Here is a 288,358-nt window from a genome sequence, read left to right as displayed (position 1 = left end):
CCTGAACAGGAACATCCTGAACAGTGCCTCTTCCTCAGCTTTTGACTTGGGAGAAAGCAGGAGGAGTCAAGAGAAATGGCTAATGCTTCCTTCTCTTAACTAGACCACCTACACATAAGCTTTGTTCAAAGTATGCACAATTAGGGCGAGTTATGGCTGAGTTACGGAGACTGCAGAGGGAAGTTCTAGTCCCAGAGAAGAGAAAAGCCAAGGAAAAATGCTACGAAGAAAACTGGTTTTCTTAATGCCTGAAGGAAAACAAAACTGTGTGGAGAGTGTTTTGGTCCAATCCTGGATGAAGCATACTCAAGCAAAACACCTGTCCAGGAGAAAACCTCATGCAGCATACAAACATCTGGACCATATTTTCAAGACAGCACTCATTAGAAGTTAGCTATCCACTGCTTCTAGCTCACCAACATCCAGGATGCCCAAAATCAGTATTTTTTTATTGTCATAGCCTTCTCCTTTGCTTTGCAGACCACCTAGACATACTATTTCTGCTCAGAGGAAAGTGTTTGACCACAGCGGCTATCAAGACTGCACAACATATGGCACAAAGATACTCAAGCCATTCAAGTCAACCTACCAAAAATCAGTGAATGACATTTGGCAAAGGCATTCAATTAAAAATGAACTGCTGTCTCATGAAGAGCCTAAAAGCACACTTCACTGCATGCTTGCTGGACCTTCTCTACATACTGCAGGGCTCAAAAGGGACCCATGAAGCAAAGGGAGCTGTACCAGTGACAGCAGCCCAGCCATGGACACAACCAGGGCAGAAGCAACCCTGAAGGGTGCAGCACACATTCAGCCTCTATCCCTGCTCATAAGTGATGTGTCAGCACCTGACATTCAGTGCAGACAGGCCAGAGACCCAGGAAGGTGTTCCTCCTAGCAGAAACAAAGAGTAATAACAAGGAAAACTAGAAAGAAGTATGTAAACTGAAGTGCAAGAACCCTTCCACTGTAAGGCAGGCCATCCATTTTGGAATGCTACTCACAGACTGAGCAGGGACCTTCATCAGCTGAAAAGGGATCTTTCTCCAGGTCAGAGGCAAGCAGGCATCAGTTGCCAGAAGGCTGGCATGGATGAAACACACTGCAGGTCACCGCAAGCCAAATGGCTCCAAAATCCTCATTCCTCTCTGCAGTTATAAAGGGCACACGGGGGAAACTAAAATTCCAGCACCTAAATACCCCTCACAGGCTCAGGCATCTCAACACCAGATACTTGCAATAGGCTCTTTTTCTTTCTAGCTGCACCAAGACAGTATTTCAGGTCTGATTCACTGTCTAGACACAGCATGATGCCATGCAGTACAACTGAGGAAGACTGAGAGCACCAGAGTGTGAAAAACATACTGGCCCCAGCTTTTTCTTTTTCTTTCTTAAAAACAATACATTATGCAGTTTGCACCAACATCCTCACAAAATGGCTCGATCTGTCCTGCACCTCAGAGGCTGGCTGCTGAGGAAAATCCAGAATGCAATTAAAACACGGCTTCCTCTAAGTTTCACTTCCCTCTGCAATTTTATAATCGTCTCATCCATCAGTTTTGAAAGAATATTAATACTGGCATCAGCTGGCTCTCCAACTCCTCTGCTGAGCCAGCTTTTTTGAAGCCCTGTCCCTGCCTCTCAGCATCCAAACACACATACTGTGAGGAAGAGAGGGGGAGGTAAACCAAAGGTGAAGAGAGGCCAGTGGGGCACACCGAGCATGGGGGCTACCCCACAAAGGAGCTGCTTCTTTCCCAGGGGAGCTATGGAAACTTACGGTTCTGAAGATCTGCCCAAACATGCTTGCTTCAATAGAAAAATCACACATACAAAATACAGAGAACAAGGTTGTGTCAGGGATTAACTGGTGCCTACACAAACACCAGACCAGATCCTTGGCATGCAGACTCACCACCACCTTCCAAGCTGGAGATGGCTAGGCCAGCGATGTACAATCTTTTTTTCCCCCAACTCTGAAAGATGTGTAGATCCCTCCATCGATACAAGCCATTTCTCCAAGTTACCCTTCACAGACTAACATCCGTGGCTCCCAAGTACCTTCAGACCACAGCTAAACACCAGTCAATGCTTTTAGCAGTTTCTCCTTTTCAGATAGGTGAAGTTCAACACTCAGATACTAGTTCTTGGACTTACACACAGTGGTAATGCAGGGAGAATTGGCTGGTGCCATTTTTGGCATCTGGCTTATTAATTATTTTATAAAGGTGCACAATTCATTGAGTCACTTGAAAATTTTTAAGACACTGTTCTGTCATTATCTTATGAATCTAGTTTGACATGGTTTATACGTATCATGGCCAAGATTTATACCACAAACTCCCACAAACACAAACCTGACTTTAAAATCATTCTCATCCCAACTGTTTCATTGCAGGTGAGCCTGGTCTGTTCCAAGACCAGATTTTGTTGGCAAATGTATTTTCTTTGCTAGTATTATCCAGCTTTCCTCATCTAGTTTAATGAAACAAAAAAAAAAAAACAAAGAACATAAAAAAGGCAAATAGTTATACTAATTTGAACATAATCAGAAATCTCTGCTTCATCTTCTCTTACTGCAGCATGAGGTTTATAACAACAGCCTTCCCCTCCTATGAACAAAGCTGTAGGAAGAAATTTGCTGTAAATTGGTCAGGAGACTGACATGCAGGCCAAAAGCATATAATGGCTTGCTGGGATTACAGACATCACTTCTCCAGGAAGCAGCTGAGCTGCACCAACTTGCATTTCAGCTGGAAGCCCAGCCTCTCAATCTGCACACTCCTGCTTGCACTATCATGTTTCTATTCATTCCCAGAAAACAAAAAATCACAAGCAGCCAGTCTTCCTCACTCTATGAACTGATGTAATTTCTATCTCATATTCGAGCCCATAAAATGACATATCCACCTAGGCTTAATTGTAGAATGTAGGTGGGATCAAACACGACTGTATAAAACGACATGCTGAGAAATGGGGCAGAAAGCAGCACATTCTTTAGGTGTAAACCTTTTTTATAGAGTTGGTCTGAAGCAGCTGTTTATGCATTGTCTGATCTCAGAGAATGCCCACAGTAATGGCTCTGGACTAAAAGTAAGGAAGATGAATCCCCTAAAATGCTTCCTACAAAGGTATTGGGCTGGGCTTTACCTGCAGTTTCAAGCAAGCAAAAATTACAGATCTAAATTGGAATCAAGACAGCACACAACCCTATCAAGGCACCTAGATATGACACCTCTGGAAAATGGTGTCACCAGTAGTAACAAAAGATGGGCACAGGCTAGAGCAGTGGTACAAGAAAGCCATGGGAGAAGCAGGTGGCATTTGTTAGGGATGTACAGGAACTGAGGGGAAGAAGGGGGAACTGGGAAGGATCAGTTCAAGGGGATGAGAAACTAGGCTGCCACAGAGGGAAGAGCAGGACAGATGCAGGCAAATCAGAGAGGACTCAGGAACCACCAGAGCTCTGCAAGCTCCATCCTTAAATGGGATCTGAGGGTATCCTAGTCTGGGCTGCAAAACCCCCTGTACAGCAGCAGATGACCTGCTGAACATGCCACCCGTCTCTGGCAACTACCATCATCCACAGCCAAACAGTGCTCCTATGGATTAGAAATTAATGCTATAGCCCAAAGGTCTTCACCCTCCCGATGACCTAGGCAACTGCAGATTCATGTGACAGGACTAATTTTTGTCTCCACCTTTTCCCCTTTTGTCATAAAATTATGTTTAAACACAGCTATGTTAAATTTTTAATACAAAGATTGCAAACTTGAGCACTCAAAATTAAGAGGTATCGTAATGAAGACTACCCATACAACCTTCACCCAGATTCTGTACACGTCTGCACCGACTGTCTCCAATTCAATGTTTGCAAATCATTTGAGCTGTGGAAATGAACCACTTCTGGAAAAAGACATGGTTGTTTGGTAAAAGCAACTGCTGTCTCAGACTCCTGCCTCACTCAGGTCAGGAAGATTAGTGAACAAGGCAATGCAGGAATTAAAACACAATTCCCTTGCTTAACTTGGACGTACCACCTGCAGGCAAGGAATTACCTCTTTCTCCACTCCACAGTCTGCAAGATGCTCAGCAAATCCCTGAAACCAGTTTTTCTTCAGGTGACCCCTATCAGGACAGTCTCCACCCTGTGCAAAGCCAAGACAACTCGGGCTAACCTACAAGAGTGCTAAGAGTTACAGCTGAGGTCAATTGTCCTTGTGCTTCAGCAGATGAACTGCTACATCATGCCAGGCATTCTGGAGTGAGTGAGAAATAAACTCCTCCCTAAGTATCATTTTGAGCGCCCATAATTGAAGGCATTTCAATCAGTTGAGCTTTATTTGCTCTTTGCCTCCATTCCTCAGCTATGAAAATGATGACAGTGCCCATACCTGGGATGCTGCAAGGATAAGAACTTCCCCACCTGCAAAGCCCCCGGGAAGGCATTGGCAGCACCGCTCAGTTCAAGGTTTGGGTGGAATGCAAAATAAATAGATGTGGGGACACATACAGAAAGTACATGAGGGGAAGAGAAAATGAATTATGCAGTAATTACCCATCCACTGAAAGAGGGACTCTGTGAAAGGGAAAAAATGATGCAATTACAGAATTAAAGATTGTATCATAATGCAGATGCAAAGGGGAGCTATGCAATGTTAGTCCTGGCACATCCTTGCTTCTGTCCGCCTGATTTCATAACCCCATTGTTCTCCTAATGTCATTATTTTGTAAGTAGTTTAAATGTAACATAATTATGAGCTCATATGTTTATATCTTTTCATCATTAATAACATATGGAACAACTGGCAGACTCTGCTCCCAGCATGATTGATGTTTCCAGCAGATGGCTGTGAATGGCTCACTTTCTTCCTGCTCTGAGGTAAAGAGCAGGGAGGAGAGAGGGAAGCTATATTTGAACTTCAGTTCCATGCACTAACATTTGGGGATCTAGGGGCTCTCTCAAGATGATGAAACCACGTCTAATATTAATCAATTGCTCTGAAACCAATTGGAACAGATCAGATTTAAAGAGCAGAATCACTGAGCAGCTGATGTGCTTTGCCCAAGGTCAAAAGGAAAGCTCCCCAAAGCCTGGACCTCAAATGACCCCACTGACTGCCTTCTGCCCAAGCTGTTGAATCCCTACCTCCCACACTAAAACTTGTTGAAGTATAATTATTGCTGTTAACTGTAGGTCAGGGAAGAAGCTGATCACCTCCAGGCTGTGTTTGCTGGTGAACGCAGCCAGTGAGCAACTCCTGAGAGCGTGTCATAGAAAAAATACAACTGCAAGCAAACATTATGGTTGTATGTGTTCATCCTGGATGATAATTGTTATGTCAGAATTTTAAGTAAATTACCCTGCCCACCTCACACTTCAGGCAAATTGCCAGCACATTTCTCAGAGTCAGACGCGCCTGGCTCACCATGCTACCTTCATGAGGAAAAGCACCTGCAATGCCAACAACCTAACTTGTTTTATTTGCAGATGATATGGCAAGAGGCAGTGCACCTAATAGCATGCTTGCTTCGTGCTTTATAGTCTTATTTGTCTTTGTATGCCCCCATTTGTTCACACACACACACATATACTCCCTTTCTTCTAGAGTAGTAATTTTACCTTGTCTAAGGATTGCTGGCAGCTTTACAGTACCAACTTTACACACACTTTTGTTGCTAACAAAGCCAGCTTCCCTTCCATCTTTCCCCATCCCCATGGAGAGCAGAGCCTACAAAGCCTGTGAGCCGCAGACAGTCAGAGCCTGCAGTGTCCCATGCTCTCAGGCCACACCAGCTCTTTCCAGTGCACATCTTCTGGAAAAGCTCCACCGTGGAAAAGTCAGCCATGATGGTGGAAGCATTGCAATCCTTCCTTTTTGGTATGCAACTCACCTGACGTGGTTTAAAACCTAACAGAGAAAGCATTACACCAGCACTAAATGTATACAGTTAGCACTATAGAGTTAAGAAAAACAGGCAGAAATGTTACAGCAGCAGCGTTTTACCCCACAACTGCCCGTTTCAGGATTTCTCACACTGAAACTTGGGTGACCAGCGCTCTCAGGGGAGGGATATGCACAGGACGTATGGTCTGAGCCTCAGAGCCCATTCTTAGCTACCACAGCCATCAACCATGCCATGCTGCCCATGGTATGAGTTGGTGCCCAAAGGGAAAAGTAAGGGAAGCCAAACACATTCTCCTCAGTAAGTACCACATCTCTGTGGTGCAGAGACTTATACTCGGACGCCAAAGATGTCCAGCCCTGCTTCTGGCAGGCAGTTTGTGTGGGGGGAGAGGGAGTAGTGTCCCCCATTGCCCTGCTGGCATGACTTAGTGCTCCGCATCCTCCATAACCCATGATGGGTTATACAGCTACACAGCTCCTACCTTCATCTCACCTTGACAGATGCATCTGATCCCAGCTGCATCACAGGCTGCCTGAAAAGGAGTGGCATACGGGTGCTTGAGATTCAGCTCAGCCCTCTAGGGTGACACTTAGTATTTTGACATTACAGAGCAACACTGAAGATCTCTGAAGAGCCATGCTCTATGCCCCAGGACAAACAGGCAGGTATTGCCTGAAACTCAGCAGCAACAGAGGTGACAAAACATGCACTGGCTGAAGAACTGCAGTGTGCATCCCCCATAAGCTCCTCAACACCCTATTTCTTATGCCGCTGCCTGAACAGATGCTGGTCTTTTTCTTCAGTCCAGCTCTGGAAGAAATGTGCCCATCACAACCAGCACAGATATACTGAAAAGCTGTCTAGTGCAGGCATAGCCTGGGTGAGGTCAAAGCTGCTTTGCTTAGTATAGCTTTGCCCAGATTCCTGAGGCAGACCACCCAAGTCACCCATGCCAGACCAGCTGCATCTACACTGGAGTGCTTAGCAATACAAAAGCATGTCCCAAACATCTCACAGCATTGTATCTGCCCAAGTACATACCTGCCTAAAGTACCTGTGGGGAGGGGGCAGTGGGGGCATCAGAGGCTGTTTTCACTCACAGAAACTATTTTGAGAGAAACGTACAGCTCTGAATGCCATCTTTTCATCAGTGTCAAATTAGCATTTAAGTCAACAGGATGACGCTGGTGAACACCCAGATAACCACACTGCCATTGCACATGAGCAAGCTTGCGCACACACACACCCCTCTGCAGAAGTCCTGCCCAGGCTGCACATTCCCATCTGCTCCGATACCCACCTCCGTTCAGCCCAAGGTGTCCTGGGGGTCAAGGAAGCTCCAAGCCATGGCTGTCAGCCTTCCTAAATCTCAAGTGGCTTGACAAATAAAAGGGTAACAGCACCACAAGGAGGAATAACAAACAGGCCCCATCTGCTGGAGATCTGTTTCCTCTGCCTCCCTACCCCTGCACTGCAGCTCCCTCCAATATTACCCATACTTTCTCCCCTGGAGACTATGCACACCTTGTGAGGTGGCAAGGGCTACAAAGCTGCTGCCTGTTTGATCACCACCACAAGTACAATGCCTGGCTGGGCAGCTGCTATCAGGCAGAATGGAGATGAGCTGAAAGCAGTTTCCTTTCTCTTCAGAGAGAGTATTGCTTCAAAGATTGCCCAACCAGCCACTAATCTTAACAAAAACAAGTGGGAAATTAATGATCTTCAAGACTGCCAACCATTGGTGCAATCTGGTTGGAACTGGCCAAACGCAAGGGGCAGGAGACAGACAGCACTTGGTTCCTGGGGAAACGAAGTTAAAATGAAATAAAATAAAACCAGATGAAAACTATGGTGCATTTGATTAGTGGTGTCTCAACGTTCCACTATGTCCCAGGAAACATCGCCTTAATCAAGCCTGTGAGCAGCACAGCACACGCTGCAGTTAAGCTCTGTAACTGTCCAGTTTCTGTGCATTTGGAGCAGGAAGGGGCAAATTATAAACTCGTTTACAGCTTAAGGTTATTCTGAAGGGGTAGTTTCTGAAGTAGGAAGATGGGGAGGGCAAGGTCATTTGCATCTGAAAGAGGTGAAATACCTCCTCAGGGCTGAAGGACTATTATTCAGCCCTAAGCATGGAAGCTACTGGGGCTCCTCTCTCCTTCACAAGCCCCAGCCCTGGAGGTGATCTCATCCCAGAGATTTCAGCATCTTTCCTCACCATCCACAGCGTCTCTCAGCCCACACTGCTGGCGCTTGGCCACCAGCACCAAGAGGTGCCTTTGAGGCAGGAGTCAACCTTGCTGTGCCTCGACCGGCCCTTGCCAGCCCAGGATCAGGATCAGGATGTGGGCAGATGCTCCACAATTAGCTGGTGCTGATGACGGCTGCAAGGGTTTCCTCTAATGCCACCTGGTTTGACAGACCATACTACAGAGTTACAATGGTTCTAAGAGCTTCTCTGCTTTCTTCGCAGAGCCCAGCACAGCAGCAGCAAATATATTTATGGAGAAAATAGCATCGGGAAGGCAAGCAGGCAACTCTGGGCAGACTCTGAAACAGCTGCGGAATTTCTCTGGAAGAGCTGCTTACTGTGAAGTTGGGGAAGTCCAGCCTCCCATCTCACTTCCAGCCCACCCACTGAATAGAGGCAAAGCATAAGAACAGGGGAGAATTTTAGGCATGCCAGGATCTCAGGCTCTGGGAATTAGTTTCCCACATTCTCCACAAAAAGACAGCACTCACACCCAAAATCTACTGCCTTGAACTCAGATCACACACCATTTACTCAGTTGAATAGCCACGCTCAAGCCAGTGAAACTACTTGCCTGAATCGCTGCTACTTGATGTACAGAAGGGCTGCAGAACTTTGGCTGATAAATACAGGTAGGCAGAAGGCAACGTAACACCACCCTAGGCCAGATCCCAGTCAGCAGCTGTGCAGTCAACACCAAGCATCACCTGGTCTTTGGTAGTTATGCCAGTTGATCAGGGTATCATCTAAATCACATGCCTCCCTCTAGACTTGTATCCTCCAGGCATTGTCAACTGATTGGGGCCACACTCTGAAAAACATTTCACTGACTTGGAAAGCTAAATTCTGCTGGATAGGATGGCTTGAGCATTTAAGAGTCTAAGCTTCATTAGCTTCCAGCAAGACTTCAGTTCCCAAGTGCAAACTAATGCTCCATAAAAATCCAGCAGAAAAGCACCACTGATCCTGCTCTATCAGTGTTGGTCCTAAGTAAGGTCAGCTCTTCCATACTGTACCCAAACATGACATGGCATTTGTTCTCAGCACGAGGCAAGTAAAAAAAGCTGTGCACTGCACACCCTGGAAAGCTTAAGAGAGGCAGTCCTGAGTTTAAAACCTTTGCATGCAAGCTTGCTTGTGAGCATCCCTCTTTAATGTCACTAGGACAACACATATGACTAAAGTTAAAACTGTGCTGAAGCCTCCATCTGTCAGACTGTGGCTGATGGAGCTCCTGCTCCAGTTCATCAAGGGGTCAAGGTGAAAACCCTTAACTGGAGCCAGGAACAGGTACCGACAAAAACATACCCACAGATTCTGGCAAAGCTGGAGGCTCAAGTGAGTTACTTCAGGAAGAGTGACCAGCACCCAGAAGCATCTACCTGCTATTCCCTGTGCACTCTGCTAAGCCATAAGTGTATCTTGGATGACTGGCTTATTCGGAGTTATTGCATTTGCATGCATAATTTAAACACACTCTATTTATTGTCCTGCTGGCATTTCTAATCTGGATATTCCACTGCCCAGTACTTCCAAAGATACTTCATAACATGCATATAGAACTTCCTTCACGTGTGGCCCAACCAACTTTTCTCTCCCAGGACAAGCAGCAGAAAACAAACACCTTCACCTTCACATGCCTGGCAAGCTGTCCAAACTGTCCAACAGACCTCACAGGTTTCAGAGATTTGGGCTTTTCAACTATACTGCCAACAACAGCATGTGCATGGGGAAAATTTTGCACAGAGCCCTGTCCCAAAGGTTACGGACACACCGGTGCCATGGGCAGCAATAGCACCAGGCTGTCCCAGCTCTATACTCCTCGTTCAGGGCTACTTTTACCTTTCACCTTTCATGCACTTAACAAGAAGCTGAGATCCAATTGCACACCGTTACATAGCCAAGAACGGCGTTTCCAGCAGACGGCTTTTTCCTAAATTGTTATTATTATCATCCCTGATGATAATAATCACTGAGTTCAGACTCAGTGGGCATTTCAAAAAAGCCTGTGACCCCAGCCTAGGTACAGAAAGGCTGAAAACAGGACCTTCGTATACATCACAACTTGGAAGGTTACAAGTATTTTCCAGTGGCCTCAACCAGACTTACACCATAAGCAACTCTGTATCAAAAAAGATCTCTGAAACATACTATAAAAACAAACAAACCAACCATGGATCATATCGGTGAGAAGGAGAAAAAGAGTTTCAGCGAGGAAACAAGAACTGTATTTGTAGTTCAACAGAATTACTGTGTTTACAGTTCAATTAATGGAACCTTATCAAAAGTCTGTTTGCCTTCCTTTTTTTTTTTTTTTGCTTTAAGACACCTATTACACAAACACACCCCTTCATGCCTCCCCACCTAACAGCAACACATCCTAGGTGTATCCACAGCTCAGAGGAGGCAAAGAGCCGCTTCCAAGAATTCACTTCGCCGGATGGCATGTAGGAACCCAGCGCCCTGGTGATGGATGGCGGCAGGGTTCCGAAATCATATTTCGATAGCTCGACCTCAGCCGGGTGGCAGCACCTAACCAACGCCGTAGCGAACTCTGAACGCTGCCACTCCGTAGAGCGGGAATGCTACCGGGGCAGGGGCTCCACGCCTCTCTTCTCTGGTTAAAAGAAAAAATTAAAGCTATTCCCTAAAAACCCAGCGAGATGCCTAGCACTTAGTGACAGCGCCCGAGTTACCGCGGACCTTCTCCGCTAACTGCCAGCATAAGGGAAGGAGAGGGAATCAACCAAAAAAAAAGGGAGAAAACGCCAATCCAGAACCAACCCCGAACCTCCAACAGAACCAAAGGATGCATCACACACCCACCAAAAAACACCCCGTCTTTAAGTTGTCTGGGTTTACTTGCTCGCGAAGCCCAAGGAGAACCCTTCTCCGAGCCGAACCACGCCGATGCGATCGGTGCAGGCGCAACCCCGCCGGGTTTCAAAGTAACCTTCCCGCCCCGCCACCCTCCCGGGAGGCGGCGGGCACCGGGCAGCCCCACGCACGTTTCAGCGGATCACCTGCAGCTCGCACCGCGCCTTGGCTTCGCCCTCCCCGCGAGGGGACCGAGCGGCTGCGGAGCCGGGGAGAGCGGCGGCTGCTGCTCCGCCCGGAGGAGGCTGCTCGCTCTGCCTGCACCCGCCGTGCGCGGCGGGGCCAGGCCGGGCAGGCGGTTACGAAACCCTCGGCTCCCCCTCGCCCGGGAGGGAGGCGTGGCGGGGGGCATCCGCGCCCGCCGGCCCCGCTCCCCGCCGCCGCGCCGCGAATGGGAGGAGGGAAAGGCGGCCCCGCAGCTGCATGTACCGCACACGAGCATCGCCCGCCGCTCCCCTCGGGGACAGCCGAGAGGAAGCCCCGCCGGCGGGGAGCGGGCGACCACTGACCTTGCCGCCATCCGCCACTGTGCCTGCCCGCGGGGTGGCAGCCCCGTGCCCGCCGCCGCAGCCGGCGCCCTCGCCCCAGCAGCCGGCACCGCCCCCGTCCGCCCCCCAGCCCGCCGGGGTGCGGGGCCGAGGCGGGGCCGAGGCGGCGGGAGCTCCGGAGCCGCCCCTAACCCCGGTGCGTCCCGGGCTGGCAGCGGCTCCGTCGTGAGAGCGGCGGTAAGGGACCCCCTCCGCCGCGCCGGACCGGGAGCCGGGCGGCTCCGCACCAGCAAGCGCAGCTGCTGCCCTGCTCGGCCAGCGTGGAGAGGGCAAATGCAGCGCTCGGGAAGGGCTCTACGGTTTGAAGATGCAGCTCTCTCTGCCTCTCGGCACAGGGCAGGAATAATCGCACCTGAGTCCTCCTCGGTGCGGCTGGCGAAGCAATGTGTCCTGCACACCCACCCCAACTGCCTCCCCGAGGTGCGGGGCTGATAAAGACCCAATACAAAGCAGGTTCTCAGGCTCGAGTAACTGGTGCCCTGAGCCTTGAAGACAGGGCTTCAGACTCAGCTGCGTTATTTTCTGCACATTAAAGTAATTAATAGGTACATGTGGCATGTTGTCTTACCATAGCGGACCTAGGGCTGGGGCAATAAGATCTCCTTTTTATTAACTGCACCAAGGCCTATGCCTGCTACTGAGCACAGGACCACAGACTCGTTTGCGCACTGCCTGCAGAGAAAACAATCCTACTTACAGCAACAGTAAAAGAAAAAATGCGTCTGTACCTCCTGCTGTCTGACACGGGATCGGTAAAGGCAAGCAGCAAGAGCTACAAATGGCAAGGGCAGACAAGCGTCTTTCACTCCTCATTGGCTCCTCCTTCTGCAAAGCCAGTGTTGTTTCGGGGCAAACAATTGCGAGTGGCGTGAAAGCAGACCTGCAGGTTATCCAGGTGCCAGTTTTAGTTAGAAGAACCCTCTCCTCCCCAGGTTCTGAAGCTCCATACTGAAAGCATTGCCTAGGTAGGAGTAAGAACTCTATAATCGGCAAAATAAATGATTTTCACTAAAGCCTACTTGGTTTCCTGCCCTTCTTCCCCCTGTCCTCTACAATGGGGCTGTTTGCAGAGCAGGGTCTCCATCATGCCAAGCTTACCACTGGGAAGAGTCTATAGTGCATCCACTAGTACAACTCCAGTTTCTGCCATAAACATTTAAAACTCAATTACCGCTCCCAGAATGAACTCTTAAAACAGATTTTTGCTTCCCACAGTGTTTCTTGGTTCAAACCTTCCTAATCAAATAATTGAGATAAACCAAAAGTCAAATAGGCCAAATTTCAGTCACCACTTTGAGTCTGGTTCCCCACTCATGTCTGCCTCCAAAGTATTAGTCACCATCATCCCTGACCTCTCACCGTGTATTTCACACCACAGGTATCATTTTAGCACACTCAGCTGACTTCCACTTCTCAGCTAGAAGGACCATGCAAAAGATACTGTGTCTCCTCTCATGCCACCCACTGACTAATTCAAGGAGCAAATGGCCAAGTTGCTTCTCCCCAGGCTTCCCTTAGATGGGCAGGGTGACAGGAGCCATCAACCATCCCTCTTCTGCTCTTGGGGACAGGCCACAAGCCGTAGCACCTGCCTTGGCCCACATCTTCCCACCCTGGCCACCCAAGGTTCCCCAGGTTTGGTTAAGAAGAAGCCTTTGGGATGCCGGAAAGAGGGAATGCACAGTTGTTTTTACAGTTCTGGATAATCCTTATGCCAAATTTACATTGGATATTTGTGTAACATCCTGTTTTTGACGAGACACACCAAGCTTGGGAAGCACAACTTGTTACATGCCTCTGTGTGCCAAAGCTCAACTATTCCCTAGATCAGTTCCCCCTTTCCTCCTCAGAAAACAAGCGACAGCTAATGCCCACAATCAGTGCTACAGGACCAGATCTCCATGGACACCAGAGAGGAAAATTTTAATTACAAAATGGAAACAAATATTGCCCCCTCATCTACGCACTGTCTAGCACTGCCTCGAAGTGTCCAGCAGAGAGGCCAGGGACAACAGAGATGCAGGGACAGATAACCCGCTAGGTGAGACAAGGATCCCTCCCACAAGGCAGTGCTGAAGAGCTTTGGCACTATGACTTTGTTAATTATATTGCTATTGTTGCTGCTGTGGTTTTATCATAACAACAGTTTAGACAGCTCTGCTGAGACAAAGGCACCCACACACACCCCCAGCTGGGTTAAGTGGACAGCAAAGAAGTACTTCTGCTCCTGCATGCAAATAGAAGGTCCTGATCCTGGAGGGGCTAGCGCACAGACACTTGAGTTTTAGCATCTGATTTTAGCATCTGACTCCCTCTACAGAATGGATTAAAGTTAACTTATGCACACAGCTCCTGGCAGAAGTGCTACCAGATAGATGCAGCAGACAAGGGGAAGGGGAAAGTAATTACTCCCAGGAGGATTTGTTCATTGCCGCTGTCATCCCCTAGGCTGTACCTGTTATGAGAAGAAGAGTCTTTAAACCTCTAAGGAAGATATCCTGAAAAGTTCCTGACAATAGGTTTGAAATAAAGAAAGAAAAATAGATTTCAGCTCCAGGTTGCTCCTCACAGTTCATTCTAATAAAACTCTTTTCACAAGGATGCAGATTTGTAAAAAGCAGCAAGTTCTTTGGCACTGCCCTTTTTCCCTGATAAAAAAGGTGTAAAAGGGCTCATCCGGTGCCAGGGGTGTGGAAGGACAGAGAGAAGGACAGCCTCATGCCCTGCCCTGTAAAGGCACCTGTGTTCTCCTGCACTTTGCTACCTTCTCACCGGTTTGGTTGGAGCAAGGGAGGGTGGTTTTTTCCATCTTGGTTTTTCTAACAGTTTTGCTAAGCATATCACACCCAACAGCCAATTACAGCAAACTGCTCGGACACGTTCAGTCAAGCACAGCTCATACTGGGGAGGTGGGGTCCCTCATCATGCCTGGGGAGAATAGAAGCAATCCCTACAGGTTCTAGGATAGCACTGGGATACCATTACAAAAGTAACTAGCTCCTGGTTTCTCCATTATAATCACCAAGGGAACTCTAATAGGTAATATATTTGTAAGACTTCAGTGTTAAACTTCAGCTCCAGGAGCGAGTCACCAAATAAACACAAAAACTAATTGGAGCTTGTGAGCATTTTAAAAATAATCAGCACATGGGGGATCCTTTCTTTTCCTTTTCTGAGCCCTCAGTGGAGACTTAAGTCATATTCCCAAGATTTATCCTGTTACTAAGAGGCCTAGGCAATTTGTCAAGCATAGTTTTCCAGAGAAACAAAGTTTATATCATCATGATGTCTGTGTATCTTCCTGTCTTCCTGTTTTCCTTCAGCTGCTTTTGAAACCATTGGCCAAGCTGTCGAACGAAGAGAAATCAGGGACAGTAATGTCCCTACTGTTTTTCCTTTTTAAACTTTTAACGGGGCAGAGGAAAGAAACTTCTTTCACACACACACCCCAAGCAAGAGGCAGGGACAGCTCAGCACCTCTCCATTCTGTCCAGCAGCCAGCAAGCACGCATGCGTGAGACAACAGGACCTAACCAAACTTCATAATATCCTCCGCTCAAATAACACCTTTCAGTGGGGAAAAATGAAGACTTCTATGGTCTCAGACCTAGGGGACTAATGGGAAAAAATTACATTAACCACTAAAATCGCTATTGAATCAGGTCCTGTCAAACCTTACTCCTTGCACAAAAGCTTCACAGGAAGCAGTTGCTTAAAACCACAAGGCAAAAGTACAGCCCTTAGAGATTAAAAAGGCATCTATTGTTTGAAACAGGTTCAAGCCCCTCTGACCACAGGCAATTATCACTCCTCATATTGATACCCTAGGATAAAATCATGATTAATATTTTGGCTTATTGAAATCTGACAGGCTTGTACACATTCCCTTGTTCTCTTCCATAAAACAGTTTTATTGAGTGCTTTAAAATATTCAGCAGAGTGAGTATTTTTACAGATTACTAACCTGAAAATGGGCATGTAAAAAGGCAACATATTTGCGCGAACTCAGTTTAACAAATTACTTTGGAGCCCAAATCTCTCTCAAAAAACTCCAGAACTCTAGTTAGGAGAAGAGCCTTCACCCCTGTGCTAATAGTAGAGGCTTCAAGCAGAAGATGGCCAATGCATTTACCATAGAAGAACAACAAATTCTGTATTCACTTGTATGCCATTCAGCCCGCTTTTTGTTCTTAGGTTGGGTACAGAAAATTGACCAATAATTCTCTCCTGTGATAGTTTGCAAATGCTCATCTAAACTATAACTTGAAAAATGAAGGTGAATTGACATCTTTAGATACAAAATGTAGGAAAGTTGTTCTTTTAGTATCAGCTGTGCCTTTGCAATCAAAGGGGAGATGTTCCAGGAGATGATTCAGAGCAGCTTGGATACTCTGAGTCACCTTCTGCCTGGGCTAATCTCCCTCCACAGACAAGATAGGGGAAAAAGCTTCCTATGCTGAAGTTTAGTGCCCAAAGATAAGCAGCACAAATAGCCCTCTGAGGCTCTCAATCCAGGAGAGCACTTGGGCCTGCTGATGCATCCCTTTGCCTCCCTCAGAGTAGTGGCCCAGCCTACAGCAATCTCAGGGTGCTGCTTTGGAGGAGCCCCCAACCCTGTGTTTCACCAACCAAAGTCTCACCTGCAGCACTGCCTCACCACCAGCCTCTGGGCAGGCTGTGAGGATGTGCCTGAGCTGTGCCGGAAGGGACCTATGGAGATCCTCCTGTCCAAGCCCCTGCTCAAAGCGGGGGCAGAGACAAGAGGGCCCTAGGGGCTGTCTCCTGCTGGGTTTTGAACGTTTGTGGCCAGTGCAGAGTGCTGGATAAATACACCAGGGGTGCTACTGCAGCAGTTACTCTCTGTACAGTCCTGGATATTGTCTCTGCTGCTGCAGCTGTCAAGAAATGAAAGAGGGAAAAGAAGTGTTTATGAGCTCTGGTAATTATCTGCAGAGATGCACTTTTATCTCCTCTTACCCCATTAAAAGGTGATGTTTAGAAAAATACACTGACGTGAGTCAAATCCTGATCCTGTTTTTTACTGTACATCAGGATAGAACCATACCTGTATCTTCTCAACAATTAATAGTTCACTGTCTATTAAACAAAAGGATAAACATCCATGTGAAAAATATTCTCATATCATTGGATTTCATTTACCAAAACTTGATTATTTAAAAAAAAAAAAAAGAAACTCTTCTGTTTCCCAAAGCAACATTTTATTTGCTTCTAGGCATTAAATATATTGAAAGTCTATTAGCTAGACAGCCCCTCATTCATCCATGTTAATTCACTCTCCTCCTCTGAAGTAGCCGAGGTTTAAGAAAATTACAGTCCTCATATACAAACACTACACAAATAAATGACATGGAGATATTTCATCATAATTTACTAAGTGCAACAACTACTTCACTGTTCAGGACTTGCGTACTAGAGCATCATGATGGCCCTTTGGCACCCACCCACTGCAGAATAACTACCGATAGTACTATACTGACAAAAAGCTCCATCAAAAACAAAGCTGAGATTGCAAATGCAAGCATTCAAAATTAGAAAATGCCCAAATTAAGGTTGCCTGTGCAAGTCCCTCCTGGCATAATCATACTCTTCAATTATATGAATGCATGCTGCTTTTCACAGCATCTTGGGCTTATTCCTCTTCAGTTGCAGAGATCTTGGCAGCACAACCCCATCATCCTGCTCCCCACTGCTGACCTCCATCACCATGTCCCCCTGTGCCACCACCCCAGTTCCATGTCCCAGGCTCCCTATGCCCTTACCCCTGGTTTCCAGCCCTGGCTGGCCACTTTCCACTCTGCAGCACAATCATCTCCTCAGGTTTCCTTGACTGGCTGTTGCCCACATTTCACCCCAGCATTTTCCAGCCCATTTCCCACCCCAGTTCTCAGACCAGATTTCTTACAGTGGGGCCCGAGTATCTTCTCCACTCCAAATCCCCAGCCTCAATCTTTCCCTCTTGGCTGCTTTAGTTGACCTATTTATGCCACATCTGCAAATAAAGGCCAAGACCCTCCTCACTGTTTGGGGTCCAGTAGGTGAATGATACAGAGCACAAGTCTCTGTGGCTGTGCCTGAAGGCACCAAGAACGTTGCCAGAAACCTCCCTGCTCAGTCTCTGCAGCCATAGACCAGAGAACCATCTCCACAGACTGAAACATCAAAGAGATCAGCACCAAACTTACAAGCCTCTACCAAGTGTGTACAAACTGCAGTTTTCCAAGAGTTTATAACTTGGCTGAATCTGGGTTACAGATTCAATATATTCTATACAAAAGACATATGCATGAAACTACATTTCCGACATAATGTCATCACTGCCTGATGGTGGTTTCCTTTTCCAAAACGGAATGGTTTCTACAAGAAGCTGTTCTGGAGAAAAAAAAAAACAAACTATAAAGAGCTGAACAGCCAGAAACATCCATCCAGAATCAGACTGAGGTAGTCATCTGGCACAGAAAATATTAGCCCAAAAAGTTAAGGTTTCAACAAGTTAGAGAATACGCTAAAGAAAAGTGGTACAAGTCAACTCTGGCATTAATTAAAGTGAACGGAGTAGGGGAAAGGTTATTTTCTCCGGTTTAGCACAAGTAGCACATGTATTACCTTTAGGGTAGTATGAGTCCACAGTTCACGTTACAGGCCTTGAGAAGATGAAATCGTGCTGTGTAAACACTCTAAACACAGTTCATTAGGACCAAAGAACCCAGCAGGTTCAGGGTGTTCTACAGCCCTTTAACTGGTGTTATAAAACCTGTGGTGGCAGAATTCCCAGCCTGTGCCCAACAATGAAAGTCCAGTGATCACCAAGACAAGACCTGCCATGCATGTACTTTAGCAGAGAAAATAAAGCAAGGTGTAGAATTCTCTATGTTTATGCAGACTTATTTACTTGGCTTGTTTATACTACATGTTCGCAAACCACTGGCTGATCTTGCCAGCCCTTACTTGCATGAGAAGCAACATGAAGCATCCTCAGCTGAGTAACTTTACTCACATTGTTAAGTGTTAACAGCATTAGGACTGAGGGCTGGAATTTCAGTGTCAAACCCAAAGCACGCATGGAAAAACAAGCATGCTGGGATATTTATGTGCTCACCATTAGCATGGCAGTAAATGTGCTTCATCCTGACACTTCTTGAAAATTACATAATTTAGAATTAACACTACATCTGCAGATTGACCACCATTTCAAATGAAGTAACAAAGCTATTGAGGAAATCCCATGGATTTCCTGGGATAGACAATATGGCTTGTTAAGTACATTAATATGAAGTAAATGTGTTTTTTTACTGGGACATCTGAAAATGAGAGCACCCTCAGCAACAGGGATGGCATTGCTGGTGGCTGGGAAGTAATCAAAACCAGTGTTGTCTCTACAAGAGGTGCCTGATCAGACTGCCCTGGTTGAGGCTATCCTTGCATGGCAGTATTCCATTCAGGGCCTCATCCTGCAGTTCTTGCACCCCTGGAAGAAGCTTGGGGATTTCAGTGGTGCCTGCTTTGGAGACTATACATGCAAGCAAAGGTCTTCAGGCCAGATCTGCCAAGGCAGTGTCATTTAAAACTATGTCAGCATGTACAGAGTCCAGTGGATTGCAGTTGCTGCTGTATGCCCTTCTGGGCTTTCTACTCCTGCTCTGCTGGAAACAAGATATAGCTGAGAGCATTTTGGACCTAGCAGCTAAAAAACCCATGTGGCTTCAGCGGTACAGACACTCACTGCTGGAAGGGATCTTACCACTAATGTGCAGAGCTCTATCTGTTCTACCACAAGGGTGGGAGAGCTCTCTAAAACATTCTGTCTTTTCCCAGTCTCCCTCAGTTAGTATGTGTTTTTCCAAATGACCTGCTTATGGTCCAAGAGGGAGTAAGATTCTTATTAAACTCATAGATCCATCCCATTAACACTCACTCTCCTAGAGCTCCAGTCAAGTGCGTTCATGTTTTCCAGCGCAACCCCACTTATATCACATTTAATATTGCTGCCAGAACATATGTATGGAGGTTCCTAGGCCAGACCCATGGGCTGTGACACTTGCCCGATCCATGTGTCTGTCAGCCCTGTGACGTCTTCTATACGTGCCTCTGATTAAAGAGTTGTTTGAAGCCATTATTCATATCTCCATTAAAGGAGCACAGACCTCCTTAGAGATCTGGCTGAAGAGCAGGAAGATGAGGATGAAGGGCAAAATATTATCCCAGCCTCATTTCTGAAGTCAGATGGGACTTATACCCTTAAATCACTAGGAAGCTTTTGGAAAAGTTACCATGTCACTATCTGGACTGACAGAAATTACCTGTGAGAAGAAAGGCTTTTCTTTTAAACACCTTTTTATGCTTGGAAAAGGCCTCCCCCTAGTCAGGGGAAGAGAGAAAAGGATTAAAATCCTTTTATCTCGCCTTTCTCAAATTCCCAACTTTCCCACTGGATAAACGGCTCAGCAAATCAAAATCTCCGAAGAGGCCAAAGGGTACAGGTGTCAGTCTCAGGGGTGCAAGCCTTGCAGGGCCGCACCAGTTAAAACGAGTAGAGGAGTTTGCATTGGCTACAACAGGACTTGGAGGGTTCCATAAAGACATTGATTTCTGTTAGAGCTGACATCCCAGCTCACCTGTCTGCAAGGAGAGATGTGGAGGAGAGAGCAGATTATCTCTCTAAGGAAGGTTAGCTTGATTCTCACTTATTTCATCCCAATATCCATATTTCAGCATTAATAATGGACCAACCTGTGAAAGGAGCTCATGAGAGCCTACATGTGGGCTGTAACAAAGCTGCAAGGTTTCCACCAGGGAGGCTGGAGAGAAGCTGCCCAAGGCAGAAGAGGCCTTTGGAGAGTTCTTTGTTTAAAGTTGAAGTTCAAGACTGCTTTGTGCATTCATCATCCTCAAAGAGAAGTGCTTGGCTGCCCTCCATGGAGGGAGGGGAGTGCACAGCAATTGGACCCTCAGCAGCTGCCAGGGAAAAAATAATCCAGAAAGAACATGAATAAATAAAACACATTTTGCTAGTCCTAATATTACACAGCTTTCTTCATGCTCTCCCTCTAACATTTTAATTCCCTTCCAACCATTTTCTGTTTCTCTTCCAGTCTCCACCTCCCATTTTCCTTGTTGCTTTTATTATTTTTTTTTCCTTGCATTTCTTCCCTCATTCTTTCTTTGGAAAGCAGCATCCTCTGCCCTCTTGTTCTCTCTTTGCTTTAATGTCTTGACATGTTGTCCCCATACAATGCATTACTCTGTCCAGCTTTCAGTTTTTCTCATAGGTTGTTCTCTCCTTGTTCCTCTCCCTTTAAATCCTATTCTGCTATTTTTACCTTACCTGCATGTCTTTCCCCTCTATTTCTTAATTTTCTACTCATTTCTCTCTTTCAGTCTACTTTTAAAACCATTCTGATATAGCTCCACAATGCTTCGCAGACCTCCAAACCTCTTTCATCTTATTCTTTTCTCTGCAAATGTTTTCTTTCATCAGCATCTTCCTAACCTTTGTCTTCAAACAATTGCTTATGTTCAAATGGTGTGGGTGCAACTACCTTCTTCTGGAAGTCCCTACCCAGCTGCTTGCTGCTGACCCCAGGCCAGGAACCCAGCTAAGGAGACATGGATCTACACAGGGAAAAGTCTTCTGTAGGAGAAGTGACAGCAACATATATCCGTACTTAGATCATGTACCTAAACCTGACAATCAATAAGGATATTCCTGGTTGCAGTGAACACACTAGGAAATTCGTTGCTAAATGACTATGAGTTTGGCTGAAAGCTGCAGAGTATATGCAGCTTTCAAATTACATGATGCTTGTGCCTAAAGAAAAAGCGTGGCAAATGAACATGAAGAAAATATTTATAGGCAGAGCTTTCCAAAGAGGATTCACTTATGCGTGGCAGAGTTCAATTGCATCTTAAAGTCAAAAGGGTTTTGCTTTCTCTGAATATGTTTTTACACTTATTCTTGTGCTGCTAGTGACAGATGACAGAAGGCAGGTTTTCTACTCCACGCGACAAGACTATAGCAGGAGTGGAAAAGTCCAGTGGCCTGCAGGCTCTGAACTCAAGATCAGTGTCTTTTAGGCAAATGCCCAAACTTAATCATGAGAGAGAGACCAACTTGCCCTCCTTTGGTTTTCACCTTTCCCACCCCATCATAGCTGTCTTAAATTGGGCTGTTCTCTATGGAGAAGTTACTGACACAGGTTGCTCCGATCTTGTTCACTGTGGCTTTATCAAAGTTAGAAAAAGCAGCATCATTCTCAGAGATAGGATTTCATTTTTTTTCTTTTCACCTCATGCCCCATAATTCCTTCCCTGCTGCAATGAATTATATTATTTGGCTTGAACTCTTGTAACCACCTTCCTCATCTTTGACGTGTTATAAATACAGCACCCTGCTCCAGCCAGATCCTGCCCCAGCTGGCTTGCTGTACCTTTTATTTTACAAGGAAAACTTCTCTGACATGCGACAGTGGCTCCAGGAGAATGCTGGGTGGCTTGGGGAAAAGCTCAAATGAGCGAGGAGGACCAAGCTGTAAATCTGAGGTGAGGAGGGAGTTGGCCTCCGATCCCTTGCTCCTGCTGCTTTCAGTGCAGCCAGTCCTTGCCTCGCATTGGATTATCTTTGAACTGTGAAAACAGCTGCAGTTGCGAGTTGCTGCTTGCCAGAGCCTAGTATTTCTCCTACCTGTCCAGACATCCCATATAGCAAGAAAGTGCTGATGGCAGCATGACAAACTCTCTTTGGAGCTGATGCTATGTAGTCATGTCTGCAGCTGAAGTACCATCGCAGCCTCACCAGCGGGTTGGTTCTTGTTGACAGTATGTTTTAAGGCATGGAGAAGTACAATGGAGTTGCCACAGAATGAGAAATGGAATTAAAAATAGTGAATATTTAAAAAGCAAGGTTATTCTGGCTGTCTATGAGGTGTGGTCTTTTTCTGCTGAGTACATGTAGTGTACCACTTCGTTTCATTCAGCCACTTGTAGTTTATTAGTTAAGAAAAGCGTGCAATGGCATAGGGCTTTCCATATGGACCCACCAGTATTGTTTCAGGTACCTCACACTGCTAACCACTTCTGGGATGGAGGGTGAGGTTGCTGAGTGGTATCTCAGTTTATGGCACTGGTGATAAGAGCCATGGCTGCTATTTACCCACAGAGGTTTTTGTATAGTTATCAAGATCGATAAACAGAGTCAGTCACTCCCCAGTGATGCATCTATGCCTGCAGAGATTGCTCAGGATGTGGAAGCCAACAAAACTCTGTTTATCTGCTGATGGTTTAACTACCCTTATCCCAAGTGTGCCTCTTTCAGGAAACATCCAGCAGTGTAGTCACACTGCCCAGAGATTTAATTGCTTCTAAACCTTTATCTTTAATGTTGCAACACTGTAGCAGCTGCAGATTATTTTGCTTAAAAAATAAAAAATAATATGCTGTCATCATCACCATTGTCTTCTCCAGGAGGTATGCCAGGTTTCCCTGTCACCAACATGTGAACTTGTTTCACTCACTACCTAGTCCTCAGTATCCTAGGAAAGGATGCTAGGAAAGCCCCTTCCCTCAGGGCAACCATGCGATAGCCTGAGATGTGGCTGGGACGTTCCTTCTAGGAGCTGATAGCAATCACTGTCTTTGTCTCCCCATCCTCTCCTTCCTCTGTGAGTCATTAGGATTCACTCCAGGTCTTTTGTCTCCTTATTTGGGTGTCATTTGACTGTAATCCTATTCCTTGTCTTTCCGCTATCAACTTTTAATGGCCTAGGTCTTTGTGCAGGCCCCTGTTCCAGCTTGTCCTTTGTCTGCCCAGACTGAGTCCCTGAGGAGCTGCATGCAGATGCCCTGTGGCAGTGATGACCTGCTAAACTGAGGATTTTCTCTGGCTTCAGAAATGGGGAGCAATGCAGCAGAGACGACAGCCCCCACTGCCATGCTCTGCTGTGCCCCATTTCACACTTGTGAGCTCCTAACCACAGCAGCTGGCTGTGGGCCAGGATGGGTGATTTTCCCCAAAACTGAAGCCAAGCCCACCTACCTTGGAGGGCCACCATCATAATAGAAATGTCAGTAGTTAACAGTCCCACCTCCACCAAAAACCAAGAATTCAGATAGAAAGAAAAAAAACCCAACCAATCAACCAAAGTGTTGCATTCTGTCCGTAAACAAAGGGCACACTGAACAATTGCCTCCCTATAAGGTAGGTTTCAACACCCGTGTTTTTGAGGGAAAGGTTTGGTGTCAGCATTAGCTTGCACTAGTAGAACTGCAGGCTAGCACACATTCATCACTCTGATTTTATACAGCTGCATTATTTTCACAGTTTATGGCACAATCTCATTTATGAAGTACACACAGCAGTTACACATATGGCTGTATTATTTTCAGCACTTCAAGTGCAAGGAGTAATTTTACTGAGCTAAGACTGTCAAAGATACAGCAGCAGTACACATTGTATTGCAACTGTCCAAAGTCTAGAGAGCCCTACATATGTTTATGCACCAAGTACATAGCAGTTTGTGTGCTTGAATCTGGGTCAGTGATTCAAAAGTATTACCAGACACATCAGGTGAAATTTCCTGCCACCAACTCCTTTTCAGTGACTGTGGCTCCAGCTCTTCACTTATACCTGAGATAGTTATAGCATGATCATAGGTCAGAGAAATCACTGCTTCTTCCCTGCCCAAAGCCATCAAGCCAATCTAAGCGACAAGGTCTTCTATTCACAGACCAGGGGATGAAACATCTCTGTCCATAACGCTTCTTTTGAGACATTTGCCAGTACTGCAAATGACTCTCCCAATTAAGGACCTGCTTCCAAGGGGAAGAGGAATGCTGCTAGAACGGGCAGGCTAGGCAGAAGGAGGGAAATAATGCAAATTTCGTGAGTGATTGTGCTTGCCAAAAAGCATGCCAGTTAGCATGTCACTGATCTATTCCCAGTGCAGTTAGTCACTGGGGAGGGGAAAACCACAATGATAATGAGAGGCATTATCTACTGCTGACAGAACAGATTCAAAACTCTACTGTACTCAGCTTCAGTGCTGACTTTTGCCAGCATTTGCGTGCTAGCAAATTTAGCAAAGAAGTGGCTGCTGTTCAAAGTTATGAGAAAGAGCAGTTGCCCTTGCTTCCTCCTGAGCACTTGAAGTGCTTCTGAAACCCCAACCTTTCGTGCAGATGTCCAGCAGTAGGAAACTGTGAACACCAACTTTTCAGTGCTTCAGTGTCACAGTGTGCAAACCAGAGAGAATAAAAGCTACCTCCTGGTGCATCAGAAAACTTGTTTATAGCTTTCTAAGTTTTCTTTAATCCATGTGTTGGAGGGTACTGCTAGAGCATGAAGCACAGTGAGGTTTTCCTCAGCTCCCATGGCTGGTTCTGGGACCATGAGAAGTTTGAGGAGACCTCCAGCCCCAAAATCTGAAGTAACAGATGTTTCTAGCAGTCCTGTCTTCCTCCTTGCTCCACAAAAGAATGGATCTATCCTTATCACCGTTTCCCTATGCTTGGCCAAATATAAACATGGTAAAGTACTAAAAGCAGGAAACGAAGGCCTTGGGGGACTCTGCTGCCTTTGGGCACGTTTCCCTTCACATCCTGACAGAGCCTGGCACAGAGTCAGCTTCTGACACATAGGGGGAAGTATACCTTTTTTGCTCTACTTTTTTGGCAGTTGTTGTTAGTTTGGCTTGCTTTCCCCTGCAATAATGTTGACAAACACATCGCTCACAGTACTCAGGCAGCAGCATTTCAACCAGCCGTTTCAGGCAATTGATGTTTCAGTATTTACAGGCGGCACTGCATCACTCGGGCAATGGGCTGAGCAGGAATTTGTATTTAAAACCTTCCAGGGTACACTATCCCCATTTTTATAACTTCTGGTGGAAACTTCCAGTGCAGGGCTAAACTCCTTCCACCTTTCCTGTGGTCCTCCAGCCAAATGATCTCTGCATGGGGTTGGCATTTCACACTCTTGATTTCATCTTCCCTTCACCTGTCTTCTCTGGCCTTTCAGGACAGCTTTCACCAGTCTTCCTTTCAGTGGTGTTTTACCTTTTACCACTTATCTCATTAGGAGCAATTGCCTTGTGCCAATTTGATTTTTTTGTAATTAATATGCTGAGACACCTGAGAGTTCATGTCCCCAGTTTCACAGTAAAAAGAAAGGTATTAAACCCCTGAACTACACTATGATATGTGGTTTTCTAGGCTTAAATTGGTGTGTTTCCTTCCTGTTCTGCTTATTGATTCATTTCCTTAAACCTGATTTGAGCTGCTTGTTGACTTTCAGCCTCAGACAAAACATCAATAGTGTCCGCAATACTCATCAATCCAGCAGGAAAAGAGATGGCAGCAAAAGAGGAAATACTTGCATTAGTTTCACAAGAGAGTACAAATTACTATTTTCCAAAAGGAAACCAGGAGGAGCAACAGTGGCTAGGGCAGCCATGGAGCAGATCACATATTTCTTCCGAGGGAACTTTACCTGTGACTCCAGTGTCCAAGCATGTCTTACAAACCTCATAGAAATAATGACTTGGGTTAATGGTATTTTCATCAATTCTCTTTTGCAGTTGAATGTGTTTAATGATCCCTTATAGACGAGGAATAGAAGCTGAGAGTGCTTTTTTCAGGAGTTGGGGAAATTAGAGAACAGCTACTATTCTCGTTTACCTTAACAAACGTTTGAGAAGGTTTCTGGTATTCATCCTGTCTGGATCCCACTGGACATGTCACTTAGATGGAGTTCCTCTATTTAATTTTTTATTTTTTTTTAAAGAGTGAATTAAACATTTCTGTTTCTAATCCACCAGAGCACAAATTTTAAAGGCAAATGTGATCTTGCTTTTCCGTGCTCAGGCAGATACTAATTCCGAGAGAAACCTTTGAGTGTAAATACCAAGGATACTGCAAATGTTCTCAATTCAAAACCACTTTAATCCAGCAGCTGTCTGGCTTTCTTATACCTAGTCCATGATTAAAGACCTTTTTTTTTTTGTTGAATACTTGCCCCTTGCTCCCTTTTAGAAAGCTAAGAGACTTATGTCCAAAGAAAAACATTGTTATAGGAGTGGCTGGCTATCCAGCATTAGCTTGCCTTTACCCAAGCCTCCAATGACTTGAGCACAATTTTATGTCTGCAAATGCACCCATTTAGATATCTGACTACGTGATGTGCAAGAAGGTGCTGTGGCTCTAGTTTTAAGTTCCCACTTGATCATCTATTTAATATTAAACTGCAGGCACTTACATTTAATTGCACCTGAACTGTCAAAATGCAGCCTTTGATCATGAGCGAGTTTCAAGCCCTTGCTTGCAATTAAGGAAGATGTTACAGGAAGCATCGGGCTGGATTTGGAGTAGGGGTAAAAGAAGTTAAAGAACACAGGTACTCTAGCATCAGAAAACATCTGGGTTCCACCCTTCCAACTTCAATAAACCATGGATACATATTGCCATGAAATAATGCTGCTTCAGAGTAGCCTATGCTCAGATGTGGTTTATTATAAGGTACCACCGCATTCAGTATCAGACTCATCTGAACACTGGTCAGATAAAGCCCCTCCCTGAGATGCAAGTTATTAGAAGCATTTCACAATTCGAACATCAATTTAGCATAGAGCAGGCTTTTCCTTTCCCTAGCTCTTGCAGCCTTTCACTACAATCAAAGTACCCCAGAAGCGGAGGAGGGACCTGGCTATGTGTTGCTGATGGGTCTCTGCAAAGCCATGTGGCCGGCTGGTGCAGGGGCCTCCTTCCCCTCACCCTGCCTGACCCAGTGCCACCATCCCCAAGAACAGAGACAGGATAGCCTCTAAGGTTAAGCCTCCTCATCCTGCTGACAAAGTGCTTCCTATTATTTATCTTCCTTGTGGGGATGGCCCTGGCCATCATGCCCTGCCTGCCTGCACCTCAATTCACATGGTGGACCATTGCCAGATGATAACTACAGCAGGCAACCCAGGTTGCTCCAATCTCACAGGGTTTCTCCAGGGCTTGTTTCCACATGCTGGTGCTAGTTCATCCTAGGATTTCGGGTTAGATGCAGATGGCTCCCAGCCACTTTTCCATCTCCTGCCCCAAGGGGATGCCCGCTGCACTGCAGAACGTGGAGAGCTGCCTCTGATGGCAAATCACCCCGCCAAACCAAGCCAAAGCCCGCTGGCTTTAGCAAGAGCAGTACCAGGTCCTTGGTAGCCAAGGAAAAAAAGAAGCAGCAACAAAATAAAATAAGCATGGGGGTTCCATGCAAGCAGAGGCCAGAGAGCTTGCTGGAGGAGCTTGCCTCAAGGGAGCTCTGCACGTACAGATCAGCCACGGTACTTTAACGTGCAGCCAAACCTTCCTCCAGGTTTCCCTGGAGCAGCCTCAATTCACTTTAAGAGGAGCTGGGCTGGTATAAATGAGAAGAGAATCTGGCCTCTGCTGTCAATTGCAGTTTTCATCTACCAGGTATTTCACACTAAGTAATGAGCTCACACTAAGGCCTATGAGTGAAGTGAGGCATTATCATGCCATCACTAGAGGAGCCGAAAAAGCTATATACCCCTTGCCCAAGGCCTCATATTTATGAGTCCTGGGCACCTAACACTTTGTCCCAGTGACAGGGTCTCGTGTCTTTACCCACAAATTCTGCATGAAGAGGCAGCATTTCCACTGTTACTTGGCCCTGTTTTCTGTGCATAGCTCTTTCTAGAATACTCTGAATCTGTGGTCCGAATAACTGGTAAAAGAAAGCTTTAAAAAAAGCTAAACCCCTATTATTGTGTCTTTAAAAGTCAGAGCTTGTTGAAGAGATGATAAAATGCCCAGCAATAATAAAACTATTATTATTCTTGCCAGAAGAGACAGCATTATCTCAGGGCCTTGGTGAGATCATTAGGAAAATATACATAGTAATTTTGTCTAGCTTAGACTATACTACAAAAAGGTCCAGCTCACTGTCCCTTCTGCCTGTTTGGTGAGAAAGGAATGTCCCCCTGCTTTGTTCTTCAGAGGGAAAACAAAAATCATTCTTCATGCTTTTTGTTATTACTGTTGGCCTGGTTCCTCATGAGATCAAGTGAGACACCACTAAAGCTTGCTGCGTACCCGACTATAGAATCATAGAATCATAGAATAGTTAGGGTTGGAAAGGATCTTAAGATCATCTAGTTCCAACCCCCCTGCCATGGGCAGGGACACCCCACACTAAACCATGTCACCCAAGGCCTCATCCAACCTGGCCTTGAACACCACCATGAATTTACTTGTAGGGTAAAGGACTGTTTCCCATTTCTCCAAACCCCGCACAGTAGTTATCACAGTAATCCCCGCCTTAGGCTAGCAGTAAACATGTTCCCAGATGTGATGGACACCATGGAGTTTATCAGCTTCCCCAAAACTAGAGTGATGGCCCAGCTGACTGCCCTTTCTTGCAGGAGTCCCAGAGCACAAAATGCACATACAAGGAAAGGCATGGTATGTATCATACTGAAACACATGCAGACTCGAGTGTCTTCCTGAGTCATGTGAATGCACATGACTTTTGGAGTCCATTGGCCCCATCCTTGGCATGTGCCTCCCAGGCCGTGCAAGTGACTTGCTGTTACGCAAGTCAGACAGTAGACAAGGAGCAAAGCAGCAGCAGCAGCAGCCAACAACAGCACCATTAGCTTCTAAACTTTGATAAACGTAGATGAACAGCTTTTTTTATGGCAGGTAAAGTATGTAATAATAGCCATCTCTTGCTCTGTGGTGATAAATGGTATCTCTGATATCCATAATATGGCTTTCCAGGGGTAAGCTGCGTCAATTGAGAATAGATGTACCTTTCTGCTGCAGCAGGGTCAGTCCTCTGGGAAGGGAGCCCACTTAGCTGTGCCAGCAGGGCTGCCCCCAGTGCACCCTTTCCTCCTGCCAGCCCTTCGCAAGCTGGCTATCAGGATGATAGTGGTAATTCACCTCTAGCCCGAGATTCAAGAGCATGAAAGTCACGAGTAATGTTGTCATCACCTAACATGCCTCACTAACAGCAGTAATGCCTTAGAGGAGGGGAGGAGCAGTGAGGTACCACAGAGAAGAGCAAGGAGGAATGTCTGGGGAGAGCAGTGGTCACAGACTGGTATCCATGTGAGGCAGCATTCAGCCACACTCAGCACTATGATCCAACAGACTCCAGGAGAACCAGCTCTCCAACCGTATTCTTTCTGGGAAGCTGGCTGTCGTGGTTTAAGCCCAGGCCGTAAATCAGAACCACGAAGTCCACTTCCCCCCCCCCCCACCTTTCTTCCCTCTGCTTCTGGAGGGACGGGGAGGAGAATCAAAAGAATGCAGCTCCCACGGGTTGAGATAAGAACAGTTTAATAACTAAGGTATAACACAAATCACTACTGCTACCACTAATAGTAATAACGATAAAGGAAATAACAAGGAAGAGAATACAACCGCTCACCAACCGGTACCTCACCCCCACCCTGCCATGATCCAGCCCTTCCGGGAACTCTCAGTTCTACATCCTGGGCATGACGTGCTGTGGTATGGAATACCTCTTTGGCTAGTTTGGGTCAGGTGTCCTGTCCCTGCTTCCTCCCGGCTTCTCCTCCTCCCTGGCAGAGCATGAGACTCACAAAGTCCTTGGTCAGGGTAAACATTCTGACCCACAACTGAACATCGGCTTTATCAGTATTATTCCCAGGTCTAAAGTCAAAACACAGTGCTGCACCAGTAGAAAAAATGACTGCTACTGCTAAACCAGGACACTGGCGCATGGGAAAAGAACCCCTGGGTGGGGCAGTGGGCCAAGGTTTGCTTTTATTAGTGATCCTTCGGCAAGGCTGAGGTAAGGTGCTCTCAAGGGCCACTGTGTGCTAGCTGATGCAGGGTTTCCTATAGAGTATTTGTCTAAAGGCCCTTGCACTTTTTCTGTTGCTCTAAGGGAGAAACATTACCTAAAAGTCTGCTGCTTTACACATCAAAGGATGTCAGGGGATATTTTATCTTAAATTGCTTTGAGCAAAATTAAGCTAGAAAGTTTTGTAAAATAGTATCAATTTAAAATCCACTTTGGAGTTGTTGAGTGAAGAAGCTATGATCCAAAGCGAGGCTTAAATAAAAGCTTCACTGAAAAAAAAGGAGAAGTAAAAGAAAGAAAAGAAAGTACATATGAATATTTGTTCCTCAGAGCATTTATTTTCCGTTTTGAGATCCTCCATGAGCTACTCGAATGTTCAGCTTCCGACACATGTGGTTGTTCTCAGGAAACTAAACACCATACCCCCAAATCTTTCTTTACATGAATATAAGGCATGCCTGTAAATCTAAGTTGTCTTCACATTTCTTAGTGAGCATATTGCATCTCCTACAATTATCTAAATGAAGTGCACATATCTGCAAGCACATTGTCTCTTACGCCATTAGCTTGGGGTTTGCCTGTTGTTAGTGACAACCACATGTCGTGTATAGAAATCCAGGGATTTTGAGATGTGCAGTGCAAGGGATTAATTAGCTCCCAAGCATCTGCTCTGACACATCTTTAAATAAAGGGCTGGCTTTTCAAAGGGAGAATCCTCAGCACTTCCTAAAATTGCTCATTACTCTTTTACAGGGTCTTTGGTGCTAGTCCATCAATGCAGAACTACCCATGGCCCTGTAAAATCCTAGTAGGCATGTCCAGCTAAAGGACTCTTTTTTTTTTCAAATGTCAGACCACACACATCAGTACAACCACAAGAAGAATCCAGAAAAACCCAGTGTTGACTGAATAGGATGAAAGAGGCGCTAGAAAGACAAACTTGGTTGAAAATACAAATATTATACAAACAACAATGCAAATACAAATATACATAAAAGCAAAAAAACCCTTAATGCTTGTGGTTCTTTCTTCAAACCCAAAAAATTCTATAAAAGAAAATATTTTAAAATCTGCCTTTTGTCCTTGGCCCTGAAAGTCAAACGAGTGGGTAGAAAGGGAAGCCAAATTTCACTGAATAACCCCCAAATGAATTGAAAGCAAACGTGCAAAAAGATCATCAAATACATACATGTTAAATTCAACTCTTCCTTCTCCTCCATTCTCAATGTCGTGTTGTTACTATAAACACCGGGAAAATATTTCTAAAGAGTCTTTTCAGCCAGTGGTGCCTGCTCGAAAGTAATGTGCATTGTGTTGTTTATATCACGGCTGCACATGGCTGTTTTGGAACAGCTTTGAGCTGTCTCCCATCCCCAGAAGGACAGAATATAACGTATTACAGTCAGGATGAAATTTTTCCCAGTTCTCTGGGTCATCTCAGGCAGGAAACAAAAGCTAACTTAAAGTGGCTTTAAACTAATTGCTCCCAGGTGCCACTCCAGTAGTCATCAGTCTGCTGGGTCCTCCTCAATCCCATAAGCAAAGCAGGTCACCCATCCCTGATTAGTAACTACAGAGGATCACCTTGTTCCAATAACCTGGGAAGGAAATTTGGAGGGCAGAACTTTGAAAGGTATATGGGTTTTCATACAGCAGAAGTGCCCATCAGACTTTATGAAAGGACATTAGGTGCATACGCATCATACACACTAAATTACTGCAGGTTTAAGTCCTAGATTTGTATCTATGCAAGGCAACTAATGTGGACTGAAAAGATGGATGTAGAAGCATGTGATAAAGTACATCTGCATTCATGCAGTTTTTCACACTTCTTTCTGTAAAGCCTTTACCTTCATCTCTGCCCTGAGAAACCCCTCCATCTAACACCTTATTTAGGTGTTCCTGCTCTGGCAGGGGGATTGGACTAGATGATCTTTTGAGGTCCCTTCCAATCTCTAACATACTGTGATACTGTGATACACCCAAAACTCGAGCACTTTTGAAGAAGCAGGTTCAGCGCAGTGGAGGAATGCGAGGGTGAGAATCAAGATCTAAACCTGAAACTCCTGACCACAAGCTCTAGCAGGGTTTTGATCCAGAACCACCTCTGGTAAATACCTGAGTAGCAATTCTTTCAGCTCCCATATTGTTTGGGGGACAAGCAGGCACACTGGTTCCTGGCAGAAAACCAGTCCATGGAGCCCTCTTTTGGGACAGGATTTCTTCTACCCTGCAATGGAGACAAATAGCCAGTCCTTCTTTTGTACAGTTGCCCTACCTCTTTCTCTGCCTAGGTTTTCTGAAATAGAAATTCTTAGATTAGGATGACATTGGGGCTGGTTCTATAAAAACATCAAGGAACCAGCTCCTTCCACATGCAGAGTACTTGGTACTTGGATGTTATTTAATTCAGCTCACAGTGATGGGCATGCTCTTGAACACAATTCACTTCTTCAAAGCATGGTTGAATAATGCAGCTTGTACTCCCTGGGGGTTCTCGATACTTCTGGAAGTCCTTTGTAGCCTGGAATTGTCTTGAGAGAGACATTGAGCTTAATTTGGAAAGCCAGATTTAGTCCATCATCCTAAATACAACTGCTTTGTCCTAAGCTGTAGCTTTCATTGACTTGAAACACATTATTACGGAAGACAGCAGTGACAAACTAAACAGCCATTGCCTTCCCGCCAAAGCAGAAATCAACCTCAAGCTGAACCTTGCCAATCAATGCACACTATTAACACAGGCAATTATAGATAATCACAGCAATTACTAATAAACCATTATCAAGGGCAATGGAAGGGTAATTGCTACCTTTCATTTACAAGGTCCAAGATCATGACAAGATATGATCAAGAAGGACAGCACTGCAATGATTCCCAGCTTCCCTCCTTATGTGTTGGTGCCCCTTAGGAGACCCCACCACTACAGCTCAGGAAGAGAAGCAACAGAGGTGTGCCAACTGTCTTCTCTGCAAGCAGCTTTCAGGGAACACAGCTGCAGTAGAAGGTACCAAAACACTGTGAACCCAAGCAGGACTGAGGTGCCCAAGGACACCCTAAAAACATTCCATTCTGATGCTTGCAAGAGAAGCCAGTGCACCAAGAGAGTGCTGCACCCCTGTGCCATGGCAGACAGCAAAGCTTTATGCAAACCCAACCTAGAGCCTGTGGGGCAGAGGGGCAGCTGGGGATCATGTCTGCAGGCTCATAGCAAGCCCCTGGCTCTGGATGTGGACACAGCAGCTCTGTGGCCAGCCTTAGCGCTGGCCTTTCGTCTCTGTTAAGAAGAAGACCACACAGCCTCATTAGTCCCTGAAAACTGCCAGGCTGTTTGGTCACAGGGGCTGGATACAGAAAGCTGTGGGAATCAAGTGGATCCTCACCTTCAACCTAATGCACATTTGCAAAAGGAAAAGGTTAGTCCACTGAAGTTGTTAGTCCATCTGCCTTCCCGGCTCTGGGTCACCTGTTTACATGCCACTGGGAAAAAGGTGTTTTTCCAGCTGCCCTACTGCCTTCAGAGGTTTGCATTTTACCTCAGTCTCAGGCTGATTTCCCACATTCCACATTAAAATACATATGAACAAGCAGTGGCTTGTGCGCAGGGTAACATAGATCAGCAATCGGCAGTTTTCATGCTGAGGAACAGTTCGTATGTACACTTGCTTCTTCTGTCAGAGGAGCTCTATTGAGACAGATGTTTCTCTCCTGTGCAAAGAAAACAACACTTCTGCGACCTGGTGTACAGGCACTTAATTAACTGACATGCATCGAAAGTACTGGCTCCCATTGCCATGGGGATTATTTGGAGAGGAGCCCCTCTGAACCTATTTGCACTAACATCAAACGTAGGCAAAGAGCCCCATTTTGTGGGCACGTTTGCATAGGGTGCAGCAGCAGAGGCTAGAGTGAACAGAGAAATGCAGCTTGTTTGGTTCGTTTTAATAAATATAAGTAAAAGAAAGAAGTCTTTATGATGCATGAGAAAGAAATAGATTAAATCTTGGTCCAAAAGTGATGCGAAGAGTAAAATTATTGCTCTTCTACATGTCTCCCAGTGATTCTTACTATTTCTGGCATGTAGATCCCAGCTCCATTCCCATCATAAGTAACTTTTTTCCTTGTCACACAGTCCCACCAAAATATTGGCAGTCACAAGTTAAAGTACCTTTTATTGGATTTACAGTCCCTGTATATTGCTGTAGAAGAAACAGGATTTGAGCCAGTAGCAACTATGTGTTGCTGAGCACAGAGCGAATTCCCAGGGCCTTTTATTGGATTTCTCTACCTGGTGCTAGGCAAATCACCCAGGGGGATGGAAATTGCTGCAAAGTCCAAGAGGAGCAGAAGTTTTGCAATAAATAGCTGGCCCGGATCCAGCAGGCGGACTGGAGGGCTGCCAGCCTGCCGTTCCTCGAGCAAAGATGGCTGTGGCAGTGTGAGCAAGTTCTGAGAGATTAGCTGGCAGGTCTCTATAGTGCGCACCCGAGTGGGAAGAGAGATCATACAGCTCTGCTGAGTAGGTGACAGGAGGGCAGGGAGGAAGAGCACACCAGAAAGGAGTGAAGAGAGAATCCCCATCTGATCAATGTACAGAAAACACTTTACTGTTACAGAAAGCAGCATGAAGGCATATGCAAGTACTCAGCTACATGGTCGTGTCTGCCACACATGTGTGTGAATGGTCACAACAGCATCTGGCTTAAAATGAGGACTGGAAAAACATTAAAACAACAAAAGCAGAAAAACCTCAAACTACTTTAAAATAGAGAGGAAGAAGAGGAGAAAGATTTTGCTGGAAATCTTGGTGGAAATTTTCTGCAACATTACTTGTGACTTACATATTTCCCAATTGTCTTTTAAAGGATGCTCTGTGGGAAAAGCGAGGGCAACCATCCTATAATGCCTCAGCAAGGATGAGAAAGCCCATGAAACCTGAGCAGCATTCACCCTCTCAGATGCACAGTCATACAGAGATTTGAGAGCAGCCAGAATTCATTACCCTGAACAACTGAGGCATCCTGCCCACACTGTAAAATATCACTGTTCAGAACCTTGCCACTATGAAAGCAAGCCCACGGTGCCAGGCAAGGACAGCCTACAGTGGCTGCGTTGGAGGCTGCTTCTCCAATGTGTTGCCTTTTCATAATGCTGCTTTAGGGTTGACTTGGAAATTCTCACCTTCACCTGCAGAACACACCAGAAACTACTACAAAACACAGATTTGTCAGTTCTAGAAATATGGACAATCAAGCATGAGCATCTGGAATAAAGCAATTTCAGAATCGACCCCTGTAATCTGTACTGTGAGATATAAACCACTTGGATGAACAATTCTTTCTGACAGGGCATTTCCTGAACAGGACAAAGAGACTGTTAAATTCCTAGAGACTGATAAGCAGTTCTGGAGAACATGAAAGAAACATCCCAGGCCTGGGCAAGGAGGGAAGCACTGTTTTCCTTCTGAGCTTTTTCTACAAACGTTGCTGAGCACTAACAGCATAATAGGCGTAACTGAAAACATGCTTGATGAGTAGACCAAACATATGGAAGAGCTATTTACATTAGCCTAATGGCAAGTTTATTCTTTCAATCTGTATAACATTGCTGTGGATTTAAATTTCAGCAAACAGCCCTCTCCCCTGGGACAGCCTGCCGAGTTTGTCTTATCCACCTGTGGAGAAGCATCCCCTCCCTTCATCACAGCACCTCTGTCTGTGAAAATGAGGCTAGAAGACTTGTGAAATATTCTTTGATCTCCAGAGGAAGCCTACAGTGTAATTCTGTACCAGAGAATTGCCCGAAAACAAACACAGCTTTTCTATCCCACTCACTCAAAGCCTCAGGCCTGTACATCGAGTTTTCATGTGCAGTACAAAGGGTAGCAAAATCAGGCACACCAAGCTCAATTGCTTTTTTATCCTTCAGCCCAAGGACCCCCAGGGTGTGCATGACCCAGGGTTTTGTATAGCTCAGGGGGTGGTGGCTGGGAAGAAGAGTAGACAGTCTGCCTTCATGCTCCACTTAGATCTGCTGCAAATCACCACTGCTCAAACCAGGCAGAGCTTTAGCCTCAGCTATGGCTCATGTTGCTCTCCCTAGGAGCCACCCAGAGAGATCTCCAGATGACTGCCATCATGCTGGAGAACAACTGCCAGAAGGGATGACCAGGGTGCAGCACAGCAGCCTCTGATAGAGCTCCTGCCCTCCATCCTCACACCTCCTCTGCCTCGCTGCAGCCAGGGAAACCGGCAGCAGCAAAGCAGAGGAGGCAGGAACTTCCACAGACACCGTGTGGAGGAAACCCCGTACCAGCTCTTTGGAGCAGAACAGTTTTAGCGACCATGCATAGAAGATGCCCAGCGCAAGGGAACAGGAGTTTCTACCTACTGCAACTGCAATGCATTTTGTCATCATGAGCAGTAAGTGTAAGCTGTGGCGTTTTCTACCACCTGCAGGAAACTTCTAGTAGTAGAGAAGTGTGTGTTTCTGCGTATGTACACATGCATATGTAGACTAATTATGTTATTTAGGTATCTTTAGGATGTGTACAGTCACAGGTTCCATTGGCCGTGCATGATTCATAACAAAGGAACAAATTAATTCCTTCTTAGACAACACACAAGAGAGCAGGACAAAGTAACAAGGCAGTTCTGTATAAGTGAGCTCCTGGAGCAAGTTCAGAAAACCCCAGCAAGTCAAAGCCTTGCTAATCAAACCAGAAGGTAGGAATTCCTTTGAAAGGTCTGAGCTCAGTGCCTGCAGCACCATGCCGCCCACAGAGACAAGGAATTGCTTTCCACTGATGAATTTTGGAGAACCCATTTCTTGATAAAAAAGGATACCAGCAGAGCAGAAAAAGAACAGCACTTTGGCTAATTTGTTAGCATCTTTGGAGAGGTTTGGGGAAAAGCATGTTAATGGTCTCGTATAAGCATGGCTCTAGCCAAGAAGACTGAGAGACTCACAGCCTGCTGGCATGAGGAAAACAAGGTCTAAACCTGACCTAGATGTTCATTATTTCAAGTTGCATTCCCACCAGCGATGCTGAAGTTGAAGCACACCTCTTCTAAGTACACCTCTTACAACTGCTTTTGGATCAAGTTAGCACAACACTTTATTATGCTGTCATGTTTCCACAACATCTGATGAGAAGCAGATGCAATGGGGTGATGGTAAGCTTTGGTCATGTGGGAGTGAAGTAAATTCTAACTCACAGCCTCTAAACGGCAAGAAGAGATAAAAGAGAAGCAAAACTTCCTTGAGGAAGGGATGATGTATGGATATTGCAGTGTCAGGCTATGTAAACACAGCTGCAAATCTCTATGTAGAGTCAAGCTGCTTTATGAGGTGTTTATTATACATTTAGATGGATATCTCTTTATATACTTATAAAAAACAAATATCCACATAAACCACCCTTTTGCAAGTGCTAGATGGGCCTTTTCATTGGAAAGAAATTGTTGCAAGTGGGATAAGAGAAATGCCTAATGTAATATTATCAGGCATTCAGATATGAGATGAGCTACCCTGTAGCCATCTCAATGAAATTAATGGCACTTATGTTTGCATGCGTTACAGTCTAATGTTAATGCAGCACTCCAGGTTAGCAACATCAAAGCACTTGCTACAGTCCTGCAAGCACTGATACTGTTGGGTCTTCTACACAGCAGCTTGAGGCCATCAATCATCTGCCAACATGCCAGTCAATGCAAAGACAATTACCAAAGCAGACAGCAGCACTATTGTTTCATTAGGTGTACAATAGAAATCGGCTGTAAAAGAAATGTGAAGATAAAACTAAATAACATCAGATGACTTGGCAAGCCATCAGTCGGTTTATCAAAACAGTTATGGACTCCTACCTTGGCTTGCTTTCCTGTGTGTAGTTACCGGGGAAAGCAGCATAGCTGGGGGGATAGGTAATGACTGCTTTTCACAGGAAGATCTGACACCAAGTTTTGCACCTATTTAGCAAGCTCTGTACAGATTGCTCACGACTTGCAGCCAGCAACTTAGCAGACTGCTGGTTCACGTTTATTTTCAGCTAGATCAGTACTCCAATCCCCAGCTACATCATCTTTTGTGCCAAAACAAAGAAGGAGGCAGGAACAAGCAGCCAAGAAAAAGAGGCATATTTCCTTTATGCTGGGTCTTCACAAAACTATGGCAAGAGCTTTCCAATCAAGCTTGCTGTTCACTTTCCCCTGTACCTTTCATCATACCTGTGAATTAGGGTATCACTTGTATGTACTTTCTTTTCTCTCCAACTTGCATTTGATTTGGTTTCTTTCAGAAGGGCCATACACCAACAAGCAGAGGCTAAGCCAGAACAAATGAAGAGCAACTTGGATGTTAAGAGCTGCCAGTGGGGACTAGCCTGCTATCAAAGCTGAGAGAATGATGACCACATCCAAAAGAGCCACCAAGGACTTCTCTACTCTAGAATGGGCACATGCTAAGTGGACGGGATGGTTTTAACAGATCTCTTGCTACCCCCTCAGCCCATGGCATAGGAATATGTATGACATGGAGGGCTGAAGATGCAATGGTGTCTGGCTCACTGGTGGAAACCCTCACGTAGCTGGCCAAGTATTGGTGCTAACCCAGCAACACATAGGTGCTTCACTCCTGACCAGCTTCTTGTTGTACAACACACTGCAGACCCCAATCTATAAAAGCACATTTCTCCATCTTAGGCATAGCTGAAGAACTTGCAAAATAAAAGGGAAATTAGGGTAAGGAGCTGAAATAGGAAGCTGAAAATATCAGTAACCACCTATTGGAGGAGACCTAAACATCAAAGCAGTTATGTAGGTATGTAGCATCTTTTGCATAACTATCAGAGATGGTAGTTAAGTGGTAACCCTGTCTGTAACCCTTACTCTTTGTAAATTTGCTTTCTGTATTAAAACAAACAAACAAACTTGCTAATCATGCAGCTCTTCCTCACAGTTGACTTCTCACTGTGGTGACTAACCAGATGCACCAACTACCTCGACAAAGATTCTCTTGAATTGAGTCAGGCCCACACTTAATGTTTTTAGCATAGCTACAGCAAGCAGCTCCATTTTATGATTTAAGAACAGAAGTTGTGAGATGCAGTAACATGATTCTGCAGTCACTATATATTTAGTTTAGGGGACTCTTGTAAACTGCTTCTGTTTCAGGAGCACTTTACCAGCAGAGAGCTTCCAATGGAGATGTCTTGCTCCAGCAAAAGTATGCCACTCCTCCCCACTCCAACAAACATTATCAGATGAGATGTGAATTATTTTGCTTATCTACTTTTCCTCTTGGCAGTCTTAGTATCCAACAACCCCGAAAGTCCTTCAAGGACAACACAAGGCAGTTTACATCAAGGATGTCTCAGACACTCTCATGCCACCCTGCATCCACACACACTAAGGGAAAAGTGGGGACGGAAAACCAAATCCTTCCCCAGGGAAAATGAGTGGTGACAGCTGATGTAAGCTGCTTCCTTCTGCTTTTGTCTCCCTCCACATCCTCCTTGAGTGGGTGGCTCTGGGGAGCGTGGTAGAAGGGGCAAGCTGTCATGGGAGGAGGAGCAGCAGCATTTCTCACAGCTGAAGTTTTGCCAGCGTGAGCTGAGCTTCACAAGCTCTCTCTGCTTCTGGCCCAAGGCTAAGTTCAACTGTTTCCGAGGTCTGATGAAATGCTTTGCATTGCTCTAATAGCAATTTTTTTTTCAGCTGATGGTTTTTTCAAGCAAGGCAGGAGGCAATTCCTCCACCTGACTGAAGAGCAGGATTTGAGGCATGCTTGGTAGTGTATTAGATAGACATTCTATTAATTTCCACAAATTCCAAGTCCATTCTGCAGGCATAATAAGTGTACAGAAAAAGAAGTGAGATCTAAGGAACAAAAATGTTCTCTTCATTGTGATCAGCTGAAGTGATCAGGATCTTGAGCTCCAGGATTTTGTAATTCATAGCTAAAACTCTCATGTTTAAAAGATATTTTTGATACTAGATGGCTTTTTATTGTAGGAGGCAAAAGCATAACGAGATCTCAGGTCTGGAATCTTAGCTTAGAAACAAGATACAGTTCATTTTATCCATCACATACCATCAAGAGCAAATAGCTGCTAAACCAAACTACCACTGAATAAAAAAGCCCTAAACTTAATTTCTGGATTCATTTAGTTAAAACTACATGTTCTTTTCTAAGGTACACTGTGGCTCGAACAGAAGTTACAGGACTGGAACAGAAATTATTCAGGAAAATGCTATGACCTGCGTTATACAGGTCAGGCTGGACAATCTAATAGTTCCTTCTGGCCTTAAACCACGTGACTTATGAAGCTAGAGTGCTCTTCTTGGAGAGTTTCTAAATGGTTTGCCAACACCAGGGTATAATCCACACACAACTGTGAGCCAGCCACAGCATCACCTCAGCATCCCAAAAGCCGTGTTATCTGGGGTTTATGGCCCTCTCTAAAGCTTTACTCATTAGGAATTAAATATTTCAGGGGAAGAGCTACCAGACTTTTTATGTGGAAAATTTCCCTTTACAAAGTGAGAGCAGGGCAGAGAGGTGTTATGAACCTCTCTGGTCTAATGGCCTGAAATCCTGCAGGTCATTTGTCTACCCTGCAGAAGCACCTTGCCCTCAAGACAGATATCTTGATGTGACGCTGACAAAGGCAAGGCAACCTCAGCTAACAATACAGTGAAGGTATTTCATATTTTTTTCCTCACTGACCGTCTGCCCTACCCTTCTTGTATTACAGGCAGAAGACAGGGAGAGAAGGTTGTGGGTTAGGTACTGGTAAACCAGCAGTGCACCAAGTGCATGCTTATGTGGACACACTGACACCAGTATTAAAACATGTATTGCTATAGCAGGGAATAAATTATAGAGAGACAACTTTCAGCTATGTGGCTTATCTTGGCTGCAGACTAGCACAGCAACCCGCTGTGTGAGTTGAAACTAGCTCCATGAAAAGTGAGCTCAAGGTTTGGGAGACTGATTTGCCCCAACACAGTGACCTGCCAAAGGCTGGCTCCAAAGCAGCTCAGCTGCAGGAGGAGGTGCCCCATTTTTGTGTAACAGGGAGCCTGAACTAGCCAGACAACTCGGCAGAGACGGACGTGTTTCTCCCTCAGCACCTTCCAGACACTGACACAACAAGGTTCCCCAGGTACTCTGGGCCAGCCAATGCGCAACAGCTTGACAGGTCTGGCTGGACCCGTGGTCACTTCAGCAGAGATGCTGGGGCGCCTGTGTACCATGCTCCCTGGCACAGCAGATCTCCAGGGTTGCAGTATGGGATGCTGAGCTATGATCCAGAGTCTTGCCTCAAGCATCCAGCTCCCAGATGAACCACACAATGGATGCTACTGCAGGGCTCTGGGGGTAAGGATTCACCTTGGATAACCAACCAGGCCTGGGAAGTCCAAAGACCTCCTGTGAGATAGCACTAACATGCCTGAACCCAGATGATTTGCACCACAGAGGCAAGAATAGCTTCAGAGGCCTTTTCTGTCTGGCATACCTTTCAGATAAAGGACTGACTGCTCATGTGTAAACTTTAATAGCGAAGCTAGTGTGTCAACATCACATCTTGGAACAACTGTAACCATGCAAATTTCTAAGGGACTGTAATCACCGCAGTGTCAGAATCACTGAAGCAAGGTTTGAGGGCAGGGAGTAAGGAATGACCCCCAAGAGCATCATCCCAGGCCCCTGCTCCAACAGAGTGTGACCAGGCTGCTGCTCACATACAAGTGACTTTTGTAAAGCCGCTTGAGGCATCCTCTGTTGCAATCATCAAACCACAGATCTTTCATATATAAACCAACCACAGAATGAGCCCAAATGCTTTTCTGTAAAATCCTGATCCAAACCCGCTGAAGATATCATTATTAACTTCAATACTTTTCCAACCAAGCCTATAACAAGTGTTTTCGAATATGCTGCTGCACGTATTCTTCCTGCCTTTTCTGTCCCTTAGCAGTCAAATGGCTCTACTATTCAGTTTCATTTTGACCTAAGGTAGCATTTCAGCACGTACACATTGTGTAAGCAAACCAGCAACCAGCAATTTAACAGCCTGGTAATTTGCTGCTGCTTTTGTTAAGTAGAACAGACAGCACCCTTGTTTTTCATGAAACACCGCTACAAAAACCACTGCCAATGAGAAAAAGTTAGGAAGTTTTTCCTTTGATCAAAGAATTTAGCCTTAGGTCTGCTATGAATCCTTCTGTAACCAAGTGGAAAAGGGGGCATGAAGGTCTTTGCTTCTTTGCTGAGCTCTTCTATCTGCTTTTGCCAAGGACTCTCTGCTTCTGGAAAGGACTGGGTCCCATTTCTTACTCGCAGCAGACTGCACTAAGTCTGTGTTACAGGACGCATGTGATATGAGGCAGGTGGGAGCTATAAGCACTACAACATTGGCTTCATCATCTGGGATAGGGTTTAATGTTTCCGAATCATTGTGCTGAAGTTCCTCAAGACCTGATAAATAGGTTAAACATGATAAAAATAAAACATATACCGAAACAAGTATGCTTCTTTAAATGAGAAAGACCCCCCGACAAGTTCCCCAAATGTGTATGCTTTGTCTCAGTTCCCTTTGTGCAAAGAGGTGGGCCGTCACCAGTATTAGTTCAGAGCAATGTGCTGAACTATAGATTGTGAAACGCACAGCTACCACAGTAGTGGAGCTCTATAAATACCTTAAAATAAAAACATATGGACAGACACATGTAGCTGAAGGACTTCATACTTCAGTGGGCATAACCACAAAATACCAAAATAATGGAATTCATGCCTCAGAAGTCTTGAAAACAATTGGGTCAAGTTTCCCTATTTCATCCCCTCCCATTTTATAAGATAATTATGACCAATGAACACAGTCAGGTTTTGGAAGCAGAATTCTGCAGCTCCTTCTCTTTTCTTTCTGCATCCAAAAAAGTGGGCGATTGAAACAATAGCTATGTCTGAGCGCAGTTAGGTCTGCAATGTGCCGCTGTTTTTCCTCCATACAGCTCTTTTAGTCAAACCAACTGATCAGCTCCAAGATGCCTGTCTCTGTAGGCAATCTTTCCCCACAGCCAACAAAAAAGGGGAATTGTTTTTGTGGCTGCCTGAACCAGAACAGTGATTCTGGGAGTTTTTCATGTGCTCTCCCTGCGTAGAAGAGTCAACATAATAGTGCAACATGACAAGATGTTGAGCCACAGTGCCAAGACAACTTGCACACTTTGCATTTTTCCTATTAGAGATGCATCAGTGATTCTGGAAGGGAAGAGGGGGAGAGGAAGAGAGAGAAAAATAGTGCGGAACAGTCAATTCCAGCCCCCAAAGCCTTTGTGTTCTCACGTTTGTATCAAGATGGAGCATTACAAGGCAGTGATGATTTGTCGCGTTCAAGTGTTGTAGTAAATTTGGCCCTTCATTAAAACCATTTTCCTAAAATAAAAAAACCCAAACAATCAAGAAACAAAAAACCCAGCCCCACCTAAACCAACAGACCAGAAGATTACAAACAGGATGGCTTCCTCAACTGCAGACCTCATGCTAGGATGAGCAATGGGTGAACTACTAAAAGCAAAAACTTCTCTAAGATCTCTGCTCCCAGCTTTTCTTGGAAATATTCTCCCCCCCGGACTGCAGGACCAAAAACTGGGAGATCCATTTCTTTTCTTAATACCAGGAATCAAGAAATGTTCAATTATGAAAGCTTTGAATTCATTTTCCAATTTTCATTTTTTATTCTGAGCTTAGAGCTGATTTTAGACTAATTTGTCCAGGCTTTTTTGATTTTAAAAATATCTAAAAACTCACATAGGTGGATACCCATTAGGCTGATGTTTCTGAGCACACTTTTAAGAACTACTATACTAAAACATGCTTCCCTACCAGGTAGCCATTTCAGTTAGATTTTAAAAAACTGACCCATGAGGATGAAAGGGATGGCAGTTTCATCCTGATGCTGTCATCCAGCACAAGGATCAAGGAAATGAACTCTTTGATCAAGAGAGAGAACAAGAAAATTCCCTTTCTGAACATTTTGCAGGACGAACATGCCTATTATGGACCCAAGCAACCAAACACAAAACCTGACTGTGGTTATCACCCACCTGCCCAGGCTCACTCCCTTGCAGCAGGGCATCAGGACCACTAGTATCCTCTGTCCCGTTTGCACCCCACAGTGGAGCGGGGACTCCAGAGAGGCTTTACAGCCCATCGTATGCCTTGATCCCATTCTCACAGGGAGCCCTGTGCCTTCTCACAGCTCTTGAAGTCTTTCAAACTTCAGCGACTGAGAAAGGGGTTGCCCACTGCTGAGGAACCCCCTGCGTGGGACAGGGACATCTCCATGCTCCAGCATACACAGACCCCCTCAGTAATGAGCAGAATGAAGCTCATTTTCAGCCTTTATCATTTTGTAAATGTGTTGTGAGATTATGGGGAAGGAGGGTGGAATGATTTTTACTGGAAACTCATCATAAAATAGGATTATCCTCACAAAGGAAAGCATTAGCATGTAACTGTTACAAAAACAGCTCTTCTGTTTTAACGCAGTCAAAACCTTGAGGCCTATAAGACTACACTCAGTGTTCTTGTTTTCAAGTAGATAATAACTGCAAGACATACGTGTTGACTTTCCCCCCAGTGCTTCTAAAATGTCACTAAGTTGCATCATAGTATTACTAATCCATGAGCTGTATTGCAGATATTTGCTCTTAAAAGTCCACAAAACCCAGCTGTTTGTTAGGTGGCAACCTGTTCCTGCGGCCCTGGCAGAGGTTATTATCTTTACCATTTAGTTGGCTTTCTGACAGAGATTTTTAATCCTGGGAATTATTTTTAGCAGGGTTACGTCAAGCAAGCTTACACATTTCATTGCTGCTTTATCATCTATGAATCTTGGCTGCAAACTATGAACATTATCCCTGCTTGAGAAGAGCAAACATATGCATGTATAGGGTTATGACAAATGAGCCCTTCAGACCCATTTTGACAATTAATCTTGTGGATTTACATCCATCATAAAGATTCAATAGAAAAAGGACAGAAGGTCACAGTTCCTTTTCGATGTAAAGCCCTATTTCAGTGCCAGCCCAGCTTTGCCATACAGAACTGTTAGCTTGAAATTTGCCAGACACGGCTCAGCAAGTGACAGAGAGTATTTTTCAGTAAAAAGAACATTAATTAGAGGCTTGTTTTTTGGAATACTCCGTGAAAGCAGCTCAGTGAAGAGTTACCCTCTGTTGCAACTCTGACTTTTGCACTGAACCAATCAACATTTCTGCACAGAAACCTTGCTGCAAAATAGTTTTTTTCTCTCTGATAAAATTTTAAATATAGAAGCTAGGCACAGGAGAGCTGGATTTTGAGATAGAGATCACTTTTCAGCAAAACATTTCCTCTTTAGCCTTGCCTTTCAGTTAACAGTGGTTTTCCAGGCTACCTTGTCAAAGCTCGTAACTAACGTGAACTCTGAGGGAGTTGAGCTTTTAGAGAAGGCCAAGGCTTTTTGATGGATTTTCTTGGGGTATGTATAAATATAGGCAGTGGGATGGTTTGTCCATCATCGGCTATGGGAACCCAGCATCTCTTCTGTAGCTACTTGGGGTGGAGTCCCAGAAAACCTAAAAATGGGAAGCAAATGTTGCACTGAATTGGGAACCATGTCCTCAGATCACTCTTCGGTTGTATTTATGCATTTAGGCTGTATGCAAAGTTTGTGGGGAGCTACCAATTCCAAATCACGAAGGGAGTTTGTATATTTCTCATAATATATCATTTATAGAGTGGCACCACAGTATTTTCCTATGTAAAGCAGCAGCCTGAAGCCAGGGATGAGGTAATTGCTTGTTCAATAGAAATGCAAATTCTGTAACCTGAAAAGAGGGTGAGGAAAGACAGAAATGATGCAAGTCCTTACAGAGCCTGGTCCCAGGGGTAAGTCTCAGGCAGCAAGAAGCAATGAGACAGGAAGAAAAAAAAGCTTTTCTATAAAGGAACATGGCAACCAGAACAGTTTCTCTAGCAGTCACCTTTAGAATCGGAGGAAGAGGCAGCAGAATATGTCAGCCCCAGTGGCAGGAGCTAATGAACCACCCCAAAAAGCTAGCTGGGTTGCAGAAATAATAATAAAAAACCCCAATCAAATACTTAAAGCAAAGTGCAATGTTAATACTTTTTTTTTATTAACTTTATTATAGTATTCCACACCTACGGTCCTAAGTGAACATCCTTTAACCTTCAATCTCGTCTAGTGAAAATGCTGACAGGCAAGTAACATAAACCAGCCAGGGTTTCCATTCCTACCAGGGTGTAATCAGAGGATCAGCATGCTTTTACAATAAACAGCAGCTGAGAAAAATATTCCTGTGGTATCACAAAAGCAGCAGCAAAGAACTTCACTTAACTGCTGGGGCAGAGAGGGGGAAATCCCCTTCAACAGCAGCTGGCCATGGGAGCCTCTCTGATGTACAGCAAGAGAGCAGGAAGGACACTGAGCGAAACACAGCATAGGTATCCAGCACAGCTATACTAGCAGCTTTGAAAGCCTTAGAAACAAAAGCCACATACCAAACACCCCATACAGCAAGAGCCCAAGACACATACCTGAAAGAGCCCAGGGCAGGAGGAGGAACACTGGAGCCATCAGAAAGAACATAACCAAAATGCCCCCAGCAATCCCACCTCTTGGCCTCAGCAAGCAAATCCTCATCCCCCAGCTACTTCCCATAATCCTCCAACCCCGCTGTCTGAACAGGCCACCTGAAACCTACAGCCCCGGGGCACCCCTTCTGAGTGCTTCACAACCCAAGAGGGGGGCAGCAGACGCACTGTGGCCAGACCTGATTGAAGACCCCATTCCCACACGCAGCAGAGCGGTGGCGGCGGGCACTGAGTGCTGCGTGCATGTCAGTGGGCTGCCTTGGCAGAGCACTGGGAGCAGAGCTGGGGTCCTCATGCCCACATGCAAGTGACCAAAAGCAGTGACCTCCCATCCCAGTTAAAGCTCATCAGCTGGAGCAAATCAGCTCAGTGTGTCCACCTGTAGTTATTTACATGCAGTGAGGCGCTGGGCTGTAGAATGAATCTGGGTTTCCTTTATAGATCCAAAGACAAATAAATCTTGATGTTTGCTGAGACTTGGGATGGGGACGTGACATCAGCATCCTGAAATGTTTACATAATGGAGGCAGCAGTGTTTTGAAGCACTGCTTGTTCCTTTAGAGGCTTTGGGGGGGAAAGAAAAAAAGTAAAAAAGAAGTGTGACCTTGTGACTTTTTTATAAAACCCTGCTACATCAGAAGGTTTGAAACATAAACAGCTGCTTTTACTGAGCACAGCAGTGCAGCCAGGCTGGGCTGCCTAATCCTGGGGTAGCAGTGTTTATAAACACTGTTCAGACAGGCAGGTTAGATCAGATTTTCCCATGAGCTCATTCAGGACAGTTAGCTTTCATGGGCAGGCACGTTGCTTATCTCTTTCGACTGCCACCTTTTGAAAGCCAGCCATGGTTTTCAAAGAGTCAGTCCTGCGGAGGAAGAGAAGGAGGATGTAGCAAAGGAGGGTAGTTTTCATCACAAACCTGACATGGATGAAGCTGCGAGTGGATTAATGCCACCAGATAATATATCACTCACTGTCAGGCTGATCCGGGCCAATTCTGAATGGCAGCAACAAACCTGCTGGAGAGCCCTGGGCTTTTCTGGGTGGGCACAGTCCCCCTGGGGCCAAACTCTGCCCATGGAGAATCCTGGTTTTGCCTTGGAGAGTGTGTAGTAGCAAAGGATATGGAGCTGACCTCCTTCTTCTACACACCTGAGAGCATCTCAGCACCCCCGCAGCCTAGGGACATGGTCCTCCCATTGCAACATCTTACACTAGAAAGGGCAGTGGGGGAGATAGAGAGATAGAGAGATAGATAGAGAGATAGATAGATAGATAGATAGATAGATAGATAGATAGATAGATAGGATGTGCACATTTGAATGTGCATTGCTCACCTTAACATAAAAGCCAGGGTTGTTAACACCAAAGGGCAGCCTTGCTTCCAGTTGGACCTCCTGCCACTGCGGTTCCTGGCTCTCAGGGGTATTTACCCCAGCACCATGGTCACCTCCATGGAGGGCCACATACCCCTAGCTAGAGGAAAGCATTTGCAAAGAAAGAACCTACCTGCCGTAGAAACGATAAAATGAAGATGCAATATCTGTAGAGCTTAAATATATCATTACAGAGGTGTTTCACTGCAGAAACAACAGCAAACACAGGGATGCAGCCCCAGGGAGGAATGGATCCATCAGAAGTGAAGTGGGAGAAGTTGCACAGAAGTGTGTTCTGCAGAATATGGCGCAAGGCCCGATGCCTGACACAACCTCTGTGCTTGCCCCCTGTGCTGTGCTCATGCTGATTGTTATAACAGCTCTCACAGCTGTGAGCCCTTCCTGTCAGCAGACATTTTGTGGCAATCTTGCTGCGGGCATTTGACTGATGTGTCAGAACAGCCCAAAGGAGCAGGAGGGAGGTGACATTATTGCTGCTGTGGAGGGAAAGTGCGGCTGATGAATGCTGTGAGTGGGTCAGCAGTGCTGCTGAGGAAAGGCTTTTTCCTCCCTATGCTTCTATTCCTTTAAAATAAAAATAGCAAACCCTGAAGTGCTGGCAAAAAGTGTTTTGTTTCTTATGGGAGACCACTGAATCATACATCCAGCTTGAAGCCGTTTGAGCTCGCTGGCCCCACTAGTGTTAAACCCCATGCGTCTCTCAGTGAAGAGCTTTGGGCAAAAGGGCTTTTTCCCACGTTTTCGTGTGTGTCTTTCCGTAGGGTGATCCCACCTAATGGGCAGTGCCAGCCCAGCTGAAAAAAGTAGGAAAAGCACAGCAATTGTAGCAGTTTGTGCATTCAGGAGGGGCCAGTGAGGGGCTGAGCCCCAGCTGCAGGCCCAGCCTGGCAGGGGAGTCTCTTGCACACATTAAGCCCATGGGGGGGAGAAGCTCCCTTTCCTTCCCAAACTTCCTCAATCCTGAATAAAGCATCACAGTTCAGGTCCTGCGGGTGCCCTGGCGACTTCAAGAGGGTTGGTAGAAAACAGGGGGACGGGCTTAGTTTTGGCGTGTTTGGACCACAAGGTGCAGAGGGCTGCCTCCCCAGAGGCAGTGTGTTCCAAAGGAAGGGTGATCTACCTAGATGATTTCTACCAGAGGGCACAAGTTGTCTTTAATCTCCAACTGCCAAGGGATAAGGGAGGAGAAGGATGCACAGACAGAGTCCACAGTTAATAGCCCATGTCCTCAGGAGAGAAGGCTTCCTGCATCCCTCTCTTTGTCTCTCTCTCTCAGCCAATTTCAGCTGAATTCAAAGGAGTCTCAGAGGTATAAGTCTCCAAAATAATTGAATTTCTACAAGGCTGATGAGACACAGCAGTCTGGGAGAATAAGAGATTGCAGGGAACAGTATGTGGTCAAGACTGGGTCAGCAAACACCACTTGTCGAGCTGTCCGCTGCCTGGGCACCCAGGGGTCAGGGACACAGGCACAGCCTTGTCCAGGCTCTGCAGAGTCTTCTGCTCCCTGGAGGTAACTTCAAACAACACAGGGTATTGCTGGGGAGTGGAAAGAGGTTTTAGAGTTATTTTCTGTGGCTGACTTCCTCGAAGGGGGGTTTCTGTGCTGTAGGTACAGGCCGAGCATCAAATTGCGCGGCTGTCGCTTGAAGTTATGTTGAAAACAAGGTCCATGTTTTCCGAGGTGATGGGGATTTGTCATGTATGCTGACATGAACACAAAGTTTTCTGCTCAGGGTTGCACATCTGTCTTCAGCAACTTCCAGTTAGAGCTGTAGGCTTGACGCAGTAATGCCTGGTAGCCAACAACACTGGTCATTTGAGCCTTAAAATTCATTCATAACAAAATAAGAGTAAGCTAATCACGTTCAGTTATCACTGAACAGGTTTCACATGATATAAGATGGAGCAAACACTCACCAGTTCTTAGCCTATGCATGAGATTATAATCAAAAGTAGGGAAGAGAACAAAAATTCCTTCACCTTTGCTTGTGTAAAACAAAGCAAGAAAAGAAAATTAAACAAAGCAGAGAGATGCAAGCCCCTCTTTCTCAGCTTATTTGACAGATTTCTTTAAAAAATCCCTAATAACCCCACAGGGATCTCCATTAAAAGACGGATTCAGTTCCTACCACTTCTGACATGACTTTCAGAAGTAATGCAAGTTTGTTTTGCTTACAGTTCTCTGTGCAAAGCTGGTGGTAATTGTTCTTACTGAGCAGTGGGGCATTCTTCTTCATGAAAAAGATCAATAAATACTTAATTCCTAAATGTAAGCAAGGCGATGAGCAAAATATACAACTAATAAAGATAAATGGTTCTCGTACTCATGAAGGCTTCTTATTAGAGAGGCAGTGGAAAAAAAATGTCCCTGTTGGGCAAAGAAAATAAAATAAATTGTGGACTTTATACTGCAAACACAGCATTAAAAAAAAAAGAAAACAACATTAAAGCATCATTAAGGTTGAGCATTTAAAACTACAGAAGCCAGCACAAACATGAAGGAAGATTCCTACGGCAACGTTAACTGGGACTTATTTCAGACTGTGTTATTGATGATTACATACAGTCAGTTGCAAAAAACAAACTGCTAAAGCTGCATACAACTGGAGTGAAAATGAGGGATGTGGCTCCTCCTATACTGTCAGACCTATCAGCTAACAGGTGCAGCAGGTACGGCTTACAGGTCACCTACAGATACACACTCACACATACATATTTCATGTACAAGCACAAGGCAAGAAAAACCCTCAACCTACCAAATGTACAGGATACCTCTTCTAGTTATTTGTATTTACTTCTTTAAAGGCAAATTAACAAAGACTGTGACTAAAAATGCATTCCTTTACTGCATGCATAATTTAATTTGCTTCATCTGTTGTATCTGCAAATGTTGTAACATGACAAGAATGTAACACTCCCAAAGTTATAAAGTACTTCTATTTAGTCATTTCTGTGGCCAGATGAAAACTGTGTTATTTCATGTTCCACACTGCAAATAAAACCACAGCTGAGCTAACATGCCCCAGTCCCTATGCCTGTTTTCCAAAGCACAATATCCTGGGGACATATTCTGTAAATTGCCTATGAAGGTTCTGGAACAGAACAAAGCCAGCCCACCAAAAGACCCCATCCATCCTGGCAATCACATCTAGTGGTATGCCGGAAAGGTGAGCGTCTGTCTTGGCTGCAGCAAGTATCACTGGACTGTATTGGCACCAGGGAATCAAAACCTGTGACATGGTGTGCAGCCAATGCTGGGAGGGAGGTATTACTTGCCTTATTGTGGTTCCCAGAGATGCCAACCAAGATCAGATTCCTGCTACACACAGTACAAGGTAGCAATAGGAAATTGCCTCTCATGCCCAGGTGGGCTATTAACATTTCAGAGAAGGGCTAAAGGGTGGGCCATCCTCTCAAACCCCATTTCAGGTGGGAATTGACATCAGCTCACTGACATGGACTGTGCCTCCTACCAAATGCTGTGGATTGCAGTGGAATTCTGGAGTCATGCCTTTTGTTCAAAATTGAATCAAGTGCAAAAGAGTGATTCCAGATGATTCCAGACACTTCATCAAGTTGCCTGAGGTCGCATGCTTGTGATGGAACCCAGAGCTACCGATTTCCCGACTTGCACATGAGTCAGTCTCTTTCCACCTTTTTGTGCCTCTTCTATCGGAAAAAAAAACGGAATTGCTCATGCAATGTTGCACCTTCACTGCTACTTTTGCTTCCAAGTTCCCCAGCATCTGAGCATAGGGTGAAACAGACTGGGGGGATATTCTGCTTAGATGATTTAACTAATCTCATGCAAATGTACTTGATAGTCTTGGTACCCATCATGCTTTCACCTACATAATGGCCAAGCCAGCTGAATATTGCTTTTTCTAAAGATAATAGCATTTTTGTGTATTATTCCTTAGAGCTTTTTTGTGCTCGCGCACTGAAAAACAGCTCCAGCTGAAGAATAACTGAAGTCAGTATACTTAGTTTCTGTCCAGGTAATTATGCATCCTCCTTCCATGTTAGCTCAATAGAATATGATAATGATAGAACATCATTAACATGTCTGGTTTTCCTCCCATTTCTTACTGTCAGCATGTGGAATGGAAAACTGCAGTTAAACATTTATCATTATATCTTTTCTGGTTTCTATTAAAAGTTTATATCTGCCTGCCTGCATTATCTTGCATTTGAGAAGCAGGAAGGATTTTGCAGACAAGACAAAACACAGAAGAATTGGTTTAAAACAAAACAATAAACTTGCCTTTCCTGATATGAATTTATGTGACTTACTGATTTCTGAGTCCAAAGGAAAAGAACAACAACAACAAAGACTATCTGTATAGTTTGCTTTGGTAAAAGAAGCAAACCCAAACCATTCCATAATGGTAGTAAAGGAGTTGTGAGCTCCTCTTCCACATCCCTCACACATTCTCAAGTTAATTTTTTGGTGATAAAATTCACCCCAATGTACCTTCTCTCAAGGAACCAGGGCTGACTATGAAAGTGAAAACTAGTGATTTCTCCCTCTTCACAGCCTATCAGGTGTTACTCCAGTCCACACTCAGTGAGCTCTGGGTGACATGGTCTAGTGTGAGGAGTCGCTGCCCATAGCAGGGGGGCTGGAACTAGATGGCCTTAAGGTCCTTTCCAACCCTAACCACTCTAAGATTCTATGGTTCTGTGAGTTGACCAATATAAAGAGTTTTGAGTAAAGGTGGGGATTTCAAATCTGAGACCAAGAGAGCTGGAGAATTTGGCTGGAGGGAATGCAGTTGGTTGGATATGAGATGACAGTCAGCTTATCCCCTAAACCAGAACCATTACTTGGAAAAGTTGCAGAAGTGTGGCACTTGTAATAGCATATGCCAGAAAGCCACTTGGACTTGCATGTAAGTAAGTCCAGTATATCAAATATGGAATGACAACAGACTTACAAAAAATTTAAGCACTTGATTTTTATAATAACTAGCCTTTAAGTTATGCTACTGAGAGAGCAGTTTGACTATTGGTCTCTGTACAAGCAACCTTTTGATCCATTGGCTTCCACAGGCTTTGGGAAGTTCCTGCTAATTTTGGCCGTTGTTGGCTTATACCCAAGATTCATGCATTACAGAAGCATGAAGTCTATTTTGATGCTTTAAACAGGTATGGAGAAAGCTCCAGCCCTCCCTCCCCTCTGACTACAAAAGCCTGGCTACTTTCATAGCAGTTGTATGTCATGCTGTTTGATCATTGTTCAGTGTCTTTCAAGTTATTTCCATTAGGAAGAGAAATTGCTGAGGGATTCAGGTATTTTTATACAATCTTGTTGATTTGGGAAAAAAAAAAAAAAAAAAAAGAAAAAAAAGAAATACAAAAGCCTTGAAGATAGCCTGAAATAAGTCGGAGATAATTTACCATTTTCTAGCCTGCTCTCAAACCTGTAAAGAGATTTTTTCAGCCATTCTCTCTGGATCATATTTCCAACTTATTTCTGTCTCTGGAACTTTCCACATAATTTTTGCTGCTTGTTTCCTGTTTCTGAAATATATGTACCCCAGTAACAGTATTATTGCTTAGATCTGAAATTGGGTCCTAGAATAATCTTTTCATCATCCTTTTCTGTTTCTTGTTATTTATCCAGAGCCTATGTTTTGGACACTGAATCCACATCTTTAAAGCGAGATCATTGTCTTCCTGCATGTCTCCTGAATGAAAGATGCCATCATACTGACATGCTTTAATTAAGCCTCTCCAAACCACCATAAACTTCAGACATATTTTAAGAGTGATATTATCATCAGAGGTAAAATAAAGAAAACAAAATAAATTATGGAGTGAAAAAAGCTTCCTAAAAAGCAAAGAACATGCAACAATAGTGTGTACTGCTCTGTGGTAATGCAAAAGCCCACCAGGATGTTTCTGAAGATTGAGTGCTTGAGTGAATGCCTGATGAATGTAGAGCAGCCATTGCTTTCAGGTATCTGGTGGAGGTGGAAAAGGTAACTCAAGAAGCATATAAAAACATTCCTGCATTGTTACATGGAATCCCAACCAATTTCATTGAATGGCCCTGATTCAGACCTTCAACTTTTGCTTAACACTTGTGGTTGAGAGCAGCTTTTTCCACCTCCAGCTTCAGGAGCTTCCAAATGTACTGTAATAAAGTGGCTTGTGATGAAGCAAAGTTACTAAGAGGATCCCTGGTGGGTAATGTGAGGCCAGTGCAAGATGAATGCTGGAGAAGAGTTTCGAGTTACTGGAAAACAAAAACACTGTTTGTTGGGAGGTTGGGGGTTTTGGCTTTTTTTGGCCCAATTCCTTTTCCAATTAAGCCATTTAGTGAAAACAATATTTGGCCAAAGCAGAATGAGATTCTCACAGAACAACAATAAAATATTCAGTATGTTTATGTTCCCAAAAACTCGAAATAAAACAGAACAAAACACACAGAACAAAACATTGTTCTGAAATGTGCAGACTAGTCTTTTGCCGGAACACCTCTATTTTTCCCCTAAGTCTGAGAAATGCTGGGCAACTCCCACTTCATCAACAGGAACTGGGGATGCTCCATCCGTGACAAGCTCTGGCCTGTTCACAGTCCTACTTACTGCTGCCATCCTGATTTAAGTGTTATATGAGAAAGCTTTTTCTTCTATAAGCTCTCTTAGGCAGATTGTGGCACTCCAGGTCACTTAAGCACATGTTTAACAGAAGTGCACTAGCAGTTTCTTGAACTTAAGAGAGGATCTGATACTGCCCCACCACAGTCAGCAGAGCCAGGATGTTTGAAGTTAAGCACACGTTTAAGTGCTATGCTGGATTTTTGCCCAAACTGTCAATCTTTCATAGTTAATCATTTATCACTCTGCTTATGTGCTGGTAGTTATGCTTCAGTGTGCAAATATGTAAATTGCTTTCATAAAGCTCCACACAACAAGCACAAATAATGCTTTCTCAGCCCTTTACAGGAGTTCTCCAGTCCTGTGACATCTGAGATAGATCAAACAGCACTTAGAACTGGCAAGAAAGTTACTTCTCCGTTAATTAGACAGAATCATTACCACGTTCCTCTTCTTAATGATGAGGTGCATTCACAGACTTGCAAAATCAACAAATAAGTAACGTCATTTAGCTCTAACCTGACAAGTATCACGGGTTTTGCCTTTAGGAGCGTGTGCTTTGATCCATCTTACACACACAGCCACTTCGAGTGAGAAAGGGAGCAAGCTGTCAAAGGCATGACAAGCACAATTGCATACCTGTGACACAGATTAAGTTAAATAACTGCCTACAAGGAGGATATTTGCAATGCATCACAAGGTAATTCTCCCAAAAACAAATGACCATTTTGATTTTTCTCTCCCTCGCTGAGGTTAACTGCTGTGAACTACAAGGGAATGTCACCTCCACATACCTGTGCCCTGCTGCTTTGTATTCCAGAAGCTCACAGCTCCTTTTTTCACAAAGAATTAAAATTGCCAAGAGGAGAGCAAATATAGTTACTGCCATTCCGTTCCAATATATCGTATTGGAATGATAGGCAGCAATGGTGCCTCACTGAAATAGAGCTTTAAAATACAATTAGCTGCAGTCCTGTAAATTGCAGAGCCAGTTATTCTGCACTCCTGCCCGTGGGGCCTTCCGTGCATCCACTAATGAAAAGACTGCTTTTCCCCAGACATCAGGTACTTTTGTAAGAAATGAGTACCGGGAAGGGGAAACGACGGAGTCTGTTCCCTTGCTTTGGAGAGCAATTTGGGTAGAAATTTTTTTGCTGTCAAGAAAACTGCCTGGAAAATGAAAAAAATGCAGTCAGCCACTTTTCCTGAGAGGAAGCCTGAGCACTTCTCAGATTGAATCATATTAAAATGAATTAATGCTGACAGCTGGGCTCCCAATCATTAACTGAAAAAAAACCAAACTCCAAGCTGCAAGCATCATTAAAAAAAATCCTAAGCAAACAAACAAAAGCAGCTAAACCAAATGAACGGGCTTCCCCATGAAAGACAGGTTCCCACCATGACCTACCAAACAGGACAGAGCTCGTTCCCTGAACTGTCCTAGGCCTGGGCACTGACTCTGCAAATGCTTCTGCCACACAGCCAGGCTGGAGGTGGGGTCCTGGGCACCCAGACATAGGTGGAAGAGCAGGGACAGGAGGGACTTGCTGACAGCCACACTCAAGAAAGAAATCTTGGGCAGGGCTCTCTGCGTGACTGGCAGGGAAATAAAGTCTCAGGAAATGGAGGAGCCTGGGACAATGTTTTGGCAGGTTGTGATCCGTTCAGGTCCCAGATGAAGGCTTGGCCATCATCCCAAACACTGCGAGGTTTTCCTTCACTGTGTGATTGTTTCTTTAAAAATCACACGCGCATTTTCCTTTCTACTTTTGGCTTTAAACACCAGCCAATTGCCAACTTAAAGTACATCAAGTAAGTCTGAAGCATTTTAAACAAATTACAAAGTGTCAATGTGGGTTAGAAGAGATGCACGAAGATACTGCTTGTGTGAAAAAAATGCATGGCAGTGAAACAGATATTTTTCTGTCACAATAGGTCAGGTACAACAAGCTTCCTCCGCAAAGCCCATGATGGAAAATATCCACTCATTTCTGGAGATCCAGCGAGATGGAGACACAAACATCTGAGCAGCTAAATATAGCTCTGGATAGTAGTGCTTTGAACAGTAAGTTCTAGTGTCTCTTAATATGGAAATAGCTACAAAAATAAAACAACAGTATTTTCAGAGCCTGTCTCTGCTTGCATGCTCACGGGACTCACACCACCAAATTCCAGTTTCTGCTGAAATTACTCTGCAGTTTTTGTCTTGCACTGTCTCATATGCCAAGAAGACAGAATAATGATGTCCAGCACAAAAGGCCATGTCTATTGAGATATAGAAAGGTTATTCTACAGAAAGTCAGTAACAGAACTGCACTCAGAATGCCTTGTTCTTTAGCATTTCTGCAAGAGTGATAAGCTAAGCTTAATTAGAAGAGTTTAGGCCTCGGTCAGAGATTTCCCCAACCCTAAATGCCAGTGGTTTAATTTTGCAATATTTGTTACTGGACCCATGCCCTTCGGATCAGCTTGCGATTGCTGAAGCTTGGGGTTGGGCTTGGGTAGGTACTGCTGAAGCAACACTACAAACACCCTGAGGAAGAGGAGGTGGCAGGAACAGCAGAGTCACGTTAATGACATATTTCTCCTCCCAACTTGCTGCAAGGCAAAAACGTTGGCAGCCTGTGCACTGCATCACAGGACGATTCAGGTCGGGAAGGGCCTCCTGACCCAGAGAAGCAGGGCTGCTGATGGCAAGAAATTCAGAGCAGAAGTGGACTCCATCACTGGTCATTTCCCATTGCAAGCACATATGGCTGGGGATCTTGGTGAGCGTGTTAGTGCGGTGGTTTCTCTCTCTCCTTCTCAGAGAATTCACTGGATGATTTCCGACCATTAGCAGGTTTGTCAGCGGTCCTGACCCGAGTGAAAGGTAAACCGGTATGTCAGCTTCACCTTATGTAACATTAAAGGAAAAAAAAAAGGCATCTGCTCTTACAACTCACATAGAAAATAAAACATAAACAAAAAAGTTGTGTTTTCCCCTATTTCCACTTGATGCTATCCGCCCTCAAAGTCAGAAAGTTATGACGCTCACTGCCAAGCAAAAGTCAATAGATAAACAAGTAAAGAAAATATCGACAAACTGGATTACAAAGGTCATGGGAAGGGTGCGAGTGCCATAATTTCAGCCTTCTCCTTCCCCTTTTCAGACCTCCTCAAAAGGCCAAAAAGCTGTGTCCTGCCCCATGGTGAGGAGGGAGCCCTTTCAGAAAGCAGCTGAATCCAGAGCCTCTTTCAGCTGATTAACTGGATTCAACCCTGCACATCCTTATTAACATAAACAGTCCAGGAGAGACTAGTTGAGGAGAGAGCTGGTGACTACCAGCACAGTGACAGTCAGTTCCAGCTCACCACAAGCCCTGCCTCACGAGTGACCAGAGCTGTCCTACACATGACAGCAATACAAGGTAGGTTCCCAAACCTTCCGCAGACATGGCAGCTCACAAAGCAGCTGCCCACGGACAACACACAGGAGAAGACAGTCAAAGTTTCTTGCCTTCAGGCTGGATGAAGCCATGTGATGATGGAGAAGGGGCACCTGGAGCTGCCCCACCACTGTGATGCAGAGCACACTCACAGCAGGTACAAGACAGAGATGTTATCCCTTCTCCACCACAACTGTATCTCCCCAGAACATTCTTTCTAACTGGCTCCTGCTCACAGCACCCCACATCTATCAGGATGCAGCAGCAAGTGTGGCACCCTCCATGCTCTCATCCACTTTGCCAAAGGCATCTGAGAGAAGTACCCTCAACACCCCAGGGACATGGGAAAAGGGATTTGAAAGCAGATCAGAAAGGATTTGAAAAGCAATAAGCATCACACCCTTACAGATTAGCTGGGGTAGTAGGAACTGAAATGACATTCCACGCTGTAGCCAAACCAGAAACCTCAAGGGTTCAAGGGTGATGCTAGGAAGCAAGGTTTGGGTAAGACCACAAACGTTCATTCATATCTTCTCATTCAAGAATGTGAAGGCTGTAGCAGCTTGTCCTGGGTTCAGCAGTAGCAGTCAGTTTTTCTCCTTTTTAGTAGCTGTTGCAGCACTGTGTTTTTGACTTTCAGCCTCGGAACAAAGCTGATAACAACTGATGTTTAGACTGACCAAAGACTTTGTGAGTCTCATGCTCTGCCAGGGAGGAGGAGGGGCCGGGAGGAAGCAGGGACAGGACGCCTGACCCAAACTAGCCAAAGAGGTATTCCATACCACAGCACGTCATGCCGGGGGATGTAACTGGGAGCTACCCGGAAGGGCACGTCCTCTTTTCGGTCGGGCTCTTTTCCGGCGAGCGGTATCATATTTTCTTCCCTTGTTATTTCTCTTATCATTATTATTATTGGTGGCAGCAGTAGTGATTTGTGTTATACCTGAGTTACTGGACTGTTCTTATCTCAACCCGTGGGAGTTACATTCTTTCGATTCTCCTCCCCATCCCTCTGGGGAGTGGGGGGGGGAAGTAGACTGCGTGGTTCTAATTTACAGCCGGGGCTTAAACCACGACAGTTCTTTTTTGGCGCCCAACGTGGGGCCCGAAGGGTTGAGATAACGACAGATCTGACCGGAGTGTGTCTAATCGTATTTGTGATAAGCATTCAGTGTTTTAGATTAATAGTCACTTGCCACAATGCTGATTTATTGGCTCTCAAAGTTGTTGTTTTTGATCTCACAGTCTCAATATGCCGTAGGTTACTTAGAGCCGGTATTTGCTGTGTTGGTGTTTTTCAAGTGTGGGGCTTGGGCTAAGGTTGTTGTCTCGTTGTATTTTGTAGCAATGACTTGTAATACAATAGAAGGATTGATCATGAAACTGATCTGGCTTGTGTTCCCAGTGTGGTCACCACCTTTATACTTTGGGAGGTATATAATACAAATGCTTAGCAACTATACATCTTTTTTCTCCTTCCTGGGTGGTCAACCTATGAAGGAGACATTCTTTCACCCTCCCAGTGCCCCTCCCAGACCGTTTACAGCATCGTTTGAGAGTTTTGAAATTTTTGAGTGGCCTTTTAATATTGTTGAGACCTGTTTGCTGATTGTGATGGGGGTCACCATGTTGGCACGCATACAGAGTGTGTTTTGTCCACAACCATTACGTCTGATCTCAAGAGTTAAGCAGAGTCGGGTTTGGGTCTTGTCTGGGGTTAGACGACAAAATAGGGGGACCGAGAGATTTTCCCCGAGGCTGGACAGCCATGAGTGGCAAGGTGTGTGGGATAGTATGGGCAAGTATCTAGGTCAGTGGGCCCCTCCAGTGTTTTGGAATTTCACCACCGAACAACTGCAAAATCCAGAAGAATTAGTAAAACACTTAAATGAGGTGTGCTGTCATCCTGGTCATACCAGAGAGGGACAAATCATGTCAACGTGCTGGGGCTTGGCCTATGCCTACCGGGCCTTGTTCAACGCTATCCAGCACCTTCAAAAGGGAAAAAATGTCCCTGGATCTGAGAGCGAAGCAACAGACAGCGCAGCTACTCCAGCTCCGAGCACAGCAGCTACACCACCGCCAGCGACAAGTACAGCCACTACTCAAACTTCAACTGCAACAGACAGTGCAGCTACCCCAGCTCCAACCACAGCAGCTACACCACCCCCAGCAACAAGTACTGTTGCTACTCAAACCACAGTGATGACTGCAGCTAAACCAGAGGACCAATTCGTACCAGTGCTATGGGGCTGGGCTGGGGCACAGAGGGACCCATGGGCCCACCGAGCCAAAAATAATTCACCTTTATGTTGCCAATCTAAGTCCATCTGAGCCACTTCAATCTTAGCAGCTTTATCCACTTGTTGGTTGTTCTGGTGTTCCTCAGTGGCCCGACTCTTGGGTACATGGGCGTCTACATGGCGTACCTTCACCACCAGGTTCTGCACCCGGGCAGCGATATCTTGCCACAGTGCAGCAGCCCAGATGGGTTTACCTCTGCGTTGCCAGTTGCTCTGCTTCCATTGCTGCAACCACCCCCACAGGGCATTTGCCACCATCCATGAGTCAGTATAGAGATAAAGTACTGGCCACTTTTCTCGTTCAGCAATGACCAGGGCCAGCTGGATGGCTTTCACCTCGGCAAACTGACTCGATTCACCCTCCCCTTCAGGGTGTCACGTCAAGGACGTGCCCTTCCGGGTAGCTCCCAGTTACATTCCTGAGAGTGAGGGTATATGGAAAATGTGGGATCTGAGCATGACGTGAATGGTATGGAATAAGGGGTGGATACTGTCCTGGGTTCAGCAGTAGCAGTCAGTTTTTCTCCTTTTTAGTAGCTGTTGCAGCACTGTGTTTTTGACTTTCAGCCTCGGAACAAAGCTGATAACAACTGATGTTTAGACTGACCAAGGACTTTGTGAGTCTCATGCTCTGCCAGGGAGGAGGAGGGGCCGGGAGGAAGCAGGGACAGGACGCCTGACCCAAACTAGCCAAAGAGGTATTCCATACCACAGCACGTCATGCCGGGGGATGTAACTGGGAGCTACCCGGAAGGGCACGTCCTCTTTTCGGTCGGGCTCTTTTCCGGCGAGCGGTATCATATTTTCTTCCCTTGTTATTTCTCTTATCATTATTATTATTGGTGGCAGCAGTAGTGATTTGTGTTATACCTGAGTTACTGGACTGTTCTTATCTCAACCCGTGGGAGTTACATTCTTTCGATTCTCCTCCCCATCCCTCTGGGGAGTGGGGGGGGGAAGTAGACTGCGTGGTTCTAATTTACAGCCGGGGCTTAAACCACGACACAGCTTTACAACTAACAGCCACGACATGCATTGCAATTGCCAAAGCTTGTAAAATCTGATATACCCCGTGAGGGGGAGGGGGAAGTCATTTAGTTTGGGTCATAAGACGTCTTGATACAATCTAAGCTTCATCATCTCTGAAGAAACAGCTCACTCCCTGGACGGATATCAAAAGGCTGCAGTGTACAGCCTTGATAACACAATAGCAGAGAACAGCTCTTAGCACTGAAGAGTACAAGATCTTTGTACCAGCTGCTCTTCAGTACAGCTTCTCTCACATTACACCACCTGATGGGCACTGCAGGCTTACAGTTAGCTGTTCATGGGTTCATGGCTCTGAAAGCAAGAAGATACGGGCTTTGCAGAGGTTTATATAATATGAGCATAGTTAAAAAAAACAACTGTGCAGCCCCAGGCATAGATAACAGTGTCAATCTACCCATCCTTCCCTGCCTGAGGTTTGCACTGTCTGGAGCCTCACCTGCTCTAGGAGTCAGAGAGCCTGCAATTCTGCTGCAGGTGAAAGAAAGCAGGCAGGAGGGCTTGGGATAATTCTGCCTTCTTGCCCTCAGCAGAAAACACAGGGGCTGGGTGATACCTGCACTGGCCTACAAGGCTCTGCTGGCTCAGAGACCACCTTCTGTGGCCGAAGTCCTGTCTGGACTCCATGAAGAGGGATGATGCTCAAAGACCCACATGCAGAGTCAAAGAAACCTTAAACTCAGCTGAGTACAATTTTTTCCCCTACCTTAGCTCCTAGGGCTGGGGAGGACTTTTTATTGCTGATGACATTTGCTTCTGGAAAGGAGAGGAACACGTATCCATGGGAAGGAAGAGCTGACTTTGTCACACACACTCCCCACAGGGCTGTGCAAATTAGCTGAGTGGGAGAATTTCTGACACTGTCCTGTGCTGAAATAAACCCAAAAGTGCAGGCCAAGACTCCAGCAAAAGCCTTCCCTGAGGAAGACACAGGAATAGCACAGCCAATCCTGCCTCTCCACCTGAGCTGTGCTCCAGCACTCCCACAGCCTCAGCTACAAACTGAATTCATGAACGGCAGGGATGCAAAAGGACCAGTGCTGGGAAAAAGAAAGGTCAGCTAAGGTTGCTACCACTATGGCCCAAACAGAGCAAATGGCAAACAAGAGCAGACCCCTGCAGAGGAGCGCAGGGGGAATACCAGTGCGTGTGTTGCAAATTTTTCCTATGTTCACCATTCACTTTCTACTCGTACAAGAATGGATGTAATAATTAAAACCTACCTTGTGGAAAGAGACCATAAGCAGAAAGAGTAATTGATGCAGGCTGTAGTTTGGACAGCCATTTCCACTTGCCTGCACAGCAGAGCATATGGATTATTCCTACTACCACAGGTGAGCAGCAGCAGATGCAGTGGGGTGAGATGCTGTTTTACTACCAGCCCTGTGGTAAGAAAAGACATCAGGCTCGAGCTCCTGTGCACTGTCCCAGGAGCCCGCAGCACCAGACCCAGCATTTTCACTTAGAGGGTAGAACATCCACTTGGTCTTGTCATAAATAACACACAGTTTTGACAGGCTTGCAGAAGATGTGCCTTCAGAGTGGCAGCCTGTGGGTCCCACATTCTTACTTTTTCAGTCAATTCCTTCACACCACACCAATGCTAGCTATTCAGCTGCTCCTATCAGTGAATTTGCTCTACAAACAGTAGTTTTGCAAAAAAATTGCTCCAGCAATGTAGACTGGGATGCTCAGTGGTACAGCTGCCTGTAGCTGTGTGTACTGAAATTATAGCACTGCAGATAGAGGTCTCAAAGCATCAGGAAGGTCACACAAAGCTGATGATACAGTACCCTTCAATGATACAGTACACTGTAGACACCTGGAGGCTGGGGCTGAGCTGGGGATAGCTCTCCATAGCAGAGACTCACTGGATTTAAGGAGAACAAGTGTGGCAGATTCCCATGCCTACAAACAAGTTTTGCCCTAGCAGCAATTTTCCACCTGCCTATGGTTGCTCCTTGCCTTTTCTTTGTGGTCGGCTACCAGCAGCGGGCATATGCCCACCTTCCCGCATGGAAATCTGTGGATATAGCCTGTAACAGATGTGAAATACCTTCTGTGACTGTTGTGCTAGCAACATTCCTAGTAGGAAAAAGTGTGACCAACAAGTCGAGAGAGGTGGTTCTTCCCTTCTACTCTGCTCTGGAGTACTGCGTTCAGCTCTGGAGCCCCCAACATAAGGACATGGAGCTGTTGGAGCAAGTCCAGAGAAGGGTGATGAAGATGACCAGAGGGCTGGAGCACCTCTCCTATGGAGACAGGCTGGGAGAGCAGCTTTTTCAGCCTGGAGAAGAGAAGGATCTGGGAGAACTTTGAGCAGCCTTCCAGTACCTAAAGGGGCCTTACAAAAAAGCTGGAGAGGGACTTATAAGAGCAAGCAGCGACAGGACAAGGGGGAATGACTTTAAACTGAAAGAAGATGCATGTACATCAGATGTTAGGAAGTTCTTTACTGTGAGGGTGGCAAGGCACTGGCACAGGTTGCCCTGAGAACCTGTGGCTGCCTCATCCCTGGCAGTGTTCAAGGCCAGGTTGGACGGGGCTTTGAGCAACCTGGTCTAGCAGGAGGTGTCCCTGCCCATGTCAGGGGGTTGGAACTGGGTGAGCTTTAAGGTCCTTTCCAACCCAAACCATTCTATGATTCTATGTTCACCGTACCACTACCTAGTGGACAAATTACTCCCACTCTAGTGCTCAACACTGTAAAGAGGCAGCCCAAAGCTGCACAGATGACTGCAGGCCCACGATAGGATATTTTCTCTAACACTCAAGAAGCAGATGGAGGTTTGTGACTGGTTTCTCCCAGCCAAACTTCCTGCAGAGGGATGACTAGTTTCCAGAGCATTAAACAGACATGTGACCATGGCCAAATGCCAGATGGCTGGAAAGAGCACTGGAGCAACCCTCATGACGAATGTCTTGCCTTGGCTGCCAGCATCATGTACCATATGTATCAGCTCCCAGATAGGAAGGCCTGGCTGCGAGTTGGGGGTGTGACACAAGGATATTGCATGGCACAATTTTTAACGATGCATCATATAATGGGGCAGAAGGAAGAAATTTCTTCCTTTCACTTGTTTCCTCTGCTGTGCAAAGGGAGCTGCTTCAAAGGCCCTTTTACTGATGGTGTAAATGGAAAAATCCATTTCAAAGGCAGGACACCCAGCTCTGTGCAGCCTCCTGCTGAGCAGGAGATACATTTTTTGCTTCAGGAGATACAATTTTGGTGTAATTCTTCTAACAGCTGACTTCAGCGAATGATGAAGCAGCGAGGTGTAGGTCTGTGCTACTTATTCAACTGTGGGGTAGTGGTAGGTAAGCTGGTGTTTGCTCTTGGAAGGCCTACAAAGTTACAAGTCTACCTCAAAGCCTGCTGCAATGGATTTATGGTTACTGGGTCCCCAGATGCACCTGCAACAGCAGAGCCTCTAAGCACCCTGGCTCTTTGCTCTCACTTGTAATCAGCATACAACCAGGGAATTTGTGTCTGTGTTTGATTCATGACGCAGCCATTACCCAGGCTGCTTGTAATTAGGAGCAGAATATAAAAAGAAATGAAAGCAAGGATACAAAGGGAAAAGCCTCCATATGGCATCATGCTATGCAAACCACCACCTCCAGCTGCAGTTTCATGACCTCTTTATGCTGATTTAACTCTGGGCTGCCACTTAAACAACCAGCCCTAGCCTTCCTGCCTGCCCTGGCACGAGCTGGAGCAGGGAATTTGAATGTGATTTTACAGTTCTTTCATCAGGTTCCTTTTCATTTGGATCAATTACCTGAGCTGTCATGCTGCTCAGCCTGCCCGAGCACAGGAGGCAGCAGCAGAGCACGGTCAGCGGCAGCAGTTCATACCAAGGTTAGCTAAAAGGTGTTGTCTAGCAGCAGCAGCCTCACATTGCACCAGCCTTAACCTGCCTCAACACATTTTCACACGCATATTGACATAGCTTGCAAAAAGCATAACCAGTTTCAGAGATATTCAAATGTGTGTGCCACATTGGGTACATACAAATCAGTGATGTGCCCAGACTGATTTCATTTATGCTTTAGTCTGCGAGATGCTTATGCAAGACATGAAATGAATCTAGGACTTTGCAGACTCCTACTGAGAGTGAGCATGTGTGAGATAAACAGCTGGCAGACAAATTATAACAACCAAAACAAAAACCCAACTCAAAAGATGGTTGCCTACTTCTTCTAAAAAGATTTTTTCTGTTTTTATTTTCAAGAAATACGCACACTTGGAGAAGAAAGCTGAGGCTTTTTGAGCCCCGTTGATGCCTAAATGGCAACCTCCAAATGCAAATTTCAGTCACAGGACAGCACTTAATTTGTATCAGCAGGGCACTCTGATCCCTGGATGGGATTTTGGCACTCCAGTCCATCAACCTGTATTTACATTCCAGAGGTGGAGTTTGGTTCAGAGGAAGCCTGAGGATGGGAACAAGGCAGGAACATGTATCACTTCATCATGTGGAATGGTGCTTAGTCCCTCTGGAAAGCTGAAGTCTCTGTGTAGTTAGCAGCTGGGCCAGCCCATTCATCAACATCATAAATATGGTCAGTGACATCACCAGCACATAGTGGCTAATGCTGCAAGGAGGAAACAGACAAAAGAGGTGAGAGAAAAATGCAAATTTACAGAGTACAACAAACCCTGACATAAACAACCTCCAAATATTTTCTTTTCTAACTAGGCCTAACTGCTGGCCCAGCATGTCATTTTATATATGCTGCTCCTGGAAGACAAACGTTACAGCAGCACTATAGTGTAGAAAACAAAGTCTGTGACAAAATAAAATGGTGGGCACAATAGAAAACACAGCTGAGCATATACCCAAGTGAATAAGTGGTACTGGGTGTAATTCATTCAAGTGGGTAATTCAACATATGTGGCTGAAAACATTGCAAAACTTCTGTTTGCTGTGAATTGATAACACAAAATCTAGGGAGAGCTTGCTATCAGATATACAGTCCTTGCTAGTAAGACAACTCAGATATTTAGATATTTCTATCAGCTGAAGTGCAATTTTCTAGGGAAAACTATTCCAGTGATAAGTAGCTTTAAAGAAAAACCAAACTAACACTACTTTTTCACTCAACATTTCCAAAAATTTTGTATTTCTCTGCTGTGGTGATAAATGGTTTCAAAGAAATTAAAGAAATGAATTCAAGAGTGGCTAATAAACACAACACGAAGATGCAGCTTCTGGGTTAGGAAGTGCTTAAGTCACTGTTGTGGTTTAAGTTCAGCTGGTAACTCAGTACCATGCAGCAGCTCACTCACTCCCCCCCCCCCTTTCCTCCCTCTGCTCCCAGAGGAATGGCGAGGAGAATCGAAAGAATGTAACTTCCACGGGTTGAGATAAGAACAGCCCAGTAACTAAGGTATAACACAAACCACTACTGCTACCACCAATAATAATAATGATAAGGGAAATAACAAGGGAAGAGAATACAACCGCTCGCCACCCGCCAACCGATACCCAGCCCCACCCGAGCAGTGATCTAGCCCTTCTGGATAACTGCCCCCAGTTTATATACTGGGCATGACATGCTGTGGTATGGAATACTTCTTTGGCTAGTTTGGATCAGGTGTCCTGCCTCTGCTTCCTCCCGGCTTCCCCTCCTCCCTGGCAGAGCATGAGACTCACAAAGTCCTTGGTCAGAGTAAACATTACTGAGCAACAACTAAAAACATCAGTGTTATCAGCGCTGTTCCCAGGCTGAAAGTCAAAACCACAGCACTGCACCAGCTACTAAGGAGGAGAAAAATGACTGCTACTGCTGAACCCAGGACACTCACTAATGATTTAAAAGGATAACATGTAGAGAGCTTGTTCTGTTGCTCAAATTCTGGTACCTGATATTCACTAGTGTTACAGCTGGGCTATTTAGGGTCAGACTGAGAACTGACCTAGGATAGCCAGCATCCTGTGTTCAGTGTCTGAAGCAGGCTGCTGTTAACGTAAACCATACACCATTAAGAAATTAGAATTTTTCCAAATCCAGTGGCATTTCAGGTTAAAGTTGAAGACGAAACAGTGCTGCATCCATGTCCATCATGCATCCAGTGCAGCTGTTTGTTTTTCTCCTGGCACTACTGAAGATACTGGCCTTCTAACATGAAAGGTACACATACCTCCTGATGCACCCACCCATACCCACTATTTCAAAGCAGATGGCTCTTTGGGATGAGCAGGGTAGCGTCAGACTCAATGAAGTCTGAGTTTAGTCACAAAAAGGATTGCAAGGAGCACTTGCTGGTTTAATGACCTGGAATTTCTGCCAGAGGACTCATTCAGTTTGAGAGTTTAGCCACGGAAGAGCAGTAAAGCTCATAATGCCGACACTATCAATCCTCACGACCCCAAGACTGTGACAACCCTGGCACTAGCCTAGTGCAATTTAGCTCTGTGAAGTGGAGAAGCACCAGCTCTTAAAGCTGGGCTGCTAATCAGTGTGAGAGAATAAAAGTAATCCGAAAAGTTCACTAATGAGCAGAAGCTCTTCCACAGCCAGGGTACCAGCAAACAAAGTTGCCAAGGTCTGACCAAAGTGGATGGAGAACACTGAGGGGGACTTCACTCATGGTACATGACTTGTCTGTTTCGGTTAAGTCTGACTAAACCTTCTTACAAACACCTTGCTCAAAATACATAATTTTAAGAAATCAATTACAAAAATCTACCAGCATAGAAGGGCCCAGACTTCAATAAGCAACAGCCTACCCTAACAGCCTGCACTTTGCACTCGCATAAGCTCCCACCTGTATGCAGCAAATAATGTGAACAACTCAAGGTTTAAAATATCAGGAACCATCTTTCTTACATGCATTTCCCATAAGCGTCTCCCCCCTCCAGCTTTAGCTAAGCAGAGCAGTACACCTACAAGAGCCATATTCCTGCCCTGCTTCTGTGGCAAGGTGTAAGATGACAGGAGAGCATGAAGTCAGGCACAAAGCCTACTCTCACCTGGTCAGTGCACTTTGGACTTCATAGCTTACAGCATATTTACAGTAAGAAAGATAACACAACTCCCTCAAGAGCTGCCTTTGGAAGTCCACCTGGGTGTGTTACAGGTTTGGTCTCAGTTCTCCACGGAGAGCACACGTTGCCAATTGAAAGTCAAATCCTTCTTGCAGTTATCTTCATGGTGTAATGGTGCCCTTGGGCAAACACCAAGGGCACATTACACCAAATACAAGCACTACAGGTACAAAAGTTTGCACGGCTTTTAAAGGAACAGCCACTCCAGTAAACAGCTGGATGGCTTACCATCTCATGCATTGCTGGTAACATCTCAGCTCCTCACCTAGCACCAGAACTGCAGTTTTTCATAGAAGTAGAAACATCACTTTCCTTCTAGCTTTCAAAGAAAGCTTGAATGAAAAATCTGAAACTCAGAAGCCAAATGAAGATCCTGATGCCTTTATTCCTACAGACACCCTGAGACAGCAACCACAGAATTGTCAACTTGCTGTCATCAGCATGGTTCCTACATAGACATCTGAGTTCCTGTCCATCCTAAAAAGAGCTTTTCCAGATGTAGGTGCTAAACAATGATTCTGGGAGACATAGAGGGGCTTTCTCAAAGGAAAAACATTTACACAAACTCTGCTTTGCTACCTGTCATTCAAGGGACTGGGTCCTCCATACTTTACTAAAGAGAGTGATGCACACACTTCTCCCTTGCTATATTACAAAAGGCTGAATAGTTATAGTCCTTCATTAAAATATCAGATGTTCAGAATAAAAAAATACATATATTATGCCATAGAGCACAATTAAAACCAATTTCAGTCTACTTGTCACATAATTACAAACAGCCAGCATCTCTGGGGCTACCAGCAACTACTGGTGAAGTGCCTGCAGGCAGCTTTGCTTGGTAAATTAGTTCTCAGGCTGGGGTAATGGTGTGGTTAAATAAACAAAGCAAGACACAGGTATATGCTACAACACCTGTGGCAAAATCTTGGTCAGAACTTCACCCTTGACGGATCTGTAGATACAGTGAAGCTGGTAATTCTTAAAACAAGCTCTCTCAATCATAAGTCAAACCTGAGTTAATAAAAAAAAGGAGTGAGATTTTAAGCTCCAGGAAGTGGAGGAAGAGGAGACATTAAACAGATACAAGAGAATGGTGTAGTGGGGCACAGTGGGGCAATGCTTATAAATGATGAGATGAGCAGGGACAGAATGGTAGAGAAGAGGTGGTTGGTGGAGGGGATCACAGATGAGCTAAGGTAAGGCAGGTCTGTTCAATGGAAAGGTGAGTGCCCTAGGTATGAATCAAGGTCAACAGGCAAAGCTGCTGCTAGGAAAACTTTTTAAGAGGGAGGAAGACACTTGTTTTGGTGTTAAGGGCAAAGAGGAGACCATATGAGGTACTACAATCTCCTGCTTTGTGATAGTGTACATCAGCAAGATATATGGAAAGACAATCAGAATCAAAGATCAGTAAAAAACAAGGGGGGGTGGGGGAGAATCAATCTTGCTCCAAAACGTGGCTTTCTCCCAAGACAAACTAATTCCTAAGATGGCAGACCTGATTAGAAGCTGGGAAGACAGGAAGATGGAGTAAGTTATCGTGGCAATTAAAAACCCTAGAAATAAAGCAAGTAAACCAAAACCAATTCATGCAAGGACTTGGAAGAACACTCTCTGTAAGAGTCCAAAGATCTTATTTCTTCAAGACATGCTATTCTAAACTGCAAGATTGCCCCCAGGCACACACTGAGACCCCAGATTCAGATTCTGAATTTTAAGTCTCCTGGTCTCTTGCATTTACAGTCAGGATCTCACACCCTGTCTTTCACACAAAACAAATCACAAATCACATCACTCCTGGCTCCTGTTTCAGAAATCATTGGTAAATGCTGTTTTCCTTCTAGTTACAAGACCTCTAGTTTAATGGTCAGGCACAGAAGCCCCAACATCGCAAACTTAAAATCAATTCTGCTATCCTAAAACAAACAGTCCGCTGTGCTTTATCTATGTCCCCTGAACTTTGAAACTGCAGAAGACAGTTAAGATTGTATCTTTATCTTCCAGCAGCTGTTATAAAAAGAGCAAGGGGATAGTACAATATGTGTCTATATAAAACTATATAACACTGTTACATAAAAAAGCTTTAGGATTTACCTTGAATACCTGAATATACAGCTATTTACAAATTGCGTATACTACATAGATATAACAGGGTTTAAAGGCTATACCTCTCTATCTGTAAACATACCTTTAAAGCTACAGAGAAATTATTTTAGTAACAATGAAGAGGAAAAGCTAGCTATTCAATTTGTTTGTTCTTCAAAAACAAAAGACTGTCAGAACAAGCTTCTCGTGAGCACATACTACACAATGATACTTAAAATACTAGGAAAACTGCATTTTTATTTTTATGAAATGTAATGGTGCCTTCTACTAGGGCATATGATGCAGTTTAGGGTGACCTCAAGATATATAGTAGAGGCTAAGATTAGCAGACCTTACAAGCTTGCGTAAGTCAGTGCTATGAGTTTTGCATTCACTGCCAGACTATCATCCCATTATTATATCAAAACAATAAAAACCACTCCCTGAAACACAAATTCACATTGATTTTAGCATGAGCATTAAGCAAAGGAGCTTTAAAACTTTCTAAGAAGCCATAAATATTTATGGTAATTGATAATTTACTGAGAAGAGGGAATCAATGGTGCATTGATAATTTGCAGAATGTGGTAATGCAAGACTGCATGCTGGATCTGTTGTGGCTCAGCATTTCATTAACGATCTGGAAGAGTGGGAAAGGTAGAAATCTCTTTACATTCAAAGACAGTATTTAAGTGGCACAGTAAATTCAAGCAGGAGAATAAAGGCATCACATTGTTCAGGCAGATATGGGGCACAGTAAAACGGCATGTTAAGGCATGGTAGAATGAGATGTAAAAGCCAGGAATCAGTGGTGAAATTTAAAGAAAAAAAAGTAAAAACATTAGTAAACAAACCCTACTTCCAAACAATGTGAGAGATCCACTAGAAAATAAAACATCACCATAAAAAAGCAATGAAGGTCGTCTTTTTATCATAAGGGATTTAAAACCAGCTGTACTTACACATGACACTTCAGAACACTGCTATTGGAAAACACAAGTATTGCCTAATGAGAGTTTCTTACTGAAGTTGCACATTCTCAGTAAGAGAGAGGACATACAAAAGTTTTGAAGCGTGGTAATTAGAAAATCCGTAGAAAGCTATCGCCACAAAGCAGAATGAGTATGGAAATATACATCACGAGCCTTGCAAATGCAGCACATATACTGCTGAACTCTGACAGACTTCAGAGGAACCAATCTTTGCTGGGCAATTAAACTACTGCTTTTCACCTGTGACTTCAATGATGCGGTAACTAGTAAAATGAACCTTGATAACTGTGTGGTGCACACACACATTTCCTATCAGTGCCAAAAAAAAAGAAAAAAAAAAGGGGGGGAAAAGGGGGGGATGTGGGAAGGAAAAAACAGAAGGGAAAAAAAAGGGAGAGAAAGAGAAAAAAAAGAAAAGGAAAGAAGACGAGTGAAAAATAGGGAAAAAAAACAAAAAAAGAAATATGAGCGCAGCTGTCCCTAAGGGTGCTTCTATTCTTTGTTCCATAAAATCTACACAGGTTTTACTGAGATACAAACAGTTGGAAGAAAAAGAACCATCATTTCCTTAACTGACTCAGCCTTCCCGGTAAAATTTTGGCAACGCCTAAAATGCCAGCTGAGACAGGATATTTTCAGACCTTGCTGTCAAAGCAACAACAGATGACACTGCAATGGGAATGCCACAGAGCTGTGACTGCAGTTGCAACAGGAGGACAGGAAAGAGCCACATTAGTATCTCTCTCCCACTGGTTTTGGGAATTGCCCAAACCCCCATGAAGCTCATCTTCCCTTTCAGGGATAAACAAAAATCTGCTGTTGCCTACTAATTTCGCCAAGCCTGAGAATCACACATTAGAAATCTGCTCACAGAGAAGAAGGTTCAGCTGCCAGAGTATTGCTCATGCTGCATAGAAGGACCACTTCAGCTCTGCACCTATGGCTTCACCTCTTTTCTTATGCAACCTCATCATTACCACCTTTTGTGCATATACACACACACATAAAACATGCATAAAGTGACTACAATAAAATAACGCAGGTAGTAAAGTCAAGCACTCAAAAGTGAAGTAATGACAAATTTAAGGCTGCCTGAGCATTATGCATTACCATGTTAAAAATTAATTCCAAATTACTCTTTTAAAAGGGCTTTTTCAGTGCTTTCTTCAGTGCTGCAAGTGTATACACAGAGAGGCAGAATTACAATTGTGCATAATGAGCTCTCCTAAACTCTTCAGGATAAGGCAAACTTCCAGCTGAAATGAATCCAACAATTCATCAGCGTTGTAAATCTCTACACTATGAAGACCATATATCAGAGAGCAAGGTTTTGGGTACTTGTAACAATTTATATTTTTGCTTGCTAACTCCCAATTAGAAAGCTTCTTGCCCAGCAGAACAGAACTTCTCTGAGGTCTTTACTACCCTTATTAATCTGCATAGGAATTCAAACCAAAAGATGAGGCCATATGATTTACCATAAACTGATCATAGCAAGGAAGTGTGATGTTAAAGCACAGTTTCCACTCTTTGATCTGAGTCTCCTCCCATTAGGAACCTTCAAAAGGTAGCTACAAGCAGGAATTTGAACCTCCAAAGAAAACAGGCAGAACACGTGTGCGCACACACATGCATGCACTGCAGGAAACACTGGGGCTCAGCAAAGCACAGAGTAAATGTAGACTAAACAGAACATTAAAAATGGGTCACTATTCAACTTCTGTTTAAGTAACAGTGTCAAGTGACCAGATTGGCTGGATTACTAACAACACATTCCCTGCTAATCTTATTACAGCATATTATCTATTTCCACAACTCAGGGAAGGTAAATCTGAAATGTGTATTCCTTGTATTTGTTATTTCTGGACTATTCACAAGTAACCCAGACTGCACAGTTGAAAACCTACCCCATGATGTGTGCTGTGGAGGCTACTACGACTCACAATGCAAAACAAATTCTCTCATTTAAGCTGTGATTTCTAAGTTTAAATGCTACAGATTTACTCTAACTAGGGGAAAGATAAATGCAGGGGTCTTGGTAGCCGCCAACAGAATTGTGCATGGTTCGTTAATTCACAGGAGATTGTATTTAACAACATAACTAGATTCAAGACAATAAACATATTGATTGTTATTTTAGCAGTGATTAAAACTAATTAAAATGCAAAACAACAATAAAAATATTTTTTGTGTAATCACTGTTCTTTAGAAATCAAACAAATCCTACTAACTATTTCTTGCCATGCTAGATTTGTCACTTACTCCATGTTACTCTGGCACAGATTTTAAGACCCAAGTTTTAGTTTGGGATATATATATATATATATATATATATATATATACCTGTGTACACACATGCATGCACATGTTTTTTAAGTATGGGGAACATAATTGAAGCACCTGATTAAGGAGAGTAATTGGAAAAAATTACAGGAGTTCTGAGTAGATAAACAACAATATTAACCTATGAGCCTGTAAAAAATGCAACGGAGGCAAAAAAAATACTGTACCTTGTTCCAATATCCAGCCAGCTTCCATAATCTTTAACCAAAAAGAAAAAATGCTAGGAAATAAAACAACTTTGATTAGTACATCAATACTGCACATTTTGAAATATAAATTTAAAAACCATGTTTTCAGGCTGTTTACTCCCAGTTTCTAATTTTTCAAGTAGAACAAGGGCAAGACCTTTCAAGGGATCCTCATTTGGACCAAAGTAAAGAATAGTCTAGGAGCCAGAAATAGATTTAACATGGTATACACGTTACACATGTAAACACAAACAGATAAAGACGGACTAAGTTCTGTCAAGCTGGGCTTGCAAGAATCAGAAAATTACTGGAGAGAGAACTTTATCAACAAGAAAAGCCAAGCTATCTCATAGTTTGAAATAATGGGTTCACAAATAACACATAGTGCCAACGAGAATGCTGTAGATTGTTTTCCACCACAAATGTGTTTGGGCAATTCTGGCAGTTCCCCACCTGTAAAATGGGAATAATGTTGGGAGAAGACAGCATGTGTGTGTTAGTGAATCCCCCAAATTCTAGCTGGTGGCCACATTGATGCAAGACCACAAACCAGTTCTCTTTTCCTTTCCTGCCAGCTTTCTCATTTCTTGATATACACACAGCTGCTGCACATCAAGCCTATTTGGTAATTAATACTTTGCTTTGTACAGCAAACACATATTCTCTGTTTTAAAATAATTACATCAAAATAGGAGAATGCATGAGATATAAGATATACTGGATATACTGGGGCTTGCTATACACCAGTACATGCCTGCACTCTTCATATAGTTAGACTGATTTCACTAGTAAAATGCTAAGAGTTTGGTTTATTGGTAGTTAAATCCTTTTCCTGTGGAAGTTATAAAAAAAGCAAATTAGTCACAAACATTTATTTGAAGTTACACAAATTGTACCTTCTCCATTTCTCACTCTACAGACAAACTATACTTGCTTTTTACTCACTGATCTTCCTATCAGGTGAGATCCACAGATCACATTGTACAAGGAAATCAGATGAGATCCCCAGATCACAATATACAAGGGAATCACATCAGGAATGCTTACTCCAAAGGGACAATGCTACACCAAGCGTCTGTCAGCTGAGAACACCAGCTCTACCAGGATTCTGTTTACCTTGTGATACTCAGTGGCACTGCTTGCTGCGCTGAAGACAGTTTGAGGGGACAATGAAAACATACTTTTAATCTGTAAAAATTATGTTGGGGTATGGTTCAGCCTTGTGTTGTGTAGCTAGTTTTGGTTTTGGACACAAGCTTTCTGAAGATACCATTTCCTAACAGGGCACTAAGTGTCTTTTCAGACGTTGCTGGTCTTCTGGATTCTAGCAACTGTTAACAGAGCTGGTGGGTAGCACATTTCTCTTTTTTCTCCTTTTTTTAAATTTTTTTTAAATTCTCCTTTGCAAGGGAAGGTGGGTTGAGTAAAAAGTTCAAAATTCCTGAAAAATTAAGTAAACTTTGCATACAGCTACAACCGATATTCTTATTGCAACTCTTCCTAGGGATTTGATTGGAAAGCACATGAAAAACTCAGAATGATAACTTACTACTTAATTTTGGTCTCTTGTTAGTATGAGAATATTGCTTCCTCAGAAGCATTAATTACATGAAATTCAAAGCGCAAACTCCTCCTCAATTGGAGGAGTTTTATCTCTAAATTATGCCAGGATTTAAATCCAATTCACTGCCCTAGTTACAAACACTTTGAAGTCTGAAACTAATTCAGATCTCTCTTGACGGAACTAGGAGAGCCCTATGCTTCTTGATCTTATTTGAAAAGAGTGTGCAACAACAACTTACCAAAGCCATGATGTCTGAAATCACAAGAACAAGGAGTAAAAGGCTGCAAAGAAAAAAACAAACCAAACAGACCATCAACCTTTATTTCTGGCCATAGATCTTATAAAGATTATTAAACCCGCCATGAAGAAATTAAGATATTATTTGTTGCAGTTGCCTTTCAATCACTCAAATACATTTCAAAGTATTAGCAAGCAGTTTGATCTCTGTCATTCCAGCTTGCTGTTTTCAACTTCACCTATGCTACAGAGTAGGACATTTGGCATTTGTAATGGCACTCTGCTTGAAAAAGACGTCTCACATGAACAGAGTTTCAGTTTTGCAACAGGGAAACCTAACACAAGTCATTTTTTGGAGAACAAAAGCATCTTACAAACAGCACCTGCCCATTCCTGATCAAGGAGCTCACATGCCAGTGAGACCAAATAAAGCTGATTTAGAAGCTTCAAGATGGACTCAAGAGTGAGCAAAGCTGTTTGGCATAAGCAGATTGTTACCTGAGCTGATCGGTCCTATTCTGACAAGCACCTCATTGGGTAGGAGGCTGCTAAAGGAGTTGTTCGCCCCCCCCCTTCCAGATCTCTGGGTGCCTTTAAGCTGCTCTGGGAACACTCAGCATTTTGGTAGCATGCTCCCAAACCCATGGGCCTCGCTGTCAGGTGACAGGTTACTTCTGCAAAGTAGGCTGCGGTCAGTAAAAGGAACCAGAAGGGAGCATGCAGAACTATTTCTCCCCCCATTAACCTAATCTTCTTTTCATTAAACTATGTAAATCCTACATTACAGGAAAGCAATTGCTATAACTGGTTAAAACTAGTTTCTAAGTTAATGACATTGAAGCAATGTTGCGAACAGCTGACCCATTAACAAAAAAGTCTTTAACTAGAACACAGTTAATTTGTCAGTACCACCATCATAAATCCACAAAGGTTTTTTGGGGAAAATGTCCTGCTGCAGTGTTGCACAAACACCTGCTGGAGGGACACCCATACATATCAACGCCTCCTGATTAGGAAGCTTCTGATATTTCCTCCATCAGCTATGCTTCATTAGTAAATAAGGATGCAACAAACCAACTGTATCTCAGACACACTGAATGGCCTCTTCCTACTTCCTAATGACTCAGATAGGATATTGCAATCTTGTAGTGCCTAGCAAGTACTCAACTAGAGGGTTGTTTTCACAGGCAAGTTCCAAGAACATATTCTGACAGAACATTACCCATGAACAGCAAAATAACCCAAACAAACAAACAGACAAAACCCCAGAAACTCCCTTTAATCTCTAAACAGGGAGTTTAGGAGCAATTTGTCCAAATCACAATCCTTTCTGAACTGCAGGAAGCCTTTCACAACAGAAGTACAACACTAATTTCAGAGCATGTTTATGCACGGCAAAGACAAGACTGTCCCCTGTGATGGCTTAATTTATCTAGCCGGGGTAGCATGGCTTAATTTATCTAGCAGGGGTAGCAAGAGCAATAAAGAGTGCAACACAGACTTCAGGACATGCTGATAATCAGAGTACAACCTCTCCAGGGATCCTGGGCACATCTTGTGGTTTCTGCCTTGTTCCCAGGCTGATGCTGTGGCAGTGTCACTGCTCCTGGTACCTAGGCACAACTAAATGAAGCCCACACAAATACCAGTTGGAGTTGCAACCACAGCCTCAAAGTGGCACAGATGTGCTCATATCCCCTCCTTTAAGAAACTGGTATTGTTTCCCCTCTCACACACTCAGATGTACATTACATAGAAGCTGGAAATATCACCAGCACTGCAAAGGCAAGTATTCACAAGTTAGGAAATGCTGACCTTTATGATGCCTGAGCCCTAGCAATAGGAATCGCTAGCTGGTCTTTTGAGCAATCCCAATTTCTCAATACAGCCCTGCTCTTGTATAAGCCTTAATGAGGAGAACAAATACCCTTCCTTGCGGGTTCCAGGGATGGCCCAACTACACTGCACACACAGCTAAGGCACCGAAGATAAAAGGGATGGTGAGCCTTGTGCCGCCCTTCAACAAGAAGTCAGATTTCAAGCTGCCCTGTTCCTTGTTAGTATGAGTGGTGTTATGCAAGGAGACAAACAGCAGGGCACAGGCAGGATGAAAACAAAGTCAGAGGGCATCACAGTGAGCAAAGGCAGCTTCCTCCTGCTCAGCTAAGCAATATCCAGGACAGAATCTCTGCAGTGGTCCTGCCACTGACAGCAAGACTTTCGGTCAACCCCACAAGTAACAATGTGATATACTAGGTTTTGTTTGGGTTGGGTTTTTTGTTTGGTTGGTTTTGGTTTTTAAATTGAGATTGAGATTTGACAATTCTGAATTCTTGCAAAATAGATTTGAAACCCTTACTGATGCAGAAATATAGCACTTACTGTACCTCTTGGAAGACAGTTGTGTTGTGACTTGAATAGCTTCGAAAGCACATGATACCAGAACAAACGGGATGGCAACCTGTTTAAAATACAAGCTACATTTTGGTTTATAGCCATATTTACAAAACAACTTGTAAGGTTGTGGAAACATTTTCCTGCTTTTGAAATTATAACAGAATGTGCATGTTGCAAAAATAAAATAGTGGCAAGAACGGGTAGAAAATCATTTTGCAGGAAGCATGTTTAGCAAATGAGTAAAAAAACCCCTTCTATGGTCATAGCTGAACTGCAGTGAAATAAGCCATGAGGCAATATGGAAAACGTTAATTAAAACACATTAATGATCCTCACTTCATTTATCTGTTTTAGCACTAGCAATAAACACTTCAACAAAGCTAGAGACAGAACTATTCAGATCCAGCATCTCATGTGACAGACTGCAGAGCTCCAAGTGGAATAGGACAATTTCATCTCAACCACAAAAAAACCCTGAATATAGAATGTATTCAGGAAGGTAAGGATCACACTGCCCCTCCAAAACCAAACCAAGCAAATGTAAATACTTCAGTGAATTAAGAACAAAACAAACAAGTTAGAAACATGAATGTTGCCTTCTTCTCTTTCCAAAACTGACTTGTAATCCTCAAGTTAATAATGTAAATGCATTGCTGAAACCTGTTCTCCCACATCCTGGAGGTGTGCATTATTAACTTATGTCCTGCAGTATACCATGCAGTATACCTGTAACTTAAGTGCCTTCTCTGAGACAGAAGCAGCAGAAAGGCAGAGGCAGGAAATACTGCTTATTTTTAGAAATAACCCTAAATTTCACATCTTCCTGCCTGCCTCTTTACCTCTCTGGCAGATCCTTTACTCAAATATTAGAAAAGAGCTCCCACATCTTGCCTGCAAACAGAAAGTGCAATCCAATCTTTGATAGACCAGTAAAAAATAAAAGAAATACTATTTATTGTAAAATGGCAGCCAAATCGGTGGAGCATTCAAAACCTGTACTTAATGAAATGTAGATAAAGCTAGTAATATATATATATATATCTCCACAGTATTGTGTAGATATGATACTATAGGAAAGCTTATAATCTTTTAAATAATTTGTCTTTTCAACGTTTAAAATTTCCATTTTAATTTAATAAACCAGTCTAATGCAGTTAAATTGTACTTCCATGCACTGTAGCTTCTCTTGTCTGGGAAACAGAAGGATCTACCTCTGGATACACTATAAAGGCTGAAAGCTTCACACATGTTAAGAAGGCTAATGAAGCTCAAATGCATATATATGTTTTTGTGAATTGCAAAGTAACAACTGTGTACATGATACATTATTTATTAAACAGTTCGAGAGAATTTCACTAAGGTAAGATTACTAACCTTCAGCAAAAGCAAGCTTCCCATCATGAAGGGACTGAACACAGTCAAGAAACAATAGACAGAAGCAGGATCAAAACTAGAGAAACATGAAAAAGACATTACAACCTACCTTTAAAATAGCATTTTAAATTAAAAAAAAAAGAGCATTTATTTACCTCTGTAACACACTGTGTGTACATTTTTAAACAAGGCTTCCAATGCTCTCTTCTCTTACACAAATATTAAATTAGCAGGGCCTGCCAACCTCACTTTTCTTTCTCTACAATTTTTCTCTGCTTGTGTCTCTCAAGGTGCCATGCTGATGGTGAGCAGCCGAGCTCTTGCTGCTTATACTGCCAGTAACTTCTAATGAAAATTGAGACAATCTCATAACCAACAGTCTCAGGCTCTTACAGAACATGTTACAGAGAGCAGAAATGAAATAAACTGTTATCATGATTCCACTATTGTTTTAATTCTGCTGCCCTGATTTTGCTAACCAAATTTATATTTAGTCTGCCAACTGCACAAAGAAATTTTTTGTATTCTGTGTTTCAAATCAATGAATAAAACATACCTGTTAACAGAAGCTATGTTTCCAGTGCCAAAAAAGGCTGCGACTATGAAGAAAACCTAAATGCATTTAAGGAAAGTACACCACAGAAATGGCTGCAGTAAAACAAACCCAGCATTCCAGCATTTCCCCCACTTCATTTCAATTTCCTTTCAAAATCCTACCAGGAAACTACAAGAAGCTAATCCACTATTACAGCTTTACACTGCATTAAGAAATCTAAAGTATTGTCCAGCTCTACCCAAGATTTCATACATGACTATGTAAATTTAGGAGACAGGGTAAGAAGACAGGGTAAGACTGGTAAGACTGGGTGAAAGTTTGGAGACTGTCTTGAGTCCCCTGCAAGAGAACAGCAGCTTGTTTTTTCTGGGCCTCTACTTAGCAATACAGGAACATATATTGGACCACAATCCCAGCTGTGCTTTTAAACACATGCTTTTGCAGAAAGTAATGACATATGCACGCATACTACACAAAAAAAGAGATGGCTTTACTGAGGAACTGATTGTGGAAGAGGTAGCTGGCTATGAAAAAAGACTAAAGGTTTTTATGCTATTCCTCCCACAGGTTTGTTGTCCAAATGTTATGCAAAGCCTATCCATTGAAACATGGGACTCCCAATTTTTATCTTCCTTGAGGGAGGGAGGACAACTTTGGCAGTATCTGTATAGCTGGAAGTTTTTTTTTTTATAAACTCTACCTTTTTCATCTAGGTACAACACTTGCTGCCGTATGAGCCCATTAAAGATACTTTTCTACCTCCTGAGCTCATTGGGGCCCATTATAGCTCATACCTCTTCAGCAGAAGAATGGTTTTTAACTGCTTTTTTGCATCTGGCAGAGGTTAGTCTCTGACAATGGCTACTGTTGCCAGAGCTCCCTCCGGTCCTTCCACTCCTGTTATAGCTCCTGCACTGGACCATTTAAGTCTCCACATAAACAATTTGCTACCAACTGTTCAGCAGAATAGTTGGAATTCTTGCAATATTTCGCAAGGATTAGGTCAGCATAACTAAAGAAATGATGCTTCCCCTGAGTACCACATCATTTCAAGTTGAGTAACACAGCACTCTAACAGCATAGCACAGTTCTGCCAGTTAAAGATTTACAAGAACAACAGTTTTGCAATAAAACAAAAAGCAGCACATATGTCTAATCAAAATGCTACGCGTAAGCAATATGGATCTTCTGGAAGACCAGGCTATAAAGCCCTTCTGCACACTCTGACTTTTGGGTGCTATATAGGAACCATGGGACAATCTTAAGATATACAGCTCACAGGGTCATCATGGCAATGTGACTGCTCTAATAGAAAAGATATACCATTATTTCTAAATATTAAACAGCATCTAAATCAAAAAAGCTACAACATTTTTCAAGCAGGTGTGTATCATACCTGCTCTCTGCAAAGGAGACCTGCAAACTGAATTTTTTCAGGATCTGGACAAAATACATTCAAGTGTTTTAGATTAAGATAAGATTAAAGTAGTCCTATATTCAAGTGTTAGATTACAGTAGTACTATGCTGGATTTAAAAAATACCATTTGATTGATTTTTGCTTTGGCTAACTTTTAGCATCTGATAGCAGCAGTTTTATTAAAAGTAAGCTTATTTTTTTTGTTAAAATAGCAAAAGAAATCAATAAATTTACTGCTGCTTTTCAGGTATACTCCAAAGCATACACAGAAGCTCAACATCTAGCAAAATGTTTTGCCTCCTTCCTTAGCACTGAACTGCCTTCTCAACAAGAAATCTGCCACACTTCCTCTGCTGCAGATTCCCTATGTCCCACATTAGTTTCACAAAGGCTGCAAGAACTTTCCCTCGTTTCATCTGCCTGGCCATGTCCAATGCCTGGCCCCTAATGTTTTCTTCCTAACATGCTACCACACTTTAAAAATGAGAAAATGAGAAAAAATTTAATATTACCCTTTCCAACTGATTTGTGAAGGTTAAGTAAGTTTTCTCAAGCCAAAATGTCAAAACCAAACTAAAACCAGCACTCCTCAAGAAGAAAGTTTACCTAACTGTAATGGTCTTAAATGCTCACCACTTTTCAAAGTGGCCGAGGAGCCAGATTCCAAAACAGTGTAGTTCATACTGATTAAATAAATCAAAACACATAAAGTACAAGACCATTGTCTATTGAGCAACATCAGTCGAATAATCTTTACCAGCTTCTGTTTCCAGTGGTTACCGTAACTTTTGATTGCAGGTCCTTTTGCAACAAACCCATCTTTTCCCTGGAACACAACAACCAGCAAAAGGATACAAAGAAGAAAGACCTGCGGACATCATCTAGGTGGAGCTGTCGAAACTGAGTTATATCAGTAGCATAGGTGAAGTTGAAAACAGCAAGCTGGAAAGACAGCAGAAGAAATCAATACCAAATATCAACCAATATCAACTTTGACAGGACCACTGTATTTTTACTTAAAAGAATGAGAAATAAACCTGCTTCCCTATCAGCTGCTATTAGAGCATTACAATGAAGAATGCAAACCTTTCTCATATTTTCATTATACTTTAATGAATCTGCCAGAAAGATTGTACAAGTGAGATGATCAAACGAATGGTGGAGCTTCCGCTGTTATCTACACTAAAAATGAACTTCTATGCTGTAGATTTATGATCCTTTTTCATCATAAATACTCTTCATATGCACACACTTCCACTGCTCACATGAGCATGTGGATAAAGACCCACAGAAAGACTGCGATTGTCCTCAGTTGATTTAAGTTGTGAATGAGAATACTAAAATATTCTCCATCTCCTTCACTCAGTTCTCAGCACAGTATCACTTGACCTGAAGAGAAATAGCTTCCATGGAATTTAAAAGGTCAATGAACTCCTTTTCACTTGGGAAAAGGAAAAACTCAAACAACAGACACTCAACATGGACAACATTTTAATTAAAAATAATCACATATTATCAGAGGCCTGAGCTTGATTTTCTAATACATGATTTATTTTGTGGTAGGTTTTCTGTGAGCTCCACCAAGGACAGCACATGTGGGAGAAACCAGGGAGAGCTGTGGTGCACATCCACCTGGCTCTGACTCTACAACCACCACTTCACATCTAACTGAACTAATGCATAGCCACAGTTTGTTAAACCCTTGACCTAATCTAAAAGCTAAGTAACAATGCAAGCAGTACGGGGTTTGAGAAATTTAGTATACTGTCAGCAATTTAAGGTGAAAGAAGTTGCATTGATTACAAAACTCCTTCTCCAGGCAACTCCAAGTAGGTGCTAGTTCCCAGTTAGTCTCCAGCTCCTTGTCCATCTAACCAGAAATAAAACTCTGCCCTTGAAGAACGAGTGGAAGGACAAGATCAAACTAAGATTTCTGGTATTTTCTACAGGTCATTTCTGAAATAAAATTATTTCTTTTCAGCCACTCACTCATGACTCTGCCATCAGAATGAAAAAGTACAGTGACATTGTACAGTGTACATTGACTTACTCTGAAGAGTTACTGTACCTTATGCTGAACTAGGCCTATACTTGAACAGAGCTTTGTAGCCTACAGAACATACCACTAAGTCAAACTGATTTCCTGCATTCCAAGAAATGGCTCTGATGTGGAACATTTTCAATAACATAAATTATAAATCTCTCTTACAAGGTCACATTCCTATTTCATAAAACAGCTGATACGGGCTTCCCAAACTTAAAGAAATTTAAACTGCTGCTCTCTGAAAATCACTCAAAATCTTTATTATATCATCAAAGAAAAAAAAAAAACCAACAGGTAATTAACCTGATATAGCTATCTGGAACAGTTACCTTTGGTTTAAGTGAAAGACCGTAGTGCTGCAGTGCTTCCTGTTCCATATTTATCCACACAAACATCAAACCAGATAGCACCAGTGGAAACAGAGCTTCATACCTGAACAGTAACATAATCATAATAAGTACAGTCACTAACAACTATTTAACATCAAATACAGACATATTTCTTTTCTCATCACACAAGTGATATATCAAAAACCTAGTGGCATTCTTCCCCCTTCTTTCCTCGTTTCTGAAGTTTAAATCTATGCAGTAATTAAATGGCAAAAGTAAGAGAAAGAGGCTGCTTCAGCCTTGCCATGTTTTGCACCCATGTTCTCATTTGATGGCTGCCACAACATTGGGGGAGTGCCCTTTGTGTCACGATTAATTTTAACAAAATTGGAATAAAATAAAAAAAAAAAAAAGGAAAAAAAAAAAGACTCACATCTGGCACCTATTTTCTGCAAATGGAAAAATTTGTAATGAGAGCTATTTGGAACCGAGGCTACAGACCAATCTAGACAGCAACTAGATTGTGTCTCTTTAGGACCTAATCACATGAATTTATTCTGGTGATCTCAGTCTAGTTCCAAGGACAGAAGCATCTGTATAATAAAAAGAGCATTGCATTTCACTGAAGTGAAATGTCCTTTTCTTCACTACATAACAATCCATTGCAATTGCAGCATCAAGTCATGCTACTAAACTGGTCTAGCTACAGCCCTGATCTTAGAGGAGTACTTCTGGCTCCTATGAGCACTCAAACATAGCACACAATGTGAGTTATATTTAGTTAGCTGGATTCCTTTCACTGAGTTCTTTTGACTGAGTGGTTTTGCTTAGCATGAGTAGTCACTTTGCATGGGAAAACTGAAGTCACTGGAGCCTTAGGCCACAAGGTCTAACTCCCACCTAGATAAAGCTGAACTTAATTTGTGCTTAGTTATATAAATTAAGGCCTCGAGACCAGTGCAAACTGGAAGATAAAGGAGTTGCATCTTAGTAAGGAGAAACAACCAGAGACGTAAGAAGAAATTTGCACCTGCCTCAAGACAATGAAATAGCTGGATGAGGAATGAAGAGACAGAATTCATCACTGGACCAAGAGGCATGTGCAAAGCACATGAACAGCGTGTGATGGTCGGGTGCACAGAATGTAAGGCTATAAAACTCCAGGAATTTCTTTATTGTGGGTGCCACCCCAGAGGCATCCAGCTGGAGCTGCTCCTATGCCTGTACCACTTAATTACTGATTTTCTAAGAATTGGACAGCTAAGACTTTGCTGTGGGAAATCTAGGATAAAGAATTTCCTTTAACACAAACTATGAGTGTACATATGTGAGACACTAAAACCCCCAGATAACTTAAGGGTGTAGATCATCATTGGATAATTCTAGTTTCTCCTTGCCCTCTACGTTCCAATTATACTGCATGGTGCCTCTCAGTTTGGGGGTTGGTTATTTTTTTTCAGGATAAAATTATAATACTGACACTGACTGTGATCCTATACTGACAAGACTGTATGGGGTTTTTTTTCCTTTTTATTTTTTCCACCTTGGACATACAGACTTATTTGTCTAAAAGTAAGAAAATTATTGCAGTTAATCTTGATATTATTTCTGCTGTTCCTCCCCACTAGTGTAGCCACAAAGCAGTTTCAAACTGGAACAAAAAATTTGAATAGACATTTCTGCTTTAATTATCAGAATGACAAGCAGTTAAACATGAAAACAACGATGGTTATCAGTAACAAAAGTACCTCCAGTCCTCACAGTGGTGTACATCTGCCTACAAAATTAATGTCTTTAACTGAGTCAGCGACAACCAATAGCTCCTCAGCTGGTTTCACTCAACTGTGCACCTACAGAGGTGCTACAACTACCTGGGCAATGCACTGGGCTATCAAACCAGTGGATATTTTTGACACTGAGTGCCTTGGGTTTGCTATGAGTAGTTGGCTGGGGGCATTTTTGGGGTTGTTTTTTTTTGTTTGTTTTGGTTTAGTTTTCATTTTCAGTGTTTTTTGGTTTGTTTTTTTTTTTTTTTAAGAATTGTTCCAAATTGTTGGTCTATTTGAAGATTGTAGGGAGACAGCAGAGAGCTATCAGCATTTAAAGTGGTCTGGTGCAGGGCCAAAGAAAAAGGGGAAAGTTGCCAGCCAAAGAGAGAACAACATTCATGCTTTATCCAGTACCCAGGACAGGCTAAGAAGGTTGAGCATGAGAGTGTGTGTAAGGACAGGAGTAAGATTAGGATCAAAATCTTAATGGGGAAGTGGGAGGAAGGGAAGGTAGGAGATTAAAAAGACAGAGATGCTTCATCTAAAACGAGAGTATCCACAAGAGGCAGCTATTGCAAAATGTCTGCTGCAAGATGTTTTATTCCACTTAATTTTCCAGTGTAATTAAATCCAGAGGATAAGTGGGAGGGAAGGCGGAAACAATGGTTCCTATACTCCCCATTAATTATGCTCTTAAAAGCTACTGAGTCTAGAAAAAAGAAAAAGGGTTGGCCGACACAGTGTTTTCTTCATTTAAAAGCTCTGAGGAGTTGTCTTTATCCAAAAAGAAGGAAGCACTGCTCTTTCTGGGGACCAGAATCCCTTTAAAAAAAAATTACTTCCATGAAAATCTGAGTAAAATTTTCCTTCATTTTAGGGCTGCCTGCTTCCTGTCACATGTAATTTAAGCCATAACTAGATACCAATGCTAAGCAGCTGCAAGAGAAGCAATTTCCTCTTGTTTGTAAGCAGAAAAGCATATGCCAAAATAACAAAAGACAAATTAAATCAGACTTTCTTATTTTGGTGCAAGACTGTTTGAATACATACCCTTCCAGCCACTGCTTGGTCTAGCTGAAAGGAATGTCAACAAAACAGTGTTTATAACACAAAGAGGAATACAGAAGTTCCCCTGAAATTTTATTTAGGAAACTAAACAAGGAGATAAATGGTAAGATCACTGCTGGAAGCACACATTACACCTTGAACAGAAATGTTCATGAGATTCAGCAGTTTCACACTTTGCCTTGATTTTCATATGTAAATCCAATCCAGACAGAGTAAGAAAGAAATACCCTGTGCTGAGGAGCAGGTAGGTAGACATCAGGGAGAGCAATATGCTGAACAGTCGCTGAAAGAGGAATGTGGAGCTCAGTAATGGCAACACAGAGGAAGAAACTGCAACAAAAAAAAAAAAAAAAAAAAGATGCATCAGTCACTACATGCAAAACATTTCACCCTCAGTAACAAGATAACATTGTTCCAAAATCTTGACACTTTATGTACAGATATTCAATGCTGGTCCTATGTGCCCTTCTATTTTCAGAAGTCACTTTTGCTAAGGAAAACCCAGTGTGTGGAATGCTTAATATTTATCAAAAGTAATTTTAGTTCCCTACGATTTTAATTCCCTGGCTGTCTACCTCACAGCCTTTATAATTTCTCATGAACTGATGTTAGTAAGTCCTTCAGATGATGCAGAAGTACTACCCCAGAAAACAGTCAAACTCGACTGTTTAATACTACTTTGAGAACCACTTAACTATTGCCCTGAGGATCTCTGACAGCTAAAAGACTGTGGTTACATAGCCTCTGCTCCATTGTATTAGGTTAGGAAACCTGCTACATTTTGAGGTGCAACTGAAAATACTGGTAGCAAAGACACAGAAACGATGAACTTAGCAGCCTCTTTACTCGAAAGTTTTAAAGCAAGAATATTTAAGGAACTACAAGGGACCTATCTGTCATGACTTATGCCTCTTGCCTTCAACTTGTAATGCATTTCTCTAGTGCAAGTGAGGGACCTTAAGAGTTGCATTTCACTCCTTGGTGTAGTCCATTGGTCAACTGACCATTCAGCCCTGGTCAGCAGAATCCATGCTGTTCCTAAAGAGACTCCTGTAGCTGGGAAACTTCTGGAGGTGAAGATGGGGCCCAACAGTTGTAGGTGGCGAGGAAAACTGGGAAGAGAGGAAATAGGCTACTGGAAAAGTGAGTAAAAAGCAAGAAAAGCCAATGAAAATTGGCCAGTGCTTGAAGCAAGGAAAGGGAGAAGGAAAAGCATTGCTGTGATTTAATCTTTAAAGCTGGTTTTCGGTTGGGGGGTTTTGGTTGGTTTGCCTTTTTTTTTTTTTTTTTTTTCCTTTCCTGGTTTGTTTTGTGGGTTTTGTTTTTTTTTTTTTTTAATACATATTTAAATTTTATGTGTTTATGAAGAAGTGCACAGAAAAATAACATTGGTGTGATTCTTCACTGTGGTATAGTGCCTCTCATTACTGAATCATTCAAAGACTGCATCAACAGTATGTCATAATAATCGCTCTATTAAGGAACAGAAACAAAACTATAATATATGGAAAGTGCTTGTTTGTGCTCACTGTCATAGTATACATTTGTATACACAGTAAATGTATCAATAAAAGAGAAATGAGGCTATTTCTAAAACCTGTGGGTCAGTATCTTTTATTTCCTGGCTTTCAGCCTTGGCTACTGCTACAGTTACAGAATCAATGACTTCATTTCAAGGGTGCTCCAGCCTTTCAGCATCAGTTGTAGCTTTCTGTATTTAAAGAAGGCCCAAGCCAAGAAGGAACCTCACTGCAAGTGAGAATTGCTGGAAAGAAATTCAGCCTCTGTGAATGACACTCAATGCAACAGACATGTATAGCTCCGTTAGTGCAATGAAAACAGATGAGTGGTTGGTAGGTGATAATTAGCCTTTCCTTTCCACACCTGATGTGACACATCAGATACTAACCATCAAAAAACCTGCAGCTTTCTGGCTAACCTATACAAATCTCTGTATGTGTCCCCCACATGCAGCAGTTACAACAAAATCCTCAATATTTGGCAAATTGCTATGATAGATTTCCACTGATGAAACCTTTAAAACATAATACACATTCATTTAGACGTATCTGCTCACATAAAGATGGTTCTGAAGAACATGGGAAGCAGCGGGATTAACTTTATGCCTCCTGGTTTTACCTCTGTGGATAACATACACTGTAAAAACCATATGGTGTAACAGCTAAACACAACTGGACACAGGCCTGCAGTAATCCACCCATCACTAATTCATTTGCATTGATCTCCATGTCTTTCTTCAGAAAGAAATTTTAGGCCTAAATTAAACCTTTAAGTAAGGTCGGCTTCATAGTAAACAAATGAGTAGCTGGGGAGGGGAGAACAATTTGCTAGGTAACTTCAGAAGTCTTATTATTATACTAACATGATAATAACACTCAATCAGTATTATTATGAATAAATACTGATAACTCTGTGTTTCTGGTTATATAAATACATACAGAGGTGCAAAATGAGAGTTCAGTAAGAAACAGTGATATTCTACAACTAAGCAAAAACATGAAAAGGAGTTTGATCACCTGTAATGCCACCAACCTTGGAAAAGCTACAGTACCTTAATTACTATGATGCCACAGTTCTTGTACTCAATAGTGACAAGATAGATGCTAGTTGTGGTTATGGTAGTGACACAGCATTTCCCTCCATCAGGAGTACTGAGGACATGTTGCTGGATGCCTTAGTATTTTACCTGCTTAGTTCCATGTTTAATTATGTAGAGCAACTTCAGCAAGCTTCTACCTTGTATATCCTATTAACTTAAAAAAATTACTTCCAGTCTGAAAGACTTTGCTAAATATTCAATACTACTGTGGCATTAAGTAGACTTTTTGGATACATACAGTTTACTTCACTGTTAGCTTTATTTATCATAGAAACCTCACCCACAGCAAAAAAGATTTCTAATATACTTTTTGCTCGTAACTTCAGGCCTCTTGACTTCCCAAATCATCTCTCAGATGAAAAATGTTTTTCTCTCACTCTCACACAGAAGAGAAAGATAACCTTTACCCTCAATTCCTGCTCCAGTAAGCCAAGCAGGACATCATTGATTTCATTGACTTCACAGCTGCAAGGAATTCATCCACACAGAGATACCCACTTAGCTTAGCAGGCTACAGAGAGTTAAGAAAGCATGATGGAAAGGAAAATACTTCAAAGAAAACTACATTACAAAGAGAGCATTGCTCACATAGAGACACTGATCACAATCACTTGTATTAATCTCAAATCCATTGCTCAAACTGAAGTAGGTTTGCTAAAACTGACAGGACTTGCTCAAGTTAAAACAATGTCACCAGTACAACACATCCAGCAATAAGATAACAAGAGTCAGAATTCTTCCCTTAAGTTATGTTTAAATTCCTGGTCTTGACTTTTAGCAAAGAGCTGCTACCAAACTTTGCATGGTGTATGTTTAGCTCTAAAACAAATCCACATTCCAGATCACTCAGGGATAAACAATGCTAAATATTTTCTAATGGAAATTAGAACTTGTTTTATAGCTAAAACATGAAAGGTGTTGCTTTACTGTATTCCATAACCCCAGTGATAATTACATTTGTACTGTTTAATCATCTTAAAATTTTAATTTTAGAGTTGTGAAAAAGCCACAGACTTGTAAATTGTTCTTTTTCTTTAATTATCAGGTTCTAACATATCAAACATACATTAGCAACTTTAGTTCACAGGTATTTTACAAGTTATCTCTGAAAAGCACTTTCATACCCCAAGGGTCTCTGCCATCAGATGCAATTTCAAGTTTCTATTGAAATACAGCAACAACCTTTCCTCACTTTCTTATGCTTAACTGGATTGCTAGAAGAGCATCTCAAATCACCCTTATCTGACTCCAAGTGAAACAAAAAGAGAATTTAAGCCATTATATTCCTAAAAGGGGTATTCAAGATATTAGGAATATTCAAAAGACAAAGCTACCTGTAAATCAAAGTTGTTGGCATTTTATTACAAACCTACAAAGGAGCAATATTTTAGAAGAAGCAATATTTTAGAAGGAAGAACTATCAAGAGTCAAATGAAGGAACATGTGCAAAAGTAAGATGTCAATAAAGAAGTGTCACTGCCCCAACCCCAAGCCCCATAAACTAGTAACATATAAGTTTGGGAAAGAAGTTGTTCTTACCTAGAGTCATCCAGCTGATAATCTGATTCAATAGAGGCAATCCCTGTTTGTTCTTAAGACTGTCATGGGTACTGCTCACAACGTATGTCGAAAGTGCAACACTCAACATCTACAAAGCAGAAATAAGACAATGTAACACATAGTAAACGTATGGATCTCTGACATCCAACATCAAATATGTAAATATGCTTCAGATTTGTATAAACCCCTCATCTGAATCAACATAAGAACAGGAAGTCTTATATGTAGTGTTGGGTATTTATAGATTTAACAAAAAATTTGCTTTTAAAAACTTCCTTCTAATTTATCATTACTATTAATAATTTGTGCTATTTTTTAATTTAAAGAAGTGCTCTGGATCACTGATTTGACATGATACGCTCTTTGTCACTTAAACACTCATGTAAACCACAGAAAACATATGCCCCAAGTTCTTCAAGTAGCACTTGTCCTCAACTAGCAGAGCCTCTGGCTTTGCTGCAGTATTGCATACAGGGTGAAGGCAAGGGTAGTTGAAGCAAGAACTATGCATGGGCAGCACAGCTCCTCTAAGAAAAGACAGCAGCAGCAGAGCAAATTGGAGGTGGATTTTAAGAGATAAAAAGCTGCTGCAATCTTGGCAGACTGTTAAAATGAAATTGTCTGCAACACCTCAAGCAGAGTCCTCTGCTTTGTAGAAGCAGTGACACTGAAGACTGTTCTTTTCTTCTTCCCTTGACTAATTGTAGAGACACCACTCAGTCATCAAGTAGGTGCAAAAAACCTGAGGAATATTACCCCGTGAGTCAGTTATTTCTGAAAGATTACAATTATCCAAGAAAATACTTGAGCCAAGTTTTCAATTACTGCCATTTATTCATAACTCTGCAGTTCCACTAAAAGGCAAATCAAGTGGTACTTTGCAAACACGTATTTTAAAATTGCATTACAAGATATAATTGCTGTTGTGGCTTTTTTTAGTGCAAAGCACCTATACAGTCTTCACATTCATCACTTTTTACCATATGAATTGCTGCCATTCCCCTGCCAGACACAGTGATACTTAGTGGTACCTGTCCAGAGGTTACACTTAGCAGTCAGCATCATATTTTGTTCTAGTTTCACAGGTGCTTTGTATCTGTTGCTTCTGTTTAATTTCAGGCCACAATAACATGTAACTTGTATTTCTGTGTGACATCAAGAAGCTAGGTCAAAGCATTAAGCCTCCAAAAGCTCAGGGAATTGGCCCCTTTAGACCTCTGATGTTTATTTGGAATGCTTTTGCTGTATTCAGGCCAGATGTTTCCCCTTTGATGTATCTTTTCAACTTCTAGCATTATGAGCTCTGGTAATCCCTCTGCTATTCCCTAGTCACTGGTGAAGTCACTTTGCACTCACTTTGTGTCATCTCCCATAATACATCTCCTGCCTTGAAAGACTTGTGATGACCTGGGCACATTAGTAAACTCAATTTAGTGCTGCTAGATCTATGCCAATGGCCAGGGAAGGGACCAGCACCCACTTTTGAGACTCCCATTTTCATAATTCAAGTAATGTTCAAATTGCTCTCTGCTTTCACCATCAGAATTAGAACGGCACAAAAGGTACATGGAGATGCAAAATGAGGTCTCCTGCTAAGAACGTCTTCTTTTTTCTTCCACAACCTTCTCCGGAATTAGAGGCTATTCTTGCACAGTTTAAGAGCAGGCCTCTGGGAAACACTCATCCTTGGGTCACAGCTAGAAAGAGGAAACCAAGGGTGACATCTGCAGTCCAACACATCTTCGCCAGAAGGTCTCCTAAGCAACTAACATGATAACCCACAGAGAGAATGGTAGGAGAACCAGCATCATCAGCTGGATGCTATACAAGGCTTATTGAAAACACCCCTCCTGTCCCTAGTTCCACCAATACAACATGGATCCCTACCATTCATTTCTCCTAATTTAAAGGAGAAAACTAATAAACCGACCACCTTGGACCCACATGAAGTTCAAGCTTCCCAGGTATAACAACTTGGCCCAACATTACCAAACAATGGAAACAGCAGTGTTTTCAGTAATGCAGCAAAAACTGGACTTCACCTATGGAACTGATGTTATCTGCAGCAAAAATATTAAATTGTACAGTAAGCACTGCAGCAGTCTAGCTGATGGATTATAAATAACTCCCATTTTCACCATTCCAGAGTCCTTAATGATTTCTCAAACATCGTAGAATTGTTTAGGTTGGAAAAGACCTTTAGGGTCACCAAGTCCAACTGTTAACTCTGCCAAGTCCATCAAAGTCCGCCACTAAACCATGTGGCTAAGAATCATGTCTACATGTCTTTTAAACAGCTCCAGGGATGGTAATTCCACTATTTCCCTGGGCAACCTGTTCCAATGCTTGACAACCCTTTCAGACAAGAAGTACTTCCTAATATCCAATCTAACCCTCCCTTGGTGTGTTGTGAGACTGATTCCTCTTGTCCTGTCACTTGTTACCTGGGGAAAGAAACCTATGCCCATGATTAGCATTAATCAAAAGACAATCCTCCATTCCTGCTTTAATGACATCAAGAGAAAACCTGAGAAACTGTTGGCAGTTTTCTGAAACTGTGAGGCTACAATGAGATTCTTCTGCCTCAAGCAAACAGTGACCTGTATCAAAACTTCAAAATTAGGTCTAAACATAAACTGATATTTTTGTAACAGAAATGCAAACGTATCCATATGAAGTTACTCAGGCTTATATTTGTACATTCTAACATTTCTCTTTTTGTACACTTTTGCTAAAAAATCTTTTTGATTGTGCTGTTTGGTTCTCTGGGACTTTGTTTCTTTAAGGCTAATACCCATGCTGGAAATTCATAGTGTGTAGCTACAAAACACAGTGAATAAATGAGTAGCCTAAAAATGACCTCTCAGGTCCATACAGGTATGTACTTTAGCCATTCATCATTCTTTCCCCTCCTCCTTTTGAGTTCCAATTATAAAAATAACCAATTTGAGCTCCATACCTATACCACTGGTATAATGAATGCTCAGTAAGAAACTCCAGCACATAATAAGTTATAGCTAATAAAGCTGGTCCTGAAATAAAATCAGTATCTTCTAAGAAGTTTAAAAAAAAAAAAAAAAGGAGGACAGCAGACATGCAAGGTATTATTAGAATCTTAAAAGCTCTCTAGAACTTAATTAGCACCTACTATGAAAAGATCTACCTATTTCATGAAGCTATAAAGAATAAAAACCACTAATCTTTCATCTGAAACAAGATTTAGCCAACAGAAAGCCAGCTCAGTATTAGTCTCACATTGTTACTCAACAGCTAGAAACTGGAAAGAATGCCCTGAACCAGCAAGCCCATCCTTAGTGTTCATGTGCAATTCACGCAAAGGTCACTGGAAGTTACATACACAGACTGACGGCAGGACAAACTCTCAAACTCTCCAAGTAGAGCATCAAGCGTGTAAGCACATCACTCCATCAATATACACAAATATGCACAAGATGAACTTTGAGAACACAGCATTATGATATTTAAACACGTATATTACCATGAGCACATGGGTCCTCTTAAAATGGTCAAGGGGAAAACTCTAAGGAACAATCATTTCCTTCTTCAAAGGGATGGCCTTCGTAGGAACACGTTCTTAGAAAAGTAAAAATTTGCACTTAAAAACCCTTCAACATTGAGAATTACTGGAAAACAGCAACTGACCTGATATAAATACACTTTCAGATCTTCATTATTTCTGTATTTATTTTTGTTTTTACAAAGGGATGCCAGTGAGAAGCAAGAGATAAGGAGAGTCAGCAAACCAGTTGCTATTCTGTAAAAACAAAAGAACAATAAAATCCTAGGAAGCATCATCAAAATGTTCAGGAAACTTTTACAGAAGAGCTCTTCACTAAGATCAAATAATTCATTACCGTATCAAGACTTAATACATTAAGGAAACACCAACATCCAGCTTTAGAAAACCAAAATCCAATCCAGAATCAAGTGTGGTTTGGTTGGTTTGGGCTTATTTTTATAATGTAGTGGTCAGCTTGAGGGTTTTTTTGGGTGGGGTTGGGTGTGTTTGGGTTTGGTGTTATGGGATTTTTTTAATACAACCTTGCCATCCACAAATACAATTATTCATTTTTTTCATGGCAATGGCAAAAGAAACCCTCCATTTTGGCCACATGACTGCTCTGTCACCTGTTATTTTTAGGTACTTTACCTCCAAGTAATATTTTGAACAAAATAGTAACAGTGATTGGTGATCTAAAGTTAGGTCTTCAAGGTTTGTCCAATCATCTATCAGGGTATTTACACCACAATAGCTAACAAATACATAGTTATGTAGAAATATCTCACATTCAGTAATATCAGGCCACACAGGCATATATATCTCAATAGCAGTTTCCAAGTAGTGATCTAATGAATAGAGGAACATAGTTGCAGGCTACTCACAGGCTGAAGGTTGGAAGGTATCCCTGGAGATCAGGCCAGTCCAATTCCCTACTCAAAGCAGTGAGTAGGGCTTTGGCTGCTCAGGGCCATACCTAGCTAGGTGTTGAATACTTCCACTGATGGAGACTCCACAACCTCCTCTAGGCAACCTGTTCCAGTGACTGACCCTCCTCAGTGTAAAATAAGTGTGTTTGTTCGTACATTCAAATGGAATTTCCTGCATTTAAATTTTTGCCCATCTGTCTCTTCACTAGACACCGAGAAAAATCTGTCATCTTTACTCTTCTCCCCTAGACAGGTATTTATATACATTGATAAGATCTGAGTCTTCTCCAGAATAACCAGATCCAGCTCTCTCATCTCTCCTCCAGGATAAGCAGCCCCAGCTCTCGCTCACTCTCCCGTGACATATTATCTAATCCCTTATTCATCTTAACAACCATTCTCTGGACCTGGCCTAGTATATCCACATCACTTTTTCCAGAGGGCCCAGGACTGGATGCAGCAATTTCAGATGAGTCTTGGCACGGCTGAGTAAGGAGGAATAATCACCTTCCTCCTGCTCACCATCCTGGTGATGCCAAGGATACCACTGGACTTTTCTGCAAGAGGCACTTCCCAGTCCTTGCCCCAGACTTTCAAACAGCTCTCAGCAGTCTGAAGCCTGGGTTCCTGATGGCCAGTCTTACCAGTAAAGGAGGTAAAAGAAGGCCTCAGACTTCAATGTTCGTTTATCTCCAGGTCCCCATCCCAATCAGCTGCAGGGCCACATTTTCCCTAGTCTTCCTTTTGCTGCTGTATACTGTCTTGTTGCACTTTACATCTCACACCAGATTCAACTTCAGGAAAGCCTGGGTTTTCCTAACCTATCCTGCACATTCAGACAGCATATCTACGTTCCTCCTGGATCATCTGACCCTGATTTCACCTCCTGTATGCTTTCTTTTTATGTCTGAGTTAGGAGCTCCCTGTTTGTACCATACAAGTTTTATTAATGTACTCAAGAAACCCTGTCCCAATGTATAGTGCCACTGCTCAAAAACAGATCTAATAAAAGCACTCTGACACTAATTTCTCCCTCCCATATCTTTTCTCCCAGCATCTCCTTATCTTCAGTATCCTGAGGTGCCACACATACATATATTTTTAATTGTTGCTTCAAGCCTTTTCAGCTTCAAAACTCCCTTGACAGGATTCAGACAGGCACAAACCATTTCAGAGGTACAATATTTCATTAGAAGAATAAACAGGAAGATGTACAACCTGGGCAAGGTGAATGTAAAGAAGTGCCAGGGAGGAAGATCTAAAGGTAATTTGATTCCATTTTGATTTCTAAGCTGTGCTCAAATGTTTTCAAGAATAAAACCCCTCGGTTTGGATCAGCAGAAATATATGAATGTATATACAGCTGAGAGGTTGTAACACAGCCAAAGAAAATCTGTCCTGAATATTTCTAACATGCCCAAGCATCAAGACTAAGAAGAGTATTCAATAGATACATTTAAGTCACAATGAAAAATATAGAGGCAGAATGTCAATAATTCTGAAATACCTGGGCTCATAATTCTATCTGCAATCATACATTACTGCTCCAATCCCATATTTTACTGAGGATCAGGCACCCTGCTCTGACGTGGTATCTTCTGCCAGACAGCAGAAGGAACCATTGCAGTGTAGGTAGATTCAAGTCTTTCTCTGCAGTAGCACCACAAGCCTAATGCCCTCAGGCCAACCACTTGGACTGCATCCAAGTATGAGAGAACATTGGTATGATGAAAGAATGGCTCACAAGAGGAGAGGAACAGATGACAAAGATGCACTAGATGCAAAAAAAGATGCAAATCAACAACTGTAGAAAATCAGACAAGCAACACCAGAAAGGAAAACTTAGAACAGAGAACAAGTGAAGGTGGAAAAAGAATAGACAAAGGAAACAGTGAGGAAGAAGAGAGCTTTGCCTACCCTATTTATTCTATTTCTCTGATTATCTCATTAGGCACAGAGTGCTATTCAAAGACAGATTATTCAAAATTAGATGGCGGAATTCAGAAAGATGCTGTCAGAGTAAATTGCTTTTGAAGAAACATTCTTACGTGCCAGTACTATTTACCACATTTGCACTTCAGTGAAGCTCCTTCTTTAATGATAACCTTTATTTTTATGTAAAGTTCGCAAATTTTTGTATTGTGAGAGATGTTTTCCCTTGCCAAGAAACTACAGAATAATGTAAAGAGCAAATAGATGAGGCAAAAGAATTAAAAGCTTATTCTCATTCACATTACTAACTGAGGTCTCTATAATCATGTTTTTTATAATCATTTAAATTCTGAATTTCAATACCTGTCTCAGCCAGCTTTCAATAATACAATTCCTCACGTATCTCAAAAGGCAGCCTAAATCATGAATATCGAAGAGGGAAATAAAAAGTTTAAAGAACAAAATGAGAGTCTTACACCAGAGGAATGTTTGGTTCTCTTCCTACAACAGGCATTAAAGGAAATATTGCCAGGAGCACACACAGAAGAGTCCAGATTGATGCGCTTGTCTAAAGGAAATAAATATATAAAAAGATTATTTTGGAGGTCATGTGGACAATTGTCTAATCAGAAAAAAATACCTCCGTGAACTACTAATGGCTACTAGCATCTCAAAAAGCAACCCCCCCCCCTTATCAAGAGTAAACTTAACTGAAAACAGAGCACAGGATCATTGGTGTTACAGGACTTTAATTTAGAAAAGAATCTCATTTACATGGCTGTCAAAATCCTATCAAAGACAATGAGAATCAAAGCTAAGATTACACTTTAAAGCACTTTATCCAAGTGTGGCCTTCACACATATTGCAGTCACTAGAAAGCTGATGAGTAACCTTATGGAAGAGAGGAATAAAACTAATTTCATCAAAAGTTTGCAGCAGCTCACTAATCACCTATTCTCTGACAATATGGCAACATTTTCCAGTCTTTGAATCTGAATTCCATTCGATTTAACTACCATAATCATCTAAGTAGTTATCTATATTCTTTGCCACGAGGAAAAAAATCCAACCCGATCCCAGGTATTTGATTCTAAATAAAAACATTAAAAGTTATAGGCAGAATCAAGCTCAACGCAGATTCAAATTCCCCAAAGGAAATTTTCAGTGCTACAAAACATCATCTCTGTATACCCAGCTTTAAGATAAGTTACTTAATTACTCAAATACAATTAAAAAATATAAATAAACGAATACAGTTCTTGCAGAGTAGGACTTAGCAATTCAATTCCAGTTTTTCTGTTATTTGTTTTAATTAAAATGCTAATGTTACTCCAGAACTCTAGGTTTTAGGTATTCTGTGAAATAAGAGATGTTTGAATAAACTAATGGAAGAAATGTCTTATATTAAACGATGATTTACTTCACACCCATATTTACAGAAGTGGAGTTTCTTCCTGGGAAAAATGGTACAGAAAGCTGCCTCGGAGGAACAATGTGTGCCAGCTGATTGCAGACAGTAACGAATTGAAAAAGCATTTTTCAGTTATCTTCTCTTTCCTTTTTTTTTTTTTTTTTTTTTTTTTTTAGAATAAATGACCATATTACTCAAAGGGTGGCACTTCCACCAATCGTGCATGTCAACTCTTTTGTTACTGTGACAATTTGATAAGTGATGTGCATTTCATACCACTAAGTCAAGCATTTTTTAGTTACCATTAACAATAGAAAACTGATAGCTAACTCATAGCTACCGCAAAATTCTTAAGCAGTCTTATTTACTCATTTTGTATAAGAGATCTATCCGGATCATATTAAACTCCTCTGCCTTGCTACATACTGCTCATGATGGAGATCAGAATAAAAGCATAACTGAACAAAAACCTAAAGCAGCATTCCAAAGAGTCCAGTCCCAATATCCTGAGATGCAACCGTTAGCCATTTAAAATGCTCTTTCTAAGCAAAGCAATACAATACCTTTGCTTGAGCCCACAGTTGTGCGATCACTGGCCAGCCAGCAAAGACAAGAAGACCAAGAGTAAGCGTAGAGCGATAGAAAAAGCTGAAGACCTAATTAAAAATGAAAGAAAATCCATCAGAAGACTGAAAACTAAGCACATTAATAAAACTTACAATTACTCAAAGAGGTAGAATGCTAGCTGTGAGATAACCTGTTGATACAGATGGATAAAATACTTACTAGTATTTCAATTCCCAGTATATAAATGAAGATGAATCCTACAGACTGAACCATATGATGTGACAAGAGATTTGTGGCAAGGTCTTGAATAACAGGAAGTCTGTTCAAAACAATGGAACAAGATAATCATTATTTTTAAAAAACAGAAAGATCAAAGGATTTTATCTTTGAAGGGCAAGGAGAGGGGTCAGAGCCCAAAAAACACTTCAGGTATTGCTGATTTAGAAACAGAGTGGGTGATGGCCTGAGGCTCCTTCTGTCCAGTTTTACTTGATACAGGATCCACAATAAAACCCTCCAGCCTTTTCCCCTCCCATTTCTGGCTCATCTTCACCAGTATTTGGACAAGCTTCAGATACCTAAATCAACTCTGACTTTATGAACAGTTTTAGTTATGCTGTGCTTAATGTCCATCATAACTGATGAAACATTCAGAAGCTTTAGAGAGAGTGGAAAAAAATCCCCAGTTAGCTTTTCCAGAGTTTTATGAAGCAGCTCATTATCTAACTGCAGTTGGTCTTATTTTCTCTGAATAATACTGAGCTAGTATCTACAGAATTGCCAGTATTTAGGTAATAGAAATCATAATGTAATAAGTATTTTTGGATTTAGAGTGAAAGGAGACCCAGACAAGACAAGTTTGGTTTAATATCAGAGCACAATCTTCAACAGGACTAGTACATCTTCTCCAAAAGTAGATACAGTCCAGCATACTTGACACTTTGCAGGATCAGACTATTCCAGAATTACTGGAAAAGAACAGCCTGTCCCACTTTACAAAGGAAGTCAGCTGCTACAGGTATTTCCCCAAGAATTTAGCACACTTTCGTTACAGTTACAAGAGTACTAAAACCATTTTGTCTTGGGAAGTCATTAATTTATTTTTGCTAATAGGAAAGATATCTCCTAGAATTGGCAGCTATGTCAGTCAGTTTGGAAACCACCCTGTATGTCAAGTGAAATATAAACCACAGTCCTCTGGGATGTCTCAGAAACATTTCAGGCAGTTTAATAAATTTATATTTAACCTTTTCTCCCAAATTTATGGGGAAAAAAAAAAAAATTGTCAACAAACAGGAAGCACAGACCCAGTTTTATAAAGCATTCTTTGTAAAATGTATTCTTTACTTACTCTTTCACAACTGCATACCACACCGGTACTGGCAAGAGACAGTATATGTAGTATGTCCAAGGACATGTTTGAATCAACAGGAAAAAAGCTATTACCATTCCAACAAAGGCAAAACTGTAGAAGAGAACAGTAGATTCCTGTAAAACAAATGTTGGACAAACATTCCTGAGACATCAATAAAATGTTTTAAACTCCACACTGTTTTCCATTTGTTAGTTACACAGTAAAGCAAATGTTACTTTAACACAGTCACTCAAGCTGCTTTGTGTCTCTGGGCACAACTTTGGACACTGTTTCCAGGCAGACACAAAAAACAAAAGGCAAACCAACCACTGGATTTGAAGATTTAATTCTAAATATCTCCCTGCATAAGGTCCTGCAGTAAAATCTGCACAAGCAAAGCACACTTGTACAGTTTGGAAGCCCAGTGTATGCAGTATTATTTACGTTCAATGAATACATAAAATCCATTGGAAGTCTGAGATGCTAAGGGTCTTGGAAAAAAGAATTCTCTTAAATTTGGATTAAAAAAAACAGACTTCACTTAGCATATAACCTTTCGAGTTCAAGTTTGTAGCATTAAGGTCAAAACATTTAATGAAAATTCCATTAGCACACATTTCCTCCTCCTGACTGAGACATTTGAAAGAGAAGTAATTAAATTAAAATATAAGGCATTAACTCCTACTGGAAAATACTAACTCTTCAGGATCTAGGGACAGCTACTGAAGGAGGCTTGCAACCAACCTCTCACAGGAAAGACAGCCTTACTCAAAAGAATCTGCAATTTCAAGATACAACAGAGGACTAGAGTCACATGGTACTGAAAGATTCCTATCATAGCTAGAGCTGTCAATATACTTAATCCTAACCTACATCACCAGCTTTGTGCTTTCTGAAAATAAATAAAAGAATTAAGACATGAAATGTACTCAAAGAAACATGTTCTTGGACTAACAGAGCTGTAAGGAAGAACATCAAAGAGAAAGGAAATTTTTAAAATGGATAATCTCAGTCAGGTAAGTTGGTCCTCAATCATCAGGTAGCAGTAATCTCTTGTTCATGCAAAAAGCAGCATTAAACAGTCACTGTGAATCTGCATTTTACCTGATCATTGAACTATTCGTCCTTATTTAGGGACATTCAGATATCACAAGAATTACTGGCAAGGGAAGATTATGTTTTAAATAAACAATCGTATCTTCCTGTAAGGCAACTTGACATAGCAAGTTCACATATAGCAGTTCACATATACAGGTCAACTTCTTCTGCCTCCCTGTGACTGACTTACAACTGCCTTGATCTAAACTAACACTAAATGCAAGTTCTAAATGATTTTTAAAATAGAATTTCTAATAAGAGCTGCCATTAAAGAAGGAAAAATATGTTATATAGAAAGCTGACCTAATGAAATTTTAGTTTAGTAGTTTTAAATCTTACATTTGCTGACATATAGACAGAATGAATATGTATAGGAATGATAGGCACACAATGTAGTTTATCATCAAATGATTAAACACATACAATCAACATTTTATTCCATATAGAGATATAAATATTATAGAGTTCAATATAGATGGTCACGCATTGAAAATGGAAATCAGACTTGCATTTTCTAAGGATGTTTAAAAATTGGTTTAAAAGGTTAGGCTTCTGCTAAGCAAAATAACACACTACTCTAAAAGCAAAAGTTCGTTCATATGCTTCATAAGAAATCAAAAACTTTTGAAGATTATATACAGAGGACGTGCAGTTTCATTATTCAGAGGCTCCTTTCAGCTCTTATAAGGCAGTGCTTTGTAGAAGACTATTTGTCAATGGTAGATTAGTTTCTCAGCAAAATTCTTTAAGTAGCTCCGATATTAGCTATAAACAAAATAACTACCATATATGAAGGATTAGCTTCACACTGTGATTCTATAAGTATTTAGGAACATTAAAAAAAGGTTTCTACAGAAAAAGACCTCTTACTAAAACTGAGTAAAGAAAAATGTTATAAACAAAGAACTGAGACCTAATCTTTTTCTCCCACTGTCACTAGTATAAAATTTGCCTTCAACAAGTAAAATCAATATACCAAATTCAAATCTGATGTCAACTAAAAATGTGAAGTCTTTGCTTAATGCTGTTATTAATATGCCTGATACTCACTCTATTTACTGTAATTATTTTGTTCATATCTGACATAACATGCATCTTGGATTATTTCTTCTCAGTTATTTGATGAAAGAAAACTTAAATCATGCATTACAGCACTTATAAATATTTCCCATTTCAATTTTATTTGATCACTTTCATTAAAGGCTAAGACTATCTCATTTCAAACAGCAGTAAAAACCTCAAGATAGCATGATAGGGATTTTCTCAGAGTAGTATACTGAAGGCAGTAAAGATGCTACATGAGTGCTCATTCTCAGTTACATTATCAAATGAAACAATTCCCTTTATTTTGAAACAAATTCTTGAGTTTGGGATACCCTCCCCCACCAAGGCTTTAATCCTTCTCTACTGAAATGGCAGCTCTTTGCTTATTCATTTTTTCAACATATCTCTGTTCCTGATGAATGGCTGAAAGTATATATGTAGAATTTTGTACATTGTCAAAAATCAAACCATAATAATATTGTCAAAAAGAGCTTCCTTCATCTTTGATGTCTTCTGCTGCACCCTTGCAAATCACAGAGTACGAGAGCAAGCCAATCTGTGAAACCATGGTTCACCTTTCTATCGTAACAGGTGATACATTTTAAAAATGCCATGACTGGACTGCACAGCTTCTGAAAACTGATTTCACATTGCCAGAGAGAACAGGAATAAAATAATTTACATGCTATTTTTTTTATCCTTACAGTAAATAAGAAAAATCAAAATGGAAGCCTGAAGTCTGAGTACTTGCAAACAAGTAGTATTACAACAGAGTGCTGATTTGCTACAATTAACACTGAAAACTGGCTTCCAGTTAAAGACAGACCCTCTTAACAGTTTTAAATCACTGTTTGCTTACACTTGAATTAGCATCTAGTAAAACGCACAGCTGTAAGAAGGAAGAAACCGAGAAAGCATAGTACTGCATACTCACTCTTACACAGTTTAGGAATACGGATCCTAATAAATGAACCAAACAAATGTTTGTAACCAAACGGTAACACTATGGAGGATTACAGTAACTAGAAAACTCTACAGTTTGCCAGTTTCCACATGTAATCAAAAGAAGAGAGACTGAGCATACATATAATGCTGAAAACCGTTAGAAAAAAATCACTACATGTTTCCAACCTACCTTATTATTAGTCTGGACAGCCTTGGTCAAATTAGTATGGGTCTTGATAATCACCAAAATCACGTAAGTTGTCCAGCCCACAAAACTCATTGCAATACTTAAACCCAGGAATAATCGGTCATAAGTATGGTAATATGACAAGCCTTCCAAAGCAAGGTTAATCAGCGTTTTGCACAGAGATATCTAAGGCAGATAAAACAAAGAAGCAACAGTTTAGAGTAAGTTTCATTTCACAAATCGGTGTAACTGAGCACAACTGGAGCTCAAGCACCTCTATTACTCTTGGCATATGTGTCCTGTCCATGCTGAGATGTAGTGTTTTGGCCAGCACAAACTGCTGGAGTACACACTGCTTTGGACTCCTGTTGGACATAAAGTCAACCATTTTTTGGCTCCTTCACCATCATCCTTGGCCACAACAGGTGAAAGCCACAGAGACAGCACATCTTGAACACCACCTACTACCAAGCATGCTGCTTTTTTTCTCCATTAATATTCAACCATATATATTCCAGTATAAGTAACCCCACAAAAAACCCATTGTGTGCTTCTGAAGGCACAACATTTACATAGAAGGAGGATTATGGAGGCAGCCAAAACGTGGTCACTCTCCACAGCCTGAAATAGCCCCTTGCTGGGGTCTGATGTCCTCCACTTCAGTAGTACCTGATATTCCCAGTGCTTTGCCTAAGCACCAGAGGTGGATTCAGAGAGTCAACTGGAACCTCAGCTTCATTCACAAAGCAGCTTCTTGGGGCTCTCACGACACAGATCACTTGGACACAAGAAGGGTTGTACCCAGTCTAATCACAAGTCACCTTACTCAGTACCTTCCACTTGGGAGACACCATGACAAAGACTGTTTTTTTCCCCTCACCATGTCATTTGTTACACAAAAGTGTACTGACTCCTGTGATTTACCCAAAGATGGGAAGCTCAGCTGTGTAATTTGTGGTCACAAAGGGTTCTCTGTGATTAAAAGATCTGTCAGCAAGACTATAATAAGAAGATGAGCATACATGATGGTGCTTCTTTACGTGTCCAGGTTGACTTAACAGCAACAATCAACAGAAAAAGGTACGTCAACTCCTGAAGAGATTATAAGTCTGCCAATAGTCAAACTCACCCAAAATCAAATCATTCCTGAAGATGCAATTATGAATGCATATCTGCAATGCAAATTGCTGCAGAGTAGAGGAGGCAAAGAATCATCTAAACCCCAGCAGCTGGTAATGCACCAACCTTTCTGCATCGAACTGTAGGAAGCTGAGAATAACCTGGGCACAGGCACAAGCCTGGCGTGTTAGTGATCAAGAGTGAACTTGAACACATGGGGCATTCAAGTGAATGAGGGATAAAATTTACACATAGCCAATAACACAAACTCACAGATTCTACTGCTGAAACGTATAAAATGTCTCCTATAAGTAAATGTGTGCAAGGCAAGTAGTAGTACTAGGAAACCAAAAAGAAAACCTGCTTCCACAGCAAAATAGATCCACTGATTTAAACTGAGCTATTTCCTATTTACAATAAGGTAAATAAAAAGGGACAAGTTATAAAACAGATTTATCTGTTCTGTGCATAAAACAGTAATTTATTACCCCAAGAAGCATATTAGGGAAAAAGAAGAGCTGAACCCTAACACATAATGGAGTTACTCTTCCATGCGTCTGGCAGGTTAAATGTAATATTACATACTCAACTTTTTCATGTACTTTCTAACACAAAAGTCAATGACCAAACTAAACCTGTTAAAATGAAAGATTTCTTTGTATCATTTAGTTCTACAAATTATTTCTGTGAGTGTGAGAATGCAAGCACAGGTGAACTGTACCTATGAAGTACTCTGTTGCACAGTGAGTGGTAGCAAATGCTTAGGAAAGTAATATCGGAACTGAGAAGCAGATTGACTCCACATATGGCTCCCAGTCTCTGATAAACTGAAATGTGAAACTAAAAACAAGAACAGCTGGTTCAAGGAAAAGAACAAAACAAAGCAGGATCTACGATGAAGCAAGACATTATACTTTATTTCCTTTATATAAGATTATTTCCTTTATATATGTATAAGCCTAAGAAGTGTGAACATAAACTACATTCCTCAGTTACTCTCTCAATTTACCCTTTTCTACAGTGGGAAATAAAAATATACACTGTGGGTTAGTATACTATGGAATGGTAACAAACAATTTAATAAGTATGAGAAGAAATACAGAAGCCAGTATTATTCATTAGAACTGATGTCAAAAAGCAAAATTTTGGAGACTTACAATAGGATTTTATTTATGTTAATGAGATGCACACCATAAGGAAGGAAAAAAGTTTTATTTCCCAGTTTCAAGTTAAACAAATCTAAATATTTATATATAATAGAAATTCTTGTAAGAAAGCATATAGCAAAAGCAGACTTACCGCTTCAGTGTACTTCTGCTGCTGAATATATAGTCTTGCTTTCTTCAAATAGTTGATCTGTTCAGAGTCAGAAAGTGGTCTGTACAACAATATAAAGAGATATTAATGTTTCTCTTTTTCATGAGCAAAGGAAGAGGCAGAAAAAATTTACTTTTTAATACAAAAAAAATTACTCCAGAATGAAACATATACAAACATTCTGAACTTCATTAAAGACAACTAAGTAAGTGGAACTAATCCATTCCTCTACATTCATATTCACACTTATGTCAACACTGCTGCTAACATATCCCAAGATCTTTTCATTACCAAGCTTTGTTTTTAATGTAGGTGCTTCTACCTAATACTGCTGCAAATTTTATCCCTTGTGTATTATTACTGACCATTGCTCTGACACATACAAGAATTAACCAGTTTAACTGATTTAATAGATGATTGTAAGCAGTTCATAAGCCCCTCAGCATAGGACAAATTGTTCAGATTCCACACTAACTGATTTTATATAATAAAAATATAACTGTTTTTATTTTATTAATTAAATATAACTGTTGATGATACTCAACAATCTTCTCTTTGAAAAATAAGAGCTTCTTTCCTCTTGCACAGAGAACTATCAGCACAGTCCCCAGAGCAGGGGTTAACACAGTTACCTGGCTACACTGAGGCCAGTAATAAAAATATCTTTGGTTTTAATAAATTTGATCATCAACTAAATATTTGCTACAATTCGTCCCTTACAGAAAGCAGCAAGATGAGAAACAAGGCAGTCAACCAATCCTCACTGAACAAAGTAAAAAAGAATAAATGAAATAACTGTATTAAGAAATGTTTTTACTCTTTTCAATCTAGAAAAGAACAAAAGATGGTATCTATAGACAAGCAGGAAGAGAGAGTTCTTGTGGAAAAAGGGAGGAAAAGATGATGACAAGGTGATGGTAAGTGTTTGATCACCATAACTTTGGGAGATAGAACAAAGGACTTTAGAAAACAGAGTTGAAAAATAGGAGAGTGAATGCTGGTTGTTCCTGCACCTTCAGGACATGACCCTATGAAAGCCAGCCTTACAGCTCTACATGCTGAGGTTTACTAGCATGCTGCCAGCAAGTGTGCACCAAAGCTGGTAGCGACTGAAGTTAGAACCAATTCTTCAAGTAGGCAAATCAGACCCACATACTGCCTCAAGGAATATGCAACCTTCAAGTTTTGCCTTTTTTTTTTGGCAGCGGAAAGGGAGCAAAACACAAAACAAAGGTGGGAGTTTCCACCATGTAAGGATGTTAACAGTAGGGAAAAAAGGTATCTTTGCTTTTAGGTAAGGATATTAAAGATCTGGAATAAATATTAAGCAGCTTTAATTTAGGACTTAAATACATCCAAGATGTTCCTGTGTTCACTGTCTCATTTTTATTGTTTTACACATACTGTTTTCCATTGATTTAATCCTTGTAATATTCAATGTAAACTTCTAATACGCTAAAATTATCTTGTACTTTATATCTTTAGTCATTTAGCTATAAACCCCTTAATTATTGTTTTACTCTCAATGAATCATTTTATTATTAATGAACAATCGTCTTCACCTATTCCTTCTTAGATGACAGCATCTGGAATCTCTGTGCATGAATGGTGCAACAGAATAAATAGGGGTTTTAAACAGTAAAGCTTCAGTAAGTCAAATGCAGAAGGCAATTATTTTGTCAAATAGGGCTACCATTAGCAGGTGCATTGTTAAATTTCAATAGCTAACATACCACACATTTTACCTTACTTCCATATGTGTGCTTTTCAAGATGCTGAATTTACAATTGTTTTTGTAAAGTTTTAATTCTACCAGAAACTAAGGACTGTTCATATGTAACTGCATAAAAATACAAGTTTCATCCTGAATGCAAAGGTTGATTGCCATTTTAAGATACCTTTTGTCTCTGTATTAAACAAAAACCTCAAAGTGGTTAAAGAATTTGTGCATATCACACCAGACTAGAAAGAAGAGTTACCAAATATGCTGGTTATCTCTCAATTAAGGAATGGGTATAGTTTACCTAAGCAGTTTATCATCCATTGAGGGCCCTGGTTCACTTCCTAAAGCTGACAAAGTTGATGGAAGATTTACAAGGAGCCCTTGCCAGATGTAGCAAAAAGCACGAAGAGACAAAGCTGAGCCATGAACAGAAATGGAAAGTTGCCAATTGAAAGAAGCCAGGAACTGGAACTTTAGACATGGCGATTCTATAAAATTTAGAAGACTCACCAAACAACAAAACCAAAAGGAAAATCTAAATCTGCAACGTTAAAGCTTGAACTATTCTTAGCACCACTTAATTTTTACTTAAACTATTTAAAAGGTTTTGAATAAGAGGCAGTTGTTGTTACAAAAGAATAAACTGATCAGTTATTTCCATGTGTAGTATCAGAAGTACTACTGGTATGACAATGTATTCTCAAGGTCACTTAATGCACACATCCATGCAATTAGTCTTAAGTGATGAAGTGAATTTACTGAAAGTGAATTTTCATTATTAGAAAGATTCTGAACTCTATAAAGGAAACTAAGCTATGTATGTATGTATATGCTCACACCACCTACCCATCACCAAAACAGAATTCTATCAAATTCATGGTCAATAGTTTTGACGAGTAAAATCAGTAAGTCTTCTTGTATAACAGAAAAATACCTGTCCTATTAATTAACGAACACACACAAAGAGAATTCAGTCAGTGGACTCAACTCGGTCCTCCTGCTCTTGAAAGTACACATGCACTATAAAGTATAGTATAGTTACTCTAAGGTTTAACTTGAAAAACCAAGGACTCTATGGTCACATATATATTAAGAACACATGCAGTCACAATATCATCAGGATTCTGAAGACAGATCATAGAATCATGATTACATTCTTTGATGATAATGGTCCTAGAAGAGTAATTTTGGTTTTCATGATGGCTATCAGAGATTAACTTTCTAGTTCCAGACAGAAATTACAGCTTCATCCATGAATTAATCATGAAGCAAAACAGTTGGGCTAATCATGCAAGTGCTTGTAAACTATCCCTTCTGAGATGTTAGCTACCCTTGTAATAAGTATACCTGACAAAATTAATCGTTCCAACACACCAGTCACACTTCATCTAAGCTATTTGATAGCACTAACAACAAGACCGTGATGAAGTACATTCACCATAGCAATATTAAGGGGACCTCTCTTTGTCCAGTGAGTCATGTTTATCATCACGCTACAGAAATTACCATCCCCAACAGCATAGGTGGCATGCTGCAGTCAAACCATGAAATAAAAATCTTGCAACAGAAGGAGATACCTGGCAAATACATCTGAATCCACCACTGCTAGTTTGGTATTTTTATTATGTCTGGCTATTTGGGTAATGATTTATAATTATCTTATTGTACAGAAATTTTTCCAGAATTCTGCTATAAAGTGTAACCCCTCAGGATCTGTAGTAGTTTAGCACTTACAATGCTGAAGATTTTATAATGAAAGTCAAGGAAGCATCACAGACCTACAGATGCAATGTACAAACAGAAAGACTGAAATCTTTGCCTAGCTTGCTGTCAGAAGAAAACAAATTTATCTCAGCTGCTTCACTCCACACACACAAACTCCAAGTACATGACTAGTGTCAGCTCACACACATCTACACACTTCTGTTACTGCCTTTTCACTCTTCCCATCAGAAAAGGAAAACAACCCATGCACCCCAACCCCTTCTCCCACCCAAAAAAACCCTGTGCATCCTACAACCCTTTCAGAGTGGCAAGATTTGCAGTAGACAGTGATCACATTTCTATGACCCATACCTATCGGCAAATCAGAAGCAGCTGCTCAGCAGATCTCAGTCTTCTAACTTTGCATATTGGCTGTTTGGGGGATGGGGAGAAAAGGACCTCCTGCTGACTCAAAACTAAAAGAGCTGGAGGATAAGGATATATATTCCTTGAACCTCATGATAGCTCCCAGATAGAACAAGGCCATCTGAATAAAGCCTGACAGGTTTTTGTATGGGTTACTTTCTCCTGAACGCCATGTAAGGCAAACCTTCTCACTTGCTTTGCTACAAAATTCCCAAGTCCAAAATTGTTAGCAGTAAAACAGGCATTAGACTGACACTGTTCAAAGAATTCCAGCAACCTCTTCGGCCAAAAGGCAGAGCAATTGTAGGTTCTTGTCCTCTTCTTCAGAAAGAAGATCCCTGGTATCTTAGTAACTTGCAACCCAAAAGAAAACACCCAGGTTAACATTGCCCCACTCGTCACAAAGCATTGGCACCATCCCATAGAAGCAGCCTAGGCCTCTGCCAGCACCCCTGTCCTCCCACCACTGTGACTCTGAGAGGGGCAGGTGAACATGTTCAAACATCCCTCTGTGAGAAGACCATACCAAGGAGAAAAGATGCTGTCCAGTCCAGCAATTCTGCAATCAGGCAGCGTACTACCTATAGGACCCACTATTACGGCTTTGATCCACACCACCGCTGCAAGCAAAATGTCATCTTGAAAGTGCAACCGTAAGACTGGCCTGATGTTTTTGCAGGGCTGCTATTCAAAAGTTAATACAAGTAATTGAACAACACTTTTTTCAAAGCCCCTTTCAGAGCAGCAACAGGCTTCAGAATCAAAGTCAGTCTCCCATGAGAGCTGTCTTCAAACATTCCCAGCGCACGATAGAGATGGTACCTGAGAAAGCATCAGGTGAGTAAGCGGAAAGCACAGGCACAGATCTTGCACTGAACACCATTAACTTAGCAACACATGACTGCATGCTTAGTTCTGCTCCACATCAAATTCACCTCAGTTATCAAGTCTCTGCACTCATGGGTTGCTATTATTAACGATAGTGCAATCAGAGACTAGCCTAACTTCATCATTCTTTCATTTCTTTTGAAAGTATGGTGAACAGCCTTCTAGGAGCAGGATGAGATGAACAGTATAAAGACTTCCCACTTCTCCACTGACAACACAGAATCATCAGAAAAAGTGAATGGCAACTGATGCGAAGTCATGAGTTCATTTAGCAAAACATGGAAAAATCAACCAAATAGATATTTCAAAAATCACAGCCTGGAACCATGGTGTTTATTTTTTGTTGATCTTGCTCTGTAATAGAGTACATGAGGCTAATAGGGACAGTGATCAGGAAAAGAAAAAAAGAAGTCATATTCACATGAATTTTAATTGTCAGAAGCTGACTTTTCCAGTTTTCAAAATGTGTTCAATTCAAGTTCTTTACATATACCCACTCCAAAGAAGTAATAGTTTTACTCGACCTGCTAAAGACAGACTGAAAGCACATACTATGAGATACACAGACAGTCCTTTGCATATGTTTTAGTTTTGGTCAGAGTGAAGGGTCAAATATTAAATGATTTGGTGGGTAAATTCAATGATCCTTAATCTGTTTAGATAGCCTAAATTTTGTTTTCTAAAACGTTTTCAGGGAAGCTATTTAAACAGGCAAGCCATATGAAACTTGATTTTCATAATTCAGAAGCAAGATGAACGCAGTTTACAGACAAAATATACAGCAATGTGTTTAGTGTGCCAAAGGTGTGCTTTTTGAAAGAAAAGGTACTCCACATAAACCTACACTAAAAGGTAGTTCTTAAGCTTCTTAAAGCCCAGGACCCTCAGTATCCCCTCTCTCAGCTTGATCTACTTTTACCCTGCTGTTTTACTGCCAGCAGTTTCGTTTTTGGAGTGTCTACATTTCAAGTAGGTTTTTCTGTTTCTGGATATTCTGACTAACATGTTAGATTGTAAATCAGCCACCCTAGCTGTAGGACTGCACTCAGTTATCTTTGCTACTTTTTTCTTTTAAGAAGCATTAATAAGCATCACTGCGTGCATCAGACACTCCAAAAAAAAGGAGTAAGAAACTCAGTAAGAGGCTTCTGATTTAAGCTCTGGGATTTTTGTTCTTTAAACCATAATGAAATGAGAGACACACACTTCCACACGTCCAAGACAGCAAAAAAAGCATCTTTACTGACACATTGTAAAAACCTACCAGTACACGTATGCTTTTTGTATTCAGATTCACAAACATGCAAAGGAGGAAAGAGCAAGTCATACATCAGTGAAACCACAGGAAGTGGTCTGACTGCTAATGGTCTCGTTCTGGACTGTCAAGTCCAAGGAATCAAAATAGCCTTTTAATTTCCACAAGTCAGTGTCCCTGATGCAGCATATTCACATATTCAACAGCAAAGTGCCTTAGGATATTTATGTAAATCCTTTAGATAGCAGAGATGAGAGAAAAAGGAGCAGGCAAGCTAACTGCCAGCTGACAATTCACTGAACAGAGAAACAATTAAGATAACTGGGCTGCACACAGCAGATTTTGCATGCAAACTACTACAGCAAGAGCTTTGACAACAGAGGCCAGGAGGAAAGAGGCCACGCTCTGATGCCCTCCCTCCAGCCCACTCACAGTGGCACTGAAAGCTGGATGCATGGATCTAGCCAGGGCAAGGTTTTGCCTGAAGAGCCAGCAGGACACGATGCAGCAGCCTTGGAAAGGGAAACTGCTTAATAGGGAAGATGAAGATCCTTGAAGGAAAGGAAATATATTATTTTTCAAGTCTCTTCTATTTTTGTTCTGCAGGGGACATGTGCTGACTAAATAACAATGCCCTACCTTTGCTGTTAAGCCAGCCCTTACCTCTGCAAAACGTGTGATTATTTATGTCATTCATTGACCTGGATCTAGTTATCTGCAGTGTTGTGGCTATGTAGTGTTGTACCACAAGATGTCTTCTGCTCCACAATCTTACATGCCAAGCCTAAACCACAGCAACAAGTTTCCAGCCAGCTGCATCCAGAATAGGCAGGTATCTAATAGTGGTGCCCCATGTCCAACAAAATGTTTGGGTAGGTCCCCCATATTCATCCTGACCAGACCACCATCATACATCAAGCAGTCTGTGATCTACATGAGAGTTAACCTAAGTAAGCCCAGGCCTGTGCTGCACATCTAGCATGGCTTCAGGCTGTGCTGCACAAATACCTCGGCCGCAGGACAAACCCAGACAATTTGTAGTAACAGAGGAGCCTGCAGGCAGCTCCCACTCCATACAGGTAGTTATGCTGCCCGCCTGTCCTCATATTTACCTAGAAGTGAAGTAAGAAGTTCTCACATAAACCTCCATTCTATTTGACAGCAGAAATAATTACTAGAGTTGATTTATTGCAAGAAAATGATCTAATAGCTTGAATGACCAAAAAACGGTAACCTCTCCAGAGCCAGGACCTGTGCAGCACCACGGGAAAATACATCTGAGCTTCGTGTGATGCTGAACAAATGCAGGGTATGCAGCATCTGAAGGGATGTATGATTTCTTGCTATCTATATTTCTCTTTTTATTTTAACTTATTAAAGCAGGTATTTTATCATACCATTTGTTATTGAGCCTTTCTTACTGAGATCCAGAAAGAGCCCCTCACTCCCTCTCTTCCTCCACACATCCCAGTGCAGAACACTCCCGGCCCATCCCATCCCACCACCTGCCTCTACACCCTCCATCAGCCCCACTGCACGAAGCCTCACAAGTTCCAAGGAAAGGCCAAAGGGATTTATACAAGGGAACAGAGAAACGTACATAAATCTTGCAACATTTTATCTTATACACTAGCCTCTTAGCTCCTTCTAAAGACTTTACCTACTTTTTACTTGATAGCAAATCCAATTATGCATGGTCCTTCTGCACAGAAGCCACTGCTAGTAAGCTTTTCATGTACAAACTAAAAGCTCCTGAGCACACTGCTGAAACTGGAGGCCAGCAGGATGCCTGCTTTCTAAGAGGATTGCATCCTCCCTGAGCAGCAGTTTAACAGAGTGCTTCTGATGCTGCCCATTCAGTAAAAGAGAAGCTGACATTTTCGCCAAAGAACACACATTTTATAGCACAGGAATTGATTTCTCCCTAAAGAGATAATACATCTACCATTAAATCTTTTTTACTTTTTTTTTTTTTTTTTTTAAATAATATGAAGCTATTATTTCCATTTGAGCGCTTTTGTGTCTACAGCACTGCAATTTCTTGTATCAGCTACCCTAGAAGCAGGGTGATGCCTAGATTCCCACTTGGTAACACAGTGGGGACAAAGTCAAGAAAGAAAAAGGCCTTTCCAGGGTTCACTAGAAATTGTCAGAAGTGCCATCCCTCATTGTTGACCACAGGACAAAGGGGCTGAAATGCCTTCTCAGATAAATCTGTGCCTCTGCTAAATCAAAGTTCCTCTGGAGCCACAAAGTATTCAGACAAATGGACAGGGAGGGTAATTGCTGTTAGAAATACCCTTCCCTACTGCAATAGCCTCCTGACATTCAGTCCTTAATGTTTGCTCTTGCAATGCCTCATCACATATATCACAAATATCTCTTATACTACCATTTATTTAAATGAATACCATTGATTTAAACAAAGCAAGACCAGGATGCTTCGAAGGATGTACGATGTTCACTGACATCTTAAGGAACCTTGCCCCACTTAATGGTAGAGGAGAAATTACTTTCTTCACTTTGCTCCAAATGTCAATTTTGTGGAAATATCTATTATTTGTTTTGAAAGGGCAGGAGACAGACAGAGTAATGTAGTTATCAGAGAAAGGAAGACAAGGTATTTGTGACTATGGCATTTCTTTGAAGTTGCTGTACATCTTCAAAGACGCTCTACATTACGAAAGAACTATTTTCTTTTCTAACACCATGACAAATACATGATTGATACTTCCTTGCAACAAATCCATACAAATGTTGAAGTGAGCTATATCTCAATTCATATTGGAGGGTAGAGGAAAGAGAAAGAATTACATTTTTGTACAGCAAGGGAGATGCATGTTTTTATTTAGTAGCTGCACACTGCACATTAAAAATGCCATGACTTTCTATATCATTATGCAAGTTCTAACTTGATTATACACACAGAAGTAAGCATTTGTGATGATTAAAATGCAGTATTCAAACAGTAAAGTTACTTGAAAAATGCAGCATCAAGATGGTATGGAATTTTTCATATATGAGAAAATACAAGTTTGACTTTAAACAAGATACTTAAGCTGTTTCCTGATTGCCCTCCCACCCCCCAACCCTTACTGATGTTAACTTCAAGACATTCAACAAAAAAGCACAGCCAGTGGAAAGCAAGCACTGATTATAAATTCGGCTGCTTATCTCTTGGGTTTTTTCATATATGGTGGTGCTTAAATTACTGATCTTCCCATCTTACTGTGAGGCACCAGAACCAGAACAGCTGGAAGCACCATCTTCCCTGAAAGCACTGTATACACCAGGCATATAAACTAGGAGTCCTGTGCTTTTGTGTAATTTCATATATGAAATCTCTCTTACCTGTTGGGATAATCAAATTGTATTAATTGGTTAAGAGTATTTTAGTCAAACACTGATGTCCCACCTACTCACCTCACTACACTATCCTCCTGCTACTCCTCATAAGATTACTTTCACAGCCCAGAGATGCCAGCCTTGGGAATGCTTTTGCAACAGTGGCATCTGGCCCTTTGTCATACTCCTCTTTGAACTGTGCCAGTTTGGCAGTTGCCTTAAGGTACATCAAATTGTCAGAAAGCTAGTTCACTATAGTTCAGATATAGTTCAGATAGTTCACTATCCTGGACATCAGTTTGCCTATGTCAGCAATCTTCAGATTTGTCCTCACTTACTTCAAAGCATCTGGCATCTTTTGGTACCTATTTTTCTTACACATCAATGTCAAAGTATTCTGCCTATGTCGCAGACTCCTGATAAGAAAAGCCTCTGATTTTGCTAAGCAAACCATTTTTGAAAACATGTCTTTTACAGCTGGTAGAAAAAAAAGGTAGGGAGTGGAAGGAAGTGGGAAGGAAACTAATTTAATACAGTAAATCTATTCAGGTATCCAACTGAACTGCAGATAAGCATTCTAAACAGGTATTTCAATAGCAGCAAGGGACACTGTTCTGCTCCTGCACATTCACTCTCCTAGAAGCAGGTTGCCGATTCTGCAAGGCCAGGTGTTCAGACACTTGCAGCTGAGCATTCTGGCATGTATTCTCAACAGTTTCACAGGCAGCCTCAAGATACGCTTTTACACAGATCTGTTCCTTGATGAAGACACTTTGACAAAAAATGAAAGTGGCATTAGTGGCAGACAGATGCATCTTAATATATATAGCTATCTAAATTCTAACCTGCCTCAAACCTGGTCAAGTGGACACTATTCAAGTTTCTATCACAAAACACAATGATCAGCTCCATCTTCCTCCTCATCATTACACACTTGACAGATGGATTTCAGAGAGAGATGCAATTCAGATCCAAGCAGGAAGGGGCACATGGCCTCCTTCTTTCCCTGTCTAATGTGCCAAGCACACTTCTACAAGGGATGAGATTCCCCTACAGAAATGAGAATCCTTATATCAATTCAAGATATTTCATCTGTTTCCAACACTGTGTTAATAAGGAGTAAAAATAGGCTGCGCATATATAGATACATGTATATATGAACTAGCTCAATGCTTTTGGTGCAATATATGCAACATGCAACTCAAACTCTAGTTTTTAAGTCACTGCATCTGAAGGTCATGAACAATTTTCTAATCACTTAGTAATAAAACATGTAAAATTCAAGAACTCAAGCTCAGAAGCAGGATTTCCCCCTCAGAATATTAAAACCAACTTTCTAATGCTATTTCTGACTGAAAAATTAACTTTAGGTTTTTGTTAAGTTGTAGTTTCTACAGAACACATTATTTGTGAACATATTCTCCCTCCCCTCTCCCCTGGGAAATTCGTTTTCAACCGTAATTTTATCAACTTCTCTGAAACCAGAATGTCTCTATCTAAAAGTTTTGTCGTGGTTTAAGCCCAGGCCGTAAATTAGAACCACGCAGTCTACTTCCCCCCCACCCCCCCAGAGGGATGGGGAGGAGAATCGAAAGAATGTAACTCCCACGGGTTGAGATAAAAACAGTCCAGTAACTAAGGTATAACACAAATCACTACTGCTGCCACCAATAATAATAATGATAAGAGAAATAACAAGGGAAGAGAATATGATACCGCCCTCCGGAAAAGAGCCCGACAGAAAAGAGGACGTGCCCTTCCGGGTAACTCCCAGTTACATCCCTGGGCATGACGTGCTGTGGTATGGAATACCTCTTTGGCTAGTTTGGGTCAGGTGTCCTGTCCCTGCTTCCTCCCGGCTTCTCCTCCTCCCTGGCAGAGCATGAGACTCACAAAGTCCTTGGTCAGGGTAAACATTCTGACCAGCAACTGAAAACATCGGCTTTATCAGTATTATTTCCAGGCCGAAAGTCAAAAACACAGCACTGCATCAGCTACTAAGGAGAAAAACTGACTGCTGCTGCTGAACCCAGGACAAGTTTAGATTCAGATTTCTTCTGAAACTCTTACCTATTTGTATGTATTTCTGTTACACAGACTTTATTCAATGACACTATTTAATTTAAGTAACTTAAGAAAGGTAGTTCTTAGAGATATCTTTGTTCATTTTCAGGTTATCAAGATGCTGAATATACATAAAATGTATCATATTTTAAAAAAAATTTTTACATTTTCAATTTCTGCATAACTTGATGGTCCCAAAGCACTTCAGACAAGAATTACGCTTCACTAACCTCCAATAAGCTAGGAAGAAATAAAGCATTATGCTGAAGCACACAATTTCTGAGCTTCAAGTGACAGATTTCAGGCACCAGAAGGATTAATAAAGGATATAGCTCTTTTGTACAACAACTGAAATCAATGAACAATGGTGGAAGAAGCTATTCGCGTCTGAATGAACAGTGCCTAGCAGAAACACAGCACAGAACTGCGCTCAGCTGCAGCAGCAGACAAAGCCAACCACAGAGTAACACAAATCAGGGGGCAAACCTGTCATTAAACCTGGGCTGCAAAGTCCAAATAGCATATGGCTGTGTAGAAATGCAATCTCCATACTATTACCAATCATTCTGAAATACAGCACACTATACCAAGGAATCTCTTGCTCCAGACACAGAAGTTATCCCCAGCTTTGCCTTTTTAATTTCTCCTGAAATAGGGAGAGTAACTGTACTCTTCTACATGCTTTTATCTACCACAAAAAAAACACAACCCAGTGTCACAGTGATGACAGCAAAAGGGGGATATAGGCCTTTATTTCAGTATCTCACTCGGATTCAAGCAAAATTTGTTTGAAGAACTGATGAGGGTTGTGTTACACTAATGACTCAGATCATGACCTGCAGCTGAAGTGCAGGCTTGTGTTCACTGCTCACACAGTCAGACACCTCCATGTGAAGCAGGGGATACATCTGTAGACAGGTCATGTCTAAAATTATCTCAGGTTTTCCTTCAGCTCCTGTAAGCTGGAGCACTAGGAAGTTACTTGTCTGCTTAAAAATAAATTGGTGTTCAACCACTTTACCCCAACTATTAGTAATTGGTTGGACAATGCCTTTGGTAGCTTCCCAGACATGTGCCAAGATTTGAAAGTCAAGGAAAGTTGTGAAGATGAATTAGACATTAGAATTTGGCTAATTCCCCTCTCTCACACACACACACTGTGGATAAGTATTTGCCTTAATGTCTGACAATCTGTTTTTCTACAGTGAAGACAACAAACGTCATCTTGAGAAACCAAAGAAAGTCTTCATGCATAGAACATGCAAGCACAAGCACCTTTTGTAAAGTAATTCACACGTCCAAAGAATTATTTTGGTCTCATACAAAAACCTTTCCTGGGAGGACCATTAACCCAAATTCTGATTCAGAAAAGTTTCAAGAATATCTAAAGAAAGTAAAATAAATTTATTCTTGCAATGGACCATACCAAAGTAACAACATGTTCATACCAAGCTTTAGTCATATTTTCAAAAGCGGTGTCTCAGGCATCTCTACTTAAAGCAATCTAATATATTATAAAAAACCACAATTGTCCATAAGGCAACCAATAACAGTTCCTTTAAAGATAAATTTAGCATTAATAAAAACACATTCTATTTTACAGAATCAGTCTTATTTCTTGGAAAAGGTAAAATTCAAACAAGAGCTGTGAAATCAGATTAATGGTCTTTCCCAACAATCACAGATGGACATCCTTTCCATACAGCATTTTTGTTCCACAATCAGTAACTTCTTTGATAATGCACTTGTCATTCTTAATCAGAATTTGATCTAAAAATTCATTATGTGCCCAAGATCAACTCTGCTTGTGTCTCAGATATTGTTTTGAACTGTTCCCTTTCAAGAAGCTAGTAGTATAACACAGTAAATCTCTGTTCAGAAAGTCAGCAATCTTTTTTAGCAAACAAATACACTTCACAGGAAGAGATACAAGTACTTTTTACTGCTGGTATGATTTAAAGATCTTAATTAACATCAGTTTTATTTCCCAAAGGATAACAGCTGCTCTCAGTAACAAAGCATTTCTGGAGCACTCCACAAACTGAAAGCAGAATTGAACAGTATCACATGCACGCAGAGCAAAGCTTTCAAAAACCTTTAGAGGGAAAAGAAAAAGGAAAAAGCAGCTTTAATTGGATAAGACTGAAGGGTCAGCAGGTCTGTAACTGCTCCATACACTAGAATACAGAGCTTGTAGATACACAAATCACTGCAGAGACTGCTTCACAGCCCTGGAAACACTAACACTAGGCAGCACAAATTCTAACGATTTTCAGCTTGTTTTCTGGTTGGTTTTCACTAGAATTTATATCACAGGGAAAACCATTCTTATTTAAACTTTTATATATATGAAAACAAGACCAGATTGTATTTCCTGACCCTACAGGGACTTCTATCTTCCAAGAAATGCTAAAAGAACATAGCAAAAACAACAACAAAAAAAAAGTCAGTGAAAATTATCGTGCCGTGTATATAGTGTGTATATAGCTATATTGTGAAAAAGCTTAGGCAAACAACTCTTAATGGAAAACCAAATATTAGGAATAGATCTACTTCTAACCAGAATTTTTCAATAGAAGTTAATTGCATAGAGCTCTAGTGCACAGTTTCCCAGCCAGATAAGCACTATCATTTAAAAAATGTCTAAAGAGACTCATTTCTGTTGTTTTATCTCACTGAAATACCAAAACAATAAGACAAATAATCAAATAAAATGCATATAGTTTTTACAGACACTTACTTGAATGATGTGAACAGAAATGACAGCGTAGTTTCCCTTTTCTGACTCATCTTAACCTGCATACAAAAAGCATTAAACCATTATATGCAAGTTGCAACAAGACTGAAAATACTATCAAGAATTAAACTAAAAAAATCACAGAAGAGTTCTAAGACTTTGGAAAAGTTATGAAATCACACTGTCAATGTGTAGCTCCTCTGAGATCCTGGAAACCCAGGTCTGCCTTATAGTAGGTAAAATAAACCACTTCCCAGCTACTGATTTTCACAGAAATTTCACAGTTCGCAGAGTAAAAGGAAGATATGGTTAGAAGTGCTACCAGACTTCAGCAATAGCCTACCTCAATGAAACCAGTATTACCTTCGCTGTAGTGTACTAGTTCCTATCTGGCATCACTGCTGAAGCAATGCTGTTGTACTGATTAACCTGTGCATGGATAAAAATAGAAGGTTTTGACCCCATCAGAGCCACTTCGCCCAAGACTCTTCAAAACATCTTTAAAGCCTCCTGCAGCAGCCTGACTTGTATCTGACTGTCGGCATAAAGTGCAAACAGGAACTTTCTAAGCTCGCTGCTCCCAAAACCTGGCAGCTTGAAGTAGCAACCTGCACATTTCATCCTATCTATCCAAGGCAACAGCCTCTCTGGGGAGTTACGAACTGTGGTCAGGTCAGTCCGCCACAGGAAAAGTGAAAACCCACTTGGTATGTCTAAGCCAGTGTGCTACTTCTGCTTCAGGAGAGAAGTACAAAGTAAACGCACACATGATCATTCCAAAACAATGCTAGAAACAAGCCAGCCAACAAGAAAAGATATAATTTAGCACTACGAAAATGAGAGAATAAAAATAAACTTAAATGAAAGAAAGACCAGAACATTTTCTGTATTTTTTTTTTTAAATAACCCCCAAGATACCAATTTAACTGAAAAAGTCCTGAGTCACATCCTTAATTCTTAGAGCAGAGGCCTTCTATCTATGAAGGGTATATCAGCATGCTTCAACTTCACATCCAGACCATCAGTCACTTCCCATGCTCCTACTCGCCAGCTTTCCAGGATAGATTTGGAAGCAACCCTGCTGCTGACACTGCTGTATGGTGTCCACACATTTGGGAACCTGTCATTCAAGGGACAGAAGGTTCTAATCTTTTGCAGGTGATCTCATGCTATTTCATTGCTCCACTATTCTTGACAGGGCAACAGTTTTCATGTGGCTCAGCTTCCTGTCTCTGAAAGCATAGTTTTCCCTCAGAACATCTCTACATCTTGCCAAAACTGTGACTTTTTGGATTTTTGACTGTTTCTTATTCTACCATCTAGTGAAAAAGAACCTCTTTTTTGTTTGGACTATGCATGTGTTCTCATAACACAATGATATTAGATGAATCAAGACAGAGAAGCCACAGATGAATCCTTGCAAAGCAAAACAACAGATACAACAGCATTTAGCTAGAGTTAGTTAGGCCACTAATTTCATTTATTTAATAGACAGGTGCCTGTTACCTTTATGACCTGTTTGTGTACTGATCTTTAGAGCTTTGTCTGCCAGCCCTTGTTGCAAAGGCATTATTTCCCTTTTCAGGTATCAGCACTCAGGCTCTACCTACATACTGAAACAGGTTTACATTAACATCAGTATACATCAGCATTTATGTTAAGAAACAAGAAAAAAGTTACTCTCCTTCAAAAAAAAGGTTTTATTAAAATCTTTCAAACGCCTTAAGAAATGTCTTACAGCTAGTCAATCAACATCACCCAATACGCGATTCAATTTTAATCCTTTGAATTACAGCATGCTATATACAGCATGTGTCATGGCACAATTATTTTAAACATAGCAACAACTATTATCCAAAGAAATATTTTTTCTTTACTGTATGTTTAGTTACCTTAAATTGCTCAACAATCTGAACAGCATTGGTAAACATGCTCTCTGCTTTGAAATGAGCACTATTGTTCAGATATTCCAGAGGCAGAGTTCCCTGGGGAAGAAAAATACATATATATATATTAAAAAAAAAAAAAAGAAGAAGAAGTAGAAACAGGAATTTTTGTAACTGAATTCTGAATTGCAGACCAAATGAGCAGTAAGAATACTTCCAATTACTGCTGAAATAACTACTGTAACTCCTTTGAAAATACTCTTCTCACATCATTTCTCAACATCACAGGTACTGTTTATAATATCCCAGGAATGCAAAAAAGGCAAGTAACATCAGTTGTTATTAAGCCATATACTACACAGAAATCTAACTTCAACCTCTAATCAGAAGCCAGTTTTTAAATACTGTCCCATCCAATGCCTCGCCTGGGCCTGACTCACCCAATACTTGTGATGGGAAAGCAAGCAGTTGTCGTGCTACGCTATGTTGGGCAGCTTTCCTTACATGACCAGCAGTGAGTGCACGACAGGGGGACAGAATATGGGACAGTGTCCAGAAGAAATATTTCAAAATATGTGCTGTAAATAGGTGCTTTAAATGCGAAACAAGCAGCATGAAAGCATACAAATGTAATGCTAATTGTGAATTAGGTATTTATGAGACAACCTCTGCACTGTGTAATAATATACAAAAGGAATTCAAAGAAAAAAACATCTCACAGTGAGGGCAGCCACTGTTCACTAAACTGAGGCACAAGATACCATCTGAAGAAAGTACACTAGTTTAAACAAGAAATAATTAAACATTAAATTGCAGGAACCAGCCCGTTTCCAGGCTCAGCTTTCATGATCAAAATCAAGTGTTATTAAAACCATACTGCATTTTTATCATCCCTAAAAAACAAAGTAACAAAAAACTCTTATGCAGCTTGGGAGTATAAAGTTGCAGATTATAAAAGATCAGCTGCCTTTCCAATTGAAAGTAACATACAATATATAAAATGATTGAGTTTATACTTTAAACTGAAGACACATAGACATGAAGCTAAAACTGCAAGCCGTCTCCACCTCTCCAAATATACAATCTTCTCCCTCACATGCCTCATGTCTTGTCTCTAGCACCTCCTCCTCTACAGTGAGCAGATTTCTGTAATACAGAAGAACATTGTACTACTTACCACAGAATTCAGGGGAAAAGGCACACCAATAAGGGAAGCCATCAGTGGTGCTACATCAGCCTGTGCAAACAGAAGCATTCCCATTTTAAAATAATTCCAGCCGCCAGGGCTAATAAATTCAGTTCAATTTTAAGATATCTGCATTTGCAAAAGTAAATGGTATAATACTGCAAGTTATAACACACAATTCTCCTTTACTTTTTTTTTTTTTAGTTTCTAGTAGTCATCACTGCATGATTAGATTCAAAATGTGAGGCTCCACTACTGATAAAGCTTAAAAAATACATTTAGTTTAAAAAGCAAATCTAAAGCCCCATAGTACTTATTCACAGTAATTCAGTACCTCCTTCAAGGCACTCAGAGAGGCATACCACTTTTTATGACTATTTATACCACAGAAAGAATTTCATATTTACAGTTTTAAGCTGTAAGTACGTTGAATATACTGCTCTTCACAGCACTCCTTATCCTGTGTTTCCAGCATGCCAGCTACTTACCTTCTCCCCTTCAGAGAAGAATTCTGTACTTTTATTTGTGTCTAGTGAACCCTCAAAAAGCCCCTTCAATTTATGCCAAGGCATCTCATCAAAGAAGTTACCAATACCTTTTACTAGTGATGATAAACACTGTCTCTCACCAGGTTTATATTTTCTTTTAATATAAAACTACATGAAAATTTTTTGTTTCTCCAACATAAACTGAAGAAAATACACTGAAACCACAAGCACTGCTCCAGCCTCAGATCTACTGTGCAGAAGCAGACTCCAAACCATTATTTGAAAAAGACAATATACATGTAACTGTAATAGCAATCAAAAGCCTAGTTTGCTATTTTTATACAGCCCCACATGTACTACAGGATGAAAGCTCTGTCTTTGGGGACTCCATACCCAGAACAAAGCAACGCTGTAAACTCTTCTATACAATCTCAAAATAACATTCCCATAACTCCTTCCCACCTTGATGGGAAAACTGATCTCTAATTTTGCATGAGGGCTTTGCTGAAAGCAGCTGGTCCAGAACATTCGCAGCTTCAGCCTTCTAGCACAAGATTATTTCCCTTGTTTGAGCAGCTTTGGAGTATGTTATTCATATATTGGGTTTCGTAAGATAATAGGAATTAAAAAGCGAACAAGCTTCAGGTGCATACATGTATATGTGCTATCACTGTGATTTAAAAAAGCTTGGCTAACTTAGTATCAAGGGTTAAGTCATCCACTTTTTTCCTCCTTTACAGTACAGTCTAAATTACTAAGTGGCTGGGCCATAATCACAGACTCTGCTGACAAAAAACCCAAAATTTAACAGTATAACAAGAACTGGTTTTGAATCAAAAGTGACAAAATACAGACATTGAAATAGATAGCTCTGAAAAACTAAACTATACATACATACAGATAACTTAAGTGTAACAAAAAGCATAAAACAGATGTTCACAAACTTGGGAATCATGGTCGTGAGACCATGCTTCCTTTGTGTTTCGCTGGGCACCTTTATAGGAGATACCAAAAAGGTTGAAGCTCAGCTCCAGAACATGTTCAAAGTAGAAAGCAAAGGTAAAAGCATCACAAGTTAATTTTAAAGGTTTGTAAAACCAAATCCCACTCTGAAAATACGTTAGATGCTGTTCAAGTTACTTTTGGGTAACTGGCACAAAGTTTGAGAAGTACCTGGCATATTGAACCATACTTTCTACAATGGTATATGATATATGATCACTTAACTATAAATGGTGTGATAATGCATCTTCAGGAGAAGCTGTACATAGCTGCACATGTGTTAACAAGCTATTTAAACTTTTTCATATTAGGTTTGGTATGGGTGCAGTTCCTGTAACCCTTAACTTTTAAGAAACACATTCCAGGGAAATGCTACATCAGTTTGATCATTCACTGAAATTCCATTGATACCTGATTGACATCCAGCCTCTTCAAGTTCTCCAGTTTCCACTCTGCAAGACATAACAGAGCACATGAACAGCTAATCCACACAGATTTGAAAGGGGTAATTCAGTTGACATTTATGTCTTGTTGCCATTTTCTGTAAAGTGTGGTTGCTAAAGAAAATTACAATTTGGCTTTAGGATGCTAGCTCAAGAGGGGTTACAGATGGAACTCAACAGGCAGAAACAACAAAATGATTTCATTTCAGTTCACATTTTCTTTTATCCATCAGGATAAATTGCTGCTTGCAATTGTGACCCATATCAGCTGAACGAAGTCCAAGGTTTCTGGTTTTTTTCAGCACAGTACAGAATGTGATGTATTACCTCCTGTGCCAACTAGAAGGTTCAAACTCAGGTTTAGGAGAAGGGCTGTTGAATCTCTTCAGTAGTTTTTAAAAAAAGTTAACCCAAGGTCCCAGATGTACTGGTACAGAGTGGTACAAACACACTTCATGTCTGCCACAAGCAATACTAGCCGAGAGCGAGCTCAAGGGAAAAAGTTCAACGATTTAGCAGTCAGAACAACTACAATGAAGGCAGAGGCAAAGTCAAATGTACAAGCTCCTAAATCTGTGGTGCATCATACAAAAAGCTGGTTCAAAACTGTATTTTCCTGCTCTCCATTAGCCTTTTAGGAAATAAAGAGCAAATTGCCTGTTTTCTTTGGGGGGAAGAGGGAGCGTTATTTAAAAACAGAGTTTAGCAGGGATTGGTGGTTTGGGTTTTTTCATATCTTCTCCTCATAACGTTTAAGTTCGCTGCCCCACAACAACCCACAGCAATAACATGAGCAATGAAAAAACAACAACAAACACACACACACCCCCCCCCAAAAAAAAAAAGATGACACATTGCTTTCTTTTTTATTATTCAAGCTTAAAAAAGCATCAAATACACAGGAAAACATGATAGGGGCTGAAACAGACTTGCTGATACAGTACTTAAAATACTGTCAGTCTACTACCCTACAGCAAATCTCAAGTAAAGACGCTGGGGGCACCTGCACACAGCTTGGAAAGCAAACTTACTGCTAGCAACGGGCACAGCCACCTTCCTCAGCACCCAAAGATAGCTAAATGGGCCAGTCACTACTCCACTTGCTGAAATGACACTGCAAAAACAGCACAGACAGAAGCAGGACTCAACCACTGATGGTGTAGCCATGTTGCCTGAAAGTATCCATTGGCTTTATGTTAAGTCTAAGTTTAAATGCACCAGAAACAGGCTTTGTGAAAAATACCTGTAAACCATCGCTCAAAGGTCTGTCTAAACCTCATATATATTCTCCAAACAGGCATTTAATTCCTAGACCACACTACCCTTTCTCCATCTCTGCCAGACTCAAAGCTGTTTTGGCTGAAAACAGACCGAGCCATGCAACATCCACATTTGCAGTATTATAGAATCATAGAATAGTTAGGGTTGGAAAGGACCTTAAGATCATCTAGTTCGAACCCCCCTGCCATGGACAGGGACACCCCACACTAAATCATGTCATTCAAGGCTCTGTCCAACCTGGCCTTGAACACTGCCAGCAATGGAGCATTCACAACTTCTCTGAGCAACCCATTCCAGGGCCTCACCACCCTCACAGTAAAGAACTTCTTCCTTAGATCCAATCTAAACTTCCCCTGTTTAAGTTTGAACCCGTTACCCCTTGTGCTATCACTACAGTCCCTGATGAATAGTCCATCCCCCGCATCCTTGTAGGCCCCCTTCAGATACTGGAAGGCTGCTAGGAGGTCTCCACGCAGCCTTCTCTTCTCCAGGCTGAACAGCCCCAACTTTCTCACCCTGTCTTCATATGGGAGGTGCTCCAGTCCCCTGATCATCCTCGTGGCCCTCCCCTGGACTTGTTCCAACAGTTCCATGTCCTTTTTATGTTGAGGACACCAGAACTGCACACAATACTCCAAGTGAGGCCTCACGAGAGCAGAGTAGAGGGGCAGGATCACCTCCTTCGACCTGCTGGTCACACTCCTTTTGATGCAGCCCAGGATATGGTTGGCTTTCTGGGCTGCGAGCACATGCTGAAGCCAGCTCATGTTCAGTTTCTCATTGACCAACACCCCCAAGTCCCTCTCCGCAGGGCTGCTCTGAATCTCTTCTCTGCCCAACCGGTAGCCATGCCTGGGATTGCTCCCACCCAGGTGTAAGACCTTGCACTTGGCATGGTTAAGCTTCATAAGGTTGGCATCAGCCCACCTCACAAGCGTGTCAAGGTCCCTCTGGATGGCATCCCTTCCCTCCGGCGTATCAACTGAACCACACAGCTTGGTGTCATCGGCAAACTTGCTGAGGGCGCACTCAATCCCACTGTCCATGTCACCGACAAAGATGTTGAACAAGACCGGTCCCAACACCGATCCCTGAGGGACACCACTCGTTACTGGTCTCCAGCCGGACATTGAGCCATTGACCACAACTCTTTGCGTGCGGCCATCCAGCCAGTTCTTTATCCACCGAATTGTCCACCCATCAAATTGATGTCTCTCCAATTTAAAGACAAGGATGTCATGTGGGACAGTGTTGAAGGCTTTGCGTAAGTCCAGGTAGATGACATCAGCTGCTCTACCCCTGTCCATCAGTTTCGTAGCCCCATCATAGAAGGCCACCAAATTGGTTAGGCAGGATTTCCCCTTAGTGAAGCCATGCTGGCTGTCACCAACCACCTCCTTGTTTTTCATGTGCCTTAGCATGCCTTCCAGGAGAATCTGCTCCAAGAGTTTGCCAGGCACAGAGGTGAGACTGACTGGTCTGTAATTCCCTGGTTCATCCATTTTCTCCTTCTTGAAAATGGGGGTTATATTTCCCTTTTTCCAGCCGTCAGGAACTTCACCCGACTGCCGTGATTTTTCAAATCTGATGGACAGTGGCTTAGCAACTTCATTTGCCAGCCCCTTCAGGACCCATGGATTGATTTCATCAGGTCCCATGGACTTGTGCACATTCAGGTTCTTAAGATAGTTTCAAACCAGATCCTCTCCCACAGTGGGCCTAAGGTCTTCATTCTCACAGTCCCTGCATCTGCCTTCCAAGACTTGAGTGATGTGGTCAGAAACTTTGCCAGTGAAGACTGAGCCAAAGAGTCATTGAGATCTTCAGCCTTCTCCAAATCCAGGGTAGCCAGTTCTGCTGATAGCTTTCAGAGAGGGCTCACGTTGTCCCTAGTCTGTCTTTTATTCACTATGTACCTATAGAATCCCTTCCTGTTATCCTTAACATCCCTAGCCAAGTTTAATTCTAACTGGGCCCTAGCTTTCCTAACCTGGTCCCTAGCTTCCTGGACAACATCCCTATATTCTTCCCAGGCCACCTTTTATAAGCCTCTTTTTTCCTTCAAAGTTTCCTCAGCAGCTCCTTATCCATCCATGGAGGTCTCACAGCCCTCCTGCTGCACTTCCTAGTTGGGACACAGCACTCCTGAGCTTGTAGCAGGTGATCCTTGAATATCATCCAACAGTCTTGGGCCCCCTTGCCCTCTAGGGCTATACCCCATGGAACCTTACTAAGCAGGTTCCTGAAGAGGCCAAAGTCTGCTCTCTTGAAGTCCAGAGCAGTGAGTTTGCTGCACGCTCTTCTCACTGTCCCGAGGTATTGCACATACCAAACTTATTTTCAGCAATTAATTCATACCAATGCTAGCTTCGGGAGTCTGAGTACAGGCCCTCTGCTGTTTGATCCCAAGAGCACAGAAAACCCAACCACGTATCTTAATAGCAGCAAGCCATACAGTTACAGCAAGTTCCCATGACAACACAGGGGAAGCATTATCAACATTAATCATGAATTGTGTTAAACTCACAACAAAATGAAAACAAGTTTGCTTCCTTTTGCTTCCCAGAAATGGAAATTGGTTTATATTTCTAGAGACGTAGATTCTCACTCATATTTCTATTATATAAACACATTGTCTGTTTTACTTTAAATAACATTTTCCCATGAAAAATGTTGAAAAATTGTCTCCATGCACTCAATGTGCTTAAGGTAGGAAGAAACCATAGATCTGCTAGGAGAATATCTCTAGCTTTATCAAAAGCTTTTACATTTCTGCTTCCCCTACTCAGATAGTCCCACAACGCACAGTTGAAGACATCTGCCTTGGACCAGGAGCCATAGGACCAGGACACATCTGCAGACTGGCCAGTGGAGGCTGTACTCCCAGGAGTGGGTATACATGCTGCCCATGCCAGTTTACAATTCTAGCTTACTGTCCAGGTTCCCTGCACAGTGCTCAGCACAGTTTCCCACCCATTTGATAGGTTTTATTTTCTTTTCTTTATACTGCCCTACTTTTACTGCAGCCTGCTGGGCACTCAGATGCAAATGGTCCAGAGGAAACAGCAGAGCGCCAGCTCAAGAGGCAGAGGCTAAGGCTACATGAACCAAAGAAAATCTCACATAAAACCTCACAGAAGCAAAAACAGTGAAGGGGCATACTGAACTTCCTCAGCTGCATCAGAGCAGGCTGAGCCCCCTCCAGAACAGGATGTGTGTACAGATGAAAACCACTCCACCTCCGTCTGCTGAAGAAGGCTGTGCCTTCACTCACAAGCTTCTCTGGACTTGTGCCCCAAAGGCCACCCCAGTGGGGCCTGCACTGAGGAGCCAGAGAACAGATCTGTATTCTCTTTCTTTCTGAAGAAGGGTCAAGCCAACAGCCAAATAGGTAATAAGACACTTTGCTGCAGGATGCAGGGCTCCCATCACAAATCTTTCCAAGATGTTTGCATAGGCAGGCCTAAAGGAAGGCAGAGCACAGGTGAAGGACTGGTGAGAAGGCTTTCATCCCAGAGCAGACAGTGTCCTTTCAGCCAACCAAGGAGCATATTAATTTTTCCATAACAAATTGGACAAAGTCCTGCCTGTTGGCACCATCTTTGGGGTATCAACCCTTGAAGGCAATGATGAGAAAAGAGACAATCCATTGAGCTGCCTACCACCCGCTTGAACTGAACAAGTGAAGTTTGTCAGCATTGGAAATATTCTGCTGTTTCCATGAACTTTTAACTCAGAAATTAGGAAGGATTGTCAATAGACACAAGAACTTGACCACTGGTGTGTGCATTTGCAAATAAAAGTTGGACACCTGCATATATCAGTGATGGAGCAGTCTTGAAAACACTCTCCTCTTCTACACACAGTCTCAGCTGCATTTATATGGATGAGGAAAAGCAAATTCAAAGAGCCTTTCAAGAGACCTCTTTTAAGCATTTTTCTTTCATATATTAACTTTGTGAAAATAAAATTATGAAAGGGGGAAAATAACAGTAAAGAGTCACAGTTTGTCATTAAGAAAGACTGCTTACATTTCCACAACAGCCACAAGGATGCAAGTAAGACAAAACAGCCCTCAAAGTCCCCAGGGTTGTACTATGAAGCTAGAGGAGAGTCTTAGGGCACGTCAGCTTAACAAGTTTCTGTATAAATAGCTTTTAACCTCTGAGAGTCTTCCTAAGAATTAAGTCTCCTCTGGAACTAAGTTTTGGAAGTGTGAATAACAGCCTCTTGTACCTCTGCACCCAAAGAGAGAAAGCCTCCAATTCCATGATTAGAAAAAAAACCTTACTCTGATATCTACCCAATTCTGCAGTTTCCTCCATAGGCATGCCCCATCACCTTTTCTTCCTACATCCCACAAAACAAGTCACGTTTATTGTAACCGAACATGACAATGTTCAACAGGTGTCGTGGTTAAACGCTTCTCTTTCCACCAGAATTTTGCGCTTGAGTTTTATATTTTACCTACCTTTCAAAAAATTGTCTTCAAATTTTTGGGATGTGACTCTCTGTGGATAATTCACTCCAGCACCCCAAACAATCAGTGGTGTTAAAGTTTCTGAGGGGTGGCCAGTTCCATGGGTTCCTAAGATACACCAAACCAAAAAAAATGTAAACTGTAAGATACATGGTGTAAACCCAAACAAAATCTACACATATGCACATATACACTAAGTTCTTGTTACAGTATACATACTAAAATCCTATTACAGTCAACCTATCCCAGCTTCATAGCTTATTTTTCTTCTACTAACAAAAGAGGCTGAATTCAATCTCCAAGTTAGGAAATTGGTACTGTTCAAGTCAAGCCCGTAAAGTTAAAGATTTGTGTATTAAAAACCCCACTTTTAACATACAGAAACTAAAGCCAAAGTAATTGAAAGCCTCAAGGTGTAGCAGAGTTACCTGCTCAGAACATATGCATGTGCTTATCCTGAGCATCCCATGGAAACCAGGAACAGTTGACTTGAGTACAATAAGGCATATGCCCAAAATATCATACAGAACTGATCTCTGGTCCCCAAATAAGGATTAGACTTTCATTTCAAAACCAGGACACAATATGCATTGCAACTATCATCCCTTTCCCAGCAATATAATTTCATTTTTCAGGTTTTAAAGCCTGGTAGCACACTCCTTAAAAACTGATAAAACATTACTTCCTTCCCCAGGGAAATTATTTCCCTCCAGATTATAATTAACCTATCAGCTGCCAAAAAGAGGGAGCTTTAGAACTATGGCATCTCAACAGCAGGTGCACTGAAGCAGAAGTCACACAAGCTTGAAAGAAACAGTGGTCATTGAACTCAGTGGGTGAGGTACCACAGCAGTGAGATAACCCAGAATCAAAAGGTATTACATTGTTATACAAACTCTATGTTGCTCACTGCATGGTCTACAAGATAATCCATTTTCCTTGTATTTGCACAGAAGCACACTATTCCCTCTCTGTGTGTATATATATTTTTAATAATTCTGAAGGACAGATAATAACATCTGCCTTTTTGTTTTTTTCTTCATAAAACATGAATGAAATCGGTAATAGAATTGAGGCTGAACAGCAATCATTATAGCAGAGTTGCAGAGCCAGCTTTGCATTCTTTAAACAGCCCTGTGCTTAAGAACACACAGGTCTGGGAATAAGATTTCCAATGTTCAGAAATCCCATGGAAGGCACATTCTGGGTTCAAAAGCAGCAACGACTGCTCTTCTTCACAGAGATTGGGAAAAGACAGGTTGAGACTATGCTTCCTCCATTTTCCAGGCATCAGTTATTTCTTTCTATTGCAGAATTGGAATTTTTGGCTATCTTGCTTTTTAGCCAAGCCACCAACTCCATCAGAATTTTACTGAGACACTGCCTCCACAGATACTTACTTTAAGGCACATATAACTGTGAGAGGAAACTGTATACACCCTCCCCCTATTATAAAACAGGTTATAGCCTGATCTGAATTATAAGAAGGGGCAAACCCCTGATTTTCAGCTGGGTTAGATTCCTGTTCCATCCCTCAGCACCCTCCAAACACACCCTTTCAAGGGAAAGGGAAGGATAGGTTGCTGTTGTTCAGTTTTTCTGTTCTCTGTTCGAGTGTAACATGGAGGAGTACTTGTGCCAGGATGGTAGCAGGAACAAGTGGCCAAGGTGAGAGTGGTTGCGTGACCACCTATCTCAGTCAGCAGTTCCATTTGAGATCAGCTTAAAGCAATATCACAGAGTCAGGCTGAGAAAGCAAGTGATTTTACTGGTCATGTCAAGTTTAGAACATGTTCTCCTCCTTAATAGGTCCTCCCTGCACTTCTAGTATTTGTTTTAAAATTGATGTACGTCCCATTCTGCAAATAATGGCTGAAAGAGTGCAGCAGTTGCTGATACTACAAGCTCAGATCAAAAGCTACTGAACTAGCCTTCAGACCACCAGCTATAGGCCTGAGCATCATTTGATCTTGGATTGACTAAAGTCACCATTAAAGTTATTAACACTTCTGGCAGATCAAACTTTCTCTTCAAGACAGAAAGAGATGACAGAAAACTATGACAGCCCAGCAGTTCTCAAAGCCTGAAGAGTTACTCCTATCACTTTTTATTCCTCCTTCAAAGGACCCAGTGCATAATGAGAAAACCCCAGTAGCACACTCTGGCAGCAAGGAAGGCCAACAGCACCCTGGGCTGTGTTAACAGCAGCACGATCCAGGAAAGGGATTATCCTCCTCTACCTGTGAGACAGCCTTTAGACACTGGATTCAGTTTTGGGCCCCTTCAGTACAAGAAAGACATCAACCATCTGGAATGATCTTAGTGGGGAGCCCTCAAATTGGTCAGAGAAGCACTTGCCCTGTGAGGAGAGGCTGAGGGATTGAGATTTGTTCAGCTTGAAGAAATGGCTTTGGGGAGGACATAACAGCATCCTGCCTGTACCCCACTGCAAGGGGGTCTGAGAGGATGGAGCCAGAGTCTCACTGCAGCACTGTGGTGGGAGGACAAGAGAGAATAGGCATAAGAACAAAGGAGGTTCAAGACTGCAGATAAGGAAAACATTTTCCCCTCCATGAGAGCAGCTAAGCAGCAGAGCAGGCTGCCCAAAGGGATTGCATAGGCTCCATTCTTTCAGGTTTTAAAAACCTTGCTGAATTAAGCCCAAGCAACTGTGTCTGATCCCAAAGCTAATCCTGCTTTGAGTAGGTAGTTTGAGCTCCTGAGGTTCCTATGATCATATATAGTCTAAAAATATACATATACACACCTCCTTTATAAAAAAATTGAAAGTATTACTTGAAAGAATTAAAATGTATTGCAAGTGGCAGCCAGCTCACCCGTAAATAATATTCAAAACAAACCATTTTGCAAATGAGCAGATAATAATTAAATAGATAGATAAATAAAAAATATCCTCCATAGGCATACCCTGTCACCTTTTCTTTCCACATCACAGAAAACAAGTTACATCTGCTGTAATGGAACAGAAATCAATGAAGATCAACAGGGCTCCCTTCTCCCCAACTTTTTCACCAGCTTCTGGGCACATCTGACATCTTTTCCAGGTAATTCAAGTGATTCAAATCAAAACAGGGGCAACAAAGCTTCTAATGGAACAGAGTTCTAATCACACTCAAGACACTCACCCATAAACTCAGCTGACTCAACATTTGAAAAGACTCACCCCAATCTGTCATTCCATGGTCAGAAGTTAAAATAAACGCAGTTTTTCCATCATTTCCATAGAAATTGTCAATCATCGAAGCAATTTCTTTTACACCCTCATCAACTTTTTTAATATTCTCCTTGTATTCCCTAGAAAAAATAAGAAAAAATGTTGTTAGATTCAAGATGGCTCTCACACTTGGTATAAAGCAAGTTTCTCATAGTCAGAATGTCCAGTCCTTTGATTATAGACAGCTTTATCCTCTACAGAGCCTCAAGCTTACAAAAGGCTTCCTAAATGTAAAATCTCTCCTCCTCTAAGTCTTATTACAGATACTAAATTGTCACAGAACAGTTTGAAGGTTCCTGAAATTACTGTCTTAAATAGATGTTTATTTGTATTTCAAATCTGACCTGTCTTTGATTGAAGACTATAATGTAATCACCCACAGCTATCAAGCAAGTTAAGGAGAACACCAGAACTAAGGAATTCTAGAAAACTCAAACACCTTAAATTGCAAGGTTCAAAAATTACCTTAAGGTAGTAACTAAATAGCAGAGATCTCACCATGCAGGGACTGTTTTGAGAAGATTCACAGATTAGCACAGAACCCAGAGTTTAGTTAATAGAGTCTAAGCCAGAGAGTCATATACTTTTAGAAAAGCGACCATAATTAACTTCCAGGCAACTAATTTTCTATTTGTTGCTGTTGCTAAAGTCAGTTTTGAAACTCTATCTTCAAAAAATCCTAACAAAAAGATTCATTCAGGAAGTATAAACTTTGGAATGATGCAGAAAATCAGAGCAAGGATTTTGAAAGTATGCAAGGGTCAAGACATAATATTCTACATTCAAAGCATGTGAGGAAATAAAAAGAAAGTTCTCAAATAACACAGTTTAAAATGAATTGGTGATGAGTAGTGTTAATCTAAACTCTTCTCTTGTTCAAGTGTCCTAAGGAAAGCTAAAACATAATGCTGAATTTTGAAGCCATTATTCTTGAAGTTACTGTAGTCTATAAATTCACCCCTATCATTTCAGCCATGGGGAATCCAAGAACTGCTTCCATTTTATATTTAAAGCAGCAATTTCCTACATATCCTTTATATTGTGTGTTGACTATAAGACAAACTGCTAAAAATCATGTTCAAGTACAGAAGTATAACCAGGAACACTGTATATAGCAAAAAACTGCCATTACTACAGACAAGACCTTAAAACAAACAAAAAAACCAACACCAAAACCCAGACAATTCAGAACATAAAGTAATCATCGTGACATATATGACCTGTTATTGTAGAAACCCTCAAGACTACAAGCCTTGTTTCAGGCTTGATTAATAGCACTGTTAAAAAAGTAACCATATGCACTTAAAGCTAGTAAGCAAGATACGTTTAATCTCTTAGTTACCTTGAGTTTGGTCGATGAGCATGTCCATTCGTGTCTATACCCAGCAAATGCAGAAACAGAACCACTTTCTCTTCATTCAGTGCAGAGAACAATGTTTGATTACTTCTAGAAGAATTAAAGAAGCTCTGTATAGAATAAACCATTAAGATATTAATCTGAGTACAGTGGAAAAAGATGAAAGGCAGCCTATTAAAACTAAACCATGGTTGTTTTCTTATCAAAATACTAGTAGCTGTTACAGTTACAAAAGAGAAGAATTAATTACTTCCCAGTTTACTTCTTGGAGGATGTCTACCATCAGTATAGTCATTCAAAGTTTCAGCTTATCTAAGACAACATTCAAGTTTTTGTTTTCTTGGGGAGGGGTTGCTTTGGGCTTTGGGAGTGTTTTGTTTTGCCTTTTTTTGTGTTTGGTTTTTTTTTGGGGGGGAGGGGGTTGGTGGGTTTTTTGGGTGGTTTTTTTTTTTTGTTTGGTTTGGTTTTTTGAGTTTCCTGAGAAATACCAGATAACTGAATATCATCTCTTCTTTCCCTCCTGTATAATCACAGTGATGAACCATTCCTGAGCACCACTTACGGCTTTAACTTCCAATGATTTATCAATTTCAATCTGGAAGCAAAGGTCTCAAATACTTGCTTTGGAAGCAGGTTCTGCAGGACAGAGATACCATGCTATAGCTTGTTTGCAGAAACTAAATTAAAACTGAACAAAACAAGACATGCTTTGCAAATATATGAACTACAGAACATACATCTGCCGTGCACATGTCCTACTTAAGCATCCGTGAGGCAGATGCCATGGGGGATTTCCCCCTCAGATTGAATGAGTCTTGACATGGCTATTCTGAGTTAGACCAGCCATATTGCCACAACGCAAAATGCAGGCAGACAGCTATTCCAAAATGATATCCTTAGTAACAGCATTGCCCAAGGAAACAAAGTTAGGCAGAGTTTTAGCTCAAAGAACACCCACAGAACCTTTCAGTATACTAGCATAAAGGAAAGTGTCTTTGAATTTCATACAAGAGTCTATGAAAAATGCTGGTAGAGCCAGTGAACCATTTCTGTCACCAAAGGACAGAGCAGTCCACCACACACACCTGTGATTCTGATGGAATTCTTAAAAACTAAAGCTCACACCTTGTGTAAATGAAAGTCACTGTACACAAAGCAAGATATCATAGACAAGAGCTGAAGTTGAGAGCATGCAAATATTAGTCCATGCAGTCTGTATATATTCAAGGATAAAACAAAAAAGGTGTGATAAAGCACTGCCATGGTTTCCTGACACAGCCTTCTAGATACATGATTTACTGATCTCTGAAAAAAATATGGACTCCATAGACGTTTAACATAAGGCGTTGGGGACCATTTGTTTCTCCAAAGAGCCCTCCATGGAAGCATAATCTTTTAACACAGCTGATAAACTTGCTGACCGCACGGACGTACTGGGAGAAAGACACCAAACCTTCTCTTCCCACAAAGCTTCTTCATACATAAAACTAGAACAACTTAAATTGGTCAATTAAAGCTGTGCACACTGATCTGTGCTGACGCGAGAGTTCAGTTATGCTAGTGTTTAGGTATAAAATAAATGTACAAAGGCAGGATCAACATATATATGCCAGGTTTTTGTCAGTTGAGCATGCTCATGCACAAGACTCCTACACATAAATAAAACATTCAATCATTGTACTGCTAGTTACACCAGGGCTATCTGTACTGAAATACACTGACAGAAACCAACAACAGGCCGTGGACTGCTGGCAAAACTTCAAAGTTTAACATAATTCAGTTCTGGATTCCAGCCCCTACCCTGAACAGACGAGAGAGTCAGAAGGCTTGGTCTGGCAGAAAGGAGCCAAAGGAAGAATGAAGTAGCATGTTCAAAATGAGAAAAGAAAAAAAATTAAAAGGAAAAATAAGTGAGTGCCATCTGCACCTACATGTCCATTTAAAAGACATCAACTGAATATCTCAAGCATATCCCACCTGTGGTCATAATAAATTGCAGTTAGACCATTATTGGGCTCATCTCCATGACTTGCAGGAATTGAGTTCCTGCAATTTTATTCATTTTACCCGAAAAAGAGAGTTCAATCTTACAAAACTGTTTTCCACAAAATGCTTTAAAAAATCAGAAATGCATTAGAAAGACCACTTTTCTCCCTGTTAGTTATCCTAGACTCCCAGTACTTTGCTGCATAATTTTTCTTTACTACAGATTCAAACATGATCGACGTAAAGGTTATTTAACTGAGAATCATTGAGCCACATCGCACTAAATAACAATCAGTTCCTTAATTGTTTTGAAAGCTTCTAAGAAACCCATCCAACCAAAAAAAAAAAAAAAAAAAAAAAAAAAAAAAAAAAACACCAAAAAAAAAACCTGCAATCAATCAACTCTATACCTGTCTGGATCTCTAAGCCACTCCCAGGCTACTACCGCACATTAAAATTTCTGAGTTTTAACATAGCTGCAGATAAAAAGCCTAGACTTAACTCAATTTTTTCTGTCCCAAGAAAGGGCTAGGATCACCTTATACCACAAGTGGATGTGACAGGAACTATCAAATATCATATATTTTTCCTCCACTCATGATTGAAGCAATCTCTTTCCGACACATACAAATGAAAACTAGCCGGACTTTCACATCTCCTGATCAATGCTGTTATCATTAGTTAACACTATTTAAATGAACAAGCAATTTCAGGGTGCCATCACTAGTAGCTCAAACATTAGTTGTCCATTCCCCATTTTCTCCCCATCTTTCTTGGGGCAGAGGAAGCCACAAGTGGCCCTCATGATGCTCAGGATCTGCTGACTACACAGTAGAAAGGGAGTACACATAAGCATCTTTTAGTTCTTAAAGAGGCAGAAATCCAGGGATGACCTTGTCCAACGCAGAGTTAAATAAGATGTTATTAAGTACTTGAGATAAAATACAAAAGAGGAAAAAAAAAAAAAAAAAGCAAGCAAAGTGGAATTTAGATCTCAGCAAACTGTCACTGTTACTTACATATAATCCTACCATCATAGCTGACAGTTGCTCGGGTTATAAAAGCAGAGAGACCTCAGTTTTAGTCAGCCTTGAGTTTCACACTTCTGAAGCAATCACTGATGTGTAATTGAAGAGATGATTAATGGAATGAGCGTTTTACAACAGTCAATCAAGTCCTATCCACTAACAGTGTGAAAGTTACATGGGCAAAATAAGTCTTTAAACTTAGTCTTTAAATTAATGGTGCTGGTTCCAAGAAAAAAGTCATCACTAATGACAAAAATATTAAACACATCATTATAGCTTGAAAAGGTGTTTTGAAGCAAAATGAAGTACCACCCTCACATACCTGTGCAGCAGGGTACAACTTTAAGACAACAATTATTCAAGTGTGAAAGCCTAATTTGATTTGTATTATTCATACACCTTACATCACACAACCTGGCACAAATGCACATTCATGGCGGTTAGAAAAAATATCTTTTCCCTGCAAACTCAGAAAATCACTTCCTTTGAAATTAGTAAACTATAATGAACTTTTCTACCCTGCATCACTGTTTAAAGACACAGCCTTGGCTTCATAATATAGATGCTGATTTGGTTTACTAATTTACTTGGTTTAATTTTGCTTTGCTTTGATTTATGCTGGTTAGCTAATGTTAATGAATACAGCTTAGAGATTTTGTGGGAGAAGTTTTATTAAGTCTTAAACTCCATTAACATTGTTATGAGATCCAAAAAGTAACTCTCCTAATTGTTCCACTGATAAAGGTATTTATACACCAACACTCACTATCCCTTCCAGTACCGAAAGGGGCGTACAAGAAATCTGAAGAGGGACTTTTTACAAGAGCGTGTATTGATGGGACAAGGGGGAATGGCTTTAAGTTGAAAGAGGGTAGATTTAGATGAGGTATTAGGACTAAATTCTTTACTATGATTGTGGTGAGGCACTGGAACAGGTTGCTCAAAGAAGTTGTGGCTGCCCCACCCCTGGAAGTGTTCAAAGACAGGTTGGACAGGGCTTGGAGGAACCTGGTCTAGTGGAAGGTGTCCCTGCCTGTGGCAAGGGTGTTGGAATTAGATGATCTTAAGGTCCCTTCCAGCTCAAATCATTCTATGATTCTATGATCAGCATTTCATAATCCAGGACAAGTGAGGTAGCATGGAATAACCTGAATATATGAATTAATGAATTCATGGACATGGAATAACATGAATATAGGAATTAATGAAATCAGGGACTGCAGTGATAGGGGAAGGAGTAAAGGGGTTAAACTTAAACAAGGGAAGTTCAAATTAGATATAAGGAACAAGTTCTTTACTGTGAGGGTGATGAGGCACTGAATGGGTTGCCCAGGAAAGTGGTGAATGCTCCATCCCTAGCAGTGTTCAAGGCCAGGTTGGACAGAGCCTTGGGCAACATGGTATAGTGTGAGGCACCCCTGAGCATGGCAGGGGAGCTGGAGCTAGATGATCCTTAGGTCCTTTCCAATCCTAACCATTCGATGACTCTATGTGCCTCGGGCTATTAATGCTTACAGTGACGGCATCATAGAAAGCAACAGTCACAAAACAGCACTGACCCAAGTCAGCTGAGCAGTTCACCACATCAACAAGTTACACTGCTTCAGGGCCTATGCTGCGTCACCCCCCAAACTAATCCTGACTCCTCTGGCAGCCACAGCATAGCATGAACCACAGCAGATAATCAGGTGCCAGTCGCATGCATCAGAACAAGCCACACTGTATAATTACAGTGGGAAGAAGCCTGGCAAAAATTAAATCAATAATCTTGTCCATTACTTTCTCATAATGAACTTACCATTTCTGCAATGCCATAATAATCGTTATAAAATCCTTAACTAATCACATTCAAGATCCTAAAGAGTCTGTAGTACTCTAAGATGGGGTTTAGATTAAATGTAACACAAGAAAAGCCAAGAATGTTTCTAAAGGGTACTTTTATTAGTGTTAGGGTTTTTACTATCATTGAATGACAGATACTTCCTCTAAGCTTCCATGACAATAGTCATGTCAATTTGAGCAATTTTTACTTAGGACCCCAAGTGATAGGTCTTCCAAAAATTCTTATTTTCTAGTTTAATATAAGTTAGCATGTTCTATGAGGAAGTCAATATCCAGCTCTACTTTTTATACACAGGTAGCACAGAAAGATTCTCTGCTCACCTTAACATGATCAAAAACCCACATGTCTAGCTCGGCTGCATCCTGTGCTCCAAAATCTTCACTTTCTGCTGTGTAACAAAATGTATAAACATGATCTCCAGTAGCACCTGCAAAAACAATATAGCTGAAACAAGGGACAGAGAAAAGCTTTCTTTCTCTTCTCATAGTCAAAAAATACATGAATATTAATGCATAGGATTATAAACCTATCCCAAATTAGAATCCTGAGGGAAGTCAAAGAAGTTTTCCTCTTATTTTAAAAACTTTACCATAATTTATGGGGTTTTGAGGCCTGGATACTATTTGAATTCATTAGCTTATCAGCACCTCAGAGGAATGAGAAACAATGTTATCCAGCATGCCCAGAAGATGAAATAAAGCATGGAAAAGCATATAGGAGTAGAACAAATACCAGATAAAGCAAATTAAACATAATTTAGTTTTGAAACAAGAAATATCATTCAGAAAGTTCTAATGTGAGCACCTCCCGTGTGAAGACAGGCTGAGAAAGTTGGGGCTGCTCAGCCTGGAGAAGAGAAGGGTGCATGGAGACTTCATAGCAGCCTTCCAGTATCTGAAGGTGGCCTATAAGGATGCTGGGGAGGGACTCTTCATTAGAGACTGTAGCAGTAGGACAAGGAGTAATGGGCTCAAACTTAAACCGGGGAAGTTCAGGTTGGATATAAGGAATAAGTTCTTTACTGTGACTGTGGTGAGGCACTGGAACAGGCTGCCCAAGGAAGTGGTAAATGCTCCATCCCTGGCAGTGATCAAGGCCAGGTTGGACAGAGCCTTGGGTGACATGGTTTAGTGTGAGGCGCCCCTGCCCATGGCAGGGGATTGGAAATAGATGTCCTTTCCAACCCAAACCATTCTATGGTTCTATGATTACGAGCCTTTTCTGAACACAAGTATTTTGGGGGTGTGAAAAGGGGTGTTAAGAAAATGTACTAAGCTTTGTTTTTTAAACTGAATCATACAAGACAGTGTTCTTTCAGTGAGGCCTTTTACACAGGAAAACATTATGTCACATAAAAGGCAGGTAACAGACAGGAAGTAACTTAGTTACTGCACATCAATTCTAGGAGGCACCAGAGTACCAAGAGCCAAGCAGGCAGCTTCAGAAAGACAGTATTCAAAGCCTGCATTCGATCCAAAACATAAAAGAAAGAACTACTGGACTGTGTTCAGGCATAATGTACATGAGGGCCACTGATGTGAAAACACAGCATCCGGACAAGGCAATTTCATTCTGTACTCACAGTCATGAGAGCAAAGCAGAGAGGGAGGTGGGAGTTGAGGGGAGATGAAGACCCAGAAGAAAGTAAACTTCTGAAGTCCTGGAAAGATCAGAATTCAGGTGGGGTTTCATGAAATAATTTCGTCAATGGCTGAGCTGTTACAGCTGGGGGATGCTATTTCTACCGTGACTACGTAAACTCCCGGAGAGGAAAATGCTCTCCAATCAGTTGATGGCCAGAGAGAATACAACCAATTTCTTGGATGTCACAAATATATAATACAGTTTTGTGAGCTTCCAGACTGTGAATGAATTAATATCCCAGTATAAGGGAGCTGTTTAACAAAGATTATGCCCAAACCTGCACAAGGGATGCAGGTATTTCAGGCCAGGAAGATGAAAAGTGGCACAGATTTTCTGGTGCAGCTCCCCCCTGCCTCCCAGGAGACGTTACTACTGCTTATATCCCAGAACACTCACTGCAGTGCTCATAGTCTGAAACAAAAAGGAAGAAAATACTCCCAGGCATTAAAAAGTGAATTCAGGATTTCCAATTGGTGAATAAATGAGTTCAAAAAAAAGAAATAAGCCTTGGCCATCACTGTCAGGATGACTGATGGTACATGATAGAGTGCTGTGCTATTTTTCCGCACTGTCACAGCAAACGCAAGACCACCTGTCTTTAAGAGATGTCACACTAAAGAAGCCAAATGAAAGCATGCAGTCTGCAGGCCAGGCAAAGCAGCACATCTACTACTTACACATTTCTAATTTCTACCTGAGAAAACAAACAAACAAACAAACAAAACCCCACACCAATAAAACAGGGGACTTTTGCTAGCAAATTTTGCAGGCACAAACAAGAGGGAAAAAAGGCTGAAGGTACAAGGACAGTCAGGCACTGATCAAACAGAGCATGGGCACCAGAAAGCTGTCATCAACCACAACCACTGAGGAATGTGAGAAATTCTGCATTTTTCTTGCTGTGCTGTAGGAACAAGGAACTAGAAGAGGAGATCGAGAGGTCTGTCTGTTCAGAACAACCCTGACAAATGTTTGTCATGTTCAGTCCCATGCTCTTGATAATACCCTTCTTCAAGCTGAACATTGAACATATTCAAGCTGAACAATGACCCTAGCCTTGCTGCTAGTTTCCAAGAGGGAAGCCTGTCGAACAAATGGCAGTCTGGGTACAAAAGATACCTTCTTCCTATCTGCAATATCTTTCCTTAACAGAAGCAACAGACTCAGCTCGTTTTTTCAGTGTGTCATTTAATACTCTGAATTACACTCCTAGGCCAATGACAAAACAGGACAGGACCAGACTGTTCATGTCAAACCCAAAATTCTGGCAAGTCTAGAAGTAAAACTCAGAATTTTAAGGAGCATTGTGGAAATGAAACAGGCATTTTCTAAGTACATTATTTTCAGATCATTTCAAAGTAACAATCAAAAAAGTATCAATGAAAATCAGGTTAAAATCAGCACACTGAATTTAGCTTAAGTTTAAATATTAGAAACAAACCCCTTTTAATCCTGCTTAACATGTGAGTAAATCACATACCAGTTCCAAAGGTACTTCAGACATTTTCTCAGACTAAACACTAATCATGCAGTCATGGAGACTTCGACAAATTTAGATTTCACGCATATCTAATTTATATTTAAAGAGATCTTTATATTTATGTTCTGTATAGAATCCTCAACCATTTCATTTACAATATTTATTTTATGACAGGAAAAGGACCTGAAGAATATAGACAATGACAGAAAAAAAAGGATTTTCCTCTCCTTCCCAAAACCCAAGAGGTGTTAAATACTCTTTATGCATCATTCAATGAAGGTGGTGAAAAGAGTTATTAAAACTCTGAACATTTTGGTATGATAAAACACAGACAAGAGGAGTCCTGTGACTTCACTAATTTGCAACATAGAAAGAGGGAGAGAAAGAAATTAAGCTATGCTCCCTTATCTCCTTTTTGACTTTTTTGTAACAGTAAAATTAAAGAAGAAACACTTGATTCCATTCAATTCTGTATTATAAAACTTCTCTTTGGAAATTCTGTATTATAAAATCCTTTCTGCATTATAAAACTTCTCCTTTTGGGAAGGGAAAATTTCTTTCTTTCTTTTTTTTTTTTTTTTTTTTTTAACTAATAGAAGTTAATCTACCTTTCTGCCACAAGAAACTATGATTCATTGTCCTATATTGCATCTACTTCTCGGATACAGTGATGCACTAAATCTTTCTCAATTTTGGAAGATCTCCCTCCCCCTTCAAAAGAAAGCTCCATTGTTGGTGCCACTCAGAACAAGCCAAACAGTATGGTATTACCCTTGCATATCCCTCCAGATAACATCAAAGCTGCTTCCAAGTCCTCTGCTAATCTTTTTACTGAAACAAAAAACTAGTAGAAGGACAGGACTGAATTATTGAATTTCCCAAATATTTTCCCAAGCACATATCCCAAAAAATGTGCAAGTGCAGCGTACTACCTTTCCCCTTGCCTCAGTCACCATCACAACATTCCCAAATACAAGATGTAATCTGAGGTCATGGGAAATTATCAGAGGATATTTTTACATCTTACCATAAACTTATGAAGATCAAGCAAAGAACAGAAAAGAGTTATGTGTGTAGGGAATATCAGGATGAGAGAAGGAAGAGCCTGGAGTTCAGAGAAAGTTCAAGAATCAATGAGAATTACAATGCACACTTTTTCTAAATCAATATTAGATTCCACTCCTATCCTGCCTATCACAGTTTTTTGATTTGGCAATGGCAGTACTTAGAACAGAACGGCAGCATATGTCCCTAGCTTGTTCCCTTTTTACTTCAGTCTGTTTTATTCTGAGATTTTGGGAAAGGGTGTATAAGGCCACATTCTTCCAAGAACAAAAGAAATTAAACTCAGAGACTCCTTAAATGTTTGAAGTGTTGCTCAGCAATCTCTGCATGCTCAAAGACCAATTGCACTAGGTTCACAAGACTTTAACTCACTGTACAGCAGTGCACACACAGGGGAAAAGACTTCAGCCTCAGAAACAGTACCAGAATTCCTACTTGCATGTAGTGCTTCCCTTTACACATAACTGTTCTGGACTAGAACCCACAGTAAGCTACTTTTCCAGCTCAGACACCCAAAATCACAGCTGCAGTTCTATCATTCAACTCTCTGGGAGCAGCATGCAGAGAAAGAAAAATCCTGGTTTCAGGCTTGCAAACAAGAGCTTTAAACCTCAACCAAAGAAAAAACATTAGGTCCTTTTACCTAAGGGTGTGCTTCCTTCAGTATGCTGACAGAATTCACTTAGGCCTATTTAAATGGATGAATAATAAACAGGCATATCCTCTTTAAAAGCTTGCTTCTTTTTCTCTACCCAGTCTTGAATTCACAAATTAGAAATCAGGTATACACAAATATACATAGTAGAAATACTTCACTCACCTTTTTTAACTCAAAAGCTGTGTCTCTATTTTACTACCTGATAACCATGCTTTAGACAAAATTTAAATCTTACCTTTTGCAAACATTGGCAAAATATCTGGGCTTCCCCAGCTCCAGGTATATTTACTTTCATTGAAAACAGAATCAAATTCCACTGGATTCTCCTTCCATCCTGGTTAAAAAAAAAAAAAAAAAAAAAAAATCAAAAAAACCAAACCAAACCTCCATTTAAATGGCATTGCCAGCAGATCTCATTGACTGCTAAGACTGACAGTCTAAGCAAAATGCTTCGGTTTTTTGTTTGGTTTTTGGGCTTTCTTTTAAGTTTTGCTTGTATTACTCCACAACAATTCACTTTGTGAGTCCTGGTTTTACTTGAATTTCAACCTCTATTTGCAATTAGTTCTCCATTCAAGAAGAAGTGAGCTGAAAACCTAAGCCTATCTCATTATGCCAAGGATTCAAACAGACAAAACACACAACTGGTTTGCCTTCTAGACAGCTAAAATTCTCCTTAATTCTGAACCCCCTGTTGTCTGAACTCAGTTTTTGGCATTTTAGGCCATAACTCACACACTCCTCTACCATATTTCCAGCAGTCACGTTATAAAATAAAAACAGTAAAACCTTCAAGATCTTCAGTTTCCATGACAAGGCAGCTAACAAATAGAGATGCTTTTGACAGCAATTCCTGTCAAACCTGCATTTGTAGCAGATGTCAGGAGGAAGAACCTTTTGACTAGGAGCATGTACATGACCAAGTAATTCCTCTTACCTCCCCTGTCCAAAGCCATTACACAACATTACAAGCATTCAGGCCTGGAAGCCTGGGGGAAGACCATCTCAAAAGACCAACTCAGTAACGCGAAGGTTTGTTCCATGTTATTTACCACCAAGCATGTAGCAACAACTAGGTCTGGACAAAACACATAGCTGGGGTTTTCACCCTGTTTTGCTACTCATTCTCCAACTCAGTCTAGCAATGACTCAGCTAAGATACTGCAGTTCACTTCTTGTTTGTAACATCTTCTTAGCCATCTTCCATTATATCCCATACAATAATTAAAAACTCTGTTACATGAAGAGGTCACTCTGTAAGACACTTTTGCTTTTAGACTCAGGGTGCTAAATTTTACTATGTTACAAAATGTTAACTTAGGTAAGCTATTTTCATAGCTATCAATATTAAGAGTGAGAAATCCATCCAAAAATCATTATTTTCCATACAACCTTGGTATACAAAACACTATGCAGGTACTTATCAATAATTGTCTAGAAGCCCAGCACATCACCTTATTTTGGAGGACAGTTCTCAAAACTTCAGGACCAACATACCTTTAGCAACTGCACTGACATCTTCATAAAATCCAGCTATAAGTGCAACGTGCCCTGACCTGGATTCTGTCGGGACCCGTGTGTGAGAGATTCCCCAGCTGCCATTGTTCTCTAGAATACTTCTGAAAACAGGATACCAGGCAGTTAATGCTTAAGCCTTCTTGAAAGTACAATGAATTGCAGACAAAAAGAGTGACAGATAGACGTGATGCAGGAAATGCAAAAAAAAAACCAAACAAACAACAAAACCAACCAAAAGACCAGGCTAAAACAGATTTTCAGTACTGCCTGCTGTGCAGCAAAACAAACAGAACATTAACCTGCAAGTAGTTCTATATTATAACACCCCACAGAGAACATTTCTAGTGTCACCCATCAGCACTGCAAACAGATGAGTTTAGCCAGTGTTCTAATACATTTAGAATTAACATATTTTTTCTGCTGCTTTCTGCTATAGCTTACTTTCCCCCCTAAGTGATTGTTTCTGCCTGGTGCTTCTTGTCTTTGTTCTTTCCATTTACCTTGAAAGTGCCTAGTTCAATCTCCTCATTAAATATGCTCCATTATAATTAGTTCTTGTCACCATGTCTGCCTTTATCTGTGCTGAATACTGGAAGCCCGCATCAAAAGAATTTAAAACCCGTGTAAATCTAAGGTGCAAATCACTTGAGGAACACAGAGAAAATTTAAGTAAACCTTATATCTTTTGCAATTACACCAAAATGGAGAATACCTTCTCACCACATATCCAGAAATACATGACTTGTCTAGAGATTATGTACATACAAAAGTTATAATATATATGTTATATACGTATATCTGTATATATACAGATAAAAAGCAAAGAAAACAGAAGACAAAGCCCAAATATAAGAAAGCCTCAAATTACTTTTCTCTGCTGAAGATACTAACAGTTGGAGCCTGTCATAGAGCAAGTGGTGAGCATTACCATATGCTGTTTTCATGTCTCCACCTTCTGGAAGAACAGAAAGATTCACTGCCCACTGTCAGAGCAAGGGGAGAAAGAAAGAAAACAAAACACACTAGGATATACCTTATATAAATGTTTAGAAAAAAAGTAGCAGAATCTTCAGAACAAATTCTAAGCCGTTTTTAAGAGTCAAATTACTGGGAAATGGTATTTTTGTTTCTCATTATATATATATTGCAAAATTTGCTATTTTTATCAGATGTGTTTTAGACAAAGTGGATTCTAAGTTCAGGATTTGTACCTTTATTTTTAGCAGAGATATTATACAACAGTTAATTATAAGATCCATACACTCAGCTCTAAATAGATTTCTCACTAATGAAGTACAAATTACATCATAGCCTAAAATTTCAGGCTCCACTCTAAGCTGGCAGGATTCAGAGTTTGGTGGCTGGTTTTGGTTTAACTCTTCTTAAGATCTCATATTCTCAGGCATCCTTGAAAATTCATAGGATCTATTTCAAATAGCCTAAATATTACAGTGAAAAACGGGAATGGTGATAAAGCACTCTGACACATTATTCCTAGCTCTTACATCACCTAGGCTTTAAGACAAGTTGTGCTGAAAAAAAGTACTAATTTGAAAAAAGGATTTAAGTATTAAAATGGTTTCTAATTTATTCTTACTGAAGATGCAGATCAACATGTATCGCACTAGCATCAGTAGGAGATTTAAGACACAAACAAAACACGACCCTCCTCATACTTCATTGTCACAACAGGTAGGAAATTATTTAAATTAGAATTTGATTGCTATTGAGTTGGAAAGTAAACACTTATGTTTTCTTTTTGGGGGCTGTATCACAGGATCTGAAGTCAACAATAACACATACCAGGCAGAAAAAAAATATAACCAGGTATTGCCATTTACCAGTTCAAAATTAATTTAAGTATTTTGAATTATTTCAAATCCTTTCACCTAGAAGAATCATTAAAAAACAAAAAAAATTCCTTGACAGTATTAACGTTATCTACCCACAGTAACAACTAGTACTAAGTCTGAAACATGACAGGCAAGCCAAAAAACCCATCTTTCCCAAAATCACCACTACAGCAATTCAGACCACCTATGGTCCTTCACAGCTATCACAACACTGCTAAAAATAGACTTTTTCAAGAATATTTGTGGGAGAAAAGACTAGGTACTTGGCATACAGCAGCCTTGAATATGTCTCAAGTCTAACGGACAAGCTAATATATGGTTTAACTTTTTATTTCTAGAAAGGCATGATAATGCTGAATAGTTGAATCCAAAAAACTCAAACCACTTAATTGTAAAAATATCCATTATAACTCTTTCCTAGCCATTACCCTCCACTGCTTCTAGTGATGGGGCCATTACAGTATTCACACCTTGCTGATGCTGAAAAAGACCAACAGTTTCACTGCTAAGAGAAGAAACTGCTCTGGAGGAAGCATGCAATACACTGCTAAAAACCAAGGAAGACTCACACTGATGTGGCAGACATCTGCCAGTGGCAGACACCACTTTACAAAAGCACTAACAACAGGAGAAGCAGATACAAGTAATCCCATATAAACTGACAAGTGCTGTAACAACTGCTTCTCAGATTCCTGTAGCAAGACTGCAAACACTGAAACAGCTTCAGATGATTGATTATTTGGGTTTGCTCTGATATTCAAGCCAGACCAGTGCTATAACACTAGTTTTATCAATACTGTCTACCTTTTTCCCCCCTCAGTCTAAGAACTTGTTTGTCTTAAAATCATGTAATTATCTTGATATAAGGAAACAGGAAAAGTTGGTGAAAATCAGTTTTAAGCACTCAAGGATATGACTTCAATACTCATTTTAGCAGGATTAGTTTTTCTACAGTCTTAAACCAAATCATTCCATTAAGCAGACACACACTGGAGAGCACAAGGGAGGCAGCAGGGTCACACACGCAGGAAGGGTGGAACAAATAGGAAGCGGCAGCCTGCTGTTAGATCCATTCAAGCCATCTTTTCTAATCACTCCTTAAAAAGCTTCATCTGTAGCTTAAAAGACAAGCACGTTAATGAACTACTACTCCTAAAATGAACATCCAAGAAGCAGTTTAAATTAATGACTCTGTTAGCCTTCACAAGTGATACCATGCTGATGTGAATGAAGAAAGTTCACACTCCCCTCAGTTACTGGCTAGCGACAGTTTTCAGAGGACAATATTGACTCAATTTACTCTGTTCATGGTTTAGCAGCTTTAGTGACAACAAGGGACACCAACTCAAACTCATGCATTTCTGCAAGGTGTAACTCCACAAAGTTTATTACTTCAAAGGCAGAAGGAAGGTGGTACCCAAGCCATCAGCGAAGCTGCCATCATTCCTCTTGTTCCCTTCTCAATATCACAGAACTACTTCCAGAAGCAATATCTTCTGGATGAGCAGCATTTTCAGATGGACTTACCGCAGGTAAGGTGCTCGGGGTGTATTGTTGCTGTTCAATTCGTACAGCGAATCTGCCCGCAGACCATCAGCCACAAAGAGCACGAGACGTTTTGCTGGAGGTGGCAGCGGAGTCTGCTGAGGAGTCATACCATGAACCAGGGGAGAGCTGAAGTAGATGTCAAAAATGGAGACCAAGAACACACAATGCACAAGGAGACCAGCGAGTATGAAGACCGATATACCCATGGCAACAGCAGGATGGCAAAGCAAAGTCCAACACTGAGAGGGAGTGAGAAAAACAAAGTTAGGCAGGTGAGACTTAATCAGAATCAGTATTTATTTATTATAAAATGGGAGTACCACGACGACAGCCATTGCCCAGGACCCACAACCAATCTCTGCTTTCAACAAGCTTTTTCCCCAGAAGTTTTGGTTAAAAGTCACTACATGGCTAATTCAGACTTTCAGATAGTCATTATGTCTCAGCATCTATGGTATTTAGTGAGGTATCAGATGGCTTCAAAAGATTATTGAATCAAGCCAGTTTGGCCAAAATCCAGCAGTCTTTTGTTACCTGCACCAGTAAGAGTAGACTCGGGCAACACAATGCCTCCACGAACATACTACCCTTTACCAGCTGATTGCATGACACTGTTAAGGTCTGTTCAGGCAAACACAAGCCAAAGACAACTACAGAAAGCCATCGCATAGCAAACATCCACTCAAAGTTACTTTTTCTATGTTTACTACCAATTCTGGGCTCATTGTATTCTGCATAGAAATAGAAAACTTCTTTTAAAGGAAAAAAAATACTCTGCTGAGTGCAGAACATTATTCCTCTTCTAAAATATGTGACAAAAGCACAACAGCTGAAGGATTATGTTTCATGGATATATTCCCTTTTTGAATGTTTCTTCTGTCCTGTCATCCTCTGAAGTTAGGTTAGGGACAAAAATATACTCAATAACAGGTATACTGGAAATGTACATGTCTGCCATGTGCACTAGGGCATTCATATGATGCCTACTGAAAGCAATGCAAATGTGTACTGACTCAGGTAAGTGTGGGATCTGAGCCTGTATGAAACTTAGCTCTGGCAAAGTTCTATTAGTGCTGTCCAGGCTGCTTAGTTATTTAAATATTAACTAATTATCAACCTTAATAAAAATAACATCTCCACTCACCAATTTAGAAACAGATGTACCTAACAGCCTGGAAGTTTCAGATATTCCATTATGTATTCAGATATTCCATTCCATCATGTAAATACACACTGCTCTATAAAAGAAACTCTTTGTTTCAGGATCTAGTTGGTGCTTCTAAATGACAATATATACATTAATTACTTACAGAATTCTAGGAGCTGGACAGGCACAGACAGACACCACTTTTATCAAATAAAGAAAAAGGATTTCAGTACCACACAACCGTAACTCAAACTCTGCAAGATGTTGGGGTTTTTTTAAGATAAAAATTTTAAAGGGCCAGAAAAACCAAAGGAAAAATATTTTAAAGTTTATATATATATTATTACTTATTAATCCAAAAAAACCCCTCTCAAATCTGTATGCAACTTAACCATAACTTCCCATACCACCCATTTTCCCTACTGAAAGACAGACGCAACAACTCCAATCAGAAACACTAACATAATAATTCCTCATTTTAGAGATTTGGAGAGAAAACCACATAACAAGATTGAGATAACTAAATACAACGCTTCAAAGAGACTCGCAGTAGTCACGCTTAAGTGATCAAACGAAGATTTTTCATTAATCAGGAGCTTATATGCTTCTACATCTACAAGTGAGATTCCAAGAGAGACTGGGCATATTTGTAAATATCAATTTGTTTACTTTTTTAAGTATTCAGGGTTCCAGAGTGAATTTAAATACATGAAACCATAGACACAGAAAACCATTAAATTCAACGCTGGACCTCATTTTATTCAGCAGTTTTATTTTCCATAGGGCTTTCTCTTTTCATGTAGTTGTGTTTGGTAAGAGAATCCAAACTCTTTATGCCTGATGAGACTAAATGCTCTACTAAATGAAGCAGTTACCTCAATCAGATAGATACTTGCTGCTGCATACTCCCAGTGCTACAATTCTATAACTTAACATATTCTCAACTCTTCTAATTAAATTATTAGTAACCTAATCCATTTTCAGCACTAGCTATTTCTCTTTGCTTTAACTCTTCCCAGGTCTGAGCCCTTGTTTGCAGCAAAAAGAGTGCAATCAACACAATTCAAATTTAATGCTGTCTTAGACTGTAGTGATCTACAGAATTCATGAAAAAAAAATACCTTTAAAAAGAATTTTAAAAACCCCAACAAAACAATAGGCTGAAATGGCCCTTTCCTATATAAAAAACAGTTTGCATTTTGAGAAATAGCTTGTCTAAGTGATCCATTGCTGTGCAAAAACAGGTATTGGCTCATACTGGTTCATTTCGTGGCTGAATTGCTACCAAATGATACTTCACACAGTTCTTCTCTTTGGGGAAAAAAAAAAAAAAAAAAAAAAAAAGCCAGCAAGATAAGAAGTCAAAGAAATAAAAAAGAGCATCAGAGATACCACTCAGAAGTTCCCTTCAGTTTACATCTACACTGGTAAGAAAAAGGATAGTGCTTTATCTCTCTTTCTAGAAGAGAGGCACCCAAGCAACAATCTAAGGCCAACAGAGTTGACAAGGCCAGACCACCAGCATTTCACTATCAATATTTAAATGTAAACTTTTGGATTTCAATGTGTTAGATATATGTCCTGCAAATCAAAGGACAACCCTCTTCCCTAATCAGGAATACTAAAGTCACATTTGCAAGTATTTAAGCTTCTTAAATCTAGGATGGGCTACTACCTTTCATTCTGCTGTGGAACAAGATAATTTCATCCATGCATTTCTAGCTACTTGCCATGAAGAGTCATTAGTTCAGTGGATGCCAAAGCAACAGAGAAAAATATCTCTTATTGGAACAGCCAGCCATCCCCTGGAAAGCTACTATTAAAAGCTGATTTACTATGGATCACTGAACCACAAAAGGTTCACATCAAGGAAAAAAGCGAAGGTAAAAGACAGATGAACCTCTGGAATTTGTGAATGGACCTCCATAGAAAAGGATGATTAATGCCACACATTTGTGACACCATTACATCATTAATGTTTGTGCTGTGTAATTGCAGCTACAAGTGTTTGTTGCATGAAATAATGAATTTGTCTCACTTCAAGTATAAATTAGATACTTGCGGTCATCTCCCCTCCTTTGCACTCTTGTATGAGAGACCATCAATATGGAGAGGAAAAGTCAAATATTTATCTTGAAAGTATCCTTTGCCTTACAAGATCTGGACATAACCTTCATGAGCCAGAAAAAAGGAGATTTGGGGAAAATGAGATTTGTGGAAAAATCTCAGCATAAATCTCTTGGGACACCTGAGGTTTTTTTCTGCTTATGATAAGCTCTAGCATTATGCCTCCCCCCCACCCCCATTTCCAAGAAGGGTGGTATCATCAGTTTATCTGTGTTCTCAGAGATTCAATGAAACTCCAAGGAAGGATGTTGCTTAGCAGTCAACACAACCTCCACACAACCAGTACAGGAACAGCTGGAACTAGTTGATGGCACCTCTAAATTTGAAAATGCACAGATCTTCACCCATCTGAGTCCTCTGCCATATAAAGATCTCTTTCCCTCCTGTTTTCTTCACCCTTTGTGCTTTTGCATCATGATTTGACAGGGTCATTAAAAACCAAGTCTCAACCTGCAGGTCTAGTGTGCGAACCACAGGTTGATCAGGATTTCATAGATGTTCTGACAGGCCTATCGGCATCAGGAGGAGCTGCAAATGGAAGCATCAATATCAAACTCCTTCATGCCCAGCTGCTTTCTGGCATACTTTTCTGGCTGGGAAAAAGAGAGCACAGCTAACTCAGCCAAAACCAGGACACCCAGTAAAATCTGAGTGCTCAGACCTACAGTGCCAACTCTCATGCCTTCTAGGCACAGAGAAAGCACAGCTAGCACTGTGTGTGCATCTGCCTAGCAGGCAACACACTTATCTATACACTATTTCTCTGTACCTCACATGAGATACAGCAATGAAATCCAGTTTCTATAGGATATCACGCAAAGGAAGAGTCCCTTAGTTTTCTGTTCCTTCCATTATAGAGGTCACCACGAGCAAATTTCTCTGTCTAGCCTACAGTTTGATTGTTAAAGGCAGAAACATCACAAAGCATGCTAAAAGAAAGAAATAAGAAGGCAAAAAGTGGATTAAGCACTAGATTATAAGAAAAAGCAAAAGCCACAGCCTGTGAAGAGAAGAAAAATAGAAATATATTAAACATATACTTTGGAGGATAAGGAGCCAGGTCTAAATATTTATTACTAGTGCAAAAATGTCTGCCTTCAGGTGCCTGGCCATCCAAAATGTGGGTAAACAAATTGTCACTTGAAAATACATCTTACACCTTTCTGTCAAGGAATCTTAAGCCAAGGATATCTCAACATTTTTGTGTCCTCTGATACTTTCCCAAACAATCCTTTTGCAAGTGACTTAGTGCACTACATCCCACAGTCCTTATTTTCAAAGCAAAACACAAGCTTTGCCCAAATCCTGACTGCATTATTCTACTTAATTCTGTTAAGCCACTGCCTGTCAAACCAAGAAGCTTCTAGTCTTCTAGATAATAGAGGAGCATGTTGCAACCTATCTGCCACATGCCAATTCTTACTGTTCATCCAAACATATAATTTGTTACAATGCAGTTCAGACAGCCAATTCACCTCCTCTACAGACTCTGCCCAGCTAGTAAACTACGTATCAGACTCAGATTTATTCTTTTCTTTCTATACTTTTTTGCTGCTGTTCCAACCTCTTAAACTACACACAGAGAGAATAATGATACTGTCCAACCTCCAAGATGTCAAAATGTAAACTATCCCAATAAGGTATTTTTTGTTCACACAATTTGGAGCGAACAACACAAAGCTGGTGTGGATTTTTCAAGCCCCTGTTCAGATCCTTAACAGGAGAGTATTAAAGATTCACCAAGTTACTCACTGCCTCTTGAATGTGAGATGTCCATAGGAACAGCGCAAGTAGAAAATCAGCACTGACCTGGCTACACTGGGGCTTTCAGCAGACTTCAAAGCTTCTCACTTTTTTGGATGTTGGACTAAGTAGAGAACAGAGTGAGCAGATAGAGGGGAGCAATCCTTTGTAGAGACAAGAAGGCAGAAGCAGTTGATCCTTCCCTGAAAGTCTAGGAGATTAAAGAAAGAAAAGCAGCAAGTACCTCCTGACCACAAATAGTTATTTTTCCAGAATAAAGCGATTTACACACATTAGAGAAGGGAATTTTGGATGGGTTTTTTGTTTGGGTGGGGTTTTTTTGGTGGGGATATTGTTTTGGGTTTTGGTGGTGGTGATATTGTTTTGGGTTTTGGTGGTGGTGTGCTTTTGTTGGTTGGTTTCCTTGGTTGTTTGGTTTGGGTTTTTGTTTTGGTTTGCTTCTGTTTGTTTCTTTTCCCCCAGAATCCTCAGAAAGCTCAGCTTCCCGCTGGTGGCAGATGGAATGAAAAGACCCTCTCTTTCTTTGTACTCACACCTATCAAAACAATATGAAAAATCCGGATATTAGCTGTGAATGCCTCACCAACAGTCATGTCAGTGCAAGGACTGAAATATCCAGAATGCGACAGCAGCAGGGGAACAAGACATCAGCAGTGAGCCACCTAAGCCCAAACATCAGAGGCAAGAAGCAGGCAGTTTATTCCACATGAGCTTTTCCCTCTTTTCAAGTTGATCCATAACTTGCTGACAAGACCCTTTTTTTCCTTCCTTTTTTTGACTCATGCTACAGAAGCTACATCCACAGCCCCAAGCTGGGTCAGGTTCCTCAGTGCTTAACAGGAAAGCTGACATAATTAAGTGCAGCTCTAATTTTCCCAAAGTAATCTACATCTAAGCTATATTCCCTCTGAAGTTATAATCTCTCAGCATTATTTATAAGTCAAAGAAAACCATACTTGTACTGCAATACAATATAGTTCTTTGTGAGAAATGTAACGTTTCCCTTTTATATTTTTCTTTCTTCAAATATGCAATAAAACATGCACAAAATACTACATGGAATATGCCCCATTGGCAGGAATATTTTTTTAAGGATAATAAAATGTCAAGAAACGGAGCTCAAGATACATTAGTCATTTCTTTTAGAGGGACCATGCCTCACTAATACTGCCAAGTCTGTTGATTAAGATGAATAAAAACCATTGGAAACGCATTTTCAATAAGCATCAATGGCCTTAGCAAGTATCTTTTACAGAAAAAGAAATAGGCACAAATGTTTGCTATGCTTCTGGCTGACTGATACATTTTTCAATTAAACAGTGTTGTGTATTCTGTAATTTAAACTGTCAAAGTGGTGACTGTACAATTTGTCCATACATAAAAAAAAAAATACGCTTTTGCTTAGGGTTGGAGAGCAAAGTCAAAGTTGTGTGGTCTAACTGACAATATTTTGCATGCCATGGCAGTTACACATCATCTAAGATGCTGTAGCAGTCCCTACCCTATTCTTTTACTAACTGAGATTTTAAAGGAGTTATATTAGTCAGGAAATGCTATCAAGTCATTCCTGCTATAACAGCACATACACCTATTGACTGCACAAATTATACAGTAGACTTAGCAGCCAGACTCAGAGTAATTCTCTCATATCTTTACACAGTACCTAAACACAGGAAACCCCAAATCCTCATTTTGACTTCATTGTGTAACCATACTATGAAGAAAAGTGGGATTACAATGAAGTTGCTTTTCCTCCTTTCCAAAACTTAATTTTTTTTCTATATTGAGGCATAACATGCTCTGCCAGACAATGAAACTGCAACTACAGTACTTCCACTTGCTCTGGCACTGAAGTGGCTTCTGTAATTCAAACCATCTGTTTAAAATTATTTTATGTTCAACATCTTCACTGAGCATTTTAGAGATTTTAATAACAAATGACATCTGTTTTAAATTTTAAATGTGGTTCAAAAAAGCACATCCAAACCTGAGGCAAAAACCTCAAAGAATATTTAATTTTCTTTTTAACATTACTTGATAATCAAAATTACTCTGCCTGCCTTGCCAAAACCTTTCAAGGAGAAATTTGACTATGGCCTGCAAGGCACCAATAAAACATCAAGTGTTCTAATACTTGAATGTACTGCAAATCACTTAGCCCAATGTCAACCTACACAATTTTCTCTGAATTATTCTGTAAACATGGAAAATTGTACCCACAAGTCTCCCAGGCACAAAAACATACTTAAAACCGATACTGACAACAGGACATCATTGATAAAGTGTACATGGGTACTTCTGTAAGAAATGATGACTGCTTTGAGGCATGAAAGATTAAAAAGAGCATCACTCTTTGGTACCACTTCAGCCACTTCAGGATTAAAAACCCCAAAGAATAGAAAAACAGCTTTACATCTGCTCGGTATGCACGCAGCTACAAATTCAGAACTCGGAAAAAGCAAAACCAAACAACAACAAACCCTCAGTGGTTTTGCTGTGAATCATCTATTTCACTGGACAACAGCATTTGATGGAGGTAGTGTGGTGGAGGGGTGGAGGGCTATATCTATTTTCAAGAGGTATTTGCAAATCTTCTTGGGTTTTTCTTGACTTCTGGGTATCTCAGCAATACTCTTATCAGTAAGTCTTCTTCAAGCAGCACTGTTTTACAGCTTAACGTCATATTTTCAACTTAAGACAGACTGTTTAATTCTTTCTGTGCTGCCAAGAGCACAAAAAGGCTTGCATTACTCAGATTTCTCCATTATTGCAAAAAAATAGGATTTTTTTTTTTATCATTGTTTTTTCTTGGAGATCTTGTAGACAGATTTTTAATACGACAAGCTTTGAGATGTACTTTTGGCAAATGAAGGTCAGCCTGAGAGTGTCTGAAAGAACCCAGCCCACCAATCACCACAGCTGTTAGGGTCAAGGGACAAGTGTCACTTAAGAGAAACACAAGCACAGGAAGACACCTTGCTACAGCAATCTTGCTGTCTCACTGCAGCCCTCCATGGCAAATCAAGGCTGAAGGAAAGCCTCCTGAGATATTTTTAAAGCGACTTGCAAAACTAAAAACAAAAGCAATAAAGTATATGCACCAATACAAGCAGTACAGTTCTTCCCCTTAGCAATAAAAGGGACAAGGATCAAACTCTTCAAAGTCATACAACAAATATTAACATAGAGCACATAGGGAAAATGTTGGAAAAAGAAAAATTCTCAGGTGCACTGAGCTTGGCAAAAGCAGCTTGCAAACACATTCTGTATGCACACAAAGAAAACACCCCTTGACAATAAAATAAAATAAACAGTGCTTAAAGTATGTTCCACAGAAGCTAGTGGGACTAAGGAAGACTTTAAAGAGCTGACAGAAGTCGCTTGTCTTTATTAAAGTCACATTTTCTTATCAATATCAACCATTACAAATAAACAAGAATTACCTCAAATAGTAACAAGCCACACCTGTTGAATGTTGCACACAAGCCTGTGAATGTTAATTTGCCAATACAAAAAGGAAAAACAAGGACTACAAGACAACCTTCCAAGCATACAGTAGAACTCTCAATGAAAGGAATACGGAAGTCAAATACTCAACTTGTAGGTTCCCTCGCTTTCCAAGTTTCTTTAAAAAAACCACAACAAAAAAACAAAACAAAACCTTTAGAACTTTTGAATTCAGAAGTCCTACTTAATTATCCTAGCCAGTTGAATATAATGTATTACTGAATGCTATTCAACTGACTAGCGTAATTGGTATTTTATTTATCTTTCCCCACCAAACTTCAGTTCACAGCAAAGCTGACACAGATTGAGGTAAGTTAAGTTTCCCACTGAGAACAGAAACTCATTTAAAGCCTGAGGAAAGCAATCCAAATCAGAGACACACTGTAAAACACAATTCATTGATAAGCACAGCTCTGAAGAGCAACCTGAGAGCACAGTGATGCCCAGTGCCCACTTGGGACAGGGACATGTAGCCCCCATCTGCAGCAGGCAGGTGCTTTATGGGTCCCACACCCCTACCAGCCCCCACAAAGCCAATGGTGCTCAATGGTACAGCCAAGTATTCAGGACCAGAACAGACCCAAGTCCCTAAGTAACCCCATTCTGAAAACACATTGTCAGAAATCACTGCTTCATCATAAAGAAATAAGCACAAAGGGAGGGGAGGGGGAGAGTATGGGGTATGTTTTCAATTCCTTCAATCACCTCATGAAACAAACTATTCCATAGAAATTGCAATAGACAAGTTGTGAAGTGCAGAAAAAGATAAAGAGGCTGGTTTACACCACCTTCAAGAAAGCACTCAAGTTCTCAAGTAGTAATGTAAGTATATACAGTATCTGCCCAAGGATACTTCGAGGTCTAGTAAGAAATCCATATGCAAAGGAGTTACCTCCTCTTCAACTAGTGGCCATAGTTACAACATACTCACACAGAAAGCATATTCCTAAGTGTGCATAATGCTGTGCCCAAAACTTTCCATTACCCACTCAAACTATCAGTTACTGCAGCCTGAAATACTTAGCTTAGAACAAAGTTCTTTTTGCTCCTCAGCAATCTCCACTGCCATAGTAAGCAACATTCATTCAACAATTCAATTCATTCAACATTCAATATATCATTCATGATATACCAACTTGTAAACACCCTCTGTTGAAACCCTGTGAACTTATTTTTGTTTTTAAAAGAAAGCCAGGCCACTTTTCATTTCTGGAAGACACCCTTATTTTTTGGCTGCTGACCTTTTCAATGTCAAGCCTTAATTGTCTAGGCCTCCACGAAACTTCAACAAAAGACACCTTAAATTCAAGCAAAACAGCTTTTCATTTGAAGTTCGGTATCTTTAGACCTTGGAACTCAAGAATGACTTTACAATTACGGTTTTCATACTTCAGCACACCATTTCCCTTCCCCATCCATATGGTCCTTCACCATGGCATAGCATACCATCTTGGAGCTAACTTATACAACTGCTTTCAGTGCAGCCAACATTTCAAGGCAACATACACCATCTTCCAGACTACGGTGAGCGAAGCCCAAGCAATTGAAGTGTTTGTGGTGTCTTAAAAGGTCCTATCTTTTGTTCCCCAATTATGTCTCCTCGCTCAACTGTAACAGTTGAGTGAGTTTTCCCCATCTATTCATTCTCACAAAAACATAATACACACATCACGAAGCTTGAACAAGTTCTCTGTAACACTCCTTAGGCTCTGTGTTTGCTTACTGTATTTTTGATGGAAGGCTTCCAAAAATCCACTGTTCACAGTAATGTTTCAAAACAACAGTTTTAGAGATAGAAAAACAAACTCAAACTTTGATCCAAAGGAATTTAGGGGGTTTTGTTTTGTTTAATTCTGGTCCTTATCAGACATCATGGGAGATAATATTTTTGGTGACGCTTACAATATTTCCAAGAGCCCCTTCATATTCCTGTACTACTTTGACTTCAAACCCCAATTTAACAAGCACTTTTCTAAAGTCAGTTTCTCCGAGTAAAGCTACAACTGCACTTGACACACAGGTAACTATTAGCCTGCGATATAAGCTATCCTCCTTAAAAAAACATACCCTTAAAACTGGAAGGGACAGATACAGTTTCAGAGAAATGGCAGAAGTCTTTAAGCACAAACCACCACCATTATGAGTCTCAACATTTGCACTATTCTGCTCCTGCAGAATATAAAAATATTTTTGAGGTTAAAGTGTTGACAAAGCACTAAAATTCAATTTTTTTAATGTATTAAAATAAAGATTGTTAACTTCTGAAAAGTTTATTCTGAAAGGAGGTAAAAGTCTTAAACATATATAAGACAAAGATTCAGGCAGCTCCATGTCAGAAGAAAATGTAAGAGTTGGTGGAACTCCTAGATCTGCACTATTTTAAAGTAAGAATCAGATTGCCTCAGATTTTCCTCATTCTGTTCCCTGCGTCTTGATTGGGATTCCAATCAGATGGAAAAAGCCTATCCTGCCTCACTCACTAGAACACATGAATTTATACATTTCAAGCGTCCAGAACAGAAAACCTCAATATGGACCTAATGGAATTATTTTAAAAATAAAGTTAACCTTGCCTGCAGCAACTGAAACACAAAACTCCTTATAGCTTGACTTAAACTGTGCAGTCACTATGAGAGCAACTGACACTGCACCAGAGCAGCACAGGAAGCAAGCACCCTTTACACACACCACAGCCCCAAACAGCATAGAAAGAACCCAAAACTGGTCATATATTTAAGATCATTGAACTTCAAAGCATCAGCTCAAGATTTAGCACCCCTACCAAAATCAACACAGTAAAAGCAAAGACTTAAATTTCTCTACTTATTTTCCATCTCAAGTACTTCGAATTTTACATTATTTTACGGGAGGGATGGGGAAAAAGGTTGGTCCTTACTGTAGCAGCACACGGGAGTCGGCAGAAATGAGACTCCTAAGAGAAAGGTACAATGTAGCGTCCGAGCTACATTTAACAACTCCTAGACACATGCAAACACGGCCGATCGCCACTAGAGGCTGCTACAGGACATCAGTTTTTCCCTCCATTTCAAGGAGGAGGCACACCACCACCCACATATCAACTAGTATCAAGTTGATAATTAACATGCTTTAACTCTGCAGAAAGGAGAAGAAAAAGCATAAGATTTCTTTAAGGGTTCCTATTTCTACCGGAGCACCATCACTGAAATGTTTTTCTTATTTTTATTGTGGTCCGAGTCAAATTTTAAAGCATTTTCAATACACCACCATTTTACTCCATGCAACAACCAGTTCACACTCCACTACTTGCTCTCTTTTTGCATAGTATCGACAACGTAAAACAGTAACGTAGCAAAAAAAGTCAAAGTTTATTACAGCACAGTGGAAAATTTATTACACTGCTTACAAAAATTCAAGCAAATTAAAAACACAAAGGAAGTGCCAGCCATAGAATCATAGAATGGTTTGGGTTAGAAAAGATCTTAAGATCATCAAGTTCCAACCCCCCTGCCATGGGCAGTGATGCCTAACACTAAACCATGTTGCCTAAGGCTATGTCCAACCTGGCCTTAAATACTGCCAGCAACAGAGCATTTACCATTTTGAGCAACCTGTTCCAGTGCCTCACCACCCTCACAGTAAAGAACTTCTTCCTTATATCTAACCTGAACTTCCCCTGTTTAAGTTTGAACCCATTGGCCTATCACTACAGTCCCTCAGAAAGAGTCCCTCTCCAGCATCCTTGTAGGCCCCCTTCAGATACTGGAAGGCTGCTGTGAGGTCTCCACGCAGCCTTCTTTTCTCCAGGCTGAGTAGTCTTTTGTAGAAAATTCACATGATACCACTACAAGAGTTTGCTGTCACAGCACCGACTAGCCCTTCTAGATCTAGAAATATTAGCAAGGCCCAGTAAATTTTAAAGGTTGTACTTATAATCTTGATTAAACAGTTTTAATTACTTGCAAGTCAGTTCTAAAGACTGAAACATCTCAGTATCAACACAAATTCTTATAATTATTTTATTCCTACAATTCTGACCCCAACTTTGCTTTCACTAAAGCAAGTACTTCCTAGTGAATCAGCTTTACACAAACACAAATCTGGCAAGTATAGTGGTAACGGGACATGATTTTCAAAAACAGACAAGACATCAGAGCTGACCCCATTCTGTATCATTTTTAGTGAGCTGAACTTCCACTCAGGAGCAAACACCAGCTGTTGATACACTCTGGCTGCTTCTTGCCAGGTTATACTTTCACATCATCTTTTTAGGAGCTTCAACATCAGCCTCTCACAGTATCACAGTATCACAGTATGTTAGAGATTGGAAGGGACCTCAAAAGATCATCTAGTCCAATCCCCCTGCCAGAGCAGGAACACCTAGATAAGGTTACACAGGAATGTGTCCAGGCGGGTTTTGAATGTCTCCAGAGAAGGAGACTCCACAACCTCCCTGGGCAGCCTGTTCCAGTGTTCTGTCACCCTCACTGAGAAGAAGTTTCTTCTCAAGTTTAAGTGGAACCTCTTGTGTTCCAGTTTATACCCATTACCCCTTGTCTTATCATTGTTAGCCATTGAGAAGAGCCTGGCTCCATCCTCATGACACTCCCCCTTTATATATTTATATACACTAATAAGGTCCCCCCGCAGTCTCCTCTTCTCCAAACTATAGAGACCCAGCTCCCTCAGCCTTTCCTCATAAGGGAGATGCTCCACTCCCTTAATCATCTTTGTCGCCCTGCGCTGGACTCTCTCCAGCAGGTCCCTGTCCTTCTTGAACTGAGGGGCCCAGAACTGGACACAATATTCCAGATGCGGTCTCACCAGGGCAGAGTAGAGGGGAAGGAGGACCTCTCTCGACCTACTGACCACCCCCCTTCTAATACACCCCAGGATGCCATTGGCCTTCTTGGCCACAAGGGCACAGTGTTGGCTCATGGTCATCCTGCCATCCACTAGGACCCCCAGGTCCCTCTCCCCTACACTGCTCTCTAACAGGTCGTTCCCCAACCTATACTGGAACCTGGGGTTGTTCCTGCCCAGATGCAGGACTCTGCACTTTCCCTTGTTATATTTCATCAAGTTTCTCCCTGCCCAACTCTCCAGCCTGTCCAGGTCCCGCTGGATGGCAGCACAGCCTTCTGGTGTGTCAGCCACTCCTCCCAGCTTAGTGTCATCAGCAAACTTGCTGACAGTACACTCAATTCCCTCATCTAAATCATTGATGAATATATTAAATAATACTGGTCCCAGTACTGACCCTTGAGGCACTCCACTAGATACAGGCCTCCAACTGGACTCCGCCCCATAGACTACAACTCTCTGGCTTCTGTCCTTCAGCCAGTTTGCAGTCCACCTCACTACCTGATCATCCAGGCCACACTTCCTCAATTTAGCTATGAGGATGCTGTGGGAGACTGTGTCAAATGCTTTGCTGAAGTCAAGGTAGACCACATCCACCGCTCTGCCATCATCCATCCACAATGTTATTTCCTCATAAAAGGCTAGGAGGTTGGTCAAGCATGACTTCCCCTTGGTAAAGCCATGTTGACTGCCCCTCATAACCCTCTTATCCTTGACATGCCTTAAGATGGCATCAAGGATAAGGTGCTCCATCACTTTCCCAGGGATGGAGGTGAGGCTGACCGGTCTATAGTTACCCGGGTCCTCCTTCTTGCCCTTTTTGAAGACTGGAGTGACATTTGCTTTCCTCCAGTCCTCAGGCACCTCTCCCGTTTCCCAAGACTTGGTAAAGATGATGGAGAGTGGTCTAGCAATGACTTCCGCCAGTTCCCTCAGCACCCGCGGGTGCATCCCATCTGGACCCATGGATTTATGGATGTCCAGATTGCTCAACTGGTCCCTAAATTCCTCATGGACTAAGGCAAACTGCTCCAGTGACCTGACTTCATCTGAGGTCTCAGGAGTACAGTGCTCTTCAGGACTGCCTCCGGCAGAGTAGACTGAGACAAAGGCGGCATTCAATAACTCTGCCATCTCAGTATCTTCTGTCACCAGGGCACCCATCCCATTCACCAGTGGGCCAACCTTGCCTCTGGTGTTAGTTTTATCAGCTATGTATTTGAAAAAGCTCTTTCTGTTGTCCTTGACCCCTCTGGCCAGATTTAATTCTAAGGAGGCCTTAGCCATCCTAGCTGCCTTCCTACATCCTCTAGCAGCAGCCTTATATTCCTCCCGAGTGGCCAGCCCCTCCTTCCATGACCTATAAACTCTGCTCTTCCACTTGAGCATACCCAGCAGTTCCTTATTCAGCCACGCAGGTCTCCTGGCCCTCTTCCTTGACTTCCTACATGTCGGGATGCTCAGCTCTTGAGCTTGGAATAAGCAATCCTTGAATGCCAACCAACTATCTTGGGCCCCTTTACCTTCAAGCAGCCTTGCCCATGGGATTTCCCCTAGCAATTGCTTGAAAAGGCCAAAGTTTGCCCTGCTAAAGTCCAAGGTTGCAATTCTACTTGCTATTGTACTGGTCCTACCACACAAGATCCTGAATTCCACCATCTCGTGGTCGCTGCAACCAAGGCAGCCCTCAACCTTTACTGCTTCGACCAGACCCTCCTTGTTAGTGAGGATGAGATCCAGCAGTGCTCCTCTCCTGGTTGGCTGATCCACCATTTGGATGAGGAAGTTATCATCCATACACTGGAGGAACTTCCTGGACTGTGGCTGGGTTGCTGAGTAGTCCTTTCAGCAAACATCAGGGAAGTTAAAATCCCCCACGACGACCACGTCCTGTGACTGTGAGGCCGCTCTCAGCTGCCTGTAGAAGGCCTCGTCAACTTCCTCACCCTGATCTGGTGGCCTGTAACAGACACCCACAACAGTATCGCCCCTGCCAGCCTGCCCCTTAATTCTCACCCACAGACTCTCAACTCGCTCGTCCCCTGTCCCTGGACAGAGCTCAGTACATTGCAGCTGCTCTCGCACATAAAGAGCAACCCCACCACCCCGCCTGGCTGGCCTGTCTTTCCTGAAAAGGACATAGCCCTCCATGAGTATATTCCAGTCATGCGAGCTGTCCCACCACGTCTCTGTAATTGCCACCAGATCATAATCTCCTGACTTAACACAGGTCTCCAACTCCTCCTGCTTATTTCCCATGCTGCACGCATTGGTGTACAGGCATTTCAAGGAGGGAGCTGAGCTCACCAATTTCACCCTAGGATTATAGGAGGCCTCCCAGTCTTCATCAATCCTAGAGTGCTGCCCCACTGGGGCAAGCCCAGTTACAACCCCATCCCCCTTCGAATCTAGTTTAAAGCTCTCCAAATGAGCCCTGCTAATTCATGCCCCAGCATCCTTTTGCCTCTGTGAGTTAAACCTTTCCCACGTGCCATCATCCGGACTGGAGCCTTATAAAACCAGCTGTTATCAAAGAACCCAAAGCCCTGCCAAAAGCACCAGTCTCGTAGCCAATCATTTACAGACTGAATTTTCCCATTCAGTCCCACATCATCACCGGAAGATGGAAGAAGTGAGGAGAAGATCACTTGAGCCCCAGATTCTTTCACCATCCGCCCCAAGGCCCTGTAGTCTTTCTTCATCCCCCTCAGACTGCGGGAAGCAGCTTCCCCCCCACCTGTCTGGAAGACCAGCAGCGGGTAGTAGTCTGTCAGGTGCACCAGGCTGGGGAGCGCCCTGGTGATATCCCTGATCCGGGCTCCAGGCAGACTACACACTTCCCTATGATGAGGGTCAACTCTGCATATCGGGCCCTCTGTTCCTCTCAGAAGGGAATCGCCTACAACAATGACTTTTCTTTCTTTCTTGTCAGAGGCAGTCTTGAGGTGCGAAGTCGACCGCCTTTTCCTATGTGACCTTGTAGTCTGGCCTTGCACCACATCCTCACTTACCTCTCCATCAAGATCCAGGGCCTCAAACCTATTACGGAGGGGCACCTGGGGAAGCAGGGCAGGAAGGGAGGAAGGTTGCCCACGGTTCCGAACTGGAACTCGCTTCCAGCCCTCATCGTCTTTTTGGTCCCTTACCTCTGCGCGACAGCTACAGGGCAGGGGCTGTCTCGGGTCATCCCCCTCTGTCTGAGAGGACAGGGGGTCCATCCCCTTGTGGGGGGTATCTCCCTGGAACCGTTCCTGCTGGCACGCCAGGGAGTTACTCCACCAGTCGATCTCCCTTTCACAGTCCCTGATGGTCCTCAGCGTCTCGACCTCCTCCTTAAGTTCTGCCACCAATCTAAGCAGATCTTCTACCTGCTCACACCTCACACAGGTGGAATGCTGGCCTCCCTCCCTCGGCAGCAGCAGGCTCTGGCACTCCCTGCAGCCAGAGACCTGAACAGCCACGGTTTGGGGCAGGGTCTCTGTCTGAGTTGCTACAGTCTCCTTACTGCAAGCTCTCCTTCTGGAAGCGACCATATTGGTCAGCAATCTGGGACACCAGCAACAGGGTTCACAACACAACCTGCTTGTTCCTCCCTGCGCCTGGTGGGCAGCGGTCGCTGCCCTTTCAGAGGCTCTTTCAAGGCAAGGGGCAGGGGTGCGGTCGCCGTTACCGCGGGAACGCCCCCTGCCACGTCAGCCGCTCTCTCGCAAGGGCTGCTGGGGCTTCGGGGATCGGGAGATGTCGGGAATCGCGATGTCTCTGCGCTGTCCCCTCTGATTTTCCTAATCTCTTCTGACCCTCGTGGTCTCTGCAGCGTGCCGGCTCCGGCTCTAGCTGGGCTAGCTCCGATCAGCTGACTGACTCAATATACTGACTCAGAATATACTGACTCAATAGGACTGACTCAGATACACAAGTTATCACCAGACGTGCTTAGACTGCCCCTCCCCCCGATTTCAGGCCTATCACGTACACCGGAGCCCTACATCGGCCCAGCAAACACAACCTCGGAGATACGCGGGGAGACCGGCGGGTCCTACGGGCCCGGGTCCTGAAATCCTCCGCCCCAGCAACACCCAGAGCGGCCAGAACCCTCCAGGAGCCGGGAAGCGCAGGCCAGAACCCGTCCCACAACCAGGACGCCGCACCCACCACCCTCAAGCCCCCGAAGGAAGCACCCAGTGCGCACACGCCAACACTCACTCATCTCCTTCGCAGCGAACACCGACCGCTTCCGCCTACCTGCCCGCTCCCGCGCCCCCGCACAGACCCCTCCCTCCGGCCCCGCCCTCCTCCGCGCCCCGGCTCTCCCGGCGGAGGGGGCGGGCGGGAGGCCGGCAGGAGAGGGGTTCTGGGTTCCTGAGCGCTGCTCGCGGTTGGTACGAGAAGCTCTCGCGAGAGTTGTGATCCGGAAGCGGCAGAGGGGCTGGTGGGAGGTGGCTGAGGCGGTGGGAGCCGTCATTGTCGCCGCCGTTGGCGGCAGCGTCCGTAACAGTGAAGGGGGCTGGCAGCGGCCCCGGCCTTCCTAGAAGTGGCTGCGGCGGTGGCGGCTCCGCTCAGGCTTTGCCGGGTTAGCGCCTTGGCAGTGTTCGCGCCGTGTTGGGCTGTAAGATGGCGGCGGCGGGCGGGGGCAGCAGCGTGAACCCCTTCCTCAGCGACTCCGAGGAGGACGAGCCCGAGGAGTCCAGGCCCGGCGGCGGCAGCAGTAGCAGCAACGAGCCCGGAGGGCCAGTGTACCCGCAGCAGCAGCAGGAGGCGGTGGTGGCCGCGGAGAGCCCCGATGAGCTGCCGGGTTTGCGTGCTGCGGCACCGGGCGATGCTGGCGGCGGGGCGGGGGCGGGCGGCGGGACCGGCGCGGGGGAGCCGGCGCGGGTGCCGATGGACGCGATAGCGGCGCAGCTTCTGCGGGACCAGTTCTTGCTGACGGCGCTGGAGCTGCACACGGAGCTGCTGGAGAGCGGCCGGGAGCTGCCCCGACTCCGCGATTTCTTCTCCAACCCGGGGAACTTCGAGCGGCAGAGTGGCACGCCGCCCGCCGGAGGGGCCCTGAGCGGGCTGGGCGGCAGCGTACTCGGGGGAGCAGGCGGCAGGGAGCCCGGGACCGGGCAGCTCAGTAAGTGACCCTGGCTCGGGGAGGGAAGGGTGCGGCGGGTTGTACGGGAGAGGAATCGGGGCTGATTGGGGATAGTTCATGGCGCGGCGCTTTGACAGTGCGTGTCTCCAGGGAAGCTGGGCGGCCTGGGAGGGCGGTTTGTATCGCTTCGTGTTTTCTGCAGCCCGCGTGTGTGAAACTAGGGGAGGCCGCAGGACTCATCTGGGGGCTGAGGAGATGGGGTGTCAGGAACGGTGTTACTTTGGTCCTTCTCACGGACTTGATCGAGCTTCAGTGTTTCCATGAAGGTCATGCGTGTGACAAACGCGGAAGAAATGTGAGAGATGGGAGATTTTAGCCTGGATTTTTAGTAGTCTCGTGGTGTAGACTTAATTTTTGGCTGCCTCGGGGTTTTTTGTGCCGTCTTTAGTGACTACTGTCAAGAGGTAAACTCTGTGTGGCTAGTAGAAAGTGGGGGTTTAAGCCATGGCTGCCTTTTGTCAAAAATTTGGTGTCAGGAACCAGCATGTTATTTCTGCTGATGCATTGGAATGGCAAAGTCATGCAACGATAGATCTGAGTTTCACAGGTCATGCACAATTAATACAGTGTTTCCTATAATTAATGCTGGCGTGTTTACCAAGTGTCTACAGTTGTTGAGTAACCATTGTAGGATCTGGAGTTGGGGAGCAGTAAATATATGGAGTTACCATATCTTTAATGAGAAAAAGCAGTGCAGGTATTTGGACAATCATCACATAGCTGGCCTTGCAAATTCTTGAGTTTTAGTAGTAGAGCAGATGGCCTAGAAAAGACTCAATTGTGTTTTATCAATGTTACTGTCAAGAAACATAGAATTCTAATAAAGAAGTGGCTTGTGGAAGTGGTTTTGAGAGAGAGAAGATGCCCAGACACCAGACTTATGAGGACTTAATGAACTCACAGAAAAGTATTGAAGTGAAAGGAGTTGTGGTTAGCAGTTTAAAGACTTGTTTATGTGTATGTGCGTTCTAAGACACCTAAATTTTGAAAATAGTCCATAGCATTTTGTAAGTAGTCCCATAGAATCATAGAATGGTTAGAGGTGGCAATGACCTTAAGATCATTTAGTTCCAACCCCTCTGCCATAAGCAGGGACACCTCACACTAGACCATGTTGTCCTAGGCGCTGTCCAACCTGGTCTTGAATGCTGCCAGGGATGGAGCATTTGCCATTTCTTTAGGCAACCTGTTCCAGTGCCTCACCACCTTCATGGTAAAGAATTTCCTCCTTATATCTAACCATACTTTTGTTTTTTTAAAAAAACATTTCTAATGTTGCAAAGACATGCAGTTAGACTTAAAATTTAGAAATAACTGATAGTATCTAGATGGCTGGGATAATGGACATCTAAACTTTAAATTTGTTATTGTTTTTCAATACTTAAAATGGTATGGAATTTTTTTTGTGATGGGTTGTTTGTATTTTGGTTATTGTGTTTATGAGTACTTAGGATTTCGTACTTGGCTTTGTCCAAGAGCTTCAGTGTAGTGGTCTTCATACTAAGATTGGTGAATGTTGGAAAAAACTTGTGCTTTAAGGCTTCAAACCAATATAAATTTTTGTATTATTAGAAGCAGCTTCCTTGGGGATTCCAGTCAATTCAACTGCTTGATTAAGCTTTCTGTTTTTCTTTGTTGACATTTTGTTTCCAGTTATTGATAATATGCATATTCCAGTAGAGTTAGAAAAACACCAGCCTGTGTAACTATGGGGTAATACATTCAAAAAAATGATCTCTTACAATCCTAGAACAATGTAAACTTATCTGAGGACATCTTAATGGTTATATTGTGTTGACCTGCTGAATGATAAGATGGGGATGGGACATAACTATTAAAAAAGGGAGGGCAAGGTTGGGAGATTAAAATATATTTTGGAGCAGTTTAATAATACTGAGGTGTGCTGAAATGAATATGCTAGAGCTTAAGTTAAAGGTTAAATGTCAATGTTGTGAATTCTGGTATCTACAGGTTAGAGTATGCTTTTCTAAGGATTTTTTTTTTTTTTTTTTTGTCTCAACAATGATTCAAAGGGCAGTTTATATTGGGTAACATTGAAAGGTCACAGATCCAGAGCAATGGAAAAAAATGTATTTTTGTATAGCTCAAGTAGATTTTTGTACTTACTGCCTTCAGACTTTCTTGCACTCTGGAGTCTAACATTGAGCTAGCAATTGTGACAGTGCTGTTCAGTCTGATTGTGGTTAGTGTCAGCAGGAGCTGATAGCCTTATGCCTCTGAATTTATACCAATTTCCAATGTTAAAAAATGGAAGACACCTTGGGCTGAAAATTGTATGGTCTTTGCAGGAGTTCTTTTCACTTTCTTGTTAAACATCTGGTATTACTGTATTTACATACATACATACATTAGAGGACTAAGCCACAGGTCAAATCCGTTAGTAAAAAAGTTTAGTTTTTTGTGGGGAGATCCTGTCTGTTGTGCTTATATTTGTGGATCCTCACATGGAGAGTTGCAGAGAGTGTATTTGAGAGTAGTGCAGATACCTTCTTTTGCTGTAGCATGCCAAAAGGTATTTGAAAATAAACCAATAGCTTTCCTCATAGAAACTGTTGATGCAGAAAGTAGCAGAGTTTGGCAGGATTGTCATTTCAAGGTCACTTGGATTTAATGCTTTAGTAAAGAAAAATTCTTAATATGATCAGATAAAAAAGTTCTTTATTTCTGTTGATACCTAAAGTCAGAACGTCTTCAGCACTAGCTCTGTACTTGCTCCTCCATGCACCCAAATTAGATGAATTTCTGTGGGTTTACACTGAGGTTTTTGATAATTTGAGTGGATGGAGAAAAAGTATGACTGGCAATTCTTCTTGAATGTGAAGTATGTTTGGAATGCTGCCTGAGGATTTCCACTGAGCAATGGAAAGCTTTCGTACTGTGCGTTCCTGTACAGAATAGGAGAATTTTGGTGCAAGTGTTGATTGGCACTTCTCAGAATCCTTTTAGGCAAGCTGAACTATGAGTGCAGGCTAGATTTTTTTGTCTTCCTCCCTCCCTCACCCCATCTTTCTGTTCATATACTGCTATAAAGAGATTTTGATGAAGTATCATAGGATTTAAACAACTAGCATCATGTGGTAAGCTAGTGACTTAAAAGCTGTTTTGTCTTTGAACCATGCTTCAGAGCGCTTAGTTGCAAAAGCAGAGATAGTCAGATGACTTGGATTTCCTAGGTTTTTTGCAAAACACCCTTCCATTTTCCAGCAGCAATAATGTCACAGCTGCAAACAGATTAAGATATATTGTAATGAAAAATATGGAAATGTGTATTGTGTCTTGCAATTTTGCTCTTCTAATTTGAAGCAAATTCAGTCTGTGAAGGAGTCAGTACTGTTCTTTTAGATGCATAGTACTTCTGTATAGTTATGTTATAGTCATGTATAATCCATGTCCTGTATCTCTGCTAGATCTTTCCAAACTTCTATGACAGCTTCTTCCATTGGTTTCAATAGCAGTAGCTCCATATCTGCTAGACCATTTTGATAACCACTTTTCTAATGCTACCTCTGTGAGTGGTGTGGTGGAAGTTCCTTCTTCATACAGTATTCCAGATATTTTGCAAGGCTTTAGTTAGCACCCACATATTAAATTTGTATACAATACAGACTGAGATACTTGAAATTTAGAAATAAAACTGTCACCTGTCTCATCCCTATTCCCGATCCAGGAATGTTCTCCCATATATACAGGTGACAGTAATTCAAGCTTGAGCCTTGTGGGTGAAGAAACTTTTTATATATATATATATATATATATATTCGTGTGATTTCTATGGTGCCCTTTGGTTGCTATGCTTGGCAAATGCCCTTTCCTGAAGGGATTCAGGGACGCTGTTAGAACTAGCTTTAGTCTTAAAATCTGTCCTTTATTTTGTCTTCATGACTAAAGCTCAACATTCTCAACATTTAAAATGGCTTTATGAAAATCATAAAGAAGGGATTTAAACATTTATTACATTGATTTTTTTTATTATTATTTATTTATTTTTATTTTTTTTTCATGAGACGATTTGATTCTAGTTATTTCCAAAATAAAGCTGTTTATGACTTTCTGGGATTTGATTTGAGTTGTACTAAGCTGATTTGTGAGTACAAAAATACAAACTATTGCTGCTTCTTCGTAGTAAACTCCTGGCTTTTTTAAACGTGTTGGAAGTATCTCTTTAGTTTTGCTTGTAGCCTTTGAAATTCAGATGGGTAGTACTAGAAAAAGACACATGGAAAAAGCATATTGATGATGCTTTGTAAGAAAGGAGTGTCTTGGTAACAGTTCTTAATCTATGTGCAGGCCCTTGTCATGATCAGTGTTAAATCAAATTTTTGTTTTATATGAATATACAGTAGAACAGGGCTACCTCAAAACAGTTCATTTTATCTCAGCTTAAATGGCAGTCTAAATAAGATAGGAAGTTGGGAAGAAGACAAATAACTTCTGTTGTTCTAACTACTATTTTCTTTTGTTGGTTAGGTGTTTTGTTGTGTTTAGCTCTAATCTTTTGTTTGTCACTTTATGAAAGTAAGCAAAAATACGTTGTCTTGTTCGCTACCTCTCCAGATGCTGAGGTGGAATGACAGCTTGTGGGTGAGAAGTGGTTTTACTATCTGATTTGGGAAAGGTGCTTCTTGTGGTAAGGGCAGGATGGAAAGCTGCAGATAAATAAGTAATCAAAGCTGCTGGTATTGGCGGATAGGAAAAATGGAATGTTGTCTCTTTAAAAGTAGTAAAGAAAACAGTTGAATCAGAGGTTTGTATGTAATGCTGAAGGAAAGTGGAGCAGGGTTCCCTGCAGACCTGCCAGAAAACAGTGATGCTTGGGTGAAATGTGAGAAGTTTGGTAGTGCCCTGATGTTGGCTTCACTGATAGAAAAACCGGGTAAACTTTCTCCAGTTGTAAGTGCTTTAAAGACCCCTTCATTTTACCAGTGCTCATGTTTCTGAAACTTTTTCACTTCATAGCTTAAGAGCTTCTTGGTTTAAGACTTCTGCAGCTGTTGGAGTTGTCAAATGAGTGAAACCAGGTCTGCTAGAAAGCTGTTTCTAATGGATTAGTGGATAGTTGAAGTTGCAGCTGATATCTGCACTGGGGTGTTTTGGGATGTAATGGTAGATAGTTCAGAAGACACGTTAGTCCCTATAAGGGTATAACTACACAGAGGATTATCACTGAGTAGCAAGTGTACCATGTGACCACATTATATTTTACCTTGTAGTAATTTATTTGTGTGTTCTTGTTCTCTTAGGATGTTTATAGATATGTTATGGGAATTTAGCTGCTGTAGTCCTGACTTTCTGTTCTGTCCCTGTGCCAAAGACACTGCCACTTTCTTCTGCAGGGGAAGGCAGAAGTGAACCTCTATATATAGGCACTGTAGCTAGTTCAGTTATTGTGAGTTTAACCATGCCTTGGTTGAAAGCTTCAGCAAAGTAGGCTTTGTGCTGAAGCAGCACAGATTTCCTCCTGGCAGTTTTGCTGCTGGGGAAAGGAGAGATTTTGGCGGGGGGGCTGGGTGGAGAGAAAGGGAACAGCAAAAAGATTATCTAGAATTTTGTGTCTCAGAACTAACCATTGAAAGCTTCTTTAAACTCCCCTGTACATAATCTGAATTCTGCATAAATTACATCAAGTTTCCTGTAGCTTTTCTTCCTTTGAGAATTGTCTTTTTCTTGACTGAAGATGTGATTTGTACATTCTGTTCAGCTGAGAGAATGCTTGCTGGAAATTTCATCGTTATCTGGTATAAAAAGATTTGTCCAGTATTTGCAAGCAAGTTATGATCAAGCAGGTGTTGATCTCAGCTTTGTTGGAAGCTGATCTGTGTGTAGTTCATCATCTCTGTTAATTTAAAAATTGTGAAGCTGGCCTTATTTTATAAATTCATAATTAATGAAAATATGGAAAAAATCTTTTTCAGAACTTCTCATGCTTTAGAACTAAACTAAGATTTGCCACAAATCCTAAATTAGGTAATACATATATATATATGGAATTATATATTATTTAAAATATAGCATCAGAAGTCTTTTTTGTATCCGTATATAAAGATAAGTCATAAACACTTATGCTGTTGTGTTTTCAAAGTTATAACTCTATATTGTCAATGTATTTGGTTTTTTTCTTGTATTTGTTTTTTTATTGTGGGTTTTGTAAAGATGCAGGGTTGAGAAACTGAGTTGAATTCTTCTCTAGGATAGGTAAAACTTTGAAACATTTAGCAAAGATCATAGGCCTTGTGTTTTCGTTTGTGATGCATGTGCCTAAAGCATGGCCCAGACTATATTGAGTTTGTTAATCAAAATGATTGCCATTTTTTTTTTTTTTCCTAAAGATATTTCCCCTCTCCCCCCCCCCCGCTTTCTTTAAGGCAGACCAAACTGGAAAAGCCTTTGAGAAATACTGAAGTCTTTCCCCTGGTGCACCGCAGGGGAGAGGCAATTTACTTCCTCCCTTCCTGCAATATAACACTGCATGATGGTGATGCAACTGATTACTTTGTTGCTGAATTAAAGGAAATACTGTTACGTAAAAAACTCAGAGACTAAGAATTTCGTATTTATATAACAAGTACTTTTTAATCTTGGTTTGATGTTGGAGTGGAGTGAGATCTAGCAGTTGTTCTATAATTTACAAAGCTATTGGAGTAAGGGAAATTACGGTAAAAGTAGTCACAGAATCCACAGGATGGTTGAAGTTGTCTGAGACCTTGAGTTCATCTGGTCCAAACTCACTGTTGAAGCAGGGTCACCTAGAGCTGGTTGCCCAGGACTGTGTCCCAATGGCTTTTGAATATGTCCAAGGATGAAGACTCCACAATCTCCGTGGGCAACCTGTGTCGGTGCTCAGTCACTTGAACAGTAGAAAGTGTTTAATGATGTTCAGAGGGAGCCTCTTGTGTTTCAGTTTGTGCCCATTGACTCTGGTCCTGTCACTGGGCCCTGCTGAGATGAGCCTGGCTCCATCCTCTTTGCACCCTCTAGTCAGGTATTTATACAAACTGAGATGCCCCCTGAGCCTGCTCTTCTCCAGGATGAACAGCCCCAGCTCTCTTAGCCTCTCCTCGTAAGAGTGATGCTTCGGTCTGTAGTTGCTAGATTTTGAGGGGGGTTTTTTATATACGTTTCAATAGTTTATAGAATCCACGTGGACATGCATTGCTAAAACTTAACTGGAACATATGCTACTGTCCTGAGATAAATGTAGAAATGAGGAAAAGGGAGATCATGCTAGAATTGGAATAAAAAAAAAAAACAAACTGAGAGAATGCAATGCCTGAAAAATAAGATGAGTATTATCTATACACTTTAAATAGTCCCTCAACAAAGACAGTCATTTAAGGATTAGATTGATACAATTTTGCTTGATGTCAGAGAGTATAACAGAAAGCTGGGTTACTGCAGAGAATCGAAAAATACTTGTAATGCAAGTTAATTGATACATTTTGGGAAATGCAGTGCTGCGCCATCAACCATATGGAGTTGATTTTATGCTTTTGATGCTTTCTGATTTCTGCTGAAGCCACCTGGGGTCTTGAGTTGGAAGAAGCACCTCTGTGCCATGCTCTGTCCCTTAGCTTTTTTGGTTTGGGAAGCTCTAGGAGCTCAAGCATGCTACAGCACATATGTACAGAGCCAGGCTGGGTTTAGTGTTTTCCCCATGTCGGATGCTCCTGGATATCAGTGTTCACTGCAGCAACATTCAAATGGCTTGGTGCATTTTTCCTCTTGAGCTTCTGCTGTGTCCCTGTCATAGGAGTGAAGGTCTTTTTACTACAATGTATCTGCAGAGTATTTGTTTTACATATCTAGTGACTGGTTTTTGGTTTTAGTGATTGGTTTTAGTGATTAGTTTTGTGATTGAGGTTTTTACTTTTGGGGTGGTTTGGAGGGTTTTCTTTTTTTTCCCTGCTCTTTTTGATTAGCAAGCATAGGTTAGTTTTCTCCAAGTAGCTTTAAGGTTTTTACCCTCATATACTTTCTATGAGTTTTCATATTTGTTAGTAATATGAAATAGGTCAACGCAATGACCATCTGTTTGGTCAATCTGTTGTGGATTGCCCTTCATGGACTACTACTATGTGATCATCCAGAATGCCTGTTCTAGTAATTTGTTAGTGGATTGCTCTGGCATTTTGAAAGTTAGTTTTATTCTAGTTGCTTTATTTAACTCTGTTTCCTTTTAATTTAGTGATGATATGAGGACTTCTTTTCAGAACATACTAACCTTGAAAATTCAGGAGGTCTTATTGAGTAAGAACATATGGGAGAGCAAAAGAAGCAATTGCAAAACAAGGTTGATAACGTGTTTACAATTTAGTGTCTGATGCAGTGAATGACTTTAAGAGTCTTAGTTCCATCTTAGAGTTACCTTAAAGATGTGGAATGTGTTGATCTGGTAGAATTTACTCTGCAAGTTCAAATTGGTTTAGAAAACTGATACATAAGTCTGTTCGTACCATGAAGGTGTTATACTATACCAGATATCTGCTGCCATAGATCAAGTTTGCTTTGCTGGCTGATGAAGTATTGGTAAGCCTGAAACAAGTTGAAACATGCCAGACATTTTAAATTCAGCAGCCATATAAGACTTGTCAAAGTAATATTGCTTCAGAGTTGTCTTGTGAAATTTGGGAAGGCTTAAAGAAATTTTTGGTGTTATTTATGGGGAATTAGTTTCATTTATTCATATGTATTGCACAACATACCTGTTTCAGTTGCTACATAATGCAGACACAGATACAAACTGAACTGAAGATCACTTGTGAAATTGTTAATGATGTCTGATTCTTTGATTTAATGTAGAAAGGACTCCATTAAAGCTTTTCAGGTTTTACACTATCCCACATCTTCTGTGAGTGCTGTCCATCTTGCCAGCTGGTTTCTTCACATACACATATGTGCAGTTCAGTACTAATATGGGGCTTAAGCAACTGCAAGCATATACAAGAGGAAGCTATTTTTTTTCTCCCAGGTAGTCTCTGTCTCCAGTTTCCCTGGTTTCTGCTGGTTTGTGCCTTTGATATTGTGCAGGACAGCTGAAAATGCAAATTACTCAAGGACATGCTTTTCCAGACCAGTATCTCTATGGGCGAGCAAGCCATCTCTTGCATGGCCATAAGAGCTGGTTTACTCTGGGTCTGGAATATTTAAGGTAGGGAAAATACCTAGTTTACTGACTTCTCTGTGGCCATCAGAAACATCTAAAATACACATTTATACACTTGCATTTCCTTAGGACTGAACTTCAGCATTTCTTTTATTGTACCTGTAGCACAGAGAGAAAAAAGGAAAAAATTAAAAACATGCAAAGTGTATGTCTTGTACAAGTGTACTACCATTATTACTTCTTGAACTTCAAGGAAAAATACAGAATTCTTGGTGTTCGTATGCTCCGTTTGGTTAATTGTTAGTGCATGACAATATGGTTTCCTGTGAACTCAAAGAAATGTAACAACTTATTGGCTGCTTTACCAACTAGTTATTTTAAAAATCAATTTAGCTCTCATCCAAATAGCTTCTGAAAGACTTAATTCTAAATTTTTTTTCTTCTGCCTTTCTATCAAGAAGTAATATTGTTTTGTTTGTCAGTGGTTTTAGCTGATTTATAATGTTGTGCTCATGTAAAGATTATTCAATAATGTGTTTTTATAGAAGACTGCAACTGATCTCTGCATAATTCATGTACTGTTAAACTATGGCTAATATGATCCCTCTTGCTGTCCCTTTAGGTAAGCTGGTAGAAATAAACTGGTTTTACCATCAAAGTGAATGAAACTTAACCTTTTTCATCTTACATATGTCATTGGAAATGAATTTGAACTTTATCATTTTAGTTTGAGGGGTTTTTTACATTTTCCTCTGTATATAGTTAAATTCAGCTTTCAGTGAAAGAGCTGAATATGCCTCAGGAACATAAGCTGTCAGCAGAAATCTGAATGTCATACAGGTAGCAGTTCTGGGAATAAGAATGGAGTCAAATTCTCTTCCTCTGGAATGAGGTAATTGCTGAAGCAGTACAAGTTTAAAAGTGAAACATGGCAGTGAACCTGATTTTTAACTTCACAAAAGATGTTAAAAAAATCGCACTTTTTAGCAAATGGATTAAAAGAACTTTTTAGCTTTGAGTATCTGATATGTATCTTAGCTTTCTGATTTTTGTTAATCCTTTTTCAGTGGTAGAGGTAAGAGACAAGAGCTATACACATGCTCTGCTTTACTTTTCCAGTCTATCTCCTGGTATTTCACCAGTATGAGCTATGAAAGGCCTAAGCCTTTTTCATTTGTTTTCTGTGCACCCGTGGCACACTCTTTGTTCCATATTGCAGTAATGTGCTTTCTGGAGTTGTTTATACCTGCTTGTCAACACAGTTTTTATGTTGCTTTATTGTTTCTGAAACAAACTGACAGCAGTTATTTTTTTCACTGTTTACTGGGAAAGCTTTTAGCAAAAATAAGTTGTTGATAAAGTGTTCTAACTCAGAATACTAGAAAAAGAAGTATAAAATCCAGATACAGGAGATTGTTGGTAAGAATGTGTGCACCATGACAGCACAATGGCTTCATGCTACTGTGTCACGTTGGGGTTTTTTCCTAGAAAAGAAACAGAATGCAGCCAAAGCGTATTTCTTAATTTCAGCAATTTCCGCCTGAAAGATTCTGCCTTGATGTTCTTTGCTGAGTAACTTAAATGTAAGGGTTCAGTGTACTGGAGTACAACTATTTGTACTTCAGAAAAATGGTGAAGTTTCACATTCTTCAGGTGAGCTACGTGGCTGAACACAGCCCTTCCCTTGCTGATTGCTTTCCTTCAGAGCTCTGCTCACTTTGCTGGTGGGAGGTACCATGTTAGATCAGTCAGTCTCACCTCTGTGCCTGGCAAACTCTTGGAGCAGATTCTCCTGGAAGGCATGCTAAGGCACATGAAAAACAAGGAGGTGCTTGGTGACAGCCAGCACAGCTTCACTAAGGGGAAATCCTGCCTGACCAATTTGGTGGCCTTTTATGATGGGGCTATGAAGCTGATGGACAGGGGTAGAGCAGTTGATGTCATCTACCTGGACTTGTGCAAAGTGTTCGACGCTGTCCCACATGACATCCTTGTCTCTAAATTGGAGAGACATCAATTTGATGGGTGGACCACTCGATGGATAAAGAACTGGCTGGATGGCCGCCCGCAAAGAGTTGTGGTCAGTGGCTCGGTGTCCAGCTGGAGACCAGTAACGAGTGGTGTCCCTCAGGGATCGGTGTTGGGACCACTTGTTCAGCATCTTTGTCGGTGACATGGACAGTGGGATTGAGTGCGCCCTCAGCAAGTTTGCCGATGACACCAAGCTGTGTGGTTCGATTGATACGCCGGAGGGAAGGGATGCCATCCAGAGGGACCTTGACATGCTTGTGATGTGAGCTGATGCCAACCTGATGAAGCTTAACCATGCCAAGTGCAAGGTCTTACACCTGGGTGGGAGCAATCCCAGGCACAGCTACAGGCTGGGCAAAGAAGAGATTCAGAGCAGCCCTGCGGAGAGGGACTTGGGGGTGTTGGTCAATGAGAAACTGAACATGAGCTGGCTTCAGCGTGTGCTCGCAGCCCAGAAAGCCAACCGTATCCTGGGCTGCATCAAAAGGAGTGTGACCAGCAGGTCGAAGGAGGTGATCCTGCCCCTCTACTCTGCTCTCGTGAGGCCTCACTTGGAGTATTGTGTGCAGTTCTGGTGTCTTCAACATAAGAAGGACATGGAACTGTTGGAACAAGTCCAGGGGAGGGCCACGAGGATGATCAGGGGACTGGAGCACCTCCCATATGAAGACAGGGTGAGAAAGTTGGGGCTGTTCAGCCTGGAGAAGAGAAGGCTGCATGGAGACCTCCTAGCAGCCTTCCAGTATCTGAAGGGGGTCTATAAGGATGCTGGGGAGGGACTCTTCATCAGGGACTGTAGTGATAGGATAAGGAGTAACAGGTTAAAACTTAAACAGGGAAAGTTCAGGTTGGATATAAGGAGAAGTTCTTTACTGTGAGGGTGGTGAGGCACTGTAATGGGTTGCCCAAAGAAGTTGTGAATGCTCCATTGCTGGCAGTGTTCAAGGCCAGGTTGGACAGAGCCTTGAATGACATGGTTTAGTGTGAGGTGTCCCTGCATGTGAGGTGTCCCTGTCCATGGCAGTGGGGTTGGAACTAGGTGATCTTAAGGTCCTTTCCAACCCTTACTCTTCTATGATTCTATGTTCATCCTCTGATCCTTTGCTGAGAGGTACATCCTTTATAGAAACATAAGATTTGATGTTATAAAATGTTATTCTGTATTTCCCTGAATGATGGCATTGGTCTCAGGAGAGAACTCTCCACTGATGACTGCCTCCAAAGGCAGTGGTAAAGAGTGAGGCAACAGGTGTAGTTACCCCCATGGTGGTGACGTTTTGGGTAGGTGAAATTATGGGACAGAACTGCCACTATTCAGCTTTGGGCAGCCTTCAGCACAGCCCTGCCAGGTGGCAGTGCCTGTGCCATGACTGCTGTTGACGATGGATCTGGCAGGGCCTTCCAGGTAGTATGTTCAGTTAACTGTCTGACTTTGCTTTTCTTCTCGCTTTGTTATCCCATGCCTGGTACTTTTTAGTAGGCTCTATCAGAAATCCGTCTTTGCTGTTTAAATGCACTGTTTAAGTCCACATGTGGTGCTTGGCTCTGTTTCTTGAGAAGCTTCCACATGATGTGCAGTGATAGTTCCAAAATTCATTTTGCCTACTCCCAGTGGGGAAGGATCACTAGTGCTGCTATGGCTTTTGATAGGAGCAACAGCACCCTTTGCTGCCTGCTATCCCTTCAGCCTTGTCTCCACAGCAGCTGTCCCCTGCGGCAGAGACTGCAGTGTAGCCAAGGCAGGCAAGGGCCATGTGGCCCCACAAGCTTTGCAGTATGAGTGCAAGGGGGTGGAGTGGCCATTTGAACTTCACCCTGCCTGGCTGTGGTGGAAATTCTGTCTTTCCATGTGGGTAGCGGAAGCGGAGTACCTGCATCAGTACTGAAGGCAAAGGAAGCAGCTCCCGCATGGCTGCTTTTCCTGCTGCTTGCAACACTTGTTTCAGTGAGAGCTGTGGCAGCACAGTAGTGTCTGTGGTTGGGCTTTCCCCATAGCTGGGACTTGGCAGGATGTACCTTAGCACTGATGATTCATTGATGCCTGTGGAGCCAGTTTGGCCTGGAAATACCTCAACTGAAGTGCTTCAACACAGATGGCCTCTTACCTTAATAGCAAGAAACAGTTCTGTAGCCACACCATATATTTTAAAAGGCAGTATAGTGTAGCAAAGTAACAATTTAGTGTGACTGGTGTTACAAAAGTTACAATCTCCCAACTTGAGTTCTACAATATGTATCAATACAGATGTCTGTTACTGTTTAATTTCCTTCTACATTTACTTGGATAGCTGTGTGCAGTTCACTGTGTAAATTCATGTTCCACCAATGCACTGCATAAAATCAGTTTTCATTTTACACCTTATCTTTGGATTGAACACTGTGGACATAATGACTTCTAGCACCCAAATTAGCTTGGTTTACTAATGGCAGCATGCTTGGGGAATGATGTTATCTCTGCAGTCACTTTGTACTGGGAAGGAGGATCAGCATTACTGGGAGAGAGAAGTGCTGGTAGCAGGTTAACAGGCTGTAAGGCTGGTGTTCCTCAGCACATCTTTGCTTGGTTTAATCAGTGTGAATCCAGATATTTGCATCTCTGCAATGCTAACCTGTTACAAAGAGCATGTCAGATGTTTGCTGTTATCATGAACACTGATAAGGAGAAATGCTGCTGTTCGTATAGATCTGGTGCTTAAGGCAGTTTCTAGGGATTCAAATAATGAAACCCTTTGGTTTTGTTTAGTTTCTAGAAGGACTGTTAAGGTTGTGAAATTGATCTTGTGAATTAAGGTCAGACATCTGCTTATGATTTTAAATGTGCTTTGCTGTGTACATCCTTTGGACTTTGATTACCCCATGCTTTTTTTCTGGGCAACTGTTGTGGGGTTTTTGTGTGCGTTTGCTTATTTTTTTCCAGGAAGTTTCTTGCTGTTTTGACAAATAAGTTTTTGGCTTATGGCTGGTTTTGTTTCTTCAGTTGTAAGTGGAAGAGTCTTTGCCTCTCATATGTGCCACTAGTCATATGAAAAAGATTTTGTTGCTTATAGCTTTGAATGCTTAAAGAATTATTATGTGGTTGACTTCACCTGAAAATTTGAACGTTGTTTCTCTGATGCTACTGGCTTCATAACAGAAACAGAAAATTAATTTGTGAACGTGGCAAGATTGCAGGAGGAAACAGAGTTATATTTCTATTTTGGACATAGCTGGGTCACTTAAACATCAGATTTTAATTGAGATCTCTGTTTGAATATTGTGTGTTTCTTTAACTTGAGTCCTTAAGTTGATTTAAAAAGAAAAATGATCTTGCAGCTCCAGTTACATAAATTGAGCAGTACTTACTGAACAAGGTGTTAGTAGCTTTGAAAAAACAGCTCTGAAGATTTGCACACTGTGCATGCAAAGTTCATATTCACTTTTGAACTTAAGCATTCTAAATATTTTTCTCTGCATATAAAATCTGGTTTATTTTCACAACAGCCCATTTTGCAAAGATGCTGTTAAAAGAGTTTGTAGTATGATGCTAAGCAGTATGGAACTGCCTAGAGAGAACTATTAGATCATATTAATGTCTGGAAAAAATACAGTAGATAAGACCAGAACCTGCAAACAAACAGTGAGTTTCAAAACTAAATACTTAATAGGGACTCATTGAAAAGCATACAGTCTGTTTCATCGACTGAATGACAAAGTATAGTCTGGGGCAAAAAAGTTGTGGCTAAGCATAAGCTCTATGATATCACATGCTTCATGCCCATGAAGCAGACAAATTAGGGTTGCCAGGCAATTCAGTTTTGGCACTGTGTACCTGTGCAAGAGTTGGCAACTTTAGTGTTCTCTATCGCTTTTTCGGGTGAGTGTAGATGCCTTAATCAGTCTCGGTCTAGGTGTTTTTATTTTAGTCTAGTGGTGGCCTGTATGTATAGAGGGTGTCACAAAGCCTTAAGGGACAACTGAGGCTTAAATGTAACAAAAAGAAACTCATTAATAGACTTTTGCATTTTTAACATTATGTGGGTGGGGGGGTGGGATTTAAATACTTTTGTGGTGGTAGTCAAGCCAGAATTTGACAAGTGATGAAATTGCTTCTATTTCCACTGACAGTTATGAGGGTTTTTGACAGCCCTATCAAATTAGTTCTTTGTTAATGTGACAACAGCTCTAACATAATTAAAATTATTTCTGAAGTGCTACATAGAAATTAATTTCAAAAGGAGAGGAAGATATTAAGTTAGTTAATACAATTTTCAGTGTTCAATTGTGTTAGGGATGTGTTCTATTTATTTTGGTTTCTGTCACCGAGTAATTTCTTTGCTCATTTTTCTAATAAAAAGGCGAATATGTATTTCAAAGACTTGAAATTGTCAAAATTGCTTTTTAATTACACATACCCCCCTCTACCTGAAATGAAAGATGTCAAGGTCAAATCAAAGCCTTGTGCTGGTTACTGAATTTCATGGTATTTTTTTTCTTAGTAACTTAATTCTAGACTCTGAATATTATACCTGCAGGAACATGAGCTGTAGTTGCTTTGCTTTGATTTTGCTAGGTAATACATTCCTTAGTAAACGTTTTATTAAGTAGGAAGGTACTGAAATTAATGGCTAGATTCAAGAGAGATGTAGAAAAGTATTTGGTCACCTTAACATACCTTAAAATACTAAAAAAGGGAAAATGAAGTAGTGTATTTGGGGCAGTTATAGGTTTCTGTGAAATGGGAGCAGAGTTGCTTGAAAGTTATTGCAGAACTTTATGTATGTGTTTGGTTTCTTGTGGACCTGTATGTCCAAGTAATTGCCTTACCGAAAAGGGGAAGCACTACACTGCACTGCTCTTAATCTGCTGTGGACAGGGTAGAAGAGCCTGGTTTTGGGGGGAGTATTTGTTCACTAAACTTGCTGTAATGCAGTAAAATTTTGGTGTTTCAGAACACTTAGCCTTTTGATTATAGTTTTTGAAATGAAAAGATGTTGGGACTTTATCTGTCAAGGCCAGTAAACTCTTCAGGAGTTTTTGATACCTTTTTTATTTTCCCCCCCCCTTTAAGATCGTGCTGGAAGCATCAGTACTCTTGATTCCTTAGATTTTGCAAGATACTCTGATGACGGCAATAGGGAAGTGGACGAAAGAGTAGCAGGTAAGTTCTTTGTATGATTTAGAAATCACAGAATGCTAACATTATTTGACTTGATGTTTCTTGAATGTATTTAAATGAACATTCCTGAAGATGACTAGACTTCACTGTGGTGATTTAGCTGGTCGCTTAATGATGGAATTGTGTTTCAGTCACTTCTACTATATTTACTGTAAATATTCAGGCAAGTGTACTTCTGTATGATTCCATATGTAACCAGGATAGAAGCAGCCAGATACTTGAAAATTGTGCCCAGCTTTTGACAGTAGAATAGTATCTTGATACTGCCTACTGACTACAACTGTTCAGCTGAAACATATGCTGAAATATTCTATGTAGTAGTCTGTAACAAGCCTCTTAAATACAGCTTCTGTGTGGATCAAATGAGCATTATCAAACCTAGAGCAGTTTTGGGATTTTCTCAGTTCCGTAAGCCTTCTTTGCTACAAATCGTAACTTTAGTGCTTTTTTCATCTCCCATTTGTTTCCTTGATTGTATAAGACTTTAAAGAAGTGACAGAGTTTTTTTGCCTCTTACAGTGTTCTGAACTTAAAGAGCCTGTGACATTTTTAATTTGAAGATTTATGATTATCTCTCGAAAGGCAGAGACTGATTTTCACTTACATTTGAAATTATTATAATAATCTCATTTGCATATGAGATGTTTCTCTAATCAAGGCTTTTTAATAAGTTCAGATATTGTTATGCACAGCTTCTATAGAGAAACCCATGAAAGCTTTTCAGAAACTGCTACAGAACTCTGTTTATTTCTTGTCAATTAAGACTGTTTAATATCATGAGCACCTGAAGGTTGTCCATGCTGTGACCTTTATTCACACAGTTCAGCTTTATGAAACCTGAAATTACAAGCTGCTATGTCTCTCTTCCACACTTGTTTCTGTTCTGAACCACCATGATTCATCCTTAGCAGAAATACTTTCATGTTCTTAAGCAATGAAAAGGCTGGTGAAACATAGTTCTGTTAAGGATCTTGATTTTGAAATTTTTTCTCTCGGTCAGACTGAAATGGCAACCAGTATTGACCGAGAGAGAAGACATGTAAAGTGTTGGAAAAGCCTCATTTTCTTACCCAGTTAGTGTTTCTGAGGTAAACGACTAGATTAAATTCATGAGCATAAAGCAAATTCAGGTATTTTGATGCTCTGGTCTTGAACTTTAGGTACTTGCTGGTCTTTGATTTATATGTAAGTTCCCAGATTCTTATTACCTTCTAATTACTGTTTTTTTCTATATATACATAGTCAGTTTCAAGGGACGCAAGAGTTGTAAACATGCATCTAATTTTCTAAACAAAATGTGTTTAAGGAACCCAAGTATTTCTGAATTGTGTCCAGGAATATAAGAAAGAAACAAGCAAATTAGAAATATTTTAATTTTTTTGTCATCTTAGTAAGTATTTCTCAGCTAGTTTCATCTTAGTAAGTATTTCTCAGCTAGTGGGAGAGCTAGTTTCATCTTTGCATGGAGCTGTCTTTAGTAACTGAATTGGATTAGAGATGCTTATAGAAAGTAAAGATCAGTCAGAATTGACATCCAGTTAGAGCCATTAATGTTCTGATGGAACATTAATGCCAAAAAAGTTGATTAATTCCAGTATAAAAAGAATATATCCTAAAATTAAAGTAAATCGCAACTAGGTTTTTTTGAAGATTGCAGTATATTAATTGGCCATTGTCATATGTAATATACAAGCAAAGTATATGTCTGGATATTTACATTACGTTTCTGTGTTCCTTTAGAGAGGTTTTCCTAAGAGTTGTTAAAAAGTAACATAAGAACTTGAACAAAACAAGACTAGATGTTATTTCTGAATGTTTGTAAAGACTCAAAAGTTCTCTAAAATATCCTATTTCTTTTTAAAATTCTGATTCAATTATAATTGCTTAAAATCTTCTGCCTCAATTCTGTTTAAAACCTAACTAGCAATAAACTTCAGAAAACTGGTAAGTACTTAATTTGCATGTAAATAAATTATATCTGTAGAGGCTTCAAACTTTTCATATTCACTTCTTTGAACAAACTCTGACTTAACTTCTGCTTTTGAAGTAGTTCTGAGCTGCAGTTGCAATTTGAAACATAACTGGAAATCCATCCTGCTTATTTCTTCTCCTATTCTTTCTTCTCAGCGAAGAGCTTTGATCTTAGGAGATAAGATTGTAACCTGTTGCGGAAGCTTGAAGCCATGATCTGATAGTCATTTTTTTTCTTTTGATAGTTCTCAGAGTGAGGTTCGAATAGTTTCTCTTTGTAAATGTTTTTCTTATTCTGTTATCTTTGTTTTATACTGTTTGAACAGAACCCATGATTTCCACATCACTTCCCTAGTCAAATGTCAGATAAAGGGTGGGAAATAAATGAACATCATCCGTTAAAAGAAACTGGTCCCAAGTCAGAAAGACTTTAAAGCTGAAGTTATAATGTATCCGGTTGCAAATACTTTAATACTGTGACAATGTTTGAAAGCCCAAAATCAAAAACTTATGCATGTATACCATTGAAAGCCATCACTTTTCTATTTTGGTGTTATAAATGGTGTTAAATTCAGCTGCCATACTTTTTATTTTACCAGCCCAAAAATACCTGGAAATGGGTTTTGGTATTTCAAGTCTGTTAACCCAATTCATTCCATCTGGGGTTAGAATCAAAATTCGGGCTAGAAGCAAATGTGTGTTGATGTGAACTTCTCACTTGGGAAATCTGATCAAAGGAAGCTAAATTAATCTCTTCTGTAATATTTTCAACTTGTCTGAAGAGATAGAAGTCACAAAAGCCAATCAGAATGTGGATGAACATGATGAAAGCAACGGCAATTTAGAAGACGTCAGTTATCTCCCTTATCTACCGGATCTTAACATAGAGAACTGTGTAACAAATTGAGTAACACATTTGCAATCCACAAAGAGTTTCAAAAAATAGATACATCCCTAGAACTTGCAATTTACTAGATGGGAACAACTTGTTCTCTAAGACTAAAAAGTCTAAATTCACTTATTAGGTGCTGAAACAGTTCGTGCTAGGATAGTCAGTACTGGAAGATTTATTTGGCTTAGTAAACCTCCTCCAAATATTCATTGCCATAAAACAACCAGAGAGTGGAAAAAAACCCTGTTCCATTCCTTGAAGTCAAATGCCCGCAACATTTGGTGAAAATAGGTCATCTGACATTCGATCTAAGGAACTGAATCTTCTGCCACATCTTAAATTGACTGTGTACACAGCCACCTGCTTTCCATAATTGAAAACATTTAGAATTGCTAACCTGCCTTTGACATCTACTATTCTGAGAATCTGATAATTTTAGAAACGTAATGCTGTGTTTTCAATGATAATAAAATTCTCATAATCAAACTTCATTTCAAGCATTTGTGTTCTCAGATCTCCCTACATTAGCATGGATTTCTGGCGAGACTATGTATCTCTGATTAGCTGCATAAAATACTGTCCCTGTCAGGATTTGAACCTAAGCTCTTACCAACTCTAAATATGATCACTTCTTCTTAGCAGTTTTACCAAGAACGTGGGAATTAGGAAACCTCAGGTCTTGAAGTATGCGGTAATAGTGGCTTCATTGCTGACTGTAGTCAGTGAGTTTAAATTTCTTCTGATTGACTCAAAATGTATGCACCAATCTATCAAAAGTAATGAGATGTTGCGTAGGTTTTAGAGGACGTAGTTTAGGACACCTAGAGTTCTACATTTACTTTACAAGGAGGAAGAACTTGAAATGACAGTTAAAAAACAACAACAAAACTTGTAACAGTAGCTTGTAACTCCAAATTTGAGGAAAGCCAGGTAAGCACAGGGGCCCTTGATACTTCAGAGAAGAATTCATTTTAAGATAAAATGCCAGAATGCCATATAGTGGCTTCACAGCACAAAACTACCTTTCTACTGTTCTCTGAAATATTTCATAATGAAGTATCAAAAGTCTGACAAGATAATTTATATGTAGAATGTAAACTTCTAGTATAATTGGAAAAAATATTGCTTATGCAAAAGCAAGTAATGAAAACTTTTACAAGTGCTGTTATTTCTTCAACTTTTTGGCCTTGGACCAACAAGACCACTGTTCATGTTGATCTCAGTTTGTTCAATATCTCAACTCACAGGTTGTTCTCTATGGCTAAGTACTAAAATCTATGGTTCAGTAACTTATGAAGTCATTAACAAATGTGAGTGAATAGAATATTATCCTTGAGAAAGCTTAATTTTTGATTTTCAGAGCTGAGCTGACAAGCTACCCACTCCTGATATGCACTTCTCTTTTAAGGTTATTAGATTAGCTGCATGAAAATGGAAACATTTAAAAATCACTAATCTGAAAATCTTGGTCTAATACTTAGTTGCTTGCTTGAAAGTTTCGGCTCTTTTAAGTAAGGATAAGTAGTTTATTTCTTTTTTCAGAATGGTAGCTGTGGTGATTTGAGTTCTTCACAAAAAGAAAAAAGCGAAAGAGCCACTTCAATTTGGAATAGTTTTCTCCCCCGAGGCAGAACAGGTTTTTCAGACATGCCCTTTTCTTATAGGAAGATTAACCAACCTCAAAGCTCTAGATTTCTGTTCTCTGTTTTTCTGATAGAGAGGAGAATTAATTTGGTTCTCTCCTTTCCTAGGTTGTCTGCAGCAAAACTCTTCTGTGTAGCATTCTTAAGGAGTGTCAGCACCTTTCATCTAGTACTGTAATGAGTTACGCATGTTATCAGTTCAGTCAACATGAAGTTAAACTTTAACTGGCTCTATCAATGGTTTTGAAGGCTTAGCTTCTCAAAGGTACAAAAGCTTTACAACAGAAGGAGAGGGGGAGAGAGATCAGGTCATTATTTTAAAAGTCAGTACTTGATAGTAGTTTCAAAGAAAGGGGTTAGAGGTAGCTTTTTTAATTGAAGAGAATGTTATATCGTAAAAAAATGTGGATTTCCAGCATTGATTTCATTAATACATATGTTGAGTTAAAAATTACTAGTATTTTGGCAGAAGATTATGTTTCAGCATAGCTCTAGAATAAAGAGCTTTTAATCATCCTTTAAAAATTGATTAGAATTATGTTGTACATATTTACAAATATTTATACATATATCAACAAAAAAAATCCTTCAAATAAGAACTAAATTTGGGACTGACTTACATGCATTAAGGTTTTTATTATGGTGATCATAATGGTGGCATTAGTAGGACCAGGAGATGAGGTATGACTGTAACAATGCTGTGTTGTAATAAATTGTGTGGCTATTGTGACATGCTGCAAAGTGACAGCTTCTCAAATATATTGTACCCAGAGTCTTCCACTGTATACAGAGAAACATGCAGCAGAGTAATCTACTCTTAAGGTTGAAAGGGTAAAGTTCTAATGACTTCTAAGAATTTTCAGCATCATGACAATTCACTAAAAATTAATTCTTGCCGTCTGACATGGGTTTGTCTGACATGAGTTTTTTGGCTTTCTCTGACATGAGTTTTTTGGCTTTCTACACCTTCACCCTATTTTCCTGAGGATTCCTATATTTCCTGGGATTCCTGAGTTTTTCTAGTTTGTGTTGTTGTTTCTATTTTTTTTTTCTTCATTATTTATATCATTCTAGTGCAGGGCACTCCTGATCTGCAACTGTTCTGGTCTGTGAAAATATTTTCTAAGAATATGATGATTATGTGTAGCCATTTCCATCAGAAGATTTGTTTAAATTGAATTCTTTACAATTTTCAAAAGCTAACAAATTAGTAGCTTACAACTTAGAATCGTAACTGTGAATTAGTAACTCAAATGCAAAGAAGTGCTAAAATTATTAGATACTACTACAAGAGTATTTTCTAACTTTGTTGCACAGAAGTATTTGCAGATCAGCATTGCTGAATACTAGAGAATTTTTTACATATTTTATTCCATCGTATCTTCAGTTGCGCTTTTGTATTGCTGCAGTAAAATTCTGTGCATCAAACAAGTTACTTTCATGTAGCAAATGTGGTGTACTGTAGTTATTCCTTCAGTTTTTATGGGTAAATGCAAACTGAGTGAATTTTTTTTTCCATGTGTGCTAATTATCAAAAGATTCTTAGTAGCAGATGTTCAAAAGAGGAAACAGTTCTATTGGCAGTCTTCAGTAGCATTTCTTATAAGCAAAAGGCAATGCAGTGCTTCTGCCATGCATTGTCCTCTGTATAAATATGTCAAAATGTCATGTTAATTTGTTTCCAGGCAGTGATTAAAAATCTCACTAATATTTTCTTATTAAAAGCAGCTACAACATTTTTAGTTTAACACTTCAGTATGGTAGCTGTTCTCTGCTCATCTCTCCTAGTTAAGTGCAAGAATCTTTCTGGTAATTCTATGTTTAAGTGTGAGTAGTCTGAGAATTAATGAAATGCATGTAATTATCTGATAGATCCTTATATAGGTTCCCTTAGATGCTCTAACCTTAAATGGGTATAAAAAGAGCATTTACTGTATGTCTTGCAAAGGTACAGGGTTTTAAAATATGAAGCCACAGTATACATATTATGTCAACATCAAAACATTAGAAATTTCAGTGCAAACAAGGCACTAGTGGCCCCTTTTTTTGGAGGAAATGTTAGAATATAGGAAAAATATAACAGTGGCCAAGGGGATTGGGAGGTGGAGCAGGTGATAACAGCAACTAGAATTACGTATTTTTGAATCTCTAAAGTCAACTCTAGATCACTGAAAATGTTGTATAGTCTAGAATCACTAGAAACTTTTAAGAATAGTGGAGCAAAGAATGCTGTGTTTCAAGCTTTTCCAAGTACTGTAGGAAAGCTGATAATTTTGCTTTTTTTTTTTTTTTTTTTTTTTTTTTTTTTTTTTTTTTTGTCTTGTGCATCTCTTAATGTATTCAGTTAAATTCAAAATCTTAATCAGCTCTAGGTTATTCCTAAAACTCCACTATTTTTAGGTATATACTTAAAATTATTCTTAGTAGTAAAATAAAGTATGTTTCCAGTTCTGCCATTTAAACTACTAAAATTTCTGTGTATAATTTCATTTTCAAATAAAAACCCCCATAGTCTTAATGGGAGAGTACATTCACTTTATGGTTTAAGCTTTGCTACATGGAGACAGCTTCCTCTGCTGCCAGCATGTATTTGCTTTGTTTATATCTGTCCTCTGTTTGCCCTCATACTCCTCTTGTCCCTAGAAGTCAAAACGTTTGGCAGTATCAGCTGATTGTAAGAATGGGGAAGGAGTAACAACTGTTTCCCAGACTAAGCAGTGAAAAGGAAGTAAAAAAAAAAAAAAAAAAAAAAAAAAAAAGGGGGGGTGGTGGAGGGAGAGGGGGAAGACCCCCAAACCCTACACGAGTCCTTGTCAGACAGCTTGAAATTTTGATCTAGCTAACTTAAGTCCAGAGAAACTATGGAAAATGTTCACCAGTTTGCTTTCAGACCAACTCTGCTGCATGTATTCATAAGTTCCATAAAGATTGCATGCTTTCTGTTAATACAAACTGTATATTTTTTTTCACACCCATCCTTGCTTTTTATATTTTATTTTTGTTTCCCTTGCCTTGGTTGGATGCCTGTGTGTGTTTAATCCAAATCCCTGTCCAGTCCTGGAGTTTGAACTGCGGAAAGCCAAGGAGACCATACAGGCCCTCCGAGCCAACCTGACTCAGGCTGCAGGTGGTGTACATAAACCTTTTCTTAAGTCTCTACTTCGAACAACGTAGAAGTAGCTGAGCTTGTCCTGTGTGAAAGAGTAAAATCTAGTTACTTTTTTTTCTTCCCCAGAAAATGAAGTTCCTTTGCAGGAACGAAAAAATTATAAATCAAGTCCTGAAATTCAGGTAGGTGGCTGGTGATAACTGAGCTTTGCATGGGCTTTACAAGATAGATACACTTCTGTAGCTGAAAGGAAGATGAGCCAAATATGTAGTGTATTGTTTCCTTGTTTTTTTTCCAGGAGCCGATCAGACCTCTTGAGAAAAGAGCTCTAAACTTCCTAGTTAATGAATTTTTATTGAAGAATAGTTACAAGCTTACATCAATAACATTTTCAGATGAAAATCATGATCAGGTAATTATTTTCTTGTGGTGTTTTTACATGCATGTGTTCCATATTCTGATCTTGCCATAAACTCATGTGAACTTAAATATGTCCTGTGCATGTAAGTTCCTTTCATACATATGAGTATGAAAAAAGTTCAAATAAGTTAGCATTTTCATGTAGAAAGCCTGGTTTGAAAACACAGCACTTGGAGGAATATTTTCTCAAATAGGAGGGAGGCAGAATGCATGTATTCCTTAAAGGAAGAAAAACATGAAGAAAAATACTGTGAGTTGTAGCTACTTACACACTTTCCTGGATTCTGATGGGGACACCCTTTCAGTTAAACTCAGGGATCTGGGTATAGTAAAATTTTAAACATAATCTTTTCCTCAAGTGTTTCTCAGTTGTGCAGGATATACAATATACTCACTTATTGTTGTCTCCTGGGCATACATATGTGTATGCGTATACTTAGTCATACTGTGGCTTTGAATACAGTCTTGGGGAAGCTCTCAGTAATAAGGTTTTATCTTAGATATTTCCAAACATAGCTGTGCTGTGATGTGCTTTTCTTAAGATGATGAGGTTTGTGACTCTGTTCACTTGCATTTCATGGGGAAGAAATGCTTCAAATGTTTGGAAGTTTCTAATTACATCTTGACTGTTACTGAGTGAACAAAACACCCAGTAGCATCAGCACCCAATATATATTCAGGACAAAACTGGAATATTGCCAGAAGAATTAAGTGTTGAACTCAATAATAAACACTCAGTTTCAACGAGTTCTGTACATAACTGGTCCTCCTGTATTTTTCCTACAATTCATATCCTAATCCATAAAGACACTGGGTTGTTAAATAAGATTTCTGGACCACCCACTTAAGATTTGAGTTTGACAGTGCTAGGTTTCACACAAATACTTGTGAGGATACAGCCCCAAGAAGAGAAAAGATGAATAGTTTATCCTTTTTGTGTAAGGATAAATGAAACTTGATGAAACTGGTTTATGTTGGGAGAAAATTAAGAAAAAAAACTAGGAAAGCTACATATTAAACATCCTTAACATACAGAATGCATATTTTTTCCTAGGTTATTCACATAATTCTGTCGGGAAAATAACCTTTCTTCAAATAGGTCTATGGAAAAATACAATGAAAACTACAAACAGTAGGGAAAAAGTTACTAAAAAAATATTGAAATTTACTGTCATTGGAGACCATCGTAACTGCTGTATAACAGTGCATATGCTTATTTATTCATACAGATATGGAATAATCGTAGTAATAAGATGGTAACATGTCAGTGAGAAAAGAAAGGACATACAATGCTGGTTTGAGACAGGGGGCCCTAGTATTGTTTACGCCTCTACACAATTAATACAGTTATGTATAAATTGCACCAAGAATATGCACCCTATTTACAGAGTGGTTTGACTGTCTGCTTCTGGAAAATTATGCCTATACTTGTGAATGAGTTCGGGAACAAAACTATGCCGCTATCAGTAGAAAGCCTTTTAACAACTGCGCTGGCTTTTGCTAGAATTTGATGATATTGTATCTGATTGTAAAAAGTGTTCATATCCTAGATTAAAAAAAAAATTAAAATGATTGTGAGCTACGTGTTTTTGAAAGGTCCTATCGTTAGTACATTGCCTAGAGTTGCCTTTAGGGTGAAACCAACCTGGGTCATGAAATGGCTTCGTTTTCTACTTTAGTGTCTTGATGTTTGATTCAAGTTTTCATCTGCTTTACTACAATGCAGTCTCAAAGTGACTGTTTTGCTGTTGTATGACCTGCACTCTAATGAGGAAGAGAAACAAAAAAAAAAAAAAAAAGGAAGTGTATGGTATGCTTTAGTTTCTTTTATTCCTTTGAAGGATTTTGAACTTTGGGATGATGTAGGATTGAACATTCCAAAACCTCCAGACCTGTTACAACTTTATCGTGACTTTGGAAACCATCATATTACTGCGAAAGATGTGGTGGATGTATCAGTTGGTGTAGAAGATGATGAGTTAGAGGCTGCTACTCCTGTACTTGGGAGCATCCCTGTGTTTGAAACAACACCACAGTCCATAGAAGTAAGAGATTGTACAGAAGAAATGTTTCAGCTGTTTGCTGTACTGCTAAGCTTCATTGGACTAAACTCTTGTTTCTATCTTGTATTTAGCAATGTTTAATAGTGCAGAAATTAGAAGATCAAATTAGTGTGTTAAACAGTGAGAAATGGTCTTTGATGGAACAAATCCAAAGACTTGAGAGGTATGTATTTATAAATCTGCTCGACTGCTGTTAAATGTTGGAATAACTTCTCTTTTTCTAGCACATATATGAAAACTTACAATTTACACTTACAATTTACACTTAGAAAATTATTAGGAGCTCTTCAGAGCAGGACAGTCTTTCCTTCTTGATACATGGGATTTGATTTAGAAAAGGAGACTTCAGACTGACTATTTCCCTTTTATTAGCTACATTACTTAATTTTGTAATCAGTTTTGTTTTCAGTGCAACTTCTTGATTTCCTTGAAAACAGAATCAGTTCTGTTGTGTTTTGTGTTGCTTAACTCTTAAGTTAGCTTTATTTCACTCCTTAGTGTTAGTAAGCTGTACACACTGTAGTACTGTTTTAATGAGTTATTTCAACACCGTTTTTCTTTATACAGAGCAAGAAAGTAGCAATGAAAGTATCTTTAACAGCAACAAAATAGACTTTAAAAGTTTGGTCAAAACGTAGGATTCTAAGCTATAATATACCATTCCTCTTATGAGATGCACCAATACAACACATGGGCAAGTGTATAATTTTTAAGTGCCTTTATTGACTTGTATCATTACTATTTCAAAGCCAGGTGGGATAGTATATATTAATTCACCACTATCGTATTTTAAGTTTTATATTCCAGACAGAGTTCTGTCTCCTGACAGCTTGTGTCTCAGTGCTCAGATTTCAGTCAGAAGCAGATAACACTATTGTTATTCGCTTAGTTCATTGATTCAATCAGAGGGCAGCATTATTGCTACTACTAATTATTGACTAAAGAGCTCAATTGAATAGGTGCTAATTTGAACATCTTATGTGATATAACATTTGTATCAAAGGAATTTTTGAGCATAATGGAATTGAAAAGGGAGCTCTTCCCTATGTTGGCCTGATTTCTGTGCTTCAGTCTTGTGATTCTAACAACCTTCTTATGAAAGCTACAGAAACATTTAATTTTTTGTTTTTCTTTATTTTAGCGAAATAGATTTTCTCAAGAACGAAAACTATGCTGTGTCAACAGTTTATGGTGTAGCTCCCCATCCTTCTTTAAAACAAGTGCCTCTCACAGTCTCAGAGGACAATGGACGGTACTTGGATATCAGGAGCTCTGAGAATGACAGTAAGCATGGAAACACTGAAGACACAAGCCTTTCTTTATCAGCTGCAGTGGATTCAAGGACTTCTAAAGATGAAACACTAAATTCAGTGCCCTGTAAAGAAACAGAGAAACTGTCCCCTTGTTCTTCATCAACAAAAGCTGCAGTCCATTTTGATAAACCTAATAGGTTAGTGATAAGTTTTAAACTGGAATGCTTTAATTAAAAGTTCTTGTAAAGTAGATATTTTTCTAAAAGTAAAATTCTTCAGAATTTTTAGACCATTTGTATTTCAAACTGAAAGACTTACCTTTAGGGTACAGTGCTAATATTTTAATATTATTCCTAATCTTTTTCGGAGGCAGTACCTTTGATAAACCTGCATTTTTAAGTTTAAGGGTTTCTATTCACCTCCTGCTTGTTTCTAAAACCAGTCCTGTATCTTGCAACAACAAAAAGCCCCTAAATTCAAACTGGTGAATGGAAAGACAGGGTATCTCCATTCTCTTTTAAAGGTTAATTTCATAATGAAACCTCTTCTTTTCTGCATGAAGAGTGGTTGGGAGGTTTTTTTTATTTTTTCCTATGTTGATTTGTATAACTCTCTGGGTACTCTAAGACCTGTATGATTTGACTTTTTAATAATCAGATTATTAAAATTATGTATTTTTTTTAATAATTCTGCTTTCTGAGTTTTGAATTTGGGGCAAGGCTTCATTGGACAGCTCTGATTCTTTTAGTTAAAATAGGATATTCATGTTATTACATGGAGACTGAGTTTGTGTGTCCGAGTGTTCTTGAGAAAGCCTCTCCAATCTACACAGTCTTTTTAAGTATTATATATATATAATGAAGAGGGGGACTATGACACATGTTCATTTAATAATAGATAAACCATTGTATAGTCATCAGGAGTAATACAAAACACAAACCTAGTGAGGGTATGTAGAATTTCTAAAATTACTCTTGCAGACAAAGTTGCCCAAGTAGCTCACCTCATGGTCTTACTTTTGCTGTTCCCTGGGGAGCGGGTACCCATTCTGCTTTGTATTTTGCCAGTTACCTTGGTGTTCTTTTACAGGTGTTGATACAGTAATATGTTTCTAGAGTTACCTTCTACTTGAAAATACCGAGTAGAAATCTGTGTGATAGTCTGTGCAGATGGAAAATCAATACAAGTGGGGAGATGGGGGATAAGAAACAAAGTAATTGCATACCCCTCCTAGTAATTTACTTTTCTTGCAAAATAAACTTGTCTACCTACTTTCATCTGTGGCTTGCAGCAAGTTTCTTTTTACGCAGAGTATTTGAGAGTTCTGGGAGGCATTAAATGCGTGAATGTTAGATTGATGGTTTAGAGATAGTGAGGATGGGTATCAAAATAGGATGAGATCACCGAGTGAGGAAGGAACTATGAGTATCTCTGGTGGGATTTAACATAGTAGTCTAGAAAAACAGAATTTGTGTTGTCACTCACAGTCTTAAATATAACTGCACATGGATTTATTTTAAAAGTAGTTGAATAAATCCTTGAATCGCAATTGGGTTAACTTCAGAGGTCTCCTCAAATGCTGTTCACTTCAGAAATAAATTAATGCATGCATAGCTATTTTTGTACTGGGTTTTGGGCTTAACATGTTAGTGAAGGGTCAAAGGAAACCATACTTGATACAGTGTTTTATAGATACATATCACTACATTTTCTCCCGGAATTATGCACTTGGTTTTTAACAATGTGGTCATTTTTTGCAGTAAAAGCTGTCAAAGTATTTTGAGATCTGTGGGAGAAGTAGCATGTTAGAAGTACTAGATATTTATATCAGTCCAAGGGTGGTTATTTATAGAAGACAATTACTATAATTTATTCAGAAAGTATTGAGAGGCATTAAAAGCTGAGACTCTATCATAAAGGGCAAGATTGTTGCTACTGTAGCTGGGGAGTGGATTCTTGGCAGAAATTTTGCCCAGATGGGAGGATAGAAGAGCAAGTGCGCCTGCTTTGTGTGCCTGCGCTCAGAGCAGCTGTGTCCATGCCCGTGAACTAGGATGTGGCCATCATTGGAAAAATGCCATCTAACAGATTGCAGTAGGAAGCACTAGCAGGAGTTTAAGTGGACCATACCACATGTATTTATTCAGCTCATTTAAGGTATTTGGTGGTTTGCACCAATAACAAGATGTTATCTGTATATAGCAGTCATTTTTACCTTTTTCAGTAAATGGACTCTTTTGTCCTAGTGTTACACAGAAGAGTGTGCTTGGGTTTCATATTCATCAGATTTTCTTATACTTTAAAATCTTCACCAGTGGCATCTATTAGCCTTTGAAAAGACTTTCCCCTGACTTGTGTGCAGGAGACCTGCGTTTGTCATAATTTCTGTCAAGCATAGCCCTCAAGGATTTTATTAGACTTCTTCAAGGAGAACCTTTCTTGATGCTAAATATAGCCAGCAATTGCAATGGGATCCATCCTGCCCAGAGCTTGCTGTTAATTAACCCCAAGGGAAATACAGCAACATATCGTCATAGTTTTCAGTCTCTGCGAAATGAGGATAGAACTTTGCCCTTGTGTACAATGTAATTAAAATTTCAAGTGGGGAAGGATCTGAGGTTCGGCAGAACAAACAAGGTGAAGGAGAGCCCAGACAAAGGACTGGCCAATGCCTTGCCACTCTCTTAACATCAAGCTGATGCTTTGCAACACTTGCTTCTGTTCTCCCAATGCAGATAAACCTAAAGGCCTTGAGTAGAGACTGTAAATCTGTCGTTCAAGAATACTGTTACAGAATAAGGTCTAGGACATTCTTAAACAGAGATCCTCTACAACTTGTTACCATCTAAGTCATTTAGTAACTTTTTAAAAGTGAACCCTATCAAAAGACTAATCTGATTGGAATTAAATCTCATTAAAATTTAAAATATGTTTTAAAACCCTGTATTGTCAAGAAAGAAACTTGAATGTAAGTAATTCTTATTTATCGTATTTTGTAAATAGAAGAGGAAAATTACTTTGTATGTATCTGTCCCCATGTGGATTCATTTAAACAGTTTTAAGTAGGAACATGAATTCTTAATCTGCCTTTTTTTTTTCCTAGAAAAGAGTGAATGATGGTGTATTTATATTAAACAGTGTATTAGATAAAAAATGTGTTCATATGTGTAATTGCATGTGTGTAGGATTTTGTGTGCTCACAGTACAAAATAGCATTTTTTTTTTTAAGAGTTGAAAGGTGCTAACCACTTTATGCCTGAGAAATAGGAATTGCCTGTTCCTATCCTCTCAAAGTCATAAAGTGTCATTAGAGGACTCAAACAGTACATGATGATACAGGCTTAGATGCTTTCTGTGAATGTTTTGGAAGAGACATGTTCTTTTTCCTGTTCAAGCATAGCGAATGAGGCAGTGTTAGATTAGCGTCTATATACAGGCCTCAGGTAAGGCAGAGGGAGTTGTCATTACTGGAAAGAATAGAATGTTCCTGATGCTGCTGCTTGCCTGTTTTATGTAATGGTCAGTCCAGTAATTGCTTTCTGAGGTACATTTCTGCCAAATTGTCCTCCTATGACAAGGTTGTTTTGAAACACTTACCAGGGTTTTATATGTATGCTTCAAGGCTTTGAGTAGCTTGGCTGTGTTGGCTGGTGCTGTGCATGGCTGTGAGGCAGTACTTCTGTAGATACATATTAACATCAGGGATTGGGTAGCAATTTAGTTTTGAGGTTATCACTATACATTTGAATCCAACATTTATATCTCAGAGTGGCAGTTGAGCAATCACTATTTAATCCTGAAGCTTGTAAGTGAATGACTACTCAGATGGTTTTATGCAGTGTTCAGAATTGGATCATTAAGCAAGAATAGGGTTTCTTGTGATTTCTGCCTGCCCCTTCTCTGTTTGCATAATTGTATACTTCCTCTTGTACTGCTAAAGCTTCCTCTTCTTCAGGCTTTAGTCCTATTTATGTCTGTGCAGTGCTTTGAAAGATGTTACATTTTTCGGAACTGAAAGTAACTTCTTAATTAGGATACCCACTTCTACTTTTCTTGCTACAAACTAAACATCCTAAAAGTCAAAGATAATTTTTAACAAACACTTCTGTGGTGTGCTTCACTTAAAACGTTTTCTGAATGTCATTTAACCTAGCTGGTTAAACCAGAGTGTAAGGAGTTGTTCAATCACCTTTCTGATTTATGATTTCCCCTCCCCTCCCTTTTGACAATATTTCAGGAAATTGTCACCAGCTTTCCATCAAGCACTACTGTCATTTTGTCGGATGTCAGCAGACAGTCGTTTGGGATCAGAGGTAAATTTCCCAGTTGACATAAACTAGAAGATGCATTATTCTGCATGGCAGCAATAGTTAAGCAATAATTGCTTTGAAACAAGACCTATTAACATAGATGGAGAAATTACTTTATGTGCATGAAACTTAAGAAATAAGGATATGCTTTCAGATTTTAGATTAAACATGAAACAGTGATGTATAGTTACTGGGAAGCTTCAAGTGTATAAGTGGTTTCATGCTTTTGCTGATACTGCCAGGTCAAACTTGTGTTTTAATGTGTGTGAGTAAAATAAGTATTTTCTTGTAAGTGATCAGCCTACTGCAATTCCTATTATTCTTTTGAAATGTTGTTTTTCTATTGCTATGCTTCATTTAAAACAACACAAACAAACAACTTGGTTTTCTAGGTATCTCGGATTGCAGACAGTGAAAAAAGTGTCATGTTAATGTTGGGACGCTGCCTGCCTCATATTGTTCCTAATGTGCTGCTTGCAAAGCGAGAGGTGAGGAACCCTGAAATTTTAGTTTTTGTTTTTACCCAGATGTTTTCTCATTCATTTTGAAGATCTTGTGTCTAATTTCATGAAGTCTGTTACTTGCAATCATATTCTTACTTTTGTGCATGCATCTCTGCTCCTAGAGAATGGTTTTACACCTCTGTCAGGTGAGTTCAGTAAACCTGCATGGTATCCTAATATTTCTTCCTTTGCTTAAGGCACCCATTAGCATTCAGCAAGCCTGTTACTGTAGGTCCATCTTTTTGTGGTTGCACAAGAGTTTTTGTTAGAGACAACCATGGTTAATGTGTGTTACAGAGAGCAGAGGATATAAGTTTAAACATTAAATTTGGTTTTAATAAGGATTAACGTACAGGTTCTTTTGCAGCACTAAGTACTTCAACAAAAAATTATTTTACCATCTGTTTCTAGAAGCCCCATGTTCATCAAAAACACCCCTTCCTAAGAAAATTAGCCATCTTGCTTACACATTTTCCTTAAATTTAAAACAAAGCTAAATAAAATTATGAAAATGTAATGTATATTCTGATGTAAATGAAGATGGTGTTTTGCAGAATCATTCATATTATGTAGTGTAGAAAGGGAAGACATCTGATTGAAGATGGGGGGAAAAAAAAGACTGGTTTTGTGTTGCTTTGTTGTCAATATTGCACATTACCAACTGTGTAAAAATTAAAAATCAGAAAATGTATCAATCAAAAATTCAGCAGCCTCATAGTTGACACTGAAATAAAAGGTTTGAAGTGGCATAGCTTCAGTTTTAGTTTGAGTAAAGTTTTAGTCCTTGTTGAGGGGACCTACAGTAGGGTAGACTTAGTAGTGTGTTTTGTATAAATTAATTTGAAGGCTTTGAAAAATCCTCAAGAAATTTGTACTGATCCGATAATTTAAAAATTTTATAACATACAAGTAATTATCAGCAGTTGCTATGGTGAGTTCGACATGTACCACATTTTGAAAGTCTCAAACTTTATAAAAAGGTGGAATTTTTCTGAGGGGCTGGGAGTATGAACTTCGTGCTCCAGAAGTGATTCTGTTAATAGTCTCTCAGAATAATTCTGTAAATGTTCCTGGATCAGTGCTTAATTTCTGTTTTATTCCTTTCCCTCTGCTTGGCAGGATGTGGTATTTTGGCTTCTTTTCACAGCTTGTAGCATAATATATGTAATGCATTTAGTATTTTTGTGACCTTTTAGGCTACCAAAAGTATTTCCTACTTAATTTATTTTACAGTTGAAGTTACATTTGATTACATGTATTTTTGCCTTAAACAAATCATCTGTTTCAATTTGACTGAAAAAGCCACAAATAAGAATTGTGTAACCGGATTTCATGGGATGCTTTTAACGTTTCGAGAATTGAAATTTGCTTTAAAAATAACTTTCTCAGTTACCCATCCATTGCTATAACTGTTGTAATGTTCTTTCAGATGTAGTTGTGGAATTTGAAGGAAAACTGGGGTAAACCATCTGTTAGTATTTATTAATATCATTATTACAAAAGCTAGCCTAAGAGCTTGTCTCTTCCAAAACCAACCTTATTGTGAAAGAGTCTTGGCACAATTTTACAGAGAAGTTATGTAAAAATATAACAAACAATCACTGATTTGAGAAAGATACCTAACAGATTCACTTTATAATGCAAAGTGATTGTCCATCTGCTCTGAAAAGATACAGTGGTAGTATTTAAGATTGTACACTGTCAGTGTTAGACATGAGAATTAAACACAATTTTGTGATGACTCCCTAAAGTACCTATCTTTGTTCTTTAAGTATCCGTTGTGTTGAAATTAGTTGCAAAATCTTAAGCTGAAAACTATACTTGTGCTATACGTTTTCGATTTGGAGAAACTGGGCTTGTGGAGGTTGACAGTCTCTTAAGAGGTATTGTCCTTTACCAGAGATTCAGAAGCCATTTCAGCAATGCTTTTAACCCGCTTAAGGTTGGTAACAGCCTGCCTGATTTGGTGATAAGTGGTCTGTTAAATATTACAGCTGATACCTGAGTGATTCAGTTAGCGTCAGAATTACTTATGCATCTCTGAAATTCTCTGTTATTTTTATGTATTGCTGCTGCTTTAATTATACTTCAATGTCTGTAGTTTAGGTTCCAATGGAAGATAACAAAGAAGGAAAACCATAGTATTGAATAGGGTAGCTGAGGAGATCATTTTAGTCATTTCTGGCAGAGCAGCTCAATTGGGTCAAATCGATAATGCCTAATATAGGATAATTGCCTGAAAGCAATTTGTAGTCATTAAAATTCCAGTTATCAACATATAAATAGAATTTTATTTTAATCTAAGTGTCTAGATTATCCTAACTGCTTGAAAACATGTATGTCAATGTTTAGATTCGTATGTGAATATGCTCTCAAACAAAGGAGATACTGCAAGCCAAATAGTAAATGGAATGAACAATAAGAAAATGCTAAAAACTTACTACGACTCTTCAAAAAAAGAGAAACAACACCAATTTGGCTGCGTATGCAGTCTGTGATAACACTTCCTGCATATGAGCAGCTTGATCATAGAATTTCATCTGCACTGGAATCTGTATCCTCATTTGTGTTTTTAATACTAAAACACATTTAAGATTTTAAAAATAACATCAGCCACCTTCCATTTCTCAAGATGTATACCATAAAATGATTCCTTTAAAACTAAACTATAATTAGAAGAAAGCAATCTTTTAAAATTTTAGCAATACTGATTTGTCACCCTGTAAAAGATGTAAAAATGAGTATCTTTTTTGGCAGGTAACAAGGTAATGTCGTTTGTATGTACAACTTCCACACTCTGCAGTATGTAGTCTTTTAGCGGAGTTTGGGCTAGAGTAAACTTGCTGGTTTAATATCAAGTTTTTGTTACTCTTTATCAAGAAACACCTTTCCTTGCTTTTCATCCCACCTTTTATTCCAGAGTTAGTTTCTGTAACTTTCATTTGTGCTATGCAAACTTAGCAAAATCACAACAGTAATGGTTTACTAAATTGCAACACTGATTTTATATATATATATACACTGAGAAACTGTAACTTACATAGAGATCAAAATGTTAAGAATAGAGGTTTGCTTTTATTTCTATTTAAAGTTGAAGCAAAGAATGCTGAATCTGCAAACTCTGAATGGTTGCCATTCTTGACAGAAAGCAATGCTGTAGATTTAAACTTGTTCACATTAGCGTATAGTAATTACACATAGACATCACTGAGGCACTTTTATTCTCTGACATTTTTCATAGGTAGCTGTTTCTTAAAGCATGGTACAGCTGAATATCTATCTTACTGCAGATTTTCATCTCCGTCTTACACTTTAAAAGCCATAAAATGCTGGCTTTGTTAAAAAATATAGAAGAATGCTGCATCAGGGCTTGGCAGTGGCTGTTTCCAGTGGCTGTGTCAAGCAGATATCATTCTGGTTGGATATGGATAAAGGTATACAAGTTTGAGTTTCTGGGCATGAAAATTGTCAGCCATCAGTATCTTCTAAATGACTGTTTCTATTTCACAGAATAGGAGAGAATGGAAAAGCTTAAATGAACAATTAAAATACTTTGTGTTGCTCTGTAAAACTTAGATTGTGGTAGGCTTCTATAAGTTGTGTTTCTGAAAAACACGGATAGTGTTGACCACAGCAGGTTTGCTGGTTCTCTTTCTCATGTAATTAGGGTGTTGGTTTTGGCTCAGGGGGCTTTTTTTTTTGGGGGGGGGTGGGGTGTAGAGCTGCCCCAGGCACACGAGACACAGACGTAACCATTTGTTAATTTAGGTCCTTTAGTTCCCTTCTCTGGATATGAGGGGCTAATGTAATTTTCTTAGAATGAAATAGGTTAACCTCATAGAGTATCCTTTCCATGTCTAGTCCGAAAGCTGACTTTGACACCATATACTTTGACACCACATCTTTAAACATAACATGATTCATAGATGCAAGGAGTTTAATGTTTAAATTGTATTGCCAATTGTTACTAGTTTTATCACAGTGGTGTTATAGGCAGCTTTCCAAATAAACAGTAGATGCAAACAAAGAAGTACAGGGGTTTTTTTTCCACACCAATATCTACATTGATTCTTATGTAAAAGCATCCCTTTGGGGATCTATGAAAGGCTTAATTTGGATCCTGGAATAGTAGGCTGATCCCATGAAATGTAATTAGAGTTGTAATCTTAATATTATTGAGTAGCACAAAGTTCTGAGTCATGTTAATCTTGCTATTAAATACTTTTTTCATTTTAGAACTAAAAGGATGAATTCTGAACTTCAGATACATTCTCACACAAGATAATCCATATCAGTAATATGTTAATACCTGCAGCTATTTCAGTTGCTACAGATTATTTTATTTTATTTACTTGTTGTCAGAAGCTAAGTTACAGAATAATTTTTACATGGAGAACATTAAAAGGGGATACATTTGCAAAATCAGTCATAACTGTGTCCTAGTTTATGTATTAAATTGTCACTCGTTTGCTATATTTTAAATAAAAATTAATATTTGAAATAATGATAAAGATGGCTATCTTAAGCTATTGAAGTAACCAGTCTTGACACTTAATGCTTACTTTGCTTATGAACACTCCAACAAAAAGACATTAATTAGTGAGAGAAAATAAGATCTAGAAGACTTTTGTCAGAATGTTAAACAAGAATAATTATAACAAAGGCAACAACACAGGTAGAAAATTCCTTTCTAACTTGTAAGAAAATTGTCAACAAAAAGACAAATTCTTGCTATAGGATGCATTTAAAAAACTCCCAAACGTCAATATTTTGTTTTAATATGAAGGAAGAGGAACTGTTCTGCATATGGTAGGGTGATACCAGTTGCCATTACAAAGCCACCTTTTGACCATAATGAAGAGCTGCTCCATATACCCATGTAAATACTGTCTTTATTGAGGACTTGAATCAGCTCAAATAATGAATCCTTTTCAAAGGTAACAGAACATGCTTTTTAAGTTACGGAGAAGTTGTTCTAAGGTACTATGGTGGAAAAAATATTTTCTCTTTGGAGAGACATAGGTGGACATTTGCACAGAAATAGAACAGAGGAGATGGGCCATTTAAGTTCTGTGCAATACATTAGGTCAGCTTCATAGTATCAGTTTTCTGAGGGAAGTGGTAGTATTACTGTCCCTGGAAGTGTTCAAAAACCATGTAGATGAGGCCTTCAGTGATATGGTTTAGTGGTGGACTTCGCAGTCCTGAGGTAATGGTTGGACTTGATGATCTTAAAGGTCTTTTCCAGCCTAGTTGATTCTATGATTGTCCATTGCTCACCTGTGTGTAGCTTATGTCACAGTAAAAACAAATTTCTTCTCCCAGTTTTACATCTGGGTAGCTCACAGATATAAACTACCTTAGATACTAACTTGCGTTTTCAGTGCCAGAGGTGAGACCTCGGTGATCACAGTGCTTTATTTCATCAAGGTGCAAATGCTAACAAGGTTACAGTGGCAGTCTGCTTGGCATCTAATGGGAAAACAGTGTTGCAGTTCTGAAAGTTCCTCCTCCTGGTACTGTCAGCTGACATCAGCATGAACTAATCAGTTTTCTTAAGTAGGAAACAAAAGGGGAAAAGTGGTACTTGGGGATGAACAGAACATTTAGGAAGGATTCCAAATTAAGTGGAGGTTTGTTGGCTTTTTTAAAACTTAACATTCTTGCTTTACGATTGTCAGCACAATTGGTATTCCTTCCCAAGGAAGGCAGAGTGTTTCAAATATCACTGGAAGTCCTCTTCTTGATTATTAATAATTACATACAGTCTCCATAACAATGTTATTTACTTTTCTCTTGAATTTAAATAGCCAAATGCTAATATTGTTGTGTCTTATTGGAAAATTACCACTTCCTACAGCACTTTTCTGCTGATTTTGAGAATGGAAAAAATCTGAGATTTATTGAACAAGTTACATCTAAGGCATGGTAAGAGGAAGGAATGAGCTCGAACCTGCCTGTAGGTTGGGTTTTTTTGTGGTTTTTTTTTTTTTGTTGGTTTTTTTTTTTTTGGTTTTTTTTTTTTTTTGTTTTGGTTTGGTTTTTTTTGTTTGTTTGTTCTTGATAATCCTGAACATCCCAAGAAAAGTCTGTCCCCTTTTACACCTTTGAGAGTCTTCACTTGACCTGTTTTCTCTATCTATGAGAGCAGTATAATTGTTGTTGTCCCACAGAAAGTCCCTTTTCCCTCCACTTTTACCTTCCTGTCCATTAAGTCTATAGGGAGCGCATAAAACACTGTTCAAGACTTCTCACTGTTTCTCCACTCCCCTTAATAGAAGGAACTGTAGAAGCACTGATGCAGCGATGCAGAGAACATTCACTTCTCCCATAGTATGCATGAAAGAATGTGACCAATGGACAAGAAAATACAACTAATTCCGTCAGCTATAATAACCAGCTTTCTGCAAGGTAAAGAACCAGCCTTGTATATGCCCCCTGTCAATTGTGTTAGGTTATTCATTAGCCTTTCACACACAAGGCAGTAGTATTGAGGTGAATATTCAGAGATGTTTTGCTTTCATGAAGACTCAGCTGGGAAAAGACAACTTTAATTTCGTTCAATTTGAAAGGCACTGTTTCAAAAATCTAGTAGTAGTTCTGAGTAAGCAGTTATGATTTCTGAGTAGGTACTCAAGCATACTGGGAAAATGAAGTCAGTGTGATGGTTTCAACAGATGAAACAGAAAACCCAGACCATAAAAAATAGGCTTGTCCCATTTCATGGGGTAATTATTTTTATTTTAAACTCTTTGAAAGAATAATTGCAAGAGCAGTTGGGTAATGCAAACTTAATGGAGATTTCAGAAAGATAGATCTCAAAATACTGAGAAATAGATCAGTCCAAACTGTTGAAATTTATTGATCATTTTTCCTTCTGTGCTTTCAGATTTTTTTAAGTGGTAGTTAGGGTATTTCCACGTTCATTCCTCCATCTCATCATAAATTCCCTAATCTGTACCATAATTGGGTTAAATATTGCCAAGATATCTCCCAGAATGGTAAAATGCATGTTAGGATGTACAGGGGAGAAAAATAACGTGCTGAGTAGAATCCTTGTAAAATGAAAACAAAAGCTTATCAGGAGTTGACTAGCTTAGGCACTGCTCTAAAATAGAGTGTTGTTCTATATTTAAAATAAACAGCACTTGCTGTTTAGGAAATTACAGGTTGAGCAGTGAGGGTGTCTTTAATGCTGTTTCCACGTGTCCACCTCATTTCATAGGCTTACTGTCAAGAACATCATGAATAGTTCACTTTGAATATCTGCAAGAAGAAATTGGCACCTCCCTGCAAAGTTATTACAAATAATTACAGGTTTTTCCGGGTTTCATATGATCTTTCCTAGTAACTTCAGGAGTGTTTCCCACTTTCACCTACTTGATTATCACAGCTAATTAATTCACAAAAAACTTGCCACATGTGGCAGGTGGGAGAGGAAGTCTCCAGATTACTTGCCCATGTTTTGTCTGCAGACACCTAGATTTGTCTTGTTCTTTCCTTCTGACTTCCCAGTGTGATGTTTCTGTCCCTAAAATATTTAACTGAATTTGGAAACTACACGACTTCTAAGCAAAAGCTCACCTCAAAAAAGTTAAGGAAAGGGACTTCCAGTTAATGTTCCAGAAACATTTGTTTCTCCTGGGAATGAATACCATGAGCTTTAAAGGCATGTTTAGAAAGGAGAGGAGGTCTTCACCATTGTGAACAGCCTTGTATTTTCTTTCAGTTAATGCTTTACACAGTAGTTTCTTGGTAGTTTGTTCCTTAAGTGAATTGAATTGCTCTAAAAAAAAAAAAAAATAAAAAAAATTCAGCTTCAGATATTACTGCTTCATTTAAAAAAAAAAAAAAAAAACAACACAAAACAAAAAAGCCACAAAACCAACAACAGCAGACCTTTTAAAAAAAAAATCACATTGTTCTCAGTCAACACAAAATAGAGGCTGTCTAGTGCCACCTTTACCAATGTATGTTTCTCAGTGCTTATTCAAACTTGTGCACAAAATTGTGTACGTGCTTAATTGGAAATTTTAATCTTTAACTCCATGCTATCACAAGTAGCTTTTTCTTTAGGAGCTTTATTCCATAGATATATGTGAAGCTTGCTTTAGTTCAGTAGGTAGTGAAGACAATTTAAACTATAATTATCCTCTAATTCTGGTTACAGGTGACCTGCATTTGTTAATTGTAATCTTTGCAGAACTTTTTATTTTATGTGCTGGTTCTCCCCTCATCTTTCCTAGCAGGAAAATAATTCTAACTTTTGTAGACCTTCACTTTTTTCAGGTCACTTAATAGGAGATCAAGACTCTAAAAACACCACCTCTAAATGTTCTGATACTATGTGTCTAGATTTATCTTCTTAGTTTCTTTTGCCATTAATGAATATATGCCCAAAGCGTTTTTACTTTGTTTGGTTTTCCCTTACCCACAATTTTTTAGGAATTGATTCCACTCATACTGTGTACAGCCTGCCTCCATCCTGAACCCAAAGAGAGAGATCAGCTTCTACACATACTGTTCAATTTGATCAAACGACCAGATGATGAGCAAAGGTGTGTTTGCGTTTGTGTGTTGCGGGATAAGAAGGAACTTGTTTTTCTTTGTCAAAGGAGCAGAACTAATAGAAACTGGATATTATTGGATGATTTCAACCAAGTTTCTCTTAAGCTGATATTTTGCTGGTATAGTGTTGACAAATTTATGTGGACTTCAGGACTTTCCATTTCTATGACCTGTACCTTCTAGTTACTGAAATGTAAGAATGCTCTTGCTAAGCTGCAGTGTAACATTTCAGTTCCTTTTTTGTTTAAACTGAAATGCTTTGTTAAAATGAGCTTTAAGATCATAATTTTTAGCAATGGTTGATACAGAAATTGAAACAGCTTCTCTTAACTATGATATTCAGTTGGGGAAAATAGCATAAGAAAATAGTATTATTTCTTCTTATGGTTCACTGCTATGCTGGCAATAAAAAATCAGAAGACTGAAGCAGTGGTTTAGTTCTGACAAGTGTTAAGAGCTTTGTTTTGTTTTGGTTAAGACTTTGAAACAAAGTATACTTTTTGCTTTGTTTTATAAATTTAGTTCTTCCTTAGTACTCAGGAAATCTAACGTCTTTGTACTGACTTGATAAGAGTATCCTTAAGGTTGAAAGACAGTACCCTAGCTGGTGTGTTTCCTTCTCTAACTATGGAAGGATTTTTCATATTTGATCTAAGGGCCTTCCATTATTTTCATTAGAGGTGTTTTGTAAGCATCTGTATCTATTGTTGCTCTGTTCTGTCTTCAGATAGAACAACCATCATGGAATAGGTTGAAAGCATTTCTTTTGAAGATTTTCTGAAGTGTTCTGGTGTCATTCTATTGTATCTACATCCATCAATTGTGTTCCCATTGTAAAGTTTAGAGATGAGGTACAATTGAGAGACATGGCTTTGGAGACAAAAAAAATGCATAAATAAACACAGCTTGTTAGTACAGTGGCACTATGTATACTGGAATTACAGAAAGATACTGTCCTCATTCTACTTCATACTCATTAGAAATCTGCTTCTGAAGCATCTACTGTTATCTAAAATGTTTTAAATGTCCCATGCAGATTGAGAAGCTACAATTACTTTGTGGTTGAGGGGAGAAGGATGTTACATCTCTCCTTGTAGCCTCTCATAGCTAATTTGTCACAGTATTGGTGGCCTCTCAAGTAGAGTTCTCATGTGCCTGTTTAGCTGCAGTTAGGTGTGTGTTTTCCAGCAGCTAATAAAGGAGAAAAGCCAAGCTTATTTTTCCTTGAAGTTTCCTTCTTCTTGCTTTGTTGTGACCTAGATTTATATCTAAAAATTAACTCATTATCATCAGAAATTTGAGAAGAATATTCTGCCATAATCTCTGGGACAGGAGATTATGCAGGACAAACATTTACACACATAAAAATCAAAATGTGTTTTAAAGGTGACATAACACCTAACTGAAGAATAAGTAAAATTCCATCAAGTAAAATACATCCTGAATACAAAATTAGGCAGAAAATACTTATTCAGAATTTCAGTTGTTTTTATATATATTTGCACGGAAGTCTATTATGCATGATTGTTTATCTAAATAAGTTTAAATAATATTTTAGCAGCCTTGTGTGATATGAAGTAAGCAAAGACATTCAGCTTCAGTCACCAGAATAATGGTATTAATTATTGCATATGTTATTTGTTTACCTTCTGCTATACTGTACAGGCCTACGTTATACATTAAAGTAGCAGTGGATAACAGGTTGACTTTTTTAATTTATTAAATTGGAGAGACTGAAATATGACATTGCAATTCTAATAATGAACCCATTAAAGTAAGTGTTTTACTTTAAATATTTAACTTTGTAAACTATATGAACAATTATGTGGAAAGCCTGTATTATGATTCTTGCCCATGAGAGGCTTTTTGATGCATGCAGATGCAGCAAAGGAACAAATACATGTTAGCTTTACTTAAACTTACTTTGGAACAATTATGTTGGGTTTGGACACTAAGGAGCCATGAAAAAGTCCAATTAATGTTAAAGTCTTTTAGGGCAAGGTTAAAATGTAGTTCAATTTGTTGAACAATCTTGAACATTTCCAAGTAATGTACCCCGAAGCAGCACTCTTAATGAAAAGAAGCTAAAACATGTTCAGCTTAGTGTATCTAGTATGAGTTTTCATCAGTCGTGTGATGTCACCTGCTTTAGAACACTCATAACTTGCTGACTTAAGGAAAACTCTAGTAAGTTTTTAATTTAATCTTTAGGAGTGGCAAAAGAATCTTGAACTGTGTAATGTAAGATCTGAATTGCCTGGAGTTAATTTCTAAAACCCTCTAGAGTTTAGGAGTGTTAAATTATGTCTGTTCTTCTCTAAATTCTGCCTTCTTCCTGTAGTCTAATTCTTGATTTTGCTTCAGTTTCTGTGGTGATGAAGCAAAATACTATTCTGCTAAATCATACTGATTTACTTTATGTTCTTGCCTAAGTGATAATAAGTGCATATCCTGGTGAGACCTTTTTGAGAAAAGCATTCCTAGTATCTTGTTAACAAACGAGGTCATTACGGCAGTAAAGACAAAGTTTTTCCCTTGTCCAGCCTAGACTGCAGTTTTTGTAGCAGCTTAGTGTTTCTGTGTTTTGTTTCAATGACCTGTGTTGAGAACCTTACAACCTTCCCTTCCTCTGAAATACCCGCTGTTGCCATATGCTTTTCAAGATGGTTACAGCTGCTCAGTTCTGTGATTAGGTGCAGTGTATAGAATCAAAGGCAGGCGTTTGAATAACTATTTTGTTTGTTGTAGAACTTGAAATTACCACAGGCTTTTGTCTCCATAATGCTATCATGCATCAACTGTTGATTTCTTGAGTTATATCTACTCACTGTGTTCTTGTTTCCCCCCAACCTTTTTACCTTGATCAGAAGTCTAGTTCTTTGCATGTGGTAGAGAGGTGGGAGATAAGCAACAAACTAAACACAACACCAAAGAGCTTGCTCTGACTGTTTGCATAAAGAATGCTGGAAAAAAATAAGTCTGTTTTTAATTGACTGTTGCTCTTTGAAAAGATTCTGAAAGTGATTGAGGGCTTTTTTTTTTTTTAATGGATATTATATAACTGGCTAAGAAATAACCAGCAGAATCTCTGCCTTTCAACCTTAAGAGCACACTATTAGCTGCAGTAAATATTTAGGAGCTTAGACATGACACTAAACCAGACACAAATTAACCCTGCCTTACTTTCCACGAAGGAGTAATGAACAAGTTCTCAGTGGTGTCCTAGTCTTACTGTGGAGGTGATAAAATGAGCGTCTTATGTCTATGTGTTATTGTTTGAAACTCGCTATATAAGTAAATACAACTGGTGCATTGCATGCAAAGTCAGGATCATTGCAATCCCATTAACAGGAGAAGTAGAAGTAAAAACTTATTACATAAAAGTTAAAATACCACAAATTGCAGTTAAGTACAGTTACATTGAAAAAATAAAAAAATGGTGCCTGTGAAATAAAGGGAACAACAGTGATTTCTTGCAAACTTTGAGGAAAGTTAAAAAATGGAAGAATATAAATACAGATAACTTGTGTGATTGTAGATACTACAGACTGATTAATTTCTTCCTCTTCATAATGGGCTTCAGATGGTTTCTGATGAGAGTGGAGTTCAGTATTTTGGGAGAAATGACAGTAACTTACATGTTAGAATGTTGTAAAACCATGTCATAAAAGAATTACGTTGTTTTGAACACTTTATTAAATCTCACAAATGCTCCTAAATAAAAGCAGTATGTGTACTTGACTAAAATACTGATAGTATGGTAGTATTAAGTAATTTAGATGCTTTTACTTAATGATGAATCATAATGTTCAGTAATGAAAATTAAATGATAGATTTAGTTAGTTTCCTAGTCTCAGACATGATGAAATCAGATTTCCAAATCTGAGATTCTCAGAGTCTGGTTCATGGAGTTTGGGATCTGCAAGTTTCTGGAAAAGGCATATTAAGTAGAAAGCAAGATAAAATCATAGAATAGTTTGGGTTGTAAGGGACCTTGATCATCTAGTCCAAACCCCCCTGCAATGAGCAGGGGCAATCATGGCTTTTAGTTTAAGATTTAGCCTTTAAGTCAGTGTGTATGGTGTCAAATTTTGACTGTAGACAATTACCTGTCGTTTGACAGCGTCTACTTTTCGTAGCTTAAAGAATATATTCTATATTATAGAACTTCATAAACAGATTAAAGCTTTAAATTTATGTTTTCAGACAGATGATACTGACTGGGTGCGTGGCATTTGCCCGACACGTTGGACCAACACGTGTAGAAGCTGAGCTTTTACCACAGTGTTGGGAACAGGTAACTGATATTTTGTGCTTTACACTGGAAAATTAGTTAAAAATTTATAAAAGTTGAGTTTTACTTGTTTGAGGGTGGCTTGTTTTGGTTTTGTTTTTCAACAAATGGCCGTTCAAAGTGTTCTACAGAAAGATATCTAGATGTTATTTCTCCTCATTATACATACGGTTTTATATAACATGAAAATGAACTCAAAAGCAGAAAATTTGTCAAAGACTATATGAAGATTCTAGTTACTTGCATATTTTTGTTGTATTGAAATGTAGATATGCACATGTTCATCATTGTTGCCTAACCTGTTGCCAGGTAGGTGCCTTTGTAGTTTGTACTGTAATTTCCAGACTGTTGAAAATCCATTTTCATTTAAAGGTTTCAGTTGCTGATTTTTATGTTGTATTACGTCCCTGGAGCACTGTCCACATTTCAGCTAGTTTAAGTTCTTACACAGAAAATTAAAGATTGAAGTAGTCAGAAATAGGTCCTTTGTAGATGGGCATGATTTTACACCTGTAAGATCAGACTGAAGTTTACGTGTGACTTCTAGAGTCACAGTGATGTTTTTCACAGATATTCTAAGTTAATAGGAATAACTGAACAACCAAACTGAAATGCTCTTGCTACTCTTTCATCTGAGGCATAGGAAAAGATCAGCATGAGTTGAGATGAAAATGCTTGGTATTTTCCTAGCATAAGAAAGAAAAGGGAGTTCATCATTGCCTAAAACATAGTGAACATGACAGAGTGATAAGGTTTTGCTTTGATGGTACAGTCTTTCTGCCCTAATAATTCTCTACTGTTTCTTGCATAACACAGTCATCTGTGTTTCACAATAAAGTCCAAGCTTTAATAGTATTAATGCTTTCTGACAATAGAAATACTTAGTATGTGCAGCATTTGTGCTTATGTGTGTGCCTGGTGTATCTGTAGATTAAAAGAAGTCCTCAAGTCAATAGCAATTTAACAGAAAATAATCACATTTTTTCTTAGTCCTTCTCATGAAATTTGAGCAGTGCTTAAAAAAGAACAGAACAGTCTCACCTCAGTAAGAGCACACCTTCACCATACCAGTTTCTTGCTAATTGATGCAAAAGAGAAACAAGTCCAACTGTAACAATAGAGCGTATAAGGCTGCCAAGCCATATGTCACCATTCATTTATTTAATGCAGCTTGCCAGACTTTGTTTGCAGTACTGAAAACAGGCCATTATTTTATCCAGCAAAATACCAGCTGAATCTCATTGTCACAAGACTGAGTTTGTAGAAGAAACTCAAATACACATAATTTTCTACCTTTTCTCAGTAGATGCCTTAATCATGAAAGCATTCATGCAGTTAGTTTCCAGTCAAAATCTATTTACAGATGCAAAGGTCTGGACCCTCAGAAGATTGAGCATTTTCATCCACACATTCTGGAACTCAGAGTTATTTGGCTAGTCTTTGTAATCTTTCTACCTGCTCTTTGCAGGTAAAATTTGGTAGCTGGCTCATCCGAGTTTAGATCAAGGCTCTGTGAATGCTGAAAGTTCCCTCAGAACTAGTGACCAGTTAATTGACTTTCAGAATTGTACTACTGCTTCTTAAAGACAAGAGAAAGAGAAATGGTAGTAAACATTAGTTCTGTTTAGGTTTCCAAAGGCTAATAATCTTCCCTGAACACAAGCCTTGAAGAAACTTGAGTCTGGACACTCCAGCGTGTCAGTGTGTCTTCACAGTACCAGGAGTGTTATTTATACTGTCTTGCCAGTCCACCTGAACAGTTAAAACAGGTCTTTGCTCTTTCTGTCAGGAAAGCAAAGCACCAAAAGGCAAAGTGTGTCTCTGTTACCAGCAGGGAATTTGCATTTGGGAAGATGGCACGTAAGTCGCAGATGCTACAGGTATTAAAGCAGCCTGTTGTGCACCTTTTAATATTTCTCATCTATGAAATCTCCATTCTTCCAAAAAGGCATTGCAGGTGCCTACTGATGCATGGAAAATGATGATAGACATGCTCAAAGACTGTTCTCCAATGTTTGAGACTTCAGTTAAATCCTGAGTCTTATGATTTTTGCATTTTAAGTCTCTTTCAAACTATTTTTTGCCACATTTTGCTCTTGAGATTTCAGTGATTCCAGATCAGAACAGTGAGAAAGTTGAAGACATTAATACTACATCAGTGGTCAGGTGCCATTCATTGCTCATTGTGCTGTGGAAATAAAGTCAAGATAAGAAGTTGTCCGAAGTTGTCCAAAGTTTTTTGTTACTATATCTTCACCTATAGTTTTTCTTAAGCCAGTAGAATTGAGCAAATCACAGAGTGGCTGAGTTTGGAGGGGACCTTTGAACATCTTGCTGTCCAAGTCCACTGCTTGAAACGGTCAACTAGAGCAGGTTGCTCAAGACCAAGACCAGTCTGGTTTTGAATATGTCCAAAGAGGGAGGCTCCGCAAGATCTCTGGGCAACGTGTTCCATTTGGCCAGCCTCACAGTAAAATAGAAATTCTTGTATTTCATTTCTTCTTGTCCTTTCTTTGGGCACCTCTGTGTTCTTTACCTCTCTGCAGGTAGATACAGGTATTAATTTTATACCTATAAATAAGATCCCTTTTGAGTTCTCTTTTCTCAAGACCAAACAACCCTAGTGCTCTTAGCCTCGCCCCATACGTCAGATACCCTGTCTCTTAATCATCTTCATGTCTGTCTGCTGGACTTGCACCAAAATAAATGTCTTTCTGTAGCTGGGAAATCCAGAACTGTCCAGACCTCATCAATCTGCGAATGAGGATGTTATGGGAAATGATATCAAGTCTTGCTGAGGTCAGCATAAAAATATTCACTCCTCATGGCTTGTTCACTGAGCCAGTCATCTTGGAAAGCTATCAGGTTGGTCATGCATGGTTTTTCCTAGATAAATTCATGCTGACTATTCTCAACCACTTTCTTTGTATGAAAATGCTTTCCAGCACCTTTCTAGGGACTAATGGCCACAGACTGGCCTGTGTTTCACTGAATCCTCTGTCTTGCCCTTCCTGAAGATAGCAGTGACGTTTGATTTCTTCCAGTCCTCAGGAACCTCCGTCATTGGCACAGCATTTTGTTGATTGTCAAGAGTGGTCTTGCAGTGACATCAGCCAGCTTAGGGTTGTATCCCCCTCATGGCCCACAGATCAGTGTACGTCCAATTTGTTTAAATGTTTCCTAATCTGATAGTTCTTTGCCAAGGTAAGCTTTCCTTGCTCCAGACTTTCACATGGATTTTAGGGATCTTGGACAGGATCGAACTATTCACATTTCCCTCTCACCATTTTAAACTTTTTTTTTTTTTTTTGTCACAGAATATATTGAAACATGTCACATGTTTCATTGTTCAACCATTACACTGCCCGTTAAAGCTAACTCCATGGGGATGCAAACTTGGTTCCAAAGTGTCAATATTACATTTGTAAGAATAGAGTTTTCAAAAAGCTTTGAGTGGAAAGGGGAGGTAGTATGGTATCAAGAGGTTCTTGGGAATACGAGCTGTTTTCAGTCACATTTTAGAGGTGTTACACATTTATGCTAGACTTGTGGGCAGAACCTCAATAGCATGCAAGTGCTTCTTGGCTTAATATGTGTGTGTCATATTTTGACCTCAGTTGCACAAGACGGAGGCAGCTACACTGCACTGCTTGGCTTAAAACACTAGAGGGCACTTGTGTGATTCTCAGAGGAGTGATGGTCCTGAAGGGCTACACAACACAAAATACTTCATGACGTGCTAGCTCACAAGTTATGCATATTCTTGAAAGCAGAGCAGCCCATATGCTGCTTTCCACCATTCCTTTTACTGCATATACATCCATGCTTCTCTGATTCTTCTCTTACTAGAACCTCTATTTTATAGGACAGCTAGACAAGGTCTTGCCTTTATGCCTCAGTGCAAGAATTTGAGGCTGCTTAGTACCCGTATACAATCTTTACAGGCATAGTCAGTGTTTATAAAAAAGGTGCAGATGTACTTCTCTGTTGCAGCTCATTCTAACCGCATTTTGAATGCTGTTTACTGCAAAGCAAATAACCATTCTGTTTCTCTTTACCAGATCAACCACAAATACCCAGAGAGACGGCTACTGGTAGCAGAATCCTGTGGAGCTCTAGCACCTTACTTACCAGTAAGTATTGATACTGCCTCTACATACTTTGCTAGTGAAAGCAAGGTGAAAATCCGTTGTGTGATGAAAACATCCTCTATAATTTTAAATATTTCCAAGTGTGTATGTTATGCATAGGCAGTCAGTCTTCTACTTTATATCTCACATGTGAGATTCAATAAATCACATTGGGGCAATGGCTCACTATAAAGGAATACAGGTCTATCTAGCTATAAAATGTCTTTTAAAACCGGATGTTCTGAAAAAAGCATCTTTGTTTCAGTGAAGATTAACGATAGTTAGGACCAATAGAGGAAATAATCTCTAAAAAAAATTGACATTCAATAGCAGAATTCTTCAGACAGCGTGGAATGTTCCATGAATACTTCTGTCAGTCAGAAACAGCAGCAAAATTAAGTCAGTGGTGAACTGGAAGCTTCAGAGAAAGGGGAAAACAAACTAAGTTTTTAAAAAACCTGAGCACTTCTCTAGTTTACCAGTGCAGTGATTAAAGATTCTGTTTTAAGTCTAGTCCTATAGTAGTTTTTTGCTCCTAGTTAGTTACTTTTGGTTCCATAGGAATGAAAGGGCCTGAGTTCTGTGCTTAGTAGGACAAAAGGCTTTCTAATGAGGCTTCTGACATTTTATATTCATTCATCTTCTGATGTGACAACTGTGACTGTAATATTCATAAAGGGATCGATGATTGGAGGAAGGGATTTTATTTGTGAGCACTAATAGATGTGCAAATGATTTTAAAAAAATTTATATAAACCCACATTTCTTGTTTCATTGGATTTAACAAGTATGTTTCTTGATTACAAACAGAAAGAAATTCGTAGTTCATTAGTACTTTCCATGCTTCAGCAAATGCTAATGGAAGATAAGGCAGATCTGGTACGAGAAGCTGTGATCAAAAGCCTTGGCATCATTATGGGATATATTGATGATCCAGACAAATATCAACAGGTATAATATGATTTGGGTTCTGTATGTAGAAAATGTCTTATATAATTATTTCATATCTTTCCTAATACTTCAGTACATGTTGATGTGTATATGAATGTCGATTTTTATTGTATCACCAAGAACAAAAAGAAAACACATACTTACAAGTATCATTAGAACCTAAGGTGTAAGCATTATACAGAAGCTTCTCTAATAGTTCATAATTTGCTTCAAGAACATACCACTTAATTGCCCACATGATGCTGTTAGCTGGCTTGATATCATCATTTGCTAACAGAGAATTGTCTGCTACAATAAAGCCTGTTAAGTTGTAATACAACTTAATACTGCCCAATAATGTTTCAGATAAGTGTGAAAATGAAGAACTTTGAATCCTGTCCTTGAGTTTTTGAAGGCAGAGTGGTAAAATGTGTTTGTACTGATTCTGATAAGTTGACTGTAAAGTACTAGCAGGATCATTGAACCACTTACTGTTTACATTTGTAGATGAGGTGGGAATATATGTTCAAAGGCTTCATGTACTACCTTGGTTTTTTTTATTAGTGTAAAGTTTCGAAAATTGATTATAATCTTCTTTAGCATGCATGTTTTGTGTGAGAAACTTCAGTATAAATTTAGGGAAAATAATTACATTCTTTATTGTCTTTTGCCAGGGCTTTGAACTGCTGCTTTCAGCTTTAGGAGACCCTTCAGAACGTGTAGTTAGTGCAACACATCAGGTATTCTTACCTGCTTATGCTGCCTGGACAACAGAACTGGGAAATTTACAATTCCATCTTATACCTACACTACTTAATAAAATCGAAAAATTGCTCAGGGTATGTGTTCAGCTGTTTCTACATTGGAGAGTTTTCTTTGTGTCTTTATTATAATTTCAGGCTTTTAAAAAAATACAGAAAAGTAATTGCTACCCAATGTTTGGGGGGGGGGGGAGGGGAGGGGGGGAAATTTTCTGGAGATTCTTGTTGTAACTCTGTAACTGTTACTTGTCCTTGGGAAGAAGGGAAAAAAACCTAATACCAAAACTGCCCAAACATGTTGCTCTTTAAGAGTGTTTTTGCCATATAGCCTAATGATCAAACTGCAGTTCAGAAAATGCTTGCATGTGGCTGTGACTCCATGACGTGTTATTCTGAGTGCATTTGCCCTTTATTTAAATTTGGTTTCAGTGTCACATAGTGTAGTTTTTAATAAAGTGCAATATTTATTAAACAAAGTAGAATTGAATGGTTTAGTTAGGGCATTTGCAATTATGAGCTAGTTTGTCTGCATACTTGATTTGGGAGATACCTGGAAAGGTCTGGAAAATAGGGTATCAACAGTCTAGCACGCTTAACCAAGACGCTTGTTTTCAGAGTACAGGCAACTAGTTTATTCGGGGTTTAAAGGCATTGGTGTCTGAGACCAAGGATTCTTACTTCCAAAATGTGCTGAAAAATGTTCTTTCAGAATATCAGGATGTTCATTGATATGAACTACTAAAGGCTGTATTGCTTGAATCTTTACAGTGGAAGTGACAAGGAGGTTTGGATGGTGACACAAAGTAAGCTTGTGGTTGGGATAAATTACTATATAATTAGTGTGTCTGTGTAGAAACTCATCACAGATTTGTTGATCTCTTGCCAGGAAATAACGTGGCTAAGCAACAGATTATGCAAACTGAAAACTAACTGTCCTGTTTCTTTCAGGAAGGAGAGCATGGCTTGGATGAACATAAACTCCACATGTATCTGTCTGCTTTGCAGTCACTGATTCCTTCACTGTTTGCACTAGTGCTACAAAATGCACCTTTCACATGTAAGGCTAAACTTCAGGGAGAAGTACCACAAATAGAAGGTAAATTATTAATTTCTGATATGTGGCATTTTTCCAACTCATTACTTAAATTAATTGTCAGAAGAGAATAATTTACAAATAAAAAGCAAGACCCCAAAAAACATTCGAGACCATTAAAATACGTGGACATTGAAGGTCTGCTACACTAGCATTGTTTTTATTATGCTCAGTTCATGTAAAGCATACTTAAAATTATTCAGCGAAGAAGTTAAGCACCAACATCTTTGCTACTGCATAAGATTGGCTACTTTTTACTACCCAGCATATGGTTGGCTTTTTGGGTTGCAAGCGCACACTTGTGGGTTGATGTTGAGTTTCTCATCAACCAGCACCCTCAAGTCTTTCTTCTCAGGGCTGCTCTCAATCCCTTCATCCCCCAGCCTGTACTGATATGGGGCTTGCCCTGACCTTAGTGCAAGACCTTGCATTTGACCTCACAAGGTTCATACGGGCTCAACTCTCGAGCTTGCCCACGTTCCTCTGAATGCATCCCATCCCTCAGGCGTGTCAACCGTACCACTCAGCTTGGTGTGGCCTATGAAGTTGCTGGGGTGCAATCGCTCTTCCTCTCTGTTATTGATGAAGATACTAAACTCTTGATCCCAACACAGATCCCTGAAGAGCACCACTCATCACCGGTCTCCATCTGAGCGCTGAGCCTCTCACCACTACTCTCCTGATGCAGCTATTGAGCCAATTTCTTATCCAACAAAAAATCTGTCCATCAAATGCATATTTCTCTATTTGAGAGAAGGTGGCATCTGTAGTTCTTCCCTTGTTCACTGATTTAGTCATTCCATCATAGAACACCAGTGGGTTCGTCAGGCAACATTTGCCCTTAGTGAAGCTATGCTGGTGATGATAGTTCCGTAATCTCCCTGTATCAGCATTTTCCCTTTTTAAGTGAAGCCTATTTTCTCTCTTCAGAGATGGATTTAACTCACAGATTTTTAAAAAGCAATTGGATAACCTTACACAGAAGGCAGTAAAGAATCTCAGACTCACTTAGCTATCTTTACTGACATAACCTCTAAGGTATTTTCATCTTCTTTTGTTCATGATTGCTTGTTCCTTGCTGTTCCAGTCACTAGATTTCCCCGACCCGTATCGCCTCTTCAGGATGTGGCCATCATCATTGGAAGCCGTGAACAATTAGCAGTGTTGTTGCAACTGTACGACTATCAGCTAGAACATGAGGGTACCACAGGCTGGGAGACTTTGCTATGGGTAGTCAATCAGCTGTGAGTTCATTTATATCTCATGATTTCTAGTTTTAAAATATGTCAAAATTAATAGTTCTTAAGCATGATTATGTTTAGCCATTATTAAACGTCAGAATTTTAAGTATGATTGTGCTTAAGAATTACTAGAGAGGAAAAAAATTGAATTTTTTTTAGATGATGTTATTTTTATACTGAGTTGACTTTGATTTTGTTCAGAAAGTACCAGCTATCTAGCAGAACATGCAAGTAACCTCTTGCTCCAGAAAATGGTTTATTTTATCTTTGCACTAGTGTGTAGTCAATTCTCTGTTGAAGTGAAGATTGTTGTATTCTGAATATCTCATGAAAAATACTGTGTTTGAAAATACAGGTCACACTTTTCTGGCACTTAAACCCTTGCTTTCTTCAAGGGCCAGGAATTGTACAGAACATGTACATGATTTCATAAAAACCAGTAGTGCTCTGTGTGTGTATATATGTATGTATTTATCAATATAACCGGTAAATCTATGCAAATATAACTGGATAGAAATGAATGATTGGAGTAGTGTTTGATATTGTTTTGTTTCCTGATTTTTAGGCTACCACAGCTTATAGAAATAGTTGGCAAGATCAATGTAGCATCAACTGCCTGTGTCCATGAGTTCTCTAGATTTTTCTGGAGACTTTGTAGGACATTTGGAAAAATTTTTACAAACACTAAGGTAAGATATTATCTTAAATATTCTACAAAAAGAGCTCTTGATAATATATATAGTCTTCATAATTGCAGTGTGTCTGAATACCCACACTTTATATTTGCATGACACACTGATACTTTTCCGTAAGTACATTTAAGCCTGCTATTATTAAATCTTTGTTTGTATCCTTTTGATACAAAGGCCTTGGGTTTTGACCATTTTGGAATGGCCTTTTTGTCTTGCCTGACAAAACTGTATTTGTCATATTGCTTTGTGAATGGCATAGACAGTGGGAGAGATCCGTCCTAGTTCTAGTGATTTAAAAATTTCCTTCAAAACGATACACTGTTCAGTATTTGTGGTGTACGTAAGTACTCTAGCCTGTACTTGATTGGAAATTTAAAATTAATGCATTTCCTGTGCCAAATATTTATATAGATGATATCTGAATATTTTTATCAAGGAAATACATCATTTTTCTTAATAAAATAACTTTTGGATATAATTCAAAAACATTTCAAACTGTAAAACACAAGATTACATAAAGCTAAAAATTACAAAACAGAGTTGGCATTATGTTCTGCCTCCAGAGAAAAGATTTAAACCAGTTTCTGGTCTTTGAAAGCCCTTTCTTTGAGTTATCTTTAAAACCCTTCCTTCTATAAAACTGTTCTGATACTGATTATCACAGCTATATTTTGGAAGAAAGTATTTACTAGAGAGCAAAGATACAAAGGAAGAACCTTCCCCCCACCCCCCCCATGTAAAACGATATACTCTAAAGCCCAGCTAAGAGTATTGCCAAGGGACTTCAACTTTTGGTATCAGGAGTGCTAAATACTGCTACAGCAATGAGGATACTCAGTAGAAATTATTATGCTCTTATGTAATACTTTCAATTTTCATAAAAGTTGGCTATGCTTTTAAAAGATTTTTTTTCTTTCTTGTACCTTCAAAATGTCCTTTTTCTGTTGTTTTTTGTTGATTGGGGTTTTTTTACTCTTAATTTGCTCCTAAATTTATTGACACTGGTAACAGGTTTTCTTACGTGGGATTCATCATCCTTTGTATAGGTAAAACCACAGTTCCAGGAAATCTTAAGACTGTCTGAGGAAAACATAGGTAAGTAGCTTTTCACTCAAATGAATAAAAATTAATTTTAAACCACAACTGGAAAGAAAACATGTCAATCTCTTGTTCAGATAACAAATTCGAGAATTGCAGTCTGAAAAAGTTATCCGAAATGTTGAAAATCTAATCTTAATCTGAATTGAATGCTCTGAAGCTGTAGGTGGTGTGTGTGTGTAAAGTGCAAATAAAATCTCAAATCCAAATACCACTTAAACATTATTTTAGCATGTGTGTGCCTGTATATATGCATATATATGTATGTAAATTCTTCATGTATATATAAAAAGGTGACTATAATAAGACACACATGTATTAATTCAATACTGGTCAATTCTGCCACACATAATACATGTCTACCTTCTATATATAAAAAATACATAGTATAACACACACATATACACATATGTGTATATATGAAAGCTAATTTCTTCATTGTGTTTCGTTAGATTCTACAGCAGGTAACGGAGTGCTAACAAAAGCCACAGTTCCCATCTATGCAACAGGGGTCCTGACATGTTATATTCAGGTAGGTCTGTTTTTCTGTTTCTTTCTTAAATGTATAACAATATGAAAAAAATATTCTACCAAAACCGCCTTACTGTTTTCTTTGAAAACTTAGTGTTCTTGTGCTTTGAAGATACCTGGTAAAGTGGGCAGCTGTAAACACGTTTAAAAGCCAAGTTTTCTTGTAAGGTTGTCCACTACATTTAGATGATATGCTGCTGTGTGCCTCTGTCAGAAATATTAATGTTATTCCGTAAATGGATTCTCGGACATTAAACTCTGACCCCTGCAAATGTAAAAATTTTGAAATAGATGAAAAATTTCCTGAAATAGATGAAACAGATAAGCAGGTAAATCGAGATTTTGGGCAGCATAGTTGGAGTCTTTAACATTTCAGTGTTACCTAGTATTACAAGAAACACTCCATAAATAATACTAGGTAATCCTCCAGTGACCAGCAGTTATGGACTGGCATATACATAGCTTACAGGAAAAAAAAATATACTCCTTCATCTCACAGATGTTTAGAGGACTGTGAGCAGTCACAAACTGTCAGGAGCCATGAAAGTGCTTAAGTACTCTTCTTTAAAGTTTCTTTACACTTCAAATAAGTTATGCAAGAGTATGTACTTAGTTGATGAAATACAGAAAGACAGTGTTGTTTTGTGTTTGTTTTGGAAGGTTCTTGCATTTAGAACCATATTTTTGAAGTTCATAAGAAGGTTGTTAAAGGCTAAATTGAGTTTCTCATTCATAGTTTGCCTTTCTTGTAGCTGTAGGTCATCAGAACCACAGCAATACTTCTACTACATTCAACATTGTATGCTTTTCTTTCAGGAAGAAGACCGCAAGCTGTTAGTTGGATTCTTAGAAGACGTAATGACCATGCTTTCACTATCCCATGCTCCTCTTGATAGCCTGAAAGCTTCCTTTGTGGAACTGGGGTAAAGAGTATACCTTGAAGTTGACTAGATCTAAATACATCAGAAGTTTTTATCAAAAGCTGCTAATCTGTCTGTAATAACTGTGATGCTCTGAGTGAAAAAGGAGTATACTTGCTTTTATTCCTTGGTGTTTCACAAAATTTAAACTTTTACTCTCTAGATTAAAAATGTAGTTGTAAAAAATTCAGAAGTGTAAAACAAAAAGCAACCAAACAAAAGGCCAAACAAAAGCAACAAACCTGCAAAAATCACTCATTGAGAATAAAATGGAAATTTATTTTGTATTTTCCATAGTAGTAAGATATATTCTACTTGTAGATGAAAAGATGTATTTCCACTGAGTTCAATGTCATAACGTATTGAAAATTATATTCTTAAAGTTGTTTATTTTTTTAATGAACTTTAAAGTGCAGCATATTTTCTAGACAGCAGCATGTTGCATGTCGTTCAGAATTAGATAGATGTTATGTATCCTTCAGAAAGGAGTTGGAGTAGGTTTGTTAAGCAATGGATTCTAGAGACTACATTTTGTAGGCAAAGAACATATTCAGGGTTTGGGAGGTTTTGGTTGTGTTTTTTCTTCGGGATTTAGGTGGGTTTTTTGATTGCCCAACTGTTTTCTTTTAGTGCAAACCCAGCTTATCATGAGCTGCTATTAACAGTCTTATGGTATGGAGTTGTCCATACTTCTGCTCTTGTTCGATGTACAGCTGCTAGAATGTTTGAGGTAAGTGTTATCCAAACTTTTTTTACACCATTTTAAAAGTAGAGTTTATTTTTAAAAACAGTGATTCAGATAATGCTGTTGCATTAAAAATTACAAATGACTTATGTAAGTTGTGTACTGTGTGATGGAGCAGGAAGCTGTAGTGCAGTTGTATGCTGTATCACCAACACATTTTTCTGTATATCTGTAGATAAACATAACTGTTGCTTTTGCTATTAAACACATCAGTAGCTTAATTCACAAATAAGCAGTTTTCCCTCCTTTTTGTGTATACTTGTACAGTACACTTGCATGGTAATTCAAACTAGTTTCCATTGGTGCCAAACATGGTGGTAAAAACAAACATTTAATCGATTTTGGTTTTTTTATAAAAATGAAACTATTTTATGATTACTTTACTTGCCACTTAGTGACAGCTTCATCGTTCCCTTAATAGCTATAAATTTGTTCAGGATAACTGTTTCATTTAACTAATGTTTGCTTTTTTTTCCCCTATCATGCCTTTGTTTCATCAAGTGTTAATTAAAAGGGGCATATACAAGAACTCTGGGACATACTTCACTTGCTGAACAAAGATTACTTTTCTTTGCATGTTAGACATACTTGTGATCACACTATCACTGTCCATTTATTTTTTTGTTCTGTTCTCAGTGTTTCTTCTACATTTGACTCATTTGGATAGCTTTGCAGTGAACCTCCAGCTTGAAGCTTCAACCTTGTATCTGTCTGCAGAACCAAATCTCAAATTTGCTTAGGAAAAAGGAACACTTAACTGTTAGTGCTCTTTACTGTAGCAGTAAAGCATCTTTAAAAAAAACAATCTTTAAGCCAAGGGGTAATGGTTTTAAATTGAAAGAAGGTAGATTTAGATTGAAGGAAGAAATTAAATTCTTCGCTATGAAAATGGTGACAGGAATGGGTTTCCTGAAGAAGTTGTGGCTGCCCCATTCCTGGCATTGTTCAAGGCCAGGTTGGAAGGAGCTTTAAGCAACCGGGTCTAGCGGGAGGTGTCCCTGCCCATGGTCACCCTTAGACTGTTTCTGAGTTGTTGTTTGGCTTTGGGATTTTTGTTGTTTGGTTTTTTTCCTTTAATTTAACAAACAAAGTGTTTCTATTTTATATTTGTAATAACACACTTATTATTTTTTTAATAAGCATTAGCCAAATGTGTGAAAAATGTCAGTTACAGCAGGCTGTTTGTTGTCCTGATTGCAGCTTCTTTTCAAATTCAACTTTATGTTATTTTTAGGCAGACCTGCATGCTATTTGATTGCTTCTTTCCTAGTATAGGTCAATTTTTACTAAAGCATAGGCAACTGTGTTGAAGACACTTTTCTCACTTGCAAGTAGTATTATATTGCTATTTACTTAGTAGCCATGGTACACATATATGGCAATACATAAATTTGGGAAGTCACCTCACTTATGGAAGATTCCTTCATTCAAGGAATTTGACACCTCAGAGGCTACTGAATGGCAAAGCCCAGCAATTAGATAATGTAATAAATAGCATGTCACCTGCAGGACAGCTGTTGGAGCTATAAAGATTCTAAGCAGCACAGTGGTCTGTCTGTACAGCAGCACAGGGACTGCCATGATTTGGGCCTACCAGATTGCATTACCAAACCTGTTAAGGTTTGGAAGGACACAGAAGTGATTTGAAGTCATTATATCCTTTCTCTCCTTCAGGAGCAGGAAGCTATGTGCTACCATTTTTAAGGTGCAGTATGCATAAGTAATTATTATACATTGGTCTAGAGGATTCAAAGCAGGGTAAAAATTTGCTTTGTATGTCTCACTGTATCTCACTGTAACCTTAAAAGCTGCTTCATAGCTTTGCCCATCCAGCTTTTTCTGTTCCTTCTGTGTTAATGCTTTCAGTCAATAGTTTCCCATTTGAATGTTGATGCAAATGGATTTTATTGCTGCTGGTTTGAACATGAAGCTCATAGTTGAGTTATAAATTTCACTGGTTTGTTTAGGTTCAAGGCTAGGGACACTTATCTTCAGAATAACACTTGAATTATAAAGCATGTTTTATTTTCTATAAAACAGAACAATGCTATTTACCATGCTTTACCATAATTAGAAGTGTGGCAATCCACATAGTTATGTAGCAAGATCATTCTGAATTGTTTGCTAATTCTACAAATCCCAAGCATTTTGCATTTCAAAGCACTGTATTACCTTTAAGCTTTTCTCAAAATTAAGATTAATAAAGCAAACTCAGTTCCCTATTTGTTCAAAATTGAAAATGGTAAGCATACTGTATTTTAATCAATGGGAAGACTGGTAAATCTATATATGAGAGTAAGTTCATCATAGTCAGACAGTGAGCTATGTCCTTAACAGCTGTTTGAAGAGTTAGCCCATAAGCTCAACACATCAGCACTTAAAGTTCTTGCAACTGTAAATAATCCTGAAATATATTGATGGTAAAATGTAGTACTTGAACTGGCATCCCTAACAGTTTCTGAGTAGATAGTATAGGAAGTTGCATCTTTCCCCCTCCAAGTACTTTTACACAGCTTAACAATTCTCTCCCCATTCTTCCTTCTCCAGTTGCTATCTTGTAAGGCCACAGTATGTTTTCTGCATGTGTGCACCTATGCATGCATGCTCATATGAACACACAGAAATATTGCTTAATAAAAATGACTGCTTTGTATAGAACGCTTTGGAAAGTCAGGTTCCTTGCAATTGACTTTGGTTTAATTTCAGAGTTTGTAAGCAGGAACACTCAAATGTAAAGCAGAATGTAAAACCCTCTCTAGTTAGAGGGTGTAAATGTTGCTCGCTTTTAGTACTGCGTGCTATACTGGCAGCTACTGATTTCCCTATGTCCTGTGGATCTTATGTGTTCTTTCGTTACACTGCTGGGGTGAAAAGCATAGAGTTTAATTTGTGTTTATGATGTAAATTGAGTAATTAGATTATAGCTAAATATTAAAATGACGTTTCAGATTTCTCACAGGAACTATAGATAAGCTTTTTATGTTTAGCTCTTAAAACCAGCAAATATATGCAAACTTCCTTACATGAAATACAAAATGGAAATATCAAGGCTTTCCGTTTTTTGCTAGCGCAGGCGAAAAACTCACCCTCTTTTGTTGAAAGTGAGAAAGTTTGGAACTTGTAATTTTTGAAAATTTGTAGGTTTTGATACGTTGAAAGCATTTAAGGGGTATCTGCTACATATGCAGCAAACGTATGCTTATGTATAGCCGTATAAGTAATGCAAAAAAAAAGTCACCTGGGAACATCTAAATTCAAACAATTTCCACATACTTCTCAATAATAAATTTCACTGTGATCTCAGATTTTTAACATTTGGGATGTATTGCAACAAATAAATCTCCTTCCTTAGTTTGCAAAAAGACTTGTTGAAATACATTTCATGGATAATCACAAGATTCTACATTTTCTACTCGCATAGACCAACAAGGGAAACTTGGGAAATTTTGCATTCATACTGCTTGGATGGTGGTTCAATCTAAAATAGTCCTGAATGACTTTAAGGAAGGCTTAATTGCATCTGGAGAGGTGCTGTTTGTCACACTATACAAGATCTGAAAGGTATCACTGAGGATGGGGAAAACTACATGCGTTTGGCCTAAAGACATCTATTTTCATGTCAAAGCCACCTACTATAATAAATACAATTCTGTTGAGTTAGTAGCAGCATTTAAATTAAACTGTCAAACTCAAATTGGCATCACTTTAGTATTTAATTATACATAATTATAATACAGAATTATATTAGTATTTAAATACGTAATTACTTGCAAAAATTTTGAGTTCAAGTTTTGAAACAGCTGAAAATAAAGAAAACATCATCACATCATGTAATTTGTTAGGTTTCTGATGATTGCCAGATCACTTCAGCTTTCTTCATGCCTTTGCATATATGAAGCACTAGTGTAGCAGTATTTGCTTAGCTTCTAATTTTGGTTTGCTTTTTTGTGTTTTTTCTTTCTCTCTCTTGGTCGTGCCGCTCTTCTTCCCATGATACTGTGCTCACTCTTTCCGTGTGCATCACCTGTGATACCCCCCTGCTCCGACCATTCAGCTGTTGGTGAAGGGGGTACATGAAACTCTGGTAGCTCAGAGAGTTGTTCCTGCTCTCATTACTCTCTCCAGTGACCCTGAAATGTAAGTTTCCTGACTGCCTTATATACCTAGCATCCCTCTTAATACTTAGGAAGAAATAACCATCAGTTCTGTTTCTTATGTTAGCTGAAAAAAAAATATTTTTAAATAAATATAACTTCTAAATAATTTACAAATTAAAATATTTATTGCAACACCTAGATATTGGGTAAAACTGCTGAATAAACTTTAAACTTTAAATAAACTTTAATGTCATTCAGTGTTCATGATTTCTTAATATTTAATCATATTCTCAGTTTTGAAATTTGCTTGCATCATTTCTTAGGAGAAAGGTGGATAGTAATGTGTTCTGTAATACTATCAGCTTTACTACTGCAGAATTAAATGTCGTCTGCATTACTGAAATACAGAACAGTTTTGGCTGAATCTGATTTCTGATAGGCAATGATAGTACTTAATTTCCTGGACATTCTGATGTGATATTTCTTTCAAGCTATGGAGGGATGCTTTGCTAATCTCACTAACAGGTTGTTACTAATAAACGCTACAGCATGAGTAGAGTTTTAATCATTTTAATGCCTTGTGTGGGTGACTAAACCAAGAAAAACCCCAAGACTCTGCCTGCCCATCCTCAGTCACAGCTAACCTAGTTCTTCAAGTTTACCAAACCGTTTTTTATTGCATGTTGACTGGTTTACAGCTGACTCTTCGAGGCATGAGTGAAGCATTAGTTGACAAGCGGGTTGCTCCGGCCCTTGTTACCTTGTCCAGTGATCCTGAATTGTGAGTTTCAGATTGAGACCTTGAGTTAATCCTGTCTTTTTCCTGATCTGCTTTTTTTTGTTTTGTTTTGTCATTGCTAGAAACTAATGTAACTTAAAGTACTAATTTTGTAATTTGGCTTTATTTTTTATTGATTTTATTTTTAATGTTTAACACATCTTAAAAAGACTCTATTTTTCTGTTGTAGTTCAGTAAGGATTGCAACAATTCCTGCTTTTGGGACCATCATGGAAACCGTAACTCAGAGAGAGGTAAGACACCTGTTCTCAGGCTGCTGTTTTTATAGCGTAAGAAGTGGGTGATTTTTTTAGAAATCCGTAAATTCAGTAATATATTAAAGAACTTGGAGAAAGGAAAAAAATGCAGCTTATAAATTATTTCTTCCTCTGTTATATTCTCTTCCAAAATGCTTTCCAGTTTTGCAGTGGTCTTGGAGGAGAGGAACAAACCAGCCCTCTTGTAACTAATAAAAACATTTCCTTCTGAATACCAAACCAAGTATAAACAAATTAAACCAAATATGTAGAGGGGGAGGCCTATGCTAGAAGATGGGAAGTCCCATGCTCAAATTATTTTTAAAAACATTTTCCAATAGAGTTGAGAAATTCAAGCCCATTATTTCCAAATAGAATATTCTTACGTTAAAATGCTAACCAAAAGATGTGGTAGGATTCATCTACCAAGATGCTCTAGGATATCCTGCTTGGTTTCCAACTACTTTAGAAGAGCACAAGTCTTTTCTAAAGTAGTTCCTGTCATCTGCTGATTTAGCCCATTGTGTTCAAGATGGCATTAAAAGACATCATAGTGACATAACTGAATTAATCCTCAAGGGTAATATAGATATGCAATTCTTTAGTAATAGTTCAGAATCCTGAAAAAGACACCCAGGATTCTGCTGTAAGCAGTAGAAATACTGTATTGTGTTTTATATAAAAACTGTACAATCGCATTTCTTCTTAAAGTCCTTGCAGCTTTTTGCAGAGCTTGCATTCTTCCTGTAATTTCAACATCTTCTAAAAGAATGTGTTTGAGGAAATGTGAGTAAGAAGTCAGTGATGACTCACAAGTACTTGGAAGATGGATAAGTTACAATTTTGTAGCTTGGAATGCATGCCTATAATCGGTTTGGGAAGAATACTGTTTTGTTACCACACAGAAATTACTGTATCCATTGCACTGGTTATAATAAGCCTAGGAGTACAGAGGTGATATTGCCTTCCAAAATGTATCAGAAAATGTTATTTTTACAACTTTGAATGCAAATAAATTCTTATGTCATCTTAGATATATTTGTATTTTCAGGTTTTCTAGCCTTTAGTTGAAGAAATCTTTTTCATTCCATTGGTTTTATGATGCTTATCTTGCATCTCTGTCCTCTGCAGAACTTTTTTCAGCATATCGAGATATTACCAAAAAAATAAAGTGAATTCAGTTCTAATTAAACAGGAAAACTCCAAAGATATTAGTAGTAAGAGTGAAATATTAAAAGCAGGTAAAAAATGTGAGTATCAAAACCAGGAAACCTCAGGAGTAAAGACCAGCTATATGGAAGCACCTGTCCGTAGTTAAAGATAGCTCAGACTAAAACACTGGTAACAGCCTTCAAAACTTAGAGCTGCATCGAAGAGTTTGGAACATCCTGTTAGGAAAAAAAAATGTAAATTAACGGAAGGTCTAAGGTATATCAGCTGAAATAAGGAAGATTATAAATGTGCTCTGAACTAACCATCCTGGTTTCTAGTATCTTCATTCTTTTGTGTACTTTTTATTTCTCTGGGAACATTTAAGCTTCTGGAAAGAGTAAAAATGCAGCTGGCATCTTTCCTGGAGGACCCTCAATATCAAGACCAACATTCTTTACATACAGAAATCATAAAAACATTTGGAAGAGTTGGACCTAATGCTGAGCCCAGATTTAGAGATGAATGTAAGTTGTGTCAGTGGAGGATGCAGTCTTCCTCTTTCTAAAAGCTAATAGTATGCTGGTTATATTGATTTTGTTTGTTTGTATTTACAAAAAAGCATGATGAAAACTTATTTCTAGAGTTTGATCTGTCCCAATAGTTAAGACTACGCTAATACAATTTTCATTTTACCGAACTTTGCTGTGTCACTGGCACATGATGATGAATGATTTCAAAGCCAGAGGGGACTGGTCACTTTGCAGAGCAAGTTTGAAGTTATCTGGTTTTAATTACTTGACATGCAAAATTCCTTCTTTCCCCCACCCCCCATTGCTTCACCCCCTGCTGGTGTATAAATTTCAAGTATTCAGCACACTTTAAATATAAGCACAGCACCAATTAACAAAACAGCTTATTTTCATGGCCCTGAAATGTAAAGCACATAGAAGAGCCAAGTGATTGTTACACTATCTTAAAGAAACTTACAAACAAAACATGAGGAGCTATCACACCTCCCACCTGTAGGTGTCTTGTTTAACAGGCTATAAACTCCTTAGGCTTCTTCTGTAGTCAGTGAAGATTTGTCATGATATGCATATTGCTGTCACTAGCTTATCAGCTGTATTTGTAAAATAGAAGCATATTTTAGACAGCTTTAGCAGCAGGAGAGTAGTTATGTTGCAAAATATTTTATGTAAACTGTTACTCTTTCAAATGTACTCTGAGGTACTATTTTATTTTAGGTGGTATTACCACAGTTTTGTTTTGAGTTTGAGCTGATGAGTTAGTCTGCAAGGACAGTCCCATCAAAAGCCATTATTTGCAGTTCTTATTCCACAGTTATGTGTGATGCTTCAAATGCCTATGATTTCCACTTAGGAACTGTTTCATGCAAAGCAAGTCTGTAGAAGGCAATTTGAAATACTTATTCCAGTATTTACTTTTACAGTTGTTATTCCACACTTGCTCAAGTTAGCCTTGGTTAACAACCAGCAGTCTGTGGATTCGAAGAGACTGGATATCGCTACTCACCTGTTTGAAGCTTACAGTGCTCTTTCCTGTTGTTGTATCCTTTTTTAGGCAAAGCTGTTAATTCTTTGGTGGGGGAAGAAGATTAATACTTGAGAAATTACTAAGTTTGTCTTTGAATGTGTAATGTAAAACACAATCTGATCAGTGTAAAGAAGAGGTTTTCACAGAAGCTGAGTGTGCTGGGTTAGGCTGGAGGCCAGGTGCCCACCAAGTTGCTCTGTCAATCCCTTCCTCAGCAGGACAGGGTGGGGAGAAAAGAAGATGGAAAAAATCTTGTGGGTCAAGATAAAGTCAATTTAATAAAGCAAAAGCAAATGCTGCACGTAGAAGCAAAAGAAAACAAGATTTATTCACCACTTCCTGGAAGCAGGGCCTCAAGTTCATGTAGCGGTTACTTTAGAAGACAAATGTCACAATAATGAATGCCCCTGCTCCTCTTTCTTTCTCTTAGGTTTTATTGCTGAGCAGACATCGTATGGTATGTACTATCCCTTTGGTCAGTTTGGGTCAGCCTTCCCAGCTGTGTCCTCCCTGCTCTTGCCCACCTCCAGCCTAGAGGTAGGGGACGATGTTGGAGCGACAGCCTTAATGGTGTGCAAGCACTGCTTGGGTGCAGCCTAACACTGGGGTGTTATCCGCACCTTTCTAGCTACCACTGCTAAGCACAGCACTATCAGGGCTGTTCTGTGGGAAATTCACTACATCTCAGTCAGATCCAACACGGTGGAACTGCTAGACACTAAAAAAAAAAAATAAAAAAAAAAAAAAAAAAAAAATCCCTACAAAACCAAAGCCCTTGATCTTTCATATTCACATTAACTTCACATGAAATATGTGAAGTTAAATATGTTTAAGATATTTTTTACTTTTTGCTAGTCGTGACATGCTAAATGCTGTTGTTTTCTTGGGTTTTGCTGCTATGGCTTGTCCTTGTGTTCAGTAAAACATTAACAGAAGACAGAGAAAATTAAAAAATGTATAATTTCAGAAGACAATCCTTATAATGCCTTAACCACCTGGGGTTTAGTTATTTCAGAGGATCTAATGGTCAATCACTTTTTACCAGGACTTAAGTGTTTACGAACTGATATGGAACATCTCTCGCCAGAGCATGAGGTGAGCAGCTGTGTTTGCTAACCAAGTATGAGATGCAGGTGGCAGCAAAATTTGAAGCATAATGGTATTTAAAACCAAAAGTTAAGGAGAGCTTACTTATAAGTGGTATCAAAACATAGCATTGGGGGGGAGGGGGGTTGTAAGGAATAGCTCACACAATTTAAAAAACAGAAAAGCTTTTAAAACATATTTCTATGCTGAAGACCTCTTCAGAGAAGTAGTCTACTGCCAGAAATGCATGTAGAAACACACATGTTAGATGTACAAAAATGTAGAAGCGTTCCAATGGACAGGTAGAAATGCTAATAACAAAAATTATGGCTGCTGTGCTGAGAAATCTTGGCCTTCTTTTGATACAGGAAGAAAAGCTTGCTTTTTCACTGGAATTCTGAATGCATTTCTCTTGTACCTCTGTACTCTTAAGTACATGCATATTTTATGCAAATGAAGGGCACACTCTGCATTGCAACTGCTTTGTGTGTTTCAAATGCTTTTGTTTTAATGTGTTAAAGCAATACTGTTGTGAGCAGAGTTATATATCGGACAATGAATGGTATGATTTCTTTCAAAGCCTGCTGTTGGGAATCATTCCTTTATTTTTGGTATGCTGCTAAAATGTAAAATGTCAGTGTGGGTGTGTTTTTAGTCTTAAATATTCTGTAGAAACCTTTAACACTGCAGTTGGCTAAGTAAAGCAAAAAAGCCGTAATTCACAGAAACCCTTGAAGACAACAGTAAAATGACACCAAGTTGGTTTTAGCACTTCCTTTCCACTAAAAACTTGTTTCAGGATGCCATCACACTTTTTTGTTTCCTTGCTATTCTTTCATGGGTAATGCTAGTAAAGATACGAATTTTAAAAGGTACTTGAAAACTCTCAAAAGGAAAATAGAGGGAAGATGAATGTGTGTTGAAGTTAATGGCTAATAAATGAAAGTATTGTTTGAAAAAAGGAAGATAAGGAGGTGTGTCTCAGGAGTGAGTTTGTTTTGGATCTATTTTAAAAAGCCAGGGGAAACAGGAGGGAGTCTTGGGCTCCCATAACTATTTCAAAAACATTTTCTTCCTTTAACTGTTTTGAATGGTTTTGTTGTTTCTAGCCATAAGGTGTTAATCAGCTGGAATTTAAATGCGCTTGGAAAGCAACAGAGTCTCTTTAAATAGTTCTGTTAATGTTAGAATTAGTTGTGGAGTAGATTTTGTGCAAAGTGTTAAAGAAATGTAAAAGAAAATCACGTGTATCTCTTATATGTCTTAGGTTATTTTAAGCTCCATGATAAAAGAGTGTGAACAGAAAGTGGAAAACAAGACCGTCCAAGAACCACAGGGGTAAGACTTCAACTTCTCTTTTTTTTTTCTATGCCTGCAGAGTGTATTCCGTAATGGTGTCTGAGGCTTATGACCAGAAATCCAGCACTGACATACTCTGTATTTGAAAGCAGATTTTAGGAACTTCAGTTTGTGATTGTTTGTCTCCAGTGTAAAACACAGGACACTTTTTTGTCATTGCAATGATACTCTTGTTTTCCCATGTTCCTTAGTTCTTAATTGTTTGTCCATTTAAAGCAATAATTGAATTTCTGTCCTGAATTTGAGACAGCAGGGAATGCTTGGCCTGTATGCTTAGAGCAATGGATGTGGCACACACCTTGCAACTCACTTTCATCGGGGTGGCCTGCAGGCTGAAAGAATTTTTCTGGTCATGGTAATAACCTGCTCCAGGCTGCTGGTTTTGCTTGGATATGGCTAGTGTACACAAGAACAGTTTCTTCCAGTGTATAAAGTGACCTCATGTAGTGTGTGTTAGTTTTATCAAGGTCTTCCCTGTGCTATGTACCTGGCGTAGTAGGTATCCAGTAGGTAGTTGTGATAAGTCAGAATTAACAGCCAGATTCTTTGCAGATCTGATGCTAAGCAATTGCTATAGACTCACCAACCAACCTGTGCAAGGACGTCCCTCCACATAAGCAATGACTTAACATTTTGCCTAACAAATTGATTTATTAGAATCAGTTGCCTACATGGGCATCTATTACTTTGTCAGTATATCCCCTGTAGGGGTATTGATTTATTAGAATCAGTTGCCTACATAAGCATCTATTACTTTGTCAATATTTCCCCTGTAAGGGTTTTATGGACTCTTTTTTATTAAATTCTACAGACTAACCAATACTCTTCTTTGATTTTCATTTTCATTCTTTGTGCAATAAAAGAGCCACCACCTCAGACTGACTATGGAAAGAAAAAAATAAAAGCAATATATCTGTCTAAATATATAAGACTTTTGTGTCTGATAAACGTTTATCATTTCTTAAGCAACTACTTGACAGCCATTTAGGAGAGATCATTAGAAAATATGAAATTGATTCCTTCTCAAGAAGACGTATTCCCAGAATGCAGGACATATACATGATATCAAGCTGGTCTCCTCAAACAACACCATTAATCTTAACCTGAAGGGTTTTTAATTTTCTTATTTGTATTACTGAACTGTGAAACCAAAGCTTATGAAACAAAATTCTTTGGCTGAGCTCTTCCTAGTTCTCAGGTGGTGTTCTTCAATTGGATAGGAGTTTTAACTTTTCTGATGTGTGCTTTTGCCTCTCAAATGTGTTAACCTATTTAATTCATCAGAGCTGTTCTGTGTGTAGCTAGAGTTTGAGTGATCAGCTTTTCTTTTATGTAGGGTTTAGGCTTACCTTGCTTTAGCTTGTATCAGTGCAAGATGTGTCAACCTAAGTGTGAGAGGTCTGTATTACTTAAAATCCCTCTTATGAAAATATTTTGAAATCACAGTCCTGTTAAGCACTTGTAGAAACAGATAAATGCAATCATGATTCAACATCCAGTGTGTTTTCTTTTAGAATGCAGCTGCTGAAAACTGCAAGATTTGAAAAGGATGTCTTTGAAATGCATTGCTTCATTCTTTAATTAGCCTTCACCTTTCTTATTCAAAGCCAGGCTGTGGTTGCAATCTTTTACTCTACAAAATTAACATGAAATATTTTGCCACTGAAGAAATGACCTTTTCATATACATGAATGTGGGGTTTTTTCCTTGCCTAAGCCCTTGCCAATTTCAGTTCCTAATTTCAGTGTTAAATATATATTTGATGAAAGATTTAAGTGCAACTGGGAGATAAATTACTGGTTTTTAACAACATGAGAATAAATGCACAAAAACCCCGAGACTGTATGCAGAAGCAGTCGTAAGATGCTGCTGGTCATCTTGTCTTTGCCCCTTGCTGTGAGAAAAGGTTGGTCAAATAATACAGGATCACAGAAATAGGTTTTAAAAAAAGATTAAACTTTGTCTTTTTAAATCTTGGATAGCCACTTTTGTTAAACATTTTCTTGAGCAGTTAACAATTGTATGCTTTGTGATACTCTTCAGATGTGCTATGTATACCTAAGGCCCCTTCAAAGATCTAGGTCCTGCAGAAGACAGGGAGTCAATTCAGCTTAAAAAGTAGAAGGGATGTGGGATACATTTGAGGGGATATATTTATGATACAATTAAGTTATCTGTAAATGCATAAGACAGCATTAGTGAGAAGCTTCCCTTTTGTTTTTTCAAGTACTCTTTTTAAAAAGAACCTGTATTCATTACCTTTCTTTGTGGTATGAAATGGCAAAAATTACTGATTGCATCCCTCCTACCTTTGAAGAAATTGTTCAAATTCTGTGTTGGACAAGCAAGTCAAAAACTGAAGCAGTTTGGAGTTAATTAATTTGACCTGCCTCGATGCAGAAGTGTCTGCAGAACTGTGTATAACCTTGCAGACTGAAAAGTCAGTTTCTGGAAGCTGGCCTGTGCCAGTAAGACAGATCTGCTCTTAGGTATAATTTTGAAATGCAGAGTCCATGCTGAGCTCACAAGGGAGAATTTCACTGGTAATGTTTTGTAAAATTGTTCCTGTCTAATATTGAAAAATGTTTGCCATTTTGACTGCAAATATAAGCAGTATGGAGTATTTATTAATACTCCCGCTGTTGTACTTTTGCCTGTTGCACTGTTTTAAGACACATTACTCCTACTATGCCGAACAGTTACATATATCTGAAATAGAGCTCACTCATACATTTCAAATTTAAAAAAAAATAATAAATTTGCAGCATTTGGATAATTTAGTAATGTTTAAGGTTGTAGCATCTGATAGGCTCAGCATTGATTGGGTTGCTACTTCTAGTCCAGTTTCTTGGGGGAAATTTTGGACTCTCCATTGTTTTCTCTAGTGCATATGAAGTAAGAACATGCAAGGAAAGGTTGTAGGAGTCACATTCACGCCAGCCAGGAGAAGGCTCTTTACCCAACAAGGGCTAATGACCTAGTAGGACTCAGTGCCCCAGGGTGGGATTTACAAGAAGTTTACAAGGGGATTGAGAGAAAGCTGAACAAGTAATGTTAAATAAAGATTCATTAGGAGCTACTAGATGACAGTCCACACCAATTTTAAACTCTGCTCATGTGGAAAAAGTTGATAAATAAGAGAGTTGCAAATTAAGAGAGGTCACTGGTTTGTACTTACCTTTTATTTACTCTTCCCTACATACCTCCTAATGGTCACTGTTGGAAGCAAGATACCTGGGCTAGACAGGTCCTTGGTCTGACCTAGTACTGTTGTTCTTATACTAATTAAGCAGAAGTATTGACATTTCTTGTGAGGAGGTTAAGTCAGTCTTCCACAGAGGTATTTGTCACTAGGGCAGTCACCGAATAGCTAACAAGTGCTAATGCGTTGACTTCCAAAGGCAGTGAAAAGTAGCGTGCACAAAAATATTCTGCAGGTTTCACTAGGACTATGTGAACACAATAATCAATTTGACAGTGTATATTTGGGCTGGGTGGTCATGGTTTTTCAGTTCTTGATGGACTGGTCTTTTGTGATGTTGAAATCTCTAGAATGCAAGGACAATTCAGCTGCTTATTAAATAACAGCACAGTGTTGTTTTTTCCTTTGTAGTCTTATGTCACTAATATCTTTGCTTTCCTAGCTCGATGTCAATTGCGGCGAGCCTTGTGAGTGAAGACACAAAGACCAAGTTTTTGAACAAAATGGGCCAGCTGACAACATCAGGTGCAATGTTGGCTAATGTGTTTCAGAGGAAGAAGTAAGATGGGAAAAGGAACCCCCAGCTAACACTAAAATGGACCTCACAGAGACTGGTTCCTGTACTTGAAGTACTTGCCTTTTAATTTCTTCTGTCTTATGTTCTTGTAGTATAATTTTATTCTAACCTCCAAAGATATTTGCACTGCTTTTGAATATCGCTGTGTATCTGTTAATTTTGGGTTACCTGTGGTTGATATAAAACTGAAATCATAGTCTGTACCAAGTCCCTGTTCTGTGTTCTTGTCTTTCCAGCATAATTTTTTTTATATAGTGGAAGGTTGTTTGGGTTTTGTTTTTTTTTTTTTATTTTCTGACAGGATATCAGCAAGTATCTGTATTATACATGGAGCTATTATGACGGTACTTAAAATAATGTAAATTTGAAGTCATTGTCATGAAGTAATAAAAGTGGAGATTACTTATGTATTTAAATTATGACAGAGTAATGCAGATTTTTTTATGATGTTTCTAAAAGGAAGAGGAAGAGCCACCAGCATTTGTCTGTGCTTCTAGGATTGTTTTTGTAAGTATTGTGCATCTTGAATCCAGAGGAATTGCAGTAGCTAATGTACGAGCTGTTTGCACTTGCATCAGTCTGCAGGGAATGCTCATGTTTCAGATGCTTTACGCTGACATTGTAAATGCTGTACAAAGTCCTTCAGATAAAATTCTCACATCTGTTGTGGTTTTTTGAGGGATGTTTTCTTTTGTTGGGGTTTTTTGTTTTATTTTAAAGCACTTTAACAGCCAGTCTATACATCCAGAGGCACATCCACTGAGTAAAGGAAAAACATGATAAATTAATACAAGTTAATAAATGTATAAGCTACTATACTTAAGGACTGAGGGTCCCAGAACTGTTCTGCAGGCAGAGGGAAGTTATGTAGGAGAAAGAGTGCTTTCATCTTGCACTCAGTGTGCAGTTCTGTATACTGTGAAAGCTAAAATTAAGATTTTTCCTTTTGTTGTCATTTGGATTGAACCTCAGTTCAAATTTAACATCAGAGTATTTGAAATAGCGAAGTTGGACATGCAGTTTCTTTAAAATGTTAGGTAGGCTGCATACATGCTTTATACAAATGACATTGCAAGGAGTATCTTCAACAGCTACCAAATATTTTTGTTAGCAAGGAAGCATTAACAACTAAATCCTTCTATTCTTATGCAGCACTTTCTTTTTTCTCTCCTTCTTTATGTCAATGTAAGCTTCTGAAAGTAAACTTAAGTGCATGCATGAATGCTCAGGCATTCTCTGACATGGTTCCATTCAGTTGGAAGCATTAACATCTTTGAGGACAGGGTAAGCAAAAGGCGTGAGGGAAGAAGGTACTCCTGAAGCAGAATTGAATGGAGTAGCACTTCAGGTGTTGCCCTTAGACAAACATAACAGAGATAACTTGGGGCTTCTTCTAACTGCTTCATGTCTGTGCCTGTTGGCTCTGCATATACAGTTGCCTGCCATGTTTGTGTTGTGACAGGGCACACTTGCACACTGTCAGTCCCTTTACACTGCACTGATGAAACATGTTCTTGAGATTACAGACAGCTCCATGCCTTCGTATTGCTTGTTACCATGAAAGTATACTTTTAGCAGACTGACTGTGAAATGGAGACATTCCTGAGGAATGGGAAGTGGTGACGTTCCTCTCTATTGTTCTGTTGTCAATAAAAAGTTTTGTATACCTGCCTTGTCTTGTTACTTCTAGTCTTCTCCAAAAAAGATTATAGAATCATAGAATAGTTAGGGTTGGAAGGGACCTTAAGATCACCTAGTTCCAACCCCCCTGCCATGGGCAGGGACACCCCACACTAAGCCATGTCACCCAAGGCCTCATCCAACCTGGCCTTGAACACTGCCAGCAATGGAGCATTTACTACTTCCCTGGGCAACCCAATTCCAGTGCCTCACCACCCTCACAGTAAAGAATTTCTTCCTTATATCCAATCTAAACTTCCCCTGTTTAAGTTTGAACCCGTTACCCCTTGTGCTATCACTACAGTCCCTAAAGAAGAGTTCCTCCCCAGCATACTTATAAGCACCCTTCATATACTGGAAGGCTGCTATGAGGTCTCCACGCAGCCTTCTCTTCTCCAGGCGGAACAGCCCCAACTTTCTCAGCCTGTCTCCATACGGGAGGTGCTCCAGTCCCCTGATCATCCTCGTGGCCCTCCTCTGGACTTGTTCCAACAGTTCCATGTCCTTTTTATGCTGAGGACACCAGAACTGCACACAATACTGCAAGTGAGGTCTCACGAGAGCAGAGCAGAGGGGCAGGATCACCTCCTTTGACCTGCTGGTCACACTCCTGATGCAGCCCAGGATACAGTTATCACATCAAAACAGCTATTGCAGGAGGGAGGTCTAATGTGCAACCATTATTTAGCCTGAAATTTCTTTACGTAGTAGATGTTAGGCTGGTCGTGTGCCTTTACTGCCATTTTCATGCAGTCTCCTCCTCTCCTGTGCTATGTTCCCCCCACTCTTCCTTCTCTCTTTTGTGTCTGTTCAAGTAGTTGCAGTGCCAGAGAACTCTGTAGTCATGAGACCAAAATGATTTCTTTATGGTTAAACTTCTATTTTCCAAAGCAGGGCAGCTGCCTGCAGGCTGCCTGTGAGAATGACTCCTAGTCTACACTGAACCTCAGCCAGGGTCTGGAAACCTGCTAATTGTCACAGCCAAAAAACTGTGACAGCAATTTAGCTATGGGTGATTGTGGGACGAGGCTCTTCTTTGGTTTGTTGGTATAAATGTAGTACCTTTGCCCAGGTAGGTCCAATCTCTCTAAGCCTTTGCGTAGTTTAGCTTTTTCTAGGCTGCATTTTACTTCATACCAATTGATCCAAGAAGGAATTTGAGTGAGATTCCCAGGAAGACCAACACGGTAACTACTGATGTGAAAAAATTTCTGTGTGGGCAACAGTTGTGCAGGTTGTGTTCAGGAGTTTTCATCTCCTACATTTCAGGTCTCTGTGTGTTTATTAACCTCTCCGATACTGACAGATTTTCAAGAAGATTGCAAAAAGTTGCTCTGTGCGGCTTTGGGGAATGTTCAGGGTGTGTTTTGTTTTCTTCTTTTTCCTCCTAGCTATGGCACTGTTCCCAATTCGGGATTGGGAAAGAAAAGAGAGAAATTGGGACAGAAAAGAGAGAAATTAGGGAAAAAAAGGTTGGGAGAGAAAAGAGATGGTTTTGTGTTGTGGTTTTTTTTTGTTTGTTTGGTTTTTTTTTCCTCCTATTATACAAAACAAGTGAATCTTTTGGGAGAAAATGCATCATTAAAAGACAACAGCTGGATATCCAGCATGGAAAGCAAGTCACCCCCAAAGTCTTATCTTCAGTTGCTTATGACTTTGCCTAAATAAGGATTCTGTAAAGAAAGCAGGATGATGGCTTCATTAGCTCTGCCTGAACTTCTACATCTTGTTTGCTGTAAATAGGGGGTACATTGAAGGTCTCCTGCTGCCCTTAGTGAAATTTCAGAAATCCTAGTATCTTTATTTAAAAGACTGACTCTTGCACTCTCAAGCAAAAATGATCAGTGGGCTGAATGGCTCTTCAGCTGCCTGAATGAGTGTTAATGATTTAATTATGCAGATTAAACATAAAGCTGACTGATATTATATGTTTTGTTCTGAAAGAGGTTGTTTTCTAAAACATGAATGTGGCAAATTACTCTTTTCCAGTCTTCTAATTGAGGTGAATAAAGGGAGCTCCTTAAGAAAAACTGCACATTCTTCTCTTGTCAGTCTATTCCCACTCTGCTTTTGCACTAGGAGGAGGAAAAAATGCTGCTATCACTGTGCATAAAAGTATATTCCCATTAGGGGACGTAAAAGCAGTGTTCGAACAGATTTGGAAACTGAGGAGGCTCACATTTGCAAATTAAACTGTTAAGATTGAAAGATGAACAAATACCCATGAAAAAAATCTGTTGTGAATAACAAGGAGTTTTTGTAATATATTATGGGAATCCATTGCTACATATGAATGATGATTCAAAATGGTACAGAAAAAGCAGAAGTGTGGAATATTTCTGTTCTCTATCACTGTTGTGACAATGTTAATGGCATTTTCCTGTTCCAGGAGTAAGCAGCTCTGCATTTTACTGCAGTTCCTAAAGGTAGGTGTCATGCCTTTAAACTGTTTTAAGTAATTTCCCATGTGAAACTTACTGATGCTGGTATTTAAATGAACCAGGAAGTACCAGCATGGAGCAGAAAATCATTGATTACGGTGATCTAGTGAGCTGATTGGCATGGCATTAATCCTAGGTAGAATCACAGAATTTCTTGCATCAGATGCAAATGCTGATTAATTACAGGACTGCAGAATGGTACCGGGCAATAAGGCTTCAAGGGAACTGGTTTGGTGGTTTGCTGAGTGCATGTGGCTAACGGTTCTAGCAAACATAGTTGGGTATGTAGCTAATTTGGTTTAGACTATAAAATTGGTCAACGAAGGCTGTTGTTGGGTAAGTAGGGTCCCGGGTGTTAGTACCGTATGCTAATATATCATGTGCTAACTAATCTAGATGAGGAACCATGAATGAGTAATCATTTTCCAGAGAAGCTGTTTCTGAAGTGTTTTGCCTTTAGGTGTAATGCTGGTTAGGTTTCATGCCTACAGGTAAGCTGTAAGAAAAGGTGATTCTGCTTGTAGAGTTTGTAAGGGGCAAGTCAGTAGCAAACAGCCTGTATCTTTGGAGGCACTTGCACTACATGCTGACCTTGAGCTTCCAGCTTACTTCCAGTGTAGTGAAAGACTTCCTGGGCTGAAGGTGTCTAGTTCCTAGAAATTTGGAGCATGAGCAGTTCTACTGTAGAAGTCTGTGTCTTGAAAAGGTGACTCGGAAGCTGGCTTAAAGGGCTGACACCGTGACAGTGGTTGGTCAGTCTGGTTCCTTTCCCAGCACTGGTATCGCATGTGCTCCACACCACATCCCTTATTCATCATATTTCAGGCTGGTCTGCACCCGAACTGTCAACTTTTCTATCCCACAGAGGCAGATACCTGTTTGTTCTACCATTTAAATACTGCATGTATACAAATAGGGCTGTTTGCAGTGTATTTTAATACTGGCATTCCAAAAACTCTGATTGTGCTCTGGTGCTGCTGCTCTTTGCCCTGCACTTTAATGGAGGTTTTTCCCATTCCCCAAAACCTGAGAAACCTCTTCAGCCTCAGTAGCTGAGGTGGAGGCGCTGCAAGGGAGATCTGCTGAAGTTGCAGCGGCAAAGCATGTATGTGCCTTGTAGGATCCTTTGTGTCATTCTGCCAGGCATGTTCCACCTTCCCTTTAAATATGCTGCAAAGGGATGGGGAAGTGCAGACAGGGAAGAAGCAGCTGCAGTGTTTAATAGGCAATAGGGTTTTGTTTAGATTAGATCCTTTGCTGAGGGATGAATGCTCTCTATTGATCTAAGTATGAGTCATCTCAATACTCTGGTGAGTTTTCAAAGGAGCTCAAGATTAAGTGTGCTCGTAGATAAAATGACAGGCTGGCTCTGTGGAACTGGAAATGGGGTGTTGAATGGTGCTTGAGGAGTTACGGTCTCAGTTATCCTGCTGCGTGAGGGGTTGGTGGATGTTTGCCAGCCTAAAACACTCATCTCCAGGCAGGACAGAGCTTGAGGTGTCTCCTGGGCAGCACAAGCTCCCCAGTTTGTGCCAGCATGGCTCTTGTCCTAAGGATGAACATACGACTTAAGTCTTGGAGGTCCTCAGGTTGGTCTCTCTTACAAGCATGAACAAATACTCCCAAGTTAGAAAGTCGCCACAATTTTGAGTTCCCTTCCAGAAGCATGTAGGCATTGTTACTGCCACAGCAGCGGGCGATAACCTGTTGGTTCACTGCGTGCTTGTACATACTTCAAACGTTTGACACATTAGCGGTGGTTGGTTGTGAGCTTTTACCTTCTGAATGCTGCAAACTCCAGGGTCTTGACAGGCATTCAGCATTGGTACAGTTCTGTGGGATTGTAAAAGGTGTGTAAACCACACCAGTGTGACTGAGGAGCTTTGTTATAGTTGTTCTGTCATGAAAAATGTGTGCGTTTGAGAATCTCAAGGAGATTGGGCAATAGTCTGCTACGGAAACTTGCATTTCACAGGAAGAAGGCAGTTTCAGGTCGGTGCTGTGGGTTTGTGTATGATTTTCTTATTGCAAATAATAGATTTTAGTGGATTTTTAATGGATTATTTTAATAACTAGAAATAAAATTCGAGCCCTCTGTCCTAAAAGTGTGCAGATACTTTTCAACCTTTTTTTCTCTTTAGCCCAGTGCAGAAAGCTCCACATACTGGGTCATACAGTAGGTCCCTCTGCCTATGGCAAGTGACGAGGCAGCTGGAGGCAGCCCTTCTCCCTGCTCCCTCGGAGAGCTCTGTGCCTGGGTTGCTGCTACTCCAGGAGCTTTGCTGTGACCCACCTGCCTCCCAGGGATCTCCCTGTTTTAGAGGGCTCCTTCCTGCAGCTGTAACTTTGCATTGGGTTTCTCCTTCACCTGCTGAGAGGCAGGTGCTCGTATTCACAAAGCCTGTGCTTAGTTCAGGCTTTAACCAACTTTTACAAGTTTAACTTTTACAACTTTAACCAACCTTTACAGCATCTAACGGGAGAAAAATATTGATCTTTATTCAATAAAACCCTTCCTCTCACCCCCATCCCTCAACAGGATGTGAGAGTTGGGAGGATGGAGCTCCATCACAGCCTTCCTGCACGGTGTGAAAGGCATCCTGGGGTGCAACCATATGCTTTTTAGTTTTGCTTCTCTGCCCAGGTTTCCTTCACATCATTTGAATACCCAGGATTAACAGGCAGCCTCCTGTTCTCCCTCCTGGGGCAATGGAGCACCGTGAGTGGTTAGGGGCTTTGTGCAGGTTAGGGGCAGGGGAGGAGTGTGTCACTGTTTATCCAGGCTCCAGAAGAGAGGCACAAAGTGGTTCTGTTTTCAGACAGTTCCAGAACTCGCAGTATTGCACTGCTGTACTTCTTGTATGATATTTAGTATGTAATGTCCATTTGCCTCTCTTCAGGAAGGAGGCAAGAAGACACCCGTACTGACCACAGCCCTGCTCAGCAGTCAGCCATGCTCAGTTTGCTTCCCATGGCAGGCTTCACCAAAGAAGGGATCCTGCTGTTGCCCAGGGAACTGTTTCCATTGTGTGGCACCTCTGAGGCTGCACATGGTTTTCCATGTCTCTTCTTTAGAAAGAGCATCCCGAAGGCCAGTGCAGTTGAGGCTTTGCGTGCCGCAGTGGTGAACGGAATCAGGAGGCACCTGAACACCACTGTAAGTTTAGAGCTTTCAGATTTCAAGCATTTTGGTTTTATTCAAATAGGTGTTTGGCAAAGGCAGCTGAAAAAAAGTATTATAGAAAAAACCTACTCTCTATAAAAGGCTGACAAAGCAGTTTTGGTGTAATTTAGGTTTTACTTGCGCTGCATAGAATGATGCATGCGATAAATGCAAGAGCATTGGCAGCACTTTCTCCTATACATTCCCTAGTTCATATTTTCTAGCATTCACATTTCAGTTTCTAACAACCTACTGAAATACCTAATTAAGAATACAAAGCACCCAGTAGTGGCTTTTGTGGGTTTGGCTCGAAACATAAAGTTCAACTCGGAGGGAAATGTCTGAGCTTTCAGAAAGAGCTGTTTTCACGTAGTGGTAGAAAAGGAGAGAGATGTCAGCCTGAACAAGAAATACCGTAGGCAGGATCAGGAGTGAGAATGCAACAGTGATGGAGCTAGCGTGCAATACTGAACTGTCTGGAGCTCCCCTGGGCTGATCAAGGCTTGGCTTTACTCAACGCCTCCAAAGCCTTTACTCAACACCTTTAGAGCAAGCCAATAACATGTCTAACTGCTCATGACAGTGTGAGTTTGCTCCTGTAAATCTGTGGTTAGAATGAGCAGCTGGTAAATAAGCACAGCCTATGGCCTTGGTATTGTGCTGAACATGAAAAGGGGAACAGGCTCAACAGGCTGTTCTGTTTAAAAAGAAACATTTCCTTGTACCTTAAATACAAACATTTTATAACACCCTGGCCAGCACAGGGCTGTGGGTTGTCGGCAGTGGATGAACGTGGCTCTGGCAGAGGAGTCTCCACCCAGCATTGCCCCACATCTTTTGCCAAGATCCTTCTAGGACCAATGGGGAATACCGCTGCTGCCGTGAGTAAGGCACATACGTGACCCTTACCTCGCGCAGCCCCCGGTGAAGCTGGCTGTGCACACGTTGACTACTGGCAAGCTGGGTGCCGTGGCCATCGCTCCCACCCCTCATTCCCAACAATGTTTCTGGTCAGTACTAAAGCTGTAGCCTGTCCAGCTCACGTGTGGTGGAACCCCAGCTCATCTGGCACATCAACAGGGCTCTGACACTGCAATCACAAGCTCTGTGGCTTGCTAAAGCCCACCAGCATGTCACTGGCCCTAGCTCTTCTTGAGATGAATGTGCAGCAGGAGTAGGCGCTGGCTCTAAGCCAGGCACATCACAAAGTCATTTTGCCCCATAGCCCATTGCGGAGCAACAAACCCATGTAGGGGCCACCAGCCCCCAAACAGCCATGTCATGTTGGAGACCAGGTGAGGGAATGTGGGCACTGAGACCCGCCTGAGCACAGGTCCCAACAGCTTGCCAGGGCCCAACACTTGCAGATGTCAGCTACTGAAAGGAGATTTAGGAAGATTGAAAAGGTCTGGCTCTATGGCACCTGGAAACCATGTAGGGATGAAGTGAAGGTCATGGCTCAGGGCTCTGAGGATCACTCCTCTGTGCAGAAATCCCACCACAGCAACACAGGTAAAGGATTTTATTGGTTTTTAATATTCCCTTAATCTTCACATTTATTTGTTTATTTGCAAGTGTAGAGCAACTTGTAACTGGTTTTTTCCCTGGTCAAGGGTTAAATCTAAATACACAAGTGAAAGAACAGCTTCCTTTTTTGTTCAAGTCAAGCAGCATGTGAGCACGGGAGGCAGGGAAGGTGGTGTAATGGTGTAATGCCATGGCTGGCTCTGCCAGATCCTCAGCCCCCATAAATCGGTGCTGCCAAGTGGCACTGCCCTGTCCTGCCCTACCACAGACGGTTCCAGCTCCCTTTGTGAGACAAGGGGCATCTTGTGCTGTGCCCGGGCTTGAACAGCACAGGCAGTTGCTGCTGGGTCAGTGGCGTCAGTGATGAGCGTCTTCTGGGGGTCATGAGGCCGCCCTGCACTGCCCCACGTTGTGTTGCAGGGACTGGGCCCATCCATGTGTAGTGTTTGCGAAGAGCTCTTGAAGCTCATCTTCCACTTTTCTTCCCCCTAGAAGCAATCCCACCCTCCAGCTCTGAACATCAGCCAAAGCACAGGACGTAGTGGGGACTCCAGCTGTGCCAGAACGCTGAGGCTGGCACTCGCAGGGCTGTTGCATGGGAGCAGGGATGGGATAGAGCACGGGACAGGATGGGAGGCTTTCCCCATGCCAGGGGCAGGAGCCAGCAAGAGGGCGGTTGCGCCAGGGTGGATCGAAGAGTGAGGTGGGAAGCTGCCCGAGGCCTGGGATGTCCTCTGACAGCGTATGGCAATATCCAGAGGTGGGGAGGAGAAGGCAGCGGTTGCAGGCAGATGCAGGGCGAGGGATGGTGCCAGGTAAGAGGAGGGCTGGGATGGGAGGGCACAGCAGGTGGGAGGCAGATGGATGGGTGGCCCTGCTGAGAAGGACCGGGAAAGCCGTCTCCATCGGCAGGAGGAGGGACATGGGCACGGTGACTAAACTTCTTGTAAAAGGGGGTGGAGAAGGGAAAGGGAGGGACAAGAAGAGGGGGGGGAAGCCTGCATGTCAGGGCTGAGGAAATGCTGTGGGAACTGCAGCCAGGCACTTTTTTTTATCCTTCTTCTTCTCTCTTCTCCCCTCGTGTAGCTGAGAGGAAGGAAAGGAAGAAAGAGAAGTAACTGGCTCAAATGTGCCTCGCTCTGCTGCCGGGGCGCCGGGGCTTGGCTGGAAGGATCTAGTTTCTCTTCTGTGGCAGGAAAAGGAGCCACAGGAGGAGGCAGAGACGGACACCCAGACATGCCCGCCCCGTCAGGCCGCTGGCTCCTTCTCCTGTGCCTCGCTACTGCTGGCAAGCAGGTAAGGGTGCGCTGCCAGGGTGAGCGGGAGCAGGGGGAGGCGGGTGCCGCATCACAGCCCGGGGAGTTTGTTGCTTCGCTCGGAGGAGGTGGCGAAGCGGGATCCCGCGGCATCTGGCCCCTCCGGCACTGCGAGAGCGGTATCAGCACAGCAGCTTCGCCTGGCTCCTTCTGCCTCCTGGTTGGTTGGGTTTTGGTTTTGTTTCTCCCCCCCCCCCCCCCCCCCCCCCAGCAGCTTGGCCGGTCTCAGCCTTCGCTCCCTTCTCTAAAATCAAAATAGCCCAAAGTTCGAAAGGAAGCCGGAGGATCTGCAGGGAAAACAGCCCGCTCCTGCCCAGGGAAGGGTGTGAGAAGCCAGAAAATGTTTGCAGTGAGGTCGCTGAGGGATATAATTTGCATGCGGAGAAAAACTAAGGCAGACTCCACCCTACCAAACAGATGTATACAAGAAAGCGTGAGCACTCTTGCTCCTCCGGTGTAGGGTGAGCCCAGCTGCAGCTTTCCAGCATCCCTTGTGCTCTGACCACCCCACCATGCCCAGTGCAGGCTCCCCTGTGCGGCCCCGGGAGCGGGGACCATGTTGTGACCCCCTGGAACACTGAGGCCCAGATCTGCTGTGTAACCCTCTTGGAGGTTCACGTGTTGCTCAGACAGAGCTGGGAGCCAAGCCCCAGCCCCAGGTCAGCGGCCCCACAAAGGCAGCCCTTTCCTTTCGAGGGGAAAGAACCGAGCAAGGTTTGGCTCTGTGGCTGTTTGCAAACAGAGCGTGCTCGTTCTGCAGCTTCGCGCAGTGCCAGGTGGCTAATGGTCAGCGTGCTTTACGGTTGGTGTCATTGCTGGTCTTCCCCTGTCTTTAGAAAGACTGCTTTCTACAGCCAGCTCTTGCTGAGCCTCGTGAGTGGCACACGTTGGGCTTCCTCCAGTGGTTTAGATTCTGAAAACAGAATCTTGCTTTGCTTTTTCTAATTGTACGTCTTAAAAATGACTCCTCTCCCTTCAGGTTATTTAGACCCTCCTAGACTGGCAGACTGTCTGCAAATCCTACAGGCACTTTATTTCCTCCATTAATCAACATTTGGCACCCTCGCTACCATTTGCATGTCTTTCATTTGAACGTCTAGTATTTCTCTGTGTCTCATTAGTCTTGATCAGCTGTGTCACTTTTAAGTGCCTCCATCACTCAGTGCCGTAACTGGGCCATGGCCGCATTCCCTGAGAACAAGGTGCAGCTTCATGAAAAACACGAGTCAAGGAAACAAACCAAAACAAAAACCCTCTGGTGTCTACAGCTTACAATTTGATGTCTGACCGCATGGTCGTGACAGCCCTTCCTCTGGATCCCTGGTCCTAAATATGTTGCCTAAAACCACACAGGCCTTTTTTCCCCCTCTAAAACATATGTTTAGTTCTGACCATCTTCCCTCCTTAGGCTTCTCCTCAATTGCTGCTTTCCAGGTGCCCTCCATGTGTATGTGAATGAGCTCACATGATTCACAAGTGAAGTTAACGTCGTAGCTTTCAGGTGGTTTGTTGTGTTCCTCAATATTTGCTGTATCTGTCTCCCTGATACACAGCCCTGGTGTTCAGGACTGTGATCAGTGCAGTCTGATGAGCAGACCTCAGTATTCTTCATACCTTTGCTTCAGGTCACTAACTATTGCAATTTGCTTCCTTCTGGAGCCATTTGGGTTTGGGCAGTTGTTCCCTTTGGAATCTCCTTGCTGCCTGGAACCTACTCAACTCTAGACCAAACCTTGTAAATTCAGATTTCCATCCTATAGCTCCCAGCATGTTTTGGATACCCTGAGGCAGGACCCAGGAGGACAGGAGGAGCTCCTCATTATTTCTCACCTCTCGATTCATAGCTTTTCAGAGGATGCAAAACAGGGAACTTGTATTTATTTGAGGCTGATGTATAAAGACTTTCCACTGCATTCAACACGTGCTTAATTCTGAGTCTGTAAGTGGTTGGACAGGATGCAAATTTCCACAGCCAATGCTTTGGACAAGCAGCAGTACAAAATAGTAGGGGATAAGTCATACTTTGTCAAAGAACCCATTAATCTAATATTCTGTATTCTAATAACCTGCAAGGCAAGCCTGGGGAGATGCTGTTTCCAGCCAGCCTTTCAGGTTCTCCTTTGTTTGACTGATCTGAACAGTGCTTTCTTGTGAGTGCTGTTTTCTGATGGAGCATATTGTAAGAGTAAGCGTGGCAGGGGTGAAGTTTGTACAATGCACTTGTTAGTTTAGAGTTGATAATATGGTGGCGTAGTCATAGGGCAGCGATATTTGCAATGTATTTCCTGCAAGGAAGGAGAAACTCTTGGAAATATAAGTTAATGAATACCACAATTCTGCTGAGAATAGGCATGATCATCGTCATCATTTCACCAAGGAGGAAACAGGAACAGAGACTTCGTGACTTGCTCTGGGTCACACACCGAGCGTGGAGCAGCTCTGCTGGGAGCAGGGCTCAGCCCTCCTTGTCTTGTGCTTCAGCCACAAGATGATCTTTCCAAGTGGTTTGTCTTGAGTGCCTGTCAGAGGACACGGGGGTTTGCTTCCTGAGGCACCATCTGCTCAGCTTCTTCGTGCAGAGCAGTCACATCGCTTTCCTTGCTTAACACCGGTGAAGAGCATAAATGTTTCTATCAGATGGGAGTTCAAGTCTGTGGGAGTGTGCATTAGCAAATATACAATAAACCAGTTACCCGATTTAATGCCAAGGACTCCTCTTCCCCTCTGTGGCAATGGGATGGGTTCTTCCACTACTCCGTAATATTTACTTTATAGGGCAAGTTGGCTCACTGAAAGCATCTGGAAATCTTTGTAAGATAGAAATAATTTAGCCAAAATAAAGATTACTTTTAACTTCCTGAAATACACACTCTTTATGATGAGGGAGGGGGGTGAAGAGCATAAAAATGTCCATGCTGTGTTATATCATGGGCTCTCCTGGTCCAGTATTCCTGCTCCGATCAAGGCCAAAGGAGAATTACTCAGTAGAGCAGAACTTTTACAATATCTGATCTAAACTCCTGGATTTACGCTGTTAACAGCATGGGTTTCAAAGTTACTGTAATGCAGCCAGTTCATGTGTGAAAATGCCCTTGAATTTGTACAGTTCTTGCAAGCAAAATGCGAAAGTTTTCCTTGCTTTGCAGTTTCCTCCAGCACATGTGAAAAATCTCATATAAAAGCAAAATATACGTGTAAGAAACCTCTGCCACTTCTCTGTTCATGTTAAGTGTCACCTTCCTGATGTAATTTCTTCTTTCCCACAAATGAGACCAAAACAAACCTTCACCACATTTCACAAGTCAGTAGGAGTCAAAGCTCATCATCCATCTCGAGGGCACTGACTGACATCATTTATGGTGCAGGGCTTTTTTCTTACTGTGCCAGAAGGAAAACAGAACAAGAAAAAGCAGATCCATCAGAGAGATTTAACTGTGGCCCGAAGGATCTGTTTCTATTGCCTGTTGATGTCATCCCAAGCACCCTCAAGCTCAGAAAAGTGGGATGTAATCTGACCGCTCTGCAAGAGCCAGTGCAGACGGTAAAAGGGATGTGTGCGTAACTACTGCGTAGAAAATCGCAAAACCTCAAAGTGGTGCCCTCTGGCATTTGTACTTTAATGCTATTTAGAAGAATCGTATTTGAGTCACTCTGCTACATTTATCCATCTGTTCCTTGTGGTGGAAAACCCTGCTCTACGAGGTACAGGCGTAGACACGATGAAAGGTAACCCCTGTTGCAAGGGTGTCCTCGTCCTGCATCTGTCTGTATGACTGGGTTTCCAGGAGATGTTTGCGGTGACCAGAGCCACGAAGGTTCCTGCCACCACATCCTGTTACCACAGAATCCAGACCTCCTTCCATCAGGGCTCCTCTGCAGTGCAAAGGCTGCTGGATGCCTGAAGGAGGGGGTTGCTTTAGAGGCTGGTTTAGCTTACTGGAGGCAGGCAGTGAGGAGAAGGAAATGCAGATGGTTCATCATGCCCTCTGCTGCAAGCGTGCTTCTTGCTTAGGCTGTCCCCTTCCTTTCCATGGAAACTCAACTTGCCGGCTGCTGCTGACTTCTGCTGCAGCTGCTCACCCTCTGGTTTAAGGTTGGCATTGCCTGCACAGAAGAGCAGCTGCTCTGAGAATGGATCATTATTACTGATGGAAAGCACAAAGGCAAATATTTGTATGTTATAAAAGCAGTATAACAAGTGCTGTTTGACCAGGTTGCACTATGGACTTGGGTATGCCTCAGTGTGTACGACACAATAGTCTGCCTGCAAGAGCTTGCCCCTTTTTATGATTTTGAATACGGTCCAAAGCTCATATAGTAGAAGAGAGACTGTTGCTGGACCTCCACGAGCTGCAGTGGCTGGGAGTTGCTGGGTGGGCTGCAGGAGGGAATCCTGCTCTGCACTGGCACCCAGGGCAGGCTGCTGTTGTGTCTGTTCCATGGCAGCAGGGTTTGGTGTGATGCTTCAGCTCGGGGCAAATGCAAGTTTCCTGATTTGTTCATGTGTCATCACAGCATGTGGTCATATTTGTGATGGGATTCTGCGTGAGGGCTCAGCACCGCACCGGAGGAACAGCGCTGACTTAGGCCTGGTGCTCTGGGACATCCTGGTCTTTGTCCCATTCCTATGCAGCCTTCCCAGCTGCTCTTCACAGTGCTTCCCGTGGTTACCTTTTCTGTTTGCCTTTCCAGGGCGTGAGTTATCTGGGCTGAGGGCTTGGCTTTCTTCAGTGTTTGTACAGCACTTAGGATGTCGTGGCTGCAAACAAAGCTAAAGAGTCATTAATCACCACAGGATAGAGCCATGTCCATTTCCCACCAAAGTCACAGGGAATTCTGACCATGCGGAGCCAGGAAGGGAGTGGATACATCCCCCGGCCAACTGCCATCACCCAGGCTGCAGCATCAAACCAACCCTCACCCTTATTCTCTGGGTCTTCTTCTGCCTGCAGTAGAGGCATATGCTCTGCACCATTTGGCCAGATGTGTTTGTGGTGCTTCCCAGCCTCTTCCCTGCAATATTGCCAAAGGAGAGGCTGGAGCAGGGGCTGCTGCAGAGGATCACAGCTCAGCGGGCAGGCAGAGAGATGAGACCCAGAGCCATCTCTCCATTCTGCAGAACTCACTGGCTGCTTCTCCCCTCTTAAAATCGCAATCAGGAACCCGGGCAAGGCAGTGCTGGGTAGAAGAGCCAAGCTGGCCGGTTTAATCCACTCTGCAAGAGCTGATGAGCCAAGGAGGGAAAAAAAAAATGAGGTCATTCACCCTCACCACTTTGTGGCTACTCCAAAAGAAAAAGAAGTATATAGGATCTGTTCAAGAATGTCAAAGAACAACATGTGTGACTGCAGATGGGTGCAGGATATATTTAGTCAGTGGTCAAAGTGGAGGGAAAAGAAAAGATCTCACATGGAAAAAAAATACTGTGAAGTTTTGTTAGGCAACCCGTTAATCTGGGATGCAGATAGGGGAAAATGTGCTACTAGGTTCATATGAAGTCCTAAAAATTGCTTATGCAGCACGCAAAGGAATCTATTTTGAGCATGTTATTTTGCTACGGCAAATAGCTTTGCCTTATGAGCACCGTGTTCTTCATCATGTTCTTTCATTGGTCAGGAGCAAGGTTGTGATGAGTCCTTGAATTTGCTCTCACAGAAAAAATATTCTCCCCTGCAATAACACATGTAGCAAACCAGGCTGCTCATGGAAATGAGCCAGAGCCCATCCAAATCAGGGAGGAGTATTTCCACCTACTCGACTGGTCCATGGACCCCAGACGGTGCCTTGTGGTAACACCTAAAGAGTAAATGAACCAAGTCCTGAGTAATAAAGGCAGCAATTCCTTCACGATGGAGAAGGTGCAGATCTGATCAAGCAATGCTTACTGTAATTCACACCAAGGCAGAAGAGTCTGTGAGTATTGTATGTATCCCTATTATACAGCTACTGTCCAGAGTAAGGGCTGTGGCCCTACCACTACTCTTTGTAGTTCTGCCTGCAAAATATTCAGCATTTGTTCCATATGGAATGCTAAAATCCAAGAGAAGGATGCCAAAGCAGAGAATCAGGTGGTGAAAACAGGCTTCCCCTCTTCTGCACAAGCTTTTTTATTCTCCCTGGCATCTCAGCTAGGATTGCAGTATCTTGCTTCACAGCGTAGGAGACTAACATGGAATCACAGACTGGTTTGGGTTGGAAGGGACCTTAAAGCTCACCCAGTTTCAAGCCCCTGCCATGGGCGAAGGCACCTTCCACTAGACCAGGTTGCTCCAAGTCCTGTCCAGCCTGACCTTGAACGCTGCCAGGAATGGGGCAGCCACAGCTTCTCCGGGCAGCCTGTGCCAGTGCCTCATCACCCTCACTGTAAAGAACTTCTTCCTAATGTCTAATCTAAACCTACCCTCTTTCAGTTTAAAGCCATTCTCCATTGTCTGATCCCTACATGCCCCTGTCCCTCCCCAGCATCCTTACAGGCCCCCCTCAGATACTGGAAGGCTGCTATGAGGTCTCCACGCAGCCTTCTCTTCTCCAGGCTGAACAGCCCCAACTTTCTCAGCCTGTCTCCATACGGGAGGTGCTCCAGTCCCCTGATCATCCTCGTGGCCCTCCTCTGGACTTGTTCCAACAGTTCCATGTCCTTTTTATGTTGAGGACACCAGAACTGCACACAATACTCCAAGTGAGGTCTCACGAGAGCAGAGCAGAGGGGCAGGATCACCTCGTTCAACCTGCTGGTCATGCTCCTTTTGATGCAGCTCAGGATACGGTTGGCTTTCTGGGCTGCGAGCACACACTGAAGCCGGCTCATGTTAAGTTTCTCATTGACCAGCACCCGCAAGTCCTCTTCTGTAGGGCTGCTCTTAATTCGGTCTCTGCCCAGCCTGTATTTGTGCTTGGGATTGCCCTGACCCACATGCAGGCTGGAAGCAAAGGTACATAAACAGCTTTTTAAGCATAGAAAATCCCCATTGAACTTGCAATCTGACATCCAGAAATAGGCCAGCCCAAGAAATCTCTCATGGTCATTTATTCATTAAGACTCAACTTCAGTTGATGAAGCATGGAAAAATAATCTGCAGAACTAATCTGCTGAGTGCTGCTGTTGCACCTGTTTAATCCAGAAGAGATTTGCCTTTGCAGGCCTTTTCACAAGAACATCTGCGTATTAGCTTTGTTAATGGCATTATTCTGCTGGGTTTATTTCTATTTGTTATGGACTGTTGTCTTGCTGCCAGGCCTATTTGTTACGTGTTTTGGTTTGGTTAGCCTTTGGGTTTATGCTTTCTGATTCATCTTTAAAATATTCTACCTAGTGGCTGTTAGTCTTTCAATTGCTGTGGCAGTGAGGATGTGTAGGATTAAAGCATGAGGTTTTGCACCAGAGCACAATGTGCAGCTGCTACCCACCACCCAGCCAATGAAAATGTTTGGTGTACCTTTCTGGCTGTTGTATGCAGATGATTGTCTCTGAATGATGAATGCTGTGCACGTGATAGTGAGCTTTCAGCCCACAAAAGAAAGCTGGCTCATTCGCAGGTTCAGTCAGTAGCCATTCCAGCCTTGCTATCTATCACTTCTGTCATCTCCCATCTGATACACCTGAGGTTCCTGCCTGCCTTACCCACACCTTGCTGCTGTGAAAAGTGGTCAGTGCGGCACTTCTCCTTCACATAGTCTGCTGGCTAGAAATAACTCTGGTGGGTTTGAGATTGGTGAGTGGTCCTTCCCGCTGATGGAGCAGCACCTGTACTCAGGTGTTTGCTTTTTGTTGTGCACTAAAACAGGGGGGCAAGGGGAATAGTTAGGATGGGGCTCCGTTTGCCTGCTTTCTGGCTGCAAGTTACTGTTTTCTCTTGACCTCTTTTACTATCGGTTTTATCCCTCATGTTCTTTCTGGCCACTTTAGGTATTCAGGCTCTAGTAGGGTTTCAAGGACCTATTTTTAACAGTGAAATAATATTTAGGATTTAGCTGTTGCCATTTCCCGGATATATTTTACCACGTGGTGGTATTTCTGTGATGTGGTTTACTGGTCACTGGAAAATTGACATCACCAAAGGCATTTCATTCACAATCTAAGATTTTTATGATGAATTACAGACCTGCAAGCAAATAAACTGGAATTGCAAAGCTGAGACTTGTGTGCTGCTTTGATCCAGTTTTTATTGACAGTGGAGACTGTCTATGAAGGAACTGTTGCATTCAGCGTCCATGTGATTATGATTAAGCCTTTAACATAAGACTCCTCTTTCCCCTTGTAAACCCAGAACTGTAAAAATTTCCAGCATCATTCACTGTGCATGTTTCTGTTATGCACCTCAGCAGAGCGCCAGGGAGCACCAGCCACAGAGCAGCACCCATCGAAAGCCACATTCTAGTTTTATTCTTCAATAATTTTCCATGCAAGCCTCTGAAACTGGCAACAAACTGCAGCAGTCTAGGGTTTGCTTAGCGATACTGAAGACCCAGTTCCTCAGGTAGGAAGCTGGAAGGCTGCGGGCACACAACCAGTACCTGCTTCTTGCATTTGAAGAAGAAAAAGCAGCAGGCAACTGCAGAAAGCCATCCTAGCTGTGTACCAAGGTGCTGTGCTTGCAGAGCTACTTTGGATCAAGAAATGCTGGTCAAAGCTCAGTCCTCTTGATGAAGGTGAATAAAGCCCCAAATCCACAGAAATATTATAGTTCTGCAGCAGGCAAGTCTAAGGACCAAAAAGCAAGTGGTTTGAATAAACTCAGGCTCCAAAGTACGAAGAAGTGTTGTGTAAGGCAGGACAGACTGTAGTTGTTTCTCCCATAGGTACTTTGGTTCTGTAATACTAAACAGAGGGAAAAAAAAGTGCTTTGCCCTGTGAAATGATGACAGATGACTTGAATACTGTCCAGCAACAGCTACAGTGATCAGGAAGGTGTCATCTCAAGACAGTTACCCCTTGACGTGTCCCTCTACATCTCAGGTTTTTTGTAAAACTATGATTATCACTAATGAGCAATCCTCATTGAGGCCTCAGGGTCTTGTTCAGAAGTGACATGGGAAAAAGACTGTGGAAACCCCCGAGCTTGTTCTTCCAGATTTTTTCTTTTAAAGGAAAGAGGCCCATGCAACTCTATCTTCTCTGAAATGTCTGTCTGGACGTCCATCTGAGCGAGAAAGTAATTTTAGCATCCATGACACACAGCTTCTGCAGCCATCCGATTGCTCAACGGCACAAAGAATAAATATTTCCTTAAGCCTGAGGACAGGAATCGGAACGCTGCTGGTTCCCCCTTCAGAAGCACCTGTGTGTATGTGTTTTTTCAAGGCCCGAGTAACAGAGTGGTGCTTTGTAGCTCTGAGTCATCGCGGCTTTCTAACCCTACAAGCACAAGCACACTCTTGCTTGGCGTCCTTTTTAACAAATAGGCAAATAAACAAAAACCAACAAAGAGCTGAAGGTCTGCCTGCAGCTTGACACTAAAGCAGTGTCCTCCCGCAAATCTTGACATGAGCATGCCTGCTTCCCCAGAGAAGTCAGGGGCACTCATGTGCTCAAAGGGTAAGCAGGTATCGGCATGCTTTACCAAACTGGATCCGCAAGACCTGGAGGAGATTTGTCTTTTTTTTGCCTTCAATTATTCCTCTGTCAGATATACTTGTTCTGAGGTAATGTTAACTACCTGAAGGTAACTAGAAGACAAGCTGACTCGAGTTAGGAACTGGTGCAAATCTGTGTGCTTTGCACACTTTAAAAGGGACAAATTAAATTTACATAGGATACCTACCTAGAGTGCTTTGAAGCACTCATTTGCACGTGGTGGTGGGATTTAATGGGCAGCTTCACCAATAGTGAGACAGTTAAAGGAACAGCCAGGTTGGGTTTTGTCTTACCACTGCAGAGGAGGTTGATGGCACCTCATTCTCTCAGTATTGTCCAAATCACTCTGACCCACAGGCCAGCAGCCGATGAGAGGAAGGATGTTCCAGGGGTTATGAGGCGAACTTGAGACTTGGGAGACTTGGTTTGGTTTCCTGTCACCTCTGTGAAGCTAGCTGGCCTCTGGGTGCAAGTTCCTCGTCTGCAAAATGAATTACACTTCCCCGTCTCAGAGGGACACTGTGGCGGGAATGCGCTGGTGATGGTGAAGCATCAGGTCATCGTGCACGAGTGCATCTTAGCTGCCAAGGGAAGCCGATGTACAGTTTGACAATGGGACACGCACGGTCCCCTGCAGAAGAATAAACAAGGGACAACCCATCTTCAATGGGGCTATGTTAGCAAAAGGGCCCAAGTTCAGCTCCCACCCTAAGAAAATCCCAAGTTGCTTTTGTTTCCTTTCCTGTCCTCTCTCCCCCTGCATCCTGTATGCTTGGCAGGCCCAGCCAGTCCATACCAGTGCAAAATCCCTTGCCTTTGTGAGGAGGCTGTGCTCACGTGGGGGTTAGCACATGGATGCTGAGAGCCTTGTCTTTACAGCACTGAGTGTAAATCAAAGGAGGGAGAACTGTAGCTCTGTGAATGCATTGGCTTGTGTGAAAAGGGGAAGGACACAGTCGCAGAAGAGACTACTTGTTGACAGAGAATGTAGATTTATGCAGCTGTGAGTTATACCATAACAATAGCTCTTTTTATACGGTAAAGCACAGAGGTATGAGATGATTTCTAAAAGGTGGCTGAGCAATTTGCCTGCTCCACTAGCCTTGGCACCAGGGAATTGCTGCTTCTCCTCAGGCTGAGCTGTGATTCTCAGTAATTATTCCAGAACTTCTAGCTGAACGCTCTTTATCTGTATATCCTTCCTTAAAAAGGATGACTTTGCCCTTGTTTGACACTTCAGTGATTTTTTAGTCTTTTCTTTTGAAGAGGAACTACCAAACTGGGGCAAACAAGGAAGGAGAGGACATTCTGTGACAAAAAGTGAGTGACCAGACCTGTTGTTGGCCTCATCACTTTTGTTGCCTTTTCAGATGGCTGGGAATAGGGAATCAGTTGCTCAAGACCTTCTCTCTGCTGCTCAGTCCCTCAGCATTGCCTCAGTCCTGTGCTGGCCAGCTTAGTGCTTCAGCGGACACCGCCTGAACAGCGTTACAGAAACCGAGCTCCTTCGATGACAGGAGTGTTTTCAGTGGTTCCTCTGGGACACTGAGCGGTGTCACTGTTCCACTGCCAGGCTGGCCCAGCTTTCCATTTCCTAGATCACCTCCTGCCTTGCCAGCACTGATCGTTATCCTGTGGTCCTCTTGGGAGGTGCTGCACAAACACAAAATGGAATGTTTGTTCCTAAACCTGTATAACCTAATCACAAGATGGGTACTACTAATGAATGCAAAGAGACCAGGAAATGGGGAGACCGCAGAAAGTTTCTTATAAAATGAGGCTTTTAATTTGACCTGGGATTGGTGTAATAATAAAAAAATGGCTTTAAGTTGTTCATAAACTGCAAAAATATAGAAACTCAAGACCTCTGACTTGAGGTACTTATTCTGTTCCAGGCACAGCTAGTGCAGTTTTGATAAAAACAAGTCATGCACCAATCCATGGCTCAAACTCCAAGCCAAAAGATGGTGTTCTAAAGAAAAATATCAACCTTTTTGGTCATGTGTAAGTTACGAGACCTTCCCAGCATTAGAAAAGGGCAAGATGCTTAGGGATAAAGATTTTCTATTTAAAGAGATCGCTGTTGCTGAAACTAGAAAAGGAGAAGAAATGAAGTAAAGACTTAGAGGAAACAAGAGGAGAATGCTAAGTAGAAAAATAGAAACCAGTGTTAGTACTATGGCTGTCTTATTCTATTAGATGGCAAAAGCTTCCTTTACCCAGCAGCAGAAGCTTTATTGCAGTTTTCTCGAGGTAAATGAGATTTTAACAACTGTATCTAATAATGAAGGACTGCTTGCTATGGGTCAGATTTTGAATCATCTTATCTATTGAAAGATCAACAACTGTTTGCAAGGTGTTAAGTTTGCCTGAAGGATTGGTACTGGGGGACTCCTGGGCAGATGAAGCAGGGTCAGTGAGGAGGAGTTTGTGCTCGGCTGTGTGTAGGACCAGTGAGCAGGGAGGGCATGCGAAGGCCCATAAGTGCTAGAGGCAACACTGCTACCTACAGTTTCAGGTGTTTTGGGGCTGGTTTAGTTTTGAGGAGCAAAAAGCTGTTGTCTTAATTGTATCATCTCTGCAGGACACAGTGGGAGCTATAAGACACTGCAAAATTAAAGCCCAGTATTTCCTGGCGCTAGCCAGGGGTGTTGTATATCCCAGTAGGAAGCTGAGAACTTCTTCTTTTCCAGCAGTATAAATCATTCACCTTACTTGTTTGCTGAATGTTATACCTTAAAACTGTCAGTTGCTCAGGTCTTGGTGTGAGGTCATATCTGTGGAAGAGACTACGGAATTATCTCTGTGCCAATTTTTTTTTTCTTTACAGTTGTTTTAAAGTCATAGATTTCAAATAATAGAGTACTGTAAGAAAAGGTTATATAGCAGGCCAAAAGTTCATGACAAATTGCAAGATGGTGTTATTTATTTACCGCCCGGCTGTATTACAAGTCCCTGTGTGTACAGCATCAAGTACATATTCTTAGCATGTCTACAAAGCGCCTTTGAAGTCATAAATGTTAGGTAATTTTTACTGCTTAGCTATCAAAAACGCTATACAGAAGGAATGTTTTCCTCTTCTCTGCCAGCACCATGACTAGGCGGGTCTGAAGCCCTTTGAGTATACTGGTTCTCACGTCTTCTCTCTCCTTCCTTACTCCAGCTGTCACTACAAATTACTCCGCTGTGTGAAAGCGAACAACACTATGAATACTCTGGACGGTGCTGCACAAAGTGTGAGCCAGGTACGTGAGCACTGGGCTGTAGCAGCTTCAGAACTGAAGAGCTCATTAAAACCAGCTCTGTGAGCCAGTAAGGCAGCTTGGTCTTGTGACTCTGCTAATCTATTGGCAATACTCTTGCAGGTACATGATTTTAGGCTTACGAGTGCCTTCTGGTGCAGGAGTGGCCCTGCTGACCTCAGCAAAAGCCATAGTAGTTATTTTGTTGGGATAGCACTTAACCACTGCAGGAGACAGAAAGCAACTTGATTCTTGTGCACATAGGTAGGGCTGCTCCCAGGCCATAAGCTTTGTGAATGTTTCAGTGCCACACTAAATGGGGGCCTGACTGAAGAAGTGAAAAGGTGCCCGGAAGAAATGATTGTCCATAGCAGTGTTAGCCCAATCTGTTATTTTCCCTAAGCTCCTTAGACAGCTAGTGTGCAACTTGCAAACAACCTACTTGTCCTTCTGTCGTTCACAGGAAAGTATATGTCTGCCAGATGCACTGGTACTTCTGATAGTGTGTGCAAGCCATGTGGCCCAAACGAGTACATGGATGTCTGGAATGAAGAAGATAAATGCTTACTACATAAAATATGTGATCAAGGTGAGCTGTTCATATTGAAGAACCTTTCCATCCAAATTAATGAAGCACAAATATGGGAAAGTAGATCTAGGGAAGTGGCTTTGTTCCGGTAGCCAGCACTGGAGGCTGGGCTTGGAGAAGAGCCTGATGGAGAGGGCGGTCCCCAGACAGCAGAGCTTCTGTGCTGAGCACCGCAACCATAGTCTCCATGCTACTGGTAATTGTTATCTTCACTGGGGCCATTCAGCTCCTGTGAGTTGATCTTAAAAGTTGTCCTTTTGCCCAGCATACCATGCATTCACTTCCTCTTAACACAGTCATCTCACCATTGCAGAAGCTCTGTTTATTTCCCGCAGCAGCAACAAGGAAAATAAGCATTGTTCCGGAGTGCAGTCAGTGAAGAGCCCCCCTGTGCTGATCAAGGGTCTCCTATGCTTCTTCAAAGATAACATTTCCTCTAATATGGGTGGGTTTGCTTCTGGCATTTAGACAAAGCCAGTAGACAGAACAGGAGGTTCATAAACTTGAGGCTTATTACCAGAGACATTTTTACACCCATCTGCTTTCTCTTTCAGGGAAAGCGTTGAGAGAAGTGAACCCAGGGAACAGCACTTTCCAGAGGCAGTGTGCTTGTACAGTGGGCTACCACTGGGATGAAGACTGCGACTGCTGCCAGCGAAATACCATATGTGCTCCAGGATTTGGAGTCAAACATCCTGGTAAGATACAGAAAGGGGACATACAGAGTGAAATGTCCATCCTTGGCCTACAAGGTAAGGCCAGAATTACGTGGGTTGTGATGTTAGAGAGGACACTTTGGACTCTCAGATGACTGTCAACAGAAGATGCATATCTGAGTTATCTTTACTACTGCATATAATCCTCCTGGACTATTTGCATTTTGAAGGCTTCTATATTTGTAGTTAAAGTAGTATCTTGGATCAAGTGATTTTTACAAGATACTACGTGGACCTGGCACTAGTTGCAAAGTATTCAGTGTATTTCTGATGCTTGCTGAGGTGTCTGACTGTGAGTCACTAGGTCATGCATTGCTCCTGTGTTCAGAACAGCAGTCTCTATTCAGAGAAGCAATCTTCAGGGATTGTTCCTGAGGCTGGATTTGAAATCAGGTTTTGTTCAATGAGTTTGCTTTGGCATTTTATAATGTTATAAGCAAGCTGAAAGTTGTAATGAGCACTGGGAACAGCTGTGCCAAGCATGTGAGGAACCCCAAAAAAGCAGCACGTGATAGAGTCATGGAGGATGAAATGCTGCATGGGCTGGAGCACAGTAGTGCTGTTTTTAATCCAGTCTAGCAAGTCCTGATACAGCATTTTGTTTACTGTGGCTTCACAGAAGTGACAAAACCAGTTAGTGTCGCTGTCTGTGGCATAGCATTGACATGAGGAAGTTAATGGAGGGGGAAGGATATAATAGCTGTGTGTTATTTCACAACAGCTACAAATGGCTCCTGGTCATTTCTCATTTTGATCATGTAGAGAACTGCTCAGGTGAGACTAACATATTTTTTTCTGCTTACATGTGACTGTGATTGCTGCTCCAATGTAATCTAAGATCCTTCTCTTGTCAGGGAAGCTTTTGAGGGCGGGGAGTGGGGTGAAGCAGGAGGATGATCACCTTCTCCTCACCTGAAAGGAAATTCAGCTATGAAGTTTTTCTTTCTTTACCACACACAGTGCAACAAGACCAGGACACAATGTGTATACCATGTCCCAGAGGTTACTTCTCAAAGGTCGCTTCATCTACTGACGAGTGTAAATCCTGGACCAAGTAAGTCCCTGTATCTTGTAAGAGGACCACAACAGGCAGGAGACTGAGAGAAGCTTGGGTAAAAGCATTTTTCAGTGGGGCTTTTCAGGCTGTCTGCAGAGCACACAGAGCATCTCTGTCGGTAGTGCAGCAATAAAAGCATTCTCACACTGAAGCTTGAGTTCTCTCTCTTAGAGTAAGAAAGAGCAGTAACAACAGAACTGCTGATTTCAGAGCTGATGCAGCTGAAAATAAAGATAGTATCTGAGGTTCTTATGGGTGGAGAAATGCAGGAGAAATGCATGTTACAACAGAAAGTGCTACTCTGCATAAATGTAGGAGCTATGACAAGCTTCCTCTTTGAGAACCTAGGCTCTTTGTCTTTCTTTTTCAGCTGTACAGCTCTGGGAATGACAGAAGACATGCCTGGAACTGAGAAGTCAGATGTAGTTTGTGCAGAATGGAAGGTGCCAGAGCCATCGGAAGATGGTACGTGTCCTCGTACAGGTTACCTGTTAGAAAGTGGCAGGGAGGAGGAGGGATGTGTTTACTAGCGGTTTTGGCTGGCTTAACTCCATTCCCATTGTGGGTGACTTTCAGGAGAGCTGCTGTAGGCCCAGACCGCGTTCTTGGAAAATCCCACCATTAAAGATTACTCGAAGCCTTGTGGCTCTAGGGCCCATGTCTACTGCTAAGCAGAGCTTTACACCTCCCACTGAAACTGCATGGCAAGCAGCAATGCTGTTATACCCATGACCTCCAGGGGAGAAAGCACAGCCCATGGGCTGCTGGCAGCTTGAAAGAGGACTTCCAGAGGAATATGACTGGGTCACACCTCTCTGAGACACAATGACTCTGTTTTTTTTATAGAGATGGCTCTTCTCTTCTTTATAGAGATGATACCTTCAGTAAGGCTGCTTGTCACAGAATTGCATGAGTGCTAAAGCTGTTATCTTTATTACTGAAAATCAAATAGGAAGGAAAAAAAATCTGTCTTGTGGAAAAGCAGATGAAATGAGCAAGGATTGTCATACAGCTGAGTACAAGCTGTGTGTTGATGGCACTATCTTTTTTACATCCTGCAGGAACAAACCAGATCTTATACGTGTTGATTGTCGTCTCGTTTTTTGTGGCACTAATTGGCATTGTCATCTTCATCGTATACTACAAAAATAAGGGAAAAAAGCTGACAGGTATGTGTAGCTAACATATTCATGCATGTGACAACTGCATGGCTCTCTGTGCACTCTGATTTCATGGATAACTACCATTACCATGTTTAACTACATGCTGCTCTGCACCACGTGGCACAGAAAAGCCCTTGGCCAAAGGGAAGCAGGCACAGACACAGGGACTTTCACCACCTCTTGTCTCCTTTGTCCCACTCTCCCTCCTCCCCTGAAACCAACATCTGGACAGGTTAAAATATGGATTTCAAGACAAAGACCTGTTGTGTATTTGAAAACATGATGGAGGCAGTGTTTTTAGCTGAAGTTCTGGTGAGGTATGGGGGAAATATTAGAAAGAAGTAGAATAAACAGTAAAATAAGAAAATTAGAAAAATTTCAGCAAAGACATGCTGAATGACGTTGGGGTTCTCAGTTTATTATTAATTCAGTGGAATTACCTTCAACAGTTACTCAACTCTGTGTTAAGCCCCGGATCTCCTTAGTTAAGGACATACCCATATTGTTCTGTTCACATTTTATTTTCTCCCCCGAAACACAGAATGTTTTTCCTTGTGTAGTTTTCCCATTGTCTCCTTTCCCAAGCCCTAGCAATGTATGAAATGTTTTGGGAGCAGTGGAAGGGAAGAACAGCAACCCTGTCTTGTAAAGTATATTTCAGCCTGTGTTTTAGAAATCGGGTGCTTATGCCACACTAAACATGGGTTGTGCTAAATCTGGAATTCCTGGGATGGGCTGGAGGAAATGGTGATTCTTCTTGCAAACCAAATATGATGCAAAGCAGGTTAGGGGGGAGTTCTTTTTATTTGACATTTCTATTGCCCTGCTGTTCTGCAGTGAGAGTCCTTCATTGCCTTTGGGTGGTCAGTTCTGCTAACCAGAGCCCCAGAGGCTTGTAGGCTCAGGAAGAAGCTCTGCCTGCCTGACGAGACAGGGAACTGATGGTAAATGTGCAGGCTCAACATCAGAAGAACAGAGTCATTGCTGGGAACTGGCAGTGGCTACATAGCTGATCTATCTTCAGACATACAAAACCAGCAAGCGTACATGAGATTCGAGCCCTACAAAATCTTCTGAAAGTATAAACAGAAAACAAGAATTGATAACTCTATTAAGTGACAGCCTTTACCATAAAGTGTGTTGAACTTAAAGCTTTTCCTTCGAAAATGCTCCAGTTAAATGAATTTCCTCATTAAGTACACCCTGATTAAGTGAAATAGGCTGCATTTGAGCCTGCCATCCTGTGGTTTCAGTGGCTTACCCTCTTCTCCCCAGGCTCCTCACTCCTGTCTGAGAATGGCCTTTTGGCCATCCATGTGACTTCTCTTGAAATAGACCATACGGCTGCAAGCGGGTCGGTACTGGGCCAGTCATAGCCTAGTGTGACATATGACCAGGAAAGAAACCCCATTTGATGTGGAACACAGTTTAACTGTGGTCTATTTTAGGAGTTTGGAAACATTTGTTCCACAGAAATATATTTGTGTTCCAGTTACAATGAATCCTCAGCTAGAGTGATGCTGGGACACTTGAACAGTCAGTAAAAACAGTCTTGCTGGCTTTTATTTAATATGATATTGTGGACTGTGCATGGCTGTGGGTGTTTTGGTTTGTGGCTAACTGCAGCGCCTGCTATATGTAACAGCTATTCCTTTTGTTTTCCCTACAGCAGATCTACAGAATTGGGCTAGCGAAGTGTGCAGCCAAATAAAAGGCACAAAGGTAAAGTCAAAGCCACTAGCATTTTCTCTTTGGTTTATGTTTTCCTTGCAGCATTCCTTAAACCCCTCCTGAAACGGACTCCACATTAACATTTGGCTAAAAAACAAGTTTTGAGTTCCTCCTTTGTTTTTTTCAGTCTGGTTTTCTGTAAATGTTAGGCATATGAAATCACCATTCTCAAACAGCTTCTGAACCTGCTCTCCTGTTTCCGCCAGCTTGAACAGTTGTAAAAGTCTCTGTGATGGGTAAATATTTAGGAGGAGAAACTTAAGCCCACTGGTTGCTGAACACCTGAATCTCTACCTAGCAGACAGCCTTTCTAAATCCTAAGAGCAGGAAAAGCTTCAGCTGAGTTTGCACCTTTTTATATATCAGAGTGCTTACAGGGGAGAAACCTGGACTTGGGGCAATGGCAAGAATGCCAGACATGAAAGGCAGTAAGCACAAGAGCCATCAGCTAAAGAAACTGGCTGTGAGACACCTGCATTCTAGTGCTTGCAGAAATCCTTCTTGTCTATTCAGATGTGAAAAAAAAGTATGAGATTTTTCTCTGGAAGAACAACAGATCCCATGCTTGAAACACTCAGATGGGAACACAGGTTCAAATGCATGTGCACCGTCTGCTTCACACCATGGACATGGACTGAGGTGTTCAGGTGCATGCTCTCCTCACCACCCCATCTAGGAGCTCTATCTGGTTTAGCTGTTGAAAGACTCAAATTCCATTACTAAAAAAACCCCATACCAAATAAACCCACTTTTCTGAGCAGGAAGTTCCTCTTTTGTCTCATAATTGTTCATGCAACCTCCTGCCTTGGCAGCTACTCAGATCCTCTGAGACAAAGGAGTGAATCAACAGCAATTAGTAGCTGGCAGCATTTACACTTTCTTTTTTATCCTGGAAGATCCGAACAGACATTACTGATGAAAGGTATCAGTTTCCAAGTAAGTTTTTACAGCACAACTTCCATGAACTGAAGGGAACCCTTGAAGTATTTCCCAACCCTTTTTTTTTGGGCTGCACCCAAAAATACAGCTGTACTTTGACAAGTAGTGGCAACATGAATGGCATTGTGGGCCTTTGCATTTCTTGTCCTAACATTTTCTAGGTTCAAGGAACATTGCCCATGTGACTTCTTTTTTTCTAGCTTGTCTTGGTCCCTCTGGATCAACCCAATTTCTTTCTTCCATCATTATTGATAATAACAATTTTACTCCCAGTAAGGCCCTCACCAATCAACAGCCTTTCAAACACAGAGGAAGTTTCGAAACCCTGATAAGCGGTTTGGTAAGTCCTACTGATGGTCCATAAGGAACAACAGAATGCAGTGACTCTTCCAGATTTATTAACTCCTAAGTGCCTTCTTAAGAACTAGGAATAATCATCTCCCAAAATTAAATGCTATTGCCCCTGAGGCCTCCAGATATTTTTCTGAACACCCACTGAGCCCAGCACCACTGCTCACAGTTTCACAGCAGAATGGAATTACCCCTGAAGAGTCAAATATAGCAGTGTTCCTAAACCTCAGCACCTCCACACCAAGAGGGAACTGAGATCTGCCTTTTCCTTTGTCTAGAAAAATAACCTTCTGCTGATCTATTTTGTAAATATGTTTTTCTTTTGAATTTCTTTCAGGAGCCCCCCAGAGATACATCTGTTACCACGAATACCGTGAATGTTGCTGTCCCCCAGACCTCTGAAAGCATGTGCCTTCTGGGTCCCACTGGCTCTCCTGCCCCTGGAAACGCATGCTGCACCAGTGGACATTCTCCTTGCAGGAATGGGAGCCCCAGCAAGGCACCGTGCGAGGTGGGAGGGAGCCTACAAGGGTTTTATGTGGTAACTGAGACTGATGATGACCATTTCCCACCAGTTCCCACCGAAGATGAATACATGGATAAGGATCTCAGTACCACTGATTATTTGTCCTTACCGAGCAGGACTGCCAGTAAAACTGTGTCGTCATTTTCAGAACCGATGGAGGCAGGGGAGAATGACAGTTTAAATCAGTACTTTTCAGGGATTGGGAGCACAGAGGATGTATCAGTCTCTCAAGGCTTTCACCCTTTCACAGATGGGGCACACACTGCCACGGACAAACTTCTTCAGAAATCTTGCCAATATGCCCACAGTTGCCCTAAGGAAATGGGCAACAAAGACACAGATCATTGTGCAACAAACTCTGACTCAGAGAAGATCTGCGTGAGGTGTGGCATTTCGTACAGGGAATCTCCCAGCAAGCGGAGCAAATCCTATTGTGCTGCAGCTGATAGTGCCTCTACCTCCCCAGAAACTGGATCCTATGCACAGTGCACCTGTGGCTTGAATTTTCTCTCTGCTGGTCAGAGCACGCTAGCAAGTGACCATGATATGGAAGATGCATCTTCAGATAGTACCAACATGAAGTACCAGAACACAAGCAGAAGCACTTCAGGGACAAACAGAAGCACTTCAGGGACAAACAGCAGCACTTCAGACCTCCCTCCAGCATCTGGTAAGCCCATTAGGCTTGACCTGTACAGTCATATAGGATTATTCTCTCTGCTAGCTCAGTATTATTCAGAGGTCTGATTTAGGAAAAGGGGGGGGGGGGAAAGAATGAAATTATGACTTTTCACTTAACTGCCCTGAAGCTAAAATGAAAAAAAAAACCCAACCCCAAACTGAACCCTGAAATAGTAAAGCCATTTGGTTTGTAATGATTTCTGTGACAAGTACGAGCACTGTGAGGGACCATTGTCCTGCCCTGATCTAACCAGCAATGCCAAGCACATCTTCTGGCTGTCACTGCACGGGCCAGGCAATTCTGTTACTGAAGTATTTTGGTGATAGCAGATGTGTGTATTGGAGAAAAGTGAGAAGGAGGAGAGTATAGGAACCTAGAGACTGAGTCAAGAAAGGATGCATAACTCTCGGAAGGGTGACTTTCCATTCAACAGTCTGCACTCACATTTTTGCCATTAGGTTTAAGTCCAGTTACATTTATATGGTGGTCAGTGAAATTCCAGCTGGAGCTGTTAATGTGGTGGCCATGACTGGGTCTGAAAGATTATCTTCAATTTTGTGGTTTTAGCTCTCTGTTTTAATTTGCAATGATATAGGCATTCACCTAAAAATAATTTCATGCAAACATTGTTTCTCCATGCTCTGTCTCCTAAACAGTACTGGAACACTGTTGCCAATTTACTAATTGAGTAACTATATCAGAATTGTCGAATGAAAGCAGGTGAAAAAGATCACTGAAGCAAAACTGGTGGAAGTTGTGAGCTTTTTCTGGATGAAATCTTCTTCTCTTTTGACTATAAATGTCTGCAATCTGCCTGTCATGTGTTACTAGTCATTTTAGATTATAATCTCTTAAGGTCCAATGCTTTATTTTTATTTATGTCGATGCATTGCCAAGCATAATGAGACCTTGGTTTTGACTGGGACATCTAAGGATTACTGTAATACACATAGCAGTTGTAAGCAGTTGCTCTTCTTTAAAACCATGTTATGCTTTAAAGTTTCTTACGGAGACATTCTTGTCAGTCTGCCAAAGCCCACAAGCAGCACTTTGGAAGGCCCTTCGCTCAACACGCATGCCATGTGGGAATCTGAAAGTGTGTGTCTCAATCTTTCTGAGAGCAGATACTCCTTCTGCCGTTTCAGTTTCCTGAAATCCTGACACAGTTTCACTGCCTGGTCCATACAAAATTCAGCAGTGGTAAAGAGAACACAGATTATCTTTTGTTGTTGTTGTTGTTGTTGTTGTTGTTGTTGTTGGAAGGTGACTCTGAGGTACAACCGAAAGCCAAGTCATACTTGGCCCTGCAGAAGTATTGCTTTTCTTTCTAAATCTGACAGGAAGAAGAAGAGAAAATATTAAGGAACAGTAGGGCAAACAGGAGAGTTTGGATTTAAGTGACATGCTAGAAAGTGCCATCTTGGATCTGCAGCATAATAATTTCTATGGAATTTTTATTGTGTCTGTGTCTTCAGGTATGTAGATGCTACAGTGCCATCTGGTGAAACCTGAGCACAGATGCTGTCTTCCTAATGTGCCATTTTTTAGGCACGAATGCTTGAAGGTACTGACTGAGCTGTGGGCAGCATGAGAGTGTGGGTTAGTTAATCTGCAGGTCATGTGGCTTGCTGGCAGACGGTATTTTCTGTCCACAGAATGGCCATGCCCTGCTGGCAATGCCTGTTTGCACAAGGAGTGGAATAGGGCTTAGCCATAGGTTCCACACTGAGGCACCCTGGCCACGCTGGGCTGCGTGTGGAGCTGCAGCGGCATCAGGCATTTTGCTGGGCCTTCTGCAGTGGCCAGATGGAATGAACATGCATGCAAAATAACTTTCTGTAAAGCTTCTCAAAGCAACTGAAGCCACCGGGCTTCTCACAGTCATGCTAAGACAGAACAGTTCAAGAGAGGGTGGCTTAAAAAATGGGAAGAAAAAGGCCATGGGTAATTCCATGGAGTTTTGGTTTTGGTTTCATAACGCTTAAAATGACAGTAGAAATTGCAAACTCTGTTTCTTCTGTGAAATAATCCTAGAGGACCAAAGTAAACCTCTAGACAGGTACCACTTGGAGGGATCACTACCAGTGACGGAGTAAGCCTTTACGTGCTCTTTCAAACCCCCCAAGCCTGAAGGCAGTCAGAACACGAAGCATCAGTTCATGACCACCCCAAATCATGTGTAGGGCTACAACATAAAGCATGAGTGCAGGAAGACTTAGGTGACTTGCAACTTGGAATGGTTTTCTTTGAATGCCTTTCTCTTCCAGATTCCAAACCAGCCCAGTTTGGCAGCAACAGTTCTGACCAACTAGAGACCATCAGATGCCTCAGAGAAAATTAATCACCTGCATTCTTCCAGTTCATAGTGAATAATTAGCGCAAAAATTAACCTGTCATTGTAATTACTACCATCAGGGAGTATGAAGAGATCAAAAGGCTGAAACCTTGCAAAGAACGATGCCTTCACTCATCCTCTGAACATGTCTGTTATACTTTTCAGGTTGGAAGCATATGTCTTAGTGCAGTCTAGGAAGCTCTTGTGTCTATTTTTTGTGGTTTTGGGCCTCAAATACCCTTTTGTTTCATCACAGTGCCTTCAGAAAGCAATGAAGATTTGGCAGCCACATTCAGCTAGACAAATGTGTTAATCTGCACCCCATCCCCACTGTCACATATATTTCTAAATTCTCGACCTCGTACTGAGCACTGGTAAACTTCGCCGCGATACCTTTTGCAAGTGATAGGACACCTGAATGAAGGCAAACAGTTGTTTTTGTATTCCCATTATGCCTAACAGTTTTGTTGATGGCAAACAGCTGAACCAAATCGAACGCATGGGATGCAGCTGGCAGGGAAAAAACTCCCGCAGAGAAAACTCTTATTGACACCTCACGTTAATCAACAACACTTGGAAGGAAAGCAAAGAGCTAGCAATGCAGTGGTTTAGCAGAAATAAATAGGATTGCTTGAGGGGGGCTATTTAGAGAGATGCTTGAGTGATACTCAGACTTGGCTATGAGCAGGTACGGGTTCTAACTCAACACAGCTGGAGCCCAGTGTCCTTTGCCGATGTGCAAACATCACCTGTGGCTGCTAGAAAAACAGGATTTCTCTGGGCTGGGCTGTGCTTAGCTGCAGTGAAAGAAGGAATGTCTCAAGTGTTGAGGATCATAATAAGGAAAGACGTGAAACGTCTGAAAGCTGTCAGATCAGTCTGCAAGAAATGATTAAGTGAAGCACGGCAGGAAGAACATTCCTTAGGAAGAGTGTTCATAGGCTGGGAAGATTTTTCCTTTTTTAACTTGGTTGCTTCAGTTAGATTTTGAAACTTGAACAAGTTTGTTAGTTTGTGGTTGAAAGTTTGCTCTCAGTTATTTTCTTTCTGCTCTGAGGGAAGTCTATTAATTCCCAAGCCTGGTCCTGTATAAGCTCCCTGTCATTAAGACACTGTATGACTGTATGGTCTGACGTTAAGTCTTTCAGTATATATTCAATAAGCTTGCGACCTATTCCACATGGTACGATTGATTGTTTACCAAAGGGGAAAAGAACCCCAATGTGATGCTTGGGACGCTAAAAAAATTATCTCATAATTAGAAATAATGACCATTTCCTCACAAACGGTGGGCAGAGGCACTTTGGATGCAGCTTGTGCACTGGGCAGCACGGGGGGCATGAGATTGATGCTCTCACTCTTGCTTGCAGGAGCACAACTGAGAGAGAAAATGTTTCCAAGCCTTCCAGTCAGGATCCCTGTGAGTGACTGACTTCGTCCTAAGGAGTCAAAAATGGAAATAGTGAGAAGGTCCAGTGGAAGGCATAGATTGAAAGAGCATCCTTGTGTCACGGGGAAAAAATAATGGAACAAGAGTAAAGCCACCACGGATTAAATTCACAGTGCTGAGCGTCCATCTTGTGAGGGGAAAACACTAATCACATGTGTCTTCTCTCCCTCTCCTTCCCCAGGAAATGTGACTGGAAACAGTAACTCCACCTTCATCTCAAGCGGACAAGTAATGAATTTCAAGGGCGACATCATCGTTGTCTACCTTAGCCAGAACTCCCAGGAGGGCGCAGCGGCCTCGGGGCCAAGTGAGGAGAACGTGGGCAGCCCGGTGCAGGAGGAAAACCTCAGCCGCTGTGAGACGTTTGCCGGCAATGCCCAGCACTACAAGGAGAAGTGTGCGGAGCTGCAGCAGGGCTCCTGCCCGGCCACGGGGAGTGGGGGACCACGGTGGCCTGCCGGATCCCTGTCCCAAGAGCAGAGCCCATCCTGCCACAGCCAGGCCTTCCGGCCAGTGCAGGAGGAAGGGAAGCTGGGACACTTCTCGGAGAAGGTGTTGAACTGAGGCCAACCAGCAAGGGGTGGTAGGGCTGCCATGGGGCTGCCGAAATCCCAGGTGTCGCGACAGATATGGAGACTGTTGCTGCCCATGGGGTATCCCAGGAAGTCTTACAGCTGGAAGGGACGCTTGTGGCACAAGTGCCGGCTGTGTTGCTCTCGCTGAGGAGGTTACTGGTAGGGACAGGCACACGTGTGAAGCAGGCACACTGCCCTCGTTGCAGAAGCAGCAGCAGGGCTTTCTCCTCTCCGTCACAGGGTGGTTGGCTTCCACTGGACCCCACTCCTTGGCACCTCTCCACAGCAAGCAGCAAAGGAGGGTTGATCCCTGTAGCCCAGGACATGGTGAGGAGGAAAATGTTGCTGGCTGGGCATGCGGGGCACTCCCGGAGAGGGGATAACATGGTGGGGGATGCACTGAAAGGAGCCCTGAGCTCTGCTGTGGGATTTTCTTTTTGCAACTAAGCTGCACCCATTCTGCTGGGTCTTGAGCCTCCTCCATGCCTCTGGTGGAGGAAGAAAGTGGCAGCCACCTCTGCTGCTGAGCATAGTGCTGCTGACAACCTTTTCCTCCCTGCAGAAGTCAGGCAGGTGCTGTCATCCCTTCTCATCCTTCCCCAAGGAAGCAGATGTTCCAGTCTCAAACCAGGGCCAGAGCCGAGATCCTGGCCTGCCTGTTATTACCTTGTGGGTAAGAATAGGTGTAATGCTGCCCCACATGCACTATGACAGGCAAAACAGCTGATATGCCTTACAAGTGTGTCAGATAAATCCTGAGCAAAGAGCATTTATAGTTTTGGAGCCTGATTCACCTCTGCCACATTGCACCTCGCCAGAGGAATCCACACCCCTGAAGATGAGAGTGACGTGCGCCTGGCATGCTGCTGCATGAATAATGTCACTGAAGTTTAACACACAGAGCTGCTAGCAGGTGGAGTAAGGGTCTGTGATAACCAGCTGTGGTCATTTCCTGAGTGACAGGAGAGGGAGTGATTACCTAGTGATGGAGAGTTTGATCAGGGTCAAACACACATGCCTTCATCTGCCCAAACAATTCTGTCATTCCCTCTGACATTTTCATGAGCAAGCAGAGCTCTACTTAGGTAGCATGAAGCTATTTCCAGAGCTCAGCCTGCCTGAGCTGAAATCAGACTGTAGCTGCTGTCACAATGAGAACGGATAAGCAATGGGACCAAAGGTTCAGATTTAAAGAATAATAGTAATTGTAGTTAGAAGGGAGTCTCAGCTATTCAATGAGCTTTGGTTCAGGGCCTGTATCCTGCAGCCTCCTCCAGCAGCCACTGTGGAAAGGAAGGTGAAGGGAACAGACTCTCAAGGAACTCCCAAGAAGAAAAGGTAATATTTTTAATGATTTCCTGACAAGGGGTAATTCTCTGACATTCTCCCACACAAGTGAGCACTGCAGGAGGCTATCTTCAGTCTGAGCCTTCAGGAGGGTCAGTGCTGTGTTTCTTGCCAGACAGTGATCTTTTACCTAGTGTGATGGAAGAGGTTTCTGGTAGGGAGGGCTCCTCCCTGAGGAAGTTTTAAAGCTGAGGGGCTCACTGCGTAACTGCTGTGTTTGCAATAGTATTTCTGTGCAGATGAAGAGCACCTATAAAGCTGACAAGGTGACCACTGTGTCATGATAATGGATGTGTCATCCATAATACAAAAGGATGGGCTTAGCCAGCTTCATCTCTCAGGAGAACAGTTCTGCATTATTTATATATCTGGGATGTAAAGTTCAGTACGAAATTTCAAGTCTCTCTTGGGTGGCTGGCAAAAAAGGGCACTGAACAACCAGTCTCCCTTTCACCTCTGCATGGCGCTCCTAGCCTAGACTCAGCCAGACAGGTAGGTTGTCCCACCCAGTGATGGCTATGTCTGCCTCTTTGAAGGTGTATAACTGAGGCTCTTTTATCTGTGGTATTCTTTTTGTCTTTCCTGCTGGATCCTTTACAACCTACTTGTAGCCTGTGCTGGCCTAATTCAGTATACCTTAGGCATTGGTGCAATAGGGACAAGGAGGCAGAGCCACTATTACCTTGATGCAAGGTGGTGGAGATGCTTCCCCACTTCGTCTTCATTTTTTCAGTCATGTTTTCCTGGAAAGCATTAATCCAGGATATCAGCACCACTTACAGGGCAGAATTCTTGTGCTCGGCTCTGGCTAAACTACCTGGCCGCAAGTCCATCTTCTCCTTCTCCCTCTGCAGCTTTTTTCTTCCATTAGTTTCTATCTGCCACCAGAAAGCAGGCTCAAAATCCTGATTTCAGAGAAGACAATGGCAAATTTACTAGGTGTCCTCAGTCCTCTGAATTTCAGGATCCTCCTGAGCAAGGATTGAAACTAAGATCATCAAGCGTGAAGAAATGAATCGTAATAATCTTGGCACTTTGTCCACTTCTTTATGGGAAACATGACGTTCCAACAGCTCCATATTTCCTATAAAGTCTACCCAAAAGTGAAGAAACCATATCACACTCATCATTGTGCTGCATGTCCCCGGGGTCTCTGCCTGGCTGCTTAGACATGGATCCAAAGGGACTTTTTATCCTCATGATTTCATTTTTCATCAGTTTGGAGCTGGGGCTGGTTTTTAACATCCGTTTGTACAATGGAGCCCTATGCATTGGGCACTAATTTGGAGGCTTCTGGCTGCTATTGTAATACACATAATTAATGATAATAAAAATCTTAAAGATCTACTTGAGATAAGTGAGGATTTTCTTTAAATTAATGGACAAAAGCAAATACATTTTTATATGCCTATTTTGACCAAAAAAAGAAAAATTAAATGTGAATATAAAAACTTTCCCAGTCAGGTCTTTTTAATATCTTTTGTATGTAGAATTGTTTTAATAGAAAGCAAACTCATGCCCATACATAGAACCAAACAGGTAGTCTCATAGATCTGGTGTAGTAATGCCTTACTGCTGAGAACTGGTCACTGATTCCAGCTCATTCCTGAAGTGTCCTCCTGCACAGCATGCACTTTTACAAATCTTTCAGTCTGAGAAGCCACAGCATGCATTATTCGTGATGAATATACTGGTGCTCTTGAAACTCAGCTACTTCAGGCCTGGCAGGGCTGCAGTACTTCTGCATATAACCATGGGAAAAAGAGGAGCAATCTTTTGCTCAAAGGCACTGGAGCAGTCATTCTTATCCCCGTGGAAAACAAGATAGCAAAGATCAATATAAACAATAACTGCTGTTAATCTGTGTACTCTGCTACGTGTTCACATAGAGATGGGAAATCACTTTACAAGGCTTACAGCTTATCTGGGAGTAGCATCACTAAAATGTCATAATTCTTATTTGTGCATTCAAGTTCCCTTCATTTTATCATACTGATGGTGTCTGAGCAATTGCACCCCTGTGCCTGTTAGAAAACAGAGCTCTGCTGAAGGATGTCTGTGCTAATCAGGTATTTAATAAAGCTGTAGTTTTATCAGATACCTCTCTATTCAACTTAGGCAGCAGTGCCCCCTCACCACCACCCTAAAAACTATCTGCAGCAATCGGAGGATTCACTTCTGCCAGTGCATGATACTAGACATGGTAAAATGGCTGCAAACTCTTTGTGTGAAAAAGTTATTTCTGGAGTATGTAGCATATATTATTAATAGACACTTAATAATAGTCATGAAAATTTGAAGTGAACTTGATCAAGTTGTCTGAGGTTTGTTGCAAGGAATCATAGACTGGTTTGGGTTGGAAGGGACCTTAAAGACAATCTAGTTCCAACCCCCCTGCCATGGGCAGGAACACCTTCCATTATACCAGGTTGCTCTAAGCCCTGTCCAACCTGGCCTTGAACACTGCCAGGGATGGGGCAGCCACAGCTTCTCTGTGCAACATGTGCCAGTGCCTCGCCACCCTCATAGTGAAGAATCTCTTCCTTACATCTCATCTAAATCTACCTTTTGTCAGTTTAAAGCTATTCCCCCCTTATCTTATCTTATCCCTACACGCCGTTGTAAAAATCCCCTGTCCAGATTTCTTGTAGGCCTGCTTTAGGTACTGGAAGGCTGCTATAAGGTCTCCCTGGAGCCTTCTGTTGTTCAGGGTGAACAACCCCAACTCTCTCAGCCTGTCTTCACAGGAGAGGTTCTCCAGCCCTCTGATCATCTTCATGGCCTTCTCTGGACTTGTTCCAACAGGTCCGTGTCCTTCTTGTGTTGGGGGCCTCCAGAGCTGGACACAGTACTCTAGGTGGGGTCTCCTCAGAGCAGAGTAGAGGAGAAGGATCACCTTCCTTGATGTGTTGACCATGTTTTTTTTTGATGCAGCCCAGGATATACAGGTGGCTTTCTGGGCTGCAAATGCACATTGCTAATGCAAACGTTATGTTGAGCTTCTCCTCAACAACACCACCAAGTCTTTCTCTTCAGGGTGGCTCTCAATCCATTTCCACCCAATCTGGCTTTTTGCTTGGGCTTGCCCCAACTCAAATGGAGGCCCTTGCACTTGGCCTCATTGAACTTTGCGATGCTGAACCACTCCAAACTTTATAAGCTAGTTTTCCAAACCTCCTTCCAAATGACTTTTGCAGTTTTCAGTCTATCAGGAATAATTTGATGTTGACCTGAAAGGCACATGCCAGGGAAACCTGCCCACAGCTCTGCTTTACAGCACGCTTGCTGGGACATGTTGGACCAGAAAGCTCTGCCTGGCAGCATTTGACCTTTGAGGATTCCCATCCCCTACTCCCCACAATGTTAAATGCCAACAGTTGGCATTCACCTTGGCTGAGTTGCAATGGTATCTGTGGAAAAGTCAAATTGGTAATTTTACAGCAGTCACAATCACTGCTGATGCAAGGGGCATGTGATTCCAGGTGTTGATGGGAACAAGTCCCATTTCAGACAGAAAGATTGTCTCTTCTTGCCTGGCATTATCCTAATTTCCAGAATGAAGAGTGAATTGTTGCTATACAATAAATGATTTCTCACAGAGCTCTGCAACAGGAATTTTTACTGTGCCTTTGTGCTGCAGTGTCAATCACCTTGTTGAGTGGGAAGGCTGAAGCACAAAACGAAAATGCAAACAGCTCCTTCACATCCCGGTTTCTTGAACTCAATTCCATAGTAAAAGGTACTACATTACATATGATTGCTAAGTCCACATTAACAAATGTTGTAAGGGGCAAATAAAGAAGCAGCATTTCCCCTCTCTCCTGTCCTAAATTCAGAGAAGGAACTGCTGTTACTTAAGTGCTGTTGCTGATCACACATGGTGTCCTTACCTGAGGAGATGGTACAGGAGAAATTCCTTGCCTTTCTTCTTTTTTTCCTGTTCTTGTAGGGAGTTTTATACCTTCTTATTTCTTTCCCCACTTTCACCAAGTATGGGATGATTTACTTGAGCTGAATGTATGTTCTTTTCTACCTTTGTTAGGCCTTCAAACTTATTCTATCCAGCAATCAGGGCTGCTCTCCTCAATGGGCAATGTGCAGTTTTTGCATGTACCTTCAAAGGCCTCTGTTGTCATCCAGTATTTGTATCCTAAGGGGTCTCCATGAGGACTCACCCATGACAGACCCTAGCCTGTACTGGTATTTCTCATTGCTCTCACTTCAGTAAGTGTGGTTGCCTGGCTTTTCCCTCTACAAGGCATCAAAGCTACTTGTGGCCAACAAGTGTCATCTTTGCAGCAAGGTCTGCTAGCCCTCTGCTCTTGCCTTCAGGTCCTCTAGTGCTCTTGTTGCATTGTCATGCACTTGTTATGTTTTTGGTTTTGGGTTTGTTTTTTGTTGTTTTGTTGGTTTTTTGGTTTTTTAATGTAAGCCACAGTGTCTGATTGGATGTGTTTTAATACTGCTTTTTTCCTTCTTTTGCCTAGCTATCTGTGGTTTCTTTGTTTTTTTGGCTGAGGATTACCACAGCCCTTCTGGCTCATTCCTTAGCCTGCCTGATCACTTGATCAGTACTTAGGTGGTGTACTCACTTTAACTTGCATCAAAGTTGACAGGTTTGTGGCATCATGTTGCTATTGGGAGTCGCAGATTTCTATACATTATATATAGATGATCATACACAAAATTGCTCCTGATTTCAAGTTCCCAGAAAACTGTTAGAAAGGTTTCCAAGGGGGGAAAAGGTTCTCAGAAGGACTGGGGACCACTTGGACAAGCTGTACATATGCAAGTCAATAGGACTTGGCAGAATGCATCCAAGGCTGCCACATCACTGCAAAGCCACACTTTAACATCCTTGACAGGTCATGGAGTTGACGGGAAGTCCCAGCTGACTGGAAAAGGGCAAATATTATACCCATCTACAAAAAGAGAAAAAAAAAGATTTGGAAAATTACCAATGAATCAGCCTTACTTGAGTCCCTCGAAAAATGGTGGAACAGGTCCTCATGGAAGCTATTTCCAGGCATGAAAGACAAGAAGGCAACTAGGAGAAACCAACACACCTCAGCTAACTCAACCCTGTCCCACTGTTCATTGTTTGCTTTGTTACTGCTTCTGTAGAAATTTGGGAGGCTGACCTTACTTATGAAGATTAAGGCAAAGAAGGCACAAAGGAAAATCTTCACGTTTCCCTCTGGCATTTGTAACTAACTGGCCAACCCCACTCAGCAGTGGACCTGCTTTTTCCTTCTGCTTGCTAACATGCATACAGTATATTAGTACTTACTTACTATTGACATATTCAGCTGGACTTTCGCTCTTCATCTCTGCATGCCAGAGCGGTATTTCTATATTTTGCTGTTGAAGTTTGTTCCCTTTTCCATCTCTCATGTTCCTTTTTCGCATCTCAGTTCTCTCAGTAGCTCACAGGCTGATATCTTGCTGTGCTGGCTGCTTTTCCTGCTTAGGTGAATGAACTGCTGTTGTGCTTGAAGAAGGCTGTCTCTGAAAGCCTCCCAGCACTCCTCAATACCTTTAGCTTCCAAAGTAGACTTCTTGGATACCTTCTAACAGCTCCCTGAGCAAGATGAAATCTGCTCTTACAAAGTTCTGGGGCTTTATTCTGCTACTTATCTTCTTCACACTCCTTAGGATGTTAAACTTTACGATCTTAGCACTGCAGCCAAGGATGTCATTCTCGGTCTTTGAGCCGTCTGAAGAAGATGTCATCTGTTTTTCTTTCCCTATCAGGTTGTCGATAGCAGACACCCACACCACAAGCACTCCCATGTCCTCTGATGGTGACACCTCTGACTTTGACCTGAAGGTATTCAGCTGACCTGTCCTCTTGCCCATGTCCTCAAATCACACTTTTAGAGAGAGCATAACCCCTCCTCCTCTTCCACCTATTTTGTCTTTCCTTGAAAGCATGGAAGCTGTTGCTTTTGTTCTAACAGAGCTATTTCCTCAGGAGGTTTCTAAAACTACAGAAAACCCCCAACATTTCAGTGAGTTCCCACTGTTGAGACTGGTTATAGGTCTGAAAGCTTTATCTTGGGCATAGGATGGGCCTTCAAATTTCCTACCTGTAGGAAGGAGAAGGTGAGAGGCAAGGGTTGGAGCTGGTACAAGGAGGAAATGCTGAAAGAGCTGCTCTTCTCACTGCCCTGGGGGGATGGAGGGAAAAGACTCTTGCCTCTCTGGTGGAGGCAAGCTGGGCAACAGCATCCCAGAGACTTTGCCAGTGAGACCTGGATACCCCCTCTTCCGCAGGGGAAGAAGCAGCCGGCAAGTGATCCAGGGTTTCCATCAGGTGAAATCAGACCTCTGTGTGTGTGTCTCAGAAAAGTCAGTGTATACAAAATGAAGTGAAATTGGCCATAGGCAGTACATGAGATCAAACCAAATGCTGAAACTGCCGCCCTAATAGGCTGCTCCTATGATCTTCACCTTATTATAATGGCAGGCTATTTAAACAAGGTCTTGACTGTTTGAAGAACCTTAAATGAGGATTTAGAAGGTGTTTTTCAGCATGCAGGCCTGCCATTACAAATCTTGCTTACTTAGCCTTTATGAAGCAGTTTATTTTCTTCATTCTCTCTGGTTTTGATCCGTTCTAACATTTATTTTTCTCTCTCTTTAGTGTTGTAGGTGCTTCTAAAGCACAGAGGTTCTTGCTCCCTGTGGGAAACACAAAACACTGTTTCCTCAAGGACATTTTCTTTTTTGCATCATTTCAATTCCTCATTGGGTTTTTTGTAAGCTTATCTGGAGATAAATGAGCTAGACAACAGATGGTAGAGCTCATGCTGTAACACAGAAAACTTTTCTTTAACAGGGTGTCCACTTAAAAATGCAGCTGCCTGCTGGTGCACTGCCAGATTTCCTTCTGAGAACACCCTTTGAATGTATCAGAGAATGGGATGGATGGATGCACATGGTTCTAATGATCATCTCATCAGGCTGCTTATAAATGTTTCCTGCAACCCCTGGTCTTTTCATCCCCACCCCAACTTGTCTGCTGGGTGGGCAACAGTTTGCGGCTATGTTAGAAGCCTGTCCACTTCATCATGCTCACTTACACAAACAGTCATTGCAAGGATTTTGTCCCCTTTGTCTGTAAGGGTGCTCCAAGTATGATAAAGAGAGGCACACAAAAATAAATCCACTTCAATGCTTGGGTTTTGTCAGTCAGGCTGGCCTACTATATTCAAATGTTGGTGCACTTTAAGCCTGTTCTCTTCAAAGTCATGTTCTTTCTCAGGTCCCATTCGGGTCTACCACAATATATAATAAATTCTACAGCTGGTGCTTTGTTGATGAAAAACACTAGAAATTAGTGAAGTATTTTTGTTCCTCTTTAGGAGAAGATGGAACATGAGGAAAAACAGACTCAAGAATCCTGTCCCATTAACCAATTTTAGAAGTCTTGAAGACTTGTTTGCTTTGGGATCACCATGTTTTGGTTACTTTGACAGTAAGCACTCTTCCATGCAACCATTTTGTTCTTTCACAGCATTATTATTTTGCGGGAGACGGCTCAAGGGTGGGTTTGCCCTAAATTAAAGATGGAATCGAGTTCTAAATAAAAATCTCATATGATTCCTTTACTGGATGGATGGATGCACAAAGCTTTGCCCTGCTTTCCTTTGACCAGAGTATGCCCGCTGCAGGGACTGCAGTGCCACTAACACGAGTGCCTTGGAGTTCATGCAGCTACACTAAACAAGCCACAGCAACAGCTTCTTTAGGGTGCATCTGAGTAACAGCAGCTGTTTCAAACAGCGAAGACATGTTCAGGTTTGGGGTTTGGGTTTTTTCCCCCTTTAGTTTTCTTTCCCTCTCCCGAGCTTATCATTCCTTTTTTTGGTGTAAATACAAAGGTCATGGTTTTCAGTACAGTGGGTGACTCATTCTCATGTTTGAGCAATGTGATCAAAATGGAAACTTAGAAGTCCCAGTGCGGTATGTATTGATATTTCTCATGCACCATGCAGCCAGCACGGTGTGTGAGAAACGCCTCCGGGGGTGCTGGCTACCCTGAGCCATGCCACTGTCACCTATGATGGACTGCTGACTGTGTGCGAGATCAGAGAAAATTCTTTTAACCTGGCACCGCCGCAGAGAATCACAGAATGGTTTGGGCTGGAAGGGATCTTAAAGCTCACCCGGTTCCAACCCCCTGCCATGGGCAGGGACGCCTTCCGCTGGACCAGGTTGCTCAAAGCCCCGTCCAACCCGCAGTCGAGCACTGCCCGTGTGCCAGCGCGGCGCCGCTAGGTGTCGCCAGAGGGCAGGGCGCTCACTGAGGTGACGGCGGCTGCCAGGGGAATGGGGGAAGGCATGAGGGGATAAGGCCGCCCGCACCGCCCCCACAGACCCCCGTCCTCAAGCGAAGCCATTTGTTCTTGCCTCCGAACAGCACTTTCAATATCGCCTGAGTACGCAGGCGAAGAGGGGGACCTTGCTGTTGTACAGCGAGCGAAGAAGCGAGGTCCCGCCAGCTGACCCCAACAGCTCCCGCCCTGAAACTGTGCCTCCTCCTCCCATCTTCGGCAACCGTCACCTCACCGCCAGACAGCGCTGTCTCTGCAAGCTCCGTGGGACTGCAGAGCCCCAGACTCGGGGGGTCCTGAGGGAAATAAACATAAACCAGCTAGATATAAAATACTACATAACCTCACCAGCCCCTACAAATAACCTGAACATGGAAATACAGCAGCATCCTATGCCAGCATAGAATCATAGAATGGGTTAGGATGGAAGGGACCTTAAAGATCATCTGGTTCCAGCCCCCTGCCACGGGCAAGGACACCTACCACTAGACCAGGTTGATCCAAGCCCATACATCTTTTAATCAGTTTCACCCGTTGACCAATCCTTAAGTGAAATGTATGAATTTTGTACCAAAAGCCTAAAAGGTTGCTGTCATGAAGCTCAACAAAGGTTTATAAACAGGGTAACTGGTATTCTTCAGGGCAATGTAAAGATTATGGACACAAAAAGGAAAATATATCTAAAATCCTGAAGCTGCTTTGAAATCCTTAGCCAATGAGGACAAACAGCCGCAACAAATAACATAACTGAAATCAGCATGGGAGGAATGATATCTTATACACAGACACTGATGGTCGTAAAATGAGACTGTATCAGCTGTCAAAGTCAGTGGGACTTCAGGCTGCATGCACACAAAGTGTGTAATTATGTATTTTGTCAAATGGGCAAGCTCAGGAGCTGAGCGAGCTGGGCCGCGGCCAGCACTGTGTGCCACTCACTAACGCGCTTTACAAGAACAGACATTCAATTAGTAGAAAACAAAATCTAAAGAAGAAATGGTTGGGTTTATCAGTCCTGTGCCAGCTAGAAATTAAACCTTTGAAGTCAAAGACTGTTTTGTGCTAGTATTAAAGCTTTCTTATCTGACTCTTGTAGTAGGCCAAGAGCTGCCTCCATTTGAAATCCTTTCCTACAAGTCTTTCAATTTCTGAGCTGCCTTTGAGAGTAGAAATTCTCGGGAAAAAAAAAAAAAAACAAAAAAAAAAACAAAAAAAAAACAACCCACAAACCCTTCTCTTAATAGAGAAAAAGAATCCTAGAAATTTACTGTATTGAGAATTACAATATGGAAGTAGTTTTTCCCTGCTAAGTCTAACCTGGACATCCTTCCCCGAAGTGAGAACTGCATTCTGTATAATAAACTCAACGGGAAGAAAACTATTCCATTTGTAACTACTATAACCTCTGTACTTTTGACTCCAAATGATGACACTGTATTAAAGATGGGATATGGTTGTGTGTATTTTCCCATTTCCATTTCTGTAAAATACGATGTATGAATAAAGTTTAGCTTGTGTGAAGAGTATATATATACCCTAAAAAGGAAAGCGTTAATGTAAGTTTGATGATTTATGAACAAAGACTATGCCTTAAGGCAAAAAAAAAGCATGAAAATGTAACACAGCTACTATAAAAAGTTACAGTTTTAAAGCAGATATATTGGCAGCCTAGTAATATCCTGGTAGACTTCCATTGCACTGTGTGTAGCCATACACACAGTGTTAAAAAATAGTAGAATATTTGTGTTCAGATTCAAACTTCACTGAAAATAACACAAACAGGACTTGGTTTTGCCAATGACAACTTTTACCAAAGCAGAGGCTTTACATACTGTTGGTTAAAGAGTGGATGTTGTGATGCAGTGCTGATAAGTAATATTAATAGTATATAGTAAACACATAGTACTAAACTGTAAAGGAAATTCATTCATTCTGAAACAATTTTTTCTTTGTTTTCCTCAAAGTTACATGCATATACATTTCAAGACAAAGACAGAAATATTTCCTTGATGAGGATCTTTTCTCACTTCCTAACTCCTTGACACCCTGGAGTGAGGCATTTGGTGTCTCTCACAGGAGGCCAGTGGGCCTCAGTTGCTTAGTAGTCACAGAGGAGTCTGGCAAAAATGGAGAAGTACTGAGACAGAGGGAGAGGTATCAGGTACCCCCAGTGAAGCAGAAGAAAAGGTGAAGTACCTAACAGATGAGGAGATGAATGGCTGAGAAGCAGCAGCTACAGAGGACAAGGAATTAGTAGTGTTTGGGAGCAAAAAGCAGCAAACAGGGAAGGAAGTCAACCCAAATACAGCAGATGAGGTGGTCAAGTCTTGTGTAGCAGCATGCCTCATAGTCAGAACAGGCAATGAGGTCTCTAGCTCAGGAAAGTGGAGAGCCAGGGGGATGGACAGAAGGGCTTCTCTGGCCCCAGCAAAGCTGTCACAACCCTTGGTGGTTGTTCAGACCCCTGTTTGACATGGCCCTCAGGATCAGTGCTCTTAGAGAAAGACCAGCAGGAGTTCTGGAGTCTGTCTGCC

At 41.1% G+C, this 288,358-nt stretch overlaps 3 protein-coding genes across 14 annotated transcripts; 2 read left to right on the top strand and 1 right to left on the bottom strand.

Annotated features, from left to right (window-relative positions):
* Positions 1–66,082: 66,082 nt before the first annotated feature.
* On the bottom strand, positions 66,083–168,781 carry PIGN (phosphatidylinositol glycan anchor biosynthesis class N). 6 transcript variants are annotated; one of them, XM_080610131.1, is made up of 29 exons: positions 168,654–168,781; positions 151,004–151,263; positions 147,603–147,724; positions 146,341–146,439; positions 141,579–141,685; positions 136,387–136,511; positions 134,994–135,124; positions 131,801–131,917; positions 126,017–126,057; positions 124,107–124,166; positions 122,936–123,028; positions 121,047–121,102; positions 106,884–106,962; positions 104,469–104,651; positions 101,189–101,325; positions 100,057–100,156; positions 99,834–99,926; positions 98,335–98,426; positions 95,141–95,252; positions 91,457–91,565; positions 87,525–87,627; positions 84,461–84,563; positions 82,943–83,029; positions 80,670–80,725; positions 80,114–80,189; positions 78,730–78,803; positions 76,344–76,386; positions 74,521–74,573; positions 66,083–66,477 (listed from the first exon to the last, which is right to left on the bottom strand). In XM_080610131.1, exons 2-29 carry the CDS (start codon positions 151,228–151,230, stop codon positions 66,354–66,356), a joined length of 2,802 nt encoding a protein of 933 aa, XP_080466257.1. In that variant the 5' UTR covers positions 151,231–151,263; positions 168,654–168,781; the 3' UTR covers positions 66,083–66,353. The 6 variants fall into 6 exon arrangements, 5 of the variants coding, with proteins under 5 accessions (XP_080466257.1, XP_080466256.1, XP_080466258.1 ...); XM_080610130.1 differs by having other exon boundaries at positions 168,615–168,721; XM_080610132.1 differs by having other exon boundaries at positions 80,114–80,147; positions 168,615–168,721.
* Positions 168,782–169,012: 231 nt separating this feature from the next.
* On the top strand, positions 169,013–242,707 carry RELCH (RAB11 binding and LisH domain, coiled-coil and HEAT repeat containing). Of its 7 annotated transcripts, none has more exons than XR_013956205.1 (29): positions 169,013–169,524; positions 185,745–185,834; positions 193,414–193,485; positions 193,594–193,649; positions 193,766–193,879; positions 195,729–195,932; positions 196,022–196,113; positions 197,092–197,400; positions 201,441–201,516; positions 201,906–202,001; positions 210,462–210,574; positions 214,791–214,881; positions 218,940–219,011; positions 219,819–219,959; positions 220,613–220,777; positions 221,648–221,795; positions 222,880–223,036; positions 223,599–223,722; positions 224,772–224,820; positions 225,276–225,355; positions 226,171–226,277; positions 226,905–227,004; positions 231,074–231,156; positions 232,085–232,148; positions 233,689–233,827; positions 235,288–235,394; positions 235,903–235,952; positions 237,211–237,281; positions 240,947–241,024. XR_013956205.1 is itself a non-coding variant. In XM_080610128.1 (29 exons), exons 1-29 carry the CDS (start codon positions 169,023–169,025, stop codon positions 241,065–241,067), a joined length of 3,642 nt encoding a protein of 1,213 aa, XP_080466254.1. In that variant the 5' UTR covers positions 169,013–169,022; the 3' UTR covers positions 241,068–242,707. The 7 variants fall into 7 exon arrangements, 3 of the variants coding, with proteins under 3 accessions (XP_080466254.1, XP_080466253.1, XP_080466255.1); XM_080610128.1 differs by lacking the exons at positions 231,074–231,156; positions 235,288–235,394 and adding exons at positions 231,815–231,897; positions 234,754–234,870 and having other exon boundaries at positions 235,864–235,952; positions 240,947–242,707; XM_080610127.1 differs by lacking the exon at positions 235,288–235,394 and adding an exon at positions 234,754–234,870 and having other exon boundaries at positions 235,864–235,952; positions 240,947–242,707.
* An 8,421-nt stretch (positions 242,708–251,128) lies between these two features.
* Positions 251,129–276,127, top strand: TNFRSF11A (TNF receptor superfamily member 11a; the record flags this gene model as incomplete). The annotated part of the gene is made up of 10 exons (XM_080639687.1): positions 251,129–251,188; positions 263,946–264,027; positions 264,488–264,613; positions 265,168–265,311; positions 266,290–266,383; positions 266,757–266,851; positions 267,448–267,555; positions 269,219–269,271; positions 270,908–271,766; positions 275,745–276,127. The coding sequence occupies 10 exons, from the start codon at positions 251,129–251,131 to the stop codon at positions 276,125–276,127; spliced, it is 2,004 nt and encodes a 667-aa protein (XP_080495813.1).
* Positions 276,128–288,358: the final 12,231 nt, after the last annotated feature.

The sequence above is a fragment of the Psittacula echo genome (genome assembly GCF_963264785.1).
Source record: "Psittacula echo genome assembly, chromosome: 2".
NCBI lineage: Eukaryota > Metazoa > Chordata > Aves > Psittaciformes > Psittacidae > Psittacula > Psittacula echo.
This window is presented reverse-complemented; position numbering and strand designations above follow the sequence as displayed.

Bases quoted from the DNA above. Each gene is read 5' to 3' on its own strand.
- RELCH (XM_080610128.1), top strand. From the start codon at position 169,023: ATGGCGGCGGCGGGCGGGGGCAGCAGCGTGAACCCCTTCCTCAGCGAC. The intron at 197,401-201,440 runs GTTAGTGATAAG...ACAATATTTCAG, and splicing joins CATTTTGATAAACCTAATAG to GAAATTGTCACCAGCTTTCC. The intron at 219,012-219,818 runs GTAAGTATTGAT...GATTACAAACAG, and splicing joins CTCTAGCACCTTACTTACCA to AAAGAAATTCGTAGTTCATT.
- PIGN (XM_080610131.1), bottom strand. From the start codon at position 151,230: ATGGGTATATCGGTCTTCATACTCGCTGGTCTCCTTGTGCATTGTGTG. The intron at 80,726-82,942 runs GTATCCTTTTGC...AAATGCATTTAG, and splicing joins TCCGCAGGTCTTTCTTCTTT to GTTTTCTTCATAGTCGCAGC. The intron at 66,478-74,520 runs GTACAGTATTTT...TCCTCCTTGCAG, and splicing joins TGGCTGGATATTGGAACAAG to CATTAGCCACTATGTGCTGG.